The sequence below is a fragment of the Schistocerca cancellata genome, chromosome 3, assembly GCF_023864275.1.
Source record: "Schistocerca cancellata isolate TAMUIC-IGC-003103 chromosome 3, iqSchCanc2.1, whole genome shotgun sequence".
Classification (NCBI taxonomy): domain Eukaryota; kingdom Metazoa; phylum Arthropoda; class Insecta; order Orthoptera; family Acrididae; genus Schistocerca; species Schistocerca cancellata.
The window spans coordinates 158946631-159234988 of NC_064628.1; the positions used below are offsets into that span (position 1 = coordinate 158946631).

At 43.9% G+C, this 288358-nt stretch overlaps 2 protein-coding genes and 3 non-coding genes across 6 annotated transcripts; 3 read left to right on the forward strand and 2 right to left on the reverse strand.

Annotated features, from left to right (window-relative positions):
• Nucleotides 1-3904: 3904 nt before the first annotated feature.
• On the forward strand, nucleotides 3905-90357 carry LOC126174779 (uncharacterized Golgi apparatus membrane protein-like protein CG5021). 2 transcript variants are annotated; one of them, XM_049921125.1, is made up of 7 exons: nucleotides 3905-3999; nucleotides 4643-4710; nucleotides 4794-4948; nucleotides 27853-27932; nucleotides 33088-33213; nucleotides 58470-58610; nucleotides 89504-90357. In XM_049921125.1, the coding sequence occupies exons 1-7, from the start codon at nucleotides 3985-3987 to the stop codon at nucleotides 89570-89572; spliced, it is 654 nt and encodes a 217-aa protein (XP_049777082.1). In that variant the 5' UTR covers nucleotides 3905-3984; the 3' UTR covers nucleotides 89573-90357. The 2 variants fall into 2 exon arrangements, with proteins under 2 accessions (XP_049777082.1, XP_049777083.1); XM_049921126.1 differs by having other exon boundaries at nucleotides 33100-33213.
• Nucleotides 90358-97708: 7351 nt separating this feature from the next.
• On the reverse strand, nucleotides 97709-224799 carry LOC126176176 (uncharacterized). The gene is made up of 15 exons (XM_049923317.1): nucleotides 224613-224799; nucleotides 213507-213941; nucleotides 196899-197927; nucleotides 192582-192865; nucleotides 183476-183737; nucleotides 161025-161218; nucleotides 140832-141033; nucleotides 131560-131721; nucleotides 116165-116287; nucleotides 115677-115814; nucleotides 107182-107286; nucleotides 105191-105343; nucleotides 99008-99130; nucleotides 98822-98923; nucleotides 97709-98036 (listed from the first exon to the last, which is right to left on the reverse strand). The coding sequence occupies exons 1-15, from the start codon at nucleotides 224712-224714 to the stop codon at nucleotides 97908-97910; spliced, it is 3543 nt and encodes a 1180-aa protein (XP_049779274.1). The 5' UTR covers nucleotides 224715-224799; the 3' UTR covers nucleotides 97709-97907.
• Nucleotides 224800-234529: 9730 nt separating this feature from the next.
• Nucleotides 234530-234604, reverse strand: Trnat-ugu (transfer RNA threonine (anticodon UGU)). The gene has a single exon. It is a non-coding gene; the product is annotated as a tRNA-Thr (tRNA).
• Nucleotides 234605-235045: 441 nt separating this feature from the next.
• Trnat-ugu (transfer RNA threonine (anticodon UGU)) lies at nucleotides 235046-235120 on the forward strand. The gene has a single exon. It is a non-coding gene; the product is annotated as a tRNA-Thr (tRNA).
• An 11397-nt stretch (nucleotides 235121-246517) lies between these two features.
• Nucleotides 246518-246592, forward strand: Trnat-ugu (transfer RNA threonine (anticodon UGU)). Its single transcript has one exon. It is a non-coding gene; the product is annotated as a tRNA-Thr (tRNA).
• The last annotated feature ends 41766 nt before the right edge of the window (nucleotides 246593-288358 follow it).

The window sequence follows — 288358 nt, forward strand, 5'->3', positions numbered from 1 at the left end:
CCAGGAAAAGTGGATTCCATTGAGCCTCGGATGTGCCGATTCCGACGACTACATGGCATGGCTATATTCTTAGGCACAAAATTGGAAAGATTACGACGCTAAGAAGAAGGAAAGTGCCGATGCAGTGAGAGCCTTAGCCGTGCTTGCATGTGTGCTGTGCTTTTCGCTATCTCGCTGCCCGCCAACCGTCGCACCGACTTGCACAGGTCAAACCTTTATTTCATCTTTAGAATTGTATCTGTGTGGACCAGTGTCGAAACTGTTTTAACTGTTCAATAATAACGTGACTTTTACCAGAATTGCCTTAGCCATTACTTATCCTTATCATTGACCTAGACAGGGTCCTTACCACATATTGTGCAACCCGAGTATCCCGAACTGAAAGTTTAAAGATAGTATTAACGATAATTATCAGCCGACAAAGCTATGCTATAAAGAAGTTTAAATTTCTGTGTGTTATTGCAAATGTTGATAAAGAACAAAAGTATGACTATATTGGAAGAGAGTTTTTTTGAAATGAGTTAGCAATGTTATTTAATTAATGTGAGACAGAAATAATGACAATTAAATAATTCAGAAATAAGAGAAAAGAGTAGTTATCCATAGATTGATAATTTTGAGTGTTAATTTACCTTCAGGACTTAATAGTTTCAGTATAACGACCATAACAGTTTCAGGGCCCCCCCTTTCTCTTGTCCATTCTTTCACATCTTGAAGTGTACTGATCAGATTTGAACAGCAAAGTTAATTTCTATATTAAACCTAAGTGTATTAGTGTTTTTTTTAAATTTTGATAGTGACATTGTATGTGTGTTTTCAAAATTGCTAATTCTAGGGTAATCTATGCCCGATCTCAGTCTGATCAATATACAAAATGCAGTCAGTAGTAATCATTGCTGTGTGGTGTTGTATAAATTTAGCTCGTCCAAATTAGTACAAAAGGAGAAAACTTTAGTTCAGTGGATTTTTCCGGTTTCAAACTTTGCCATATAACGCAACATTACTATGTGTTGTTATGCTTGCACATGCACTCACTTGTACAAGGAAAAACTCACTCAATGCCTAATTAGGCTGGCGACCGAATTATTAATCATTGGTAGTATCTACTGTGTGTACTTCTTGTCCATGCGAACGAGTAATTATACTTTACATTTGCTTGACGCATCGCTGTAGTTACTGACTGGATATAAGTCCGAATTGCTTCCAATTAGGTACACGCGGTCAACTTATGTACTAAAATCCTTGTTTATAAGGTGAAGCCCGTGAACTTATTACAGTACAGGCTTTATAGAGCTAACGTACGTCCGAGCGGGCGGTAGCGTTACAAGTCGTTAATTATTCTAACTGATTTCCTTTGAGGAGTATCTATATTGTAAGGCACTATATTATTTATACTAATTAACTAAGACTAAATAGAGCATCTGTCACTGGGTAAACAGTTATTTTCCTGCTTTGAGCTTCATCAAAGCAAAATATTATCAATTAGATGCCTAGTATTTTATCCACCTGTGTTGGAAAGTTAATTACTGAGATCAAATTCTAGGACCAAATAAGGTTTACACATCATTTTCCTTATTTATTTATTTATTTTATTTATTTATTGTTCCGTGGGACCAAATTAAGGAGAAGTCTCCATGGTCATGGAACGAGTCACTACATGAAATTATAACATGATAGTAGAAACAGATAAAATGAAATATAAGAAACGTGTTCAGGTAACAATTCGTAAGTTTAAATAAAGAAAATTAACAGTGTAACACTGGAATTTGCTTAATTTTTCAGCCCGTCCAGGAACTCCTCGACAGAATAGAAGGAGTGAGCCATGAGGAAACTCTTCAGTTTAGACTTAAAAGTGTTTGGGCTACTGCTAAGATTTTTGAGTTCTTGTGGTAGCTTATTGAAAATGGATGCAGCAGACTAGTGCACTCCTTTCTGCACAAGAGTCAAGGAAGTGCATTCCCCATGCAGATTTGATTTCTGCCTGGTATTAACTGAGTGAAAGGAGCTAACTCTTGGGAATAAGCTAATATTGCTAACAACAAACGACATTAAAGAAAATATATACTGTGAGGGCAATGTCAGAATTCCCAGACTATTGAATAGAGGTCGACAAGAGGTTCTCGAACTTACACCACATATAGCCCGAACAGCCCGTTTTTGAGCCAAAAATACCCTTTTTGAATCGGAAGAATTACCCAAAAAAATAATACCATTGGACATAAGCATATAAAAATATGCGAAGTAGACTACTTTTTGTGTTGAACTGTCACTTATTTCTGATACTGTGTTTATGGTAAATAAAGCAGCATTTAGTTTCTGAACAAGATCCTGAACATGGGCTTTCCACAACAGCTTACTATCTATCCGAACGCCTAGGAACTTGAACTGTTCCATCTCGCTTATAATATGCCCATTCTGTCTGATCAAAATATGGGTTCTTGTTGAATTGTAAGGTAGAAACTGTAAAAACTGAGTCTTACTGTGATTTAGCATCAAATTATTTTCCACAAGCCATGAACTTATTTCATGAACTACATTATTTGATAATGTTTCAATATTACACACAAGATCCTTCACTACCAAGCTGGTGTCATCAGCAAACAGAAATATTTTTGAATCACCTGTAATACCAGAAGGCATATCATTTATATAAACAAGAAAAAGCAGTGGCCCCAGCACCTACCCTTGGGGAACGCACCAATTAACAGTGTCCCATTGGGACTGAACATCACTACCACTCTCAACATTGCGGAGAATTACCTTCTGCTTTCTGTTCTTAAAGTAAGAGGCGAACCAGTTGTAAGCTACTCCCCTTACTCCATAATGGTCTAACTTCTGCAGTAATATTTTGTGGTCAATACAGTCAAAAGCCTTCGTTAAATCAAAGAAAACACCTAGCGTTCGTAACCTTTTATTTAATCCGTTCAAAACCTCACAGAGAAAAGAGAATATAGCATTTTCAGTTGTTAAGCCATTTCTAAAACCAAACTGTACATTTGACAGCAAATTATGTGAATTTAAATGCTCCAGTAACCTTGTATATACGATCTTCTCGATAACTTTTGCAAAGACCGATGGCATAGAAATAGGTCTATAATTGTCAACATTAAACCTGTCTCCCTTTTTATAAAGTGGCTTCACTGCCGAGTACTTCAATCGGTCAGGAAACCGACCACTCCTAAAGGAAAAGTTACAGATATGGCTAAGTACTGGGCTAACATACGTAGAACAATTCTTCAGTATTCTGCTAGATACCCCGTCATATCCACGAGAGTTCTTGGTCTTTAGTGATTTAATTATTAACTCTATCTCCCTCTTGTCAGTATCAAGGAGGAGCAGGTAACAGTCTCGGAACACTTTTTTCTACAAGCGCTATATGATTCCCTGTTGGGACTAGGTTTCTATTTAGTTCACCAGCTATATTATCACAATCCTTTAGAAAATCTACAGTGAAGTAACCACAGGCTAATAATTACTTGCTGTTCTCTGACGGATACCACGGTAAGGAATCCAGATTCCTCATAAACAGTTCAAGATTTCCCAGTGGTGCTCTATATACTGATACAATTAAAAGTCAATTATTTTTCAGTATTAGTTCACAAGCACACACTTCAATGTGCAGATCACGACAAAATCTTTTTATGTTAATGTTTTTGAAGTTGCGTTCTGCCTTAATATGTGTAACAACTCCTGCTTTTCCCATGTTAGTTATGCATGATTAAGCTGCAATAGTGTAATCTTTTATACGTTTTTTCCTGGCATATTAAAGAATTTTCTTCGGGTTAGTGGTACGAATCATACTAGTCAGCCACACTCTTATTTCAGAACCTTGTTTGTCTTCCAAATGTTGGAATATATTGTCTTTCCCAGTTTAGTTTCGACATGGAGAGTCCTTAAACGATATCTTTGATTTGCCAGCTGTTGATACGCGTCAGTGGCATAGCTTTGACTGACACATGGTAGTTTCAGTCAAAACAGCGAAAAATGGCGTCTGCTTCGGTGAGTTGTGCTTATGTTTACATTACGGTATAATGGAAGTAAATATACAATTCGAACATGAAACGTAAATTGTTGACGTTTCATTGTTGAGATGACGCTGTTTCAAAACTCTGAGAGTTACGTATCCTGTTAAGCGTTGAACCACTTGAGTATATAAGACGAGACTTTTTGGAAGATTCTTTATAATGCGTCAGCTTGCACTAATGCTTAACTTAACTCTTCATAAATCTTTATTATTTGTCGTGCATTAATCTAAGAAACTAAAAGCATTTTTGGAAACTAGGGAGGAGGTACCGGTAGTGTATTTTACTCAGAACATTATTGTTGAATGAAGTGTACCCTGCTGTGGAATCTTAATTGAAACAGGCGTAGCGGCTTGGAATCGAACTTGGATCGTTCGCACTTGTCAGTGTTTTATCATCTAGCAGCTCGGTAGAGCCTCAAGTAGACTGCAAATCTTCATATGTCTACTAATTCGCTCATACCGTGACGAACCTCAGAAAAGGCCAAGTTCTAGTTTGGAATCCTTATTGCTATTTAAAAAATTGTTTCTAATTCACATTAATTCTTTTAAATTTGGCAACTTGCTCTACACATCGATTCCGATTCTCTTAGCTTAATATTTTATTCGATATTATTTCAGGCGCCACTTTTAGACGATGACACGCTGGCGTTTGGCGAAGAGGAGGAAATAAACTCTAAGAAAATAGTGTAAGACAAGTATTTGTATTAACCAGTTGATTTTTCATTTTCATAATTGCTTGTGGTGTACTAAAAAAGCTGTCATTTTACAGGCACCCATATGTCACATTTTTCCATTTATCCTTTAGAGTATCAGCGCTGCTAGTGTACATGTTATGTGGTCTGTTCAGTACTAGTTTCATAGCGAGTTTTGTGACGATAGTGTTGCTTCTGTCAATGGATTTTTGGACTGTGAAGAATATTACAGGTATGTTGATGGCTAGTATTATCAGTTTTTGGAGTCATAATTTGTTCTTAACTTGTGAAATTGTGATAAACTTTATAACCTGATTATGTGCTTTTGGCAAATCTGAATGAACTAATTATTTTGGCATGATGTTAAAATATTTTCTCATTGTATTGTCTGTAGTTTTCCAGTTTTTGTCACATGAACACCTATTAAATGAATCTGAAAATTGTTTTGAAGTTTGTCTCTTCATGATTTTATGGTGTTGGTTTTAATCATTTTCAGCATATGCATTGTCCATTTGGTTTAGTTCTATGGCAAAAGAAATATTGCCTATATTTACAGCTGCCTTCTGGTTTAAAATCAAGCTCTTTTCTTGAATCCCTGAATATCATTTGTGAAATAGATGTTGTAGCTACTGTAGACTTATTCTAGAGTTTGTGCTTATACATGAACATCCCTTTGAAATTATTGTACCACCTTGAGGCTAAACACAAAGATTCAACTTACGTTTGCATTTTGAATCTCTCTGTGTTTGTTATAAATTTATATTATATCTCGATGATTTGATGTCAGTTTTGATAATGCATTATCCATTTTTATAATAAAGAGGAGAGCAGTTCTTTCTCCTTGGTTGTTGAGGATACATGGTTATTTGTTTGTTAATCCTTGTTCTCAGGAAATGTTTGTCATCTGTCTGTAACAGCAGTTTGACCCCTTTATCAATTTTGTTTTCTGCAGAAGTGATGCAGGAAAATAGTTAATTGACCTAAACAAAATAATGGGAACATCCTTTCCTTATTATGTACTGTTTTAGGTAGTATGTTGTTTTTGTCTTAATGATTAAAGAAGACCAATTTTCAGAGGTGACGTGTTTATTTCATGGCTATTTTGCATACATAGTGTTTGTTAAACTGTTGTATAGCCACTTTGGATAGCCATTTCCTTAAGCATTGCAATAATTGTGTAGTAGATAGCAATTTGTAAGGAGGGATTTTACATGACAGTGAACTTCCAGACCCGTCTTATGGCAAACAATGTTTTTATAGAGCAGATATTATTTTAGTGATCAGAGTGAGGGATTTTGTACACAATATTAGCCTTTCTATAATCTCAGTAAATTGTTTGTACACTGTATCTCTGAAAAGGGACCATAATATACCCATTAATATTATGATAGATATTTTCAGTCAGTCATATCCTTACAGCAACTGCAAAAGTTCATAAAATATGTGAGTAAGTGTATTTTGTCTTTACATAGTCGTTTCAGTATACAATCAAATAAATGGGTCAAATAACTATTTGCACTAACTTGGTCTTTGTAAAGATCTTTTAACAACTGGTGAAGTTCCGTCAATTCCATTTGTATTTACTCCTATTTTTGGATCCTTGAAATGAAGGCTACGGTTTATGCAAAGGTGATTGATTCCTTCGTCTTACCTTTTAGACACTTACATGAACTGAAACAGATGGGCATTATGGATAATATTTTCTTTTGTCGTGTCCAAAGTACCTCCCAAGACTCCTCTTTGACAGTGTGTAAAAAACCACTTTCAATAGTGCCAAATACCCCTCATCCTGTTGCATTATTTCTTTGCCCAAATTTTCTTTTCCCAAATAGGAATTACTCAGTCATCACAGTTAAATATTTAACGGCAAGTTTTCTGTTTTTCTCTAGACACATAGAGATTCAAATTTCTCTCAAGTACTCATTCAGATCAACTACACTATAATTACTGAGTTGTATTTCTTTTTTTTTTAAGTGCTACTAAATTTAAAGACCAAAAAGCACATTAGTTGTAAAATGGTAATATTGGTATTTTGCTGCCTGTGAACCAGGACCCTTTCTTTACTGAGCAATGTTTCTTGAGCTAATTATTTCCCGTCTTAAGCAACACCACCATGTGAAACAATCAGCCAAACTATTCTTAGGTGCCAGCTTCATTTGTGATTGTCAGTCTCTTTCATGTTGAAATGACTGACCGTACACCAATCAAGGGTTTGAGTCTCATCTTTTAAACTGTATGAAACATCCAAATCAGTTTGCTGGCTCATTTTGACAGCTCAGTACCAGAGCTTGCTACATATTCAAAACCAATCACTAGTTTGAACAACCATCAGACTACTCACTTTTGGAAAGTAGCCAAGGAGAAAAGAAATGATTTCTTTATTGAGGTGTCTTGCATTGTCACAGGCTGGGTGCAGCTGAGCACATGTGCCACTTCCCTACTCTCTCATACTTACTCTTCTCCTCTTTCTACCACTCTCCGCAGCTTGCAGTCAGTGCTGCCACCACTTCTTGCTGCTAGCCTAGCCGCTGCTTATGAGAGGCAGGGAGACACAAGGAGTGGTTTGTTTGGATCTAATTCTCAGAGACTGCACATGCAGCAGCCGGAGATGCCAGTCGTGTGCATGAGTTGTGTCTGAGTGATTGTGTGAGTGCATGTGTGCTCTCATTTTCTGACAAAAGGTATGACTGAAAATTTGTTGTGAGAGTGTGACTGTCATTTTCTACACACCTGCCCCGCTCAGCAACTATCTTTACAGTGAGTTGCTACCTTTTCTCATTATTATTGATTCTCAGAGTATTTGAACAAGTTATGTGTTGCATGATTGATCATCGTGGTCCATCAACATGCTGTCTGTGGCTCATGAATAGCTGACCACACAGGTGGATTTCTGTGATGGGCCAAAACTGCGGCCTTTCCTGCAGGTATCTGTAATGGATCAGGCCTGCCAACCTGAAGCCATTTGGTTTCCACTAACGTGCAGGTCCTGCCCATCGAATCTAGTCTCACCGACCTGCCCGCAGGCTGGTTTATCTGTTTGTGGCGTAATGCAGCAGCGGTTTATCCTTGGACCCAGGACTGCAGTGCTCCTCAGCAGGCCATGGGCGATGGATTTCAGGAATTGCAACAGTCCCACTTGCAAGTACATTGTACAGTGTGGCATTTTATAGACATTTTATTTGTTACAGTACATTTTGGCACTTCAGAAGTAGTTAAATGTTAAAAAGTTGTCTGTCGCTGGCAGTTTGTATGCTATGTACTCATATATTTCTCAAAAGAAAAACCACAAAATATAAGTAAAATAATAGGTATACCACAGTGGGCAATAACTGACAGTAACAAACATAGTATAACCAACATTTTATTAGCGGTCACCTACAGGGTTGCTTTACACAATTCTTCCCACCTTATACACTTCTTTCTAGAGGCCTACTTTTTCCTGAGGTTGTTTCTGAAATCGATGAAGTTATTTTAAATCTGTCTTGCATCTCCAAGGAAATGCATATTTTTGTCGCCAAATGCGTTTTGTTTTATTGAAATAAATAACATCAATGTTCTTAATGAAACGTATACAATTTGGCTTGCTTTCTTCATCTAAGCACAGTTCGCTACAAAAGGTGTTGATGTTAGTACTGAAGATTTTTGTGCTCACATCAGGAAACAGCACCATCTGGTTGCATAATGAACAGTCCACTGCTGTTTCTCATATAAGAGGGGCATTTGAAAAGTCCGTGCAAAAATAAAAACTACTTAAGTGTTTGGGGTAAACCTTTTTTATTTTTCGACATTGTCTCCTTTTAGACTTATACACTCGTCCAACACTGTTCTAATTTGTTGATCCCTTCTGAATAATAGGAATTGTCCAAGTCTGCAAAATAGCTATTAGTTGCTGCAATCACCTCCTTGTTTGAATAAAATCTTTGTCCCACCAGCCATTTCTTCAAATTGGGGAGCAAGTAGTAGGCTGAGGGAGCCAAGTCCAGAGAAAAGGGGAATCCTATTTCCAATAATTTTGTGACCACAACTGCTGAGGTGTGTGCTGGTGCATTGTTGTTATGGAAAAGGTCTTTTTTGCGGTCCAATTGCCGGTGCTTTTCTTGTAGCTCGGTTTTCAAACGATGCAATAGCAATGAATAATATGCACCTTTAATAGTTTTACCCTTTTCCAGATAGTCGATGAGGATTATCCCTTGCAAATCCCAAAAGACAGTCGCCATAACCTTTATGGCCAAAAGAATGGTCTTCGCCTTTTTCGATGCAGATTCTCCCTTGGTAACCCATTGTTTAGATTGTTGTTTGGTCTCAGGAGTATAGTAATGTATCCAAGTTTCATCCACAGTGACGAAACGACACTTCAAGTCCTGCGATTCTTCCTGAACAGCTGCAAACCATCCTTGCAACACTTCACATGATTCAGTTTTTGGCCAAATGTGAGCAATCGCAGAACCCATCATGCGGATAGTTTTCTCGTGTCCAAATGTTTATGCAAAATATTATGTTCCTGTTCATTTTGAGATGCCCACAGCACTAGCAATCTTACACACCTTAACTCTTCTGTCATCCATCACCATATCATGGATTTTATCAATGATTTCTTGAGTCGTAACGTCCACAGGGCTTCCAGAACGTTCAGCATCACATGGCCACTCCGAAAATTTTGAAACCACTTATAAGTTGCTCTAATCAAAGGTGCAGAATCACCGTAATGTTTATCAAGCTTCTCTTTAGTCTCCCAAAGCGTTTTGCCTTTCATAAAGTAATATTTAATCACCATAGGAAATTCTTTTTTGTCCATTTTTTGACAATCACTTGACTTCCTTGATTCACACGAATGCCAAACACAAAGAAATAGACCAACATGGCTGAAACTTGGTTTGCGTACTTTCCAAAGATGCTATTAACTAAACATGACCTTGATATGTGCCAGTGGTGCCATCACTCGGACTTTGCATGGACTTTTCAAACACCCCTCATATGTAAATGATCTACCGCCTAATGTTCAGCAAGCAGATCACACCAGTATTGTAATCGCTTCCAGTATACATACAGAAATAGAAGAAATGGCGAACAAAGTTCTTAAAAGTATCATTGACTGGTTTTCTGTGAATGGTCTCCATTGAAGGTTAGGCGTGCACAACTGCTCGCCAATTACGTTGCACACGTTAATAGTTCTCATGCACATCTGAATTACCATCTCCTTTTCTCAACTATGGCAGTCATCTCCTGCATTGGCAGCCCAGGTCAGGACTTACAATTGCGGTTCGCAACTGGTCCCTTCTGTCTGATCTGGAGTCCTTCCCGTTACCACCTCTCTTCGAGGTCCATTCACGTACACCTCCATGGTTTACACCTAGGCCGCAGATTCTTCTGGACCTTTTTCATGGCCCTAAGGACTCCGTTAACCTTGCGGCTCTCCGCTATCAGTTCCTCTCAATTCTCAACATGTACTGGGGCCATGAAGTGGTTTACACCGACAGCTGAATGGCTGATGGTCACATAGGCTTTGCATATGTTCATGGAGGACATATTGAACAGCACTCCTTGCCAGATAGCTGCAGTGTTTTCACTGCAAAGCTGGCGGCCATTTCTTGTACTTTTGAGCACATCCGCTCATGCCCTGGTGAGTCATTTCTCCTGTGTACTGACTCCTTGAGCAGCCTACAAGCTGTCGACCAGTGCTACCCTTGCCATCATTTGGTAGCGCCCATTCAGGAGTCCATCTATGTCCTGGAACAGTCCCTTCATTCAGTGGTGTTTGCGTGGGCCCCTGGACACGTCAGAATCCCAGGCAACGAACTTGCCGACAGGCTGGTCAAACAGGCTACGCAGAAACTGCTCCTTGAGATGGGCATCTCCGAAATTGACCTTCATTGTGTCTTACGCCACAGAGTTTTTCGGCTTTGGGAGATGGAATGGCATAACAGTACATAGAGCTAACTACACGTCATTAAGGAGACTATGAATGTGTGGAAGTCTTCCATGCGGTCCTGTCGCTCAGAATCAGTTGTCTTCTGGCGGCTCCGCATTGGCTGTACGTGGCTAACGCATGGCTACCTCCTCCGTTGCAAAGACCGACCTCGGTGTAACTGTGGCTCGCAAATGACAGTCATGTACCTCTTGCTGGACTGCCCACTTTTAGTTGCTCTGCGGCGGACTTTTAACTTTCCCAGCACCGTATCTTTGGTGTTGGGCGACAATGCCTCAACAGGAGCTTTAGTTTCACATTTTATTTGTGAGGGTGGGTTTTATCATTTGATCTAAGTTTTAGCGCATGCCTTTTGTCCTCTGTGTCTTCCACCGTAGTGCTTTTAGGGTGGAGGTTTTAATGTGTTGCAGAGTGGCTGAATTCTCATTTTTATTCTCATGGTCAGCCAGCCATTGTAATTTGCTCTCTTGTTTTGATCTCTTCTGCATGTTTCTTGCATCTCTCTGTGGTTTTCTTGTCCAAATTTTTCCATTTTAGTGTTTGTTGCCCTTCTGTCATTCTTCTGGTTTTCTCCTTTCTTCCTGCTGTATTTTGTGTGTCTCGATTATTGTACTCCCACCCTTGTGGAATTATTTTAATTGGAATGAGGGACTGATGACCTAGCAATTTGGTTCCTCCCTCCCTCTTTTAAACAGACCAACCAACCAACCAAATAGGTACCATTCCTACAATTATAGTTGGTGGTGACTCAAATTACCCTCAATAAGCTGAAAAAATTATATGTTTAAAGCTGGTGGTAGGCATAAAAGTCATCCGAAATTGTACTGAATGAATGCTTTCCCAGAAAATTATTTTGTGTAATTAGTTCATGAGCTCACTTGAAGCGTAAATGGTTGCGAAAGCATACTGGACCTCCTGGCAGCAAATAATCCTGGGCTAGTAGGGAGTATCATGACGAATACGGGGATTATCAACCACAAGACAGTTGCTGCTAGGCTGAAAACCGTAACACCCACAACCATCAGACAGAAACGCAAAGTACATCTATTTAAAAAAAGCTGATAAAAATGCACTTAAGGCCTTTTTGAGAGACAGTCTCCACTCCTTTCGATCTGATCACTTAAGCATAGAAAAGATGTGGAATGATTTCAAAGAGATATTATCAACGACATTAGAGATATATACCACATAAATTAATAAGTGATGGTACTGACCCCCCCCCCCCCCCTCTATGGTACACAAAACAGGTCAGGTCGCTGTTGTTGAAGCAACAAGAAAAGCATGCCAAATTTAAAAGAATGCAAATCCCCAAGATTGGCAAAGTTTTGCAGAAGTTCAAAATATAGCACGTACCTCAGTGCGAGATGCTTTCAATAATTTCCACATTGATACTCTGTCTCGGAATCTGGAAGAAAACCCAAAGAAATTCTGGTCATACATAAAGCACACCAGCGGCAAGACTCAATCAATACCGTCACTGCGCTATAACAACGGCAAAGTCACTGATGACTGTAACACTAAAGCAGAGTTATTAAACATTGTTTTCTGAAACTCCTTCACCAAAGAGCTAAGCAGCTTAAATTACATAATAAAGGCAAGGCCTCCGGTCCAGATTGTATACCAGTCAGGTTCCTTTCAGAGTATGCTGATGCGATAGCTCCATATTTAGTAATTATATACAACCACTCGCTCACAGAAAGTTCCGTACCTAAAGACTGGAAAACTGCTCAAGTCACACCAATACCCAAAACGGGAAATAGGAGTAATCTGCTGAATTACAGGCCCATATCACTAATGTCGATTTGCAGTAAGGTTTTCGAACATATACTGTGTTCGAAATTTATGAATTACCTCGAAGAAAAGATTTATTGACATATAGTCAGCACGGATTCAGAGGACATTGTTCTTGTGAAACACAGCTGGCTCTTCACACTCATGAAGTAATGAGTGCTATTGACAGGGGATGTCAAATTGATTCCATATTTTTAGATTTCCAGAAGGCTTTAGACACTGTTACTCACAAGTGTCTTCTAACCAAACTGCGTGCCTATGGGATATCACCTCAGGTGTAAGACTAGATTCATGATTTCCTGTCAGAAAGGTCACAGCTCATAGTAATAGACGGAAAGTCATAGAGTTCCCCAAGGATGTGTTATAGGCCCTCTATTGCTCCTGATCTATATTAACGACATAGGAGACATTCTGATTAGCCATCTTAGATTGTTTGCAGATGATGCTGTCATTTACCGTCTTGTAAAGTCATCAGATGACCAAGTCAAATTGCAAAATGATTTAGATAAGATATCTGTATGGTGCGAAAAGTGGCAATTGACCCTGAATAAATAAAAGTGTGAAGTTATTCACATGCATACTATAAGAAATCCGCTAAATTTCGATTACGCGATAAGTCAAACAAATTTTAAAGCTGTAAATTCAACTATATACTTAGGGATAACAATTACAAATAACATAAATTGGAATGATCACATGGATAGTATTGTGGGTAGAGCAAACCAAAGACTGTGATTCATTGCCAGAACATTTAGAAGGTGCAACAGGTCTACTAAAGAGACTGCTTAACCACACTTGTCCACCCTATTCTGGAGTATTGCTGTGTGGTGAGGGATCCGCGTCAGGTGGGACTGATGGATGACTTCGAAAAAGTAGAAAGAAGGGCGGCTTGTTTTGTATTATCGCGAAATAGGGGATACAGTGCCACAGACATGATATGTGAATTGGAGTGGCAATCATTAAAACAAAGGCATTTTTTATTGTGACAGGTTCTTCTCATGAAACTTCAATCACCAGTTTTCTCCTCCGATTGTGAAAACTTTCTGTTGGCACCCACCTACAGAGGGAGAAATGATCACGATAAAATAAAAGAAATCAGGGCTTGCACAGAAAAATTTAAGTGCTCGTTTTTCCTGCGTGCCGCTCAAGAGTGGAATGGTAGAGACATAGCTTGAAGGTGGTTCATTGAACCCTCTGCCAGGCACTTTATTGTGAATAGCAGAGTAATCATGTAGATGTGGATACTCAGGTGTTGACTTGAGGTTGGAAACTGTTTTTGAATGTTGTGACTGATGTGTAAGACTCAGATGTTTTAAGTCTGACCTATTGTTGCAATGTTATATGATTCTTAATGTCATTCTTATTTCTCTGTTTGGTACTATCTGTCACCGTCTACAGTCGTACTTTGCAAGTCACCATATGGTGCATGGTGGAGAACACTTAGGGCTAATGCTGGCCAAACCCTTCCTTTTCCACTGACAGATTGAGTAAGGGAGCTTAAAAGACCTTCTATGTGCCCCCGCACAAGACATAATTTGTCTTGTCCTGTCCTGTCCTGTCCCGTCCCGTCCCATCTTCACTGTCATGCGAGTTGTACATTAGTGTCAGTAGAACTATTGTAGTCAGTCAAAAATTCCAGTTCTAAATTTCTTCAAGAAAAGAGTATCTGCTCCCCTAAGGGATTCATATACCATTTTCATAGTACTTGCATGGTGATTGAACATACTGGTAACAAATCCAGCAGCACACCTCTAAATTACTTTCATGTTTTTCTTCAACCCCACCTGGTGGGAGTCTCAGACATGGGAGAAGTATTCAAGAGTGGGTCATACTAGCAGCCTGTACATGGTCTCCTTTATAATTGAGCTACATATTCCTAGGATTGTCAAAATAAACCACTTGACCATTCCCCCCCCCCCATACTACTGCTCTTACTTGCTCCTTACATTTCATATTGCTTTGCAGCATTGCACCTAGATATTTAACATGACTGTGTCAAGCAGCACACCACTAATACTGTATTTGAAACTTGCAGGTTTGTTTTTCCTACTCATCTGCATTAACATAATTTTTTTGTACTTTTAGAGCAGGCTGCCATTCATCACACTCATTAGAAATTCTATCCAAGTCATTCTGTATCCTTCTGCAGTCATTTAGTGTGTGTAGAGAACAAAACTGTCCTACCACACTTCCTGTGGCACTCCTGACATTACCCCTTTTCTGATGAACACCTACCATTCGAGACAACGTAGTGGGTTCTATTACAAAGGGCGTTTAAAAAGTTTTGCACAGTTGTCTATATTTTTTTATTTTTTGCAGGAGGAGAATGAAATCCTTTGTGAATATACTTGGAACATTTAGCTATATATTGAGTCTACTCAATGTAGCCTCCATCAGCTGTGACACATCTGGACCAACATTCTTTCCATGATGCAAATGCTCTTTGGTAAAATTCTGGGGATTGACTTTTAAACCATCGCTTGATACAGGAAATAACGTCTTTCTCACTATCAAATGTTTTACCGTGCATGTGACCCTCCAGACGACCAAAGAGGTAAAAAGTCAGACGGAGCCAAGTCCGGACTGTAGGGAGGATGAGGAACAATTTTCCAACCTATTTTCCTGATTTTCTCGTGCATCATAAGGGCTGTATGGAGTTTGGAAATGTCATGGTGTAGTCTGATGAAGTGACCCTGAAGCTGAGGTCTGTGGGTCTTGATGGCATGTCGCAGCTTGTTCACTGACAAGTAGTAATGGTCCCACTTAATTGTGGATTCAGGTTCCAAAAAGTCAATGAAAATGACAATACACTGATCCCAGAAGAAGGAGGCCATCACCTTTTGGCCTGCTGTTTGTGAAAGTCTTGGTTTCTTCTTCCGAGGGGAACCCAGATGACACCACTCTGTGGATTGGGTTTTGCTCTCAGGTTCAGACAGAAACAACCTTGTTTCATCCCGGGTAATGACGCCATCAAAACACTGTTTTCACTCTTCAGTAAAGGTCTTCATGAGACCCTCACACACATTCTTCCTCATCGTTCTCATTCCTCTTGTCAGTAATCGAGGCACCCAACGCGCACAGATTTTTCTGTACCCTAGTGACTGTATCAGTGATACCACACTACTCAATGACAAACAAGTCATTTCAGCAAGCTGTTGTGTCGTCTGTGGGCTCCTTATTCACATCACTCACTGCTGGCGATGGTCTACTGCACTGTGGATTGTCCAGCAGAGAGATCACCTTCTTTTTTTTTTTAAAAAAAAAAAAAAAACTCTGCAACCACCGCTGGATACTGTTGTGAACCACTGTGCCCTGGGAGCAAATTCCTGTGAATCAATGTGACAGAGTTATTGCTGGTCTTGAAGAGGAACTCCATCACTGACTTTTGTCGCAACCTGATATCTACTTTACGGTCCATTATGGCTCACCTGTAAATAAGAGAAAATACTTTCGTATACCAACTTATAGCTAAATGTTCCAAGTATGTTCACAAAAAATTTCATTCTCCTCCTGCAAAAAATAAAAACATAGAAGACTGTGCAAAACTTTTTGAACAGCCTTTGTACTTAAGATGTTTGGGAATCTGTTCCATCTGCTCACACCTTTGTTAACTCTGAAGCCAGACCCTGTGTCAAAAAAGTTGCTATACATGTGTTTTGACCTTGTAAATTATGATGTATCTGAAAGTTGAAATAACAAATGATGTGTGTATATGACAGTATTGGTACAGATATTCATATCCACAGCCAGAAATATAAGATTTTCCTTCTAAGTGAAAACTTTTAATGTGACCAATTTTCTTTCTCATGAGGTGGAATAGTTAAGTTATCGATGCCTCTCCCAAGTGTCTCAATAATGCTAAGAGAATGTCATCCACTCCAGGGGCCTTGTTTCCAGTTAGGCTGTTCTTCTCACGATGTTGTATCCCCTATCTATTCTCCAGATGGGGGCACTGTTGTACCTCCAGAATATTATACCCAAGAGGATGCCATCATCATTAAGCCATTCAGTAGAGCTGCATGCTCTTAAGGGGGGAGGGGGGAGAATCGCTGCTGTTGTTTCCCCTTGATTTCAGCTATTTGCAGTACCAGCACAGTAAAGTCAATTTTTGCTAATGTTACAAGGCCACATCAGTCATTTGTGGAGACTGTTCTTCTTGCAACTACCCAAAAGCCTGCTGCGCTTCTTCTGAAGCTGCATGTTAGTGTGGCCTCTCTGGATATCCCTCCATTGTGGCTGCACCTACAGTACTGCTGTCTGCAGCATTGAAGTGTGCAAGCCACCCCATTTCAGCCAATAATGGTTCATTATCATCAATCTGTAATGCCGTGTGGCTATATGGCATTATATTTTAGGATGTCATTTGGCATTATACTTTGGGCGAATTAGACAAGTTAAGCTTTTCACAGTTTTAAATTCTTGTGGTGCGAATTCAACCATCGTGTGGTATGACAAAAGAACAGCCTCTATAAAAATAGACATGCTGAGTGTGCTGCATGATGCTACCTGCTTTTGGGACTGAGATGGCAGACACTAATTTCCCCCACACCCCACAAAAACAACGCTTTTACAAGATGATGTCCCCAGCAGTGGGATCAACTTGAAACTATCTATACTGTGATGTGGGCTGAGATTCCAGGTATCACATCCTGCAGCTATTCCGCCTGGTAGGTCCTCGTTCGTGAGTGATTGATGAAAAAAATTTCAGAATTTTGTGTGATGCTCAGTAGCATTAAAAAAGTAGAACATATTGACAGGTTGCATGGTGTAATGAATATGTTGAGGCCTTCACATGCAGAAGGTTGAGAGTTCAAGTCTTGTCAGTTACTTTAATTTTTTATTGTTTTTGAATCTTTATCAAAATTATTTTTCTTATTTTTATTCAGTTAATCAGCTTAGTGCCCTCTGCTTCCCTCGTGTAGACTGTATGACCTGCAAAGATTTTTTTGCTTTTATTTCATCAAATTTTTAAATTGTTCACAAATTGCAGCATTTTCTAGGCTTTTCACACTAATTAAGACCATATAACTATGATCGTGTCCGAATGTACTTATGACCACAAAGCGATTCTGGTAGCTAGAGTCCAAAGTTTTTGTTAATCGTGCCTTTCGTGTTCTTAAGGACATATTTCCATAGCAACTTTCATCCCCTAACAAATATTTCTTTATATCTAACTGAGAAATGAAATACCAATTTTAAAAAACTTAGGTTTAAAATTTTTGAATGTAACAAAATATTGACTTAAAAATTTTCATCCCTATTGCACTCTCTTAGGGGTTGAACTCTTAGGGGCTGAATTTCCAAAAACACTGAAACATGTATTTTTTTTTTTTACTTCTAACCGAGAAGTCAAATACCAATGTTCAGAGATGTAGCTTTAAAAATACTTCAGTGGTTTTTTAATAATGATATATTTTCCAAAAAAAGATTTCACCCACTTTTTCACCCCCGGAGATTAAATTTCCAAAAATGCCGAAACACTTATTTCTTTAAGGTTTCAGGAACTACTGCAACCAATTACTGTCTTTTCTTCAATTTTTATTTATTCATGACTGGTTTCGAATCACCTGGCGATTCATCATCAGATGATACAATTTAGTTTGGAATATTATGGGGGTCGTGCATCTGTGGCAAATACAGAGATGAAAAAGTGAGCATTGTATATGGAAAGAATATTACAATTGTAAGATTAATTTGATGGTCTTACTCACTGTTTTTATTCTTGTGGCAAGCACTGCTCTGGAGAACATAATGTGTGCTTACATAGGGGCCTATTTCTTTATTTCTTACTGAGAAACCAAATACCCAATTTTTGTAGGACTAGCTTCAAAATTGTCTTAATAGTGACATTTTTCAAAAAAAATCATCTCTTATCCCCTGCCCCCCTCCTCCATAGGGGTAGACTTTCAGAAAAACCTTGTTAAACGACACCTACAATACTAGATCCACTCCTCAAAATTTAAAGTTTCTGTCCTTACCAGTTTGGGTGGATGATGATGAGTTTAATCATCATACCAACTTCTTCATTTGTCCTCATTTTTCTTCCTATCATTCTTTTTTTGCTTGAAATCTTTGTTCTTGTGATTTTAATTAATTTTGTCTTTCATGTTTTAACTGATAAATTGGCCTTCTCAAATATTTCAGTATTATGATCGGTAAATATAATTAAATTCCCATTCACAATCATTCTGAGTCGAAAAAGAATGAATAAAGAAAAAACTGAGAACAGATAAAAAAAGTTCAAACAATGATAAAATTGACAAAGCAGTAGAGATAAAAACATACATTTAAACCAATTAATTGAATAAAAATAATGGTTAGTCATTTCAATAAAGAATTAACACTGAAAAATTTAAAGCACCTGTCGTGATTTCAGCCCATGATATTCTTCATTACACTACACAACCTGTTTACAAAATACTTCTTTTTACCACTATTTGAGTGTCATGCAAATTTTTTTGCATCAATTACTCACAAAGGAGGGCCCACCAGAGTGAATGGCCGTAGGGTGTGGTACCGCGGATCTTAACCTACATCACCATCTTGACTGTTCAAGAAAATCAATCCCACTGCTGTGGACTTCTGTGTTAGCAGTCAAATAGATTATTGGATAGTAAAAACACCCAGTCAGCTATGATGGTCCTCATGGTCTGGACATCAGAATTAAAAGCTGCTTTCTTACATTGGATGCATCAAGTATTTTAAATGCTATTATTACTATAATGTATTAAAAAGAAGTAGTTGTGAGGTGGTTTCATCATTCTGTGTCTGTAATATGTAGCAGGGTTCTTAAAACCAGTTAAGAGATGTCTTAACAGAGCATTGCTTGTAGAAACATCCATTTCACAGCAAGCTATGAACCTCCTGAATCAAAACAACAAGAAAATACCCTTTGTAGTAGAAATTCATCCCACTGTTTTTTTACAGTCAATGTGCAGTAACATGTAATGACAGTTGCACCTTGGCACCACAGAGTTTCATTGGATGTGGGCATATGAAGAGAAGATTGAAGGTCTTAAAATAATTAAAGAGGTAAATGGTGTTTGAGAAAAAAAAGGCAGCATTTAGTTAGACAACTTAAGTACAGATTATAATGCTGGGTTCATTAGATGAAAACTGGAACCAATTTCATTGCCCACCATCTACTGAAAACATTGCAAACTTTTGAGTTATTTGTGAACACGCAGTGCTGTGTATAATGAGTGCCTGATAATCTTTCAGAAAGATTTGAACAAGTAAATGGTGGCGTTAGGTGATAAGTTTTATGTATTACTTTGTTTAATGTGGCAACGAATAGTATTGTCAAACAATAGTGAGTTGGTAGGAGTGGACAAATAGCACTGTTCTTCCAAGTTTTCACCAGAGAACAGTGTTTGTTCATTGTATCATTCCTGTTACCTTTATGGCCATTGTTTATTGAAAATTGTGAACATTGGTAAATTTTAAAAATTCAGGCAGGTATCTGAGTCTGATGTCTGATGAGAGGCTTCCATAAATTGTTCACACAATAGATTTTCTGAGAGGCTTCCATAAACTGGCCACTCAAGAGATTTTAGTGATTTGCCATGGATAATTCCGGTAGGATTCTTGAACATCTACAGTCCCTACCTGGGCATTAGTGGAGGCACAACCTTCAGACTGTTACGTGCAACTCTGGGAGCTGGTGATTGAGCTTTGCAGTGGGTATACACATGGGTAGATTTCTCTAACGAGACTTACGAAGTCCTTGAGCTTTCAGCGAGCTGGTGGCTGACATGCTACTTATGCAGAACATCACACTCATGTTGGCTACCCTGCAATCTTTCTCACATGATTTTAAAGAAACTGTTCAGTAAAAAATTATTTTTACATTATTTATAGCTTTACATGTCAGCTTCATGATGAAGTGACTATAAGTTTGTTCATGGTCATAGTTTTTGTGATATTCTGCATATAAGTAATACATTGCATGAAATCGGAATGCATTGCAATGAAAAATAGGTGTTGCCAGTGCTTGATATAACACAATGGTGCTAACGAAAAAAAAAAAAATCACGAATTTTGAGATGCAGTACAATAGCACTGTGATTGAAGTGATGTGAAAGAAACATATTCACACTTTTAAATTTTCAGAAAAGTGTTAAAACAACATTTTAAGAAGTCCAAATTTTGAAGACACCCCCTGGAATGTTTTAGTAATGGAATCTCCTCCCCCCCCCCCTCTCTCTCTCTCTCTCTCTCTCTCTCTCTCTCTCTCTCTCTCTTATTATACCATATATTGCTGCTTGGCATTGCTTTGTAGCAAGATAGGTGAAGAAATTATGCATTTATTTTTACACTGAGATTGCACTTTTCCGTAAGATTGTGACTTGATTTGCCCTCAATTCCTCGTTTAATAAACCACTATTTCAGGGTTATGCCATAATTGCAAATGCATTAGGATGTTGGCGAGGTGACATTGTGAAAACTCCGCTTTGTTTTGCCAAAAGAAGCAAATTTTAACATTGCAGCAAGAGAAATGTGGGTGATACTCGAAATTTACCACCTACTAATGAGTGGTTTTCAGGTTACAGCAAGTTTGTTGCCATAAGTATAGTGAAGGGGGTGGACCAGTGACCACATCAAAAAACTTACACAATAGCACTGTGTAATAACTTGTTTGTGAAAATTGACACATGAATATTACACAAACAAGAAAGTAAAATACAAGGTGTACAAAGAGACGGAATTGCCCTTCTCAGTTATTACTGAATTAGGTACTTCAACTGCCTTCACACACATTTCGCCTTTGATGCACATTTTCCCAAAATTAATTCTGTTCCATCTCAATGTGATACGTGTCATAAATTTTTTTGATGGGTCTTTCTCCCTTTGAGGGGCAATCAGGTGAAAATGGAACACCTGCCACAATGGGACCATGGAATGATTCCGTTCAGAAGTAATCATCACATGTGTTAAGACATCTATCCCACTTGGAGATGAGACAGTCATTCCTTGTTCTGTAGAATGTGGTCAGTCACTGACAGATCCACAACAACACCCATTCTTGCACTTCGTCTGACTGAAACTGATGTCCATGCATGTCTTTCTTCAGGCCACCAAAGATGTTATAATCACACAGTTGAAAGGTCTGGGCTGGACAGAGGATGTTGCAGTATTTCCCAATCAAATCGCTGAAGCATAATGTTATCCAGTTGACTGTGTGGGGGTGAGCATTATCATGCAATAGGAGGATGATTCCATCTGACAGTGTTCAGACAGCCTGAGTTTAAATGGCAGACCTAACACTGGGAATAGCTCAGATCTCCCCCATCAAAAATGCCATAGCTGTTCAGACAAGTTCTGGTAAGGTCATAATTACCTCCTCCTTCAGCTGTAGGGTCTGTCTGCTTGTCAAGTTCCTCGAGCACAGACAATGAAAGCATAGTGCTTTGAAGGTACTTGGCAGAAACTGCCATGCACTATAAAGCCAAAGTGCCCAGGAATGCTGTCAGCCATAATCATCCTGTTACCCAATAATATCCACCCTCACACTATCAATTGGTCGAAGGCTACATTTCAGTGATTTGGTTGGGAAACACTGTGACATCCTCTATACAGTTTGAATCTTTTACTGTGTGATTTAAAAATTTTTGGCGACCTAAAGAAAGGCATATGTGGATGTCAGTTTGTTGGATGAGGATATGCAAGAGTGGGAGTAATTGTGGACCTGTCAAGGGTTCTACGAAAAAGGAATTGATCATTTTGTTTCAAAGTGGGGTATATGTTGTGTAAGGCATGCTGTGAGTACTTTTGAATAGAAACGTGTCACTGTCCTGTGTGTCAGGTGTTCAGTTTTTATTTCATTGCCCCTTCTATGTAAGTGAATAAGTAGAAGATTTTAAAAGATTTAAGGGGAGGCTAATTCATCCTGTTTTTTTTTTTTTTTTTTTTTTTTTCTCTTGGTGATCAGCCACACACATTACTTGATGAATTTCAACAAATACATTTTTACATGTGTTTTAATAAGAGTATATAAAATGCTATAGAGTTAATTTTATATATTGTTTGCTCCTTCATGAATGTGAATGTTAGAGGTATTGGGATGTAGCGGATAAAACTGTAATTGGGAATTATTCTGCTTAGTATATAGTTTCCCCCCATGAACCATGGACCTTGCCGCTGGTGGGGAGGCTTGCGTGCCTCAGCGATACAGATGGCCGTACCGTAGGTGCAACCACAACGGAGGGGTATCTGTTGAGAGGCCAGACAAACATGTGGTTCCTGAAGAGGGGCAGCAGCCTTTTCAGTAGTTGCAGGGGCAACAGTCTGGATGATTGACTGATCTGGCCTTGTAACATTAACCAAAACGGCCTTGCTGTGCTGGTACTGCGAACGGCTGAAAGCAAGGGGAAACTACAGCCGTAATTTTTCCCGAGGACATGCAGCTCTACTGTATGATTAAATGATGATGGCGTCCTCTTGGGTAAAATATTCCGGAGGTAAAATAGTCCCCCATTCGGATCTCCGGGCGGGGACTACTCAGGAGGACGTCGTTATCAGGAAAAAGAAAACTGGCGTTCTACGGATCAGAGCGTGGAATGTCAGATTACTTAATCGGGCAGGTAGGTTAGAAAATTTAAAAAGGGAAATGAATAGGTTAAAGTTAGATATAGTAGTAATTAGTGAAGTTCGGTGGCAGGAGGAACAAGACTTTTGGTCGGGTGATTACAGGGTTATAAATACAAAATCAAATAGGGGTAATGCCGGAGTAGGTTTAATAATGAATAAAAAAATAGGAGTGCGGGTTAGCTACTACAAACAGCATAGTGAACGCATTATTGTGGCCAAGATAGACACAAAGCCCATGCCTACTACAGTAGTACAAGTTTATATGCCAACTACCTCTGCAGATGATGAAGAAATAGATGAAATGTATGACGAGATAAAAGAAATTATTCAGGTAGTGAAAGGAGACGAAAATTTAATAGTCATGGGTGACTGGAATTCGTCAGTAGGAAAAGGGAGAGAAGGAAACAGTAGGTGAATATGGATTGGGGGGAAGGAATGAAAGAGGAAGCCGCCTTGTAGAATTTTGCACAGAGCATAACTTAATCATAGCCAACACTTGGTTCAAGAATCATAAAAGAAGGTTGTATACCTGGAAGAATCCTGGAGATACTAGTAGGTATCAGATAGATTATATAATGGTAAGACAGAGATTTAGGGACCAGGTTTTAAATTGTAAGACATTTCCTGGGGCAGATGTGGATTCTGACCACAATCTATTGGTTATGAACTGCAGATTGAAACTGAAGAAACTGCAAAAAGGTGGGAATTTAAGGAGATGGGACCTGGATAAACTGAAAGAACCAGAGGTTGTAGAGAGTTTCAGGGAGAGCATAAGGGAACAATTGACAGGAATGGGGGAAAGAAATACAGTAGAAGAAGAATGGGTAGCTCTGAGGGATGAAGTAGTGAAGGCAGCAGAGGATCAAGTAGGTAAAAAGACGAGGGCTAATAGAAATCCTTGGGTAACAGAAGAAATATTGAATTTAATTGATGAAAGGAGAACATACAAAAATGCAGTAAATGAAGCAGGCAAAAAGGAATACAGACGTCTCAAAAATGATATCGACAGGAAGTGCAAAATGGCTAAGCAGGGATGGCTAGAGGACAAATGTAAGGATGTAGAGGCTTGTCTCACTAGGGGTAAGATAGATACTGCCTACAGGAAAATTAAAGAGACCTTTGGAGAGAAGAGAACGACTTGTATGAATATCAAGAGCTCAGATGGCAACCCAGTTCTAAGCAAAGAAGGGAAGGCAGAAAGGTGGAAGGAGTATATAGAGGGTTTATACAAGGGCGATGTACTTGAGGACCATATTATGGAAATGGAAGAGGATGTAGATGAAGACGAAATGGGAGATAAGATACTGCGTGAAGAGTTTGACAGAGCACTGAAAGACCTGAGTCGAAACAAGGCCCCGGGAGTAGACAACATTCCATTTGAACTACTGATGGCCTCGGGAGAGCCAGTCATGACAAAACTCTACCATCTGGTGAGCACGATGTATGAGACAGGCGAAATACCCTCAGACTTCAAGAAGAATATAATAATTCCAATCCCAAAGAAAGCAGGTGTTGACAGATGTGAAAATTACCGAACTATCAGTTTAATAAGTCACAGCTGCAAAATACTAACGCGAATTCTTTACAGACGAATGGAAAAACTGGTAGAAGCCGACCTCGGGGAAGATCAGTTTGGATTCCGTAGAAATGTTGGAACACGTGAGGCAATACTGACCTTACGACTTATCTTAGAAGAAAGATTAAGAAAAGGCAAACCTACGTTTCTAGCATTTGTAGACTTAGAGAAAGCTTTTGACAATGTTAACTGGAATACTCTCTTTCAAATTCTGAAGGTGGCAGGGGTAAAATACAGGGAACGAAAGGCTATTTACAGTTTGTACAGAAACCAGATGGCAGTTATAAGAGTCGAGGGGCATGAAAGGGAAGCAATGGTTGGGAAAGGAGTAAGACAGGGTTGTAGCCTCTCCCCGATGTTATTCAATCTGTATATTGAGCAAGCAGTAAAGGAAACAAAAGAAAAATTCGGAGTAGGTATTAAAATTCATGGAGAAGAAGTAAAAACTTTGAGGTTCGCCGATGACATTGTAATTCTGTCAGAGACAGCAAAGGACTTGGAAGAGCAGTTGAACGGAATGGACAGTGTCTTGAAAGGAGGATATAAGATGAACATCAACAAAAGCAAAACGAGGATAATGGAATGTAGTCAAATTAAGTCGGGTGGTGCTGAGGGATTTAGATTAGGAAATGAGACACTTAAAGTAGTAAAGGAGTTTTGCTATTTAGGGAGTAAAATAACTGGTGATGGTCGAAGTAGAGAGGATATAAAATGTAGACTGGCAATGGCAAGGAAAGCGTTTCTCAAGAAGAGGAATTTGTTAACATCGAGTATAGATTTAAGTATCAGGAAGTCTTTTCTGAAAGTATTTGTATGGAGTGTAGCCACGTATGCAAGTGAAACATGGACGATAAATAGTTTGGACAAGAAGAGAATAGAAGCTTTCGAAATGTGGTGCTACAGAAGAATACTGAAGATTAGATGGGTAGATCACGTAACTAATGAGGAGGTATTGAATAGGATTGGGGAGAAGAGAAGTTTGTGGCACAACTTGACTAGAAGAAGGGATCGGTTGGTAGGACATGTTTTGAGGCATCAAGGGATCACAAATTTAGCATTGGAGGGCAGTGTGGAGGGTAAAAATCGTAGAGGGAGACCAAGAGATGAATACACTAAGCAGATTCAGAAGGATGTAGGTTGCAGTAGATACTGGGAGATGAAGAAGCTTGCACAGGATAGAGTAGCATGGAGAGCTGCATCAAACCAGTCTCAGGACTGAAGACCACAACAACAACAACAACAGTATATAGTTTTAAATATTTTAACGACATTTGTTGTAAACTATGTGAATAATTGGACTTGTGAAATTAGTTCTGAGTGCATATATCGGAACACTATAACAGTACTGCCTGCAGTGTTAAGGAACTGGTGGAAATAAGCAAGGTGAGGCCATGTGTTAACTGTTCACATCCAGCCAACATTTACTTTACCTCATGTTTTCCTCTCTTGTCATTTTGTAATACAGGTATCCAGTGGGCTGTAGTAATGCAGCTGTTTTCACTGCATAGATAAAAACCAATATAAATACCTTATTCAAAAGGAGACAGGTTCATCTTCAGATGTTCAATGTTGTTTGAACACCACCTTCATTGTGATTTTGGTATCTCACAATGGTTGATCCATCCAGCTCTGTTCTGAATGATTGTGCACTTATGTATCTAAACACATCAAAAAAAGTTTTGCATCACCTCAGTTTCGAGGGTTCCAGAACCTGTACAAAAAATTGGAATAGAGATCAACATAAACATCATTTCTGCCCTTTTTATTGCTCATGGAAACCACACATTGCATGTTGTACCTCCACACAGTGAGATCTTCAGAGGTGGTGGACCAGATTGCTGTGCACACCGGTACCTGTAATACCCAGCAGCACGTCCTCTTGCATTGATGCATGCCTGTATTCATCATGGCATACTATCCACAAGTTCATCAAAGCACTGGTGGTCCAGATTGTCCCACTCCTCAACGGTGATTCAGCGTACATCCCTCAGAGTGGTTGGTGGGTCACGTCGTCCATAAACAGCCCTTTTCAGTCTATCCCAGGCAGGTCCGATAGGGTTCATATCTGGAGAACATGCTGGCCACTCTAGTTTAACAATGTTGTTATCCTGAAAGAAGTCATTCACAAGATGTGCACGATGGGAAGAGTGCCTCGCCAATATGCTGCCGATAATGGTTGCACTATTGGTCGGAGGATGGCATTCATGTATCATACTGCCATCATGGTGCCTTCCATGACCACCAGTGGCATATGTTGGCCCCACATAATGCCACCCCAAAACAGCAGGGAACCTCCACCTTTCTGCACTCACTGGACAGTGTGTCTAAGGCATTCAGCCTGACCGGCTTGCCTCCAAACATGTCTCCGACAATTGTCTGGTTGAAGGCATATGCGACACTCATCGGTGAAGGGAACGTGATGCCAATCCTGAGTGGTCCATTCGGCATGTTGTTGGGCCCATCTGTACCAAACTGCATGGTGTCGTTGCAAAGATGGACCTCGCTGTGGACGTCGGGAGTGAAGTTGCTTATCGTGCAGCCTATTGCCACAGTTTGAGTCATAACATGACATCCTGTGGCTGCACGAAAAGCAGTATTCCACATGATGCCATTGTTGTCAGGGTTCCTCCGAGCCATAATCCGTAGGTAATCGTCATCCACTGCAGCAGTAGCTCTTCGGCGGCCTGAGCGAGGTGTGTCATCGACAGTTCTTGTCTCTCTGTACCTCCTCCACATCCGAACAACATCGATTTGGTTCACTCCAAGACGCCTGGACACTTCCCTTGTGTACAGCTCTTCCTGACACAAAGTAACAATGCGGATGTGATCAAACTGCGGTATTGACCATCTAAGCGTGGTTGAACAACAGACAACATGAGCCATGTACCTCTTTCCTGGTGGAATGCCTGGAACTGATTGGCAGTCGGACCCCTTCAGTCTAATAGACTCTGCTCATGATTGTTTATATCTTTGGATGGGTTTAGTGGCATCTCTGAACAGTCAGAGGGACTGTGTCTGTGATACAATGTCCACAGTCAATGTCTATCGTCAGGAGTTCTGGGTGCAGGGTGATAAAAAACTTTTTTTGATGTGTATATTTTACTTAATAGAAAGAAGTAAAAGCTGATGAAAAGAATCATTGAGTTTTGTATTAAGTTTTCTATCCATTATATCATTCATATAGAAGTACCACAAAATATGCAATACTTTAGTGTGTTACATATGTGTATAACAATGTGCTTTCCATTGACAGGAAGACTTATGGTTGGTCTTCGGTGGTGGAATTATGTTGATGATGATGGGAAGTCCCACTGGGTTTTTGAAGCGAGAAAGGTGTGTTACAAATATTAGCACTCTTAGTTATTCATCGTTACAAACTTCTTAAAATACTTAGGATACATTTTCATTGGCTTGACACTATGGAAAAAAAAGAAAGAAAGGAAAAAAAATGAATGCTATTTTTAACCTTTGTTTACCATAACACTGTGTAGAATTAAGAACTAACGTGATTTGTTAATTTTATGCGATAGAACTTGAAAGTTGCTTGATAACCTTTCCAAATGTTACAGATTACTTTTACATTTTAAGATTTTTAAAATTTTTGTTTAATGCGCTGCTATTCCTATTCTTTCTTCGTTTTTCTGCTCCCAGCAACTATTGATAATTCATTAATTATCGATCAGTCAGCGGTTCCAAAACCAGTGCAACATTATTTCATTGATTTAATTCTTCAGAAGATAAAGGCCCTTCACAGTTTGTCCTCAGTGCTAATTTGATTTTAAAACTCGTATGTGATGACTGTTATATCTAGACAATGAAGATAGAACAAAAGATCTTGATTGAGTTCCATAGCTGTGTCATCAGGTTGTTTCAACACAATTCACTTTGTACCAGCTGTGTCTTGGCACCATCTTCAATCCAAGAGCCTTTGGTATAAAATTAACAAGTAATAAATACTAATGTATGTACAAATTAACATACAAGCCTCAGAAAAGAATAAAATTATCAGGCTTCCAGCAGTGTCAATTGCTTATACATCCATAAACATTCAGCTGAGAGAACTTCGGTCCTTAAATGGAAACCGACTTCTGTGTGAATGCTCTCTCCATCATTATATAGCCGTGGTATCACCTGTGGCATCACTAATTCTCAGTCCATTGTCATGTAAGAAGTTTTCATCTTCTGTTTACTGTGCCTGCATTAACATTTGATGGCTGGTTTCCACTCAGCACTAAACTGCAAGCCACTGTCTTCATTGAAAATGTTATTAGGTATTTTGATCTCTACAGTGTATTTTATTATGCTATCACAGAAGGTGTTAATCCTTGAGATGTTAGATGTGTTGTTGAATGCAATTCTATGTCCATTTCCCAAAGCACACTCACCTGCAGCCAATTTTGCTGGATAAGGAAGTGTGATACCTCATTCTCAAACCAATGAAGTTCTGTTTTATGCATGGTCAGCAGAATTTAATACTGTGTGCAATCACATCGAAGCACTTCACTGAAAGCTCGTGGGAGTTTCATCACTTGATGCAGCTGGAAGACTGACAAGATTTTATTCAGTCATATCACCACAATGTCACATCACCATGTACTTCTAAGGGAAGGAAATATAGAAACCTTATTAAGAAGGCAAACTGGGAAATTTTTCCTGCCTTACATCTGTGGTACTGTGATGAGAAAACAGTTCCACGATTTGCCATGCTAAGCCATCATATCAACACTGCTACGATCAGAAGAATGTTGCACTGTGCCAACTGCCCCTTCTACTAGAAAGGACACATTATGAAAGGAAACAGCTGGATGGCGATGGCAATAAACTCTTCACTGTCCATCCACAACTGACATTAACTTTTGCCTTAGACTGAGACTGGAGTGACATGGTCACAATAAAACAAGAAATATCATCACAAAATAGGTCCACAGGTAAATAAAAGGGGAAGTTCAATTGACCTTCACAACCATCTACGTAAATCTTCGGAATGCAACATTATTGACATGATGATAAATCAAATCGATGCTGGTTTTATCTTGCACTTAAGACTGTACTTAACAAAATGCCATCACCATGGTGCATCCTTTCCTGCAAAATAAATGGCGTAGAACAAGCAGCCTGCAAGATGTCCATTGAGACTGCTGATGAAATTTGCTGTGAATCAAGTTGTGAATCCATTCAAAATCCAAACCACTGTCTCCTAACTTGACAAAGCCATAGATTAAAGCCTACACACACAAGCTGACTATTAAGTGAAGTTGAAGCTGGAGGAAGACACCAGCCAAAAATTTACCCTTGGCCATATCTCAAGAATAATGCAGAAGACATTGGAGCTACTCCTGTAACTGTCACTATGAGAAAATGTTAGGAATTACCTTCCTCAAGAACCTAGACTGCCTATGTTTTATGGCCAGCCAAAAACACACAAGATGATTACGGTGATGATTCTATGACCCAGTATTAACTCCACGTGATAGCCAATTTAGAGTGACAAAATATCTTAACAGTGTACTTACTCTACATGATGGCCATTGTGCACATAACATACTGCCAATGTCATCATCTAAATTAAGCATCTACATCTTGAAAGAAGTATATTGTGGTCAGCTTTGACGTGCTCACATTATTCATGTATGTTCTCTTGAAAGACATGATAGTATATTATACCTTAGAAGGTTACTTGTTAGCAAATACACTGAGGTGACAAAAGTCGTGGAGTAGCTATATCCACATATACAGATGGCAGTAGTATCATGTACAGAAGGCATAAAAGGGCAAAGCATTGGTGAAGCTGTCGTTTGTATTAAGGTAATTCATGTGAAGAGGTTTCCAACATGATTACGGCCACATGACAGGAATTGATAGACATTGAACCAGAATGGTAGTTGGAGCTAGACAGAGGTGACATTCCATTTCGCAAATTGTTCTGGAATCCAGTATTCCGATATCCACAGTGTCAAATGTGTGCAAGTTTTAGGCATTACCTCTCACCTCTGACAGTGCAGTGGCAGACAGCCTTCACTTAATGACAGAGAGAAGTGGCGTTTGTGCCGAGTTGTCAGTGCTAACACACAAGTAACACTGCGTGAAAGAACCACAGAGATCAATGTGGGATGTATGACGAACATATCCATTAGGACAGTGTGTTGAAATTTGGCATTAATGGGCTATGGCAACAGACATTTGATGCAAGTGCCTTTGCTAACAGCACAACATTGCCTGTAGCACCTCTCCGGGGCTCATGATCATATTGTTTGGACTGCAGACATTGCAAAATCGTGGACTTTTCAGATGACTCTACATTTCAGTTTGGTAAGAGCTGATAGTAGGGTTAGTGTGTGGAACAGACACCATGAGGCCATGGACCAAAGTTGTCAACAACACACTGTGCAAGCTGGTGGTGGCTTCGTAATGGTGGTGGGCTGTGTTTACATGGAATGGACTTGGGCCTCTGGGCCAACTGAACCGATCATTGACTGGAAATGGTTATGTTCAGCTACTTGGAGAGACCATCTGCAGCCATTCATGGACTTCAAGTTCCCAAAAAATGATGGAATTTTAGTGCATGACAATGTGCCATGTCACTGGTCCACAAATGTTCACGATTGGATTCAAGAATATTCTGGACAATTCCAGCGAATGATTTGGCTACCCAGATCACACGACATTTGACGTAATTGAGAGGTCAGTTCATGCACAAAATCCTCCACCAGCAACACTTTCGCAGTTATGGATGGCTGTAGAGGCAGGACAGCTCACGAATTTTGCGGGGGTATTCCAACAATTTGTGGAGTCCATACCATGTCAAAATGCTGCACTACACTTAGTGAAAGTAGCTCTTACACGATATTAGGTGGTGTCCCATGATTTTTGCCACTTCATTGTAAATGTGATGCCTTCAACAAAGTTGCAAATTCTGATAGTATAGCAAATTTGAAGCTCACTGATGTATTAAGGTCATATAATCTCGTAAATATAGTAAGATACCAGACTAACACACACATGCTGCACCAGTAAAGATTATGCTATAATCAGCAGAAATATTGTAGATAATGTAATTTATAGTAGCCTAGATTTTCATTACTCTGTCCACTTTTCTCGGACAATAGATAAATTCAGCTGTGCCAAAAATATCAAAGGTTGCTCTGCAGAAATGAACTCTAATGTTAATGCCTTCAGATATAAACTAGCAGAGGAGAAATTGGATTCTACATACCAGGTGAAGGGGCCTGACAGCAAATGGAATGAGCTCTTTTCAACCCTGTTGAGGCATTGACTATTGCTGCCCTGTTAGAGAAACCCGAAAGATAGTTAAGCATTGTCAGAATGGAAGTAATCCTAGACTGAGAATTCCAACAAGTGTGATTAGGCTGAGGCAAATTATACAGTTCTGACAGTTAATTAACTAAGACCTCTGCTTCTATAATCTTACCAGAAGTTCATATAATATTGTCTTTCAGGGCACCAGGTCGGGTTGTTAGCTGTCTCTCACCACATTTTCAACCTTAGGCTGCCCTTGTATAGTGGATTGGCCTGACACTGTAACCTTTTAATTCAGTTATGTTTATATCTTCCTCATTGTTTTAATTCAAAGATGTAGCCTCACTTCCTCATATAATTTTATTGAGTTGACTGTATTATCAGTGTTCTACCACGGCCCTTCAGCTGTTGCTTCTTTTATAGCTGCTTTTATACTTCCCTTGGTCTACTTTTTTTTCCAGGTGAATGTACAGAAAGTTAATTTTACTGACCATGTTGTTCCTTTTAGAAGAATTTTATTGGTTTGGTACAGCCAGAGAGAAAGGACTGATGATCCATTGATTTTGCCCCTCAAAGCTATCAACACAGTTATATACATTGTTGCAAAAGTTTGCTGTTGTACTTTGGGTTTTGCCTCTAGTTTAGTCCTATTCTGTCCCACCAATTCAGTGTTCCTCATACAGTTCATGAGCACTTGAAGTACAGTGAATGCAGGTTTTTCAGTTTTCTGTGTGATACCTCTTGGATGGACATAGTTACAATGATTTTGTGAGTGGTATGAACCACTATGGCCAGTTACGTCTCTCAAAACTAGACCAGTAATGTGTAACCCGTCTTCACTTGTTTCCAATACTGCAAATTAATTATTTCAAGATTGTAAATTAAGACTGTTCGAGAACCACATAGAGCCTAATATTGTGGAGAAATAAACCTGCAGCAGAATTATGCTTGGACAAAGAATCTCTGTTTCAGTGCATTTGTTTGCTTTCTTGTAATATCTTAAAACTAAGCATACGGATTAACCAGATACTTTCAGTCTCTTATCAGCCTACCTATATCAGTCTCTGTTGATACCATAAGAACCTCTCAGTAAGGTAGTTTTAAAGTGACATAGTATATAATGCCATTACAGTTAGCATTATAGAAGTGAAAAAGAGATCATGTACATGTTATAATGTGAATATAATCCAGGTATTGTGGATTGAAATTTACATGTGAACCCTTTTCCCAGGGGAATCTACAGAATAAAGTTAATGCAACAGAAGCACAGATATTTTGGCTGGCCTTAATTCTGTGTCCGCTGTTGTGGAGCATCTTGTTCCTGGTTGCGTTGTTTGGCTTTTCCTTTAAGTGGTTGGTATGTTAACTACTACTTTTAAAAGTTAATTTATTCCATTCTTATCTTCTGATATATCATGTCCTGTATCCATATTGGAAAATAAGCAGTATTTTTTTTTTCTCTAGTGCTGAGCTGTATAAGTTCTAATGACCAGTTTTGTTATTTTTGCCAAATGTTCACATAACATGCTACTAACAGGATTGAAGGACATGAACAAATTATGTTGCTGTGATGCAGATACTCACTAGGAGAGGGTCTGAAACTTGATTTGCAGTTAAGATTCTCCCTTTTCCCCTCAGCAGAAAATGCATTTCATAACAGTGGAAAAACAATATAATATTGTTTTAGTTTTCAAATTTTCTGTTGCTTAGTTGTGTCCTCTTTTAACTCCCTGAGGTCCAGGTACATAGAAAAATTTTGTTCCCAAAAAATCAGATATTTTTGCCATTATTTAAAATGTTACCGACACATTTGTGTTTGGTACATTTTAAAGAGTAATACATGCAAAAAATGTATAAGAGTCAGTGTGTTTATATTTCATATTTGTTTCACTTCTTTAATAGTTTACATGCTTTACAATAATGATGAAAGTATAATCATCCTCTAAAAAAATTCATGTTTAATTGGATTTTATATGGAAAAGTTTGTAGCATTCTGGGATACAGAGAGGTATGTTGCAATCAGGGCAATACCACCTTGTTTCTTTGCTGCTTGTTTTGCCAATAAATTGTCTAGTCTTTATGTGAACAAAGCTTGGAAACCTGTATTGGATCTGCATTATTATAAAATTCACCTGTAAAAAGGACGAGATAAGACAGCAATATTAGTGATGAAAAATTGTAGCAGATGGCATCTTACCTGAATATAGATCTTCTTGAGATTGTTCTCACTCTCATATTGTTCCCTCCGATGCAGAATCATTAATTCTTCATCTTGAGCTTCTGAAAATTCTTGCTCACTTATCAAACATAGCAGATTTACAACTGCAAAACGTAACAGGTACACTTGAAATGGGCAACAATGCAAGCACAAAATGACTCTATCAGTTGCAACAGAGGCTCTTAAGTTCGCTACTGCTTATTTTAAAGTAATTCTAGAAATTGACAATGGAAATCAGCATCTGACAATGGCAGATAGCAAGATGTCCATACATAATTCCCATCTGAAACCAGTCCTGTTTTTGAGCAATAGGTGGCTCGCACATCATGAAAATCATGGTCCAAGATACATATGGATGCATTCCCTAGGACTCAGTGTCAAGGCCCAAGTTATGGTTGGGCTTGGTTGCTAAAATGTTACATGACTTTCCTTTCCAGACACATTGTTATAGCAAGATGTGCATTATGGTCTTCAAGATACACACATCCATGTTACTTCTGCATGCTTTGTAATATTGTCTATTCATCTTACATTTTGTTGCTTTTGTGGTATTTATTTATTTCATGGAATCCAGCAAGAATGTCTTCTGTACATGTACCATCTATCTTCCTGGTTACAACTTTTGCTGAACTCAATTTTATTTTCATTGTATTATATTTTTAAGTCCAGTCTCTTCCATGTGCTGCAAGTATGTTTTCTGGTTTCGTGTGGTAATTTTCATCATGTATGCCGCTATTGCTCACTTTGTGTTTCAGCACATCAGAAGCTTTGTTCATTTTGAAGAATACAATTTACCAAAGGCAGTTTCACTGTCCACGGAGCTGTTGTTTTCAGCTACCCTAAATAGAAAAACTTATAAACTTCATTGTTAATTTGAAATATCTTCATTTCACTATATTGGTTAAGTCATTCTAGTCTTATCATAGTTGATTGTCAAGCCTAGTTTCAAACTTGATCTATTAATTTCTTTCTTTATTCATTGAAGTTCATCTACACTAGAAATGAACAGTACCATAGGATTATCAAACAGAAGATCAAACAAGATGGTTTATGTTCATTCGTTGACAAGTATTTCTTCTTTTTCCCAGTTTTGTGATTTGAAATCTTCCTCCTGTGCTGCTGAGGATAGTCTTCTTGATATGCAATGACTTTACTCCTCATTTATGTCTGTAGGAAGGCAAATGGAAGCTGTCACATTAATGTACTATAATAGGTGGGATTAATACCATATTTCTCAGTGGTTTTTGGTGCAGATTCTGCTGAAACAGTCATAAGCTTTCTCAAAATGTATTAATTCCAGATAAAATAATACACTTATTGTTCCTCTTTGTAATACTGTTCAAGATTTGCAAGAGGTCCTTTGTAGTTTATCCACTTATAAAGCCAACTTGTTATTTGTGTATGTTTGGGGGGGAACCAGTACTTATCTTCAGGAGGTGAAATTCAGAGTGCTGCTGACACAGATTTAAAAGTAGAAACAAAAATAGTTAGCTGTGTAACTGTTAGTTTCTCTTCACTCACTGAATAAGACATGCACAGAACATTCCAAATAAACTTGGTAAACAGGTAACTTAGTACCAGGAGACAGTTGCCACTGGGTATTACAATCGCAGCATCCCATCTTGTTGGAGTAGAGTGAGAAAGCTGTGACATGTAAGCATAATTCTGGAATACCTGGCATAATTTTTTTTTTAATCTGTAGGTACATCAGCCGTATAGAAATTACAAATTACTGCTCACCATGTAGAGGAGGTGTTGAGTTGTGGGCATGCATAACAAAAAAGAATGCTAGAAATAATTCATCAATTGGACAAAGTCCGCCAGAAGTAGAAAATTCATACATTCACATAAGAGCAACTCGTATACACATGGCCACTATCTCTGGGAGTGAAGGCCCCAGTGCAGTGCCTGACATGAACAGCAGTCTTAGCTGGGGTGGGTAATGGGGGTAATTAAGAGTTGGGGGGTTGATAGAGGGGGAGGGAATGCAGGTTAGGAATGGGAAAAGAAGCTTGTGCTGTTGATGGGAGCATGCAGTTATGTGGCGGCTACAGGATAAGGTTACTGGGTGCATCATTGGGTGGCTGTGCTGGACTTAGGTGCCCCTCCCAGCCTGGCCTGTCAAGTGGCGGCTCGTGTCACTTGGACGCTAAACCAGCCGTGATTCTCTCACCATGTCCAGAATTGAAAATATCATCACCATCCCTCTCAAAGTGGTATTCCATCACCATCCCAACCTGTGCAATATTGTTGTCCATCCCTACTCTACCCCTGTTCCCAACCTTGGGCCTCATATCCTTGCAATAGACCTAGATGTGAGACCTCTCATACGTCATCTCACTACCACCTACTTCATTCATGTCATTGGCATCTCCTACTCCATCAGTGACGGGGCCACCTGTGAAAATAGCCAAATGATCTGCCAACATAGTTGCAACTACTGTGCCGCATTGTATGTGGGCATGAATGGCCATTGCCAAACAGTGACCAAGAGGCAGCTGGACCACACAGTTGCTGAACATGCTGCCAAACATGGAGTGCTTCACTTAAATGTCTGCTTCAAAGCCTGTACCATCACCAGCTTTCCTGATTTGTGTAGATGGGAACTCTTCCTGCAACATATACTTCATTGGCACAACCATCTGCCTATCCCCCTCCCTGCTCTAATTTCAGTACTGCACATGCCTTATGTATTGCCAACTCGCCCCAGTGGAGTGATGCTCACATCAGACATGACTGCAGTCAGTTTTTAACTCTTAGAGACAGTGGATAAATATGTGAGAGTTTTTCTGTGTGAATTTGTGATAGTTTTCTACTTCTAAAGATGGACTTCATCCTTAAGCTGAAATATTTCTAGCATTCTTTTTCATTGTGTCTGTCTGCAACTCAGTGCTGCGTCTGTGTGGTGAGAAGCAGTCTATCAGTTCCATACTGTTGTTATTCCATCTTCGTACAATATGATTTACTATCTGCAAAAATGAGATGTTGGGGTACATGGTTAATGAAATGGAGGACAAGTACAATATTTCACAGCAGAGAAATGTTTCAAATGTTGAAACACATGAGGAACAGTCAAAGAAATAACACATTAAGTATTAATGATCAGGATGGAAATATGCTAATGGACAAGGGAAGTATTCTGGATAAATGGAAGCAATATACTGAACACTAAAGATCCTGAAAATATCTTCCCAGAAGGAAGAAATGCAGAGGGTGTAGAGGAAAAAGGAAGCAAATCAACAGGATTTAGACAGAGGAGTTAAACTGAAGTATAAGAAGGCATCAGGAGAAGAAAGGGAACTTCAGTGATGTTGAAGGCAGGAGGTGGAATACTAATGAAAGAGAGGTACAGTCTCATAAGTGAAGAATGGAGAACAGAAGAGAGATCAAAAGAATGGAAGTCTGTTAACCATTATTCCATTGCACAAAAAGAATAGTAAAAGGATTTCGTAGAAATTATTGAGGCATTATCATTAATAATTCTCAAAAAGCTGAAACCTTTAGCTGAATATACTGTTGGGGAAAACCAGGCAGGTGTTGAAACAGTGTGGATCAAATCTTCACCATAAGATAAATCTGGAAGAAGTGCTGGGAATTCTACCATCAGTTCCTGGTAACATTTGTAGGTGTCTCAAAGTCTTATGATGGTATACACAGATAAAGTATCAACAACATCTTGAAGGAGACTGGCATACCAAGGAAGTTAATTAACTTAGTGCAGGTGTGTACAATGGAGACAAAAACCAGTTGCCATATTCCTTGACTTCCGGAAAGCATTTGACTTGGTGCCCCACTGCAGACTCCTAACTAAGGTACGAGCATATGGGATTGGTTCCCAAGTATGTGAGTGGTTCGAAGACTTCTTAAGTAATAGAACCCAGTACGTTGTCCTCGATGGTGAGTGTTCATTGGAGGGTTGGGTATCATCTGGAGTGCTGTCCGCTGTTGTTTTCTGTCTACATAAATGATCTTTTGGATAGGGTGGATATCAATGTGCGGCTGTTTGCTGGTGATGCTGTGGTGTACGGGAAGGTGTTGTCGTTGAGTGACTGTAGGAGGATACAAGATGACTTGGACAGGATTTGTGATTGGTGTAAAGAATGGTAGCTAACTCTAAATATAGATAAATGTAAATTAATGCAGATGAATAGAAAAAGAATCCTGTAATGTTTGAATACTCCATTAGTAGTGTAGTGCTTGACACAGTCACGTCGATTAAATATTTGGGCGTAACATTGCAGAGCGATATGAAGTGGGACAAGCATGTAATGGCTGTTGTGGGGAAGGCGGATAGCCGTCTTTGGTTCATTGGTAGAATTTTGGAAAGATGTGGTTCATCTGTAAAGGAGACCACTTATAAAACACTAATATGACCTATTCTTGAGTACTGATAGTGTTTGGGATCCCTATCAGGTCGGATTGAGGGAGGACATAGAAGCAACTCAGAGGCAGGCTGCTGGATTTGTTACTGGTAGGTTTGATCATCACGCGAGTGTTACGGAAATGCTTCAGAAACTCGGGTGGGAGTCTCTGGAGGAAAGGAGGCGTTCTTTTCGTGAATCGCTACTGAGGAAATTTAGAGAACCAGCATTTGAGGCTGACTGCAGTACAATTTTACTGCTGCCAACTTACATTTCGTGGAAAGACCACAAAGATAAGAGAGATCAGGGCTCGTACAGAGGCATATAGGCAGTCATTTTTCCCTCGTTCTGTTTGGGAGTGGAACAGGCAGAGAAGATGCTAGTTGTGGTACGAGGTACCCTCCGCCACTCACCGTATAGTGGATTGCGGAGTATGTATGTAGATGTAGACGTAGACGTAGAAATACTAAGGGGGACTACCCGAGGAATTGAGCAGAAGAACGGGTGTGAGAGACAAGGTGATGCCATTTTGCCATTGCTTTTTAATCTGGTCGTGGAGAAAGTAGTTCAGGAATGAAAAGAGAGGGCAAAGAGTTGAAGATAAATTGAAGAACACAGTTATTGGGATGTGCAGATGACATTGCAGTCATAGTGGAGTCACAGGAACAAATGACAGAAGCTGTAGAGGACTCAGCAAAGAATGCCTGTAAGATTGGACTGAGGATTAATAAGGAGGAAACTGAAATGATAGAAGTAATCAGAGAAGCCCCTAATGATGCTCAATTGCAGATTGGAATGTGGAAAATAGCAAGAGTGGAAATTTTTAAATATCATGGCACCTGGTTCAAGAGACATAATAACCTAATGCAAGAAATTAATCAGTGTATTGTTAATGAGTATAAAACTTTCTTCAGTCTGAAGGAGTCAGTGTCATTAAAAGATCTGTCAGTTAATACCACACTTAAAGCCTATAATCCAGTGATAGTACCAGTGTTATAAAGGACAGAAATCTTAAGTGTCACAAAAAAATAGACAACCTTTCCATCTTTGAATGGAAAACCATGAGAAAGGTCTTTGGACCAATCTGTGAAGAGATCATCTGGAGATGTTGAAAAAACCAGGACCTGTATGACTTGATGAAATAACTAAACATTTGCAGAAGATGAAAGTTCAGAGAATAAGCCTGGCAGGGCACATTACCAGGAGGCCAGACACTTGCTGGGCTGTAGCTGTTGTGGCGGTACTCCACATAATGTGAAAAAATAATATTGAAGAATTTTAAAAATTTAACAAAACTGACCTCATAAGGAAATAAATATTATTACAGAAAAACTGGAAAGACTATGTAATCAACTAATATGATCTGTGATTGTTATTGTGATCTCTGTTACTTTTGATAAAAGATTGCACACACTTCCCTTTTGTTTCTTGGTAGTGTAAGAAACCATTTTGTGATGAGGCACGGAAACGTGTAAGTTTCATGTAATATTTAGTCTAAATATAATCAAATATTACTTAAAAGTGTCACTAGTGTTTTACTGTCACAGATCCTATACTCGTGAAATGAATGACATAAATCATTTATGCAAATTTTATAGGGAAACATTGGCGCAGAGGTTAACGCCATTGTTCTAAATGATAACGGCCCAGAGTCATAATAAATATGTCCTCCCCGGTAGCTGAGTGGTCAGCGTGACAGACTGTCAATCCTAAGGGCCCGGGTTCGATTCCCGGCTGGGTCGGAGATTTTCTCCGCTCAGGGACTGGGTGTTGTGTTGTCCTAATCATCATCATTTCATCCCCATCGACGCGCAGGTCGCCGAAGTGGCGTCAAATCGAAAGACCTGCACCAGGCGAACGGTCTACCCGCGGGAGGCCCTAGCCACACGACATTTCCATTTTCCATAATAAATATTTTAATATTTGCTAATTTTAACAAATAATTAAACATAAATGTAAATGTTAGAGATTTCTCTTGATTAGCAGTTCTTCTTTTGCAACAGTAATAAGAGTCAGTTTTTTCCATTATTGAACAATATTCATATAACGTGATTGCAGTAAGTTTATTTGATCTCCGTTTAATGGATATTGCGAGAATCTCCTCAGCAGTGCCTTTTCACAAAAGTAAACTGCAGCTGTATATCTGGAATATTGTGTATTGGTGGTGTCTTTTGATATAAAAACAGCTTGTTGGGCAAACTAACTGCGAGAAGTACCATAACTGAGTTCATGGCATAAAAAATTTTTCAGTTGTGAAGCAGGCAGAATAATATTAACTCCAGCTTGTCACAATATATAAAATACAATATGTAAAAAGAACCATCACACTGTGCTTATAGAAAGAACTGATGGAACTCGTGCTAGTGGCAGACAGAGGAAGCAGTGGGAGTATGAACTGCAGAAGGACCTTCAGCAGCTTCATGTGTATGAGAACTGGATCCAAAGTGCACAAGATCACCATCCATGGGGGAACATTGTAAGGTTGACAAGTGGTCTTAAGGGTCTGCGTTGTGTGTGTGTGTGTGTGTGTGTGTGTGTGTGTGTGTGTGTGTGTATGTATATATATATATATATATATATATATACTGTGGAGACAAATATCATGGGATAGTGATATGCAAATATACAATATACAGATGATGGTAGTATCACGTATGCAAGGTATAAAAGAGCAGAGCATTGATGGAGCTGTTATTTGTACTCAGGTGATTCATGTGAAGAGATGTCTGACATGATTATGGCTGCATGATGAGAATTAACAGACTTTGAATGTGGAAAGGTAGTTGAAGCTAGATTCATGAGACATCCTATTTCATAAATCATTAGGGAATTTAGTATTCTGAGACCCACAATGTCAAGAGTGTGCCGCAAATACCAATTATTTCAGACATAATCTTTCACGATGGTCAATGCAATGGCTGAAGTTCTTCACTTAATGACAGAGAGCAGCATTTGCGTAGAATTCACAGTGCTAACAGATAAGCAGCAGTGTATGGAATAACTGTAGAAATCAGTGTGGGATGTACGAAGAATGAATCCGTTAGAACAGTGCAATGAAGTTTGGCGTTAATGGGCTATGGCAGCACATAATCGACGCAAGTGCCTTTGCTAACGACGTGACATCACTTGCAGTGCTTCTGCTGGGCCATGACCATACCGGTCGAATCGTAGGTGGCTGGAAAATTGTTACCTGGTTAGATGAGTCTTGATTTCAGTAAGTAAGAGCTGATGGTATGATTTGAGTGTGGTGCAGGTCTCATAGTCATGGGCCCAGGTGTCAGCGAGAGGTAGTGCAAACTAGTGGGGGCTTCATAATGGTGTGAGCAGTGTTTACATGGATTTAACTGGGTCCTCTGGTCCAACTAAACTAGTCATTGAACTGAAATTGGTATATTTGGCTACTTGGGGGACCATTTGAAGCCATTTATGGACTTCCTGTTGTCAAATGATGATAGAATTTTTATGGATGACAATGCTCAGTGTCACCGAGCCACAATTGTTTATGGTATGTTTGAAGAACATTTTCGACAATTTGAATGAATGATGTGGCCACCCAGATCGACTGACATGAATCCGAATGAACGTTTATGGTGCACCAGCAACACTTTAGCAATTATGGATGGCTCAGTATTTCTGCAGGGGACTTCCAGTGACTTTTTGAGTCTATGCCACATAAAATTTCTGCACTACACCAGAGTAAAGGTGGTCCGACAAGACATTAGGAGGTATCTCATGACTTTTGTCACCTTGCCTGTATGCATCTGTGAATGCAAACACTGTTGGATAAGGCCACCTCCCTCCCCTCACCATTAAATACTTAGGAGGTTTTGTTGTTTTGAAGGGTGTGACATGCAAAAATAATGTAAAGATCAGTATCAGATATATAGTTTTTGGATTCACTATGTTATAATTTGTATACAATTGAAAACATACGAGTAAACTTAGTTAGTTTTACACTATAGACAAGTAATTCTTTGTCGGTCTAAGATTGGGGTAAATAAGTTACCTGGGCAACACCAGATACTCAGTGTTGTTTCAAATTTTAATGTTTACAATAGTCTACATCTAAATTTCCTCTGTAATAAAACATTTGTACCGATTTTAATTCTATTTGGATTCCACTTCTGTTTTTCTTCCTTTTTGTAGTATACTTCCATTAACAGCTCCTGATGTAATTTGAACAATGGAAAATCCAGGAAGTAAAGTAAGAAAATAATGAAAAGGATATGAAACTTCCTGGCAGATTAAAACTGTGTACCGGACCGAGACTCGAACTTGGGACCTTTGCCTTTTGCGGGCAAGTGCTCTACCAACTGAGCTACTCAAGCACGACTCACGAAACCTCCTCACAGCTTCATTTCCGCTAGTACCTCATCTCCTACCATCCCAACTTCACAGAAGCTCTTCTGTGAACCTTGCAGAACTAGCACTCCTGGAAGAAAGGATATTGCGGAGGTTTCATATTTGTGCACACTCCGCTGCAGAGTGAAAATCTCATTCTGGAAACATGCCCCCAGGCTGTGGCTAAGCCATGTCTCCGCAATATCCTTTCTTCCAGGAGTGCTAGTTCTGGAAGGTTTGAAGAAGAACATATGTGAACTTTGGAAGGTAGGAGACGAGGTACTGGCGGAATTAAAGCTGTGAGGACGGCTCGTGCTTGGGTAGCTCAGTTGGCACAGCGCTTGCCCGCGAAAGGCAAAGGTCCTGAGATCAAGTCTCAGTCCGTCACACAGTTTTAATCTGCCAAGAAGTTTCATATCAGCACACACTCTGCTGCAGAGTGAAAATCTCATTCTGGAATGAAAAGGATAGTCGCTACTCGCCATACAGCAGAGACGCTAAGTGACAGAAAGGCACGACAAAAATACTCTCGGAAAGTTAGCTTTCAGCCAACAAGGCCGATCGACAAAGAGTTTGATAGCCGAGAGCTAACTTTCCTACAGCTTTTTTGTTGTGCCTTTCTGTGACTCAGCGTCTCCTCTATATGGTGAGTAGCAATTATCCTTTTCATTGTATTTTTATGACACAATTTGATATTATTCAACTCCTGTTCCTGTTCTTCTGAACTGTCTTTTTACCCTAAAATTCTGAATTTGCCAAACTTAGGATGCCTGACTGTGCAGAGCCATTCTCAGAAGTTCTTTAATTTCATATCTCTGAATGTTCTTTCATCCGTGCCAGAATGCCCCCATGTGAGTGGGACATGGAAGTTGGATCTCTGACCACCCTACGTGGGTTATACTGCCCTGCCAGTGTCAGGAGAATTAAGTGTGAAATGTGAACAGTGCAAAACCCCAGCAGAGCTATACTCATGACAATCTCAGCCCAGACCAGTGTGCATCTGAACCTCACATTCGGGGATTAATGTGACATGTTGACATTCTGATCACATACTAGATGGGGCCATAGGTCAATATTATCATTGAGCATTTAGTTAGCTTTTGTGTCACAATACATATAGCCCAGAAGGTAGCAGATTATGTACAGTGCAAATTGATGAGCAGCCCCTCCATATTTGTTTTCCTTAAAGTGTTCCACCAAGGTTCTTTGCCAATGGGTACTAATGCTAGACAATTAGTACTAACTGTGATTGTTTGTGGCTATTTGGTTTCCACCACCACCACTACCACCACCATCCATCCATCTATTTTACTGTGAGTGCTTTATATGTCAGGTTAGAAAGGTTATGGCCAGATAAGTTTAGTGACTACTATGTGCTATGTCTATGTAGCTCATTAGTTGGCATGCTTCCTATCAGAGGTTAAGTACAGTAAAACAGTTGATCTCATCTTCTCCAAGTTATGCTTTATTCTCTTCTCATTTCTCAGTCAGTCATAGCACTTTCTTTTCTCTTATCTTCAAATTTGGATTCTCTGTCCCTTCACCCTCCCTCCCCCTTCCGACGCCCCTCCCCCTTCCGACGCCCCTCCCCCTTCCGACGCCCCTCCCCCTTCCGACGCCCCTCCCCCTTCCGACGCCCCTCCCCCTTCCGACGCCCCTCCCCCTTCCGACGCCCCTCCCCCTTCCGACGCCCCTCCCCCTTCCGACGCCCCTCCCCCTTCCGACGCCCCTCCCCCTTCCGACGCCCCTCCCCCTTCCGACGTCCCTCCCCCTTCCGACGCCCCTCCCCCTTCCGACGCCCCTCCCCCTTCCGACGCCCCTCCCCCTTCCGACGCCCCTCCCCCTTCCGACGCCCCTCCCCCTTCCGACGCCCCTCCCCCTTCCGACGCCTCTCCCCCTTCCGACGCCTCTCCCCCTTCCGACGCCTCTCCCCCTTCCGACGCCTCTCCCCCTTCCGACGCCTCTCCCCCTTCCGACGCCTCTCCCGCTTCCGACGCCTCTCCCCCTTCCGACGCCTCTCCCCCTTCCGACGCCTCTCCCCCTTCCGACGCCTCTCCCTGCAGGTCCAGGGGTTAGAATAGGCCCGAGGTATTACTGCCTGTCATAAGATGTGGCTAAAAGGAGTCTCTCACATTTCAGCCTTTATGTGATGGTCCCCTGTAGGGTTTCACATCCATTTTTCAAAATTTTCCCAAAGAGCGAGCCAGTTGGGGAAGGGCGCCTTTCATGGTGCATAGTATCCATTGTGCATCTTTAGCCCACTTTCTCATTGTCGCATTGCAGTCCCGCCCATTCTCCATCTGTTGGGTGAGGTCACCTTCCTGGGTGTGTGTTGCACCATGCACTATGCAGTGTCACTTTCTGTGCTGATGATGACCATGGACTTCTTTGCACCTGATATCCAGCACGGTAGCCAGTCCATTGTGGTAGGGCCTCCATGTACCCGGTTGGTTGTAGCCCCCTGACAACACAGGGATTGCTCTGCTGATGCCTACACCATTAACTCCCCACGTATGCCAAGGAGTCAATGTCCATCACCCTGGGGCATCAGGACTCCTGGCAATGGCTATCCTGCCAGGTGAAGTTTGCTGCAGCTGGGTGGTACCCGTGGTGAGGGCCCCTGGTCAGAGTGGGTGGAATCAGGGTGGATGACGCGTCATGAAGCGTAGAACGTCATCTCTTGCTGGTGGTCCGCTGCCAGTAGTCTCTAAGCAGGCAAAGTCCAACTTTAATGCTAAGAAATATGACCCCAAGTCGTTCCACTCCCTGGCCACACCATGGGAGATATTCCAGGCTAAGGATGACAGTGAAGCTTATTCGCTCTGGTACCTTGCCTGTTCGAGAGCTGATGGGGAATCTTTCATGTCCATGAAGCCTCAGTTTTTTGTGGCGCATTTGGAGGACAAGTTTGGGGAGGTGGAGGGCTTGTCCAAAATGCGCTCTGGGTCAGTCTTGATAAAAGCAGCATCCTCTGCCCAGTCATGGGCATTACTCGCTTGTGACAAGTTGGGGGATGTTTCTGTTACCATCACTTCTCATAAGAGCTTAAATATGGTCCAGGGTATTATATTCCACAGGGACCTTCTTTTGCAGTCTGACGATGAGGTGCGCGCCAATTTAGAGTGGCGAGGTGTTCATTTCCTCTGGCACGTCCATTGGGATCCAAGGATAACCAAGTTGCCACTGGTGCCTTCGTCTTGGCCTTCGAGGGTGACACATTGCCTGAGAAGGTCAAGGGGATGGTCTACCTCTGTAATGTCAAGCCATATATCCCTCCCCCAATGCAGTGCTTTAAGTGCTGGAAGTTCAGCAATATGTCTTCCCACTGTACTTCCAGCCCCATCTGTCAAGATTGTGGATGTCCATCGCATCCCAATACTTCATGTGCCCAGCCTCACATCTGTGTCAACTGCGGAGAGCATCATTCACCTTGCTTGCCAGACTGCAGGATTTTACAGAAAGAGAGGAAATTCATGGAATATAAGACCCTGGACTGAATGACTTACACTGAGGCTAAGATGAAATTTGAGCACCTACATCTTGTGGCTATGACCTCCTCATACGCCGCCACTACCAGAACAGTTGTCGCCCCCTCAGTTCCTCGAATTCCTGTCGCCTCTCAGAACTGGGAGACTATACCTGCCCCCTTGATGGTGGGAGACACTTCCCTCCCTGTTGTCCCATACCACCTACTTCGGGAGCAACTACACCCCCCCCCTCCCCACCCCTCCCCCTCCCGCCCCTCAACCATCAGGGATTTCAGTCCCCACTTCTGAGCCAGAGAAGCGTAAGGCTTCTTTGGTTCCTCTCGCTAGGAAGGGGTCCCCTGGATCACCCCTTCCCAGGTTTCTGCTAATGGGAAATGTTGTGACTTGGCAAGACAGCCAAGCCACTATGATTGGTAGCCGAAAAGCACGCGTTAAGCTCATGCAGGCTGGTGTGAGATCTGGAACAGGACTATGTAATTAATATAGCCAATAATGTACGTTGCTGCTGGAATACTTAACTTTAATTCATAATTGATGAACATCTCTCTTGACGGTACATGCATCACAAGATAAATAGCAATTGATAAAGGCGCCTTGCTAGGTCGTAGCAAATGACGTAGTTGAAGGCTATGCTAACTATCGTCTCGGCAAATGAGAGCATAATTTGTCAGTGAACCATCTCTAGCAAAGTCAGCTGTACAACGGGGGCAAGTGCTAGGAAGTCTCTCTAGACCTGCCGTGTGGCGGCACTCGGTCTGCAATCACTGACAGTGGCGACACGCGGGTCCGTCGTATACTAGCGGACCGCGGCCAATTTAAAGGCTACCACCTAGCAAGTGTGGTGTCTGGCGGTGACACCACATTCCTCCCCCGCAAATCAGCGTACGGTTGTATTATAAGGCTTCCGCCCGCCGTGGGGTGGACCCCATGTTGACGTATGCGACGAGGTGGGGAGCCTAACAACAGGCGAGGCTGTGCCACCCGCACCCTGCCATTCGGTCCGAGGGGAGCTAGGAAACACCTGAAAACCTAGTCCAGGGTGCACGCCAACATGTGGTGTATGTGCCCTTAGAGAGACAGGGGGGGCCGAAGGGTCGACCTCCATCGGGGCGGGGCACCCGACGGGCGAAGACGACAGATGGTCCGGAGCGGGCAAGAGGTCCATGGCGGAGGACAACTGGTCACGGGAAGCGATCGGCGGCGCGTCACCCAGGGAGGTGCCCGGCGGTTGCAGCGACGCGTCCACTGCGGGCGTCGTCGGCGGGAGAACGGGCGTCAGCTGCGGCATGTCGCCATGGGGCAAAATGGAAGGCAGCATCGGTAACACCTGGGGCTGAGGCGAGCCAGTAGTTGGGTCCCCAGGGCGCTGACCAGACGGCACCGTCGCTGAAAGCAGACGGGGAGCGGCAGAACCCATGCGACGACAGAGGCGCAGCTGATTGAGTTGCCGAAGCACCTCACCAGAGGCCCCCAAAACCAGATACATAGCGCGGCCGAGGCAGCGAAGAATGCGCCCTGCGAGCCAACGCCTTGAACCTTGATAGTTGCGATAGTATACAACATCGCCTGTGGCAAAAGCAGGTGTCTGCCACTGCACAGGAACCTGATGCGGCGGATGTAGCAAAGACATCAAGGTTTGGTGAGGGCGACCGTGAAGCAACTCAGCCGGCGAGCGACCATCTCGGGGCTGAGAGCGATACGAGGACAAAAAGAGCAATAATGCGTCTTCCCGAGAATGAGGCTCTTTCAACTTCAACATCTGTGACTTGAAAGTCCGGACCAAATGTTCAGCGGCACTGTTGGACTGTGGCGAAAACGGCGTGGACGTCAGATGTTGAATACCATTGGCCTTGCAGAATGACTGAAATTCTGCGGACATGAATTGTGGGCCATTATCGGAAACAATAGTCTGTGGAAGACCTTCAATGCAAAAGATAGCAGACAACGCTTGGATGGTGGCAGATGACGTTGTGGAAGACATCCGGACAACAAAAGGAAAATTACTGAATGAATCGACCACAACCAACCATTGAGCATTCCAGAAGGGACTAGCAAAATCGATGTGTAAGCGTTGCGAAGGGAAGTGGCTTTGGGCCATGCAAAGAATTTCCGCGGTGGTGCTGATTGTTGTTCGGCACACACCATGCAAGAAGAGCACATTTGTGTAATCGCAGCATCGATTCCGAACCAAGTACAGTGCTGACGAGCAAGTTGTTTTGTTCGCACTATACCCCAATGTCCGTGGTGGAGAAGCTTTAAGACAGAGGACTGTAACAAACGTGGGACCACGACCCTGGACTGATCATTATCTGAACGCAACAGCAAAACACCACGTTGTACAAAAAGTCTCTCCTTGTGAGTAAAAAATCAGCGAACCAACGGATCCTCAATCCGTGACTTTGACAAGGGCCATTGCATAGCAACAAAACACAAAACGGTAGCAAGGACAGGGTCGGCAGCTATAGCTGTAGCTACACGACGAAAATCAATCGGAAACGAGTCTACCACATCATCGGTTTCCGAATCAATGAACAGGCAAGCAAGTTCGGGGGAATCGAATGCTCTATCCTCAGCAACAGGCAAACGGGACAACGCATCGGCGTTTCCGTGCTTAGCAGTAGACCGATACAAGATATCGTAGCGATACTGCGAGAGGAAAATAGACCAACGAATGAATTTCTGCGCTGTACGTGGAGGTACAGGCTTGGTCGGATGAAAAAGCGATGTCAAAGGTTTGTGGTCTGTGATGACGGTAAAGTGACGACCATACAAGAAATCATTAAACTTTGTAACACCAAATACGAGAGCCAAAGCTTCTTTCTCGATCTGTGAATAATTTCTTTGTGCAGACGAGAGCAATTTGGACGCAAAGGCAATAGGGCGATCATGCAAACCATCTTTGTACGCAAGCACAGCACCAATCCCGAAGTCCATGAGACTGATTCAGTGAAGTCCTCCCAGCCACAGAAACCCAAGGAACAGTGCGAGAAATCGAAAAAGAAGACCCCTAAGAACAAGGGACTTGCGGTGGCACTTTCACCACCATTACCTACAAGCTCTGCATCTGAGGAGGGGGTGGAGATTCTGGCGTCCGCTGAGGACCTGGATCTCGCTGGACGCTCAGACACAGTGGATATAGACAGCTCAAGCAAAAAGTCGGTGGCAGCAGGTGGTCCTGAGGTGTAAATTGCCTCATTGAATGTTCCATGCCTTCCCAGTCTCGTGATGATGTCATCCTCCAGTGGAATTGCGACAGTTTTTTCCACCGCCTGGCTGAGCTACAGCAACTGTTAAGCTTTACTCCTGCTTTCTGTATTGCCTTCCAGGAAACCTGGTTCCCGGAAATGCGGACCCATGCCCTCCACAGCTATAAGGGATATTACAAGAACCATAGCGACTATAATAGAGTGTCAGGTGGAGTTTGTTTTTATGTCCTAAACTCAGTCTGTAGTGAAACTGTGCTCCATCAAACCCCTCTTGAAGCTGTGGCTGTCAGAATAAGGGCGACTGTCTGCAATGTGTATCTTCCTCTAGATGGTGCAGTACCCCTGAATGTGTTAGCTGCACTGTTTGATCAACTCTCTAAACCTTTAGTATTTTTGGGAGATTTTAATGCCCATAACTCCTTGTGGGGTGACATCGTGCGTACTGGTTGAGGCAATGAGGCAAATATGTCGAAACTTTACTGTCTCAGTTCAACCTCTGCCTCTTAAATACTGGGGCCACCACACATTTCATTGTGGCTCGAGGTAGCTACTCGGCCATTGATTTATCAATTTGCAGCCCAAGACTTCTCTTATCTGTCCACTGGAGAGCGCATGATGACCTGTGTTGTAGTGACCACTTCCCCATCTTCCTGTCACGGCCCCGGCATCAGGCCCACAGGTGCTTGCCCAGATGGACTTTAAACAAGGCAGACTGGGAAACTTTCACCTCTGCAGTCACCGTTGGCTCTCCCCCACATGGTAACATCGATGTGATGGTGACTACCACAATCGTTTCTGCGGTAGAAAACCCGATCTCTCTCATTCTTTAGGGTGCCCCCGGCGAAGGACAGTCCCTTGATGGTTGCCAGAAGTCGTTGAGGCAATTACAGAGCTTCGGCGAGCTCTACAGCAACATACGCGACACCCTTCCCTAGAGTATCTGATAGCCTTTAAGTGGCTCCGTGCCTGCGTACATCATCTTATAAAACGGCGGAAACAGGAGTGTTGGGAGAAGTACATGTCGACCATTGGGTGCCATACGTCACCTTCCCAAGTCTGGACAAAGATCAGACATCTTTTTGGGTACCAGACCCCAACAGGCGTCCCTGGCGTGTTATGTATCGACGCAAATGCGATTGCCGAGCACTTTGCTGAGCACTATGCTCGAGCCTCTGTGTCAGAGAACAACCCCCCAGCCTTTCGCACCCTCAAACAGCGAATGGAAAGGGAAGTCCTCTCATTCACTAGACATCACAGTGAACCCTGTGATGCCCCATTTACAGAGGGGGAGCTCTTCAGTGCCCTTGCACATGCCTTGACTCAGCTCCTGGTCCGGATCTGATCCACGGTCAGATGATTAAACATCTCTCATCTGACTACAAGCAACACCTTCTCTCATTTTCAACCAGATCTGGCGCGATGGTGTCTTTCCATCACAATGGTGGGAGAGTACCATTATTTTGGTGTTTAAACCCCGTAAAAATCCGCTAAATGTGAATAGCTATCGGCCCATCGGCTTCATCAATGGTCTTTGCAAGCTGCCGGAACTTATGGTGTGTTGGCAGTTGGGTTGGGTCCTGGAGTCATGTGGCCTACTGGCTCCGCGTCAGGGCGGCTTCCACCAGGGTCGCTCTATGACTGATAATCTTGTGTTCCGCGAGTCTGCCAACCGAACAGCCCTTTCCAGACACCAACACCTGGTTGCCATCTTTTTTGATTTAGGAAAAACATATGACACAACTTGGTGACACCATATCCTTGCCACATTATACAAGTAGGGTCTCCGAAGTCTGCTCCTGGTTTTTATCCACAATTTCTTGTCGGTTCGTACTTTCTGTGTCCAAGTTGGTGCCTCCCATAGTTCCCCTCATATTCAGAAGAATGGCATTCCAGGTCTCTCTATGTTTAGTGGCTATTAACGGTGTGGCAGCAGCTGTAGGGCCATTGGTCTCACATTCTCTGTATGCAGACGACTTCTGCACTTCGTACTGCTCCACCAGTATTGGTGTTGCTGAGCGGCACCTACAGGCAGCCATCCACAAGGCGCAGATATGGGCTCTAGCTCACGGTTTCCAGTTTTCAGCCGCAAGGTCGTTTGTTACGCACTTCTGTCGGCATCGTACTGTTCATCCAGAACCAGAACTTTACCTTAAGGACGATCCGCTCCGCCACACACCATCAGGTGGCTTGCGGAGTATGGATGTAGATGTAGATTCTTAAGACTGATTTTCTACATCCGATTGACTTGGCTTCCCCACCTCCATCAGCTTTAGTGGAAGTACTGGTAGCACCTCAATGCCCTCCGCTGCCTGAGCAACACCAACTGGGGTGCAGATTGCTCTAAGCTGCTGCAGCTCTACAGAGCCCTTGTTCAATCCTGCCTTGACTGTGGGAGTGTGGTTTATGGTTCGGCGGCGCCCTCAGCGTTGTGTTTACTCAACCAGTGCACCACTGTGGCATTCACCTAGCGACAGGAGCTTTTAGGACGAGTCTGGTGACCAGCGTCCTGGCAGAGGTCGGAGTCCTTCCATTGCAGGTTAGGCATGCGCAACTGCTCTCCAGTTACATCCAAATTACTGTCTCCTTTTCCCCGCCCACGGCGGTTCATGTCCCTCATCAGTGGCCCAGGTCAGGGCTTACAATTGCAGTTCGTGTGCGATCCCTTCTTTCTGAACTGGAGTCCTTGCATTTACCACATATACTTGAGGTTCATTCACGAAAACCTCCTTGGTGTACACCTAGGCCGCAGCTACGCCTGGACCTTTCACATGACACTAAGGATTCCGTTAACCCTGCGACTCTCCGCTGTCACTTCCTCTCGATTCTCGACATGTACTAGGGCCATGAAGTGGTTTACACTGATGGCTCGATGGTTGATAGTCACGTTGACTTTGCCTATGTTCTTGGAGGATATATAGAATAGCACTCCTTACCAGGTGGCTGCAGTGTTTTCACTGCAGAGCTGGCAGCCATATCTCGTGATCTTGAGCATATCTGCTCATGCCCAGGCGAGTCACTTCTCGTGTGTACTGACTCCTTGAGCAGCCTACAAGCTATCGACCAATGCTACCCTCATCATCCTTTAGTAGCAACCATCAAGGTGTCCATCTATGCCCTGGAACGGTCCAGTCATTCAGTGGTGTTTGTCTGGACCCCTGGTCACATCACAATCTCAGGCAACAAACTTGCTGACAGGCTGGCCAAACAGGCTACATAGAAACCGCTTATGGAGATCGGCATCCATGTAACCAACCGGCGATCGTTATTGTGCTGCCATGTTTTTCGGCTTTGAGAGACGGAATGACATAGTCTCGTTATGCACAACAAACTGTGTGCCATTAAAGCGACTATGAATGTGTGGCAGTTATCCATGCAGACCTCTCGCAGGGACTCTGCGACACCTGATTGACGTGGCTTCCCCACCTCCTGCGCCGTGAAGACCTGCCTCAGTGTTGATGTGGTGCCCGGTTGACAGTGGCCCACATTCTGGTGCACTGTCCCACTTTGACTGCCCCGCGACGAAATCTTCAGTTAGCGGACTCTTTTATCAGACAACTTTTATCTGACAACGCCTCATTGGCTGATTTAGTATTACGTTTTATTTGTGAGTGTGGATTTTATCACTTGATCTAAGTTCAGTGCATGTCCTTTGTCCCTCTGCGTCCTCCACCCTAGTGCCTTTAGGGTGGAGGTTTTAATGTGTTGCAGAGTGGCTGGCTTTTTATTCTCATGGTCAGCCAGCCAAGGTAATCTGTTTATTCCTTTTAATCTCTTCTACCTGTTTCTTGCGTTTCTGTGGATTTCGTCTCCCCTTTTGTCCATTTAAGTGCTTATTGCCCTTCCGTCATTCTTGTGCTTTTCTCCTTTCTCTCTGTTTTGTGTTGTCAGTCTCACTTGTTTTATTCTCACCCTTGTGACATTGTTTTGTTCGGAACAAGGGACTGATGACCTAGCAGTTTGGTCCCTTCCCCCTCTTTTAAGTCAACCAACCAACCCACCTTCCGACCCCTCCACCTTCCGACCCCTCCACCTTCCGACCCCTCCACCTTCCGACCCCTCCACCTTCCGACCCCTCAGTCTTCCTCCCCCACTCTACCCCTCGCTCTGTCTGCTTCCATCCCTCCATCACCCCTCCCTCCCCCAGCACACCACCTATGCCCCCCTGCTGCACTCCCTCTGCCATCCCACGACACCCGTTCTGCCCCCTGCACCACAGCCCAGCCGCCTCCCTCGCTCGCCTCATCCCTTGCGCCCTCTTGCCGGCCACCCTCTTGAGCCCGTCCAACCCTATGCACCCACTCCCCCCTGCCCCCTGCATCCCCTACCCCTTCCGCACCCCCTTCTGTCCTCTGCCCCCCAGGTCCCCTCTCACTTCTCCCACAACCTCTTCCCCACCGCGCACTCTTTGCCCCTGTGGCCCCCTCTGCACCCCCCCCACCAATCCCCCTTCCCCCCCGTGGCCCCCTCTTGCGCCCCGTGGCCCCCTCTTGCACCCCGTGACCCACTGTTGCACCCCGCGCTGCCCCTTCCCCCCCTGTGACCCCTCTAGCACCCCACGACCCCCCTCTTGCGTCCAATGCCCCCCACCCCCATCTTGCACCCCTGTGCCCTCCCCCCACCCCCCGAAATCCTCCACCTTCCGACCCCTCCACCTTCCGACCCCTCCACCTTCCGACCCCTCCACCTTCCGACCCCTCCACCTTCCGACCCCTCCACCTTCCGACCCCTCCACCTTCCGACCCCTCCACCTTCCGACCCCTCCACCTTCCGACCCCTCCACCTTCCGACCCCTCCACCTTCCGACCCCTCCACCTTCCGACCCCTCCACCTTCCGACCCCTCCACCTTCCGACCCATCCACCTTCCGACCCATCCACCTTGCAGCCCATGAGCCACGAGGGGGAATGCTCCTCTGTGGCCAGACTGTGAGACTTTAGTAGGTGTTTGGTTGCTGGAACAATAAGGTACAGGAGATCGGGTTTTGTACAGGGTTCAGAGTGTAATGACAATCTGTAAAGGCCTCAGTGAGATCCTCAGAATATTTTGAGAGAGACCGTTTATCACTACAGATGTGACTGCCACAGGTGTCAACCCTGTATGGAAGACATTTCTCAGTATGGAATGGGTGGCAGCTGTCAAAGTGGAGATACTCCTGGTGGTTGGTAGGTTTGATATGGACAGAGGTGCTCATATAGCAATCTTTGCAGTGGAGGTCAACATTGAGGAAGGTGACTTGATGTGTTGAGTAGGACCAGTTGAAGTGAATGGGGGAGGTGGTGTTGAGGTTCTGGAGGAATGTCGATAGGATGTCCTCAACCTCAATGCAGATCACATCATCAGCGAATCTGAACCAAGTGAGAAGTAGTAATTGATAGGATTTAGTTGGTCATGGCAACTAGGAAGGAGGTGGTTGTTTTGGAATCTGTCGGGCATTGGGAAATGTAGTGTTCTGTTGCTGTAAGGCCATGGGCATTAGGGATGTTAGTGTAAAGGGAGGTGGCATCAATAGTGACAAGTAGAGTACTGTGTGTTAAAGGAACAGGAACTGTGGAGAGTCAGTGGAGTAAATGGTTGATATCTTTTATATAGTAGGGTAGGTTAGGGGTACTAGGCTGCAGGTGTTGGTCTATGAGAGCAGAGATTCTCTCAGTGGGGGCACAGTAACTGGCCACAATGGGGCATCATGGGTAGTTGGGTTTATAGACTTCAGGAAGCTTGTAGAAGCTAGGAGTGCGGGGAGCTGCAAAACCATACCAGTCGGTCCCAAACCACCTTGCAGTATCTTTCTCCATCTGTAAATTTCTCCTGCTATGCAATCCCAAATTCATGGATCCCATAACACACACTGAAATTCTTACCCTCCAGGAACTAGAGCAACATGTACAATGCCACATCAAAAAACTGCAACCTTCTCACTTCCTACTCCCACCTTGGATTATCATTGTCCACCACTTTTACAACCAACTCCAAACCTCCCCCACGTCCTGTCATAGCAGACAAACCCTGTATGGCAGACCTACTACATTTACCTCACCTCCCAAAACTCCTTCCCACCACCACTCAGAATTCAGAACCTAAACAGACCCGAAACACAGTCATGAAAGTTTCCCCCAAAAGCCTTAGCCCTGCAGATGTATCAGTTCTTTCCAAAGGCCTCATCTTTTGCTCCACCCCTACATTCAGTCATGTAAGACTTGTTAATGATCTTCTCTCCTCCTTCCGGTCCCTACAGTGAAATACTTTTTCGCCACCAACCCTATTAATCAGACTCAACCAAGGACCTATATTGAGCCCTGCCTGACTCAGTTCACTCCTCCATCCAACTGTGCTCCACCCCACTGCCCCCAAATCACCCCCCTGTTAACTTTCTAGAATTTCTTAATCTCGGCCCTTGCCTCACTATCATTCCCCAGATTCCTCAACATGCAAACTGATCTTTCATCCACAGCAAAACCCCAATCGACCACCTAAAAGCTGATCCTGACCTTATAATCCTACCCTCTGACAAAGACTCCACCACTTTTGTTTTGAACCACAAGGATTACCTGGCGGAAGGATTCCACCGGCTGTCAGATTCATCCACCTACAAACCCTGCTACAGTGACCCCATTCCAGAAATCCAACAGGATCTCCAGTCTCTTCTCAAATCCTTTGGCTCATTCCTGGACCTCTCCCAGGAGTCCACCTTGCTCCTCACCCTTTTCACTCCCCCCTCTCCTACCTTCTACAAGCTTCCTAAAGTCCATAAACCCAACCATCCATAATGGCCTATTGTGGCTGGTTACTGTGCCCGCACTGAGAGAAACTCTGCTGTCATAGAGCAACACCTTCAGCTCATTACTCCCAACCTACACTCCTATATAAAACATATCAACCATTTCCTCCACTGATTTTCCGCAGTTCCTGTTCCTTTAACACACAATGCCCTGTTCATCACTATTGATGCCACCTCCCTTTACACTAACATCCCTAATGCCCATGGCCTTACAGCAATAGAACACTACATTTCCCAATGCCCGACGGATTCCAAAACAACCACCTCCTTCCTAGTTGCCATGACCAACTAAATCCTAACAATTACTACTTCTCACCTGATTCAGATTCATTGATGACACCTGATTCAGATTCATTGATGACATCGTGATCTGGTTCGAGGTAAGGACACCCTATCCACATTCCTCCAGAACCTCAACACCATCTCCCCCATTTGCTTCACCTGGTCCTACTCAACACATCAAGCCACTTTCCTTGATGTTGACCTCCACCTCATAGATTGCTAAATCAGTACCTACCTCTGTCCATATCAAACCTACCAACCACCAGCTATACCTCAACTTCGACAGCTGCCACCCATTCCATGCCAAGAGGTTCCCTCTGTACAAGGTAGCCACCTGTTGCTGTCACATCTGTAGTGATAAACGGTCTCTCTCAAAATATTCTGAGGATCTCACTGAGACCTTTACAGAGTGTTATTACTCTCTCAACCTTGCACAAAAACTGACCTCCTGTTCCTTATCGTTCCAGTAACCAAACACCTCCCAATCTCACGTCTGGCCACAGAGGAGCATTCCCCCGTGGCTCGGTACCACCCAGGACTGGAGCAACTGAATTACATTCTCCACCAGGGTTTCGACTACCTCTTGTCATGCCCCAAAATGAGAAATGTCCTACCCACTATCCTACCCAGCTATCCCACAGTGGTATTCACTTGGGTCACAAACATCTCCTATCCCATCAAAGACAGGGCTACCTTTGAAACCAGTCATGCGATCTACAAGCTAAGCTGCAACCAATGTGCTGCATTCTACGTGAGCATGACAACCAACAAGTTGTCTGTCCATATGAAAGGCCCCCGACAAACTGTGGCACTGTGGCCAAGAAACAGCTGGACTACGTTGTTGCTGAACATGCGGCCCAACACGATGTCCTTCATTCCAGTGACTGCTTCACAGGCTGTGCCATCTGGATCCTTCCCACCAACATAGCTTTTCTGAATTGAGCAGGTGGGAACTCTCCCTGCAATATGTCCTATGTTCCCGTAACCCTCCTGGCCTCAACCTTCATTAGTCATTGTCCTTACCCATCTAGCCACTTCCCTGCTCCTATTCCAGCTCTACACATCCCTCATTGCACTGCACCCAGTCATTTTACTTCTCACCTTTTGCACTAACCACCCCCCCCCCCCCCCCCACACCCTCTCCCTCGCCCTCCGTCTAATCCCCTGATTGCACCTAGCTGCCTTACTCTTCATGTCATCCCTTCATGCTTCCAGCAGCGCTTTATGTGCCTCCCATTCCTCACCCCAGCCTCCTCCTTACCCCCACCCGATTGCTTCTCCCATAATGCACTGCTGCTCGCAGTCTAGCTCCAGCTGCCAGAGACTGTGTGTGTGTGTGTGTGTGTGTGTGTGTGTGTGTGTGTGTGTGTGTCAAAGGCCTTGTTCACTGAAAGCTAACTTTCCAACACTCTTTTTGTTGTGACCTACTGCAACTCCGCATCTCCGATACATGGTGAGTAGCAACTATCATTTTCATTACATTGTCACATTCTGTCCTGGATTTTCCATTGTTAGAATTGTCTATCAAATAGCTTCAATCCTGTGTCTTGCAAAATAATGTGTATAGAAAACTGGAAGTATAGTAAGGTGAATGATAACTTACGTACAGCAGACACATTATACAATGAGTTCCACAACAGACAGATAGCTCTCCTTCAGCAGATAATCAAGCAAATGGATCAAGTAGAAAAGTTTGTGTGGAGAATGGATGAGTATATAAAAACAGTGTGGTGTTATCTGAGTTTAACTGTAAAGCTTTATTTAAAATAATAATAATAGTTTACTGAATACTTTATGCAGCAACTTTTTGGAAATTGGTGATATTTTACCATTACTTCAGTTTTAACAGTAACTATTCAAAACATGTCTTGCTTATAACATTATTTATAGTTAAAAAACTATTATTTAAAATTTAATGTATTTGGATGCCACATTTATTTCAGCTTGTCATCTGCATAGCTTTAGCCCTTAATGGAGCAAATTTATATGGCTACATAAAGTGTAAAATTGGAAGCAATCAGTCGGTTGGACAGTCCGTTTCATCAATGACCTCAGATTTCTTTAGGAAGCAAGTGATACAGAATGTAAGTATATAGATATTATTAAAACAAGATTTGTGTGTTCAGCTGTATTGTCATGCTCTTCCTTTTTGTCAGTAAAAACTTCACTTTCCAATTATTCACATCCATTAGTAGTTAATACCATGCTCGCATACTAACCCCCAAAAATAAACTAATTAAACAAACAATTTACAATAAAACCTAATATTTTCTAGTGCCAGTGATTTACTTGAGGACACTGCTCAAAGCAGTCATTAATACAGCATTATAAAAATGGTACTGGAAAGTTACTGGTGGAGTATAATGAATGTGAGTGGTTGCCTTTACTGCTTTTATAAACTTTTATTCATATGGCATGTTAAAGTGAATAGCATTTTCAGGCAGCTGCAGATGTTGTGAAGTGGAATACAGGGAGACTGCTTGAAGATCATAGACTATTTTGGAATGTGTATATGTAAATTGAAATTCGCTCCACTTGTCTTGTTTGTTGCGTGCACAGCTGATGACAGAGTGGCAAAAGTGGGCAATTGCCTTGCTTAGGACTCTCAAAAATTTATCTTATGAAATAAATGCTGAAGTTTTCAAGTGTTCTATTATATACTATGTGCAAGCTAATCACTTGTGACAGACATCCTGATGCACAAACAATTTGTTGATAGGAAGGAGGATATCTATGTATTGAAACTGACAACATATCTCATCCCTTGGTTAAAAAATGTTGTATTGTTGTTGTTGTGGTCTTCAGTCCTGAGACTGGTTTGATGCAGCTCTCCACGCTACTCTATCCTGTGCAAGCTTCTTCATCTCCCAGTACCTACTGCAACCTACATCCTTCTGAATCTGCTTAGTGTATTGATCTCTTGGTCTCCCTCTACGATTTTTCCCTCCACGCTGCCCTCCAATGCTAAATTTGTGATCCCTTGATGCCTCAAAACATGTCCTACCAACCGATCCCTTCTTCTACTCAAGTTGTGCCACAAACTTCTCTTCTCCCCAATCCTATTCAATACCTCCTCATTAGTTACGTGATCTACCCACCTTATCTTCAGCATTCTTCTGTAGCACCACATTTCGAAAGCTTCTATTCTCTTCTTGTCCAAACTAGTTATCGTCCATGTCTCACTTCCATACATGGCTACACTCCATACAAATACTTTCAGAAACGACTTCCTGACACCTAAATCTATATTCGATGTTAACAAATTTCTCTTCTTGAGAAACGCTTTCCTTGCCATTGCCAGTCTACATTTTATATCCTCTCTACTACGACCATCATCAGTTATTTTACTCCCTAAATAGCAAAACTCCTTTACTACTTTAAGTGTCTCATTTCCTAATCTAATTCCCTCAGCATCACCCGACTTAATTTTATTACATTCCATTATCCTCGTTTTGCTTTTGTTGATGTTCATCTTATATCCTCCTTTCAAGACACTGTCCATTCCGTTCAACTGCTCTTCCAAGTCCTTTGCCGTCTCTGACAGAATTACAATGTCATCGGCGAACCTCAAAGTTTTTACTTCTTCTCCATGAATTTTAATACCTACTCCGAATTTTTCTTTTGTTTCCTTTACTGCTTGCTCAATATACAGATTGAATAACATCGGGGAGAGGCTACAACCCTGTCTCACTCCTTTCCCAACCACTGCTTCCCTTTCATGCCCCTCGACTCTTATAACTGCCATCTGGTTTCTGTACAAATTGATGTTGTATTATGAGATAGGAATTATTATGGGATGTCAGCTTTGGTCCTTCCCACCTGGTCTTCAAAGGACTCTGAGCTCTTTTGTATGTCGAAATTGTGGTTTCCCATCATGACTGAAGCTTTATTTCCTACCCCACTCTGTGGTCCTTTAAATACTAATGCTTTGTGTGTATGTCTTCCTGATGTACAAATGACCTGATTTGTCATCCAGATCATGAGAAACTCACTGTGTGAGCTACCTACTTCCAGAATCTATTGCAGAGACGTCCACTCTCCCTGACATGTGCTACTCTCATAATGAAATGCAAAATTAGGAACATGAAGTCTCCAATTGCCTCTCATATTTTGAAGCTCAGAAAAAGTATGATCATTTGTATCCTCTTTCACTGATATCAACTTTTGCTACTGTGGCCAGGTCAGTTACAGTACCTCAACTATTTACTCCCCCTGCGGGTTCATGGGTTAGAATAGGCCTGCGGTATTCCTGCCTGTCGTAAGAGGCGACTGAAAGGAGTCTCAAACGTTTCAGCCTTTATGGTCTCCTGTTGGGTTTGACCTCCATCTTTCCAAATTCTTCCCCAGAGCGAGCCAGTTGGGGAAGAGCGCCTTACATGGTGCATTTTGTCCATCGTGCATTGAGACCTCTAGCCAGCTTTATCGTCGTCGCGTTGCTGTCCCGCTCATGCTCCATCTCTTGGGTGAGGATGTGTTCCTGGGTGCCATTTTCACTATGCACTGTGCAGTGTTGCTTTTTGCGGAGACGACGACCATGGACTTTATGGCACCTAATATCCAGCACGGTAGCCAGTCGCTCTACTGATGCCTGCGCCGTTAACTCCCCACATATGCCAAGGAGTAGATGCCCATTTCCCTGGGGCATCAGGACTTCCGGCAATGGCCATCCTGCCAGGTGGCCCTTGCTGTGGCTGGGTGGTGCCCGTGGGTAGGGCCCTTGGTCGGAGTAGGTGGCATCAGGGTGGATGACACGCAGTGAAGTGTGGCACATCTTCTCTTGCTGGTGGCCAGCCACCAGCAATCTCTAAGCGTTCAAGGGCTCACTTTAAAGCTAACGTGTATGACCCCAAATCGTTCCCCTCCCTGGCCACACCATGGGAGGAACGAAAGGCAATGAATGACAGCGATAGATATTCGCCCCGGTATCTCATCTGTACCAGAGCTGATGGGGAATCCTTTGTGTCCGTGTAGCCTCAGTTCTTTGTTGAACATTTGGAGGACAAGTTCGGGGAGGTGTAGGGCTTGTCGAAAATGCAGTCAGGGTCAGCCTTGATAAAAACATCGTCCTCTGCCCAGTCACGAGCATTGCTCGCTTGTACGAAGCTGGGGGATGTTTCTGTTACCATCACCCCCCCACAAAAGCTTAAATATGGTCCAGGGCATTATTTTCCACAGAGATCTACTTTTACAGTCCAATGTTGAGCTGCGCGCCAACTTAGAGCGACGAGGTGTCCATTTCGTCCGGCGCGTCCACCAGGGTCCGAGGGATCATCAAGTTGCCACCGGTGCCTTCATCTTGGCCTTCGAGGTTGACACATTACCTGAAAAGGTCAAGGTGATGGTCTACCATTGTGATGTCAAGCCATATATCCCTCCTCCGATGCAGTGCTTCAAGTGTTGGAAGTTCAGCCATATGTCTTCTCGCTGTGCTTTCAGCCTCATATGTTGCGATTGTGGTCGACCATCCCATCCTGATACTCCATGTGCCCCACCTCCCATCTGTGTCAACTGCGGAGAGCACCATCCCCCTTGCTCGCCGGACTGTAAGATTCTACAGCAGGAACGGAAAATAATGGAATACAAGACCCTGGATCGACTGACCTACACTGAGGCTAAGCAGAAATTTGAACGGCTTCATCCCATGCGCATGATGTCATCTTATGCCGCCACTGTCACTCCTGCTTCAGTTCCATCAGCTGCACCACATACAGTCAGCTCTCAGAGCCAGAGGACCACACCTGCCCCCTTGATGGTGGGGGGAACTTCACACCCTATTGCTCCTGCTCCATCTACTTCAGGAGCAACACCCCCCCAACCATCGGGGACATGAGTTCCCACTTTCCAGCCGGAAAAGCGTAAGACTTCATTGGCTCCTATCGCCAGGAAGGGGACCTTCCTTCTCAAGTTCAGACCAGCGGAAAAGCGGACACCCGCAAGTGGCTGAAACAGCCGCTGGTCGCTGGTCGTAGGGCCTCATGGTTGTCGTCCGTCCCTGAGACTGATCCAGGGAGGCCCTCCCAGCCAGAACCACCGAAGGCACAGCGCAAGAAACAGAAGAAGAAAACGGTTCCCAAGAATCCCGACATTGAGGTGGCAACCGTCCCACCGCTTCCTACAGGTTGAGATTCTGGCGTCTGCTGAAGACGTAGATCGCGCCGGACCCTCGGATGCAATGGATGTCCCTCGCATGGGTACTGAATCGGTGGCAGCAAGTGACCCAGCGGCGTAAACTGCCTCCCCAGTCCCTTCACGCCTTTCTCAGCCATGGACAATGTCATCCTCCAGTGGAACTGCGGTGGTTTCTTCCACCATGTAGCTGAGCTCTGACAACTTCTTAGCCTTCACTCTTTCCTCTGTATTGCTCTACAAGAAACGTGGTTTCTGGCAACGCGAACCCCCGTCCTCTGTGGCTATTGGGGCTATTATAGGAACCGGGCAGCTTATGAAAGGGTATCTGGTGGTGTCTGCATCTATGTCCAGGGTGTATACGACCCGGGACAACCGGGAATTCCGGGAAAAACCCGGGAATTTTTTCATCCGGGAGAAAACCGGGAAAAACCCGGGAATTTTTCGGAATTCCGGGAATTTTTCATTGTTTTAGCTTTCAGTTACATTTTTGTAGTTTTGACTGCAGAATTGATTCTCTAGCAAAGAATGTTATTGTATCCTGCTACTGGAGAATGATACTGCAGCAATAAAATATAAACGAGAGGGAAAAAAATAAAACTGTAGTGGCAAAGGAAATGTGCATTTTACGACAACAAAACACCGTGCACGCACAAGCGTCTACAGATAGCAAAAATATGTTAAAGGCCGTAGGGCGCAGACTGTAATTCTTCGTAACAATAAACTGCTTGCTATGAGCATGACGTCACAACTGTTCACATTAGGTTCGTTTGACCAGTTGCCAGCGGTCTGTTGCGCATGCGCATTTGACTTGCGTATAAGCAGTACCTTCTCTCGCTTCCCGCTTCTTGAAGTTTGGCTGTTAGCTGCATCGGTAGTAGCAGCAAGCAGCCAGATGCAAACGAGAAAAATTTTTCTCGCGCGCCCTAGCTGTCAGATTCGCGCTTGCACAGAGTTGTCTGAGTTGTAGTGGGGAGGGGGTTAGTCTCCACGTGACCCGTGTTTACGTTAAGTGATTTCGGTGCTTCTCTTCGTGTACAGCTCCCACGTCAAATGAAAACAAAACGGATTTCTGTGGCCGGGAGCTATCAAGTGAATTAAAATGCATTCACATAATTATAGAGGGCAAAAATATATTATTAATTTCAGTTTCCGATTTTATTTTCTTTCCAAGTTAGTAGCAGTCAAGCATTAATCGCCTTGCTGAAGAATGAAGTTATTTTTGCAAGTTTGCTAAAGAAATTCCGCTGAGGCAATCATTTTATTTGGAACGAAGTGTTTCATTTAACAATTTTGGGTACTTCCAACTGTTGGGTGAATTTCAAGTGCACGTTATCATCTTCTGCCATGTATGGCATTATGCCATAATAAAGAACCAAACATAAGATCGTAGAGTCTGGTACTCCAAGAAAATTTACATCCCAAAAACCACACTGAAAAGCTTAATATCAGATGGGACCTACTTCATTGTGAATCTGGAAAAAACCAATGTGCACTTCAAGCCGAATTATGCATTTTAGTATGATTCACGAAATTTTGATGCCTTTTCGACTATCCTCTGATGCCCTGTTTCTTTTATGGTGTAGTGTAAGCTCTCTTAGTGCTTTATACACACGAACATGCGGGCTTCCTACACCACTGCAGTTGCACACGCACTATAATTCGTTTTTGGCGCTCTCTGGCAACTGGTAAATCGAACCTATAACTAACAGTATTGCGAACGGTGGTTAGAAAAGCGTTACTTTCAAAGTAAATTTCTTTTTACGCAAGATGAATTATGTTACGTGTGTGAAAGTGGGATGGATATCTAAATCACAGAGCGTTCGAAACTGAACAGTTTGAGGACCAGCCACTTCAAGAATTTCGAGCCGAGGCATTTATGTCACAATTTTAAATTTACTGGCACATTTGTGTGATGTATCTTAAAGTATATCACACCAAAAAAAAGACCAATATTACACGTGAAAGCTTAGCTTTTCTTGTAGATATACGGTACTGTGTACATTAATGTAAACCGTTAACTTTTCCTCTTGTGTGTTCGCGCTGTGTAACCAGTAATCTTGCTAGTGGCTGACTATAACACGTGCCCTATGCTCTGAATAGCTGCTGTCATCGGCTGGCGAGATCTCGTGGCTTGAGATATGACTCGCTTACAAAAGGACATCACAACCTCGGTTGCAACGCTCCGGAAACTAACAAGCTGTGTTTGGTGCAATTCGAATTTATACTTTCGTAATACGAAAATATGCAGCGTATATGTTGCTGCAAATCAAAGGTCTTTGCAAAACTTCTCTGCTCCGGCTTTTCTTTTTTTTCCGGGAAGTTCTACGCGATTATATATAACGTTAACCATTCAAAGGATTGATAAGTTTTACAGTTCCGAGGGAACTTTTTCTGTGCTATTTGACAGTAGGTCGCCCGGGAAAAAGCATATTTTTTAAACGGGATATCCGGGAGAAATCCGGGAATAATCCGGGAATTTTTTTTCCTTGTCCCTGTATACACCCTGATGTCCTTCACTCCCTTCACAACGAGTCTGTCCCTCTACAAACACCTTTAGAGGCTGTCGCTGTTCGGGTGTGGATGCCACAGGCTCTTACTGTCTGCAGTCTTTATCTTCCACCGGATGGTGATGTCCCGCAGCATGTCCTGGCTGCGCTGATAGCCCAATTGCTGCCACCTTTCCTGTTACTGGGCGACTTCAACACCCATAACCCTCTGTGGGGTGGGTCAGTGGCAACAGGTCGAGGCGCCACCATTGAGAATGTATTGACACAGCTCGACCTTTCCATTTTAAATGATGGTGCCTTCACACATTTCAGTGTGGCGCATGGCACATACTCTGCCATCGACCTTTCGATCTGCGGCCCTAGCCTCTTACCATCTGTCCAATGGAGTGTGCATGACGACCTGTGTGGTAGTGACCACTTTCCAATCTTTCTGTCACTGCCACAGCGTCACTCTTCTAGGCGCCCTTGCAAATGGGCTCTGAATAAGGCTGACTAGGACTTGTTCTCCTCCACTGCCGCCATTGCGCCTTATTCTAATGAAGCCATTGATGCAGTGGTTCACTCGGTCACCACCGGCATCGTTACTGCCGCAGAATTTGCCATTCCCCGTTCTTCTGGGTCTCCTTGGCGGAGGACTGTGCCTTGGTGGTTGCCTGCGATCGCTGAGGCGATTAAAGATCACAGGCGGGCGCTCCAGCATTACAAGTGGCATCCCTCATTAGAAAACCTCATCGCCTTTAAATGGCTCTGTGCATGGGTCCGCTGCATCGTTCGCCAACACAAGCAGGAGTGCTGGGAACAGTATGTCTCCACCATTGACCTCCATATCTCTCCATCACAGGTTTGGGCCAAGATTAGGCGCCTCTATGGCTATCGGACCCCTGTCAGCATCCATGCCCTCTCACTGAATGAATGGAGCAGTTTGTACTGACTCCGACATAATTGCAAACCGCTTAGCAGATCATTTTGCTCTCGGTTCCGCTTCTGTGAATTACCCACTGGCTTTCCGCTCCTTTACAGAGAAGTTGGAACGTCGGAGCCTTTCATTTCACACCTGCCATCCTGAATCCTACAATGTTCCATTCAGTGAATGGGAATTCCACAGTGCCCTAGCCGGTTGCCCTGATACAGCTCCCGGGCCAGATCGCATCCACTGTCAGGTGCTGAAACACCTCTCCGTGGACTGCCAGTGACGCCTCCTCGACATTTACAACTGTATCTGGGTCGAGGGTCAGTTTCCGTCGCAATGGCGGGAAAGCATTGTTATCACCGTTTTGAAACCTGGCAAGAACCCATTGGAGGTGGACAGCTACTGCCCCATTAGCCTCACCAACGTTCTTTGCAAGTTGCTCGAACGCATGGTGAGCCGGCGGTTGAGTTGGGTACTCGAGTCTCGGGACCTTCTAGCTCCGTCTCAGGGTGGATTCCGTAAAGGCCGCTCTGCCGCCGACAATCTGATGAGTCTGGAGTCAGCCATCCGTACGGCCTTTGCCCACAGTCACCACCTCGTCGCTGTCCTTTTTGACATGCGGAAGGCGTACGATATGACATGGCGCCATCACTTCCTCTCTACGCTTCATGGTTGGGGTCTTCGGGGTCCGCTGCCGATTTTCATACAAAATTTTCTGTAACATTGTACCTACCACGTGCAAGTCGCGGCCTCCCATAGTTCCCCCCGAGTTCAGGAGAATGGGGTACCGCGGGTGTCTGTCTTAAATGTCTGCTTGTTTTTAATTGCAATTAACAGGCTCACTGCGGTGGTGGGAACGTCTGTCTCAGCTTCCTTGTATGCTGACTACTTCTGCCTCTACTATAGCTCCATTGGCATTGCAGCTGCTGAACGTCAGCTGCAGGGCGCTATCCACAAGACGCAGTCTTGGGTTGTAGCGCATGGCTTCAAGTTTTCAGCTTCCAAGACCTGCGTTATGCATTTCTGCCGGCGACGCACTGTTCACCCTGAGCCGCGGCTTTATCTTAACGGCGAACCTCTTGCTGTGGTGGAGATACATCGGTTTCTGGGTGTGATTTTTGATGCCTGGTTGACTTGGTTCCCACATATTCGGCAGCTTAAACAGATGTGTTGGCGGTATCTTAATGCTCTGCGATGCTTGAGCCACACCAGCTGGGGTGCCGACCGATCCACCCTTTACGGCTCTACCAGGCGTTAATCCAGTCCCATCTGGATTATGGGAGCCTGGCTTATGGTTCAGAATCCCCACCTGCGTTGCGGGTGGTGGACCCAATCCTTCACAGCAGGATCCAACTCGCCACTGGTGCTTTCCGGACCAGTCCTGTGGACAGCATACTTGTGGAGGCAGGTGTCCCTCCACTGCGGTTATGGCACCAACGTTTACTGTCCGCTTATGCTACGCATGTGTGTAGCTTTCCCTAATTATCGTCTACCGTTCCCTCAGTCGGTCATATATCTCTCCAAATGTCGACCCAAGTCGGGTTGTACGATCACAGTCCACATCAGGGAGCTTCTCTCCGGGCTTGGGGTTTTCCCTCTTCCACCTCCTTTCCGGGCCCCTCTGCGTACACCCCCATGGTGTGTGCCCCACCCTTTCCTTCAGCTCGAATTGGCACAGGGCCCGAAGGACTCAGTCCCTCTGGAGGCCTTCCGCCACTGCTTTCTTTCCGTCCTTGCCACGTATCAGGGCTCTGGCGTTGTTTACACTGACGGTTCGATGGTTGCTGGTCGTGTCGGTTATGCACTCACTCTAGGGGACCATTACGAACAACATTCATTGCCGGCTGGCTGCAGTGTTTTCACTGCTGAGCTGGTCGTCATCCTTTGTGCCCTAGAGTATATCCGCTCCTGCTCAGGTGAGTCCTTTGTTATCTGTAGCGACTCCCTGAGCAGTTTTTGAGCTATCGACCAGTGCTTCCCTCGCTCTCGTCTGGTGCTAGCCATCCAGGAGTCCCTCCATACACTTGCCCGTTGTGGCTGCTCTGTGGTCTTTATGTGGACCCCAGGCCATGTTGGGATACCAGGCAATGTACATGTAGACCGCCTGACCAAACAGGCCACCAGTAAACCATCTCTGGACGTTGGCCTCCCGGAGACTGATTTGCGAGCATTCTTACGCCGCAAAGTTTTCGCGCTTTGGGACGCTGAACGGGGCGATCTGACCACACCCAATAAACTCTGTGCTATCAAGGAGTCGACGACTGTGTGGCGGTCATCCATGCGAGCCACTCGCTGGGACTCAGTTGTCCTTTGTCGGCTCCGCATTGGCCACACCCGGCTGACGCACAGATATTTACTGCGCAGTGAGGACCCGCCTCTATGTCGCTGCGGGGTAGCTTTGACGGTGGTCCACATTTTGTTGGCCTGTCCCCTTTTAGCTGTGCTCAGGCAGACATTTGCACTGCCTGATACGCTCCCTGCCCTTTTAACCAATGACACTGCCATGGCAGGCTTAGTTTTGCATTTTATTCGGGCAGGGGGCTTTTATCACTTAATCTAAGTGTTTGTCTTTTTTGTGTTGAGTCTGGCCTTTGGCCTACGTTTTTCGGCTGAGTTTTTAGTGTGTTTCTCGGTGGTTGGCTTTTCCTTTTTTTGTCTCTATGGTCGGCCAACCACTGTCACACTCTTTTGTCTGGTCTCTGTCTAAGTCTTTTTTGTCCTGTGTCGTCTGTCGTCTTTTCCATTGTTTGTTTTTATTCTGTGTGGGTGTTTGAAATTTTGGAACAAGGAACCGATGACCGTAGCAGTCTGGTCCCTTTAATCCCCCAAACCAACCAACCAACCAACCAACCAACCATTTACTCCTTCCATTCCTTCAATGCTGACCTCTGCTAGTCACCCAAGCACATTAGCTCACGGAAGAGAGAAACTCCTCTCTCTTGGGGTTCCTGGAGCACCATCTGTGGGGCCGTCAACCCCCTGCCCCTGGGAGGAGAAGCAGCCTCCACCTCTTGCATATACTGGTGACAGGGCTTTGTTGTGGAAAGTCTCTGTCTGACCAGCAATTAGACATGAGCCAGTGGCTGAAGAAGTTATGGGCTGTGGGGCCCAGGGCTGCCCACACCTCTTTAGTTCCTATCCCACAGCAGATAAGACCTCACAAAAGCCCTGTCAAAACTGGTTAAAGAGGGAAAAAAAATCTCAAGAGAAGGCCAAGCTTCTGACCCTAGAGGTGCCAGGTCCATCCATGCCATTGTGCTCTGAACCCATGTTCCTTAATGTTGTTCCACCTCAGTGGTGACACACAGTGATTGTCAGGTGGGACATGTCCTTGTGGCTCTTTCATGCCTATCGAGGATACCCTTAATTTTATAATTCAGTGAAAGTACAATGAATATTACTGTAACCTGCCAGAACTACTACTACTAATTGTCTCTTTTTCTACAATATGTGTTGATCTCCGAGAAATGTATTTCACTGATAAGCATTCTCCAACATTTCGAGGTTGCTGTGGATTCTATCAGAACCATACTGCCCCTGAGATCCGGAGGAGTCTGTGCGTTGGAACACATATGTTAGTGAATGGATTCCCTCCTGCACTTGCGCTGTTGTTGCTTCGACTACAGCAGTCAGTGTTTGTAACTTATAATTTTCGCCACTCAGGGCTCTTACTTACCAAGATATGGCCATCTTAATCACATTTAGATGTTGGGTAATCTGATTTTGAATAGAATCAGGACATGGAGCATATCGTGCGACTAGTGGAAAGCCTGAAGCAGTTACCAATCAGTGAAAGGTTCATTATATCATTCAGGTTATTGGGGAAGGGGGAAGTAAAAGATAAAGGAATGTCTTAAACTTGTCTTATCTGCTTGTAAGATAGCCAGGTAAGAAGAGGGAAAGTAAGCCTGTTCATCCCAGGTGTGGGCCAAGCTTCATAGTGTACTTGGGTGCCAAAAATCAACTGTTTTGGGACTCCTCCTTCCTGATGGTACTATTTCTACTGATGTGTCAGTTCTTGGTGAACACTTTGTGACAGTACCTGGCTACCCCAAGAGCAGATAAGACAAGCTGAAGACATGCCTCTGCCTTTTAAGCCCCCTTCGGGTCTGGGGATTCGAATAGGCCCAAGGTATTCCTACCTGTCTTAAGAGACGACTAAAAGCAGTCTCACACATTTCGGCCTTTGTGTGACGGTCCCCTGTAGGGTTTGACCTCCATTTTTCCAGATTCTACAGAAGTGCGGTCCATATGGGGAAGCCCCCCTGCCCGTCATAAGAGGCGACTAAAAGGCATCTCACACGTTTCAACCTTTGTATGACGGTCCCCTGTAGGGTTTGACCTCCATATTTCAAAATTTTTGTGGAGAGCGAGCCAATTGGGGAAGGGTGCCTTACATGGTGCATCGTGTCCATCATGCATTGAGATCTTTAGCCCACTTTCTCGTGATTGCATTGCAGTCTCGCTCATTCTCCATCTCTTGGGCAAGGATACATTCCTGGGTGCATTTCCAACAATGCACTATGCAGTGACGCTTTCTGTGCTGCTGATGACCATGGACTTCTTTGCACCTGATAACCAGCACAGTAGCCAGTCCGTTGTGGTGGGGCCACCATGTACCCTGTTGATTGTAGCCCCCCCTAACAACACAGGGATCGCTGTGGTGATGCCTGCACTGTTAACTCCCCATGATGCCAAGGAGTAGATGCCCGTCACCCTGGGGCATTAGCACTCCCAGCAATGGCCATTGTGCCAGGTGGCTCTTGCTGAGGCTGGGTGGCGCCTGTGGGGAGGGCCCTTGGTTGGAGTGGGTGGCATCGGGGCGGATGACACGCAGTGAAGCGTGGTACATCTTTCTTGCTGGTGGCCAACCACCAGCAGTCTCTAAGCGTTCTAGGGCCCAATTCACTGCGCAGAAGTATGACCCCAAATCGTTCTCCTCCCTGGCCACACCATGGGAGGAACACCAGGCTAAGGGTGGCAGTGAAGCTTATTCGCCCTGGTACCTTGTCTGTTTGAGAGTTGGTGGGGAATCCATGTTATGAAGCTTCAGTTTTTTGTTGAGCATTTAGAGGACAAGTTTGGGGAGGTGGGCGGCGTGTCCAAAATGCGCTCTGGGTCAGTCTTGATCAAAATAGCATCCTCTGCCCAGTCACAGGCACTACTCACCTGCGACAAACTGGGGGATGTTTGTTTCCAGCACGCCCCATAAGAGCATGAATATGGTTGAGGGTCTCATATTCCACAGGGATATTCTTTGCAGTCTGATGATGAGTTGCACTCCAATTTAGAACGACGAGGTGTTCATTTCGTCCGGGGCGTCCATTGGGGTCTGAGGGATAATCAGGTTGCCACCGGTGCCTTCATCTTGGCCTTAGAGGCTGACATATTACCCGTGAAGGTCAAGGTGATGGTCTACCGCTGTGATGTCAAACCATATATCCCTCTCCCTATGCAGTGTTTTAAATGCTGGAAGTTTGGCCATATGTCTTCCTGGTGTACTTCTAGCGTCACATGTTGAGATTGTGGACGTCCATCGCATGTGCCATGCCTCCTATCTGTGATAACTGCGGAGAGCATCATTCCCCTTGCTTGCAGGATTGCAGGACCTTACAGAAAGAAAGAAAAATTATGGAGTACAAGACCCTGAACCGACTGACCTACACTAAGGCTAAGAGAAAATTTGAATGACTCCATCCTGTGCGAATGACTTCCTCTTATGCCGCCACTACAACAACAGTAGTAGCCCGCCCACATCAGTTCAGCGAATTCCAGTCGGCTCTCAGAGCTGTAAGACTACATCTTCCCCCTTGACTGTAGGGGGGCTCTACCTTCCCTCTTGCTCCTGCACCACCTACTTCGGGAGCAACCCCCCCCCCCCCCCACCCCTCCCACCCCCCAACCATCAGGAACGTCCATCACTACTTCTAAATTGGAGAAGCATACAACTTCTTTGGCTTCTCTCGCTAGGAAGGGGTCCCTTGGGTCACTCCCTTCCCAGGTTCTTACCAGTGGCACAGCTGACACCTGCCAGGGGCTGAAGCAACCACAGGTAGCTGGTCGTAGGGCTTCATGGTCATCCTCAGTCCCCGAGACTGAATCAGTGAAGCCCTCCGAGCAGGACAAACCTAAGGGGCAGTGAGAGAAACCAAAAAATCAAAAGACCCCACCAAGAGCCAAGGCACTGCAGTGGCACCCACACCTCCTCTACCTACAAGCTCTGCATCTGGGGATGAGGTGGAGATTCTGGCATCTGCCGAGGACCTAGATCTCATCAGACCCTCAGACACAATGGATATTGACTGCTCAGCAGTAAGTCAGTGGCAGCAGGTGACCGTGAGGCATAAACTGCCTCATTGAATGTTCCATACCTTCCCAGTCTCACAATGATGTCATCATCCAGTGGAATTGCGGTGGTTTTTTCTACTTCCTGCCCGAGCTACAGCAACTGTTAAGCTTTACACTTGCTTTCTGCGTTGCCCTATAGGCGACATAGTTCCCAGCAATGCGGACCCCTGCACACTGTGGCTATAAGGGATATTACAGGAACCATTGTGACTATAATAGAGTGTCAGGCGGAGTTTGCCTTTATGTCTTAAACTCAGTCTGTAGTGAACCTGTGTCTCTTCAAACTCCTCTTGAAGCTCTAGCTGTCAGAATAAGGATGATGCAGGAAATAACTGTCTTCAATGTACGAGGGCCGTTCAGAAAGTAACCTCCGGTTGGTTTAAAAAAATACACCAAGTTAAATAAAAATATTTTAATATATACATCTTACAATTACATCTTTGCACTATTTTTCTACATAGTCTCCATAGCGATTGAGGCACTTATCGTATCTCTTCACAAGCTTTGAAATTCCTTCTGCATAAAAATCACCCGCTTGTGCCTGGAGCCAGCCTGTGACCGCATCTTTGAGCTCTTCGTCATCATCAAACCGCTGTGACCCAAGCCATTTCTTCAAATGCATGAAGAGGTGATAATCACTTGGCGCCAGGTCTGGGCTGTAAGGTGGATGGTTGATAACGTCCCACTTGAAGGACTCAAGAAGGGCCGTTGTTCTGCGAGCAGAGTGAGGACGGGCGTTATCGTGCAAAAAAACGATACCGGAAGTCAGCATACCACGGCGTTTGTTCTGTATAGCCCGTCGTAACTTTTTTATTGTTTCACAGTACACGTCTTGATTAATGGTCGTACCACGTTCCATGAATTCAACCAACAACACCCCTTTGGCATCCCAAAACACCGTTGCCATCAGTTTTCTGGCAGAAAAATCTTGCGAGGCTTTTCTTGGTTTGGTAGGCGAATTTGAATGTGCCCACATCTTTGATTGTTCTTTTGTCTCAGGGTTCACGTACTTAATCCAGGTTTCGTCACCGGTCACGATTCTGTTTAACAATGGTTCTCCTTCGTCCTCATAACGTGACAGAAAGTCTAATGCAGAGGCCATTCTTTGAGTTTTGTGGTGGTCGGTAAGAATTTTGGGCACCCATCGTGCACAGAACTTACGGTAACCCAATCTTGCTGTCACTATCTCGTACAAGAGAGTCTTAGAAATCTGTGGAAAACCAGTAGACAACTCCGACATTGAGAAACGTCGATTTTCACGAACTTTTGCATCAACTCTCTGAACGAGTTCGTCAGTCACCAATGATGGTCTACCACTCCTCTCTTCATCATGAACGTTTTCTCGTCCACTTTTAAATAAACATACCCATTCACGGACAACTCCTTCACTCATAACTCTTGGTCCGTACACGGCACAAAGCTCACGATGAATAGCTGCTGCAGAATATCCTTTGGCTGTAAAAAACCTTATGACAGCACGCACTTCACATTTGGCGGGGTTTTCTATTGCAGCACACATTTCAAACTGCCACAAAAACTAAACTAGCGCAGGTACGACGTTCACTCGACCACGGCTTGATGCCGACTGACCTGTTGGTGCGTGAACGCACAGATGGCGTCGCTACTCCCCCCACAACCCGCACTGTGACCGATCGGAGGTTACTTTCTGAACCGCCCTCGTATATCTTCCTCCAGATCATGCAGTACCCCTGCATGTATTAGCTGCCCTGATTGATCAACTCCCTAAACTTTTCCTCCTCTTGGGAGATTTTAATGCCCATAACCCCTTGTGGGGTGGCACCGTGCTTACTGGCGGAGGCAGAGATGTCGAAACTTTACCGTCTCAGTTCAACCTCTGCCTCTTAAATACTGGGGCCGCTGCACATTTCAGTGTGGCTCTAGGTAGTTACTTGGCCATTCATATATCCATTTGCAGCCCAGGACTTCTCCCATCTATCCACTGGAGACCACTTCCCCATCCTCCTGTCACTGCCCTGGCGTCAGGCCCATGGATGCCTGCCCAGATGGGCTGTAAACAAGGCAGACTGGGAAACTTTCACCTCTGCAGTCACCATTGTCTCTTCCCCCACCCCCCCCCCACCCCCCACCCCCATCAGTGTCTTTGTTGAGTGGGTGACTACAATGATCATTACTGCGGCAGAAAATGTGATCCCTTGCTGTATCGGGTGCCCCCGGCAAAAGACAGTCCCTTGGTGGTCTCCGGAAGTCACTGTGGCAATTAAAAAGTGTCGGCAAGGTCTACAGTCTACAGCAGCACAAGAGGTACCCTTTCCTGGAGCACCTCATAGCCTTTAAATGGCTCCGTGCCCGTGTACACCAGCTTATAAAATGACAGAAGCAGGAATGTTGGGAGATATATGTGTCGACCATTGGGTGCCATTTGTCACCTTCCCAAGTCTGGGCAAAGATCAAATGAGTTTTTGGATACCAGACCCCAACTGGTGTTCCCATTGTTCACATAAATGGCATGTTATCTACCGATGCAAATGCAATAGCTGAGCACTGTGCTCGAGCCTTTGCATCGGAGAACTACCTCCCAGCCTTTCGCACCCTCAAATGGCGGATGGAAAGGAAAGACCTCTGGTTTGCTACATGCCACAGTGAACCCTATAATGCGCCATTTACAGAGTGGGAGCTCTTCAGTGCCCTTGCACATTGCCCCGACTCAGCTCCTGGGCCTGATTGGATCCACAGTCGGATGATTAAACATCTCTCATTTGATTACAAGCAACATCTCCTTGTAGTCTTCAATTGGATCTGGTGTGATGGCATCCTTCCATCGCATTGTTGGGAGAGCACCGTTATTCCGGTGCTTAAACCTGGTAAAAACCTGTTTGATGTGGATAGCTATCGGCCCATCAGCCATCAGCCTCATCAATGTTCTTTGCAAGCTGCTGGAAGTATGGTGTGTTGGCAGTTGGGTTGGGTCCTGGAGTCATGTGGCCTACTGGCTCCATGTCAGGTTGGCTTTCGCCAGGATCGCTCTACCACTGATAATCTTGTGTCCCTTGATCTGCCATCCAAACAGCCTTTTCCAGCCACCGACACCTGGTTGCTATCTTTTTTGATTTACGTAAAGCTTATGACACCACCTTGCCATGTTATACGAGTGGGGTCTCCAAGGCCTGCTTCCAATTTTCCTCCAAAATCTTCTGACGCTCTGTACTTTCCGTGTCCCAATAGGTGCCTCCGATAGTTCCGCCTATATCCAGGAGAATGGGGTCCCACAGGACTCTGTATTGAGTGTCTCTTTATTTTTAGTGGCCATTAAGGTTCTAGCAGCAGCTGTAGGGCCATCTGTTTCACCCTCTCTGTATGCAGATGACTTCTGCATTTCGTACTGCTCCACCAGTACTGGTGTTGCTTAGTGTCGCCTACAGGGAGCCAGTCACAAGGTGCTATCATGAGCTCTAGCCTATGGCTTCCAGTTTTCAGCTGTGAAGGCGTGTGTCGTGCATTTCTGCCGCGTCGTACCGTTCATCTGGAACCAAAACTTTACCTTAAATGCGATCCATTCACTGTCGTGGAGACACATTGATTCTTAGGTATGGTTTTTGATGCTCGTTTGACTTGGCTTCCTCACGTTCGTCAGCTTAAACGGAAATGTTTGCAGCATTTCAGTGCCCTCCGCTGCCAGAGCAACACCACCTTGGGTGCAGATCACTCCACGCTGCTGCAGCTCTACAAAGCCCTGTTCAATCCTGCCTTGACTATGGGAGTGTGATTTATGGTTCGACGGCGCCCTCAGTGTTGCATTTGCTCGACCTATTGCACCACTGCGGAGTTAGACTAGCGACAGGAGCTTTTAGGACGAGTCCGGTGACCTGCGTACTGGTACATTGAAGATCAGACGTGCACAACTGCTTGCCAGTTATGTTGCACACATTCATAGCTCTCCTGAACAACCTAATTACCGTCTTCTTTTCCCAACCACGGCGGTTGACCTCCCGCATAGGCGACCCAAGTCAGGTCTAACGATCGCAGTTAGCGTGTGATCGCTTCTGTCTGAACTGGAGTCCCTTCCTATACCACCTCTCCTCGAGGTCGATTCCTGTACACCTCCATGGTTTAGCCCTGTGCTGAAACTTTGCCTGGACTTCCACGTGGCCTTAAGGACTCCGTTAACCCTGTGTCTCTCCTCTCTCACTTCCACTTGATTCTCGACGTGTTCCGGAGATCTGAAGTGGTTTACACCCATGGCTCGATGACTGACCGTCACATTGGCTTTGCCTATGCTCAAGGCGGCCATGTTGAACAGCATTCCTTACCCGGTGGCTGCAGTGTATTCACTGTAGAGCTGGTGGCCATATCTCATGCACTTCAGTATATCCGTTCATGACCTGGGGAGTCCTTTCTTTCATGTAGTGACTCCTTGAGCAGTCGTCTGGACCCCTGGTCATGTCGGAATCCCAGGAAATGAACTTGATGACAGGCTGGCCAAACAGGATACACAGAAACTGCTTCTGGAGATTGGTCTCCCCACAACTGACCTGCATTCATTATTACGCTGCAGACTTTTTCAGCTTTGGGAGAGGAAATGGCAAAATCTTAGAATGCACAACAAATTGCGAGCCATTAAGGTGAGCAGGAATGTGTGGAAGTCCTCGATGAGAGCCTCTCGCAGGGATTCCGTGGTTCTCTGCTGGCTCCACATTGGTCATGCCTGGGTGACCTACGGTTACCTCTTGCACTATGAAGACCCGCCTCAGTGTTGGTGCAGCGCCCAGTTGACAGTGGCCCATATTCTTCTGCCCTGTCCTTTGGCTGCCCTGCGGCTTCATCTCTGGTTGCTGGACTCGTTATCACTGATTTTAGCAGACATCTCTTCAGCTGATTTGGTTTTATGTTTTATCCGTGAGGGTGGGTTTTATCATTCGATCTGAGTTTTAGCCCATGTCATTTGTCCCTCTGTGTCCTCCACCCTAGTGCTTTTAGGGTGGAGATTTTAATGTGTTGCAGAGTGACTGGCTTCTCCTTTTTATTTTCATGGTCTGCCAGCCACTGTAATCTGCTTTCTTGTTTTACTATCTTCTAACTGTTTCTTGCGTCTCTCTCTTGTTTTCTTGTCCTCTTTTGTCCCTTCTTGTGTTCGTTGCCTTTCCTTCTTTCTTGTGGTTTTTCCTTTCTTGCCATTCTGTGTTATATGTATCATATGTTTGATTCTCACTCTTGAGGCTTTGTTTTATTCAGAACAAGGGACTGACGACCACACAGTTTGGTCTCTTGCCCCCCCCCCCCCCTCTTTTAAACCAACCAACCCCCTTAACCTTGAACAATATAACAGACCTTTCACTGACTGGTGACTGCTTCAGGCATTTTACTAGTCACACAATATGCTCCAGGTCATGATTAAGATTGAAAATCAGATGATCCAACATATAAATGTGACTCATTTTCTCAATCACTGCCGGGACCTCTGCCAAGCCCCCTCAGATTGTGCACCCCATGTGTTCCTGTACAGTCCTCTTTGGTTAGTACCCATACCATGAATTAATGCTGTACCACTGATCTTTTCAAAGACATAAGGCTTTTGACGCACTGCCCCTCCCTCCTCCCTCGCACCCACCCCCTGCCCCCACCATGACTTTTCCTGTGTCAGTTCGTTGGGACCTACAGGATGCTCTCTCCATTTACACTAATGGTTCTAAAATGTGGATGGGGTGGTACATCTCCCGCTGACCAGGACTATCAGTTGTTGCTGGGATAGCCATTAAAAGGGCCTTGTGTTTTGTTAAACAGAACCCCCCCCCCCCCCCCCCCCCCTTGGACAGTGTTTTAATGTTTAGTGGTTCAGTGAGCAGTATCCAGGCTAACCCTGTGATATCTCCTATTCATGATCTGCTCTCTGATATTAGTTGTACTACCTGCTCAGTTGTCTTACACTGGGTCCCAAGTTGTGTGTATATCCCAGGGAATGAACTGCCTGACTGTTTGGCTAGAGAAGCGATTACTCACTGAACATTCTCTTTCACCATCCCAGATGTACATTTCTACATCTACATCTACATTTATACTCCGCAAGCCACCCAACGGTGTGTGGCGGGGGGCACTTTACGTGCCACTGTCATTACCTCCCTTTCCTGTTCCAGTCGCGTATGGTTTGCGGGAAGAACGACTGTCTGAAAGCCTCTGTGCGCGCTCTAATCTCTCTAATTTTACATTCGTGATCTCCTCGGGAGGTATAAGTAGGGGGAAGCAATATATTCGATACCTCATCCAGAAACGCACCCTCTCGAAACCTGGCGAGCAAGCTACACCGCGATGCAGAGCGCCTCTCTTGCATAGTCTGCCACTTGAGTTTGTTAAACATCTCCGTAACGCTATCACTGTTACCAAATAACCCTGTGACGAAACGCGCCGCTCTTCTTTGGATCTTCTCTATCTCCTCCGTCAACCCGATCTGGTGCGGATCCCACACTGATGAGCAATACTCAAGTATAGGTCAAACGAGTGTTTTGTAAGCCACCTCCTTTGTTGATGGACTATATTTTCTAAGGACTCTCCCAATGAATCTCAACCTGGTACCCGCCTTACCAACAATTAATTTTATATGATCATTCCACTTCAAATCGTTCCGCACGCATACTCCCAGATATTTTACAGAAGTAACTGCTACCAGTGTTTGTTCCGCTATCATATAATCATACAATAAAGGATCCTTCTTTCTATGTATTCTCAATACATTACATTTGTCTATGTTAAGGGTCAGTTGCCACTCCCTGCACCAAGTGCCTATCCGCTGCAGATCTTCCTGCATTTCGTTACAATTTTCTAATGCTGCAACTTCTCTGTATACTACAGCATCATCCGCGAAAAGCCGCATGGAACTTCCGACACTATCTACTAGGTCATTTATATATATTGTGAAAAGCAATGGTCCCATAACACTCCCCTGTGGCACGCAAGAGGTTACTTTAACGTCTGTAGACGTCTCTCCATTGATAACAACATGCTCTGTTCTGTTTGCTGAAAACTCTTCTATCCAGCCACACAGCTGGTCTGATATTCCGTAGGCTCTTACTTTGTTTATCAGGCGACAGTGCGGAACTGTATCGAACGCCTTCCGGAAGTCAAGAAAAATAGCATCTACCTGGGAGCCTGTATCTAATATTTTCTGGGTCTCATGAACAAATAGAGCGAGTTGGGTCTCACACGATCGCTGTTTCCGGAATCCATGTTGATTCCTACATAGTAGATTCTGAGTTTCCAAAAATGACATGATACTCGAGCAAAAAACATGTTCTAAAATTCTACAACAGATCGACGTCAGAGATATAGGTCTATAGTTTTGCGCATCTGCTCGACGACCCTTCTTGAAGTCTGGGACTACCTGTGCTCTTTTCCAATCATTTGGAACCTTCCGTTCCTCTAGAGATTTGCGGTACACGGCTGTTAGAAGGGGGGCAAGTTCTTTCGCATACTCTGTGTAGAATCGAATTGGTATCCCTTCAGGTCCAGTGGACTTTCCTCTGTTGAGTGATTCCAGTTGCTTTTCTATTCCTTGGACACTTATTTCGATGTCAGCCATTTTTTCGTTTGTGCGAGGATTTAGAGAAGGAACTGCAGTGCGGTCTTCCTCTGTGAAACAGCTTTGGAAAAAGGTGTTTAGTATTTCAGCTTTACGCTTGTCATCCTCTGTTTCAGTGCCATCATCATCCCGGAGTGTCTGGACATGCTGTTTCGAGCCACTTACTGATTTAACATAAGACCAGAACTTCCTAGGATTTTCTGTCAAGTCGGTACCTAGTATTTTACTTTCGAATTCACTAAACACTTCACGCATAGCCCTCCTTACGCTAACTTTGACATCGTTTAGCTTCTGTTTGTCTTAGAGGTTTTGGCTGCGTTTAAATTTGGAGTGAAGCTCTCTTTGCTTTCGCAGTAATTTCCTAACTTTGTTGTTGTACCACGGTGGGTTTTTCCCATCCCTCACAGTTTTACTCGGCACGTACCTGTCTAAAACGCATTTTACGATTGCCTTGAACTTTTTCCATAAACACTCAACATTGTCAGTGTCGGAACAGAAATTTTCATTTTGATCTGTTAGGTAGCCTGAAATCTGCCTTCTATTACTTTTGCTAAACAGATAAACCTTCCTCCCTTTTTTTATATTCCTATTAACTTCCATATTCAGGGATGCTGCAACGGCCTTATGATCACTGATTCCCTGTTCTGCGCTTACAGAGTCGAAAAGTTCGGGTCTGTTTGTTATCAGTAGGTCCAAGATGTTATCTCCACGACTCGGTTCTCTGTTTAATTGCTCGAGGTAATTTTCGGATAGTGCACTCAGTATAATGTCACTGGATGCTCTGTCCCTACCACCCGTCCTAAACATCTGAGTGTCCCAGTCTATATCTGGTAAATTGAAATCTCCACCTAAGACTATAACATGCTGAGAAAATTTATGTGAAATGTATTCCAAATTTTCTCTCAGCTGTTCTGCCACTAATGCTGCTGAGTCGGGGGGTCGGTAAAAGGAGCCAATTATTAACCTAGCTCGGCTGTTGAGTGTAACCTCCACCCATAGTAATTCACAGGAACTATCCACTTCTACTTCACTACAGGATAAACTACTACTAACAGCAACGAACACTCCACCACCGGTTGCATGCAATCTATCCTTTCTAAACACCGTCTGTACGTTTGTAAAAATTTCGGCAGAATTTATCTCTGGGTTCAGCCAGCTTTCTGTACCTATAACGATTTCAGCTTCGGTGCTTTCTATCAGCGCTTGAAGTTCCGGTACTTTACCAACGCAGCTTCGACAGTTTACAATTACAATACCGATTGCTGCTTGGTCCCCGCATGTCCTGACTTTGCCCCGCACCCGATGAGGCTGTTGCCCTTTCTGTACTTGCCCGAGGCCATCTAACCTAAAAAACCGCCCAGCCCATGCCACACAACCCCTGCTACCCGTGTAGCCGCTTGTTGCGTGTAGTGGACTCCTGACCTATCCAGCGGAATGGATGCATATAAGATCTCTTCATATGGAACACCGCCTGGTGGGCTACTGCCCCCTCTAATAACCTCCACACTGCCAAGATGATGTTGGCTGCATGCCACTCCTCCTCCTGTTGCTCCCAAAAGTAATCCACCATCCTTTGTTACCTCTGCACTGGTCGTACTATATTAACCCACAGTTTTAGTATCTGGTCACACAAGTGTTTTCCTTCATGCACGTTTGTGCCAGAATTCACATAGACATGATAGTCCACTGTTTGTTGGACGGAGCTGACCACACAAAGCGTTTTCACATGCTGTGTGCCCACAGACTGTTGGCTGCATGCAGCATGAATGAAACCACTTTGTTTCAGATAGCACTGGAAACACGTGTGAAGTATGTCGCATTTTTATGATCTGGCTGTAAACTGAGCGGGCGAGCAGCCCCAGGTGAAATGGTGTTCCCCAGGAAAAGTGGTGTACAGGAAGACTAAGACTGTATCACATGTTTAGCAGTGAAGTTACTTCAAGAATACATTACTCTTTATCAATGACATCCTGGTTTAAATGAAACTTCCATTTTGTAAATGACTGACTATGTATTATCTCTTCATGAATACCAAGGACATTGCAGTTGTATGTCAACACTGTATAACATTAGGTAAAGCAGTATTAGAAATTATATTTATCAGTCTGTAATAGCTTAACTGAACAATCTGTCCACAATAAGAATTCTGAATGCATGTTTAGTTTTCAATACTGTTATCATGAGCACCATGTGTGCAATATAAGTATAACTTAAACTGTGACAGGCTTCCCTTGCCACAGATGAGCCCTTGGGGAGCCCTTGTGTGCCCTCTGACCTGCATACCAACCCAACCCATAGACTTTCAAAATTAAAACTTTGGAGGCAACTACTTTGAGTCAGTATCTCACTTTGCATACAAAAAACACTTCTTGGTGTTACAAGGATGTAATAACTTCACTACCGTATTTACTCGAATCTAAGCCGTACTTTTTTTCCGGTTTTCGTAATCCAAAAAACCGCCTGCGGCTTAGAATCGAGTGCAAAGCAAGCGGAAGTTTTGAAAAATGTTGGTACGTGCCGCCACAACTAACTTCTGCCGTCGAATATATGTAGCGCTACGCAGGCGTGCTTTGTAGGCACAAAGATAAATACTGGCGCCAAAACCTCTGCGTCAGTAAATAAATAAAAAAAGAAATAGTGGAAGACGAGCTTTTTTTCTCCGCCGCGAGTTTCGACCACTGCATTTTCATACCTTATCCAACGAAGTAAATACAAATTCCGTATTGTTCATCTTCGAATGTACACAATTTCAGTGTACTACGAAAATCCGACTGGCAAGACTGTTTGGGATGTTTGTCAATATGGCCAACTCTACGTTCTGAATTTTTTCCTATCTGTGAGAAGAGATTGTTGCTAATAGGAACCTGATGAAATTTGAATCACATACAGTATTCTCTTCACCATAAGAGTAATACGGATATAAACATTTTGCCATGTATTCTTTCGTGTTTGCTGCTATCTCATTTAAATCCTGTCTGCCTAATAAACTACGAAACTAGAGTGAGACAACAGCAAACGCGGAAGAATATACGTATTGTGTCATGTTTATGTTCGTATTATTCTTATGCCTAATAGTGATACAGTCAGAAATGAAGCACGGCAAGTGACTAGATTTTTAAATCTAAGATGACTCTAATTTCTGTGCAGAATTTGATGTAATAAAGAAGCGGCCGCAAAGATTTTCAAACAGAGAAAAATTTTCTCCTTACTCTCGTTCAGAACATGTTCTATCATACACAGTCTATTATTTGATTCTTGTTGAGCATTATCAAAGAAAGCGGCAGTGTAAGTAACAACAAATACCAGTCTCTTGCCACTGTTTCGCTAATAAGACGATTCCTCTCTCTCTTTTTAATTGTACGCGGCGGTAGCGCGCACAAAAGCAAGCCATGCCGCGAGCCGCGACAGGCCGTAAACACGCACTATCAGAATGCGACAAACAATGCACGACACAGTGCAGTAATGCATTTTCAGCTTAAGAGTGACGCAAACACCTATAACAAAGAAAACAGCACTTATCAGATCAAAGCAAAATAAGCAATCGATTCAAACCAGACAAAGCACGTGAAAAAGGAAGGGTACCCGTATAAATACGGACGGAGTGCCTGACGCATAGCAATGGCTACGTGGTAAAGCTTAACTGCTAAGCTTACGACTCGAACCAAACTACTGTAACTGTATCGTCATTCATTCGACCTACATTGTGTCTCATATTACAATGGACCAACTTTGTTTCGATTTGGAGGTGTGGCCTAAAACTTTTCTCTCCCCTTGAATTTCGAGTCTCAAATTTCAGGTGCGGCTTAGATTCGGGAATTTTTTTTTTTTTTCCTTTATTTCGAGTCTCATTTTTTAGGTGCGGCTTAGATTCGAGTGCGACTTAGATTCGAGTGCGACTTAGATTCGAGTAAATACGGTAAATGATTGCTCAGTGGAAGGGAAAGAGGTCTTGAATTTGAACTGCTGTATGGAGTTACAAGAGAACTGAATTTTGCTGTTGTAGTAAGGGCCTTAACTTAACCCTTGTCCTCAAAGGCAACAAATTTAATCCACAGTGAATCTCATGCTTACTTGGCATGAGGAACATAATTGGAATCTTATAAATTAGTGCACTGTAGCAAATATGTGGGACATTTTGGACCAACATGCCAAATAGGATGGTATCCACCCTCTTTAGGTGACCTGTGTTAGTTGTTGTGGCAGAAGTGGTTAGACATTGATGTCTGCTATAATCAGAGTATTGCCGTATCATTTATTATATTGAATACTATTACTGTCATTGCTCATGGATGTATTACACAGAATTAAGATGAAGATAAGTGTGTGTAATTAAATGATGTAGAAGAAAGGAGGTTAGGTATATGTAATATCTTGACATAAACTGATAAAGTTTGATTTATTATGCAATTAAAATGTGAAGTTATAAGTAAGTACCAGCAGTGATTAAGAAAAGATTATAGGCTTAAGCATTGTTTCCTTGATGTTCTTGACAGTTGAATTTTATCCTTTGTACTAATAAAACTTCGTTTCTTCAGGCTTCCATGAGATGAGAGTTCTTCAGTTTACCATTAACTATGCCATAATAGTCTTTGTTTCTCACTCTTTCTTCTTTGTGTCTGAAGGAGCTAACCCTTCAATATTTAACACATATTCTATTTCCTTCAGAGACAGGATTAAGCAGTTTTAAGAAATATTGAATGGCATACTGTGAGAACCAGCATATCTGATGTAAAGTGCTGAGACACTCTGCCATTACCATCAACAGTAACACTAAAGACAGTTTCATTGTGTGTCAATAGGTCACTGGAATGAACTCCAGCTTTTAACAGCTAATATTTTGTGATTGCATATATAACTTTTTATGAATGTGGTAGGTTGTTTATTATAAGTAATTGTTGGTTTGATTATATCAATAATCTGAACATGCCAGTTTTGATAGCTCTACAAACATTTATAATGTAACTTCTTTCCACAGTGCTTCTCACAGTTCATCCAATTGTTTGCTCCTTTTCGTTTTTTTCTCAAATGACTTAAAAGACAGTTACAGTAAGGTAGTGAGTACTAACTGAAACTCTCTTTATATGCCTTCATGTACCACCAGATAGAGATAAAATGCTGCAATTTCAAGTATGAGATTGAGTTTTTTGAGAACAGGGACAGATAACAAGGGCTAAAAAATAATGAAGTACACAACACAGCCTTGTTGTTTTTGTGGTCTTCAGTCCAGAGACTGGTTTGATGCAGCTCTCCATGCTACTCTATCCTGTGCAAGCTTCTTCATCTCGCAGTACCTACTGCAACCAACATCTTTCTGAATCTGTTTAGTGTATTCATCTCTTGGTCTCCCGTTACGAGTTTTACCCTCCACGCTGCCCTCCAATAAATAGGTAATCCCTTTATGCCTCAGAATATGTCCTACCAAGCGATTCTTCTTTCTAGTCAAGTTGTGCCACAAACTCCTCTTCTCCCAAATTCTATTCAATACCTCCTCATTAGTTATGTGATCGACCCATCTAATCTTTAGCATTCTTCTGTAGCACCACATTTCGAAAGCTTCTTTTCTCTTCTTGTCCAAACTATTTATTGTCCATGTTTCACTTCCATGCATGGCTACACTCCATACAAATACTTTCAGAAACTACTTCCTGACATGTAAATCTATACTTGATGTTAACAAATTTCTCTTTTTCAGAAACGCTTTCCTTGCCATTGCCAGTCTACATTTTATACCCTCTCTACTTCGACCATCATCAGTTATTTTGCTCCCCAAATAGCAAATTTCATCTACTACTTTAAGTGTCTCATTTCCTAATCCATTTCCCTCAGCATCACCTGATTTAATTTGACTACATTCTATTATCCTCATTTTGCTTTTGTTGATGTTCATCTTATATTCTCTTTTCAAGACACTATCCATTCTATTCAGATGCTCTTCCATGTCCTTTGCTGTCTCTGACAGAATTACAATGTCATCAGTGAACCTCAAAGTTTTTATTTCTTCTCCATGGATTTTAAATTCTACACCGAATTTTTCTTTTGTTTCCTTTACTGCTTGCTCAGTATACAGATTGAATAACATCGGGTATAGGCTACAACCCTGTCTCATTCCCTTCCCAGCCACTGCTTCCCTTTCATGTCCCTCGACTCTTATAACTGCCACCTGGTTTCTGTACAAATTGTAAATAGCCTTTCGCTCCCTGTATTTTACCCCTGCCACCTTTAGAATTTGAAAGAGAGTATTCCAGTCAACATTGTCAAAAGCTTTTTCTAAGTCTACAAATGCTAGAAACGTAGGTTTGCCTTTCCTTAATCTATTTTCTAAGATAAGTCGTAGGGTCAGTATTGCCTCACGTGTTCCAATATTTCTACGGAATCCAAACTGATCTTCCCCGAGGTGGGCTTCTACCAGTTTTTCCATTTGTCTGTAAAGAATTCATGTTAGTATTTTGCAGCCGTGGCCTATTAAACTGATAGTTCAGTAATTTTCACATCTGTCAACACCTGCTTTCTTTGGGATTGGAATTATTATATTCTTCGTGAAGTGTGAGGGTATTTAGCCCTTTCTCATACACCTTGCTCACCAGATGGTAGAGTTTTGTTAGGCCTGGCTCTCCCAAGGCTATCAGTAGTTCTAATGGAATGTTGTCTACTCCTGGAGGCTTGTTTCGACTTAGGTCTTTCAGTGCTCTGTCAAACTCTTCGCGCAGTATCATATCTCCCATTTCATCTTCATCTACATCCTCTTCCTTTTCCATAATATTATCCTCAAGAACATCGCCCTTGTATAGACCATCTATATACTCCTTCCACCTTTCTGCCTTCCCTTCTTTGCTTAGAACTGGGTTTCCATCTGAGCTCTCAATATTCATGCAAGTGGTTCTCTTTTCTCCAAAGGTCTGTTTAATTGTCCTGTAGGCAGCATCTATCTTGTACCTAGTGATATACGCCTGTACATCCTTACATTTGTCCTCTAGCCATCCCTGCTTAGCCATTTTGCACTTCCTGTCAATCTCATTTTTGAGACGTTTTTATTCCTTTTTGCCTGCTTCATTTTCTGCATTTTTATATTTTCTCCTTTCATCAATTAAATCCAATATATCTCTTGTTACTCAAGGATTTCTACTAGCCCTCGTCTTTTTACCTACTTGATCCACTGCTGCTTTCACTATTTCATCCCTCAATGCTACCCATTCTTCTTCTATTGTATTTGTTTCCCCCATTCTTGTCAGTCGTTCCCTAATGCTCTCCCTGAAACTTTCTACAACCTCTGGTTCTTTCAATTTACCCAGGTCCCATCTCCTTAAATTGCCACCTCTTTGCAGTTTCTTCAGTTTTAATCTACAGTTAATAACCAATAGATTGTGGTCAGAGTCCACTTCTACCCCTGGAAATGTCTTACAGTTTAAAAACTGGTTCCTAAATCTCTGTCTTACCATTATATAATCTATCTGAGACCTTCCAGTATCTCCAGGCTTCTTCCATGTATACAATCTTCTTTCATGATTCTCGAACCAAGTGTTAGCTATGATTAAGTTATGCTCTGTGCAAAATTCTACCAGGCGGCTTCCTCTTTCATTCCTTACCCTCATTCCATATTCACCTACTACGTTTCCATATCTTCCTTTCTCTACTATCGAATTCCAGTCACCCATGACTATTAAATTTTTGTCTCCCTTCACTATCTGAATAATTTCTTTTATCTCATCATACATTTCATGAATTTCTTCGTAATCTGCAGAGCTAGTTGGCATATAAACTTGTACTACAGTGGTAGGCGTGGATTTTGTATCTCTTGGCCACAATAATGTGTTCACTATGCTGTTTGTAGTAGCTTATCCGCATTCCTAGTTTTTTATTCATTATTAAACCAACTCCTGCATTACCCCTATTTGATTTTGCATTTATAACCCTGTATTCACCTGACCAAAAGTCTTGTTCCTCCTGCCACCAAACTTCACTAATTCCCACTATATCTAACTTTAACCTATCCATTTCCTTTTTTAAATTTTCTAACCTTCCTTCCCAATTAAGGGATCTGACATTCCACACTCTGATCCGTAGAACGCCAGTTTTCTTTCTCCTGATAACAATGTCCTCTTGAGTAGTCCCCTCCCGGAGATCCGAATGTGGGACTATTTTACCTCCAGAATATTTTACCCGAGAAGATGCCATCATCATTTAACCATGCAGTAAAGCTGCATGCCCTCGGGAAAAATTACGGCTGTAGTTTCCCCTTGCTTTCAGTCGTTCGCTGTACCAGCACAGCAAAGCCGTTTTGGTTAGTGTTACAAGGCCAGATCAGTCAATCATGCAACTACTGAAAAGGCTGCTGCCCCTCTTCAGGAACCACACGTTTGTCTGGCCTCTCAACAGATACCCCTCCGTTGTGGTTGCCCCTACGGTACAGCTATCTGTATCGCCGAGGCACGCAAGCCTCCCCACCAGCGGCAAGGTCCATGGTTCATGGGGGGGAGGGAGGAACACAGCCTTAGATAAAGATATTAATGCAATGATATTTTCTTGAGAATGAACCCATAGGTACATTAATGTGGATCAAAACTACTGGTTTATTTTTGTGTATTAACTTACTGCAATATCAGAAACTTCTTAAAACTTTGCAGTGATGCAGTGCTTTGACCACCGCATGTGATTGAAGGAAGTGCTTCTGTCACATCTTCAAATATTTGAAAACTCACTTGGAACTAAGCTGATGCAGCCGCACTCTTTTATTTTCTTGGGGAATAAGAAATTGGAATCTGAGGCAGATTTAATGACCCAGTCTCTGATTTTGTCCTGAAGATCAATGCACATCAAACAAGAGATTTTATGTTCATTTAAGAGAGGGTACTGAAGCAGATAACAGTGTGTGTGCTGGGGAGGGGGGAAGGGGGGGCAGTAGGTACTGTAATTTAATGCAAATTTCCATCAAGAATTCCAACAGCATTTTATTTAAGTTTCTTTGCTGTAGTGGACAGTATCAACAAAGTGCTGGAACATACTGTTTCATTTGAACAATCACTTAAGTAAACAATCAAGTTTCTGTCCATGTTTAGGGCCACCAGTGTCTGTATGAACCCCCCTATATCTGCATTGTAGTGATTATATCACATGGACCCAGTGGAAATGATGGTGCCATTAATGGTTAGATCATAATCTTACAAGGATCATCACAAACTCTCCCCTCTTCACTTGACTGCTGGAGTTTTCTTTCATACCTCTTTCTCCAAAGGACCATTGTGTCAGCATTCATGGGTGTATGTATTTATACAAAAAAATTCTTGTGTAGATCTTAGGTCATACATTCCTTACTCACATTGCCACCTGGAATGTGTCCTCATATATGCCATTCTTTCCTGCATTCATTGACAATCAGTTGGTCTTTTCATACCCTGTGATAACCCATGCCTCTTGGCACTCACAAATGAAATTTTTATACTGTTTCTTGCTTGTGGGTATTATTTGTTAAAAACACAGATGTTTCTGCTACACTGACATTTTTATTTTTTAAATAAATCTTGTACTGCTTTATTTCAGATGACATCTCTATTAACGAGGAGCAATCAGCGTCCAAGTAATGCACCAGGACAGACAAATGTGATTTAAATTGTTCCTCGTATATGGAAACTGAAGACTTAAATATCAAATATATTCCAAATTTTTTCTGTATTATAGTGTAGTATTTTTTAACTTATTTATACCTGCCAAGTCTTCCTGTTCTTTTCAGCACGATGGTATTCTTCTCTGTACATGTCAGTTTCTTACATTCCATAACTGCTTTTGTCATTGAGAAGTTTCTTCAGAAATAACGTTGCTGCAATCCAACAAAATGGAGTATTTGCATTACTCCTATGTTCGGAAACAGTTGACATCAATTTTTATCCTTTATTTCTGTCATTATCAAAACAATATGATCAGTAGTGAATACCATTTATCGTTGCATGATGCATTGGAATTGTATATAATGTGACACAGTATGAGATGTAACACAGTATACTGAACAGAGACTTGAAAGGCCTCACATTGCGATGAGCTCACAATTTAATGAAAATATGTAAGTGTGTAAATTGCTTCACCACAAGATGTTATTTTGTAAACAAAAGACCTGTTTTGTCATTACCATGACTATTTGTAAATATTGTATAAAAGATAGTTGTGAGTCATGGTTAACATGTAATTACTTATGACTGTTCATTGTAATGTGTGATTGTATTTATGCAAATGCAGAGAGAGAGAGAGAGAGAGAGAGAGAGAGAGAGAGAGAGAGAGAGAGAGATTGATTGATTGATTGATTCATGGACTGTTTGATCTTCAGCATAATGCTGATATATATTTGTAAGGTTTTTTTTCCTTGTCATACACTATTTAATAAAAAGTTTGTCTGTAAAATATGATCTGTTTTTCATGTGTACATTGTGAGGCAAAAATTGGAGATAATCACTGTTGCTGAAGAATGGAGGCAGCTGTCAGGTTCTATTTTGCAAAAGGTCAGATGACTTACAGAGAAAAAGAGGAAACTGAGAGATGTTTTGTCATCAATAAAGATATTTAAGATATTATCACTGTATGAAACAAAATGAGGAAATGACAGTCCATGGACTATAGCAAAGTCATCTTTAAGGAAATTTAGGAACTGACAGCTGAATCGTACTAATGGAAGGATGTTCATCGCCAAACTTCTGATGATACTCCCAGAAGTATGTGTATACTGTTAGTAATAACCAGAATATGCTACAGCTCCAATGTTGGAAGTTAAATCCCTGAGAGGCTGTGCTGTCCAGATACTATGCCCTCCACAGGATGAGGGCGTGTGATACTATTGATAATTCTACATTAAGCATCATTACTCCTCATTTGAATTTCAACAGTTCCGCTATTTGCTAGAAGTGAGTTCCATCATATTTCTCTGCATTCAGTAATACAGCAGTATTACAGCACAGTCTACTTGCGCAGTAAATGCTGATCAGGATAAATACAAGTTCAAATGGCTCTGAGCACTATGGGACTTAACATCTTAGGTCATCAGTCCCCTAGAACTTAGAACTACTTAAATCTAACTAACCTAAGCACATCACACACATCCATGCCCGAGGCAGGATTCGAACCTGCGACCGTGGCAGTCACGCGATTCCGGACTGAAGCGCCTAGAACCGCACGGCCACCACGGCCGGCTATAAATACAAGTGTATAAGACCTAATGCTCACATTGAAGTAGATCACACTATACACCTTACGGCGTGAAGTTCAGTATCTGAAAGTTTTTAAGAGTTTATGGAAATATGGATTTCAGTTTACATTTTTAAAGAAGTAATAGCAATGTGGTTAACTTAGGTATAACATTACAATTATGAATTATTGCTGTATAGATAATTTAGTGCTAGTATTTCGACACCTCTAGTACACAATGTTATTAATTAGTAGCCTCAATGCGAGAGGACTAGTTAGACTGGAGCGTTTGTTTTTGTAAATGACATTTCAAATGTTGAAATATTTTGTAGCTGTGGAGATGACAAAACATTGTGCTAACACTCAGTATGATTAAAAATGATGAAGCCTAGTACTATAGGCATGATCCAGAAACATTGGAGTTAGTGGAAAACTGCTTGAGTACCATGACAAAAAAGAAGCAAAACTGATGCGAACCAATGTGAAAACTATGTTGACCACCTTCCCATTCCCCTGCCTCTCAACATGATAGGGATAGTAATCATGAATTCGTTTGACAGTGTACCACAATTAAACTGCAATAAAACCTTGAAGTGATAAATTCTTTGAGGAGCTGTAGACAATGAAAGTAATGTGCACTGTGATCATCAAAGGATTATCTCTTCTATTATGTCGATGCTCTTTTTATGATATGTTAAGGGTCGTGCACTTTTTGGTGAGCAAACAGAAAGATAACTTTTTCAATCACCATACTCAACAAAACTGGCTCACTGTGAATTTTCCAATACCTTAGACTGGCAAGAGACCTGAAAGGGAAATTTTTCCTGTCGTAGAAAAGATAAACAAAAATCTGACAGTGAAAATCTTGCACTGGTGCCTAGTATTTATGCAAGAATTCAGTCAAGTAAATACAGGGTGTTTCAAAATGAATATACGGGTTTTAATGCCTTGCAGCATTTATTACATTCAGCTTAAAATTATAAACAATACATCGAATGCAAGAGGATCTCAGACAGTTTTCCATGCAAGTGTTCAATGTGAGCACCATTGAGTCGATAGGCGAATTTTCATCCCAAACATTGATCAGTGCGTCTGGAGAAATTGTTACAACAGTGCTGTTTCTAAGGTCGCATGGATCAGCTGATAGCAGAGACACATATACTCGATACTTCATTAACTCCCAAAGAGAAAAATCGCATGATGATGTAAGATTGTGTGTAAACATTGAGGTCATGCAAAACGAGCTCTGTCATCCGGCCAATTGAGCGGTCGGGTACAGAGTCATTTAACCAATTGTGTACTGAGTTATACCAGTGAGAAGGCGCACAATTATGCTGCCGGGTCAAGTTCTGTTGAAGCTTCTTGTAACTGAGGAAAGAGCCATAGTTCTAGCTTATGAACATAAGAAACACCAGTTAGTTGCTTCATTGACAAAGAAAGGCCTATAAACTTTCTGCCTGGATATGGCACAAAAAAAAAAAAAAAAAAAAAAAAAAAAAAAAAAAAAAAAAAAAAAAATCAATTTAGGGTAGTCTCATTGCAAGTATACCATCTCGTCAGGATTTGCTGACCCGCAGATGCGCACATAATGTGTGTTCTCATTTCCACTTAGGTGAAATATCGATTCATCACTGAAGACAAAAATTTTCATTGTCATGCAGCAACATTTCGTTTGCAATGTTGGCACATAAATCATAGTCTGTAGGCTGTAGAGCTCTTAACAGCTGCAAATGATAAGGACGTAATTACAAGCATTTCCTTAAGTCTCCACAGAGACACCACTGGAACTACTAATTCACGATTAACCTTCCGAACAGATTCCTTGGAGTAAGCATGACACTCACTCGGTCAGCAAGTTTTTCAGTCACTCTTTGTCCTTCCATATTCTTCCCTTTGCACACTGGTATACTGACAAAACTGAGTTGCTCTTTCATTTGATGTATTATTTATAATTTTAAGTTGAATGTAATAAATGCTACAAAGCCTTAAAACCTGTATATTCATTTTGAAACACCCTGTATTTAAGGCTTTGAAGTATATTACATTTAACGTTTCTCTGGCTTGCACCCAGTCACTAGAACACTGACATACTGTTGGTGTCAGTGGAAGTACATATGTATCTGCATTTGTACAATTAACAGTGAGTCTCTCAAGAGCAAGAAGCCATATGAAGTTAGAAATACTTGTGTAGAAGATATAGAAAACTTTTTTCCTTTCTTGGATCTTTCTACACCATGTTTTTTGTTAAGAAGAAAGTAAGTAAAACCGTGAGCTAGAAGTCTGTTGTCTTGCCATTTTTGTTCTTGGGCCACCTTCCTGACTGACAGTACAGAGAATAACGTAACCATTAAATGCATGGTGTATAATTAATTTCAGATCATTGGAACTGGTAAGTGTTAGTGCAGGCAAGGCTGTTGAGATACTCTCCAGGAGATAGGACCTTTCCAATTAGACATACACATTCTTAGCACTGAATTCTCAGTGGAAAAGTGCTTTATGTGGCAGAATAGTTGGCCTGTGTTTGTCAAATGTGTAACTTGTTTGCCTCATTTAAGGCTGGTTTATTTACAACTGTATTCCACATGTTTATATGCTACTCAAGGATAGTATAATCCTCTTGAGCAATGAAGCTACAAGTTCTCAAATATTAGTATATGTACCAGTACTTTTTGATGAATTTGAAGAATTTTACTGAAAAACACACATCAGCGATTCTCAGTTGTGTAGCATCAGCTATATTTCTTATGTTGCATAAACTTTAACCTACTGCCATAGCTAAAATTGTTAACACACACCTGCGAGGTGGTGCTCGACTCTGAGCTAAACCTGTTTGAATCTTGGTGGCATATGAAATTTTCATTGCTGGTATTTGACCAGCAAGGAGAGGAGATATGGTGGCATGAAGTTTCAGATCACCAGTCTGTGTGCCAATGTCCTGGGTTAAAACTCCAATCCTCTCCACAGTGAGGGCATTTGACACTGTCAGTGATGATCCGTGTGTCAGATCAGGACATTAAAGTCAGCGGCCCTGTTGGTGCTATTCGTGAAGTGTAGAGTATGTGCCTGGCACTGCGTTTCACTCTCTCCCTTTCTTTCATCCATAACAACACAAACTCAACAACACACTGTACAATCACTCGTCACAGTCATCCATGTGACACATACACTCTTGACACTTCATAACAGGTCGGAGGAAGGCAATGGCAAAACAATTCCACTGGGACCTCACTATGAGCGGTGGTGTGGAATTCCTGGATCTACATTCCCCGAGTATGAGATTATTTCATTATTATAGACTATTTGCAACTTTTTTCACAAATTTCCTTCAACATTTTTAGTGTGGCATTGTCATTCATTCCTGGAGTAATACATTGTTTTCCAATTTTACTGCAGATATCTATATTTATTTCTGACCATCATGTTCAACATCTTTTTATTTTCCAATTTTTTATTCTTCTCATTATTGCTCATTCACACATTTTCCAATGTTCTGTAATTTCCTCCTTGCCTGCATATTATTACTATTCAATATTTATCGAAGACACAGTATTTTCTTGCATTTTTATCCATTTTTTCAACCGTGTCCTTACTTTTGCGTACATTGTTACTGTGTTCACGATCTACGCAAATTTATTTTACAGCCAGTCATCTCAATCTTCTTTTCTTACTTCTTTTCCCAGTGTTTTATGATTTATTCTTTCTTCCAGCACACTAAGGACTTGTCTCTCCTGCAAATGATTTGTATGGCATGCAAAATGTGTTTCGTATTTCATTAATGCTAGTTTTGTTAGCTCATCTACTTTTATTCCCAGTTAATTGTATTTTTAATATGCTCTTAATCATCTGTTTTGACCTTAATTTAAAATGAGATCCTTTTTATCTCCGGTTTCCATATTGTTTGTTCTTGACACATATGGCTATCCATTAAAAGTTTAAGACATCAATAAATATTGCTTTCTGGTCAAGTTTAGCTTTTTTATCAGTCCTCTTGGTGGACAAACAGAAAAAGAGTGAAGATGCCTATAAACTATTTAACTTTCATTATGCTTCAAAGCTATGGAGAACTATCCCCCTCCCCCACTTCTCTCCCTTCCATCTCTATCATCCTCTCTTCATCCCCCCCTCCGCCGTCTATCTTTCTTCCTCCCCCTCCCATCTGTGTCAGCCCCCCCCCTTCCATACACCCCCCCCAAAAAAGTCATATGGTTATGTGTACTTATGCTATAGCCATACCAACAACATTTGTGTTCTGATAATAATTCATAGTATCGAAGAATAGTGGAATGCAGCAGTTAAAGGAGCTTCTCCGTTAGATTTGCACACCCATCTACTGCCCAGTACTTGACTGTCAGTTTGAATGGTGCTCTGTCCTCTTAGCATAGTTCAATATTTTTCTTCATGATTTACTATTGATACTGCCATTTTATTAATACATTGTTAATCTTTTTCACCTACTTGAATTTATTGCTTTAATTCAAGTTTTTTGATTAATTTATAGATCATCCTCTAATGCTTTATGTCTTTTGGTTTTAGTTATGGACGACTTTGTGAAATCTTATAAAAAGTTTGATTTCTGTTGTGGCCTTTCATCTCTTCTTTCCAGATTTTGTACATGTTTTTTATGTAGAATTCTGCTTCTACCAATTTGTGAGCAGATTTTTCTCTTTTTAAAATTTTGGTTATGTAAAATGCAGTGGAGTCACTGTGGGATTACATACAGGGTTATTACAAATGATTGAAGCGATTTCACAGGTCTACAATAATTTTATTATTTGAGATTTTTCACAATGCTTTGCACACACATACAAAAACTCAAAAAGTTTTTTTAGGCATTCACAAATGTTCGATATGTGCCCCTTTAGTGATTCGGCAGACATCAAGCCGATAATCAAGTTCCTCCCACACTCGGCGCAGCATGTCCCCATCAATGAGTTCGAAAGCATCATTGGTGCGAGCTCGCAGTTCTGGCACGTTTCTTGGTAGAGGAAACACTGAATCTTTCACATAACCCCACAGAAAGAAATCGCATGGGGTTAAGTCGGGAGAGCGTGGAGGTCATGACATGAATTGCTGATCATGATCTCCACCACGACCGATCCATCGGTTTTCTAATCTCCTGTTTAAGAAATGCCGAACATCATGATGGAAGTGCGGTGGAGCACCATCCTGTTGAAAGATGAAGTCGGCGCTGTCGGTCTCCAGTTGTGGCATGAGCCAATTTTCCAGCATGTCCAGATACACGTGTCCTGTAACGTTTTTTTCGCAGAAGAAAAAGGGGCCGTAAACTTTAAACCGTGAGATTGCACAAAACACGTCAACTTCTGGTGAATTGCGAATTTGCTGCACGAATGCGTGAGGATTCTCTACCGTCCAGATTCGCACATTGCGTCTGTTCACTTCACCATTAAGAAAAAATGTTGCTTCATCACTGAAAACAAGTTTCGCACTGAACGCATCCTCTTCCATGAGCTGTTGCAACCGCGCCGAAAATTCAAAGCGTTTGACTTTGTCATCGGGTGTCAGGGCTTGTAGCAATTGTAAACGGTAAGGCTTCTGCTTTAGCCTTTTCCGTAAGATTTTCCAAACCGTCGGCTGTGGTACGTTTAGCTCCCTGCTTGCTTTATTCGTCTACTTCCGCGGGCTACGCGTGAAACTTGCCCGCACGCGTTCAACCATTTCTTCGCTCACTGCAGGCCGACCCGTTGATTTCCCCTTACAGAGGCATCCAGAAGCTTTAAACTGCGTATACCATCGCCGAATGGAGTTAGCAGTTGGTGGATCTTTGTTGAACTTCGTCCTGAAGTGTCGTTGCACTGTTATGACTGACTGATGTGAGTGCATTTCAAGCACGACATACGCTTTCTCGGCTCCTGTCGCCATTTTCTCTCACTGCGCTCTCGAGGGCTCTGGCGGCAGAAACCTGAAGTGCGGCTTCAGCCGAACAAAACTTTGAGTTTTTCTATCTATCTGTAGTGTGTCGTGACCATATGTCAATGAATGGAGCTACAGTGAATTTATGAAATCGCTTCAATCATTTGTAAGAGCCCTGTACTTTAGTTGAGTCAGTCAATAACTCCTTTATGTTTTCTTTACTACTGAGCATTACTATTACCACATACTATCCTATTTTGTGCTTTGATTACCCCTGATTTATTACCTTTTACACCCAGATTTAATTTTAGCAGTTATATTTTTTACTTGTTTGGATTATTTGCTGTTTATCAATATGTGAAATGCTAAGTATCTCATTAGACATACTTACAGTTTGAAATCATGTCAATTTGCAGACCTTTATTGTTAGCTGGGATCATATTACTGTCTATTTTCACAAATATTTTTGTTGACTACTGGAATGCTTTAAATGGCACATATCAATTTGGGGGCAGCTTTTCTTTTAAAATAGTTTCTTTGGGCAAAGAATGGGGGGAATTTTTTATTTGCAGATATTTAACATTTAGTCTAGAGAAGTGGACAGTTCTCTCCGCAGATTAAAAAAAGGCTTCAAACTAAACTATGTAGATAAAGTGTAAAAGTGAAAGATATTTTTAATATTATAAATTTATTTTCATTGTACTCATCTATACATATGTAACTTACATGCTTTGTACATCATTTTTCAGAAAAGTGGAAAGTAGCTTACAACAAGTTATTTGTCTATTTATAAGATAGGAAGGAATACATATGCATTAACAGCACAGAAAAAAAATCCCATAACGGCATTTCATTTCTGAAAACCGGTGCCAAATATCACAGCAGACAGTGTTGACTGTTGCACCTAGTCCCGTGCAACCATTCCATTTATGATGTTAGCCAGGGCGTTTCTCCTTCGTCTCCAGGAGCCAAGCCCTTGGGCATGGCATTGTAGTGTCCTGTACCATGTCTTTGTTCTTTCCCCATCCTCACCCTGAGGAGTAAGAAAAATAAATTATTTATCAATAAATTTTTATCAGCTGGTCTACAGATATTACAAATTTCTAAAGTATGTCATTTTCCTGAGGAGGCTGTTGTTTTACTTAATTATTTAGCTATTAGCTAATCTATCAAACTACATCACAATAAATGCTGGTGTACTGATACATTCCACACATCACTAAGAGAAAAAAACATGACATCTCTAGTAAGAACTTCACACAGCCATCGTAGCTATGGGCACAACTATCACAGATGTGAAGTCCATATGTCATTGTTCCATAGAGCACAACGTATTTTAAATTGTTATTCATGCCATGCTAATGGATTCTAATGTGTTGTGTGTATTGGTACACAGTTGCTGGAAGGATCCACTCTTTCAATTTCACATATGGATTTCACATCTGTGATAGTTACAGGCATGCTTGTACCTGCTACAGTTGTGTGTAACTTGTATTAGAAATGCCTTCACATGTTACTTTTTTTCCTGAACTGATGTGTGGAATGTAACATGATATAAAGATAACAATTTTTATTGTGAAGTAAAAGGGCCAGAAGTTACACTTTATTTCATTATTTAGTAATAAGCTTATTTTAAAAATAAAAGAACGGGCTACAGAGGAAAAAAACTTCCTTTAAGTTATTTAGCTGTAAGTGATCCTTACTACTTACAGTGAAATGCCCGATGAAACATTTTTCTGTGGAACCATTTTTTATACAGTCACATTCAATATGAAATTTTGTCAAATGAAATACATGGTAGTGGACGAAGTTACTTGCCTTGAAAATAAAGGTTTCCTTAGATGCCAATTCTTGCACTTCAAAGTAGTCTTCCCAATCAGTCTCACAACATACTATGCATTTGTCAAGGAACAGGGGATCCTGCCAAAAGAGAAAGACTGTTTTAGAGCTTGGACTAGAAGATATAGAATTTTTATTAATTTTTCTGTGAAACAGTTGACTCACCCTTAATAATGAATATCTGCCACTCTTTTCTCTGACAAGTAACAAGGTGGCTTCACGAACCCCAGTCTTGCGGGGAAACATCAATAAATCATCAGGAGGCTCAATTTGATATTCCTCAGACAGCTGCAACACAAATGCATATAAAATGGTTAAGATTCAGATGTTACCTCTGACAAGGAAAGCAATTTTACAATAATTCATGTAAAGATTCAGGAAAGGCAGTATGGAACAGTATCTTTGGTTTACAAAATACTGTTCTTATTAGGATGATACAAATAATATAAATGAAGGATGTCCAAGAAGTGAGCCTCCATTAACATGATCAGCAAAAGAAATTTTAAAAAATGGTTCTTTCATAGTAAGTTATGCTAAATTGAATATTTACAATATGAACTGGACAATGCTATTCTCTCACTGGTCCATCCCATTCTTCCCCCCCAGTGGTTATTGTAGTATCAAGGTAGTATATTATGTGCAGCCCAGAAATACTTGTCTTTGAATGTGGTACAGGTAAGCTAAAAGGCTGGACACCTCTGACAAAAATAGCTTGTCATGACATTATGCAGTTACATCAAACAAATTATATACTATATACAGTCATTGTTCAGTAAAGTGAGGTTTAATATTTCAGTATAACTGTGGAATTTTTTTTAATTGCGGGAAATGGTGTATATTGAAGTCATCAGGCCAGTGGCAATGCAGCAGAGGCACCAGATGTGACTACAGGCAGCCACACATCATTCAATGTGTTTAATACACGCATAAAAAAAGTTTTGCATCACCCCGGTTCCCAGAACTCCTGAAGATAGATGTTGACTGTGGATATTGTGTCACAGACATAGTCCCTTTGACTGTTCAGAGATGTCACTAAACCGCCCAAAGATGTAAACAACCACGCATGAGCAGCGCCTATTAGACGGAGAGGGTCTGGGAGCCGATCAGTTCCAGTCATTCCCAAGGGAAGTGTCCAGGCATCTCGGAGTGAACCAAAGTGACGTTGTTTAGACATGAAGGGGATACAGAGAGACAGGAACTGTCGATGACGTGCCTCACTCAGCTGAGTGTTGCATTTGCCTTCAACCAGACAATCGTTGGAGACGTGTTGGGAGGAAACCCGATTCCCTGATATTTTGGGGTGGCATTACGTGGGGCCAACGTACGCCGCTGGTGGTCCCAGAAGACAGCGTAATGGCTGTACAATATGTGAATGCCATCCTCTGACCGATAGTGCAACCATATTGGCGGAATGTTGGCGAGGCATTTGTTTTCATGGATGACAATTTGTGCCCCCATCGTGCACATATTGTGAATGACTTCCTTCAGGATAATGACGTTGCTCGACTAGAGTGGTCAGCATGTTCTCCAGACCAGACATGAACCCTATCAAAAATGTGTGGGATAGATTGAAAAGGGCTGTTTATGGGCAACATGAGCTACCAACCACACTGAGGGATCCACGCCGAATCGCCATTGATGAGTGGCACAATCTGGACCAACAGTTCCTTGATGAACTTGTGGATAGCATGCTATGACGAATACAGGCATGCCTCAATGCAAGAGGATGTGCTGCTGGGTATTAGAGGTAACGGTGTGTACAGTAATCTGGACCACCACATCTAAAGGTCTCATTGTGTGGGTGGTACAACATGCAATGTGTGGTTTTCATGAGCAATAAAAAGGGCGGAAATGATATTTATGTTAATCTCTTTTCCAATTTTCTGTACAGGTTCCGGAACTCTTGGAACCAAGGTGATGCAAAATTTTTTTTGATGTGTGCATTAAATCTCACACACTATATCTTAAAAGACTAACATTGCAAACTCAACATAAATCAAAATTTTATTATTGTACCTGATTGAAAAGAAAAGTCTACTTTCATAATCATACAGGGTGAGTCAGAAAGAATGTCCCTTTTCAGTTGGCCGTTGTGACTGTGGGTGCATGCAACGGTAGCCAGTGACATGCTAGCAGGATTTATTTATTTATTTGTCCAGATAAATCTCTTTTTAAGTACATATATTGTACGCAGGATATTGGACAGAAAAATCGTTTTAGCTATTGGATTTTCAAATGTCAAACATACATTTTATAAATTTTTATGACAAATTGGATCTATACAGTTAATAATTACAAATTTTTGAAATACTGTATATTTATAACTTATTTCTACAATTAAAGATACAAATTACATTTTTTTCCTGCATAAGATACTGTGAGATTGAATAGCAGCAGTTTTTCAGAAGGTAGGATGTCATAGACTTTTTAAAGCTTTGTAGTTCAGTAAGAGATTTTATATGTCTTGGTAATCTGTTGTAAAGTTTTGTTCCTGCATGATATACACCTTTTTGGCATAATGTGGTGTTACAATGATTAACATGTATGTCATTGTCTGACCTGGTACTGTAATCATGGACAGTTTTGTTTTGAGGAAAAAGGTTTTCTTTTCTCAGTATGCTTTTTTTTGACATGTGTGACTATTTCCAGTATATAAATGCAGGGAAGGGGTAGGATCTTTAGATCTTTAAAGAAAGGTTTGCATGATTTTCTGCTGCTCACTTGTTTCACTATTATTATAATTGCCTTTTGTTTCCTGAAAACTGTTATGGCCTTCCTTAGGTTAGTTAGGTTTAAGTAGTTCTAAGTTCTAGGGGACTTATGACCAAAGCAGTTGCGTCCCATAGTGCTCAGAGCCATTTGAACCATTTTTTGTTATGGCCTGATGTACATTTCCCCAGAAAATGATAACGTACTTCAGTATTGAACGTACACGAGCAAAGTATACAGCCCTAACTGTTTCTGCACTAGTACTGTTGCAGAGAATTCTTACCACATAGCTCATTTTTGCTAGTTTTGAATTTAGGGCTGTGATATGAGTGTTCCATTTAAGATTTTCCTGGATATATATCGCAAGAAATTTAGTTTCATTTACAGCACTAATATTTTGGCTATCTATACATATTACAGGTTGTGCCGGATTTTTATTTTGATCAGTGTGGAAATTCATGAGTACCATTTTTTGGGGATTAAGTATTAGCCTGTTTCTGGAAAACCATTCAGACACTCCTTTTGTAATATCTTTTGCAGATGCAGTAAGATATTCTTCATTATTCCCTTCAATCAATAGACTGGTGTCATCTGCAAACAGTACTGGTTCAGAATCCCCAACGTGTGATGGGAAATCATTAATGTAGACCAAAAAAAGAAAGAGACCTAAAATGGAGCCCTGTGGAACACCATGACTTAGTCCACATGGTTCTGAAAGGTGTACCTGGAGTTCATTTCCTTCCATGTACTTAATTTCAGTTACCTGAGAGCGATATTCCAAATATGATTTAATCCACTGATTTGGCACAACTCTTACACCATACCATTCGAGCTTCCTCAGGAGTATAGAATGATCAATCACATCAAAAGCTTTTGTTAGGTCCAAGAATAAACCTGAGATATTTCTGTGGTTGTCCACTGCATTTAAGACATGGTTTATCAGATTGAAAGTGGCAGTTTCAATTGATCTCTGTGATCTGAAGCCATGTTGACATCCAGAAATAATAATATTCTTGTTGAAGAATGTAATTAGTTTTGAAAGGAACACTTTTCCAATAATTTTAAAAAATAGGGACACAAGCCTATAGTTACCCATACATTGATGATCACCTTTTTTATATAGGGGTATTACTTTTGCCATTTTCAGTTGCTGAGGGAAGACACCACATGATAAGGATGAATTGCATATGTCCAATAAAGGTGAAAGTATTTGTCTTGCTGTTATTTTTATAATATAATCTGGAATATCATTAATACCAGTTGAATACTTACTCTTCAGTGAATTAATGGTATTTAGGAGCTCTGTTGGGCTTACTGGACTGAGGAACATGGATATATTATTTATTTCAATAGGGAGTGGGAAATTCAGTTATAAGCAAGGGAGTGGGAAATTCAGTTACAATGGACACTTTGAGTGTGCAAGACTCTGTCCATGTGTTTGAGTTTTACATTGAAACGAAGTCAATAGTAATGATGTTTCTGCAGATTAAACCATCGCAAGTCATTCCGCATGGCCATACCAAACGTCATTGGTGAGCTATGTGATGCATGTATGGGTCAGTGCATTGTAGCAACTCTCCTGGACAGTCCTGAAATGTGAGGACATGGGAGTACCTTGACCATGAATAGGCACCAGTTCAAACAAGTCCTCAATGAACACTCCACCACAGATTACAGATGTGGCAGCTATGGCAGTGTATGGTACACTTTACACCTAAATTTGCAAGCATGGCCTTACAAGACACAGGTAGTGCAACACTTAAAACCCACATACAAGATTTGGTTTTGTGACACATTTTTGGAAATATGGGCTGATAATCTAGGAATTGTTGAGAGCTTGATGATGACTGATGAGTCCCACTTTGTATTGTCAGGAGCAGTTGAGAAGCAGACTGCCATTTTTGGGACACTGAGAATGTACAGCAAGTCCACAAAAAGGTGTTACACAGCCCAAAAATACTGTGACTTCTGAGTGACATGTGTCTATCATTCAGAATTTTGTCACCCTTGCACAACAGCAGCATTCCTGCAGAATCACGTGGCATCAACAGTATGGTGCAACAGCACACACTGCACATCTGTCAATGGACAAATTGCTTGAACAGTTAACTAGATCTCTCATCTCCTGTTTTGTTGATGTGGCTTCCACGGTCTGATGGCTCCTGTTTTGTTGATGTGGCTCCCACAGTCTGATGGCTCCTGATTTATTCCTCTTTGTTTATCTTAAGTCCAGAGTGTGTGAAAGTCACCCTGAAAACCTCCAAGCACTGGAGGCCAACACCTGTAGAAAAGTTGATGGTATTCCTGTTGCTGTACTGGAGAACATTTTGTGTAGCAGCTTCATAGCTCATCTACATTTGAGTGCTCTGATAAAGGTGGTGCTTATCTGAGTGATGTGATCATTTAGAAGTCAGTGCTACATAATGCATGAAACTCCAAAGGCTCACTAACACATCTGCATTTGTGAATCATGAAGCCCTATGTTAACAAAGTTTTTGTATAACATGAGAACATTTTGTTTCCCCACAAACTATTACATTCAGATATTTATATTAATATGACATGGCTGGCAGTTGTGACTCATACATATTGTACTCACAAGATACTTGTGCTCTGTGTTTTGTGAAACCCACAATTTCTAAATTTCTGAACATATAAAGCAGTTGCTGATCTTTGCACCACTCAGAATCTTAAAAAAATCAGCTGGATACTAGTACAGATTTTCTTCAGTAGTACTTCATTATAGATAACACCATCATCAGCAAAAAGGCTAATGTTACTGGTAATATTATCTGCCAGGTCATTTATATACAACATGAGCAGTAATTATTTCAACACAGTTCTGTGGGGAACATCTGAAGTTACTTCTACATCTCTAGATGGCTAGGAATTGAAGATAAACAGGTGAATTCTGCTGCTGAAGTAAAATGGAAAAACAGTGCCGATAAAACAGGGCAATTTCCATCTCTCATGGACATCCCGTGCCGAAAAGTAAGACCATAACACAGATAAATTCAAGTTAACACAAATACATAAGCTTGTGATCTCAACAGCAATAGTGCATTTACATTTAATCCTGCCTTCAACTCTCCAGTCCTATATACAAGTAGTGTAGTACCAATGTAGTGGGTAAGCGAAGAGAAAATGACCTTTGTGTCCCTAGCAGTAATATATCTGCCACCAAAATCAAGGGAAATGTGTCCATAGTTACAGGGTCATGGAATAGTGTGATGACCGTTCTATTAAAAAAGATAAAAATTTTGAAGTGGTGTTTGTCATCTACTTTCTAGCACATATTTTAACTGTGCACCTGCCAGCCATCTTCATGGGACTCAGTTTGAGATGATTGGCAAGTGCCCAGTTGAAATATTGTGCATGGAAATAGACGGCAACTGGTCACAATCTTGAAATGTTGAGTGTTCAGTATGCTGTGAAGATGTCAAGATATTTAACACTGTTATCATAATGTGTATCCTAAGATGGTAGGTGAGATGCTAAGTACACATGGGCAGCAAATTGGCACAAGTAATGATGCATTATATGCAACTGTACATTCATATAAATTATATTAGTGTAGTGTGGTTTTGTAAACTACTACTACAAGTATTTTTTTAGATAAAAACATTATCCTCCAATTACCTTTCCTTTGGTAACTAGAAGAGCATTGATAGGATTCAGTTTGATTGTTCGGCCTTTTCTCCAATTATTGTCTGTAGGATTTGTGTATAAAAGCTTTCCTTCCATGGAAAATGTTGCTTCTTCATGGTTCCACTCCAACACTTCAAGAGCCATCTAGAAAACACAGAAATATTTGTTATGAGAACTCTGAGTTGAGGCACAAAAGATGAACTGGAAAAAATCAAAGTATAATTAAAAAGTGCCACTGATCATTTCAACTACCTAGGATCATGCAATTTTACTGTGTTTTACATGCTTTTGGAAACTGATGAGAATTTAACGGCAAATTTCTCTCACTGACATGCTGCTGCTATAGAGAAGATAGGAACAACTCTGTCTATAAAAATTACTGTAACATTTTCATACTAGCGTAAGTGATAACACTGTTTGAAAACTTTTAATACAGTCTGAATGAGAAACTAAACAATTAAAATTTTCTAAGCTGTAAGCAAAAACTATAACTATAGCAGTTATTACTGGAAGATATTATGAACATCATACTAATAGGTGTCAAGAAGTAAACAACAAGCAAATTTACTATGTGTTACAAAGGTGGAGGAGGAATAGAAAACACATGGGTAAAACAGCAGAGAAATGACAAGTTTTTCAGAACTGATGATCCTGACAGGAGCAAGGGAGTATTTCAGATCTTTGTCAAGGGCATACATTTATCTGTATTCCATCTTTAGACATGTTTCGTGAAATTTTACAACAAAATGAATACTCTGAACAAAAGTATTTTTTAATATTTTTACAAATGCAGTCACATAAGAAATAAGAGGAGCTATAAAGCAATGACAATTTTTAAAATCGAGAGTCTACAAGAGATGCCTACAGTTTAGGGGCTGATAACGAGTGTAACAGAGGAAGTAATTTAACTATATTTCTCAAGTAAGAAAAAAATAAAAGATTACATAAATACTCAGAGTAGATACAGTACTGCATGGCAACTTACTTTCTTAGTGAAACATGTTATTGCACACAAAACCTGGTAATCAATAATCTGCTATGTGATTACACTATCAGTCAGCAGTTGAACTGCATACCTATATGGCATGAAAGCACAAATTAAACAAATGTAGCCAAATATTTTCTTGCCACTCTTCTTCGATGTATGGGAATGTTACTTCAGTAAGCAACAGAAATCTAGTCTGCATATCCAGACATTATTTTGGGGCAAACAGAGAGCATATGGCATGTATATCTGTTATTTAATATGAAAATATATCAGTTGCTAATGTCTTTACAATTATTTTTTATACAGATATTGAAAAACTACTCATCAAATAACACATTTTTATTTTTTGTCATTCTTAGTTGTCTTATTCTCCATACCAGCAGAAGTAAAATAACAACATTGCTGATCATCATCCATTTGATTGATTAGATACACTGAAAACTAGCCTTTTGTCTGCTAACAGAGACTCGAACATTCATAAAATTTAGATTTTGGTGGGCCACAGATGTTTCTCCAATTACATCTGATAACAAAAGAGTACCCACATAAGGTCTGCATTCATCACATATAATTTACATGGCATGAAGAAAAGGTGAGTAAAAAATTACAGTCTCTGTCTTTTATTAAGAATGACAAAAGTGCAGCCAAAGAATAAACACTGACAGTGCATTTTAAAGTTTACATAGGAAACTCTGGAAATCAACTTGGACGTCATTCCATAAAGCTAATAGATCCAACTGAACATGAAATTGTATTGTAAAAATATCCCACTTTACTAAGTATACTATATATGCACTTGTATTACATGATTGTCAGGAGGTTCATGTAGTTATAACAGGATCTGTATTGTTCACTGCATGAGTACTTCTTTCATATGGGCTAGTATGTTCAAACCATTTAATTTATTCTATTTGAAATAGTAGCAGTCTTCATGTATCTTTAATAGATTACCATTTTTGTTTTATAACTGTGATATGGTTTTCACTATGCTTACCTTTCTGAGTTTAATATTAATCATGTCACTTTCACTGCTCAATCTTCGCCCATTGATTATTGATATACGTCTCCAAAGTTTCATGGTGCTGATGTCCTTTGCTTCCTGAAATGAAAATTAATATGATGAGACATCATCATGTTGTTATTGATGGCAACTTACCTCTTAAGATTATTAGTTCATAATAGTTTTTAAAAAGCCAAGGGATCATTTGTTTAAAGACTTAACTGTACTTTCACAAGAGAAAATTAAGTACAGAGCTACAGAGAATCTTACAAACTGTGTCATGCACATACATATCTTTGTATTTGTGTGTTTAGTAATACAGCATGTGTTAATTGCTTTTACTGGTTTTCTGTTTCTTGCTGCGGGCATTTCTTCCTAGCTGGAATTCTGACAGCAATGAACCCGCAATGAACAGCAGCAGCTACTTCAACATATTAAGTGAATTCATCAGACTGTGTTCACTTCAACTATGGATCTGTCCCACGAATACCACTTTTATGAACAACTTAAGACAATTGGTGACTCCCACAGTGACTTGCATAATGTTTTTACCATCGGGATCAGCCTACATTGCGTGTTAAACACCAAAGTGCTCTTCTACCATCAATTACAACAATGATGAACATGTGCAAATGCCATGTGTAAGGACTTTTGACCTCCTTGGCAATACCGGTAATTAGTTTAATTTTCTTCAAAAACACAAGACAATATTCCACCAACTATTTCAGGTCTACACAGCATAGCCTCATGTGATTTTACTGGTCCATACGTGTCAGGCACAAGCCAGACGAACCTGTTCATAACCTCTTGCAGGGTTCAGATAGTTGGGTCACACAAGAAGATTCTTGGGTTGCCATCCATGCTGGATGTGGTCCCAAGGATCCCATCTGCTGTTGCTCTCAGACCACATGTCCCAGCAGGTCAATGTCAAAATTTCAGTGGAGCATATATACAATCAAGTTTTCACCCTAAATACCACTCTCTCAACTGGAGCATCCAGAAACATGATTCATGACCATCACCTTCACACTACACACCCATGGCATATTCAAGGATACTCCTAGGCTTGTAGTCCTATCACACAACATGTGGGGTCAAGCCCACATCATCATCGATGTCATACAAGCATCTCTGGTGGACAGCAACTCTGACACTGCGAAGGCAGCATTGCTCCATTGACCTGCCAAGAGGCCAGAGCACCAACTGCAACAAGTAATTTGCCAGCCACTGTGGTCGAGCTGTTCTAGGAGCTTCAGTCTGGAACTGTTTGGTCACAGGTCTGAATCCTGCCTCAGGCATGGATGTGTGTGATGTCCTTAGGTTAGTTAGGTTTAAGTAGTTTTAAGTCTAGGGTACTGATGACCTCAGATGTTAAGTCCCATAGTGCTTAGAGTCATTTTTGAACAAGTAATTTATGAGGAAAAATTGGGCAACAGGACACCTCCAGTTTGGAGACATCTCTGTACATCAGTCGATTCGACTCTTGTGCCAGACTGCATGCTGTGGCTTTTCAAACTACCACCTCAGATACAGTTGTCAATGATCTTGCACAATAGCAAAATGATAGAATGCAAATTTGTCGTGGCTGATAGGCCTTTTGCTCTCCTACAGCAATGACAATACACAGATGAGACAGACCACAATGTTTCTGCCAGTACATTCCAAGCATGACACACTGCCCGCAGCCACAAGCAGTTGATGCAGCCCATGCAGTTACATACAGTCATGAGTGTAACATCACTAACCTCCACCAGGGGGGCCATGACCTTCAGCCACCTGTGATGGCCATGTCCATGGCCGACAATGCCATTCCTCAGACACGAGTCAATGTGACAATGACTGTGTTGGTTTCACACTTGCTTTACCAGCACAGCATGCAACTGCTCCACACTGTGCAACCACCCAGATGCAAAGATGTGGTCTGTCATAGATTATCTGGAATGCTGTACTCATTTAAGTCACCTGTGGTTATAACACATGAGCCAAACTAGTTGTATTCCATTTCTGAGTGACAGTACGAGACTGTACATGTTGGATGACTCAACAAATCAATACTTCCTGATTGACACTAGCTCAGAAGTGAGCACCATTCCCAGAGAGAAACCACCAATGGAGTTAATGATCCTGATATACATCTACATAATGCTAATGTCACTCATATCAGACTTTTTGGGACTGTCATGCACACTATGCACCTCGATCTGCACAAGAAATTCCCCAGCAATTTCTGGTTGTACATGTTTGGGGTTGCAAATATTTGAGAACCAACCTTCGGCATGGATTTTTGCCTCAAATTCATGTTTCCCAAGACCTAACATGAAGTATACTCAGGCAAACCAATATTGAAGGGTCAGTACCCCACAGTACCAGCTTCCCATCACTGCATCCATAGGCATTTCCAGAGGAGACTTTTCTGAAAGAGCTTTCCTCAGTCTACACATGACTCCCATCTCCAACTGTTTAATGACCATTGGACTTTAGACTCAGAAATACAAAAGCTGATTATGAGATATGAAGAAGTGGAAAAGGAGAGGCTCCAGCAATGCAACGAGAATCTTGAATTGCACACCACAATACTTTTGGTAGGACGTGAACTGGATTCTGCACATTCTTACCTGTGGCACTTACAGCAGGAATGGAATCACCATCTCCAAATACCCAGGGTGACACCAGCAGATAACACAGATAACACACACACATACAGTTGGGACATGCCACACGACTTATCACAAATACTGGTCAGTATAGTGAACTTTTCAAACAGTGTGCATGCATCTGTCGTGTATGCCCCCATGTTCCCCAGATATCACAGGTGACCCTTAAACACAGAAGCCTTAGATATGACACCATGCACAAAATCAATACTATACCAGGTCTGCTGGTCTGCCACAAAGCAAGCAGACTGGCATCAGGCTGACTATGAGCAGCTAAGTTACTGCAAGTTGGTATAATCAGGCATTCTGATAATATGTGGGATTCACCCATACACTTAGTTTCCAAGAAAGATGGAATGTACAGATTATGTGATTATTGGGTCCTCAATGCTCACATGGTACCTGATAGTTACCTGATACCGAAGTTCCAAGACTTTTCTCATACCTTAGCAGGTACTTTCACGTTTGGTGTTCTAGACAGTAAAATGTTTGCCTGCAAATTCCCATAGCTACTGAAGACATATCCAAATCAGTTATAATAACACTGTTGGAGCTCTGTGAATTTTTGTTCATGCCTTTTGTTTTGAAAAGTGCAGGCCAAGCATGTCAACACTTCACTGATGACATTCTCTTCAAATTTCCATGCTGTTATGCATAATTGGATGATATTTTAGTTTTCTTTTAGTATTTCTGGAAGAACGTGAGGATCATATTACACTCATTTTTGAAACTCTTGAACATTTCAATGTAGAGATGAACGACAACGAGTGCCAACTTTGATAGCCCTGTGCAACATCCCTGGGTCACTCTGTTAGTCGAAATGAGGTTCAACCTCCAACTCAACACATGAACCTTTCCACCAGCTTCTATGGGACAGGATTTATCATGAGTTATGGAGACAACTGCCCACGATTAATTTCTACAGGCATCACTTGCCCCAAGTGGCAAAAACACATGCTTCAAGTAGGCTCTCACTTGGACTCCTCAAATTCTTCAAACATTTGACCAAATTAAGCTCAGCTTATTACGCACTACAATATCAGCCCATCCAGCCACAGTAGCTCTCTTGGCAGTTACCTCTGACTTGACTGGCACTGCGATTGGAGCTGTGCTTCAACAACAGTTGCAGGCGAGCAACTATTGTTACCCTTCTTCTCACAGTAGTTAACCTTGTCTCATCATAAGAGGTCAGCTTATGGTAGAGAGCTGCTTACAGTATACTAAGCAGTGCAACACTTTAAGGAAGTCATCAAGGGTAGACTACTCGCTATTTACATGGACTATTGACCACTGACAAATTGCATACGTAATCTAGCAAAGGACTGTTCTCCACATTCTCCACACCATTTCCACCATCTTGATTACATTGCACAGTTTGCTACCAATATTCAGTATCTCAGGTACACAAACAATGCACTATCAGCAGACATCAACTACAGTGTGGCACAGAATAATGGGAATGTTTGAAATGAGTAGTGGCAGCCATGGGCAGGTGGCAGCACTGTGGGTTCGTAGCAGTTAGTGAGTTAACAGTCCGCCATTTCACTAATCATGGATCAGTGGAACAGACAACAGTGTGTGTTAGCCATAAAAATCTTTTATAAAAACAATGGTGGTTTGGTATGGCTCAGAGGGAGTTTCAATGTTTTTATAGTTTAGGATAACATAATGCCATTCCTTCAAAACATGTGATAAAATGTTGGATTAATAACTTTGAAGAGACTGGATTTGTCCTCAAGTGTACAAACTACAGATGGTGCAACAACTGAAGGACAATGATTACCAGTTATGATTAGGATTCTGTAGACAAATGATAACAAAAATAAACAATGACAGTGAATTTCTAAACAAATTGTGGATATCAGATGAGGCACATTTCCATCTCATAGGTTATAGGAATAAATAGAACAACTGTTACTGGCCAAACACAAATCCTAATGACGTTCATGAGCGCCCTTTACACGCTAGTAAAGTGACAGTATGGTGTGGTGTTTCATCACATGGGATTATTGGACTGTATTTTTTCACAGATGAACAGGGAACCACAATAACTGTCAATGCCGATCATTACTTGGAGATGTTACAAACTTTCATTAGTCCTGCATTGAACAATGTTCCAAACATTCAAGAAGCCTGGTTTCAACAGGATGGAGCGACATCACACACTGCACGGAAATCAATGGCATATGTGCTAGAACTGTTTGGCAAGCGTGTGATCTCACAATCTGGTAATATTCCCTGGCCCCCAAGATCGCCATACTTATCCGTTTTGATTATTTCTTGTGGGGTTACCTCAAGAGCAAAGTCAATACGACTCGATGAAAAACCTGGGACGAGTTAAAACAGAGACTTACAGATGCAATTCACAGTATCCCAGCTCAGATGTTGCTGTGGTCAATGAGGATTCTCAACTGCAGATTTCACGGATGTATTTCTACAGAAGAACGCCATATTAGGGATATATTAAAAAAAAAAAAAATGATAAATGCCATCAATGTTTCATAAATGACAAAGTTGAAAGGTTTCAATTACTATGAATGCAATTTATTTCCTTCATCACTTCTAGTGTTATTGGATTGTGGAAATGTTCCTGTTTTTCTGTGTCAACTTGTGTAACAAATGCACCAAGGCCCAACAGAAGGATTCACACATCTGCAGTCCCCTACAAGACACTATAACTATTTGATTTGAATGGTTCACTATTCCTGATTCCTCCATACAGTTCTTGTGTGACTTGTCACAGAACTGCTTCTGCCCATTAGCCTCAATCACTCACTATGACAAAGCCTATTTTTGATATACTGCATGAACTGTCGTACTCAGGTGTACACCTCACTACTAAACTTGTTACGGACCAATTGTCTGACCAGATGTGAAGTAAGACTGCAAACTCTGGACAGCTTGCCAGTGCAGCAAGACTGGTCAACATGTACAGCCAAAACACATGCAATATAAAATACCCAATGACCAATTACAATGTGTACAGCTCGACCTAGTCGGCCCCTTACTAAATTTGGAAGCTTTACAGTGTGTTCTTTCTGCAATCAATCACATCACCTGCTGGACTGCAGCAACACCCTTGCCAGACACAATGGTGTAAACAACAGCGAGGGCATTTGCACAATTGTGTATATAACATTCTGGCTGCCCGTCATCCATCACTACCAACCAAGGCCACCAATTTTGAGTCTGCTCTATTCTCCAAACTATCTTTGTGGCATCCATTGCTTCTGCACCACAGTATACGATCCACAGAGCTATGGTTTGGTGGAACGCTGACCTCAAACAGTCACACCAGCACTTATGTGTTGAGGGGCCACTGGACAGTTTACTTACCCTGGCTTCTTTTAGGTGTGCATTCTGTGTTCAAAGAAGACCTCCATGCCTCTTCAGCAGAGATTTTACAGGATGTTCAATTTACTGGCAGATTTTGTCTTTCTGGTACAGCCAGCAATGACTACAGAGCTACCAGCTTTAGTCTGGAGAGTGAAACAACACAGCATGCAACTAAGAATACTAAAGTCAGCCCCATGGCTCAGCATAGCTGAGCACTCTGCCACTACAATTTCATAAGCTCAGTGCTGACCAGCAATCCAACTAAAGTCATCCCTGATGACCCCCCCCCCCTCCCCTCTCCTTTACTCATGCCACCTGTCCTAAAAAGGGGAGCTGTGTACTGCACTGCAGCCAGCCATTGGATGTTTGGTCATGCAGAACTGTGGAAAAAAAGTCAGCATCTGCAACCTCCGGTGACCTCCTGCTTCTGCTTAGGGCTCCTGGGGGAAGGCTGGGTGGGGTGGGTGCTCCGTAGGGACCTCACCATCGATGATATAAAATATTAGAGAACAAGACTCTTTGGCACTAAGTTTAGCTTCCCACGAGGAGCATGTCTTTGAATGAGCTAGTTTGTTGTCAACAGCTGTACCATGCACACGTGTTTATTTGTTTGTCTGTGTTTAGTAATGAAGTGTGTTCTAATCACTTTTACTAGTGTTCTGCTTCTTCCTATGAGCATTCCTAGCTGGAATTCCCACGAATATGTAGTTCATTAGTGTTATTTTTCCCAGTTTTACCCCATTTAACGTGCATTTTTTGCAAAGTCATTGAATATTTCTTGCTAGGAGTCATTGTGCTCATATGTCTCCAAGGCTTCAGTTTCATAGCCAAAGCTCTGATTCTGTGATGAAATTACTTTCATGGTATCCTCCTAACTTTACTTAGAACCATTACTGACTTTCTCATTTCTCACATGTCACATACTTCTACATCTACATCTATATCTACATCCATACTTCGCAAGCCACCTGACGGTGTGTGGCAGAGCGTACCTTGAGTACCTCTATCGGTTCTCCCTTCTATTCCAGTCTCGTATTGTTCGTGGAAAGAAGGATAGTTGGTATGCCTCTGTGTGGGCTCTAATCTCTCTGATTTTATCCTCATGGTCTCTTCGCGAGATATACGTAGGAGGGAGCAATATACTGCTCGACTCTTCGGTGAAGGTATGTTCTCGAAACTTTGACAAAAGCCCGTACCGAGCTACTGAGCGTCTCTCCTGCAGAGTCTTCCACTGGAGTTTATCTATCATCTCCGTAACGCTTTCGCAATTACTAAATGATCCTGTAACAAAGCGCGCTGCTCTCCGTTGGATCTTCTCTATATCTTCTACCAAACCTATCTGGTATGGATCCCACACTGCTGAGCAGTATTCAAGCAGTGGGCGAACAAGCGTACTGTAACCTACTTCCTTTGTTTTCGGATTGCATTTCCTTAGGATTCTTCCAATGAATCTCAGTCTGGCATCTGCTTTACCGACGATCAACATTATATGATCATTCCATTTTAAATCACTCCTAATGCGTACTCCCAGATAATTTATGGTATTAACTTCTTCCAGTTGTTGACCTGCTATTTTGTAGCTAAATGATAAAGGATCTATCTTTCTGTGTATTCGCAGCACATTACACTTGTCTACATTGAGATTCAATTGCCATTCCCTGCACCATGCGTCAATTCGCTGCAGATCCTCCTGCATTTCAGTACAATTTTCCATTGTTACAACCTCTCGATACACCACAGCATCATCTGCAAAAAGCCTCAGTGAACTTCCGATGTCATCCACCAGGTTATTTATGTATATTGTGAATAGCAACGGTCCTATGACACTCCCCTGCGGCACACCTGAAATCACTCTTACTTCGGAAGACTTCTCTCCATTGAGAATGACATGCTGCGTCCTGTTATCTAAGAACTCCTCAATCCAATCACACAATTGGTCTGATAGTCCATATGCTCTTACTTTGTTCATTTATGTAATTCATGGCATACTAATCTTGAGTTTCTGGCATAAATCATTCATTTTTTCCAGAAATGAATGTTTGCTGCTGGCTGTTCAAACAACCAGAATTCAGCTTACTTTATCACCTGTTAACATTTCTTCAACAACTAAAAGCTCAAGTTTTACATTGCAGTAGTTGCCTTCTAAATATGATGGAGAAACAAGACTAGTGTAATTGTCAGTCAGTGGAGTACTGAGGTACAGCAAATAAAAATCTATCAAGGGAAGCCAAGGATTGTAGTACATTATGTACTCACAATTAGCCCCATCCAGTTAAGGTAAGGTTTCAAGTAATTACAACGTCTGTCTGGTCATGCCTGAGCAGCTCTGATTTCTCAAAAGCTCTATTCTTACTTCTGAAATCATTACTAACTAGCACACTCGATAATTTCTGTGGACTGATGATACAGCTCATGCTATATCAGTACAAAAACATGTTTTTACACATTCTTTATTTTCATTGATATTGTCATATCAAGTACAACAGTATGTATACTCACTGAATTGATATGCTCAAGGTGCAACTCAATCTTATGCTGAGCTTGCTTGAGCAGTTCTCTTCCCTCATGATGTGCAGGAGTCAATTTGTATAGCCGTGCCAAAAGCAGGGGATATTTGGTAACTCGCTGCACTGGTACCTAAAAGTAAGAGATAGTATAAGTACCTTAACATGTAGAAAACAATGACATACAAACAAAAATTGTGTCTAAGTAACATAGTCAAATCAGGTACATTTACCATTAGCTGAAAAATTTTCTCTGGCTGATTTTACACCTTGGCAGTCTACTAATATGCCACAGACATATAATTAGAACATATAAAATGATGTTTGTAAAGGCTTTTGATGTATTTTCTCAGTACTGATCACTTGTGACAAATTTCAATTTTTCAGTTTGGAAGAATCTATAAGTTTTTAAGTTCATATTGTGTTTTGCATCAGAGACTTCTACCCATAAATAAAGATAAAAATGAATGATGTGTTACTCACCATTAAGAAAGAGTTGAGATTCATGCGTCTCAATACAGCATTTTCCATTTGGGAAACCCTAAGGAAAATGCGAAGAATTTCCTTTTCCTTCTCAAGATTCGATAACAGCATTGAAGCTGCTCCCTGAAAAATATGGTACATTTTCAGTTAAGCAAGAAATCAGTCTTATGGGTAGTCTGGGAGACAATTAAGCTGGTTTTTCTACATTTATATTGTTAAATTATTGTGATAAACAATATAATAAAATATGCTTTAACGTGTTGAGTTTTACACACACACACACACACACACACACACACACACACACACACACACACTCTCTCTGAGGCAAGTAAATGTTCCAGAAAATTTTTTGTAAAGCACCTACACTTCAAATACTGATGACATCTGCAAAACTAATTATATTACAATAGAGGGAAACATTCCATGTGGGAAAAATATATCTAATATATCTAAAAACAAAGATGATGTGACTTACCAAACGAAAGTGCTGGCAGGTTGATAGACACACAAACAAACACAAACATACACACAAAATTCAAGCTTTCGCAACAAACGGTTGCTTCATCAGGAAAGAGGGAAGGAGAGGGAAAGACGAAAGGATGTGGGTTTTAAGGGAGAGGGTAAGGAGTCATTCCAATCCCGGGAGCGGAAAGACTTACCTAAGGGGGAAAAAGGACAGGTATACATTCGCACACATACACATATCCATCCGCACATACACAGACACAAGCAGCTGCTTGTGACTGAAGAGGTTGGCATAGGACGGAGCCATCCTGATTCCCATGGCCGTTCCCCTGATTTGTTTGTAGGTCTGGCCTTCAAAAGTGAAGTAATTATGGGTGAGGATGAAGTTTGTAAGTGTGATAAGGAACGAGGTTTTTGGAAGATCTTCGGGTGGGCGTTGGGAGAGGTAGTGCTCAAGGGCAGAGAGACCATGGGTATGTGGGATGTTTGTGTAAAGGGATGTAGCATCTATGGTGACAAGAAAGGTTTCAGGTGGGAGAGGAGTGGGAATGGATTTGAGGCGTTCTAGGAAGTGGTTTGTGTCTTTGATGTAGGATGGGAGTCTGCGGGTGATAGGTTGGAGGTGCTGGTCTACCAGAGCTGAGATACGTTCGGTTGGGGCTTTGAAGCCTGCTACAATGGGACGGCCAGGATGGTTCTCTTTGTGGATTTTGGGTAACAGGTAGAAGAAGGTAGGGGTACGTGGCTCAGGTGGAGTGAGTAAGTCTATGGAAGCTGTTGTGAGGCCTTGTGAGGGACCTTGGATTTTTAGGATTTTCTGCAGCTCAGTCTATTACAATAGAGGGAATGGGATCCTGGGTAACAGCTTTGTAGGTTGAGGTGTCGGAGAGTTGACGCAGTCCTTCTGCCACATACTCCACACGGTCAAGTACGACAGTTGTGGAGCCTTTATCCGCCGGGAGGATGACAATAGAGTGGTCTATTTTCAGCTCCTTAATGGCACGGGAATCAGCTGGGGTGATGTTGGGGGTTGTCGGGATGTTCTTCAAGAAGGACTGGGAGGCAACACTGGATGTGAGGAATTACTGAAATATCTGCAAGGGATGGTTTTGGGGGAGGGGAGGAGGATCCCTTTGAGAAGGTGGTCGGAACTTTTCTAGACAGGGCTCAACACTGGGTCTAGTATTTGGGGGCTGTGTTTGGGTAGTGAAGTGATATTTCCAGTTGAGGTTCTGGGTGAATGAGAGGAGATCTTTAACCAGGGCAGTGTGGTTGAATTTAGGCGTGGGACTAAAGGTTAAGCCTGTGTATATGCGGATGGATATGTGTGTGTGTGTGTGTGTGTGTGTGCGAGTGTATACCCGTCCTTTTTTCCCCCTAAGGTAAGTCTTTCCGCTCCCGGGATTGGAATGACTCCTTACCCTCTCCCTTAAAACCCAAATCCTTTCGTCTTTCCCTCTCCTTCCCTCTTTCCTGACGAGGCAACCGTTGGTAGCGAAAGCTAGAATTTTGTGTGTATGTTTGTGTGTCTATCGACCTGCCAGCGCTTTTGTTTGGTAAGTCTCATCATCTTTCTTTTTAGATATATTTTTCCCACGTGGAATGTTTCCTTCTATTATATATATATAAAGGAGTAAAGCCTGTCTCAATCCGACTGATGGTTTGAACAACACAGTAGTTTACTGTATTAGGTAGGCAGAGTCAATCAATTGTGTTAAAATGAATCATGCCAGCACTTGAGCTATTTAAGGAAACCGTGAAACATCTGAATCAGTGACTCTTGTGACTAAAACAACCAAGCAAATTAGCTGTTGCCGAGCATTGTCTCAGATATAACGATGAAATTAAATATTACGAGACTACACTACTGTTTGTGAAAATTGCAACATCCAGAAGTAATGGTCTGAATCATTTCAAAATCGGAGGATGTGTAGAACAGTGGAATGGTAAAAAGTGACTAAAATTGAGGAGGTATGGTGGGCTTTTAGGCCCAACAGTGTCCTCTTTTGTGTCTCTGTTCATGTCAGTGTTACACTAGACCCAGCTGGTGCAATGCTGTCAAACAAAGTGGAAAATGTAATTAAATGCTGCTGGTATGCCTAATTGATGTCAAAGGGCATTTTATCAGCATGTGAGCGAGTTCGGATGGAGCAGAATGAGTAGTTTCTCGGTAACAGGCTTATTGTTCTAAGATACTGTGGTTCTCACAAGGCACACTGCTGTGACAGTCATGTGTATAGGGAGCAGTGGATAGAAGAGGGTCACACAGTGAAGAGTGAGTACTATGTGACCACTGCGCAGGAGACCACCATATTGTCCGCATCATCTTGGCAGACATAACAGCTTTGTCTACAGAGTTGGCTTGTTGTCGGAGTACTACAATGTATATAGATACATCTGTGTTGACGATTCGATGCATCTGCTGGGGGCTGGACTCGTGGTGTGCAAGCCATTGCGTCGGCTTCCACTGACCAGAAACCACCATCGTCTCAGACTGCAATGATCTTGTGAATGTTGCCATTGACATGTTGAATGACAGAATGTAGTGTCTTTGGAAGAGTCCCACTTAGTTTCCTGCAGTGATGGCCACTTACACGTTACACTCCACTATGGTGAACACAACAGGGTAGACTGCATCGTTCGATGACATGACTTGCCTGACGAGTCTAATGATTATGGGGTGTCGTTAGTTACAACACGCAATCTTGCCTCCTTTTTACTGAGGGCAATCTCAACAGGAACCTCTGCATTGGGGAACTGTAGAACCTCAGATATTTTCGCTCCTGCAGGGAGCTTCAAATTCCATAATTCAACAGGGCTACGACTGTCCACATGTGGTGATGAATGGTTAACCTATTTTGAAGACTGGCGTGTACAACCGCTTCTCGGGCCTGAATGTATGCCTGACAAGTCCTCCATCGAACATGTCTGTGATATAGGCATTCAGCAACTTGTTCATACTGGTCCTCCTGCACTTACTGTTGATGTTTTATGGAAATGCCTACAAACTGCTTGGCAGGGTGTTCCCAGCAACATATCCAGGCCCTCTTTGATTCTATGTCACGACATCTAGAGGCTCTGACTACACCACATAGCAGCTTTACACCGTACTGACTTCTAAAATCAAAGAGCATGTACAGTTCTGTAATTCTAATCATTTGTGTGTTGTTACGTCCTTAATATGTGGAATAGATTTCATTTATAATCACGTATTTCCTTTTTACTCTTGGGATTTTCTTGAGTAGTAGTGTAATATTGTGGACTGTGATTCGTGGTGTAAATGAGTAATTAAGGTGTTTCTTTGAAAAAAGATGTCGGAAAAGCAAAGAAATCATGGCAGAGGTTTCGATTTAATCAAGGGTTAGTACCTGGCACTCAGTTATTTAAAGTATGGCTTGCCATCTCATCCAATTGAGCTGGAAATCGCGGAGAATATGTGCATCTCATTGAATAATACTCTGTGTTCTGAAAAACCAAATAAGCTTCAAAGGACATAGCGGGTGTGTAACTTGAAATCGGCTAAATATATCGACATGTACAGTTACTCTGTCATTCAACATGCCAATGGCAACATTCACAAGATCATTGCAACGATGATAATATGTAAGCTGTGTCCTGTCGCGGAGGCAAACATAAAGTTACTGTCCTTGTCACGGTGACAGATGTTTAGCTCCTCGTCTCTCTCGAAAACGTTGTTTTTACTTTATTTTTGCTGTTTTCGGACTCATGTATGGGAGCTTTACAAAGAGATCACACTTTCGGCTTTAGTATTAGAATGTGGAAGTTAAAGAACCAGCTTAGCAAGTTAACTGATATTTTGAAAACATAGCTGAACCCGGTAGTCTTCAACTTTGAGATTTCACTCCGCATACAATGCAAGTACATTTCTGAATGTTCCTTCTTCCAATCCTCATGCACAAGTGGAACACTTCTCCCTTCAACTACTTAGGTACTGAGATCAAATTCTCCAAACATTGATGCAACGCACGATACATGATTTACCTGGGACCTTCCGTTAAATTTTAATGCAATATTTGGCTCTATGAATTTTAAGTTTCCAAAAATTCATCGTGTATAGGCAGACTTTTTTCATTTCTTTAGTTGATGCGATACAGAAATCAGGGCATTTAAGTCTTAATTGTGGATTCACTTTTCACATTCTCTAGGGAGGGTTTGTAATAGCTGTTCACATTCGGGGGGGGGGGGGGGGGACAAGATACACTGATTATAATGGGAGATAATGGCATGGTTGAAGTGTGTTTATCTTGTGCATTTCAGTGAGGACACCAGGCTTTAGAGAGTTCTGACCAATGTTTTGAAATAGACGCAAAGAATCTTCTGAAAGCTTGTGAATTAATATTTTGCTCTACTGGAAAATGGCGTTAAAACTGTTGAAGTAAACCAAAACATACTTTAGAAACAACATTTAAGCTTTAGTATATGAATTTTCTAATTCGCGAAGAATCATTTCTGCAGACTTTAACTTATCTTCAACAGTTGCTAACTGGAAGTAGTGCAAAAGTGCATCCCAGTTTTCCAGTAGACGAACAAAACATGCATGTAAAACAAAGCACCGTGTACCCTATAATTTAAGCATATTCTTTACGTTAAACTCAAAAAAATTCTTGTAAAATAGCGCAGCACTTTGCACTGTCAGATACGCAGCTTGCCACGGACTTTATTGACACTTCACAGGATCTAAGAAGCTTTTCACGTGCCTTGCTTGCGACTATAGCAGATGAATGGCATATACAGTTGAGAACAATCAGATCTGGTACAACATTTCTAACTCTTGTTATGACAGAATTACGTCTTCCAGCCAAAAGCCATGCCAATTACGGTACATTTGTAGTTAGAACATCCTCCCGTTTCAATATACTCTCCACACCTATGACTTGGTTTTCTGCCGATCAGTCTCGGGCATCCAAAGAAATCAATTCCAGAAGTTGTTTTTCCACATACCCGTCAATTGGCGACACAAATTTCACTAAAACCCACATATGTTTGCTATGTGATATGTCCGACTCTAGTGCAGCAGAATAGAAAATATAATGTTCTTTAGTAACTGAACCTTTTTATCAATTTCCACCTTTGCAATAACTTTTTTCACTATGCTAGTACGCTTCGTACAACCTAAATTCATCTCTGAAGCAATTTTGGAGTCACGGAAAACATCTTTTAACACAGGAGCAAGGTGGTCCACTGTTGAAAACGCAACATTATGCTCCAGGAAAAAAGTTGCTGACCTTATTTCAGCTATCATCACTTTTTCCGCATGTTTACTTTCAGCACACATTTTCGGAAAACAATCAATCGCGATTCTGTTACTTCGCGCTTTGCACATTTTTAACATTTGTAATGTGTTCAACTCACGCTTTATACAACATCTTTCCGTTGTCACCTTCAACGGCCTCCATGCGCCCTTTAAATCTGGTATTTGAAGCGAAGAGTCTTGGAAAGTTTTAGTATGTTTCTCCGGATCTAATTCACCGCGCCCGGAATTCGATTTCTTAGCACTCAAATTACTGCAGTCTGTCATTCTTAAATGTGTACAAAACAAACCACTCAGAAACAACAGTTATTTATTAGGATCAAGTTTCGTAGATAAGACCCGACGCCCAAGCGACAACCAACGAGTAATAACTTAGAGTGACTCTGAACCGAACAAATCAAACCTCATCAAACAATACCGTATAATAATGTGCTACGTTACAGCTAAATATGCCGCTCGACTTAGCTTCCCGTCTAACTTGCATTCTGAGATGCAGCGTTTAATCGGAAATTCGACAATGTTTCACACGTGTAACTCACTCATAAATAACTGTGCATTTAAGTCGGAAATTTGAATTGAAAATAACTACTACAATGTGAGTGCTGACTGTTGGTTGGACAAACAACAGTGAGATGTTTTACCTTGTTCTCGGTGGAAACAGTGGACGTGTGTTACCATTGGGTAAGCCAACCTATTGTGCTCATAGCGAGAATGCTGACTGCTGGTTGTACGATTGACAGTTGTTGGGTATCGTGTACTTAAATATGGGACAAATCCCACGGGTTGGCAACACTGACTCAACACCGACTCTCTCCCCACGTCAAGATGGCGCGTGACCACTAGCGCCAGGGCATTGTTGTCATTATAATAGAGATGGGCAAACTGAAACACGTAACTGTTTCGAAAGAAATGGAACAGTACAGTGTAATGTTTCGATACGCTGTTTCGAAACAGTGAAACAGTTTGTGATTTGTAATTTAATAAACCTACACATTTTATCATCTTGAATGTCTACTGTATAAGTATGTCCATATAAACACAAATGATCTGCGAGAGCGCTAATCATATCGCAGAAAGTATGAAACTATCACTTAGGCGTCTTGGCAGTTTCGTATTTCATGCAGCAAATGCGCTGCTTTCGTGTCGTGTGACTTGCATACTTTTCAATTTGCTGAGGACAGCCATAGCCGAAGACAGAAGACCAACGAACAGAATTGGAGGTGGGAGCAAACTGCAGAAACTGCGGATATGCTACTGGGATTCCCACATTCCGTTAGTATGGTTAATATACCCATCCCGCTAATTTCCATGCACACAAAGGGAATCATTGTGGATAATAGGCGCAGTGACTGTAGACTTACAAATAATGTCAAATAATTCGAATAAATAACAAAATATAACAGAAAAAGTTTTGTCTTTCAAGGTGTTTCGAACCGTTACTATAAATTCACCATGCTTCCCAGCCCTTCCCGTTCATCATTACACTATCAGTGATATGTCAGACAGATTGCTTGCAATTATACCTACATCAAATTTGTATTTATGTCTAATAACTGTCACTCTACCCCTTTTTTTTTATTCAAAATGTTGTAGGCTTACTTGCGTTTCTTAATATGATTACTGTACATGAACAGAGACGCGTATGTTATAAAAAAGTGTAATTTAACTGAATGATATTCACATATTTATTATTTTCAATGTGAATAGTATGCGTTACGCCATTTTCGGAATAAGACAGTCAGCTAGAAACGAAGCTTTATTTTCGGATATCTTAAGCTTCATGCTATTGCTTGTCAAAAAGATTTCGACACTCTTGAAAGTGTTTCACGAAGTGGTGTGTTGTGTTTCAGTACCTGTGCCACCGAGCGAGGTGGCGCAGTGGTTAGCACACTGGACTCGCATTCGGGAGGACGACGGTTCAATCCCGTCTCCGGCCATCCTGATTTAGGTTTTCCGTGATTTCCCTCAATCGTTTCAGGCAAATGCCGGGATGGTTCCTTTGAAATGGCACGGCCGATTTCCTTCCCAATCCTTCCCTAACCCGAGCTTGCGCTCCGTCTCTAATGACCTCGTTGTCGACGGGACGTTAAACACTAACCACCACCACCACCAGTACCTGTGCCGAGCCCGAATCTCGTCCGACACAGAGCGGAATGAAACATCACTGTTTCGATACAATTAGTCCGTACCAAGCACAGGTGGATTGAAACAGCCTTATTTTGAAACAACGATACAGTTTCTGTGTCTGGCTCGAGATCGAATCTGGTCCGGTTTTCCGAGACAGGAGCGGAATGAAACACCACTGTTTCGAAACAGTGAACCACAGCCGTTCCGAAACACTGAAACAGTTCCACGTATCGATACACTGTATCGAAACATAGAAACAGTGGCCAAGTCTACATTATAAAGCAAGTCAGTGCACTCTCATAGAAAAGGCGCGCTCGGCACCGAAAGTTAAAGAAGCCAGTGGTAAGTGAGGAGCACAAAATCGACATGTTACGACATCGAAGATAAGAGTATTCCTTACAGGTGCTACCCACAATAGTATGTTCACAGTCTTGGTTGGAGACTACCCATCGAATATTTGTAACACAGCTTACGGCTCTGTAACAATCTTTTCCAGTCCGCGGCCGTGTGATCGTTTGGTGGGAAGGTGGTGTACTCCAGTCTGGAGATGGGCCGGTCTCCCCATAACCTGCATTATTGTCTTATGGATTAGTGATTTCCCTTGATGGTCAGTTTTTCCGACACCATTTGCAGAACAAGTTGCAAGTGCCTGCCGGGAAGCGTTAAGTTAAAGGCGTTTCATTAGCGGGAGCAGGAAATGGCAAATGAAAGTGCCTACATTCTGTTTCTGATAGGCTGAAAGGTCCAAATGTTAAATAATTTTCTGGAGCAATACAGAGCTCACGAAATCAAAGAGTCGACTGGTAACCCTCGTGGGGGCTGAGGTGGCACGTCGGGAGGCGGAGGTGGTGTTTTCGTAGTGTACTTGAGAAGTCGGCAACTGTAATCTTCGTGATCAGCTGAGTTATTTCTTGCAGTACAGAGATTTGAGGACCTGAAAGCGGGTTCCCGTAAGTGGGCGTGGATTTCGGAATGAGTCATTCACGTTTTCTAGGCGAGTGTTGAGTTTTTTGCGTGTGTGCACACACTCAATAGGCAGAGTCCTGAAACCAAATTGTGGAACCGAGTAGCGAGCTGGGAGTGGTATTTTCGTGGACAAGGCGGAGTTGGTGAGGCTTAATAGAAGGCAACAAAATTACATCTACTTCTACTGAAAAGTTATTGTGATGTTTTTGTGTGACTTTTCACCAATTGATTTTAAATTGTATTGCTGTTCTGTTGTCGTGGAGATTATCTCTTGAAGTTGCAAGGGACCAGTTGGAGGCGGTATAAGAACTGTATGAGCGTATTTCCGTGCAGTGGTCGGACCTCGTAGTCTTTCAAGAAATAGTTGGTCAACTACAGGGCTTTTATTGACGTTCGAGTTGTGAGAAGTTTAACCCTGCCTTGCGGGTCAAGATAAGGCTGGCGACCCTTACTTAAAACTAGCTGAGGATCCAGGCGTTGGCCGGGTATTTAGTTATAGCCGCGCCTGAGATTTTGTACAAGTGGACATTATTTTTTATTTGTGAAGCTCCTTTGTATACAGCTTCTACATTAGTACGATAGAGGATATGAATGAAGAGCTCGTTTGCTTCATTAACAAGGGAGATAGCCACGTAGTGCTGTTCGTGCGCAGAGCAACTGAAACTAGGGTGCACGCAGCTTGGTCATGGCATATAACGTAAGTTCACTGGGAACTGTACATGTTTAAATCGAAATCGTAAATTGCTAGGAAAAGCGGGATTCAGGGTACAACAACTCAGTCGCCCGCACCACTTCCCATCAAAAATTCTGCTTCTATGATGCAACTTCGGACACAAGGAACACTAGCCTCCGTGGGTGAAGGCTTCTGCGGAGTGAGATAAAGCATGGCGGCCCCGGTCGTGTTACGTAGCAGCTCCCTTTGGTAGGAGTGTCTACAGAGCGAGTTAAAGCTTGACTGTCGCGCTGCAGTAAAGTCTCCCCGTATTCCTGAGACCACATAGTCCTCAATCTTCTAGTCGTTATGATGTCTTCAAAAACAATCGACCATTTTCTAGGAATTTTTATTTGTAAGCAAAAAGAAATCAAAATATAATGAGGAGGTACGCAAACCACAAGGCAAATTTAATTAATTCATTTTTCCTAACAAAAAGTATCACTGAAACCTATCGAAAGAAGTAAAGCAATGTCGTTAAGTTTTTAATATACAGAGTAAATTCAGTGAATCGATATGTCCTAGCCAAGTAAATTCAGAGTTAATTTGTATTTGTAAAGATAAGACTGCGGCACTTAATTCTCGCACTGGCATAAACTTGCAAAAATACATCTATCACAGAATTAAGAAACACTAACAGCGCCATCTATTGGTTGTTCGGTGTACTATATCGTGACGATTAAACATTCGAATTACTAACCGTAAGCTGAAATGACGATTTTAGATAGAAGTTTGAATTACGATATCCTTTTTTCCGTATTCCATCCTTGATGAAATAAAGTCTGTATGTTGTCCTAAGCTACGCTCAAACTGCCTTTGAAACCCCATGAAAATTCGTTAAGTTGGTTTGGAGATAGTGTTCAAGCAGACAGACACGACGGTTTTAAATAAAACTTTAAATTACTATATTTTCCCATGATACGGTTTTGATGAAAAAAAAAACATGTATTACACCAAGCTACGCTCAGGTTACCGGTGAAAACTCCATGAAGACAGTAGAGTTAGTTAGTTGGTTAGTTAGTTTGTTACGTGTTCCATTGATCAATAGCACAGAAAAACCGTTATGATGTGGAACGACGGTTTTACATTTTTATTATTGAAGTAGATGGCCGATACTGTACGAGAACAGAGAATTAACCCAGATCCGCCAATACACGTTTCTGATTGAATCTACAGAATAGTACGTTTCAAAATATGTCTTGAGCCTCACTTTGCCAAGAGTCACGGATTCTGACAGCAGGTGCTAATGTTTGGAGGTACTGATGAAAGGAACGTTTCAGCACCTGAAGAAGACAGCTGAATCGGTCGCCCGAAAGCACAACATAAAAGACGGGTTTCTGAACCACCGCTCTCATGAAGACGAGTGTCGTCTAGTGTTCTAATAACTGCTACGGTGTGGTTGAGCAGCCCTCGCGCAAACAAGATACACATTTCAATACAACCGTGAGAATTATCTCTGGGTGCATACGAAATATTCCACTGCACTGTCTTCCGACACTCACCAACATAGCCCCTCCTCTGTTAACTACCGGTATGAGAAGCAATCGACTTCATTACAAAAACCCACCCCTGCGACTTTCCCAACAGCTTGCTGACAGCAACTTCGCCATTGACAGAAAATGGCGTGGAACCTGTTCTACGAATGCTCCACCTGAAGTGCGGTATCTTATTGACCCGCTATAGAGATCCAACGGCTTTGAGCACCCACGACATGAGTAGAAGAATGTAAATTGCTTCCGAACGGTCCGCAGCTCGTGGTCGTGCGGTAGCGTTCTCGCTTCCCACGCCCGGGTTCCCGGGTTCGATTCCCGGCGGGGTCAGGGATTTTCTCTGCCTCGTGATGACTGGGTGTTGTGTGATGTCCTTAGGTTAGTTAGGTTTAAGTAGTTCTAAGTTCTAGGGGACTGATGACCATAGAAGTTAAGTCCCATAGTGCTCAGAGCCATTTGAACCATTTTTTTTTTTGCTTCCGAACAGGACACGGAGTGCGAGCATACAATCAGCGAAAATGGGTTAAGCAATCCAGCCCAAACTGTGAATGTGGAGCGGCACATTGTCGAGGAGTGTAAACTGAGAGCTTACCTGTGCGAACCAGTCGACTCATGGCTATACCATAACGCCTAGACTGGATAAGGAGACTGGACCTATAAAAATGCTTTTTAATGTTCTAGCAGATGGCGGTAGTATCGCGTACACAAGATGTAAAAGCGCAGTGCATTGGTGGAGGTGTCAGTTGTACTCAGGTGATTCATGCGAAAAGATTTTCCAATGCAGTTATGGCTGCGCGACGGGAACTGGCAGATTTTGAACGCGGAATGTAGCTGGAGCTAGACGCAAGGGAGATTCCATATCGGAAATCGTTAGGCAATTCAACATTCCGTGCGCCACAATGTCAAAAGTCTGCCGAGAATACCAATACCACATTTCAGGCGTTACTTCTCACCACGGACAACGCAGTGGCTGTCGGTCTTCACTTAACGGTTGAGAGCGGCGGCGTTTGCTTAGAGTCGTCTGTGCTAACAAGCAACACTGCTTGAAATAATGTCCGAAATCAACGTGGAACGCTTGACGAAAATACCCGTTAGGACAGTGCGGCGAAATTTCCCGCTAATGGGTTTTGGCAGCAGACGAGCCACGCGAATGCCTGCGCTAACAACACGATATCGCCTGCAGCGCCTCTCACGGGCTCGCGAACATATCGGTTGGACGCTAGATGACTGGAAAACCGTGGCCTGGGTCAGGTGAGGTGAGTCCCGATTTCAGTTGGTAAGAGCTGATGGTAGGGTTAGAGAGTGGCACAGACCCCCCTCCCCCCCTCCCCCCGGAACCACGGACCCAACTTGTCAACAAGGCACCGTGCAAGCTGATGAATGCTCCATACTGGCGTGGGCTCTGTTTACATGGAATGCGCTGGGTCCTCTGGATGTTCGGTTACTCGGAGGGTCCTCTGGATGTTCGGTTACTCGGAGGCCATTAGCAGCAGTTCATGGACGTCATGTTCCCAAACAACGATAGACTTTTTATGGATGGCAATGTGCCGTGCCACTGGACCACAATTGTTCGCGACTGATTTGAAGAAAATTCTACACAATTCGAGCGAATGATTTGGCCGGCCGTTGTGGCCGAACGGTTCTAGGTGCTTCAGTCCGGAACCGCGCTGCTGCTACGGTCGCAGGTTCGAATCCTGCCTCGGACATGGATGTATGTGATGTCCTTAGGTTAGTTAGGTTTAAGTAGTTCTAAGTTCCAGGGGACTGATGACCTCAGATGTTAAGTTCAAAATGGTTCAAATGGCTCTGAGCACTATGGGACTTAACATCTGAGATCATCAGTCCCCTAGAACTTAGAACTACTAAAACTTAACTAACCTAATGACATCACACACATCCACACCCGAGGCAGGATTCGAACCTGCGACCGTAGCGGTCGCGCGGTTCCAGACTGTAGTGCCTAGAACTGCTCGGCCACGCGGCCGGCGGACAAAAGGAGGTCCGACATGATGTTAGGAATTATCGCGTGACTTCTGTCACCTCAGTGTGTACTTATGTATTCTTGACTTATTTCATGCGTAGTGCTGCATGCTAAATAAATAAACATCGCGTGTGTCAACTACTGCGGCACCTCGCACAGTCTCCAGACTCGAGGAACGGCAGTTGCAGGTGGCAGAAAGCACGTCGTGGTGGGGAGCCAGGGCGTGGTTCCAGCCATTTCTTTGCCGTTCCAGGCGAGCAGGTGGCACCGTGCTGTTTAGCACACGACCGCCCAGGTCAATGCCTGATTCGCAAAGCAGCGACCGCGCGAAAGAGAGAGTGGTGACGGGCGAAAGCTGGCTGCCGCGGCATCCGGTCCAGCGACACGGCAAGAGGCTCTCCTACGAAGACACTCCGTGTCTGGAACCCGAATCTAAGCGCTCTCACGCCTCCGCCGCCCTCGACGCCTTTATTAAACTGCCGGTGGCGAAATGAATGAAGTTTCCGGTTTCAGCCTGATGACGACAGACTCTCGTCTAAAAACGAAAGTCTAGCAGTAAGTAACATACAGGGATATTCGCCTGAAACTTGCATATCTTATATCTCACGATCCACTGAAGATATCGAAACTAGGTTTCTGGCTTGGGGTGGGGCCGGAGTGCAGAGGGGCGCTTACTTTTGTTTCATGTTTAATCCACATGGCGTTTTTAATCAACCGAGATACTGAAGGAACGATGTGCTTTCTTAACAGCTTTCGGAAGGTTATGCAAAGCAAAGCACAGAGATCTTGTCTAGACTTTTCGCAAAAATATCCCAGAAACGTGTTAAAACTGAAAGCCGAGGTGTCCGGAATCGGCTGTTGCTGTGTAACACCGCCAAATAGAGCTCTGATGATGATGTTTTGGTTTATGGGGCGCTCAACTGCGCGCGTACAAAGTCCCAATTGTTACACGGTGTTAATCCTGCCTTTTGAATTCTTGTAGTGATATTTACACAGAAACTTTCAATCTCCAACACATATTTCTTTAGAAGTCAAACACAAATTTTCATATAGTTAGTTTTAAAAATGTTTAAATATACCGGTAGTGAAATATTTTAATAAACATTTTCATCCTCTTATTTACTCCCTTAGGGGCAGAACTGCCAAAAACAGTGATACACGTATGTTTTATATGCAATCGAGAAGTCAAATACGAATTTTCAGAGATGTAGCTTTAAAAATGCTTTACTAGTACTTTAATAATGATTTATTTTGAAAAAAAGCTTTTAGCCACTATTTTACCTTCTCAGTCGTTGTTTTTTCAAAAAGCTGAATCATGTACTTTAATTTATGACAGAATTCAGATACCAATTTGTAGTTCTAGCTTCAAAATTGCCCTAATAGTGACATATCTCCTTAGGGGTGAAATTTCGAGCAATCCCTTACTAAACGACGCCATAATTATAAGGTCAACACCCTCTCCAAATTTTAAGTTTCTAATCTTAGCGGTCTGGGCTGGACGACGATAAGTCAATGTATCAGTCATGCCCTATTTCCAAAAACAGTGAAACACGTAATTTTTTACTTGTAACTGAAAAGTCAAATACTAGTTTTCATATATGTAGTTTTAAAAATACATCAGTAATTCTTTATTAATGATTTGTTTTCAAAAAACTTTCACTCACTATTTAAACCCCACAGGGATTAATCTTTGGAAAATGTTGAAACACATATTTCTTTATATGAAACACTTATTTCTTTACATCTGACCGAAAAACCAAATACCAATTTTCGTAGTTCTAGCTTCGAGATTGCATTAATAGCGACCTATTTTCAAAAAACCTTTCATCCCCTATTTCATCCATTTAGGGGCGGAATTTCGAAAAATCCCTTCGTAAATGATGTCTGGAGTATAATATTATCACTCTCTCCAAATTTCAAGTTTCTATCCTTAGCAGTGTGGACTGGCCGATGAAGAGTCCATCAGTCAGGACATTGCCTTTTATGTAAAGAGATAAATAATCGCTAATATTACCAAAACACATGTAACGTTTCTGACAGAAGACAACATACTGAATATCACATGTGCCTAAAACTGTAAAGATATCTATCAGACATGTTTATCAACTCATCAATTAAAAATTAGCACGAATCGGACTAATATAACAGGTGAAATTACAAAATTTCCGTAACTTTTTGAACAAAAGACATACTTGTGACTGGATGCCGTTTTCTTGTTATAATCTTTATTTCCGACCACTAGTTCGTATCTCAGAGTACTCAGATTTTTGACCCTAAAAAGCTTGGGACACTTTGCAGACATCGCATCCCTCGATCGAGAGGTTTCGATGGCGCGACAGAAGTATCGTCGGCACGGAGTGCAGCTGTGAGGGACGCTACCTGTCTGGTGCAGTAGGACTCGAAGGCGTGCAGCATAGGCGCCGCCTCCAGGAAGAGGCGGCCGATGTTGACGGTCAGCAGGTCCTCGTCGCCCTGCTCCAGCGCCACGTCCAGCGAGTCGCGCAGCTTGTGTGCCAGCGCGCGCGAGTGCTCCAGCAGCTCCTGGAAAAGCGGGAACCGCTTTACCCATCCGTACTACTAAACGACTGAAAGCGGCAACCAGTCCCAGTTGCAGGTTGCTTATCTAACACCTTCTAGGGGCAACAAAAATTTCATTTTCAGTTTATCGTATAATTACTGATCAAATTAAAAAAAGCTATCGTACTCTACTCTTAGACGAATATGCTCTTACATTAAAGGGAGTAATCTTACAGTAAAGATTTAACACAATAAGACAACTACAAAAGAATGAATAACCACCTTTTGCAGCGCGAACCGCTACGACATGTGCGAGAAGAGAGTCAATGTCGTTCTGGAAGGTACCGACAGCGGTGTGCATCCATGCCGATACCAGTGATGTGGTCAGCTGCGCTAGGTTTCTCGGCTGAGGACCCAGGGCACGAACACTCCAATCCAAATGGTCCCACAACTTCTCGATTGGGTTTCAATCTAGCGAGTTTGGTGGCCAGAGAGTGCGGTAAGCCCATCGTGGTGTTCTTCGAACCACGTATGCACACTGCGAACTGTGTGGCACTTTGCATTGTCTTGCCGGTAGATGCCATCGTGCCGAGGAAAAAGAAACAGAATGTAGGGATGGACACGATCCTCAAGGAGAGATGCATACTTGGGTTGATCCATTGTGCCTTCCACCATAACGAGATCACACAGGGTGAAACGTCCCCTTAGAACAATTTATACACGACTGTGCTTAACCTGACACACAATATTATTTAGCGCAACGCAATCTGACTTTCAAAAATCCCTACAAAAGAATGGCCCTGACTAACATTAAACTATACCTTTCACAAATCACTTACCTCACAAAAATCTTCGTTACTCGAACTACTGCAATACAGCGAGCGCCACTACTGCCAGCTAAATAAAAGATTCAAACTACTGAAGGCACTAACTACTGATAGGCATAGTTAGCAAATGAAAGATATTAATAGAGAACAAACAATGTATTTACCTTAATAGTCATAATATATATATATATAGCAGTTCATGACAAATTACAAAACTCCGCCATCTCTCTCCCCACATCCACCACTGCTGGCGGCTCACCTCCAACTGCGCAACGCTACGCGCTGTTCACATCCAGCTGCTGCTGCCCAACACTACAATGGCAGACAACAATGCAAACTAGCCACAGGCTGCACACAGCACAGCCAGTGATTTTCATACAGAGCGCTACGTAACGTTGCCAATAAGAAAACATAAACAGCCTACTTACATAAAGAAAACATAAACAGCCTACTTACATAGCCCCCACGCTCCCCACAAAAAATTTTACAAATTTTTTTGGGCAGTGGCCAATAATGATTTGAAAAAATTTTTCATAATTACAATAACAAAGATATCAAATGCACACACTTATTAATACAATGGTGGTCAAAAGCTAAAATTTTCTCACAGTCCATAAAGACAGTCCAGATTGTTCATCACAGTAATTACAGTTTTTGTTTTTCACAAAGTCTCATTAGTAAAAGAGAATGCACACGGAAGTAGTGGATTTCCATGCAGTCTTGAAGAAGTAGTGTTGTCCTTCCAACGGAAAGACAGTGCTGACTCTTGACATGCAGACAGGTAATGGGCCACAACAGAGCAAACCCACAACAGAGTCATTCGAACTTTTGAAGAATATTGTTAGGTAGGTCGTCACAGAGCAGACCCACTGTAGTCCTGGTAGAGATTGTGGTATTGGTGGGTCATCAGAGATGCAGACCGATATGATCGTAACGACAGACCTGAACTGCATCAGAACTGGCGGGATTCTCGTCACGGTGAATTTGTAGAAGTTAGGTCTCCAAATCCCAATAACGACGCGCGCCGACAAAGAGACAATAGGCAATGACTCACACCGCTGGCAGCCACAAGACGTACTTATGAAACTGACGACACAGCTGCCGTAGCTAGTAATTACATAAAAATGGAAGACATTAGGGACATCTTACTCCAGGAACACGACGTAAAACATAACAACATTGCATATCCTGTGATTCACATTACTGTAAATGACGTAAAATTTACGGCAGTACTTGACTCTGGCAGTCCCATTTCTGTAATTAGTGAAACAGCTTTTAGCAAATGCAACAAATCGAACGATTGCCCCACACTTCCGTTACGTAAGATTAAATTACAAGGTGCAATCTTTGGAAAAAGTGTAGATGTACGCCAACAAACCAATTTAGAATTCTTTTGCCAAAGCCACAGCTTCTCTATGAACTTTCTTATTGTTCCATTATTGTCGACGGAAATTATACTGGGAGTAGACTTTTTGAATGAATACAAAGCAATCTTAAGCTTTCACGATGCTGAAATAAGTTTAGAGAAAGAAGGTAAGTCAATAGCTTTGAAATTTGAAGACTGGCTCTCAAACCATGATGAGGAAATTAATCGGCTTTACGTTCTGTTAGACAACAGTTCGTAATTTTCTACGGAACTAGACACTAACAATCACTCTGCAAGTACTGACAGGGATGATATCGACAGCATATTTGAAATTAATGAGTTAATTCAGAATAAAATTCAAACAATTGAGAATTGTAATGGCACTGATAGTCAGGGCCATTCTTTAGTAGAGATTTTTGAAAGTCAGATTGCGTTGCGCTAAAAATATTGTGTGTCAGGTTAAGCACAGTCGTGTATAAATTGTTCTAAGGGGACGTTTCAAGGGAATGCCACGAAAAGATTCCCCGCGCCATGACATTCCTTCCACGGGCCTGGACCCTTCCGACGATTGTTGTAGGGTGTTTGATTTCAGACGTTTCACGCCCGATGGAGTGTAAAGCTTCATGCGTCTGTAAAGACCACCTGTCGCCACACAGCTGCGGTAGTCCTGTGCAAATTCCAGCCTTCTTCGCAGATGAACAGCAGTCAGAATGGGTGCACGAACTTGGCGTCTCCTGCGGAGGCCATACGCAGAAACGTTCGTTGCGTTGAGGAGACACTGTTAATAGCCCCTTGGTTCAATTGGACTGTCAGGTGGTCAATAGTTGCACGTCTATTCGCCTGTACATATCTCCACAGCCGTCGTGTACCCCTGTCATCTATGACCCGTGGTACACCACAGGTGCCTCGGAGCCAATTTTGGGTAGCACCATATATAGAAAAAAAAATACAAAAGTTCAAAAAATGTCCGACAGATGGCGCTTCATCTGATCAGAATAGCAATAATTAGCATAACAAAGTAAGACAAAGCAAGGATGATGTTCGTTACAGGAAATGCTCAATATGTCCACCACCATTCCTCAACAATAGCTGTAGTCGAGGAATAATGTTGTGAACAGCACTGTAAAGCATGTCCGGAGTTATGGTGAGGCATTGGCGTCGGATGTTGTCTTTCAGCATCCCTAGAGATGTCGGTCGATCACGATACACTTGCGACTTCAGGTAACCCCAAAGGCAATAATCGCAAGGACTGAGGTCTGGGGACCTGGGAGGCCACGCATGACGAAAGTGGCGGCTGAGCACACGATCATCACCAAACGACGCACGCAAGAGATCTTTCACGCGTCTAGCAATATGGGGTGGAGCGCCATCCTGCATAAACATCGTACGTCCCAGCAGGTGTTTATCAGCCAGGCTGGGGATGATACGATTCTGTAACATATCGGCGTACCTCTCACCCGTCACGGTAGCAGTTGCAAAACCAGAATCACGCATTTCCTCGAAGAAAAAAGGCACGATAACGGTAGATGTGGTAAATCCAACCCATACCGTGACTTTCTCGTCGTGCAATGGAGTTTCCACGACAGTTCTAGGATTTTCGGTAGCCCAAATTCTGCAATTGTCGGCGTTGACAGACCCTCGGAGCGTGATATGAGCTTCGTCGGTCCACAACACGTTACTCAACCAATTGTCATCTTCCGCCATCTTTTGAAACGCCCACATCGCAAATGCCCTCCGCTTCACTAAATTGCCAGGTAACAGTTCATGATGCCGATGGATTTTGTACGGATAGCATCGGAGGGTACGCCTCAGTGCCAACCAAACAGTAGTGTATGGACGCCGGTGCGACGTGCGACTGCACGAGCGCTGACTTCCCCGTGCATAGACGAACCCGCTACAGTCTCCATTTCTTCCTGAACTGTCTCAGCAGCATTACGCATTGTGCTCGGTCGGCCACTATGGGGTCTATCGTCTAAACAACCCGTGGCTTCGAACTTCGAAATCATTCTTGCCACAGCTGCATTTGTCAACGGACCTTTACCCGTTCGAATCCCCTTCCTATGGCGATAGGATCGTAACGCTGAACTAGCACATTCCTCATTCTGATAATACAGCTTCACTAAAAGCGCCTTTTCAGGTAACGTCAACATGCTGCGACTGCTGGCGCATCTGATTCTCTCTCTCATTACAGCTCCTTGTATACACGATTGTCATGCGCAGTCACTGACGTTTTGCTGTCCAGCGCCATCTGTCGGACATTTTGTGAACTTTTTTTTGTTCTAATAAAACCTCATGTCATTCCAAGCATGTGTGTCAATTATTACCTCTCTATCTACATTATTCCGTGGTTTATTAAGTTTTCAAATTTATACTGACTTTTTGATCACCCGGTACATTATATACTCTGATGACCAACAATTTACAAAATTAGCCGTTTTGGAAATGGTTCTATCCTGGCCAGAGAGTCAATGATCATGCCCTTTTTGACGTCAGATAAAGCGCTCCGTTTCCGCATTACCATAACGACTGCACTGTTTTTTGCTTCCCCCCGTCACGCTTTATGTACCCTCCACGGCTACTACTGCCACCTACCGTCTCTGAGTGGTCATTGCACGTTTCCGTCAAACATAGGCGTGTGGCATAAATTTGAGAGGACCCTGTTTATGTCTTGAGCCAGCGTAACTCGCAGCGTGCCAATTACCCAGACCACAGGGAGGTTATAATTCCTGAAGCTCATGTAGGCGTATACAGAAATTCCTCTCCTGGAGCAGTAAAGTAACATTTGGAATTAATAACTGACGCAATACTTTAGACGGAGATGAAAGGTAAAATATTTTTTAACCTGCATAAACTAATTAACGGCATACAAAATATCAGCTTTTATCAGCAGGAACTGTGACGCCACATAACAACGGGAGTGCCTGCAGTAGCTCCTGACAAGTGGGACGAGTTTGACTGTCGTCTACATATTTGTCGTGCCTCCAGTGGAGTAGGCATTGAACATTTGTGGAAGGTGAATGCCAGCTTTGGTCCTAAACGTAACTGTAATAAGTACGAAAGGCTCTATGTGCATGTATGTGAAACATATACCCTCTAAAATAAAAAAGGCTATATATAGTAATGTGCTTCCCGATGTTCTGCCGAGTTGCTGTTTCCATTTTGTGAACAATATTTCGACATCCGACCTACCAGGCTTCTGCTGGTTGGAGTCCACGCTGCGAGTGCAGTTAACAGCAAAGGGCACAACACCTGAAGCAGACGGTATTGTGTATAAAATGGAAACAACAACTCGGAAGAAACTCCAGAAGCACACTATTAATCAGTACTATTCTATGGCACATATATATGAAAGTATGTTGCAGCGGCGGCGAGACTCAAAGAGATGTCCAGAGGTGCCTCACACAGAGAGCATCCCAGGGTGCCCCTGATAGCTACAACACCAAGAAGAATCGTTCTCGGCTTTCGGCAAGATCAGTGTGTAGACTGTTTTTTTTTTAAAAAAATCTCACGAGAGATAAGGAAAGGATAGCTACACTACTGGCCATTAAAATTGCTACAACACGAAGGTGACGTGCTACAGACGCGAAATTTAACCGACAGGAAGAAGATGCTGCGATATGCAAATGATTAGCTTTTCAGAGCATTCAAACAAGGTTGGCGCCGATGGCGACACCTACAACGTGCTAACATGCAGAAAGTTTCCAACCGATTTCTCATACACAAACAGAAGTTGACCGGCGTTGCCTGGTGAAACGTTGTTGTGATGCCTCGTGTAAGGAGGAGAAATGCGTACCATCACGTTTCCGACTTTGATAAAGGTCGGATTGTAGCCTATCGCGAATGCCGTTTATCGTATCACGACATTGCTGCTCGCGTTGGTCGAGATCCGATGACTGTTAGCAGAATATGGAATCGGTGGGTTCAGGAGACTAATATGGAACGCCGTGCTGGATCCCAACGGCCTCGTATCACTAGCAGTCGAGACGACAGGCATCTTATCCGCATGGCTGTAACGGATCGTGCAGCCACGTCTCGATCCCTGAGTCAACAGATGGGGACGTTTGCAAGACAACAACCATCTGCACGAACAGTTCGACGACGTTTGCAGCAGCATGGACTATCAGCTCGGAGACCATGGCTGCGGTTACCCTTGACGTTGCATCACAGAAAGGAGTGCCTGCGATTGTGTACTCAACGACGAACCTGGGGGCACGAATGGCAAAACGTCATTTTTTCGGATGAATCCAGGTTCTGTTTACAGCATCATGATGGTCGCATCCGTGTTTGGCGACATCGCGGTGAAAGCACATTGGAAGCGTGTGTTCGTCATCGCCATACTGGCGTATCACCCGGCGTGATGGTATGGGGTGCCACTGGTTACACGTCTCGGTCACCTCTTGTTCGCATTGACGGCACTTTGAACGGTGGACGTTACATTTCAGATGTGTTACGATCCATGGCTCAACCCTTCATTCGATCCCTGCGAAACCCTACATTTCAGCAGGATAATGCACGACCGCATGTTGCAGGTCCTGTACGGGCCTTTCTGGATACAGAAAATGTTCGACTGCTGCCCTGGCCCAGCACATTCTCCAGATCTCTGATCAATTGACGCCTGATCATTGACGCCTGGTCAATGGTGGCCGAGCCACTGGCTCGTCACAATGAGCCAGTCACTACTCTTGATGAACTATGGTCTCGTGTTGAAGCTGCATGGGCAGCTGTACCTGTACACGCCATCCAAGCTCTGTTTGACTCAATGCCCAGGCGTATCGAGGCCGTTATTACGGCCAGAGGTGGTTGTTCTGGGTACTGATTTCTCAGGATCTATGCACCCAAACAGTGTGAAAACGTAATCACACGTCAGTTCTAGTATAATATATTTGTCCAATGAATACCCGTTTATCTTCTGCATTTGTTCTTGGTGTAGCAATTTTAATGGCCCGTAGTGTAGTTTATTTCACTTTCTATAATAATGTGTCACATCACCAACAACTTTTATCTTGCTACAATTAAGAGCTCCTTTAAGCCATACGGACGCAGACTCTGATTCATTTATTGTACGATGATTTCTCGTTCTGAGAACCAACGGCATTTTAGTCATCCTCTATCTCTATTATAGACTTCACATACCTGAAATGTCCGACAAGCAATAATTTCTCGACTGTTCAAAGTCTCCAGCTCTGCTGCAGCGTCTACTTTAGGACCACGTACTGCATCCACAGTAACCCAACCATTACCATGTCGATTAGCGTCTGTATTCGTAAACGTGAAATTCATTACGCATCCGCAAAAGACTGAAGAGCCATGCAAAATCACTTGGGCACCTACTCCATTCTTCGTACTAATAGCAATATTATCAATAGCTTTATATACTGAAAGGCGCTAACGGCTTCTGCTCCTATAATGACAGGGCTTCACTAGTCTGTGTCAATGTCGCTGCAAGAGCGGCTGCTCGGCGACTGAGAAGGCGTTCACGCCTTACAGTATATAAAGCTATTGATAATAAAACAAGAAAAAATGTTTGTTTCGTAAACAACTCACCTTTCTTCTCGACATAGTCTCCTTTCAGGAATATATGGGTGGTTCAGCGATCCTTCAGCTTTTTCATCCCAGCGGAAAAATTAGTAGTATCAAACTCTGCAAAATACTCGTTCACTGCATCTATCACTTCTTAATTTGATGAAAATTTCTTCCCAGCAAGCGAAAGTTTCAAGTTATGGAACAGGAAGAAGTCACTTGGCGCTAAAAGTGGGGAATAGGGTGCAAGAGGAACCAGTTCAAAATCCAGTTCGTACACTTTCGCCATTATTATCGCTGATGTATGGGATGGTGCATTATCCTGGTAAAAGATCACTTCTTTGCATACCAGCCTTGTTTTTTTTTGTTTTCCAACCAATGCAAGTTTCAAACTATTTAGAAATGAAGCATAATAGTATACAGTTGTGATTCTGTCTTTTTTCAAGTAATCTGTAAGTATTATGCCTTGGGAATCCCGAAAAACTGTGGCCGTCACCTTACCAGCTGTCAAAATGGTCTTTGCCTTCTTCCATGCAGTTTCAACAGCCTTTTCCCATGGTTTTTCACTGCCGATTTGACTCTGGTTTGTAATAGTAGATCAACAGTCACAAATCGGCGCAAAAAGTCTTGCGTATTGCCATTAAACATCGCCAAACATTGTGTTACAATGTGCCTGATGCGCTTTCGGTCGACTGTGAGTAATCACGGCACACACCTCGCACACAACTTCTTCATTACTAATTCTCTGTGCAGAATATTATGCACTCGCTCAGTGTGAATGCCTGTAGCCTCCGTAAACTTAAAAAAATTTTATTCGGCGGTCTTGCATATCATGGATTTTTGTCAATGGTTTCCTTTTTGCTGACCTCAACTAGACGGCTTCGGTCCTTCGCCGACCACCACGCAATAGAAGATAGATCTTCAATGATGGTGCACAGTCCGCATGAACATCATCCAGTTGTGTTTTGATTTGTGTGGTGGTCTAACCCTTCAAACGAAAAGTTTAACAATTGCACAAATCTCTCTCTTTTTTTTTTTTTTTTTAAATTTTCACTCGTAATCGACACAGTGACAACTTCAGGCGGAATTCAACAATGAATTGCACGCTGTACATTGTTGAAATTCTTTATACGATCTGTGAAAGATCCAAGCTTACCTACTATGAAGGCGCAACAAAAATGTTCCATTCTTTCATGGAAATTCACCAGACTTATCAAACCATCCAGTGAAATCGTGCGACCCTTTTTGAGACGGCCTGTATGCAGTCACTTCTAGTCTTAATGAAGAAATGCAGTTACATGGCTTGATGATATAAAAATTTTCATAGTTGGGTTACATTTGCGTTCTGCGAGATAGGTTAGATTCGCAGGACATTTAGCGCTTCCACAAACGTTAAGGAGTAAGTTATCGAGTAGGCATACCTGCATGTTGAGGAAGATGGCGGCGAGCTGGTCCGGAGTGAGTAGCCCGGCGACGAGCATTGGTCGGTAGAACTCGTCGAGAGCGATCTTGAGGTCGCGTGCGTACTTCTCCTCCGTGTCCACGATCTCGGCCAGCAGTTCTTTGCGCTCGGCCCGACGCTTGGCGCATTTGCGGCACACCATCGGCGCGAACATAACGCCACTGTAACAGAACGGAAAACAACACCATCAGTTCACCGACTGCTTCTGCTTTGCCTGTAAGGGTTAAGAACTCCAGCCATTCGTGACGGAATAAAAAGTGTGGATTTGATGTCAGATACCTTGGGCACAAGAATTCGATGAGTCGTTCAAGCTCTAGGCGGCATCATTCACTAATCAATTTCGTACTGTTCTCAATTTTAGTAATTTGTCATTCTTTAGTATTTTCCCGATGTGACGTAACTGCAGTCATTGCACCGCTAAACAGCGTGGTATGTCAGTTGCTTAGTAACTTATACTGTCTTTGGTGGTGTTACCTTATGTAAAGCTATTGGGGGATCCAGTACCCAACTTCACTACTGCCATTTACCTTGATATCAGGACCAAGAGAAACTACTACCCCTTAATAGGAGACAGATCCTTCATTTGGAGGGTACTCAGTGTGTTTGAAATAGATCGTGCTCCACCTGCCTTGGTTAAATTTGCGACCACAAGATAAATATACTTATATGGATATGGTGTCTGTTCTTTCGGACATGTCTGTTCTGTCCGAAAGAACAGACACCATATCCATATAAGTATACAGGGTGTTACAAAAAGGTACGGCCAAACTTTCAGGAAACATTCCTCACACACAAAGAAAGAAAATATGTTACGTGGACATGTGTCCGGAAACGCTTACTTTCCATGTTAGAGCTTATTTTATTACTTCTCTCCAAATCACATTAATCATGGAATGGAAACACACAGCAACAGAAAGTACCAGCGTGACTTCAAACACTTTGTTACAGGAAATGTTCAAAATGTCCTCCGTTAGCGAGGATACATGCATCCACCCTCCGTCGCATGGAATCCCTGATGCGCTGATACAGCCCTGGAGAATGGCGTATTGTGTCACAGCCGTCGACAATACGAGCACGAAGAGTCTCTACATTTGGTACCGGGGTTGCGTAGACAAGAGCTTTCAAATGCCTCTACAAATGAAAGTCAAGAGGGTTGAGGTCAGGAGAGCGTGGAGGCCATGGAATTGGTCCGCTCTACCATTCCATCGGTCACCGAATCTGTTGTTGAGAAGCGTACGAACACTTCGACTGAAATGTGCAGGAGCTCCATCGTGCATGAACCACATGTTGTGTCGTACTTGTAAAGGCACATGTTCTAGCAGCACAGGTAGAGTATCCCGTATGAAATCATGATAACGTGCTCCATTGAGCGTATGTGGAAGAAACTAAAATGAGCTCTAACATGGAAATTAAGCGTTTCCGGACACATGTCCACATAACATATTTTCTTTCTTTGTGTGTGAGGAATGTTTCCTGAAAGTTTGGCCGTACCTTTTTGTAACACCCTGTACAGGTCTGGCAACACCGGCCATGACCTCCTTCTTCTGTGCGGATGCACAGATATTCCCAAAACTCTTACGGGACTTGGTAAGAATGTCTTCCACGAGTAATGAGTGTGTTGGGGTGAGATACTACGAATGTAGTGCGTGGACATACAAGATGAAAATGTGGGTCTCACGGGAGGTTTGTGCGAGATAGTCCCTGCAGTCGCGGTATCCTCTGTGCCCTCGGTGGCTCAGATGGATAGAGCGTCTGCCATGTAAGGAGGAGAGCCCGGGTTCGAGTCCCGGTCAGGGCACACATTTTCACCCGTCCCCGTTGATATACACTCCTGGAAATGGAAAAAAGAACACATTGACACCGGTGTGTCAGACCCACCATACTTGCTCCGGACACTGCGAGAGGGCTGTACAAGCAATGATCACACGCACGGCACAGCGGACACACCAGGAACCGCGGTGTTGGCCGTCGAATGGCGCTAGCTGCGCAGCATTTGTGCACCGCCGCCGTCAGTGTCAGCCAGTTTGCCGTGGCATACGGAGCTCCATCGCAGTCTTTAACACTGGTAGCATGCCGCGACAGCGTGGACGTGAACCGTATGTGCAGTTGACGGACTTTGAGCGAGGGCGTATAGTGGGCATGCGGGAGGCCGGGTGGACGTACCGCCGAATTGCTCAACACGTGGGGCGTGAGGTCTCCACAGTACATAGATGTTGTCGCCAGTAGTCGGCGGAAGGTGCACGTGCCCGTCGACCTGGGACCGGACCGCAGCGACGCATGGATGCACGCCAAGACCGTAGGATCCTACGCAGTGCCGTAGGGGACCGCACCGCCACTTCCCAGCAAATTAGGGACACTGTTGCTCCTGGGGTATCGGCGAGGACCATTCGCAACCGTCTCCATGAAGCTGGGCTACGGTCCCGCACACCGTTAGGCCGTCTTCCGCTCACGCCCCAACATCGTGCAGCCCGCCTCCAGTGGTGTCGCGACAGGCGTGAATGGAGGGACGAATGGAGACGTGTCGTCTTCAGCGATGAGAGTCGCTTCTGCCTTGGTGCCAATGATGGTCGTATGCGTGTTTGGCGCCGTGCAGGTGAGCGCCACAATCAGGACTGCATACGACCGAGGCACACAGGGCCAACACCCGGCATCATGGTGTGGGGAGCGATCTCCTACACTGGCCGTACACCACTGGTGATCGTCGAGGGGACACTGAATAGTGCACGGTACATCCAAACCGTCATCGAACCCATCGTTCTACCATTCCTAGACCGGCAAGGGAACTTGCTATTCCAACAGCACAATGCACGTCCGCATGTATCCCGTGCCACCCAACGTGCTCTAGAAGGTGTAAGTCAACTACCCTGGCCAGCAAGATCTCCGGATCTGTCCCCCATTGAGCATGTTTGGGACTGGATGAAGCGTCGTCTCACGCGGTCTGCACGTCCAGCACGAACGCTGGTCCAACTGAGGCGCCAGGTGGAAATGGCATGGCAAGCCGTTCCACAGGACTACATCCAGCATCTCTACGATCGTCTCCATGGGAGAATAGCAGCCTGCATTGCTGCGAAAGGTGGATATACACTGTACTAGTGCCGACATTGTGCATGCTATGTTGCTTGTGTCTATGTGCCTGTGGTTCTGTCATTGGATCTCGACGATTCAAATGGCTCTGAGCACTATGGGACTTAACTTCTGAGGTCATCAGTCCCCTAGAACTCAGAACTACTTAAACCTAACTAACCTAAGGACATCACACACATCCTTGCCCGAGGCAGGATTCGAACCTGCGACCGTAGCGGACACGCGGTTCCAGACTGAAGCGCCTAGAAATGCTCGGCCACAACTGCCGGCGAACCTATGGGGCCCACTGTGAAAAGAAATGGCACCCCAGACCACTGCTCCTGGTTGTCGGTGGTATGGCGGGCGCCAATCAGGTAGGTATCTCACCGCTGTCCAGGGCTTCTCCAGGCACATCTTCGGTCTGAAATCACTTCGACTGGAATAGAATTGCCTTCAGTGGTGAGTGCCGCTTTGAACCGAGACCCGATGACAGCGAAGATGTCTCATTATGTTACATTTCAGCAAGATAATGCCCGTCCGCACACAATGAGAATTTCTACTGCTCGTCTTAGTGCTTGCCGAACCCCGTCTTGGCTAGTGAGTCGCCGGATCTCTCTCCAATGACGAACGTTTGGAGCATTGTGGGCAGGGCCCTTCAACCAATTCGGGATTTTGACGATCTAACGCGACCAATTGGATAGAATTTGGCACAATATCCCTCTGGAGGATATCCAATAACTGTATCAATCAATGCAAAGCCGAGTAACTGCTTACATTAGGACCAACGCATTACTGACTTGCTCAGTTTGTGAAGCTCTTGAATAAATCATCTAATTTTTCTGAAATTATAATCATTTGTTTGTCTATACATGTAAATTGCATCTATCGGTTTCCGTCCTCCTCGAATAACTCCTTAGTGATGCGTCTTTTTTTTTGTCTTGAGTGTATTCACTAGAACGCCACGCAGAGAAGGTAGGTAGGATTCCACAAACGTTCCAGTTGGCTGACGGTGAAAACTGACGGAATGCACGTTCGCTGCGACTGTTACTTTTTTTCTGTCTGCTGGCAATCCACCGCGAAGAGACGAGAGATGCAACGCGCGGGCAGCGAAGCGCGGACCCGGCGAGGCGAGGTCGGTCCGCGGGAAATGAGGTGGGCGCACTAGCTAGCTACTACCTAGGGCCGGCGCAGCCTCTCCCGCGGAATCGCCTTTGCTAGTGGACTGTGCTGCCACTGCCAGACGGACGGGCTCACACTCACGCAACAGGTTGTAAGCCGACGCTGACTGCCTGCGCTATCGGAAACCAATCAATCGAGGCCGTTTACGGCTGCGTTTCCAGTTACTGGCGCACCAGCGCGCCACCTTGAATACACCGGCAGCTGCTCACAACAATACCAGAACTACAATGTAAAGCGTAGAATGGAGTGCCGAAATCACTTATCTTCAACGTATGGGATCATTGACGCTATTTACGTTGCTCGCATACTCACTAAGAAACGCTCTCAGAAGTCACAAGCTTTATTCCTTGTCGTCCTGCAAATCATAACACTCAGTAATACTTTTATTACTAATACGTCGCCTTCAGTCCGAATACTTTACTTCTCCGTTTCTACCTAACGTTTGGATGTCAAGCTTTTAGCTTTCATGGGCGACACTGGAAGAAGACGAGTAAAGAAGGGAAGCAGAGAGAGAGAGAGAGAGAGAGAGAGAGAGAGAGAGAGCGCTTAAATTTCGTTTCATATATTTCACGAACAACTAACACCGTTAACAAATTACGTCATTAAAATAGCGCCGGTTGGTATTTTCTGCGACCTATCTAACACATCTGTCTGTGTGAACACAGTATTCTCCTAGATAAATTGAAGTTTTATGGCATTGATGGCATAGGCAACCACTGGATAATGTCATATCTAACCAAAAGAATGGAGAAAGTTGTACTCAGTAATTCAACCAACGTAGTCCCTGGACATTACTCCGACTGGAGAGAAATCACCTATGGTGTTCCCCAAGGCTTGATCTTAGGTCCACACTTGTTCTTCATATATGTAAATTATCTGCCGTCTAATATACAACAAGCAGAATTACTTCTGCAACCAATCGAAGCATACCTAGAGAAACATGGAATGGTAATCAATGTTCCTAGAAGTATCACTGACTGGTTTTCTGTGAATGGTCTCATATTCAATTGTAAAAAGACACCACATACTCATTTTGGCACATCTAGAGGTACTACACCCATGAGTAGTGTAATACTTGGTGAGGAAATAATGGATAGGGTGGAAACTTCAAAATTCTTGGGCGTCCACATTGATAAGAATTTAAAATGGAAAAAGCACATTTATGAACTACACTCCTGGAAATGGAAAAAAGAACACATTGACACCGGTGTGTCAGACCCACCATACTTGCTCCGGACACTGCGAGAGGGCTGTACAAGCAATGATCACACGCACGGCACAGCGGACACACCAGGAACCGCGGTGTTGGCCGTCGAATGGCGCTAGCTGCGCAGCATTTGTGCACCGCCGCCGTCAGTGTCAGCCAGTTTGCCGTGGCATACGGAGCTCCATCGCAGTCTTTAACACTGGTAGCATGCCGCGACAGCGTGGACGTGAACCGTATGTGCAGTTGACGGACTTTGAGCGAGGGCGTATAGTGGGCATGCGGGAGGCCGGGTGGACGTACCGCCGAATTGCTCAACACGTGGGGCGTGAGTTCTCCACAGTACATCGATGTTGTCGCCAGTGGTCGGCGGAAGGTGCACGTGCCCGTCGACCTGGGACCGGACCGCAGCGACGCACGGATGCACGCCAAGACCGTAGGATCCTACGCAGTGCCGTAGGGGACCGCACCGCCACTTCCCAGCAAATTAGGGATACTGTTGCTCCTGGGGTATCGGCGAGGACCATTCGCAGCCGTCTCCATGAAGCTGGGCTACGGTCCCGCACACCGTTAGGCCGTCTTCCGCTCACGCCCCAACATCGTGGAGCCCGCCTCCAGTGGTGTCGCGACAGGCGTGAATGGAGGGACGAATGGAGACGTGTCGTCTTCAGCGATGAGAGTCGCTTCTGCCTTGGTGCCAATGATGGTCGTATGCGTGTTTGGCGCCGTGCAGGTGAGCGCCACAATCAGGATTGCATACGACCGAGGCACACAGGGCCAACACCCGGCATCATGGTGTGGGGAGCGATCTCCTACACTGGCCGTAAACCACTGGTGATCGTCGAGGGGACACTGAATAGTGCACGGTACATCCAAACCGTCATCGAACCCATCGTTCTACCATTCCTATACCGGCAAGGGAACGTGCTGTTCCAACAGGACAATGCACGTCCGCATGTATCCCGTGCCACCCAACGTGCTCTAGAAGGTGTAAGTCAACTACCCTGGCCAGCAAGATCTCCGGATCTGTCCCCCATTGAGCATGTTTGGGACTGGATGAAGCGTCGTCTCACGCGGTCTGCACGTCCAGCACGAACGCTGGTCCAACTGAGGCGCCAGGTGGAAATGGCATGGCAAGCCGTTCCACAGGACTACATCCAGCATCTCTACGATCGTCTCCATGGGAGAATAGCAGCCTGCATTGCTGCGAAAGGTGGATATACACTGTACTAGTGCCGACATTGTGCATGCTCTGTTGCCTGTGTCTATGTGCCTGTGGTTCTGTCAGTGTGATCATGTGATGTATCTGAACCCAGGAATGTGTCAATAAAGTTTCCCCTTCCTGCGACAATGAATTCACGGTGTTCTTATTTCAATTTCCAGGAGTGTATTAAAACAAATTAGTTCAGTCACATTTACACTCAGAATCTTTCAAAATCTTGTGGAGAGACAAAGCACTACGTTGACATATTTTTCGTACTTTCAGTCAATAAATTCATATGGATCTGTGGTAAATCATCTTTAAGAAAGAAATTATTCACTGCTCAAAAACGTACATCTTGAATAATATGTAGTGCTCAAAAATGGTTGAAATGGCTCTGAGCACTATGGGACTTAACATCTGAGGTCATCAGTCCCCTAGAACTTAGAACTACTTAAACCTAACTAACCTAAGGACATCACACACATTCATGCCCAAGGCAGGATTCGAACCTGCGACCGTAGCATCTGCGCGGTTCCTGACTGAAGCGCCTAGAACCGCTCGACCACACCGGCCGGCTATAGTGCTCACCCGTGATTATCTTGTAGACATCTGTTTAAGGAGTTAGGCATTTAGACTATTCGTTCACAGTGCATTTATTCCCTCACGAAGTTCGTTGTAAATTAGTCACTGCAGTTCAAAAAGAACAATGGTGTGCTTAATTAGAATACCAAGGAAAATGACATTCGTTACTCCACATTAAGGTTGTCTTTAGCACAAAAACGTGTGCGCAGTGCTACAACTAAAGTTTTTGATAACTTACCCAGAGATACAAAATGTCTGACAAGCAGCACAGTAAAATCTGAAAACAAACTGAAAAAGTTTCTTCTTTACAACTCCTTCTGTTCCGTAGAAGAATTTCTATTATTGTGATGTGTAAAAGGTGGTGGGTGGGAATTACTGGCTCATATCTGCATATTTAAAAAAGTATATATAAATGTTCAGCGTGTAGCCATATTTACAAATTAATATTCGATGTAAATGTAAAATAACTTGTTCTACATCGTTACGATGTTTTGTGCAAGTAATTCATGAAACCAACTATCTGTCTTTGATAATGGATCATGAAAATACAGCAAGAACTTTCCCCTGAACTCGAGATATACTTGATAGAAAAAATGCAGCGGAAACCGCAGTAGCAAGACAAGGGGAACCGATGACCACCGGCATCATGGGAATCCGACACTCTATTTTCTAGCCAGCTGAACGAACGGTTTCTGCAAGTCACTGGACAGTCCACCGCTTTACTGGAAAAAATTCCTCGCCGTGATACTTTCTCTGTTTAGGAGGAATGTGAATTTCACTTTCCATAAAACCGTTTGGTTCACCCTCACTTCTACAGAAGGTTTGTTAGCGAATGCCTGAGAGGCTTACATGTTACAGTGATCTGACCTAATGCAAAAATTTGTATTTCTGCGAGGCTCAGCTTTTCCCCGACATGAATGGACAACGAAAAAAATCGGCCATGGTGCTGCTGAACACGTTGTTTCGTCATCTATCAGTCTGAAGCTGTTTGGAGAAATCGTGGGAAACCTAAACTAGTACGGCCAGATTGCGACGATGTCAGGTAGAACACTCCAGCAGTCGTCACTGGCAAGGTAGGTGTGCTGTGAGTGAATAAAGTCAGTTTAACGATTTGCCAGCCTAATCAGGAACAGGCAGTTTATTCTGTTTCAATTAAGAAAGAAATGAACATTACGGTCCAGAGTACCGTCGGTAACAATATCCGTGGGGATGCGGTACAAACTTTGATGTAAAGGGTATCCAAAGGTAATGTATACCCTCTTTGAAACTGACTACCTCTTTAATGAAAACAGAAATAAGTGAGAAGATTTTAGTGTCGTGTACACGCAGGTGTAATTTACGGTGGCGTATATTCAAAATACACAATTTCCACCGCAACGCATCGTCGACAACGACTAAGAACAGTTGCATTGTGTCTAGTGGAACAGCATCACAGACTTGATCATTTTGCTGTCTTAGATCGTCCATTGCTTGTAAGACTCGATGTCGTTCGGAGAGGGAGACACAGCGATCTCTAATATTCATTATAAATTTTAATAGTCTTGAGAGCAGTAAAAGGTCATTCTGTGAGGGGTTACAAATGATCAAGGATGACGAAGACGGGTAAAATGTATCAATTTGAGGTAAGGGACCCACGTCCGGAAACGACCGAGTCGAAAGTTGTAAGTGGAAATCGTTCTGATACCTCTCACAGTGAACTTCTTCTACTGAAAGATCTTTTCTTTCCGTGTTTAGAGGAGGAAACAGTATGGACCACACAAAAAAAAAGTCCAGTGAATGAAGAGGGCTGTAGTTGTGAATATCTCAAGAATTACGAGCATTTGTTATCTTTGCTACTGCGAAATATATCTCTTATACTGAAGAGGTGAACATATGTTTAACTGCACAGAAGACTTAAAATATTTGATAGTTGAAAGAAGAAGAAATATTAAAGCTTAACAGCTCCTTGTCGACGAGTTCATTGAAGAAAGCGCACGAGCTCGGACTGAACAATGAACGGAAAATAATTTGCCCAGATACTTTTCAAAGCAATAATTTTTTCAGTTCAATAAATAACTATAAGAAAGAGAAGCTCTCTGACTTGTGCGATTCGCTATCTTTTAGAAGACCGCGTGAGAACATTGTAATGTATGACGAATCATTCTACTCAATTTGAGGATTAGCAGACTTTCAATCTAACAAACCGACGTGCCACATCTGCATACAATGGACGACGATCCGACAGCCCGTAATATGAATACTCAAGGCTTAAAGTAAATTCCACAAGACTCCTGAGGGGGCACTAGTTTAGACCTCCTGCCTTATAATCAGTTACCTCGTAAACAACACTCATACTAGCCACGAGTATTTTTACACATATAGAGTGGTCCCCTTAGGTCATCGTAATAAACAAGGAGACAATGACTAAATTCTGACAGAAACCAACGGACCTTACATCATTATCTGAACATTCAAGAGTGACGATCATGTGTATTTAATGGGCTCTACAATCCCAAACTATTGACATTTGTCAGAAATGACACACACGCGCTGCTGCTGCAATTGACACACAAGGCGCAAGGCTGCGTCCGATGTTATTACAATACAATAACAAACGCCCATGTGTGCTGAAACAAAAGTAACGAGAAAAAGCAACTACTCAATGTGATCAAAAGCATCCGGACACCCCCAGACGCATAAGTTTTTCATAATAGGCGCATTGTGCTGCCACCTACTGCCAGGTACTCCATATAAGCGACCTCAGTAGTCATTAGACATCTTGAGAGAGCAGAATGCGGCGCTTCGCGGAACTCACGGACTTCGACGTTGTCTCAAGTGACTGGGTGTCACTTCTGTCATACTTCTGTACACTCGAGATCTCCACATTGTTAAACATCCGTAAGTCCACTGTTTCCGATGTGATAGTGAAGTGGAAACGTGAAGGGACACGTACAGCACAAAAGCGTACAGGCCGACCTCGTGTAATGACTAACAGAGACCGCCGACAGTTGAAGAGGGTCGCAATGTCTAATAGACACACATCTACCCACATCTACCCACACAGGAATTCCAAATTGTAAAAAAATGGCTCTGAGCACTATGGGACTTAACATCTGTGATCATCAGTCCCCTAGAACTTAGAACTACTTAAACCTAACTAATCTAAGGACATCACACACATCCATACCCGAGGCAGGATTCGAACCTGCGACCGTAGCGGTCACGCGGTTCCAGACTGAAGCACCTATAACCGCACGGCCACATCGGCCAGCTCCAAACTGCAACGGGATCCATGGCAAGTACTGTGACAGTCACGCGGGAGGTGAGAAAACTTGGATTTCATGGTCGAGCGGCTGCTCATAAGCCACACATCATGCCGGTAAATGACAAACGACGCCTCGCTTGGTGTAAGGAGCGTAAACAATGGACGATTGAACAATGGAAAAACGTTGTATGGAGTGACGAACCACGGTACGCAATGTAGCGATCCGATGGCAGGGTGTGGGTATGTCGAATCCCCGATGAACGTCATCTGACAACGTGTGTAGTGCCAATAGTAAAATTCGGAGGCGGTGGTGTTGCGGTGTGGTCGTGTGTTTCATGGATGGGGCTTGCACTTCTTGTTGTTTTGCGTGACACTATCACAGCACAGGCAAACATTGATGTTTTAAGCACCTTCTTGATTCCCACTGTTAAAGAGCATTTCGGGGATGGCGATTGCATCTTTCAGCACGATCGAGCACCTCTTCATATTGCACGGCGTGTGGCGGAGTGGTTGGTTACACGACAGTTACATCCATGTCGTGGACTGGCCTGCACAGAGTCTGACATGAATCCTATAGAACATCTTTGGGATGTCTTGGAACAACGGCTTCGTGCCAGGCCTCACCGACCGGGATCGATACTTCTCCTCCACGCAGCACTCCGTGAAGAATGGGCAGCCATTCCCCAAGAAACCTTCCAGCACCAGATTGAACGTATTCCTGCGACAGTGGAAGCTGTCATCAAGGCTAAGGGTGGGCCAACACCATGCTACCGAGCGAGGTGGCGCAGTGGTTAGACACTGGACTCGCATTCGGGAGGACGGCGGTTCAATCCCGCGTCCGGCCATCCTGATTTAGGTTTTCCGTGATTTCCCTAAATCGCTCCAGGCAAATGCCGGGATGGTTCCTTTCAAAAGGGCACGGCCGACTTCCTCCTCCGTTCTTCCCTCATCCGATGAGACCGATGACCTCGCTGTCTGGTCTCCTACCCCAAACCAACCAACCAACCAACACCATGCTGAACCCAGCATTACCGATGGAGGGCGCCACGAACTGTTAAGTCATTTTCAGCCAGATGTCCCGATACTTTTGATCACATAGTGTATCTAGCTATCTAAGAGCTTGATTTGGCAGCTATGATACATCTGAATCGCGAGCTCTCAGACTTCTATCTACTGACATCAAAGAAAGGTACCAGAACACCTGAAGATAGACGCTGACTGTGGATATTGTATCACAGACTCAGTCCCTTTGACTGGTTAGAGATGTCACTAAACCAGCCCAAAGATGTAAACAACCATGCATGAGCAGCGCCTATTAGACGGAGGGGTTCCGACAGCCGATCAGTTCCGGTCATTCCGCCAGGAAAGAGGTACACGGCTCGTGTTGTCTTTAGTTCAGGCGGCCAATACCGCGGTTCGATTGCGTTCGCATTGTTACTTTATGGCAGGAAGGGCTCTCAACAAGGGAAGTGTCCAGGCGTCTCGGAGTGAACCAAAGCGATGTTGTTCGGACATAGAGGAGATAGAGAGAGACAGCAACTGCCTCACTCAGGCCGCCCAAGGGCTACTACTGCAGTGGATAACCTCTACCTACGGATTATGGCTCGGAGGAACGGTGACAGCAACGACACCATGTTGAATAACGGTTTTCGTGCAGCCACAGGATGTCGTGTTACGACGCAAACTGTGCGCAATAGGCTGCATGATGCGCAGCTTCACTCCCGACGTCCATTGAGAGATACATCTTTGCAACCACGACACCATGCAGCGCAGGACAGATGGGCTCAACAACATGCCTAATGGACCGCTCAGTGTTGGCATCACGTTCTCTTCACCGATGAGTGTTGTATATGCCTTCAACCAGACAATCGTCGGAGACATGTTTGGAGGCAACCCGATCAGGCTGAACGCCTTAGACACATTGTCCAGTTAGTGCAGCAAGGTGGCGGTTCCCTGCTGTTTTGGGGTGCCGTTATGTGGAGCCGACGTACGCCGCTGGTGGTCATGGAAGGCGCCGTAACGGCTGTACGACACGTGAATGCCACACTCCGACCTATACTGCATCTATATCTTCTTCATGGAGGACAATTCGCGCCCCCATCGTGCACATCTTGTGAATGAGTTCTTTCAGGATAACGACATCGCTCGCCTAGAGTGGCAAGCATGTTCTCCAGACATGACCCCTATCGAACATGCCTGGAATTGATTGAAAAGGGCTGTTTGTGAACGACGTGGCACACGAACCACTCTGAGGGCTCTACGCCGAATCGCCGTTGAGGAGTGAGACAATCTGGACCATCAGTGCCTTGATGAACTTGTGGATAGTATACCAGGACGAATTCAGGCACGCATCAATCCAAGAGGACGTGATACTGGGTATTAGAGGTACTGGTGTGTTCAGTAATCTGGACCACCACTTTTGAAGGTCTCCCTGTATGGTACAACATGCAGTTTGTGGTTTTCATGAGCAATAAGAGGGGCGGAAATGATGTTTATGTTGATCTGTATTCTAATTTTGTGTACAGGTTCCGGAACTCTCGGAACTGAGGTGATGGAAAACTTTTTTGATGTGTGTATTTGGTTCTCTGCATCTACATCTACATACATACTCGGCAAGCCACCATATGTGCCTGGCAGAGGATATTTTGTATCACTGCTGGTCATTTCCTTTCCTATTCCACTTGCAAATGGATCGAGGGAAAAACTACTGTTCACAAACCTCCGTACGAGCCCTGGCTTCCGTTCATCTTATCTTTGTTTTTGTGCTCCCTACTGAAAATGCGCCTTGGCGGCCTCAAGTGCCGGTTCTCTAAATTTCCTCAATAGCGCCCCGCACAGAGAATGTCATATGGTTCAAAATGGTTCAAATGGCTCTGAGCACTATGGGACTCAAGTGCTGAGGTCATTAGTCCCCTAGAACTTAGAACTAGTTAAACCTAACTAACCTAAGGACATCACAAACATCCATGCCCGAGGCAGGATTCGAACCTGCGACCGTAGCGGTCTTGCGGTTCCAGACTGCAGCGCCTTTAACCGCACGGCCACTTCGGCCGGCTCATATGTCCTCCAGTGATTCCCATTTGACCCCGAAGCATCTCCGAAATACTAGTGTGTTGATCTAACTTAACGGTAACAAATCTAGCAGCACGCCTCTGCACTGCTTCGAGGTCTTCCTTTAATCGGACCTTATGTGGATCTCAAACACTCAAGCAGTAATCAAGAATTGGTCACACCAATGTTCTACTCCCCACCAAAATGCCTTTGTTTGCCCAAGGAACCTCCATCATAAATGTAAATAACAATTGCTGATTCTGCGTGGTGTCTGTTCAAAAGACTAGACACCACACATTCATATAAACCTCGCTCAAGCACCACTGAAGTCATGTAAACTACTGAACATAAAAATTGCTTAAATTCTTAATTTTAACCTTTAGTAAATATATGATACATCAGATCAAACGGAAATTTTCCTAGAAATATTATGCTGTTATTAGTTTTCTTTTATCTGTCGTAGCTTATTTATAAACAATAATTTGTGTGGTTTTCCTCCGTTTTCGGACTTAAAAGTGTAAATATTAACAAACAATTTAAATCATACATTAAATAATTTCCTGTCTATCTAAAGTTTACAGTACTGCCGCCACTTCTAAAGTTTCTCTATTTATTTAGTAAGAAAATCTGTTTTTAATTTGAGATCCACTTGTCGACCTCTCATTTAATTATGTGAATAATTTAATTAAATCTATTATCACAGTCCGGCACAGTTCTACGAGACGTATCCATAGACCCCTCATTTGTTGTAATGGCATAATGCGTTGCCGAGATATTCAGTTTTACAATTCAGGAATTATTTATAACATTTAACTTACATTAACTTATAAATTAATGCGGATACCGAAGGCACGTCTTTACACACGTATTCGTCCATCCTTTCCGTTTCAAATAAGCCTACTGACTCTTCAGTGATGCATGAGGTTCAATATTTATTAATTTTGGGGTAAGCTTTAAATTTGCACTGGACACCAAAAGCGCCCATGAGAAAGGAGCAGCCATTGTGCTGCCCAATGGACGGGTTTTCCCGGTCACAAGGTCACCTTAGCGGCCGGTGGAACTACGGAGAAAGACCGAGCGAGGTGGCGCAGTGGTTAGACACTGGACTCGCATTCGGGAGGACGACGGTTCAGTCCCGCGTCCGGCCATCCTGATTTAGGTTTTCCGTGATTTCCCTATATCGCTCCAGGCAAATGCCGGGATGGTTCCTTTGAAAGGGCACGGCTGACTTCCTTCCCCGTCCTTCCCTAATACGATGAGACCGATGACCTCGCTGTCTGGTTTCCTTCCCCAAACCAACCAACCAACCAACCAACCAACTACGGAGAAAACCCTATCTGTGCAGCATAGCCTAAAACTGGCCCTCCATCTGCTCCTGTCAAGCTGATGTTAGCTGTCAACACGAATATGATTCGATCAAACACGCGACCGCCGCCTGTGCGTTCGCGGTCGCGTGTTCGTGATTGAATAAAGTGTTTCTTCCAATCATAATAGGCTGTAGTGTTACAGCTAGGGCTGTTCTAAGAAAATATTGTCGGTATATATCGACTATTTATTTTTCACCGATATGTCGTTATAATGATACTGACATAGCAATATCAAGTGCTGTTACTTTTATTTTATATTACATTTTTTTTCGAAATTTTCCGTAAATATTTGCGGTTGTTCTTTTGAAACTGTATGGACAACGGCCTTGCCGCAGTGGATACACCGGTTCCCGTGAGATCACCGAAGTTTAGAGCTGTCGGACGTGGTCGGCACTTGGATGGGTGACCATCCAGGCTGACATGCGCTGTTGCCATTTTTCGGGGTGCACTCGGCCTCGTGATGCCAATTGAGGAGCTACTCGACCGAGTAGCAGCGGCTTCGGTCAAGAATACCATCATAACGACCGGGAGAGCGGTGTGCTGACTCCACGCCCCTCCTATCTGCATCCTCCACTGAGGATGACACGGCGGCCGGATGGTCCCAGTAAGCCACTCGTGGCCTGGAGACGGAGTGCTTTTTTGAAATTGTAGTAGAACATAATTTTACTTTCACTATGTGAAGGAGTCTTACTACTTTTTTAGCTTTCCTCACGTCTAGTCTTTCTCTTTGACTGTGTGAAGCAAGTATAAAAGGCACAAGGAAGTAGTCCGATTGCACAGGAAAGGGGGTGGGGGGGGGGGGGGTTGCCGGTGTGAATGGAATAACAACATATCCGATGTGAAGAAATAGCACATTAGTTGGGTTAAAAAACAATTTCAACGCAACTGCTGTGCTATTTCTTCACATCGACATTCTTCAAAAACGGTTGCTGAAACTGATGAACAAAAATCTAAATGACAATATTGGTCTTTGCGGTGGGCAGAGCCGTCCGAGAGAAATGTCGACGCAATCGGCGCTCGGCGTTACCAATAGGAACTGCAACTTTCAACTTCACGACGCAATTTTGGCACTACGGTTACTAATTCCCTGAGAAGTGAAAAAATAGGGAAGTCGACTTGAAGTGTTCCAGAAAAATCCGATATATTACGAAACCGAACGACGGACCCATCGGACACCTTTTATTCTGCCACTTACATGCAGCTACCACTGTTAGCAAAGCGGGTACCGCCAAGCATGAATGTGCATCGTTTTGCTTTCAGTTCTAGCTCTGAATGGGATGAGAAGGCTGCTAGCTTGTTGATGTACAGAATATCTAATAATGAATATACAGCTTAATGAAGTATTGTGCATATTAAACATCTGGAACCACTGAAAAGAAAAGTTTTCTAACAAGTTCTTTCCTCGGTGGAGAGTCAAATTGTGGGCCTGACAACAATGCTTGTGATAGGACGTCAAATTTTAGTCAAAGGAACCACTTTCCAAACCATGCTAAGAGCCTAGTCTGAGACTGAAAACGGCGTAGAGGTTTTTATTGTTAATATCGATGCATCATCATTGCTACGGAATGAATTGGGAATATCCCAAATGTGTACCACACTAAACGCGTTTTACCATTATTTTTTATTGTGGTACCAGTAGGATTTTTATAGCGTATTACCTCTTTGTATCTTGTGTTACGTATTCGTCTTGTTTGCTCGTTTACGTGTGGACGTAAAATTTGTTTTATGTTGGAATCTGTCCTTTGCTAAGTAACTTCGTATTTACGAACTTAACGACTTCAATTAATGTATACGCTGCATTGTCAAAACAAACTGTAGAATCCTATAGCCAGAGTTGAGTTAGCTGTATGGGTACGTACCGGAAGCCAATAAAAACTGCGTAGATGTCACGTGGTTTAATACTTGAAATTTGTGATAATTTTTATTGCAGTTTGCAAGCCGGAATATTTTTGTATTTCAGCATTATCGGAGCGCCTGACGTAGAAGGTTGTCCCAGTCTGATACGAAAATGCCGACATCTAGGTTAGAAGCTCGTGTTAGCTCGCCACACTTTCGGCACGAGCGGACAACATATAATCCGATGAGTAACTGGCATTCTGCCGGCTCAGTTGTTTATTTTTCTGATGGGTGCTTTACTCACACGAGCCTGTTACTTTCTCGATGTATTTACTATTGTTGTTTGTTCATCAGCTTGAGCCGGGACGCATTTACTCCAGAGAGCTACCACAACAGATTCGCCAGCTCCGCCATTGTCCAGGAATTAATCCCGCCACATAAAATAGATTGCAATCTGCGTAATTGCTACACTGCGTCGTACCTAACCACTCTCGCAGTCGTTGCTAAGTCTGCCCCCTTCCTTACCGTCTAAGTGAGCTTGCTACCTGTTGCTGATGCAATCACAAATAGCTGGCCAAGATACGCCGTTGTGTTTGACCACAAACGGCACCTGCGCAATCTCCACACTACTTCACACGTGTCAGTCGCGGTCAGAACAGCGTTCTGTGTAATTGTGAGTGCCTTATGTCGGAGATAAGGGGATTCGAACGGGGGCAAACTGTTGGTGCTCGTATGGTGCTGCTTCCGTAACCAAGGTAGTCGAAGTGTTTGGTATTTCAAGAGACATCGTAGCGAAGATTTGTACTGCATACAGGGAAAGTGAGAAAACATCATCCGCTAAGTAAGATCGCGGACGAAAGTGTGTGTTAACTGATCGTGACGCACGGTCACTGAAGAGGAGCCATGTGGCCCGTCAACAAAAATCGACCATGATGCACGGAATTAATGACGCCCCGAAAATTTCAAAGTCGATTTTCTTGAGAATCTTTAGAGTTGCATTGAAGTGCTTTGGTTGATCGACATTTGAGTCCTGAACTTCACATACCATAAATTTAAAAAAAAATTAAAAAATTCCGGTTGCCATGCGGTCTCTCTGTCAGACTGTTGTTAGACAGCGGGTGAAAAGTAGGAATCAGCACTCCTGTAATGGGCCTACCTAAAGAAACTTGTGGACACACTTACTCTTCGAATTGACGCTAGAGGTGGCTTTACATGGTATTAACGTTATGTCTCTACAGCTATATCTGTACTCTGAAAGCCACATTACCGTGTTTAGCTGAGGGTACGTCTGGCAGGACTGTTTTTACGAAAGTCGTGTGGGAAGAATGATTATCGAAAAAACTCCTTATGACATGTAATTCCTCTTATTTTATATTTATTGACTATTACGCGAGATGTAAGTGGGAGTATGTTATGTGTTCCCAGAATCTTCTTGGCACGCACGCTCTCCAAATTTCAGTCGAAAACCTTTGTGATGTACGAGACCCTTGTAATGTAAGCCACTGGATTGGCGTTAAAATTCTTGCACTGAGTAAACGATCCCGTGACTAAATGTGCTGCTATTCACTATATCTTCTCTGTCTCTTCTACTAACCCTACTTAGTAAGGGTCCCAGAGGACTGATCACCAACACTCAAGAACTGGTTGAGCGGGTGTTTTGTTAAGTCACTTCTTCCCTGGACGAATTACATTTCCTTAAGATTCTCCGAATCAATGGCAGCTGCGCTTTCTTCCATTTGTTTTATTTGGACATTACGCTTTAGGTCACTACAGGTGGTTACAACTAGGAATTTCACAGTCGTTACTTTAACTATCGATTTCTCGCCAATGGTGTAATCGAATGGTGGTGCATCTCTTCGCCTATTTGTGCGCAATACGTTATATTTATTTATGTTCAGGGTCAGCTGCCAGTCTATGCATAAATCTTTGATCCTCTACAGGTCTTAGTGCGTTTTGCTACATTTTGCTATTGCAGTTTCCCTATAGATAATGGTGTCGTGGTAGGTTACTAATTTTTTGGCCCTTGTAATTAGTTCATGTGTTACGTAAACAAAGTAGAGTGCATGTGTGTGTATGTGCACGTCTAGGATTTCCTCCCAAACCCCTGGATCAATTTCAACCAAATGAGGCACAGACACCGCAGGGCCCACAAGAATCATCACTGTGGAATTTATAATGTCCTAGCTCCAAGAGAAGTGTAGATATGGACAAAAACGTGTTTTTCCAAAGACTGACCTAAAGACTACCATGCATGACAGGTATAATGTGGGGGACCAATATCAGTCTGCCAAATCAACCTACTTTGCAGGGTAGTCAGCATGTCAAAGGCAAAGAATATTTTTCTGGGCCTCACAAGTTGGTTGCCCTGCGTGATAAGTGTATTGTATTGGAGTAGTTTGTATCTGTTTTCTCTACCTCCTTTGTGAGGTAGCCTGTACATCAGGGGCAAATAGATCGCTTTTAAGCCCATGATGTGCACCCTGTCCTGCATAAGAGGTGTGTTGTTGGAGTAGTATCAACCTGCGTTGTTAAACTGTATTGAAGGGGCTACACATGCCAATGAGCTTGAAAGGGGACAGGTTGAGATGGATAGAGGAGGGGGAAGGACAGAGTAAAGGAGCAGGAAATGGGCAGATATGGGGAAGGAGGGGCAGATGCATGAGGCAGGTGAAAGGCGTAGTGGGCAGGTCTAAAAGGAAGAGGGGGAAGGGGAAAGACAGAGGGGGAGGAGGATATGGTTGCCGGCCGAAGTGGCCGTGCGGTTAAAGGCGCTGCAGTCTGGAACCGCAAGACCGCTACGGTCGCAGGTTCGAATCCTGCCTCGGGCATGGATGTTTGTGATGTCCTTAGGTTAGTTAGGTTTAACTAGTTCTAAGTTCTAGGGGACTAATGACCTCAGCAGTTGAGTCCCATAGTGCTCAGAGCCATTTGAACCATTTTGAGGATATGGTTAGAGGGAGGGGGAGGAAGATATGGTTAGAGAGAGGGGGTGGAGAAAATCGACAAAGAGTGGGGAGAGGAGGAGATGAAGAAACAGAGTGGTAATGAGGAAATAGATAGAGGTGGGAGGGTGAAGTGGATAGACAGAGGGAGAGAGATGTGCACACAAAGGGGGAGGAGGTGCATTCAATATGCATGTCGAATGCATACTTGGTTCGGTAGAAATGGGAGAAAGGCGTGGACACAGAGAAGGGAGAGAAGAGATGTGTTCAATAAATGTGTTGAATGCATATGTGGTCGAAGCTTCGGTGAAAGAGCTAGTTAATATATAAAATACCTTTGCAATTAAAAATGTCTGTCATTTCGAATCCTCTAGTGAGTCAGGGATGCGCGCATATCGTCATGTGTTTGGAGGCGGGTCAACGCGGCCAACAAGGACGATGATCCCGCCTCTGAAGTTGCGCCGCCGCTGCAGGTCGTACCTGTCGGTGACGTGCGTGTCGACGCGCTGGTCGCAGTCTTCGCACTGCAGCTGGTCCTGGTCGCCCGCAGCCGCGCCGCCCCCGCCGCCTCCGCAGCCCGCGCCGCCCGACTGCCACCTGCTGCGGCTGCTCTTGCTCGTCTCGCTGCCGACGCCGGAGTCGTTGCGCTCGATCTCCGCGCAGCTCTTGCGCACCTGTGAACAACGAGCTTAATGGAGAAACTGTAACATGACGCATTAAGAAACACAGGTAGTTGGTTTCCGACAGGTATCGATACTGGATCCGCTTCTACTCTTGTTATACGCAGGGTTCTTTTGATTCTGCATCAAACGTCTAGGAGTGGTAGATCACGTCACGGGGAACAATTTTTGTTAGGTACAAAACTTTCACTGACGCTTCATAGTGGCGCTAGGCGTCTTTTATTATTGGTTTTGTCCCTGAGGGGCGCAGCCCCGAATCCTCCCGAAACCAGGTAGGTAAACAGGTAACAAGACCGAATCCTCCCAAACCGACACATTGTATGTTGTATTATAGACAATAATATAATTATCTCTTCCATGTTCTTTATCTTCTTCCCCTACCCCTCTCATGTTTTAAACTAAAAACATTGATTCACTTATGCACGCTTTGCGCTTGTCCATTAGCGGGACTTAGCCGATGGCGCTGTGTCGGCTGGACTTTATCTCAATAAGATAAAAGATAAAACTTTTAAACATACGGTACACGCGAAAAATTTCTACATCTTCTACTGTCACTTCACATGCTTTCCTTTGCCTGCTTGGAGTATTCATAACGTTTAGAACTGCTACCTGCTTCAAACAGGAGGATTCGGTCCCATCGTTTTTCAGACCCTTGCGGGCTTCGGAGGATTCGGAACCATTTTTATGACCGCGGGAGGATTCAGGGCTGCCCCCCCCCCCCCCCCCCCCCCAGAGGCGGCAGTGTGTACGCGCTCTGTGGCGTGCGAATGCAATGTGTGCCGCCTGTAATCAAGTCAACTGCTGCACGTGAAAGGGGCCAGAGAAAAATTAAAGTTCCCGATTCTCTTCTAAAACATCTTCCTCCACTTAGAGGCGCTCATTCTTAAAGTTTTCTTCTTGAGCGAAAATCACTCCGTCGGTTTACTGGGGTAGGTAGTATACACCCAGCCGCCTCTCAAGTGGATAACGAGTAATAATAGATGGAAATCTAAATTGGATTGAGCACGTAACTGTAATGAGCAAGAAGGAATCAGCATTGGACTATGCCTACAAAAATACTGAAAGCTCTTCTCACTTGACCTGAATAAACAAACTTGTACTCGTACAAACACTTATAGTCTAAGGTGATAGTGATACGCACATATACAGATGGTGGTAATATCGCGTACACAATGTATGAAAGAGCAGTACATTGACGGAGCTGTCATTTGAACTATGGTGACTGAAGTGAAAACGGTTGCGACGTGATTATGGCAGCACGACGGGAAGTATCAGAAATTGAACGTGGAATGGTTGTTGGACTAGACGTTTGGGACATTCCATTTCCGAAATCGTTAGGAAATGAAATTTTCGAGATCAACACTGTCAAGAGTGTGCCGAGAATACTACATGTCAGGCATTACCTCTCACTGTGGACAACGAGGTGGACCACGACCTTCACTTAACGACTGAAAGCAGCGGCATTTCGTAGAGTTGTCAGTGCTAACAGACAAGCAACACTGCGTGAAATAACCGGAGAAATCAATGTGGGACGTACGAAGAACTTGTCCATTAGGACGGTGCGGTGAAATCCGGCGTCATTGGGCTATGGTAGCAGACGACCGACGTTAGTGCCCTTGCCAACAGCACGACGTCACCTGCTGCACCTCTCTTGGGCTTGTGACCATACCGATTGGACCCTAAACGACCGGAAACCGTGGCCTGCTCAGAAGAATTCCGATTCCAGTTGGTAAGAGCTGATGGTAGAGTTCGAGCGTAGCGCAGACCCCATGAAGCCATGGACCCAGGTTGTCAAAGCACTGTGCAAGCTGATGGTGGCACCATAATGGTTTGGGCTGTGTTTACAAGTAATGGTTTGTGTCCTCTGGTCCAACTGAATCGATCATTGGCTGGAAATACACTCCTGGAAATTGAAATACGAACACCGTGAATTCATTGTCCCAGGAAGGGGAAACTTTATTGACACATTCCTGGGGTCAGATACATCACATGATCACACTGACAGAACCACAGGCACATAGACACAGGCAACAGAGCATGCACAATGTCGGCACTAGTACAGTGTATATCCACCTTTCGCAGCAATGCAGGCTGCTATTCTCCCATGGAGACGATCGTAGAGATGCTGGATGTAGTCCTGTGGAACGGCTTGCCATGCCATTTCCACCTGGCGCCTCAGTTGGACCAGCGTTCGTGCTGGACGTGCAGACCGCGTGAGACGACGCTTCATCCAGTCCCAAACATGCTCAATGGGGGACAGATTCGGAGATCTTGCTGGCCAGGGTAGTTGACTTACAACTTCTAGAGCACGTTGGGTGGCACGGGATACATGCGGACGTGCATTGTCCTGTTGGAACAGCAAGTTCCCTTGCCGGTCTAGGAATGGTAGAACGATGGGTTCGATGACGGTTTGGATGTACCGTGCACTATTCAGTGTCCCCTCGACGATCACCAGTGGTGTACGGCCAGTGTAGGAGATCGCTCCCCACACCATGATGCCGGGTGTTGGCCCTGTGTGCCTCGGTCGTATGCAGTCCTGATTGTGGCGCTCACCTGCACGGCGCCAAACACGCATACGAACATCATTGGCACCAAGGCAGAAGCGACTCTCATCGCTGAAGACGACACGTCTCCATTCGTCCCTCCATTCACGCCTGTCGCGACACCACTGGAGGCGGGCTGCACGATGTTGGGGCGTGAGCGGAAGACGGCCTAACGGTGAGCGGGACCGTAGCCCAGCTTCATGGAGACGGTTGCGAATGGTCCTCGCCGATACCCCAGGAGCAACAGTGTCCCTAATTTGCTGGGAAGTGGCGGTGCGGTCCCCTACGGCACTGCGTAGGATCCTACGGTCTTGGCGTGCATCCGTGCGTCGCTGCGGTCCGGTCCCAGGTCGACGGGCACGTGCACCTTCCGCCGACCACTGGCGACAACATCGATGTACTGTGGAGACCTCACGCCCCACGTGTTGAGCAATTCGGCGGTACGTCCACCCGGCCTCCCGCATGCCCACTATACGCCCTCGCTCAAAGTCTGTCAGCTGCACATACGGTTCACGTCCACGCTGTCGCGGCATGCTACCGGTGTTAAAGACTGCGATGGAGCTCCGTATGCCACGGCAAACTGGCTGACACTGACGGCGGCGGTGCACAAATGCTGCGCAGGTAGCGCCATTCGACGGCCAACACCGCGGTTCCTGGTGTGTCCGATGTGCCGTGCGTGTGATCATCGCTTGTACAGCCCTCTCGCAGTGTCCGGAGCAAGTATGGTGGGTCTGACACACCGGTGTCAATGTGTTCTTTTTTTCCATTTCCAGGAGTGTAGTTACGTCCGGCCACTAGGAGACCATTTGCTGCCACTCATGGACTTCGTTTTTATGGATGACAATGCACCATGTCACCGGACCACAACTGTTCGCAATTCGTTTGGAAAACATTCTGGATAATTCGAGCGATTGATTTGGCCACCCAGATCGCCCCTCGTGAATCCCATTTGTGGGACATAATCAGAAGGTCAGTTCGTGCACAAAATCCTGCAACGGCAACGCTTCTGTAATTATCGACTGCTATAGAGGCAGCATGGTTGACTATTACTGCATGGGTCTTCCAACGGGTTTTGAGTCCATACGATGTCCAGTTGCTGCGCTGCGCCAGACAGAAGGAGGTCCGACATGTTATTAGGAGGCTTCCCATGACTTCTGTCACCTCCGTGTCCTTCCAGTTATTGATTACAGCGATGTTATCCTGCAACGCCGTTCTCAGGAAAGCGCAGAGCACCTGGAACTGATTATGGATGCCTGTGTTCGATACATCTGTGAGGTTCGACTCTTTGATCATATTTCACCATCATCTGCACAGCTATGCTGACTGCGTGCAGACAAGCGTAGAGACTTCCATACCCCCTGTCTGCTCTAATGTCTTATCAACGTACACTGTCCATAATATATTTCCTCTACCGTAACGATCTTGTCTGAACAACGTAGCAGAAACATCCACTCCCATCGGAGAAAAAACCTCTGCCCCACTCCATCCTACGTACACTTTCTCGAAGTGGTTCTCGTTATTAGGAACCCGACTCTGGAATGACGTCCCACATTGCAATAGAGAACCGAATAACATCTTCAGCTTCAGAAGATAGTTAATGACGTATCTTGTGAAGCAACAGCAACGACTGCCATTGTCCCTGTACGCACTCGTAACCAATGTACATCCTTCTTTCAGCCAGATCATGTTCATTTCCCAGTATTTTTAGCTGGTGCAGTCTCCTTAAATTTCTTTCCTCCAGTTCGCTCTATCAGAAAACATCTATCTCGCACACCTATAAATCATTTTATATCTACCACTATCATTATTGTGATTATTGTCATTATTACTATTATTATTATTACTACCATTATTAGTGACAGCAGCAGAAGTAGTAGAAGTACTGCCTGTATTAACCTTATTACTTCATAGTATTATTTAGTCGCAATGTCTCTATAGACACTCAAATCATTTTAATACTATTTGTAATTTAAAAATGGCTATTTCTTATGTAATTATGGTGTATTAAAGTTATTAACCGCGTGAAAATCTGGTTCGAAGTATTAGAGGGCCTGATGACCCTAATCAGATCAAATTAAATAAATAAAAATAAACAGACGTCTGGAGTCGCCGAGAAACAGAAGCGAACGTTTTGTCTCTAACCGATATTGTTCCCCATGACGTGGTCTACCACTCTTGATGTGTGATGAGAATATTTTAAAACTCCTTGTATAAATTATCTGTCATCACGCATCCAAGAACTCGAAATAGTTCTTTATACGGATGAAATAAGCATTATAATGAAGCTTAATGAAGAAAATATAAAACCTGAGAATGTAAATAAAATATTTTCAGCACTAATGCCTGATTCTCTGCAGAAGCCTGTCACTGAACTTAAATGAAACACAATACGTGAAATTCTGTAATGAACGAGGGTTGCAAATTAAAATATGGTTCACGGACAAACAGTGTGAGAACAGTTTGGGTGTGTGTGATTTTCTGCGTAATGGAGGAGGCACAGTGCCTGTTAGCAAACAGACAAAAATATTATTTCTAACAATAGCATGTAAAAAAGCAACCGAAGATAAAAAGACCACCACAATACACGGGAGGCAGAAAAACACACATGCAAACATTTCACAAAGTACTCATATAAATACTTGCACCTGACAACGAGAATAAATTCACGAAAAGCGTCGTGGTAACTACGAAAAAATACGTAACTGGTGAAGGGTTTCATCATTTAAATCATGACATTTGATTTTATTTCTGCGCTTCGATTATCTACTCCTTTATATATGATGCAGTCGTCAGAAGTAATGACTAGGTGACTGATTTACTTTCAGTGTTGAAATTCTTACGTCAAGGTCCTAGGTACAGTATGTATGTAACATATATTCATCAAATTATTGGGTAGTGAGTCAGTGGAGACTGCATATTACTTAACACAGTTCATTCAGCAGATATTCGCGAATGTCTGAAATCATGTAGGTGGAGTTCACGTATATCAAAGTTTTACTGCAGTGTTATATTCCCCTTTCAGAGTTAAGCAATAATGATTCCAGGTTAGTGAAGATCACTTTTCATTCTAATACATGTCGGGTTTCAGACTTAAAGGGGTTGCTATTACGATTTACCAAAAATTTACTGTGACAGTATTATTAAATATTATCGATTGTTTATATGGTGTTTTAAAGGTGCGTGTGTCAGAACCACATAACACTCCCGTAGCACACATAATTATGAAATTTTCAGCAATTAAGACTGTGTGCCTCACCACAAAGTTACCTCAGAATACAAGGATTATTAATTTACTAATTTTTACTTTTTGAGAGTTGATCGTTATTCTTATAGTGGAAGCAGTTGCTTATAGTAGTTTGGAAAATGTACAACTGATTGTTCCTGATTAAGGTTCCAATAATATACACACCCATAAACTTCGGACATTTTATCCTATTTCCGGAGTTCTGACACTGTACTCCATTTACGGGTACCATGTTTCTTGGAGCACAAAAATTGAACAGACTGTACTTCATCAAACCTTAAAGTAAGTTCTTCTACTGGGAACAACCATTTAACGATTTTAACAAAAATTCGACCAAGAAGAATCAAGTTTTCTTTTCAAAGAAGTACTCTTGTGATTAAAATCTTGTCTGAGTTTAAAGGTACCGTCCGTAATCCGCAGAATAAAACATGAAAAATGCCTGTTCACAGCGTCACTGACACTTTAAGAACAACCTTTCTTCTCCAAGAGAAAAAAAGACAAGCTAAGGAGCTCCAGAAGTGTACTTAGTAGCGTCTGAAGCAAGATAGTAGTCTTCAGGAGCAAAGCGCTCTTTCTGATTGAAGAGCAAAATGCACCATCCCCTCTCACTTTCTATTAAATACAGCTGCTTTTGTAAAGTTATATAACTATTGAAGGCTTTTTATCTATCAACCACTTATCCGCTAAAATTCAAATTTCCATTACCACCGCTGGCTTTCCTACATTGTCACGGTAATAATCCCAACAGAATTTAGAAGCACGTACGAACGCAACACAGCATACTTCACAGTTTTTCCTGCAATAAATCAGATTTACCATAAATAAGTCACTACAATTTCCTATTTCGTGAAAACTCTGACATCACAGACAAGTAGAACATGTCAATAAAGACGCGAGAAAGGTAAGGTAGGTAGTGTACCTGCGGAAAATAGAGAAAAATAAAAAGTAAATAAACAAGGAGAAAGAGTTGTGTAATATAGGTGGACTGGCAAGAAAACTGTGAGACTAAGTATGCGACCTTGCCGCTCAAAGAGGGATCTGCTCGTGTCTTAAATCTGTATCGGAAGGGAATCTCTCAGTTTTGTCTTTAGACTGTACTGGAGACATGGCACACGTCGCTCTTGCCAACAAACAGCAGTTTTATTGCGGAGGCTATGTTTTCATCGTTTTCATTTTACCGTTGTTTCAGAAGGCTTTACATATTTTAAAACCGTGCACAGTAATCATGTATTCAGCAATAAATGTTGCCTCTCTACACACTCTAAAATGCAAATCGTCCACCGCTTCAGAAATTCAGAAAGCAGATGTTCCACAGAAAAAGAAGCGGCAATTTTATACGCTTCCTTTTAATTAATAAAGAGCTATACGTTCACCAGCTGTCTGGAGCAAGTTCTTCCTTATCTTTTTTTTAACCTAGGCAAACGCTGTCTCTGCTCATTCTTAATGGAGAACTCGCAATGTTCTGTCGGCGTGCTGAATTTTTCATCAGAGACATGCGTAACGTTTCTTTCGTAGCCGTATAAATAGGAATCATAAAAGTATAAGAATCGTAGTAGGCTTAAGAGCAGTTTAAGTATTCCACATTAACGTTTTTACGTTAGATAAAAACAGGAAGCAACAGGCTACTAATTACAGTCAATTTACGCTGACATGTCTGGTAGCATATCGATTTTGTACAAATAAAGAATTAAAGAATGCTGGATGACGCCTCCCTATAAGAAGAATCAAGCTCCGAGACGAAGCTGCGAATTGAGTTTCATTCTTTCTCAAAAGCTTGGAAACTGTTTGTGGACACGTTGGCCATGCTTTCTACAGCCCATGTGCCTTGTAAATGAAGGGATAGTGCAGCAAGGAAGCCTGTCATGTTACATTTAAAAATCATACGTTACCGTACACACAACTTTCATTCTGTTTTATGAAGTTGGGAGGATGTGGGACCTAAAGAATGGTGCATACCTTCCTGTTCAGTGGCATGAGGAAAAATCTTGGCCAACTTATTTTTCTATTTAATGATCATGGAGCAAATTTTTCATTTCTTTTTCAGTAAAGGCCGTAAGAAATGACATTTAATAGCTTTCTTACAGCAAATTTCATATCTGACGAATTTTGATATCGACCCACACCAGTTTGAAACATTCGTATGCATTAGAAAGAAAAGAGATTTTCACTAACCTGCACACATTCTTGCTGTAACTTTTAATCGCACTAGTGATCATATGTACAGGGACGATAGTGTTAGAATACTTACTTGGCTGAACAGTGGCTTACGCAAATCAGCAATCCTAATAGCTGCTTTATAGGACTAAGATCGCCTCTAGGAATGCAAATGCTCTCTGTCAACCAATTTATATTGTTAAGTGATCAATAATTTTGGTGACAGCATTGTGCACCCTTTGCTGTTCTTTAAGGGAACCTTAAAGTGGAATAATGAATGTTATTTTCTTCTTCTCGTGTTGTAATTATATACACCTTCGTTCCTTCTGAACTGTAGTTGGTTCTTTACTGCACATTTAGCGAGGGAGTACACATATCGTGAATCAATAGCCGAAATCCCTAACTCTGTACATAAGTGTCTGTAAGAAGGTCGTGGGAGAGCGTTACGTACGCGTAATATTCTTACGGAACGTTCTGAAAACTTTCTTCCCGAAAGATGAGTTATCGCAGAACATTATTCCGTACGACATTATTGAATGAAAATATGAAAAGATGTTACTGATTTATCTCACCCCCAGATTAGCAATGATTCAAAGTGCATATGTGGCTAACCTGAGTTGTTTTAGGAGCTCTATAAATTATTTTCCCATTTTAAATTCTCATCAATACGGATATCTAAAAATGGCACGTTATATATACAGACAATATTACGGGCTTGTACACAATTACCTCCAAACTGTCTAGGCAAACGAAGAGGTTTGCTCCGGATTTTACTTACTTATTTGCTATTAGACAACATCGAATGTGTTATTCGTAATTCTTTATTCCGATTAAGTCACCAACGTATTTTTCTTTGATTGGCACTAGTTGTTAGCTCCATTCAACACAATTTATGGTTATGTAGTATCCTTCTTTCCTGGGCATGGATGATGTATGTGTTCGTATTGGATGGTTCGTCCTGCATCCTCTTCTGGCTCAGAAAATTTCTACGAGATGGCGAGTTTTTGATGCTATCTTACATTTTGTCCAGAAAGAACATGCATTTAATGACTTCTTTTAAAAGATGCTGTTTTGGTTTTTTAATCTTCCCATTAAATGACTAGTTGTTTTATTGGCATGAGGTATCTTCATAAAACAGACATCTCTTCTCCATTTTTTCCGTAAATTTTTTCGCCTAAGTATACATCTCCTGATTAGGTCATATCTCTCATTCTCCCAGTTCTCTGGTCGTCTCCCGGACTTCTAATTATCTCGTCAGGGCTTCTGAAGGGCGAGTGTGCATCTGAACGGCCTAGTGTGCAGTAGTGCTTGACTGTGGTGTTCAGTGCGAGTACTTCCTTGTCAGTTGGTACGCTACCTACAGTTCAGTATTCGAGTTGTTGGACCCATCTGTAGTGAAAGTTTCGGTTAGACTCACTGGCCGGTATAGATGATCCTCTTGAGCGCTGTCCAGTAGTCTTATAAGTGACGCCTGCTGATAGAGTGTGTACATCCCGTGTTTGTACACTACAGGACAAGTTTGCGAATCTCCATTGATTTTACGCTTACATCTACATATACAAGGTGAATCAAAATTCGAGCATTCGGATGACACAGTGTGATTACAACGGTACAAAAGTGTCTCTGACTGAATTTTGTCCCGTTCATATTTTCAGTATAAAATACAGACCAAAGAAATGCAATCTGGCCACAACTGTAGTCACATGTACGAGAAGTGTCTTCATTCTATACTGTATTGAGGAGCTGACCATTTAGAGCACTGAGTAGAGTTTCGCATTGGAATACTTGAGTTCAAATGTTCAATTACGTATCTGAGTGTGATTTTATTTGTTTCCTAATTTTAGACTGTGTGTGATTATTGGTTTCTTGATCGTTGTACAGCAGTTAACAAGCCTTGTACAAAAATACGCAATTCTTTTGTATTAATAGAGAAATGGCAGCAATTTAAAAAAAAGATACACCTAAGCACGGAATCGAAGTATTGTACTTGAGTATTCTAGCGCAAAGCTCTACCCATTGTACTAACTAAGTAGCGCAGTACCGATGAAGATACTTGAGATACATGTGATTAATTTTTGGCAGATAGCCTTCCTTTGACGTGGATTTTCTACTGACAATAAGCACTAAACGAAATTTTTTTAGAAACAGCTTGTACTCTTGGGATGCAAGGAATTGCGCCATGGCTTCCGACAGCGTGAATTTTGGTTCATACTCTATACTTCAAAAGCCACTGTAGAGTGCATAGTGGAGGGTTCTTTGCACCAAGGTTATCAGTTTTACGTTACTTTGCGTCCACGTATTGAGCGAGAGAAAAAGATCTGTACCCATGTGCCTGCACTCTCTTTTATTTTACTGTAATGATCCCTAAGCGAGATAAACGTTGGTGCTAGGATAAAAGTTGCACACACTCCTTCGGAAAAAAGTTCACTAAATTAACGCAACGGGTTTTCGCGAGAAGTTTCTTCCAAGTATTTCTTTCTATGTTCTCCGAGCTTTTCTGTTACACTTTCGTTACAAGAGCAGTTACGGACCTAACAGACTGCCTCTAAATTCATTCGATGCCTATTTTCATGCATACAAAAGACTCCAAACGGAAGAAAAATACTCTGGAATTGGTCCTCAGTAATTGTCCTGTAGACGTTCTCAATTTTGCACTACTCTGATAAGTGACTTGAAAGTTAGTTACGACACTGGTCTACAAAACTTAAGGACGCATACACTATGTGATCAAAGTATCCGGACACCCCCAAAAACATACGTTTTTCATATTAGGTGCATTGTGCTGCCACCTCCTGCCAGGTGCTCCATATCAGCGACCTCAGTAGTCATTAGACATCGTGAGACAGCAGAATGGGATGCTTCGCGGAACTCGCGAACTTCGAACGTGGTCAGGTGATTCGGTGTCACTTGTGTCATACGTCTGTACGCAGGATTTCCATACTCCAAAACATCCCTAGGTCTACTGTTTCCGATGTGATGGTGAAGTGGAAACGTGAAAGGACACGTACAGCACAAAAGCGTACAGACCGAACTCGTCTGTTGACTGACAGAGACCGCCGACACTTCAAGAGGGTCGTAATGTGTAATAGGCAGACATCATTCCAGACCATCACACAGGAATTCCAAACTGCATCAGGATCCACTGCAAGTACTATGACAGTTAGGCGGGAGTTGATAAAACTTGGATTTGATGGTCGAGCGGCTGCTCATAAGGAACACATAACGCCGCTAAATGACAAACGACGCCTCGCTTGGTGTTAAAGAGCGTAAGCATTGGACGATTGAACAATGGAAAAACGTTGTATGGAGTGACGAACCACGGTACACAATGTCGCTATCCAATGGCAGGGTGATGGTATGGCGAACGCCCAGTGAACGTCATCTGCCAGCGTGTGTAGCGCCAACAGTAAAATTCGGAGGCGGTGATGTAATAGTGTGGTCGTGTTTTTTATGGAGGGGGCTTGCACCCCTTGTTGTTTTGAGTGGCACTATCAAAGCACAGGCCTACATTGATGTTTTAAGCACCTTCTTGCTCCCCACTGTTGAAGGGAAATTCGGGGATGGCCAATGCATCTTTCAACACGATTGAACACCTGTGCATAATGCAAGGCATGTGGCAGAGTGGTTACCCGACAATAACATTCTTGCAATGGACTGGCTTGCACAGAGTCCTGACCTGTATCCTACAGAACATCTTTGGGATGTTTTGGAACGCCGACTTCGTGCCAGGCTTCACCGACCGACATCGATACTCCTTCTCTGTACAGCACTCCGTGAAGAATGGACTGCCATTCCCCAAGAAACCTTCCAGAACCTGATTGAACGTAAGCCTGAGAGAGTGGAAGCTGTCATCAAGGCTAGGGGTGGGCAAACACCATATTGAATTCCAGCATTACCGATGGAGGGCGCCACGATCTTATAAGTCCTTTTCAGCCAGGTGTCCGGATACGTTTGGTCACATAGTGTAGAAAGAGCTGCTACAGCATTGGACAGAAGGTAACTGAAAGATGTACAGAATGAACGAACAGAAATGACAGTTTTATTGAAAGACAATAAGCACGCTGAAGTAACTACGATTTACAATGGTCCCCTGGACAGTACAAAAGGTGTTTGATTACGGCGGACGACAGTTCATTCTCTGCAACGTGCTCCCACTTTGGTTGCAACGTGAGTAAGGCGTTCTTGTGGTAGGATGTTCCATTCATCCACCATTGCGGTTGAGAAATCCTGGATGGTCGTTGGTGCATGTAGACATGTTGTAATGCGTCTCCCCAGCGCGCTACACGTATTCTGCGGGATTTAAGTTGGGGAAACGAGCAGGCCAGTTCTCCCGCCTCTTGCCATATGAGAGTGCGTCGAGAATCACTACTCAGACTGAATCTGTGCCGCGCGGGATTAGCCGAGCGGTCTCATGCGCTGCAGTCATGGACTGTGTGGCTGGTCCCGGCGGAGGTTCGAGTCCTCCCTCGGGCATGGGTGTGTATGTGTTTGTCCTTAGGATAATTTAGGTTAAGTAGTGTGTAAGCTTAGGGACTGATGACAGCAGTTAAGTCCCATAAGATTTCACACACATTTGAACAATTTGAACTGAATCTTTTCTCATCCGAGAAGCGCACGCATCTCCACTCCTCGTTAGTTCAGTCTCTATGCTCTTGGCACCATCGGAGACTGTGCCAACAATGCGAGGATGTCAACTGAACACAGCGCACTAGTCGTCGAACAAAAACACCACCCCCGTTCAATCGGCGAGCCACTGTGGCGCGGAGGATTGTGTTGCCTTGCAGATCCGTTAAATGTTGTTGCAATTGACCCGCTGTTTGAGGTGGGTCACTTTGGGTCTGTTGCACAATGTAGCGGCTCGCCGGATGACAGACACTACCTTTTCTTGTCCCTTCAACTGCGTCCTATTGCAGGGCCCGCCACATTTGGCGCTGCACTCACGTTCACCTCACGCCAAGTGTCGTCCATCTTTCTGTGCACGACTGGGAGACCCCTTGCAACATGGTCCCTTGCTTTCATTCATTCACATCGTGTAGTTAAGACATTATCTTACTTTAACTTGGTCGGCCTTAAGTTTTACAGAGCAGTGTCCTAAAAGACGTATTTTTTCTTGTCTGGTGACACCTGTAGTCCTCCTTTGGCGTCCTGGAGACGAAGAACGTGCAAGAGCAGACCTCGCTAGGGGAATCGAATCAGCGGAAAATGCCAGGTGGAGTCCCAAGTGGATCCTTGTTGGAATCTCAGCTCCTTCCGACACTCTGAAGTAATTTACTCTGGACACTATAATGGTGCGCAATGTGTTTTGCGCAGAGAGTGACAGAGCACACTTTGTGCTCCGGCTCCAGCTCCAGCACTCTACATCTGGTGCCGATCCTGGGAAAGCGCAACGCTGCGATAAGTTCCACATGGGGAGACTTTCTGCTTCTCGCGTTCCCTAGATGAATTTATGAGAGTCAATGAAATGAAAACCAAACACCTATCACAACGAGACCATGGAATGGTTCCATTCAAAAGTAATCACTATACGCGTTAAGGGAGTTACCTCACTGAGAGCCAAGACGATCAGTTGCTGTTTCGTAAAACGCTGCCGGTCGCTAACGTATCCACAACGGCACCCACTCTTCCGCTCTCTCTTCCGACTGAAACCGTCGGACACGTATGCCTTTCTTCAAGTCGCCAAAGATGTGAAAATCGTACGGTGAAAGATCCGGCTGTGTGGATGATGTTGCAGTGTTTCCCAACCAAATCGCTGAAGCGTAGCCTTTCGTCCGACTGGCAGTTGGAGGCGGGCGCTATCGTGCAATTGTATGATTCCGTCCGACAGCACTCCGACAATCTGAGGACAAACAGCGAAGCTGACAGTGGAAGCATCCCACATCTTCCCGCCAAAGAAATTCAAAGCTGTTCACACGAGTTCCCGTAAGGTCACGAAGACCTCCTCCTTCAACAGCAGTGAACCGCTGCTCGTCGAGATCTTCGAGCTTGGAACCAAAATCTATACGCATTGCTATGAAGACACTTTGCAGAGACTGCGACGCTCCATGAAGTAAAAACCCCCAGGTATGCTGTCGGACGGAATCATCCTGTTGCAAGGTAATGTTCACCCCCACATTGCTAATCAGACGAAGGCTACGCTTCAGTGATATGGTTGGGAAAGAGTGCAACACCAACCACACAGCCGGATCTTTCACCGTACGATTTTCACATCTTTGGCGACCTGTAGAAAGACATGCATGGAGGTCGCTTTCAGTCGGAAGAAGAAGTGAAAGAGTGGGTTCCGTTGTGCATCCATTTGCGGCCGACCGCGTTCTACGAAACAGCAATTGTTCTTAATGCATGTGGTGATTACTTTTAAATGGAACCATTCCATGGTCCTGTTGTGGCAGATGTTCGGTTTCCATTTGAGTGACGTCCGCGTCCATAGCTGAGTGGTCAGCGCGGCAGAATGCCATGCGAGGCATACGGGTTCGATTCCCGGCTGGGTCGGAGATTTTCTCCGCTCGGGGACTGAGTGTTACGTTGTCTTCATCCTCGTGTCATATTATGAAGTGGCGTCAACTAGAAAGGCTTGCACCAGGCGACCGGTCTATCCGACGGGAGGCTTTAGTCGCATGAGATTTCATTTGACTGCCCCTTATACATTGACGGAAAACAATCGCAGCACCAAAAAGAAGTTGTGCGTCATAAACGAAAGTTTGTAGACTTGTTTCTACGTCTGAAAGATGACGTCTATTCAAATTTCGCTCCAATCACGTTAGAGTGGCGCAAGTAGCGTGACTATGAGGATGCAAATTACGTTTGCTTTAAATGCACGCTGTAACGATCGTGAAATTTAGATACCTTTGAGATCGGACACGGTGAGTTGATGTTAGTCAAGAATGCCTTTACGGCGACACGGACACCATTTTCAACAACTCACTGAGTTTGAACGGGCTCGTGTAACAGGGCTACGAGTAGATGGAGATGTCTTCTGTGATACTGCATAAAGAGCTGGCAGGGATGTGGTCACCAGAATGTACGGTCGCAAGAAGGCCGGGCTCCGGACGGCCACGTGGCACTACTAACGTGGAAGATCATCGTGTTCAGCGTACGGCTCGGTCGCATCGTACTGCATCTGCAGCTGAGATTTTAGCAGCAGTTGGCACCACAGTGACGAACGAATTATTACAAATCGGTTATTTCAACAACAGCTCCGAACCAGACGCCCTGTAGCTCGCATCTCACTGACCCCAAACCACTGCCGTTTGCGACTTGAGTGGTGTCAAGCGAGATGTCATTGGAGGGCAGGCTGGAGGTCCGTCGTTTTGCGATGAAAGCCGGTTCTGCCTTAATGTTAGTGATGGTGTCACTGTCGCCTTAAAGGCATTCTTGACTAACATCAACTCACCATGCCCTATCTCAAATTCAATCATACAATGTAGGCTTTCACGGCCGGTGTTGTCTTCCGTTAAAACTTCCGGGCTGAGAGGCCGTGGTCGATGTATAAAATTTCCACCTGACGTTTCGTCTCCATCTGCGGGAGACATCTTCTGAGGTCGTCCGGCTACTGCCACTGAGGCTGCTGGTACTCTCGCATTTATAGAGCGCATAGAGGGCACCACCATTCGTCACGTGACGCCGACGGTATGCCTATCTTTGGAAGGCGTCATCATTCTCGATTAAGAGTAATCGATTGTCATTCTGCTGGCGCAACGTCGACATCCATATTTTGTCCAACTTTAAAACTTGCTCTTTCCTATTGAAATTGTTGTGGTGCTTGTGAATTTCTATTGCTTCTCTATACATGCGCGTATGATAATGGGATGCCGGCCGAAGTGGCCGTGCGGTTCTAGGCGCTGCAGTCTGGAACCGCGTGACCGCCACGGTCGCAGGTTCGAATCCTGCCTCGGGCATGGATGTGTGTGATGTCCTTAGGTTAGTTAGGTGTAAATAGTTCTAAGTTCTAGAAATTGAGTCTCATAGTGCTCAGAGCCATGTGATAATGGGATGTTCGTGCTAGAAATTTAATTTCATGATTCCCATCTCGAAAAACATGCTCAGCTACGGCCGATTTTTCGATGTGTCCTAAGCGACAGTTTCTTTTATGTTCGGCTAAGCGGGTGTTTACACTTCTTTTCGTTGTTCCAATATATACTTGTCCACAACTGCATGGAATTTTGTATACTCCAGGTGTTGCTAGGGGATGTCGGGCGTCTTTTGCAGTTCTTAAATGCTCCTTAATCTTCTTGGTGGGTCTGAAGATTGTTTTGATCTCATACTTGGCCAGAACTTTATAAACGGTAGGAAAACTTTTCCAGTAGGTGTCCGTTGTTGCTCTGGACTTCTGGCTTCTTTTCTTCTTTGATGGAGGGCTCGATCAATTTCCTTATTTGTATATCCGTTTTTGATGAAGGCTGAACGTAGGTAATTCAATTCATCTTGTAAGTAAGCCGGCTCGCAGATTTTGTTGGCTCTGTCCACCAAGGTTTTAATGACACCTCTTTTTTGCCTCGGATGATGGTTAGATTCCTTGTGGAGGTATCGATCCGTGTGACTGTTCTTTCTATATACCTTGTGGCCCAGCGTCCCATCCACCCGTTTAATTACCGACACATCCAGGCATACCGTCGGCATCACGTGACGAATGGTGGCGCCCTCTATGCGCTCTATAAATGCGAGAGTACCAGCAGCCTCAGTGGCAGTAGCCGGACGACCTCAGAAGTTGTCTCCCGCAGATGGAGACGAAACGTCAGGTGGAAATTTTATACATCGAACACGGCCTCTCAGCCCGGAAGTTTTAACTGAAGGTAACTAACATTCGTTAGAAGGAGGCCAGTTGAGGGCCTGAAACCAATCTGTCTGTGTGCTAGACATAGTGGACCTGCACATGGAGTTATGATTTGGGGTGCGATTCCGTAAGACAGCAGGATCACTCTCGTGGGTATCCCACGCAACCTGACTGCTAACTCACGAACAGGATAGGAGTGCGTGTTTCCCATCTAGATAACGCTCGCCCACATACCACTGTTGTAACTCAAAATACTCCAGTGAGTGTCGGCGTGTTGCCTTGGCGTGCACGATCACCAGGTCTGTCTCCGATCGAGCACATGTGGGATATCATCAGACTACATCTCCGGCGTTCCTGCCGCACGGCTCTCTCCGTCAGAGGTTCGAGTCCTCCCTCGGGCATGGGTGTGTGTGTTATCCTTAGCGTAAGTTAGCTTAAGTTAGATCAAGTAGTGCGCAATCCTAGGGACCGATGACCTCATCAGTTTGGTGCCTTAGTGCTTACCACAAATTTTTTTTCCATCGTTACCCACAACCAAAATTAACCGTCCCTTTATTGACTGACCATGTGGAAGAGGCATGCAACCCCATCCCACAAACTGACATTCGTCACCAACGCAACACAAAGCATGAGCGTTTGCATGTTTTCATTCAACATTCGGCACCTGTACAACACAATGCATGTACGTTTGCATGCTTTCATTCAACATTCTGGCGGTCACACCGGTTACTAATGTACCAGCAATTCACATTTACAATGGCTTACCTCGCGCGTACATTAACCTGTGATCTTGCAACGTTAATCACTTAAACATTTTATCAAACAAATTTATTCCTGAAATTTCATTACTCTACATTAATTCCTTTTCAAGTGTTGCAATTTTTTTCCGTCAGTGTATATGCTCGGAAAACTGCCGCTGTCTTGTCATACCGTAATATTTGTCATGTTTGCTTTATGTCACCCACAATTAACAGTACGTGAGTAGTACCTTCACCATATCTAAACTAACACGAAAATCAACGCTGAATGTTCTATGCGAACCCCGAAGCGCACGCTGCAGGCGGATGCGGCTGAATGACGCCGTCGGATGAAGCGACATGTGGTCGCAATGAAGTGGCAGTAGTGCGTGAGAGACAGCTCTCAGATGCGCGACTGGCCGCAGAATGATTGCCTGCCCATTGACCATACCGGCGACCGGGTCTCCGCCCCGCGGCCCGCAGGCACCTGCGCGCCTCTGGATGCGCTGCGCGGCGCGGCGAGTGAAAGCAGTTTCTCCGCTGCCAGCCCGGCGGCGCCCAATTAATGGATCCAGAGTGAAACCGGCAGCGCCCGCGGACACCCTTGACCTCGGCACACTTAGTGCTACGCCGCGCCCAACCCCGGCCGCGTCCCGAGAAACTCTTCGCCGCAAAAGGCCAGGTCCTAGCACTTCAGGCACGAGCGCCGTCTCTGCACGCGGCTGTTTCATCTGGTAAGGTGGATCTGATAACAAAGGCAATGCCGTGTGAACTACCTGGATGTTTGTTTTGTAAATAAAACTGCCTTTTCCTGTTGCTAGTTACTGTATTTATCCCATACGCGTTTCGCCTTCTCCTGTTCTACGGCATCATCAGTGGGATCTATAACGATACAGGTTTGTTAGTTTTACATTATTAAACAGTTCACTTCGCGATTTTTTGTAAAAAAAGTAATTACTTACGATTTGCTGAACTACGTTTCCTCATATCTGTTCTGGAGGTCGCACTACCACTTTTATCACTGCCATATAATCACATCTTTGTGCTCTCGTCTTCCACACACTGTTCACCATGTTTCTCACTCTGTTTTGTGGTGGACTATTGTTCTTTTGTCACTCGATACAACTATTTCGTCGTACACTGTTTTTCAGAACGTAAATATTGCGACTCCATTACGTGTTTCATCTTCCTTGGTATGTTTACCTATTTGTAGCCAACCTAACTAAGTATATATTCGAGACTAACTTCTATTTATGACGTTTATACCGTGTGTGTGTATGAGTGAGAGAGAGTGAGGGGTATAGAGCCGACGAGTGTGTTTTTTTCTTCTTTGGGGGGGGGGGGGAGTTACTAGCTGTTAGCGAGTGGTTGAAAGTTTTGGTGACAGCTGATTTGACTTTTCGTTTCAATATTCTGTGGAGGGGTTCATGGATGAGTGAGTGTAAAGATGTTGGGTTCTATTATTATTACACTACTGGCCATTAAAATTTCTACACCAAGAACAAATGCAGATGATAAACGGGTATTCATTGGACAAATAAATTATACTAGAACTGACACGTGATTACATTTTCACGCAATTTGGGTGCATAGATCCTGAGAAATCAGTACCCAGAACGACCACCTCTGGCCGTAATAACGGCCTTGATACGCTTGGGCATTGAGTCAAACAGAGCTTGGATGTCGTGTACAGGTACAGCTGCCCAAGCAGCTTCTACACGATACCACAGTTCATCAAGAGTAGTGACTGGCGTATTGTGACAAGCCAGTTGCTCGGCCACCATTGACCAGACGTTTTCAGTTGGTGAGAGATTTGGAGAATGTGGTGGCCAGGGGAGCAGTCGAACATTTTCTGTATCCAGAAAGGCCCGTACAGGACCTGCAACATGCGGTCGTGCATTGTCCTGCTGAAATGTAGTGTTTCGCAGGGATCGAATGAAGGATAGAGCCACGGCTTGTAACACATCTACAGTGGTACGTCCACTGTTCAAAGTACCGTCAATGCGAACAAGAGGTGACCGAGACGTGTAACCAATGGCAGCCCATACCATCACACCGGATGATACGCCAGCATGGCGATGACGCATACACGTTCCAATGCGCGTTCACCGCGATGTCGCCAAACACGGATGACGTTTTGCCATTCGTGCACCCAGGTTCGTCGTTGAGTACACCATCGCACGCGCTCCTGTCTGTGATGCAGCGTCAAGGGTAACCGCAGCCATGGTCTCCGAGCTGATAGTCCATGCTGCTGCAAACGTCGCCGAACTGTTCGTGCAGAAGGTTGTTGTCTTGCAAACGTCCCCATCTGTTGACTCAGGGATCGAGACGTGGCTCCACGCTCCGTTACAGCCATGCGGGTAAGATGCCTGTCATCTCGACTGCTAGTGATACGAAGCTGTCGGGATCCAGCACGGCGTTCCGTATTAGTCTCCTGAATCCACCGATTCCATATTCTGCTTACAGTCATTGGATCTCGACCAACGCGAGCAGCAATGTCGCAATCGCGATAGTCTAGAATCCGACCTTTATCAAAGTTGGAAACGTGATGGTACGGATTTCTCCTCCTTACACGAGGCATCACAACAACGTTTCACCAGGCAAAGTCGGTCAACTGCTATTTTTGTATGAGAAATCTTCCTCAAGTGAGTACGTTGTAGGAGTCGCCACCGGCACCAACCTTGTGTGACTGCTCTGAAAAGCTAATCATTTGCATATCACAGCATCTTCTTCCTGTCGGTTAAATTTCGCGTCTGTAGCACGTCATCTTCGTGGTATAGCAAGTTTAATGGCCAGTAGTGTATATTGGACCTATTATTATATTAATACTTATTGCGAACGTTTTCTATTATGTTATCTATTAGTGTAAATAATGAATTTATATACAAAAAGAAACATGTACTGCAGGCAAATGAAGATGTTTCTTAAATAAAAGACAAAAAGACAAAAAAAGAAACCGCCTTTCATTTAGTTGCAATGACGAAACTTACCTTCCTGAATGTAAAATACAGTATCTACAGTGTGAGGCACCTAACTTCCTCAGCTCAAAATTCATTTTACCCGATGAAGACTATTGTAATCTTTTTTGATCTAGGCCAACAGTGACCAGGCGATCATGAAATACGGCAATTGCCAGCAGCCCACCTCCTGCTTTGGGTATGAAATGACAATAAAGAAGATAAGCCACTTTATAAAAAGGGAGACATTGATAATGTTGACAATTTTAGACCTATTTCTATGCCATCGGTGTTTGCTAAAGTTATCGAGAAGGTTGTATATACAAGGTAACTGGAGCATTTAAATTCACATAATTTGCTGTCAAATGTTCAGTTTGGTTTTAGAAGTGGTTTAACAACTGAAAATGCTATATTCTCTTTTCTCTGTGAGGTTTTGGACGGATTAAATAAAAGGTTGCGAACGCTAGGTGTTTTCTTTGATTTAACGAAGGCTTTTGACTGTGTTGACCACAAAATATTACTGCAGAAGTTGGACCATTATGGAGTAAGGGGAGTAGCTTACAATTCGTTCGCCTCTTACTTTAAGAACAGAAAGCAGAGGGTAATTCTCCGCAATATTGAGAGTGGTAGTGATGTTCAGTCCCAATGGGGCACTGTTAGGTGGGGCGTTCCCCAAGGGACGGTGCTGGGGCCACTGCTGTTTCTTATTTATATAAATGATATGCTTTCTAGTATTACAGGTGATTCAAAAATATTTCTGTTTGCTGATGACACCAGCTTGATAGTGAAGGATCTTGTGTGTAATATTGAAACAGTAACAAATAATGTAGTTCATGAAATAAGTTCGTGGCTTGTGGAAAATAATTTGATGCTAAATCACAGTAAGACTCAGTTTTTACAGTTTCTAACTCACAATTCAACAAGAACCGATATTTTGATCAGACAGAATGGGCATATTATAAGCGAGACGGAACAGTTCAAATTCCTAGGCGTTCGGATAGATAGTAAGCTGTTGTGGAAAGCCCATGTCCAGGATCTTGTTCAGAAGCTAAATGCTGCTTTATTTACCATTAGAACAGTATCTGAAATAAGTGACAGTTCAACACGAAAAGTAGTCTACTTCGCATATTTTCATACGCATATGTCGTATGGTATTATTTTTTGGGGTAATTCTTCTGATTCAAAAAGGGTATTTTTGGCTCAAAAACGGGCTGTTCGAGCTATATGTGGTGTAAGTTCGAGAACCTCTTGTCGACCCCTATTCAAAAATCTGGGAATTCTGACATTGCCCTCACAGTATATATTTTCTTTAATGTCGTTTGTTGTTAGCAATATTAGCCTGTTCCCAAGAGTTAGCAGCTTTCACTCAGTTAATACTAGGCAGAAATCAAATCTGAATGTAGAATGCACTTCCTTGACTCTTGTGCAGAAAGGAGTGCAGTATTCTGCTGCATCCATTTTCAATAAGCTACCACAAGAACTCAAAAATCTTAGCAGTAGCCCAAATTCTTTTAAGTCTAAACTGAAGAGTTTCCTCATGGCTCACTCGTTCTATTCTGTCGAGGAGCTCCTGGAAGACCTAAAAAATTAAGCAAATTCCAGTGTTACACTGTTGATTGTCTTCATTTAAACTTACGACTTGCCACCTGAATATGTTTTTTTTATATTTCATTTTATCTGTTTCTAATATCGTGTTATAATTTCATGTATTGACTCGTTCCATGACCATGGAGACTTCTCCTTAATTTGGTCCCACGGAACAATAAATAAATAAATAAATAAAATAAATAAATAAAAATAAGACATCGACGACGACGAGCGCAGGTAGCCGCCGCGGAGCCGGACTGACCTTGGCCGGGGTGTCGGCGGAGACGCTGTCCTCGCTGGAGTCGCTGGCGTTGCTGAGCTGCGAGGCGCGGCTGCTGAGCTCGAGGCCGGCCGCCTGGTGGGCGCGGCGCGCCGCGGCGCCGCCCGCCGCCAGCTCCTCCACGTCGTCGTCGGCGTCGCCGTCGCCGTCGGCGTCCTCGTCCGTGTGCACGCGGTCGCGCGCGTCCGCCAGGTAGCTCAGGATGTCGTACTTGCTCGCGCCCTCGAACATGGACCGCCCCTGCCTGCGGCACGCACCGACAGCTTCGTTCACTCCACCTCTCACGAATAAATTTAAATTCTCGCTTAAATGACAAAGTATTGCCAACTAGAATTTTCTGTGACTTATCAAAAGCATTTGAGTTGCAGTTCACACTTTTCTCTTAGAGAAGTTCGAATATAATGAAATCAAAGATCTCGCGTCAACGTTCGTGCAGCAGCGGACGCACCGGTTCCCGTCAGATCGTCGTAGTTAATTCTTTCGTGGTTGAAGGGATGAAAGGATGCATACGTCCCACTGAAGAAATATGAGCCGGCCGGTGTGGCCGAGTAGTTCTAGGCGCTACAGTATGGAACCGCCGGACCGCTACGGTCGCAGGTTCCAATCCTGCCTCGGGCGTGAATGTGTGTGATCTCCTTAGGTTAGTTAGGGTTAAGTAGTTCTAAGTTCTAGGGGACTGATGACCTCAGAAGTTAAGTCCCACAGTGCTCAGAGCCATTTGAACCATTTTTGAAGAAATATGGAGTTCTGAGCATTGCGACGTCTATATCACGCATCTGTCTGGTGTTAGGATGTAGCGAGATTCTTTCGGAACTTCGAGAAAAATACTAAGGCCTCTGGAGTGGATATATAGAACGCTGTGAGTGATCAAATGCGTCTGCTTGTGTTTATATGTGGCAAAGTGTGCCTGTTTCACGAAAGTCAGATCAAATCACCATCTTCTCCATTCCGAGACTGTGCGAAATAACTAATTACTTCTCTTACACACCACAGACATTGTTTTGAATCGTTACTACACACCCTAGTAAATCTGATAGTTTGTACATAATCTGTATGTAGTGGGACATATATGTTCCAGAAAACTTCATAGAATCTAGAAAATATTGGTTTGTGGTATGTTAAAGGCATATTCAAAGGTTATGTTGAAAACTTGTGTGTGATACTCCACGTTTCCGGTTCTCAGGAGAATAAATGTGTTTTGGTACTAGTTTGTTAAACTTTCTCCCATAATTTTTTTCCAGATGATGATTCTGAAATTAACACTTTAACTCTGTAAATCCTAGGTTCACATGAAAACATGGATCTAGTTAGATTCGTAGAACACGCGTGTCCCACTTCACCATTTTCAAAATCGGTCAGCTGAGAAATTTTTTTTGTAATGAAAGTGTATCATTTATCATAAAGAAAGAATTTTTGACCTTTTATTTTTTAAATTACGCAAAATAAATTTTAACCATGAAAGGGTTAAGCAACGTCGGATGTGGCCAATACTTGCAAGGGTGACCATCCGTGTACCCCTTGCGCTCTTGACAAGTTCCCCTTTACCTTTGCGGCCGAGGGAAAAGGAGGGGTGGTGCCGTAAAGTGTCTGATCACTCATCTTTGCGCCAATGTCCTGGATTAAATTCCAAACCTCTCCGCAGCGTCTCGTGAAGTGATCTGTAATGACCGAATCGTGAAAGATTGCCAGCCACAAAACGAAAAATCGTCTAAGCAAGATTATTAGCTATAAGCCTTGTAACCTAAGTAGAAGCGTAAAGGCTGCTTTCGTCAGTCCATTAAGAGGTTACAAATAATGGGAAGCCTGTGGTTTCACTTTCACTGATTACGAATCGGAGGTAAAAAACTACGCAGTCACGTATCATCGGTATACAGACTGCCTCAAATGATACTTATAGAGGCCTTCAAACGTCAGTCGAGGCAGTGGTCAGCGAATAGAAGACTTTGAGAGTGCCACAGCGAGAAGAGTGCCAGATCGAGTAGCCTCGGATGACCAACAGCCAACAGCAAATTCTACGTACGCGAACGGTATCTTCAGTTCAGTTTGTACACTAAGAAGGACTTGCAAAAGCTTCCCTGTACATACCACTGGACTAGGGTTACTGGTTTCCATCGTACATTTGCCCACATGTACGTATGTCACTTTCACGGCGAAGAGTGATTGACAATCTCACACTTCCATTGGTCGTGGTCTGTAGTACCATACGTTAGTCTGTATACCCGAATCTTAACAAAGTTATACGCCGGGTACTCATTTGTTTTGCTAATTAACAGGAGAATCTAGTAAGCCTCATCTACGTCTTACACTTGCTGAAGTTATAGACTAGTGTCTGTGCTTTTGTGCACGTTCAAATGGCTCTGAGCACTATGGGACTTAACATCGGAGGTCATCAGTCTCCTAGAACTTAGAAGTACTTAAACCTAACTAACCTAAGGACATCACACACATCCATACTCGAGGCAGGATTCGAACCTGCGGCCGTAGCGGTCGCGTGGTTCTGGACTAAAGCGCCTAGAACCGCATGACCACAGCGGCCGGTCTATCTGAGCCTGACGCCGTCGCTGTTCCACTCCTGTACTTAGCTGCTCGTGTACCAAGAAACGGATGACCTCAAATCCTGTGTCGTCTCTGATCTGAGCGTGAGATATAAGTATGTTGCGACCCACGGCGAGTTACGACAGGGGGCATGGTGCACTACTGATGGTGATCCGTTTGCCAGATGGAGACGTTGTGTTCGGCGGCCCCCTTGTGATTCAACAGGAATAGGCTATGTGCCGGCACTGGATTTCGCCCAGTCCTTTCTCTCAACACACACACACACACACACACACACACACACACACACACACACACACAGCAGTCATGGGTACTTCACAGTACGCGAAGGAAAGATGCCTGCGGGTGTGAAGGATGGAAATCAGCTTTCCAAATTAGGCACTGAACCCGTCCTTCGGTGTTCCCAGCCAATCAGGCCTAAGACGTTGCTTTTAGACATCTACCGCGTAACTAGTTTTCATCCTGTCTAACTAAAAGTACTCTAACTGGACTCCAGTAGTAACGCATTAACACGGAACGTCATCTTCCAAATGGTGTACTGCAGGGATCAACATCGGGTCCGCTTGTATTCTTGTGATATGTAAATATATCCAAAAAACTTGAGTAGCTCTCTTTGCCGACGATCCAAGAAGTATAATCAAACCTAATGGAGAAACTTCATCGCTTGAAGATATGAATAAAATTTTCTTGAAAATGGTATCTTGTTATCTGCAAATGGGATGTTACTGCATTTACAACAAACAAAATATATGAATATCTGTACCGTGCGAAACCTGTGGATACATACTTTTTATTGTAAGGAGCCAATATCTAGTTTACTGTTTGGCTTAGGGGTACTGTACTGTAAAATCGGCTCGATACTGTCCACCCCGATATCACGTTCGACAGTTCACTCCGTCTTCAGGGGGGCCATATCCTCTTCTGCATGAGCGACTTTCTGGTCAAAGTCGACTGTTCGCCGTGTATGCGCGTCACGTGGCTGCCTGTAAATCAGCCGCCACCGCGACCCGAGTGGCACAGGGACGTCAGTGACCAGTTGACCGTGCACAGAGTGGAGTGCTGAAGCCTTGAGTATGCTGCAGACTGTGCGTGTGGAGGGACATGTGACTGTGCCGCCGTTCGAGTTAATTTATCGTCGTCAGTCACTCGCTTATACTAATGGATTTTGTGCTTTTGTGTCTTTTTATTTATTTTGTTGTTTGCTTTGCTCTCGTGAATCATTGCAAATATTGGGCGAGTGATCTGTATTTTTCCTAGTAGTGTTCTCCGGCAAGAGAGACTAAGTATCTGGAAGCACAGAAGATATTTATTTTCACAATACCTAGACAAGGAAATAGCCCGCATTGTATATAATAAGGCTACAGATAAATAACCGTTTACTAATGAAAATTGTTTCAATGGTGAACAAGTCAGGTCTGTTTAACGAGAAAAATAATTTTCGGTGTTATTTGTCACTTATAAAGAAAATAAGATGCAAAGTATGAAATTAAAGGGCGCTGTTTATTGTCGTGTATATACTGTTTGACGTATTTGTAAGTATACAATTTCTTGGGAAAATAAATGTAGATGTTTTGAAATGTTTGGATGACACACTATCTATTCTTTGAGTTCTCAGGAGCACGGAGAATTCGCCATGCGGTCGCTGTCAAGAACATTGTAAGTAGGCTGTTTAGGTTTTTATGTTGCTAACGCCATGTAGCGCTCTATATGAAAATCACTGACTGTGCTGAGTGCAGTCTGAGGCTGGTCGGCATTGTTGCAATATTTGCTATTGTAGTGTTGGGCAGTTGGATGTGAACAGCGCGTAGCGTTGCGCAGTTGGAGGTGAGCCGCCAGCAGTGGTGGATGTGGGGAGAGAGATGGCGGAGTTTTGAGAGCGGATGATCTGGACGTGTGTCCATCAGAGACAGTAAATTTGTAATACTGTATATCATGAACGGATATATATATTATGACTTTTGAACACTATTAAGGTAAATACATTGTTTGTTCTCTATCAAAATCTTTCATTTGCTAACTATGTTTATCAGTAGTTAGTGCCTTCAGTAGTTAGAATCTTTTATTCAGCTGGCAGTATTGGCGCACGCTGTATTGCAGTAGTTTGAGTAACGAAGATTTTTGTGAGGTAAGTGATTCATGAAACGTATAGGTTATTGTTAGTCAGGGCCATTCTTTTGTAGGGATTGTTTAAAGTCAGATTGCGTTGCGCTAAAAATATTGTGTGTCAGTTTAAGCACAGTCATGTATAATTTTTCTAAGGGGACGTTTCAACGTTCACTCTGTTATTACTGCTTGTTCCTTCATTCTCTTACTATATTGCGATTTTTTCTTTAAAATGATGACTCCTCACACCCTCATTTTCACCGTTCAGGAGCCGAATTTCACAGTGGAATTTTAGCGCTGGCATGTAAACGAAAACGATCACTCATGTCAGGCGAGACTCAGAAGAGGATTAAAACGGCAGGGGCGCCGCAGTAGTTCCACTCGCAACAGGTAGTCGATTGAGAAAAGGAATTCGCTCGTGAAAAAGGGTTAAGTGTGAGTTCACTGACCATAAAGCGCTTGCGTGCTTCCTCGACGCGATATGAGGTGTCGTAAGTGGCAGGCCAATATCCTCGTTGTGCCATCTGTTCAGAATCGCCGAGCGAATGGTGCTGAACTGTTTGGTCCGTGCTGTAGAGCCAGTTCTCTTATTTATTTCAGTTTCTGCTACCAGTCACTTTTTATTTTATGCTTAATCTAACAAAATGCAACCGGTTTCGAACATGTTCTGTTCATCTTCAGGCGTTTATACATACATACATAGAAAAATGTTACTTAAAAATAAACAGTCTTAAACTAGATTAATCTAGAACACTTTGTTCATTGTTTTTTACTGTAGCTGCTGTGTTGTGTGTATAACATCGAAACAATTTGTGCAATGAATTACGTTGGCAATCAGTGACAAAATATAATGTGCAATAGTCTAATGTCAATCAACAGCTCTGCCATTACACCAGTGATGCAAGTGAAGCAATCACCAGTGATGCAAGTGAAGCAGCAAGATGATCAAATTACTGTGATATACATAGTCAACCACAAAGAAGAAAACCAGCAGAAGTCATCACTGATTTCGATTTCTAGCTATACACTGCCCCTCTCTTTCCCCCCAAATGCCACACCAGCACCTACAGTTAAAAAAAAAAAAAAAAATGGACACAGTGTTCTAGATTAATCTAGTTTAAGACTGTTTATTTTTAAGTAACATTTCTCTATGTATGTATGTATGTATAAACGTCTGAAGACGAACAGAACATGTCAGAAGCGCGTTGCATTATGTTAGATTAAGCATAAAATAAAAAGTGACTGGTAGCAGAAACATGAAATAAATAATTATCCCACACAGTCACGGTTCACAAACATAGCCATTATGGCTGAAAATAATTCAGTTCTAACTTAACAACAAGTACGGTTCAGGCTAGAAATAAGCTGTACATCTCACGTCCTCAATCTCACGCAATTCACTGAGAGTGACTTTAAAACCCAGAAAATTGAAGTAGTAGCTTTTAATGATCTGACGGCTTTTTATGATACTGTTAGTCACAGTGCATTGCCAGAGAAAATGTATGGGATAACGAAAGATTATCGTTTCACAAAACTTGATCAAAGTTTGTTCCAAAACAGGGAGTTTTGTGTGGTCTTCCAGGTTCAGCGTAGTTCATGGTGAAGTCAAAGAAATGACTTACCACAAGGAAGTAGTCTTTCGCCTATGTTATTTAACATCGCATCGATACCAGTGACCACCACAAGCAATTTGCTTCATGCCGACGACCTGGCATTACCCATTCAAGGGAAATTCTTTGAAGACGTTGAAGCCCACCTGTGAGTTGCACAGAGACTGTTTAAGCCTAGCTAAAACCCATATTAAGCACAATTAGGCACGTCGCATACTTACCACCACATGGCAAGGAATACAACCAGTAAATACGCCCCATTCAAAACATCTGATAGTTACCGTGGATCGTACTCTGTACAAACAGCAGAATACGATGATGATGATGGAAGTGATATCCTGCGCAGAATCACTACAAGAACTTACGGCACTCGACCACAAAATGTGAGAACGACGGCACTATCGGCATATTACAGTGCTGCAGAGTGTACATGCCCCGTCTGGTGCAAATCTATCCACGGAAACATAGTTGACAAGGCGTTAAACGAAACGCATAGACTCATTACAGTTCGGCTGAAACCCATGCCACTTGTTAATTAGTCGTGAGCCGTCTGTCAACGCGAAGAGAACAAATCAGGCTCATCAGGAAACCCATCCATTTACATGAGCACGTTCCAGCAGCCCCAAGGTTCAGGTCCAGAAGACGTTATCTCAATACTTCTTCCGTCCTGCAAACAGCATCATTTACAGCAGCGAAACAACTGTGGATTTCTAGACCTGAGAATAACTCTACCTGGTCTCTCCCTTCGGAAACGCGTTCACCAGAGCATGAACAAAACTGGATCATATGGAGTCTTTGTCCTGGAGTTGTAAGCTGGAGGAATAGCCCTCAAAAATGACAGTTCTCTGTGGGTACCACCAGCTGTGGCTGTGGAGAGCCGCACACTATCGATCACCTATTGGAGCGTCATCTCTGTCCTGCATCTTGAACAGAGGGAGATGATCTGGTTGGCACTCCGAGCGCGACTGATGTTGCAAGATTTTGGTCACCAGTAGTGTAATTGATTTTTCTTTCTTTCATTGACTTTTAATGGTACTAACCACGTATTGTATTCGTTTCTGACCCTAATAAATGTAATTTTACGTAATTGATCTTCGTACGTATTGAAAATTGTCATCTTGGTTAACGTGCTTTTTGTCATCCTTAATTTTCTATGTGCTATTTTATAGGATTTATCAAAATTTGATGCTGATGAAGACATCCTTAGTAGGTGTCGAAACCTAGGTCAGTGCACCTAACAGTTATTTGCACACGGTTGGCTGTGTCATCCTGTGTTGAAACTACACTCCTGGAAATGGAAAAAGGAACACATTGACACCGGTGTGTCAGACCCACCATACTTGCTCCGGACACTGCGAGAGGGCTGTACAAGCAATGATCACACGCACGGCACAGCGGACACACCAGGAACCGCGGTGTTGGCCGTCGAATGGCGCTAGCTGCGCAGCATTTGTGCACCGCCGCCGTCAGTGTCAGCCAGTTTGCCGTGGCATACGGAGCTCCATCGCAGTCTTTAACACTGGTAGCATGCCGTGACAGCGTGGACGTGAACCGTATTTGCAGTTGACGGACTTTGAGCGAGGGCGTATAGTGGGCATGCGGGAGGCCGGGTGGACGTACCGCCGAATTGCTCAACACGTGGGGCGTGAGGTCTCCACAGTACATCGATGTTGTCGCCAGTGGTCGGCGGAAGGTGCACGTACCCGTCGACCTGGGACCTGACCGCAGCGACGCACGGATGCACGCCAAGACCGTAGGATCCTACGCAGTGCCGTAGGGGACCGCACCGCCACTTCCCAGCAAATTAGGGATACTGTTTCTCCTGGGGTATCGGCGAGGACCATTCGCAACCGTCTCCATGAAGCTGGGCTACGGTCCCGCACACCGTTAGGCCGTCTTCCGCTCACGCCACAACATCGTGCAGCCCGCCTCCAGTGGTGTCGCGACAGGCGTGGATGGAAGGACGAATGTAGACGTGTCGTCTTCAGCGATGAGAGTCGCTTCTGCCTTGGTGCCAATGATGTTCGTATGCGTGTTTGGCGCCGTGCAGGTGAGCGCCACAATCAGGACTGCATACGACCGAGGCACACAGGGCCAACACCCGGCATCATGGTGTGGGGAGCGATCTCCTACACTGGCCGTACACCACTGGTGATCGTCGAGTGGACACTGAATAGTGCACGGTACATCCAAACCGTCATCGAACCCATCGTTCTACCATTCCTAGACCGGCAAGGGAACTTGCTGTTCCAACAGGACAGTGCACGTCCGCATGAATCCCGTGCCACCCAACGTGCTCTAGAAGGTGTAAGTCAACTACCCTGGCCAGCAAGATCTCCGGATCTGTCCCCCATTGAGCATGTTTGGGACTGGATGAAGCGTCGTCTCACGCGGTCTGCACGTCCAGCACGAACGCTGGTCCAACTGAGGCGCCAGGTGGAAATGGCATTGCAAGCCGTTCCACAGGACTATATCGAGCATATCTACGATCGTCTCCATGGGAGAATAGCAGCCTGCATTGCTGCGAAAGGTGGATATACACTGTACTAGTGCCGACATTGTGCATGCTCTGTTGCCTGTGTCTATGTGCCTGTGGTTCTGTCAGTGTGATCATGTGATGTATCTGACCCCAGGAATGTGTCAATAAAGTTTCCCCTTCCTGGGACAATGAATTCACGGTGTTCTTATTTCAATTTCCAGGAGTGTAGTATACGGTTGCTGAGTAACAGCCATGTCTGAAACCGCTAATAGATAATAGAATAAAATAGTCGCAGTCAGGCTGAGAGCGTGTTCGCCGTCAGAAGGCGCGACCTACTGACCCGTGCGCATCTGGGGGCTGCGGCACGCCGTGCTCGTCCTGCACGATGACCGCGGGAGCCGCCGTGGAGGGCGTGGTCGCCGCCGAGGAGGTGGCCGTGGTGGTGGGCGTGGGCGACGCCGTGGCCGTGGGCGCGCCGATCTCCTCGTAGATGTGGTCCTTGATGCTCTCGTACAGGTCCTCCTCCTGGTCATGCTCCTGCTCCCGATGCTCATCCTGCTCCTGCTCCTCCGCATCCGCCGCGCCCTTCTCCGCTCCATCTTCCTTGCGGCTACCGCTTGTCTTCTGTAATGCCAACCACAACACCTACATTTTGGGCTGTCTATTGAGCATCGCTACCAAAAGAAAAGTGCGAACAGGAAAATGCCCTCCTGTAGGAAAATGAATTGGTGTAGGAAAGATTAATGTTGTATACAGGAAGATCCAACGCAAATTTAAACTCTATGCTGGACTGGGACTTGCCTTTGCCTTTCGTGGGCAAGTGCTCTAGTGACTGAGCTACCTCCGCACGTATTTCGGACGGTCCTCCCAGCTTTACTTCCCCAGTACCTTATTTTTCAGACTTCACGTACGTTCTCCTTACGGGACTAACGCTCACGGGCGAAACGACACAGAGGAGCATTGGCTTACGAGGAGGCCTCACACCAACTGGATTTTTCTATTTTTTTATATTTATGGTACATGAAGGACAAAACTCAAATATCGGTTTCTCAAAGGAGTTCGATGTAACTTTGAAGTTTTCTGAGCATCTGAGACCACAAATCAAGGTCGTTTTTCGACTGGCCGCATGGATGTATGGTGAAAGCTGGCTTACTCTGTGGGCAGCCTGGGTTCGAGTCTTGACTGTAGTAAATTTTTAAACAACGGTGCATGTTCCGTGAGCATTTCTTTTAATACCTAAGGACGAAAAAATAATAATTTGTAGTTCCCTTAATTCAAGAAATCTTTATTAACAATCTATTATAAAAGATCAGTACTTAAGAATTTACATTTGCCATAAAACTGGATTTTTCTGTACGATATTTGATTAGAAATAAGAAGACGTGCATGTTTCATACAAATGATGACTAGATACGTGTTAATCAGCGTACATATGATGAATTTTATATTTAAACAAAATAGGCAATCGAACCGAATGGAAAAAAAAACTAAAAAACAGTGACCGAAATGAGAGTCGAACAGGTGATCACCAGTCTCGCGCGCCACTGATTTTTTTTCATCTTTATGTATTACGTGGAACTTGTATATATGTACATTATCATACTTCACGGAAATTCTCGCAGAACATGCACCTTTATCTAAAAATTTGAATATGCCAAGAATCGAAGCAAATATTCTGCCATAGAGCCACGCTGCCTGTCGCAAGAAATTCGATCTTTCTTTACGTTACGTTGAAGACACTTGGAAATCTTCAGAGTTGACTTCCTCGAGAATTTTTGAAAGTTGCATCGAACTGCTTTGGGAAATTGATATCTGAGTTCTGAACTTGGTGTACCATGAGTATATAAAATTGCAAAAATGTGATCGTCGTTTGGTCTCCTTATCAGCCATAGTCTTAGGGATTGTTGCCAGATTGTATTTTCACTATGAGGTGGAATGCGCGCAGATTTTAAGTTATTTGGTGCATTAGAACTACGTGCAGAAGAAGTTGGAGAGCGATACTGCCGGAGGTGAGGCTGTGAGGTCGTGCGGAGATAGCTCAGTTGATGGAGCACTTGCCCCAAAGGTCCCCGTTTCGAGCACGGTCCGTAACACAGTTTTAATCTGCCAAGAAGTTTCACATTACCGCCCGGTACGCTACAGAGTGCAGATTTATTCTGGAAACATTCTCCTAGGCTTTGGCTTAGCCTTTTCTGCGCATTTTTCTTTCTTCCAGAAATGCTAGTCTCACAAGGTACGCATGAGAACTTTTGCGAAGTTTGGAAGGTAGGGGAAGAGATAGCGGCTGAAGTGAAGCCGTGAGGACGTCTAGTAAGTCGTGCTTGGATGGCCAGTCGGTAGAGCAGTTGTCCGCCACGAGTCCAAGTCTGGCACACAGTTTTTAATCTGTGCGGTAGGTTCAAATCAACGCACACTTTGCTGCTGAGAGAAAATTCATTCTGAGGGTCAAATACAATTTAAATAAAATTAGAGACCTTTCTCCGAATGTCAGAGGAAAAAAGGAGATCTTAACCATTTCCTATTTTCCTGCAGTTTCTTCGAAGCACAGTAAAACCGTTTCGTACGAAAACTTACTTTCTAGAAAGTGCTCCTGTTTTATTGCGTCACTGAGACTGTCAAACACACAATGCCCTTATTTTTATTTTATACAATAGTAAAGTGTCTACATGAAATTTGGTGTACCATCTGTTGTTACATAAACACTCTGATCACCAGATGTATACTTCCCAGTCTCTGTTCGTTTTTTTGTCTATTTTGACTCTATTTATAGGCCCAGATTCCTCAGATGTAAGTGCTGTACATATGTAGATGTTTTAAAATAATCTTGACTAATCGTTAAAGCTGTTCATGCTATAATTTGTATGTATGTAGGGTGCCCCAGGATGAATGGTTGATAGTCAGGGATATGACAGAAATGATCATTCAAAGCAAAAAAGTCTAGTAAACTGAGCTCTTAAATGGATATCTTAAGACCTATGATCATTTCTTCATCTTAGACACTGTGAAACAAATCTCATCTATTGCGAGCTCTTCGCTTTCTATACTTTGAGAGGTGGCAGTATGAACCAAAACAAGAAAAAATGTCCAGTAAACATGGACTCCAAAGTGCATATCTTAAGAATTCAGGCTCTTGGTCACCTTCGCTGTCTTGAAACACATCTCTTCTACTGATACAGCACTCACAGCGCTTAAAGGACGCATTTTAAAGCTCATGTTTACTAGAAAATTTTTTAATGTTTTGGACCATACCATCTTCGACTCAAAATACGGGAAGCAGAGGGCTTAAAGTAGAAGACATTGTTTCACAGTATCGAGGATGAAGTACTCATAGAAGTTAAGGTATCCATTTTAGAAGCCCATGTTTAGTAAGCTTTTTTGCTTCTAATGATTGTTCCTGTCCTGTTCCTGAATACTGACCCTTCCTTCTTGGACACAATATGTATGATTTTATATCTGTACCAAGCTGATATGGTCCAAAAAACCCAAACTAAATAAAGAAAATTGGTCCTCTGTACGTATACACAGATTTAAACTAAAATTCACATAATCTCAGGAGATATTATGCCATAATATAAGGATTTGGAAAGTAAGGTCTGATCGGGTGCGAAAGTGAAACCACAGTGAAAATTGTGTGAAGCTTTGTAGAGATGTGTTGGGGTGTCTCTAGTATTCCCGCCGATCGCGTCAGGTCGCACTTTTTCAGTTCTGAGCCCATGGTGAGCACACAAAGATGCGTAAATAAACAGTATCTCCCGGAAAGTATGAGGGCCCGGAGGGATTCCACCTGACGTCATGCAACCTACATAACATAACTGTCATGCGTTTCCTTCTTCGTGATAATCGTTGGGCGCACACAGCAGGGTCAATGAAGATGCTCCTGCACCGTTTTCGATGGGAAGTGTTTGATCACCCGCAATACAGCCTGAATTGTCTCCCCCTGAGGCCGGCCGGTGTGGCCGAGCGGTTCTAGGCGCTACAGACTGGAACCGCGCGACCGCTACGGTCGCAGGTTCGAATCCTGCCTCGGGCATAGATGTGTGTGATGTCCTTAGGTTAGTTAGGTTTAAGTAGATCTAAGTTCTAGGGGACTGATGACCTCAGATGTTGAGTCCCATAGTGCTCAGAGCCATTTGAACTACTTCTCTCCCCCTGAGTTTCACCTTTGCTCATACTAACCGCTAGCTTTGAAAACAACAGTTTGGCAACGGCAACGAGTTGCAGACCAACGTATAAAATAGACGCCAAGAATAGGCAGCTGCCTTCTATGCCGACAGTACTGGAACGTTGGTGCAACGTTGTGACAGATGTCTATGACGTAACGGCGACTATGTAGAGAGGTAGCTGGAAGGTGTAGCGAACTGTTGCAAACAAACAATTTTTTATTTTCACAGTGGTTTCCATTTAGTGACCGATCGGACCGTAGTATACGAATAGCCCTCGTAATTTTCAGACAGAATAGTAAATAAAACTCACTGAATGTAGCACAGACAGTAATGAAAATTTTTTGGATAAACAATAATTTTAAAAAATGGTATCTGGATAAGGCGGAATTTTTCTGCAACTTTTCTTAGCAAGCATGGCATGTATGAAGAGCTACAACACCAAGAGATAATTGTTTGCTTTGAAAGACGAGGTGCAAAAATATAGGGTTGCTTACCTTCCTGGAATCAGTCCCGTCCAGAAGCAGAGCCCTGGCGGCGTCGTTGCCCGCCGCTGCGTCCACAGGGTAGGGCTCCTCCACTTCCTCAGAAGGCGAGCGCCTCACTTGGCTGCCACTGTCGATCAGCGAGCTGAGCCTGTCCACCGGGTCGTCCCTCTTGCCACATACGTGCGGCACTAGGTTCCTACGCACTGCCTCCACCGGGTCGCGGAGGGCCGCTGCAGTCTCTTCGTCCACTTCTTGTCCGTCCTCTACTACAGAGATGGACGGTGTCGCCGTATCGATGACGATGCTCGACACGCTACCGGTCTCGGCCCCCGAGTCGTAAGCACCAGTTTCCAAGACTGTGACCCTGCTGGGCACACTATCGGCCGGGGTGTCGTAGTGCGGCGAATCGTCGTTGACCGTGACGGTGCTCAGGTGGTGCTGCGGTTGCTGATGGCTGTGGCGGCGGCGATCGGCCGCAAACTTGCGCCTGGCGTCGTCCTCGTCGTGCGAAACTGAGATCACTACCGGGTTGGCGAGCGAGCTGGTGGACGCGCTGGTTTGCGAGAGAATCGTCAGGGAACTCGTGTTGTTCTTGTTGTTGTAGATGATGTTGGCGTTGATGGAGGCGGTGTCGATGACCGTGCACGAGGAACTGCTGGTCAGGAAGCCGAAGCCGTCGAAGTGGCGCGGCGACGGCGGCTCGCCTCCGCCGACGTTGATGGTGACCCTGTTGGCGTCGCCGTGGGCCTCGACGGGGTGCAGCTGGTGCCTGGATCCGCCGCCGCCGTCGCGTATGAGGACCGACGTCCGGTTGGCGGCGTTGCGCACCAAGTCGTACTCCGAGGCGGCGCGCCGCATCTCCGAGTCCAGGCTGGCCCTGGACCCCGAGAAGCCCGGGATTCCCCCCGGGCTCAGGTACCCGCTACCGCCGGCGGCGGCGCCACCACCGCCGCCAATCACGATGGAAGTACGGCGACCGGCACGCGGGCTCAGCTCCCCTTGTCTGGAGCCCAGGTCACACACCGACTCACTGCGGACCTGTTGACAACACAAAGAAAACTCCACTGTGGTGCTGAGACGTATTATTAGGAATAACAATGCTTTAATGTATATTGTAAGTGTGTAAACAAAGGTTTTGTATTACTTGTACTACTTCAACATGCACAACTTTTCTAGCTTTGTGTCTAGATGATGATGATGTTTGGTTTGTGGGGCGCTCAACTGCGTGGTTATCAGCGCCCGTACAATTATCCAATCTTTGCTCAGTCCAATTTCGCCACTTTCCTGGATGATGATGAAATGATGAGGACAACACAAATACCCAGTCATCTCGAGGCAGGTGAAAATCCCTGACCCCGCCGGGAATCGAACCCGGGACCCCGTGCTCGGGAAGCGAGAACGCTACCGCGAGACCACGAGCGGCGGACAGCTTTGTGTCTAGAAAGGAAGCAGAGGCTGATAGGTGTGAAAGTTACCGAACTACCAGTTTTATAAGTCATGATTGCAAAATATTGGCGCGAATTAGTTGCAGAAGAGTGGAAAAACCGTTAGACTGAGCTAGGAGTAGATCAGGCTGGGTCTGGAGAAATTTGGGAATACTCGAGGCAGTACTGATTCTACGACTTATCTTGGAAGATAGGTTTAAGAAAAACAAACCTCCGTTTACAATTTTTCTAGACGTACAGAAAGCTCTTGGCAACGTTGACTGGGATAACTCTTTGAAATTCAAGAGGTAGCAGGGTAAAACGCAGGGAGCGAAAAGTAATATAAGACTTTTATGGAAACCAGACGGCAGTTATAAGAGTCGAAAGGTTTGAAAGGGGAGCAATAGTTGATGTAATTCAGTCTGCACACTGAGCAAGCAGCCAAGGACGGTAAAGAAAAATTTTAGAAGGAATTAACGTTCAGAGAGAAGAAATAAAAACTCTGAGTTTGCTGAGGATATTGTAATTTTGTCATAAAAGAAGAAGGACTTGGAAGTGCAGTTGAACGGGATGGGCAGTGTTCTGAGGGGAAGATATGACATGAACATTAGCAAAAGCAAAAGAAAGGTGATGAAATGTAGTCGAATTAAATCAGATGACACTAGGCGTAAATGAGACTCTGAATGTAGTAGATGTGTTTTGCTATTTGGGAAGTAAATAGCTGGTGATGGCTGACGTAGAGAAAATATAAAGTGTAGACTATGAATGACAAGAAAAAGCGGTTCTGAAGAAGAGAAATTTGTTAACAGCGATTATAAATTTAAAAGTTAGGAAGTCTTTTCTGAACACATTTGCCTGGCGTGTAGCCAGTATGGAAGTGAAGCCTGAACGATAAGCTGTTCAGGCAAGAAGAGAACTGAAGCTTTTGAAATTTGATACTGCAGAAGAATGCTAAAGATTAGATGGGTAGATTGCGTAACAAATGATGAAATAGTGAATAAAATTGGGGAGAAAACGAACTTGTGGTATATCTTGACTAAAAGAAGGAATCGATTGATAGGACACATCCCGAGACATCAAGAAATCGTCAATTTAGTTCAAAAAATGGCTCTGAGCACTATGGGACTTAACATCTGTGGTTATCAGTCCCCTAGAACTTAGAACTGCTTAAACCTAACTAACCTAAGGACAGCACACACATCCATGCCCGAGGCAGGATTCGAACCTGCGACCGTAGAGGTCACGCGGTTCCAGACTGAAGCGCCTAGAACCGCACGGCCACACCGACCGGCCATCAATTTAGTACTTGAGAGAAGTATATGTGTGTGTGTGTGTGTGTGTGTATGTGTGTGTGTGTGTGTGTAGACCAACGTACGAGAACAGTGAGCAGGTTCAGATGAAGCAATTTGGAGATGCAGACGATTGCACAGGATAGAGTAGGGTGGAGAACTTCATTAAACCAGTCTTTAAATTGAAGACCGTAAGAACAACAATTATATTTTAATACCTTCAGTAACTATACCTACAAGACATGCGTGACGTCTTATTTGCTGTTAAAACTGATTTTGACTCCGCATTCTTCTGATTGTAAAGCACGTCATTATGTTTTGTGCATTCTGCTGGGTGTTTCACAGTTCCTATTACAGGTTTATAGGCGTTGTACTGGGATCTTTGTGGATAAAGTTTTGATAATAAACTAATGTTCAGAAACGTACCGTTTGGATATATGACAAGTTTGAAGATCGGGTCACCTTCAACTCTCCCACATCATGGTACATTACTTTATGGTAGGGCTGCATAACGCATGTTTCGTATGAGATTATCTAGTGCTGCAGGGTTCATAGAGCTACTATTGCACAGAAAAGCAAATGGTACCGCGTCGTTACTAACTACTGCGTCAGTGTAAACTCACATACACGTAAGGACCAACTAATAACTACTAATCATACCACGCTAATATAATAATCTCTTAATTGTCGTACTCGTGCGACTCATTTACGAACTCACAATATGTTTATGTAAGTGTCAAACGAAAATTATTTACTAAAATAATTTTACTAGGCATGTGTCTAGTAAACTTATTTTATTAACTAACTTCCGTGTGAACGTCTAGTAAATGCCAAGTAAACTTATGTCAGTAAATAACTTCGTCTGAATATCTAGTAAACTTATTTCAGTAAATAATTTTTGTTTGACGTCTACATTGAGTTCATTCGTCACGATTTTATTTGCAGCAAATGTTACAAACTGAGCTACTTTTTAAAACCATAGTTTCTGGAAGAAGCTTTACAGTCTGTACTGCGAATAAAGTGAATCCTTTTAAGAGTGTTCGTTTTTCTTACAATAAGGCATAATGAGCTGAGTTTAGGGTTGTCAGGACATCCGTAAGGCAAATAGCAGTGGAGGACAATTACCACGTGAACTCAGTTGTTCATGTTTTACCCTGTGCGACAAGGAATCAGTTTTCGAGCAGTAGAAAAAAAGTAAAAAAATAAAATAAAATAAAAAATAAAAAAAGGAAAATAGAAAACGGGGAGTTGCTGCTAAAGAAAGACGTAACGGTCAAAGTCGCTTCCATGCTAGTAACAGGTGACAAGAGTTATTAAAAATCGGATCCAGAAGAGTAAAGGTTTTCAGTATTGGAACTTTTTTCGATTCGAAAGCTATAGAAAACGACAATAATTGCACGAGGTAGTAATCTTCTCTCTCAACGACAGCTCATTACCCTCTCCATCATGTGAAGTTAATTTAAAGGATAACGAGCGGCCAGTCCCTGGCAGGCGAACGACCGTCAGATTTTGTATCCCACACAGCTGCTACCCGCAGAGCGCGCTAATGTATATGGAATACCACTCAAAAACAATACGTGGGCTACCTACACGCATGAAAATGAGCTCTCCGCAAGATGCAGTAAAAGCTATTTGCATTTCAGTTACACCTAGCACAGTAAATCTGCTAACTCTCAGTATAGCACAGGTTTCGCCACCTGAACGATGGTACTTTTTTTCGGCAGGTAACACATAAACTCATCAGCAAATGAATTAAGACAGCTCCTGTATTGGAGATCGAACGCGCCAGTTGTCAGGGGAACCAGAGCGTAACCTAGTAGTGAGGCAGCCACCCAGCGCTTCACTCATGTTGCTCTGTTCACCCCTAGTTAACGCGGAACAGAGACCATCATGAAGGCACGAATACTGCTGTTGGACGCTCGAAATATGGAGAAAGGTCGCCTGGACTGACGAGAAGCGATACTCTCGTACACAATCGAAGTCAGGGTGCCATTTCGTCAAAAGCCACTGGAGGCGATGCAGTCTGCTTGCCAACGGGGCAGTTGTTAGGCAGATGACGGAAGAGCGAAGGAAGATTAGTGTTTAACGTAACGTCGGTAACGAGCTCATTAGAGGCGGACTGATGGTGACGCTATTCTCGTATGATAGTTCCCTTTTTCTTCTTGTTCGTCGTTAGTCTTTTGACTGGTTCGATGCGAACCTCCACGCTTTCATCTCCTGAGACAATCTGTTCATCTCAGGCAACCTGTAAGTAGGCTGTTTATGTTTTCTTATTGGCAACGTTACGTAGCGCTCTATATGAAAATCACTGGCTGTGCTGTGTGCAGTCTGTGGCTAGTTTGCATTGTTGTCTGCCATTGTAGTGTTGGGCAGCGGCAGCTGGATGTGAACAGCGCGTAGCGTTGCGCAGTTGGAGGTGAGCCGCCAGCAGTGATGGATGTAGGGAGAGAGATGGCGGATTTTTGAGTACAGAATGGATATTATGAACTGCTATGTATATTATGCTTTTTCAACACTATTAAGGTAAATACATTGTTTGTTCTCTATTAAAATCTTTCATTTGCTAACTATTCCTATCAGTAGTTAGTGCCTTCAGTAGTTTGAATCTTTTATTTAGCTGGCAGTAGTGGCGCTCGCCGTATTGCAGTAGTGCGAGTAATGAAGATTTTTGTGAGGTAAGTGATTTCTGAAAGGTATAGTTTAATGTTACTCAGGGCCATTCTTTTGCAGGGATCTTTGATAGTCAGATTGCGTTGCGCTAAAAATATTGTGTGTCACTTTAGTGAATGTTTGAGTACGTTCAGTTTTGCTCAGCTGTTTGAAAAGCAAATAGTGTAAGAGGTTTATCAGCACAGTAATTCAGAAATTGTTCTAAGGGGATGTTTCAAACCATTTACAATCAAGCTTATCAATTATTTGTTGTATTTATTCCAATTTCTGTCTTCCCTTACAATTTTTTCCCCCTAAGGTTATCTCTAGTACCGTGGAAATTATTGCCCGAAGACACTTTGGATCTTTGAGCAGTTTGCGATTGCCTATTACGACTTGCTTTTGGATCCCTTGACATTCTAGTCAAACTATGCGGGGCAATCAAAAAGTTTCCATTTGAGGGTGGTGCGACGCGATGTGGGTATATAAGCATCGACATTTAGGCAAGGGATTAATACAGCATTAGTGATTTTCTGACCTGGATGCCGTTAATGCAGAAACGTAAACTATGGCGACGTTATTTCCAAATGCGTCCAAACGGAACCAACGTGCTGCTATTCTTTCTTTGGCTGCCGAATGACGAACAGTGATAGACACACATCGGAGACTGAATAATTTGTGTGAGAAAGCATATCTGTTGGAACCCACCGTTGTGGAATGGTGTGCCAAGTTCCGTGCTAGTCGCTATTCGATGCAAGACGCCGGTCGACCTGGGTGGCCAGACTCAAACTGGTGGATTCAGGTGCGAGATACTAGAGTAGCCGTCCTAGAGTCGTCGTCCCCCCAAGGGTATATCACGCCTTCTGTCCCTTAAAAAAGGCCTTGAAGTATCGAAGATTCCTGTCCGACGAAGATGTACAGGAGGCAGTTACGGACTTTTTCACGTAGCAGGACACGATGATCTATCAAACGGATATCTTCATCCTCGTACGCCGATGGGATTATTGCCTCAATACTCACGGCGATTTTGCGTGACTAAAATACGGATTCTGGTTTGTAAGGCCTTCGTACGGAAAGTTTCTAATCGCCCCTTCACGAATATTGTTCTGTTTTGGACTCTAGCGTTGTCTGTTTCGGCACAGACAGGTTACGAATTTACTTGCTGTATGACTTATTTCAGTGTGAATAAAGCAGAGTATTCGTCAAGTTCAGTGTAGAATACGTCATCAGGGTTTCTGGGATCTGAAGAGAAGTGAAGTACCAATATGGTACCAAAGTCTTAAAACACACCTTGTTAGTCATTTCCACATATTCCTCTCGCCTTCCATTTTAAGGAGAGCCCCTTCATTTCTTATTCTATCAGGCTGTTTACTTTTATTCACTCTTCTGTGACACATCTTTGATTCTCTAATTTTCCGGTTTCGCCAATAGACCTCTATTTACTTTCATACAGTTATGAGCTAAAGATAACAATTTACTTCACAAATTCAGACCTATGTTTGCTAGTAGGGGAATGCTTACATGGGAAAAAAATGGGCCTCTGATATTTGCAATATAGCCTCTTAATGGCGAACGATGAGACCCGGTTAGACGTAAGATTTATTCGCACTTGCACTGAATGTTCATTTAATAGTTCCAAGTTCTGGCCTGATGATGACAGTAGCCGAAACATTATTATAAATAAAGAAACATATTAAGCGATCTAGATAGACTTCTTCACAAAAAAGGCCAATGAAAATGCTTGCATTCTGTTCTTTAGGTTAACTGGCTGAAAGGAGTGAGGGGCAAAATTGTTTTGTGGAACGGTTTTGGAACTCGCGAGATTGGTAGCCGGCCGATAGCCCTCGTAGGTGTAGGAGCGCGCCTTAAATCCTCTGGGGCGAAGGTAGTATGTTAAGTGTTGCTGCTATGAGGTCGGAAGCGAGAGATCCTCAGTGAATCAATAAAATTATTCTGTCTGCACGGAAAACTTCGAAGGATCCGCAAGTGCTATCCCCTTCGCGGGCGTAGGACTATAGTCAATTCTAACAATTTTCTATTAATTAGGAGAGTATTGCGGTTTAGAGAGCTTGCGGTGGTTGTAGACATCGTATCAGATCGCGCAGCCAGTAGCTAGCTGCCAAGTCCCGTGCCTGCATTTCATTTCCTACGTCTGTAACAAGGTGACCCTCAACTTCAGAAAGGCAATGCAACACATCGTCACTATATAATTGTGTCAGTACGGATTGAGAAACAATTCCCAGACATGAGAATGTGTTAATGTCCCTGTCCCTCGTCTTCCCTCTGGTCACCAGAGTCCCATCCAGTGTAATGTCATCGAGACTTTTTTTTTGTTTAATGAACGAAGCGCACTTGGCAAGGCCTAAGTGAAGCCAGTAAGTTCGATTTGTTTCCATGTAAACTTGATGTGTATTAGTTTTCATGTGACTTTTCTCCTATCTGTTTCAAACTGTTATCATATTTGGTAATTTTTGAGATTAGGAAGCAGTTGGAGGCAGTGTAATGACTGCAGTGTATCTTGTCAAAGCTGGGGGCCTTTCTCAAAGTACGCAGGGTGCTGTTTACGTTATTGTGGTCTTCAACCCGAAGACTTGTCTGATGCAGCTCGACGCAGTACTCGATCCTGTGCAAGCCTCTTTATCTCCGAATAACCACTGCAACCTACTTGCATTCGAAGCTGCAGTATTCATTCCTTGGTATCACTCTACAATATTCCTTCCTCCCTACCCACACACTTGCCTCAGTTACCAAACTGACGATTCCCTGATGGATCAGGATGTGTCATTTCATCTGACCCTTTCATTTGGTCAATAAATTTCTTTTCTTACAATTCGATCATACATCAGCATAGTTACTCGATCTACTCATTTAACTTCAGCATTCTTCTGCAAAAACAACCACCACCACCACACACATTTCAAAAACCACTATTCTCTTTTTAAATGAACTTTTATCGCCAATATTCCACTTCAGTACAGTGCTACACTCCAGACAAATACTTACAGAAAAGAAAAGAGTTCGTAACGGATAAAAATACTCTTTTTTGAGCCATCTGCCTTCTGACTAGTTTGATGGGGCCCGCCATGAATTCCTTTCCTGTGCCAAACTCTTCATCTCAGAAGTTGCAACCTGTGTCCTCAGCTTGTTGTATCTATTCCAATCTGTGTCTTTCTCTGCGGTTTTTACCCTACATACACCCTCTCGTATCATGGAAGTTTTTCCCTGATATCGTGACACATGTCCTATCGTCCCATTCCTTCTTCGTATTATTGTTTTCCACATGTTGCTTTCTTCACCAATTCTGCGGAGAATCTCGTCACTCCTTATCAATATTTCGTCTTTCGTTGGTTTTACTCTCAATCCATATTGTGTACGCGTTACACTGTTTATTTCATTTAACAGATTCTGTAATTTTTCTACAGACTCGCTGAGGATAGCGATATTATTAGCGAGTCTAATCATCGATAATTTTTCAATCTGTAGTTTAATCCCATTCCTAACCTTTCTTTTATTTCCGTCGTTGCTTCTCCGATACATAGACTGAACAGTGGGGGGCCCAAGACTGCATTCCTGTCTTACACTCTTTTTAATACGAGCATTTTGTTCTTAGTCTTTCAATCTTATTGTTGCCCCTTGGTTATTGTACATACTGTACACTACCCGTATTTCCCTATAGTTTATTCCTATTTCGAACATCTTGGACCACTTTATACTGTCGAACGCATTTTGCCAGGTCGACAAATTCTATGAGTGTGCCTTGATGTTTCTTCAGTCTTTCTTCCATTACCAACGCAACGTCAGGACTGCCTCTATGGTGCGTTTGGCTTTCCTGGAGCCAAGCTTATCGTTATCTAACAGATCCCCAACTTTCTTTACCATTCTTTTGTATATTATTCCTCTCAGTAACTTGGATGCACGAGCTGTTAAGTAGATTGTACGATAATTCTCACACTTGTCAGCACTTGCTGTCTTCGGAACTGTGTGGATGATATCTTTTCGTGCGTCCGATGGGACGTCAACAGTCTCGTAGATTCTTCAGAGCAACTTTAACTTAAATTTTTATTAAATGTTAATAAATTTCTCTCTTTCAGAATGATTTCTTCCTATTGGCAGTCTGCATTTTATATACTCTCTTCTTCTGGTATCATCAGTTATTTTGCTATGCAGGTACTACTTAGTCTTGTTTCCTAATCCAATTCCATTGGGGTTGCCTGATTTAATTCGATAGCATTAGATAGCTACAGTTAATGGTGTAGGAGAATGACAGTTTTAACGTAATCTTGCTGATCAAAGCGAGACTGAGAACCATTATTTAGACTGATTTTAACAGTGCTACAGTGTAGACGATTAATACCAATCAACGTTTCCGAGTAAATTGATTCGCGCGCTGCAGATCGCTAAAGCCGGATTTTCCTACGAGCAGGAAATTTGTGCTGCATGCACGTGATGCGTTCGGTGTTCTGTGCCGCGCATTCAACACTGACAAAATAGTGAATGTGTTTTCTGACGGAGCGCAGTGCGTAATGCGCCAACAGCTTCAGTGTGGTTCTAGTTCACCAGCTGTGGATGACTATAAAAATTATTCGTCCTCGTATCATTCGTCAGCACCCTTCCCCAGGTCCACCACTGACACGCCTACAACACCTCATAGTGAAGTTACTCAAACAAGTGACATTGTCACTCAAGCACTCGGTCTTTCACTGAATGACCTTACTGACTAGAAGTACTAACACGACAAGCAGTACACAACAAGACAATGTCTTGTGTAAGATTCCATACTTTATTTGCTGTATAAAACTCAATGGAATCTATGAAAATTGTTTTGTGGTAGCATGTATGCGTATGTGAGGTTTATGTTCTGTGCTACAGACTTGTAAAAAATTTTTAATTGAATTTGTTCCAACTACAAGAAAAGTGCTTCCATACAGTGTACTTCCCAGACAGCAGGTGTGGTGGATTGAATAGTTAATGCGCTTGCAATTTCATTGCCGGCCGGAGTGGCCGAGCGGTTCTAGGCGCTATAGTCTGGAACCGCACTACCGCTACGGTCTCAGGTTCGAATCCCGCCTCGGGCATGGATGTGTATGATGTCCCTAGGTTAGTTAGGTTTAAGTAGTTCTATGTTCTAGGGGACTGATGACCTCAGACGTTAAGTCTCGTAGTGCTCAGAGCCATTTGAACCGTAGTTTGCAGTTTCATTTTCCGGGAAAACACAAATGCACTACGTATTTAAGTTAGCGCCGAGCAAAATTCCTCATTCTAGGAAATCACGGCTTAAGCGTGTTTATATTCTGAGTATGATCGGTAGTGGGAATTCCTGCGACGCCACGGAAGCTTCGTGAAACACAGAAGAAACGCGTCACATGTTGGAAAGTGATCATTTCAGACAATGCGACACAAGAATTTCAGTAATTTTTGAGAACATATACAGTGGAGAATATCAGCGGTCTTGAAATTTTTTTAAACTGAATTGAAAACAATCTTGACCGCAATATAATATTTATTGGCAACGGTAACCGGTTTCGGTCAAAATGTCACCATCTTCAGCCCATTTTACTCCATGGTGGAAGACGCTGTCGGTGAACGGAGCAAATATAATGACTCCACGAAGGTCAGCATGCTTATTATACGGCAGCTACTAATATACGTTATGCGGATTGACGTTTGTGGATCTACCATATTTGCTCCTTTCACCGTTAGTGTGTTTATTGGCAGAACTAACCGGTTTCGATCAAAATGTGACCATCTTCAGACCGTATTACACCATAGTGGCAGGCGGTGATAGTGAACGGAGCAAATATGGTGGATCCACGAACGTCAACTACTCTTTACACAATTCTACAATGCGTAATGAGTGTTGACGTTCGTGAATCCGCAATATTTGCTCCGTTCGCCATCACCGCCTGCCACCATGGTGTAATACGGTCTAAAGATGGTCACATTTTGATTGAGACCGGTTAGTAATGCTAATAAATACGCTGACGGAGAAAAATCGCAACATCAAGAAGGAGTAGCTATATAAACGAAAGTTGGTAGGCGTGTTTCTGCATCTGAAAGATGATGTCTATTCAAATTTCGCGCCAGTTGCATGGCAGTGACACCAGAAGCGCTGGTATGTGGATGCAAATCAGGTTTGCTTTAAATACACTGTGTAACGGTCGTGAGCGTTAGTCACCTTTGAGGTTGGACGTGGTGATTTGACGACAGTCAAGAACGCCTTTAAGACGAAACAGACGCCATTATCTATACCTCACTGAATTTTAACGATGTCGTGTAAAGGGCTACGAGAAGCTGGTTGTTTCTTCTTCGATACTGCAGGAAAGTCTTTGAAGGAATTTAGCCACTGTACATGATTGCTGGCAGCGGTGATCACGAGAATGTACGGTCGCAAGAAGAGCAGGCTCGGGACGGCGATAGCCAGAGGGAAGACTGTCGTGTTCGGCTGATGGCTCTGGCTCATCGTACTGCTTCTGCAGAAACAATTTGAGCAGGAGCTGGCACCACAGAGACAAACGAACTGTTAAAAACTGGTTATTTCAAGGACAACTCCCAGCCAGAAGCACTGTAGCGTACATTCCACTGACCCCAGACCATCGCCATCTGCGGCTTCAGTGGGGTCAGGCGAGAGCTCATTGGAGGGCAGTGGAGGTCTGTTGTGTTTTCTGATGAAAGCTGGTTCTGCCTCAGTGCCACTGATAGCTGTGTGTTGGTGAAAAGGAGCCCAGTTGAGGGACTGCAACCAAACTGTCTGCCTGCTAGACACAAAGGAACGACACGTGCAATTATGGCCTGGGATGCGATTTTGTACGACAGCGGAAGCACTCTCATGGTTATCCCATGCAACCTGGCCTGCTCGTAGGAAAATCCGGCTTTAGCAATACGCGGCGCGCGAGTAAATTACGTCAGTCTGGCGATTCGACCTTTTATCATTCACGAACAGCATTCCAGGGGTGTTTTCCAACAGGATAACGCTCGCTCACATACCGCTATTGTAACACAACATGCTCTGAACGCCACAAATAATTAAATACCTTCTCTTGCTGACAGTACGGGTAATGTAACTGATGATGAGAAACAGAAGGCCGAAATTCTAAACCTAGCTTTCAAAAACTCGTTTACGATAGAGGATTGCAGCACCATTCCCCCTTTAAATTATCGAAGAAACGAAAGGATGGCTGACATAGTGTTTACTGTATCTGGGATTGTAAAACAGTTAAGATCCTTAGACGCCAGAAAGGCCCAGACGGTATCCCAGTAAGATTTTATGTTGACTATGCTACAAATATAGCACCATTCTTATCCGTCATCTATCAGAGATCATTGGAACGGCGGAGAGTTCTACGGGACTGGAAGAAGGCCCAGGTCATAGCAATCTATAAAAAGGGCAGAAAATCGGATGCACATAATTACCGACCAATTTCACTGACATCGATTTGTTGTAGAATCATGGAACATGTTTTATGTTCAGACATAATGAGCTTCCTAGACTCTGAGAAGCTCATCTGCAGAAACCAGCACGGTTTTAGGAAACAGCGGTCATGCGAGAAACAGCTGGCCCTCTTTGTGCATGATATACAACAGGCTCTAGATACCGACTCCCAGGTTGATGCCATATTTCTCGACTTTCGAAAGACGTTCGACTCAGTTCCACACTGTCGCTTGCTACAAAAAATGAGCGCTTACGGTCTATCCAATGACATATGCGGTTGAATAGAAAGGTTTCTAACAGACAGGGAGCAATATGTCGTCCTGAACGGGGTAACTTTAACAAAAAAATAGTTCAAATGGCTCTGAGCACTATGGGACTTAACTTCTGAGGTCATCAGTCCCCTAGAACTTAGAACAACTTAAACCTAACTAACCTAAAGACATCACACACATCCATGCCCGAGGCAGGATTCGAACCTGCGACCGTAGCGGTCACGCGGCTCCAGACTGACGCGCCTAGAACCACACGGCCACACCGGCCGGCTTAACTTTAACAGAAACAAGAGTAACTTCAGGTGTGCCCCAGGGCAGCGTAATAGGTCCTCTGATTTTTACGATTTACATAAACGATCTGGTTGATGGTATTGACAGCGGCCTTAGACTGTTTGCCGATAAAGCTGTAGTCTACAGGAAAGTAGTATCACACGAAAGTTGTGAACAAATCAATGAGGATTTGCAGAAAATAAATGCGTGGTATAATGACTGGCAGTTATCTCTCAATATTAGTAAGTGTAACCTACTGCGTATAACAAGGTGAAAATTCCCATTAATGTACGAGTACAAAATAAATGCCCAGTCTTTGGAAGCGGTAACATCCGTCAAATATCTGGGCGTGACTATTCGAAATGATCTCAAATGAAATGATCAGATTACACAAGTAATGGGCAAGGTAAACTCTAGATTGAGATTTATTGGTAGAATCCTGAAGCGATGCGGTCCTTCAACAAAGGAAATAGCTTACAATACGTTACTTCGTCCAGTCTTAGAGTATTGTTCGTCTGTATGGAACCCTTACCAGTTGGGTCTGATTCAAGAGATTGAGAAGGTCCAAAGAAGGGCGGCAAGATTCGTGACTGGTACATTTAGCCATCGCGAGAGCGCCACAAATCTCATAGAAAGTTTGAAGTGGGACACACTTGCAGATAGGCAGCGCGCTAAACGGAAGGGGCTGCTCACTAAATTCGGAAATCCAATCTTCGCCGAGGATGTGGACCAACTTTCTAATCGCGTAATGATCACCATTCAAAGATAAGGGAAATAAGAGCTCTACTGAGGCGTTCAGACAGTCATTTTACCCTCGTGCGGTCCGCGAGTGGAACAGAGGGGGGCGGGGGGGGGGATATGACTTTGGCGCGAATTGTGCCCTCCGCCACACACCGCTTGGTGGCTAGCGGATTATATATGTAGATATGTAGATTCTCTACAGAGTGTCGACATATCGGTTTGGCCCGCTCGATCACCAGACCCGTCTCCAATCGAGCACACGTGGGACATCATCGGACAACTCCAGCGTGATCCACAAACAGCTTTAACCGTCTCTTTATTGACCGACGAAGTGCAACAGGCATGGAACTCCATCCTAAAAACTGACCTCCGGCACCGGCCATACACAATGAATGCACATTTGCATGCCTGAATGCAACATTCTGTCGGTTACACCGGTTATTAACGTATCAGCATTTCACATTTGCAATGGCTTACCTCGCGCTTTGCATTAACCTGTGGTGTTGCAATGTTGTTCGTTTACATATGATATATAAACAAATGTATTCCCGAAATTTCATATCATCATCATCATCATCCTTTAAGACTGATTATGCCTTTCAGCGTTCAGTCTGGAGCATAGCCCCCTTATAAAATTCCTCCATGATCCCCTATTCAGTGCTAACATTGGTGCCTCCTCTGATGTTAAACCTATTACTTCAAAATCATTCTTAACCGAATCTAGGTACCTTCTCCTTGGTCTGCCCCGACTCCTCCTACCCTCTACTGCTGAACCCATGAGTCTCTTGGGAAAACCTTGCTTTTCCCATGCGTGTAACATGACCCCACCATCTAAGCCTGTTCCCCCTGACTGCTACATCTATACCGAGCGGTTAAAGGCGCTACAGTCTGGAACCGCACGACCGCTACGGTCGCAGGTTCAAATCCTGCCTCGGGCATGGATGTTTGTGATGTCCTTAGGTTAGTTAGGTGTAAGTAGTTCTAAGTTCTAGGGGACTTATGACCACAGCAGTTGAGTCCCATAGTGCTCAGAGCCATTTGAATCATTTGCTACATCTATAGAGTTCATTCCCAGTTTTTCTTTGATTTCCTCATTGTGGACACCCTCCTGCCATTGTTCCCAAGCCGGCCGGTGTGGCCGTGCGGTTAAAGGCGCTTCAGTCTGGAACCGCGTGACCGCTACGGTCGCAGGTTCGAATCCTGCCTCGGGCATGGATGTGTGCGATGTCCTTAGGTTAGTTAGGTTTAATTAGTTCTAAGTTCTAGGCGACTGATGACCTTAGAAGTTAGGTCGCATAGTGCTCAGAGCCACTTGAACCATTGTTTCCAATTACTAGTACCTGCAATCATCCTAGCTACTTTCATATCCGTAATCTCAACCTTGTTGATAAGGTAACCTGAATCCACCTAGCTTTCGCTCCCATACGACAAAGTTGGTCGAAAGATTGAACGGTGCACAGATAACTTAGTCTTGGTACTGACTTCCTTCTTGCAGAAGAGAGTAGATCGTAGCTGAGCGCTCACTGCATTAGCTTTGCTACACCTCGCTTCCAGTTCTTTCACTATGTTGCCATCCTGTGAGAATATGCATCCTAAGTACTTGAAACCGTCCACCTGTTCTAACTTTGTTCCTACTATTTGGCACTCAGTCCGTTTATATTTCTTTCCCACCGACATTACTTTCGTTTTGGAGACGCTAATCTTCATACCATAATCCTTACATTTCTGATCTAGCTCTGAAATATTACTTTGCAAACTTTCAATCGAACCTGCCATCACAACTAAGTCATCCGCATATGCAAGACTGCTTATTTTGTGTTCACATATCTTAATCTCACCCAGTCAGTCTATTGTTTTCAACATATGATCCATAAATAATATGAACAACAGTGGAGACAGGTTACAGCCTTGTCTTACCCCTGAAACTACTCTGAACCATGAACTCAATTTACCGTCAACTCTAACTGCTGCCTGACTATCCATGTAAAGAACTTTAATTGCTTGCAAAAGTTTGCCTCCTATTCCATAATCGTAGAACAGACAATAATTTCATAAATCTACATTAATTATTTTTTTGGGATTGCGACTTTTTTCCTTCAGTGTATTGTCAAAAATGGCTCTCAACACTATGGGACTTAACTTCTGAGGTCATCAGTCCCCTAGAACTTAGAACTACTTAAACCTAACTAACCTAAGGACATCCCACACATCCATGCCCGAGGCAGGATTCGAACCTGAGACCGCAGCGGTCGCGCGGTTCCAGACTGTAGCGCCTAGAACCGCTCGGCCACCCCGGCCGGCTCAGTGTATTGTCAAGACTGTTTTTAATTCGCTTTGGAAGAGTTCCGTAACAGGGCGGGACTGCTACGGTCGCAGGTTCGAATCCTGCCTCGGGCATGGGTGTGTGTGATGTCCTTAGGTTAGTTAGGTTTAAGTAGTTCTAAGTTCTAGGGGACTTATGACCTAAGATGTTGAGTCCCATAGTGCTCAGAGCCATTTGAACCATTTTCAGTTCCGTAACAGGAAAAAAAGGTAGTCCTCACCTGTAGCCGGTGTACGCCGGGAGAGGGCGGCGCCCTGACGGTGACTACGGTGCGGCCCGCCTTGCCGCCGGCGCTGTCTTCGTCGACGGAGGGCACGAGGCAGTCGTCGGCCGTCGAGTCGTCGGGATCCGGCCGGCGCATGAAGAGCGGCATCTCGCCGTCGTCTTCGAACATCTGCTCGGTGGCGAGCGGCGCGGGCGGCGTGGTGGGCGTGGCCGGCAGCCGGCCCCCGCGGCCGCTCTCCTCCTCGGAGGATGTGGACGAGGAGGCGGAGGGGGCGGCGGAGGCGGCGGCGGAGGCGGCTGCGCTGGCGGCCAGGGCGGCCCGCGGGCCGGGCCCCGGGTCGCTGTTGCGGTGCTCCTTCAGCAGGCGGTACGCCGCGCGCCCGCCCTCCGCCGACGTCGTCCACGAGTTGGGCCGCCCGTAGCCGGGCACCTGCGCGTCAAAACCGGTCACTCACTGCGCTCGTCTGGCCTCCCAGGCTTCAGCACGCCCAGCCCGTGTCCTCGGCGCTTACACCGAACGGACTGCGTAGACTGAGAGCTGAGTACAGCCTGCCGGGCCACGGTCAGCGGGCTCGGCGGCCAGCCCGCAAGGCTGTCGCCTACATCTACATCTACATCTATACTCCGCGAGCCACCTTACGGTGTGTGGCGGAGGGTACTTATTGTACCACTATCTGATCCCCCCTTCCCTGTTCCATTCACGAATTGTGCGTGGGAAGAACGACTGCTTGTAAGTCTCCGTATTTGCTCTAATTTCTCGGATCTTTTCGTTGTGATCATTACGCGAGATATATGTGGGCGGTAGTAATATGTTGCCCATCTCTTCCCGGAATGTGCTCTCTCGTAATTTCGATAATAAACCTCTCCGTATTGCGTAACGCCTTTCTTGAAGTGTCCGCCACTGGAGCTTGTTCAGCATCTCCGTAACGCTCTCGCGCTGACTAAATGTCCCCATGACGAATCGCGCTGCTTTTCGCTGGATCATGTCTATCTCTTCTATTAATCCAACCTGGTAAGGGTCCCATACTGATGAGCAATACTCAAGAATCGGACGAACAAGCGTTTTGTAAGCTACTTCTTTCGTCGATGAGTCACATTTTCTTAGAATTCTTCCTATGAATCTCAACCTGGCGCCTGCTTTTCCCACTATTTGTTTTATGTGATCATTCCACTTCAGATCGCTCCGGATAGTAACTCCTAAGTATTTTACGGTCGTTACCGCTTCCAATGATTTACCACCTATGGCATAATCGTACTGGAATGGATTTCTGCCCCTATGTATGCGCATTATATTACATTTATCTACGTTTAGGGAAAGCTGCCAGCTGTCGCACCATGCATTAATCCTCTGCAGGTCTTCCTGGAGTACGTACGAGTCTTCTGATGTTGCTACTTTCTTGTAGACAACCGTGTCATCTGCAAATAGCCTCACGGAGCTACCGATGTTGTCAACTAAGTCATTTATGTATATTGTAAACAATAAAGGTCCTATCACGCTTCCTTGCGGTACTCCCGAAATTACCTCTACATCTGCAGATTTTGAACCGTTAAGAATGACATGTTGTGTTCTTGCTTCTAGGAAATCCTGAATCCAATCACAAACCTGGTCCGATATTCCGTAAGCTCGTATTTTTTTCATTAAACGTAAGTGCGGAACCGTATCAAATGCCTTCCTGAAGTCCAAGAATACGGCATCAATCTGCTCGCCAGTGTCTACGGCACTGTGAATTTCTTGGGCAAATAGGGCGAGCTGAGTTTCACATGATCTCTCCGGCATACTGCGCTGAGCGCTCTGTTTAAGCCGTCTTTACACGGGACGAGTTACCTAACGTTGACTTGGCACTCTACGAGGTTAGTGGTGTCAGCTCCTGCTATTTCACATTGAGGGACCCTTCCTCTTGCCGGCCGTTGTGACGGAGCGGTTCTAGGCGCTTCAGTCCGGAACCACGCGGCTGCTACGGTCGCAGGTTCGAATCCTGCCTCGGGCATGGATGTGTGTGATACACTTAGGTTAGTTAGGTTTAAGTAGTTCTAAGTCTAGGGGACTGATGACCTCAGATCTTAAGTCCCATAGTGCTTAGAGCCATTTGAACCATTTTTGGGCCCTTCCTCAAGTGAAACACAAAATACGTTCCGCAATATTTCGTCAACTTGCCACGTAGAGCAGAAACAGTAGGAAGCAAAAATGCTACCTCCGTCGTAGATGGCAAAAAGCATCGCTATGTGGAGATATCTAAAGGGTGGTCCATTTATCGTGACCGGGCCAAATATCTCAGGATTTAAGCGTCAAACGAAAAAACTACAAAGAACGAAACTTGTCTAGCTTGAAGGGGGAAATCAGATGGCGCTGTGGTTGGCCCTCTAGATGGCACTGACATAGGTCAAACGAATATCAACTGAGTTTTTTTTAAAAATAGGAACCCCGATTTTTTATTACATATTCGTGTAGTACGTAAAGAAATATAAATGTTTTAGTTGGACCTCTTTTTTCGCTTTTTGATAGATGGCGCTGTAATAGTCCAAACATATGGCTCACAATTTTAGACGAAAAGTTGGTAACAGGTAGGTTTTTTAAATTAAAATACAGAAAGTAGGTACGTTTGAACATTTTATTTCGGTTGTCCCAATGTGATACATGTACCTTTGTGAACTTATCATTTCTGAGAATGCATGGCCGGCCGGTGTGGCCGTGCGGTTAACGGCGCTTCAGTCTGGAACCGCGTGACCGCTACGGTCGCAGGTTCGAATCCTGCCTCGGGCATGGATGTGTGTGATGTCCTTACGTTAGTTAGGTTTAATTCGTTATAAGTTCTAGGCGACTGATGACCTCAGAAGTTAAGTCGCATAGTGCTCAGAGCCATTTTGAGAACGCATGCTGTTACAGTGTGATTACCTGTAAATACCACATTAATGCAATAAATGCTCAAAATGATGTCCGTCAACCTCAGTGCATTTGGCAATACGTGTAACGACATTCATCTCAACTGCGAATAGTTCGCCTTCCGTAATGTTCGCAAATCCATTGACAAAGCGCTGACGCATGTTGTCAGGCGTTGTCGGTGGATCACGATAGCGAATATCCTTCAACTTTCCCCACAGAAAGAAATCCGGGGACGTCAGATCCGGTGAACGTGCAGGCCATGGTATGGTGCTTCGACGACCAATCCATCTGTCATCAAATATGCTATTCAATACCGCTTCAACCGCACGCGAGCTATGTGCCGGACATCCATCATGTTGGAAGTACATCGCCATTCTGTCATGCAGTGAAACATCTTGTAGTAACATCGGTAGAACATTACGTAGGAAATCAGCATACATTCCACCATTTAGATTGCCATCGATAAAATGGGGGCCAGTTATCCTTCCTCCCATAATGCCGCACCATACATTAACCCGCCAAGGTCGCTGATGTTCCACTTGTCGCAGCCATCGTGGATTTTCCGTTGCCCATAGTGCATATTATGTCGGTTTACGTTACCGTTGTTGGTGAATGACGCTTCGTCGCTAAATAGAATGCGTGCAAAAAATCTGTCATCGTTCCGTAATTTCTCTTGTGCCCAGTGGCAGAACTGTATACGACGTTCAAAGTCGTCGCCATGCAATTACTGGTGCATAGAAACATGGTGCAATCGATGTTGATGTATCATTCTCAACACCGACGTTTTTGAGATTCCCGATTCTCGCGCAGTTTGTCTGCTACTGATGTGCGGATTAGCCGCAACAGCAGCTAAAACACCTACTTGGGCATCATAATTTGTTGCAGGTCGTGGTTGACGATTCACATGTGGCTGAACACTTCCTGTTTCCTTAAATAACGTAACTATCCGGCGAACGGTCCGGACACTTGGATGATGTCGTCCAGAATACCGAGCAGCATACATACCACACGCCCGTTGGGCATTTTGATCACAATAGCCATACATCAACACGATATCGACCTTTTCCGCAAATGGTAAACGGTCCATTTTAACACGGGTAATGTATCACGAAGCAAATACCGTCCGCTATGGCGGAATGTTACGTGATACCACGTACTTATACGTTTGTGACTATTACAGTGCCATCTATCCCAAAGCGAAAGAAGTGGTCCAACTAAAACATCCATATTTCTTTACGTACTACACGAATATGTAATAAAAAATGGGGGTTCCTATTAAAAAAAAACGCAGTTGATATCCGTTTGACCTATGGCAGAACCCTCTAGCGGGCCAACCATAGCGCCATCTGCTTTCCCCCTTTAAGCTAGACGAGTTTCGTTCTTTGTAGTTTTTTCGTTTGATGCTTATTTCGTGAGATATTTGGCCCGGTCACTATCAATGGACCACCCCGTATATTTTTTCATTATGATGTCGACATATGCCACCGAACAGAAGTTAAGGATCCGTCGATTATTCGATATTAAATACTGAGGACAGAAATTTATGTTTTTTGTTGTCTGTCTTTTCTTGACTCATATCCACTATAGTTCTCATCGGCATATTTCTTGCCCATTCCAGCTACTATCATTATGTGCAGTCTAACAGTAGCAGTCTTACGATGTGCCTAATTTAATTTCGTATTCAGTACTACAAATGAGCATTAGATTTGACCATAACTGTACCCGTACTGCATATTAACGAGAGTCAGTTACTTCCGTGTGTCATTTCTACCATTGTAAATGATAAGTACGAGGTTCAAGAGGAACACGTTTGGTGACGGAACTGTATGAGAACGGCAGAAATTACCACTCCCTTCTCCCAACTATGGGGCAGAATTGCGCTTTCCTTACCCCCTGAGTGCCTAGATGACGAAAAGGTAGACCCACTGTAAAAGTAACTTAGTTTCGGCACTAAAGTCACACACGTTACTGCACTGGTATTCTATGGAAAATGGTCTCCTGTTGTCTGAAATGTTTATGGTAAGTACAGTATTTCACACGTAGGGACGACACAAAAATATCGATATTTCGTAATATCGATTTTTCGGGACAGCGGCTTCTCAAAATATCGATACTTTTTCTCTGTAACATCTATAGCTTTCATAAATATCGATTCAATATATATCAAACCTTTTAAAAAGTTTTCCATCCCTACGGCGTCACAATCAGAGAGCAAGATGCCATATTGTATCTGTCCTGGTCAGAAGCAGCCCACATTTGGTGGGTGTGATGTTATCCCTTACACCCTATGAAAATGTGCTGTTTCTAAGAACCACCTGTACCCGAAGCTGTTTGTGAGTTTGCCATTAATTTTACAATCCCCTGGCTGTGTTACCAGCGCTGCGCAAGTTAAGTCGAGTGATGGACGATTTTCCAAAGAAGAAAGCGAGTTAATAAATCAAGTACTCAAAGAGAGGAAAGCAGACACTGCCTCACTAAACATTATACTCAATGAACAATGGATAAATCGTTATTCAGATCTGTGGTGTACACAGAAGGCGAAGATGAGACTGGAGAGAGTATGTACAATGAAACAGCAGATGCATGGACGAATTGCAACAGGCTTTGAAAGGCATGTAGAACAGAAAAGCTACGGGAATATATGGAATAAATGCAGAAGTAATTAAATATGGAGGATTACCACTAATACAAGTCTTTTACAGTTAATAAATGAATGTTGGTCGAAGTGCAAAATCCAATACCCTTGGAAACGTAACAACTGTAAAATTATCGTGGCAAAAGTCTTCTAAGCACTGGCTACAAACTATACTCAAAGATCATCAGTAACCGCATGAAGACTATCACAAAAGCTATTATTTCTGAAGAACTAACTGGATTTAGATTAGGTCGTTCACGCACAGATAATGTGTTTGTAATTAAAACATCATAGAAAAACACAGAGAATTTAATATGGAAACCCATATGGCCTTTATCGACCTTGAGAAGACCTCTGACCGTGTGAACCGTGATAGCCTACGGAAGATGGTGTCTGAATGTGGATATCCTTATCACTTAGTAGAGGTAGTGTAAAGTCTTTACAAAACTACACGCATGTAATAAACACAGGCAGGAATCGACTAGAAGAAATAATTATTAACCAAGGCGTTGGACAAGGATGTGGATTTTCACCTATCTTTTTTAATATCTACATTGACGTCATTCTTCGCAAATGGAAATGTAAAAAATGGCTCTGAGCACTATGGGACTCAACATCTTAGGTCATAAGTCCCCTAGAACTTAGAACTACTTAAACCTAAGGACATCACACACACCCACGCCCGAGGCAGGATTCGAACCTGCGACCGTAGCAGCCCCGCGGTTCCGGACTGCAGCGCCAGAACCGCTAGACCACCGCGGCCGGCTGGAAATGTAAACAAGGGAATTAATATAACGAATGAGGAATACCTGAAAGTACTTTTGTTTGCTGATGACATCGTCATTACTCAAAAGAATGAAGATGACCTCCAAAGATCAGTATACAGCTGAACAAAATTTGCAAGAAGTACAACTTTAAAATTTCTAGTAACAAAACAAAGATAATGGCGTCGCGAGGAAAATATCCAGTCAGATCAAAAATTGTTTAGTATAATTCAGGTTTAGAACAAGTGTCTCAAATGTAATTAAATGTGAGTTAATGACTTTTTGGCGATTAAAGCCGTTAGAAGACGGCAACATAAAATGCAAGATCGCTAATTGCATAGCTTCAGCGTGGCATTCTTAGCAGAGGCCCCACGTTGCGAAACAGAGCATAGGCAGGTACAAAGATGCGCGTCCTGCTGCATCCAATTTTTGTTTTTCGCCTTCGATTTTCTAAAAGGTTGTGTGACTTTCTTATCAAAGCAGTAGCAACAGCTTCTATAACACTTGCCCTTAGGTAAATATAAGTGCGCTCTCTGACAGAACTGCTTTTCTTCGATTTGGTGAAATTTTTTAAGCCGATTTCCTTAATGACTGGACATGTTCACGGATATCGAAGTTTTCATTTATGTGTACCACAGCCAGAAGAACATGAAGAGCGAACAAACTGTGTTATTTGCGAGCCAAATAAAGCCAACAACTGCCGCGGCACAGAGCTGAGAACGCAAAATCACGTCCCATGACGTTGGACACCCTCTCTGCGTGCAGGTCAACATTAGCTGGCTCGTCCCGTGTGACGACTGCTTTATGCTGTTCACTACTGTTCGGCGTCCCTCACGTCTGTCTGCAACCACCTAAACCTTACAAAGAGTTGTGAACTACCCGGTCTCTACTATGCTCCAATGGGCTATTACAACGGGATCATCAGCGATTGCACCCTCCAAGAGTTCAGTGCCATAAATTCCGTCAATGTACACTATCTGATCAAAAGTATCCGGACACCTATTTGTGGACACTAATATGGGGATGTGTCCAGCCATGCCTTTTAAGGAGCCTTGAGCTCTGTTGAGAACACTAAAAGTGAGGTGTCTGAACGTCTGTGGAGGACTGGCAGACTTAGTAAAACTAGACCGCTCAGAGGCGCTAGTATAGCGCTCCCATACTGAAGCCGCCAGTTGCTGATTAACTCTTTGTTTTCACTTAGTACACTATGTCACATATAGAATGACGTAACAGGTGCAAAAAGCGTTCATGGGGACTCTGTATCCTTACTGTCAGAAGAAACGTGAAAATGAAGTGGCTAGTTTAAGTAATATTCGTGATTAGAGTTATTCAAGTCCTGGTGAGATGAATGAAAAATACGGTAAAATTGGGGAAAGTAAGGTAGATAAAATTGTGCCATGCAAAAACAAATTAAAGACTGACAAAAAAAAACCTACAAACTGCAAGAGACAGATGCAGAGTATGAGTCAAGAAAATTCAAACAAGAACAGAAAGTGAAATTTCCTGGCAGATTAAAACTGTGTGCCGGACCGAGACTCGAACTCGAGACCTTAGTGAGTGATAAACTAATATCACTATCTGCTGCTTCACAAGTTTCATGGAACGATCTTGAATCTAAAACTTGACGCATTGTCACTCATACTTGTAAGGAACGAACCCTACGTTCTTCAGTAGATATTTACAACTTTTCGTCTTTTTGTGGAGACGTAATGCAAAAAATTAGGAAAGTAGAATAATTTTAAGACAGAGCTAATTACTCAGTAGGAATTGTGAAATAAACATCCTTTTATTTTGTTCTTCCATTTCCTTTCGTTGTCTCTCATCCGCTATAAATCAAAGGTCAGTATTCGTATTCGTCCCTCCAATTAGGGAGCAGTTTTTTCATTTCTCTGCGGTGTTGTTCGGGCTTGGAGTGAACTTCACGTCCTCCTGTTCGTAATAGCAAAGAGATTGCAGTATAACGGAAGTGTTTCAGAGTAGCAAGGAAGAGCAAGTAGTCACAGCTGTTACGGTATGCATTTTAGAGGCAATGTTGACTGGAAATTCTTTTCTTGTTTTGGTCCATATGACCATCTCTCAAAAGATGGAATACTTTTTCCTGGCACCCTGCGTAACTTTACTTATCAACAGCATATTAACGAGATTAGCGGTATCAAACAACAGAACACGAGTCAACGCTCGAACGAAAATAAGTACTCGTAATTATTCTCGCTTACAGGAAATTCCATTTATAGATACATTTTTAGCATATGAAAGCCAGGAGGAGGAAAGGACGAACTTTTTAAGATGGTGCAAAAACAAGAAAGATGTACTCTTTTCAAAGATGGTTGCGCGACTCGGCTGTTCGATACAGGATGTCAAACGAAATACTTTCAGCCGTCTAGTTTCAGATGATAGCTCTGAGCACTACGGGACTTAACTGCTGAGGTCATCAGTCCCCTAGAACTTAGAACTACTTAAACCTAACTAACCTAAGGACATCACACACATCCATGCCCGAGGCAGGATTCGAACCTGCGACTGTAGCGGTCGCGCGGTACCAGACTGTAGCGCCTAGAACCGCTCGGCCACTTCGGCCGGCCGTCTAGTTTCCAAACATATTTTATTTGGCTACCAGTTTCGGCGGTTTACTACGCCATCTTCAGGCCCCTGACCAACGTTTAGGAAGATTCGATCTCGGTTCTGGTGCCGGCCGCAGTGGCCGAGCGGTTCTAGGCGCTTCAGTCCGGGAACCGCGCGACTGCTACTGCTACGGTCGGAGGTTCGAATCCTGCCTCGGGCATGGATGTGTGTGATGTCCTTGGGTTAGTTAGGTTTAAGTAGTTCTAAGTTCTAGGGGACTGATGACCTTAGATGTTAAGTCCCATAGTGCTCAGAACCATTTCCGGTTCTGTTTAAAACAGGGGCAGTAATATTGGTATTAGTAGATTTCTGCTTGCTATAGCGATCACTTCAACAATCATCTGCCGACCAACAACCATCATCTTCCGACCTTCAAGTGATCGCTATAGCAAGCAGAAATCTACTAAAATCAATATTGCTAGCCCGTATTTTGACCAGAACCGAGGTGGAATCTTCCTACACGTCGATCAGGGGCCTGAAGATATCGTAAATCGCCGAGACTGGTAGCCATATAAAATAAGTTTGGAAATGGACGGCTGAAAGGTGTTTCATTTGATATCCAAATGTACACTCCTGGAAATGGAAAAAAGAACACATTGACACCGGTGTGTCAGACCCACCATACTTGCTCCGGACACTGCGAGAGGGCTGTACAAGCAATGATCACACGCACGGCACAGCGGACACACCAGGAACCGCGGTGTTGGCCGTCGAATGGCGCTAGCTGCGCAGCATTTGTGCACCGCCGCCGTCAGTGTCAGCCAGTTTGCCGTGGCATACGGAGCTCCATCGCAGTCTTTAACACTGGTAGCATGCCGCGACAGCGTGGACGTGAACCGTATGTGCAGTTGACGGACTTTGAGCGAGGGCGTATAGTGGGCATGCAGGAGGCCGGGTGGACGTACCGCCGAATTGCTCAACACGTGGGGCGTGAGGTCTCCACAGTACATTGATGTTGTCGCCAGTGGTCGGCGGAAGGTGCACGTGCCCGTCGACCTGGGACCGGACCGCAGCGACGCACGGATGCACGCCAAGACCGTAGGATTCTACGCAGTGCCGTAGGGGACCGCACCGCCACTTCCCAGCAAATTAGGGACACTGTTGCTCCTGGGGTATCGGCGAGGACCATTCGCAACCGTCTCCATGAAGCTGGGCTACGGTCCCGCACACCGTTAGGCCGTCTTCCGCTCACGCCCCAACATCGTGCAGCCCGCCTCCAGTGGTGTCGCGACAGGCGTGAATGGAGGGACGAATGGAGACGTGTCGTCTTCAGCGATGAGAGTCGCTTCTCCCTTAGTGCCAATGATGGTCGTATGCGTGTTTGGCGCCGTGCAGGTGAGCGCCACAATCAGGACTGCATACGACCGAGGCACACAGGGCCAACACCCGGCACATGGTGTGGGGAGCGATCTCCTACACTGGCCGTACACAACTGGTGATCGTTGAGGGGACACTGAATAGTGCACGGTACATCCAAACCGTCATCGAACCCATCGTTCTACCATTCCTAGACCGGCAAGGGAACTTGCTGTTCCAACAGGACAATGCACGTCCGCATGTATCCCGTGCCACCCAACGTGCTGTAGAAGGTGTAAGTCAACTACCCTGGCCAGCAAGATCTCCGGATCTGTCCCCCATTGAGCATGTTTGGGACTGGATGAAGCGTCGTCTCACGCGGTCTGCACGTCCAGCACGAACGCTGGTCCAACTGAGGCGCCAGGTGGAAATGGCATGGCAAGCCGTTCCACAGGACTACATCCAGCATCTCTACGATCGTCTCCATGGGAGAATAGCAGCCTGCATTGCTGCGAAAGGTGGATATAAACTGTACTAGTGCCGACATTGTGCATGCTCTGTTGCCTGTGTCTATTTGCCTGTGGTTCTGTCAGTGTGATCATGTGATGTATCTGACCCCAGGAATGTATCAGTAAAGTTTCCCCTTCCTGGGACAATGAATTCACGGTGTTCTTATTTCAATTTCCAGGAGTGTATTAAGAGATTTGGGTTGGAACCACGCGTCCGTTTGGGGGTTAGGATGAGAAAGTCGTAATAGCCTCGAGAATCGAGTTCATGGACATCCTGTTTTAGATTGGCCAAGGCATAGGGACAATTCATCGTTAATTCGACTTGGGTTGAACATTGTCGGCGGTGTTGTGGACGCGGACGTTTGTATAAGGCATAAAGCGAGAGGATACTGACCTGCAGGGAGCGGGGATCCTGGGGAATGTCCAGACACAGCTCGGAGAGGGGCGACGGCGATCGCGGGCCGGCGGCCGCATAGCTGAGGTCGTCGGTAGACATGGACAGCGAGATGGAGGGCGGCCGCGCCGGCAGCTGCCTCCGCAGCTGCCCGAGAGGCGGCGCGCGCACGCGGCCCCGCTGGCGGCCGGGCGCCACGGGCGGCGGCGGCTGCAGCTGCTGCAGCGGGGGCGGCGGGGGCGGCGGCTCGCGGGGCCGCTGGCGCGCCGGGCTCAGCAGCCGCTGGCGGCTCTGCGACGGCGACAGCGACGGCTGCCGCCCCCAGAGGCCGCGCGGGTCGGGCCGCGAGGCGGCGGCGGCGGCGGCGGCTGCTGCGTGGCGCTGCCGCTGGCGGAGGCGCATCGTGTCCGTGAAGGGCGCCGCGCCGGGACCCGGCGGGCCGCCTGCCACCTGCCGGTCGCTCTGGCTCCGTCGCAGGCACACCGACGGCGCCGCGCCCGCTGCACACACAACGAGGCGCGCCGTCAGGGGCTGTACGCTGCGCGCTCGGGGCGAACCGCCGCATCGCGAGCAGTACAAAATACACACACCAATAAAAGTTTTGCATCACCCCGGTTCCCAGGACTCCTGAAGATAGACGCTGGCTGTGGGTATTGTATCACAGACTCAGTCCCTTTGACTGTTCAGAGACGTCACTAAACCCACCCAAAGATGTAAACAACCAAGCATGAGGCCAATTTAGACGGAGGGGGTCCGACAGCCGATCAGTTCCAGCCATTCCACCACGAAGGAGGTACACGGCTCGTGTTGTCTGTAGTTCAGCTGTGCCTAGACGGTCAATACCGCGGTTCGATCGCGTCCGCATTGATACTTTGTTCCAGGAAGGGCTTTCAGCAAGGGAAATGTCCAGGCGTCTTGGAGTGAACCAAAGCGATATTGTTCGGACATAGAGGAGATACAGAATCACAGGAAATGTCGATGACATGACTCGCTCAGGCCGCCCAAGGGCTACTACTGCAGTGGATGACCGCTACCTACGGATTACGGCTCAGAGGAATCCTGACAGGGACGCCACTATTTTGATTAATGCTCTTCGCGCAGCCATAGGATGTCGTGTTACGACTCAAACTGTGCGCAATAGGCTGCATGATGCGCAACTTTACTTCCGACGTCCATGGCGAAGTTCATCTTTGTAACCACCACAATATGCAGCGCGGTACAGATGGGCTCAACAACATGCCGAATGGACCGCTCAGGATTGGCATCAAGTTCTCTTCACCGATGAGTGTCGCATATGCCTTCAACCAGACATTCGTCGTACAAGTGTTTGGAGTCAACCCGGTCAGGCTGAACGCCTTAACCACACTGTCCAGCGAGTGCAGCAAGATGGAGGATCCCTTCTGTTTTGGGGTGGCATTATGTGGGGCCGACGTAAGCCGCTGGTGGTCATGGAAGGTGCCGTGACGGCTGTACGATACGTGACTGCCATTCTGCGACCGATAGTAGAATCATATCGGCAGCATATTGGCGAGGCATTCCTCCTCATGGACGACAATTCGCGCCCCCATCGTGCACACTTCGTGGATGACTTCCTTCAGGGTAACGACATCGCTCGACTAGAATGGCCAGCATGTTCTCCAGACATGAACCTATCAAACATGTCTGGGATAGACTGCAAAGGGCTGTTTACGGACGACGTGAGCCACCAACCAGTCTGAGGGATCTACGTCGAATCTCCGTTGAGGTGTGGGATAATCTGGACCAACAGTGCTTTGATGAACATGTTACTTCGAATACAGTCATGGATAAATGCAAGAAGCGTGCTACTGGGTATTAGAGGTATCGGTGTGTACAGCAATTTGGACTACCACATCTAAAGGTCTCACTGTATGGTGGAACAACATGCAATGTGTGGTTTTCATGAGCAATAAAAAGGGCGGAAATGACGTTAATGTTGATCTCCATTCCAATTTTCTGTACAGGTTACGGAACTCTCAGAACCGAGGCGATGCAAAACTTTTTTTGATGTGTGGAGTAACGAGCAAGAAATCTTCTCAGCATACAGCACCTCATGTAAACCCAAACTCTTCTCCAAAAGTGAAAACCGCACATCATCTTATGCTCCTCATGTTAGCTGGTGTTATGTAAAAAGTTTTTCTAACCGAAATCGGCGACTGCCCATGTGGGGAATACGGATCTCCGGAACACTTAATTCTCTACTGTGAGCGGAAGAGCCACTTACTTAGAAACGTACAAGGAATTACCAAAGAGCCACTACGAGCAAAATGGCTCTGAGCATTATGGGACTTAACATCTGAGGTCATCAGTCCCCTAGAACTCTGAACTACTTAAACCTTACTAACCTAAGGACATCACACACATCCATGCCCGAGGCAGGATTCGAACCTGCGACCGTAGCGGTCGCGCGGTGCCAGACTAAAGCGCTTAGAACCGCTCGGCCACTCCGGCCGGCTACAAGCAAAACTTAGGGATGCAGGCAAATGATAACTATTAAACAAATACACAGAGAGTAAACCGGAGATACAGGAAAGTAATGAGAAGTAGCATAAATGAGAACAGCGAGAAACTTAACTTCACTTGACGATCACGAATCAGATGAAGTTAAGGAATTCTGCAACCTAGGCAGCAATATAAGCCACAATGGACGGAGCAAGGAAGTCATAAACAACCTAGCACTGGCAATAAGGGCATTCTTGCCCAAGAGAACTCTACTACTATTAAACATATGACTCAATTTGAGGAAGTAGTTTCTGAGAATGACGTCTGGAACACAGCATTGTATGGTAGGGAGATGTGGACTGTGGAAAAACAGCAACAGAAGAGAATAGAAGCATCTGAAAGTTAGTGCCTCAGAAGAATGTTGAAAATTAGGTGGACAGAAAAGGTAAGGAATGAGGACGCTCTCTGCAGTGTTGGCGAGGAGAGGAATGATTGGAAAACACTGAGAGGAAGAAGGGGCAGAATGTTCAAATGTGTGTGAATTCATAAGGGAGCAAACTGTTGACGTCATCGGTCCCTAGACCTACACACTACTTAAACTAACTTAAAGTAACTTACGCTATGGACAACACACACACCCATGCCCGAGGGAGGACTCGAACCTCCGATGGGAGAGGCCGCGCAATTCGTGACATGGAGTCATAGGCCGCGCGGCTGGGACATGAAGGTAAGGCATTTTTTTAAGACGCCAGGGAATAATTTAGACTGTAGTGGAGGGAGCTGTAGAGGTAAAAACTATAGAGGAAGACAAAGACTGGAATACACCAAACAAGTAATTCAGGTCGTAGGCTTCAAGTGCTCCTCTGAGATGAAAAGGTTGGCATGGGAGAGAAATTCTTGGTGGGCCGCATCAAATCATTTAGAAGATTACCGACTCTTTTGTTTTCAACAGATCAAATCTCCAAAATTGAACTCACTATCTATAAAGAAATGAGACCGTATTGACATAAAGTTAGACTACAGCAAGACGAATGGGCCTGCTCAGACGAAGACTGAACGATCTAGTTATTCCACGTTTAGACAGTTATTACCAATGCATATGGCTGCATTGACAGGAAGAAGTGGTACCACATTCCCACTGGTTTAGAATTAAGTTTGCAATTGCGCCACTATTTCATTCTTCAAAGAAATGTGATTTCTCTGACGCTTATCATTAAACGAGAATCTTTTACGCCAGCTTCATTTGTCGAACTTCACACAAGTCATGTTGACAAATACGAGCTAAGGACAAAGTTCAAAAAGACAGATGACGTACTTGGTGTTTCAACAAATGTATTCGCAGTAACTTCATATTGATATTTCTAAAGCTATCAGCCTGTCCGATAAGTTAGTTCAGTTATATTAAAGCTCGCTTCGGTTGGTCATTGAAGAGATATGATTCGTTCGAACAACAGATGTGTCCGTAACGTTGTGGATGCCAACAGACACTCAATGACCGCCTGCCATTCAAGGCAGGTTCAGCCAGTGCGGAGAAAAACCACAGGACCCTTACTTGCTTTCACGATTCACGGAATGGCTACAGGACGAGGAGCGGTAGGGAGGGTGGGGGGGGGGGGGCAGTGCCTACAGAGGCGAGTGCGTCGTCACATTTGGCTTTGCCGGGATTCACCGCTGCTCCGCTGTGTACGGGAAGCCGCTAACGGCCGCTTTTATGGCTTTTCTTAAAAGGAGTTCTGACAGCCCTCGCTCGTTAAACCGGCACTCTCTCCCTCCTGCCCTTCGCTGTCAGCCCAGTTTCTGTTGGTTACTTAGTTCTACAACAGTGCTAAACGCCTTACTTCTGAGAAATGAGGGGTTTTAGACAGGGGCAGCGCATCAAGGAAAAGTACGTACCGAAAATGCAATGTCTAACAATGTTAGGCTGGGTCACCATCCCGTGTGGCAGGTATTAGTCAGATCAAGTTCAGAGGCTCGCACATAAGAAATAAGCAATATACACACACAGGCTTTACCGGTCCTTTAGTTCTCTGTAATCTGTAGGCCAGAGCAGCTGAGAGCTCAGTCTTACCGTGCTATATCGAGTGTTCAAGTCTGATCTCAGTGTCTTACTGTCTTTAGAAAGATGCTTTGACGTGTGTTCGGTGGCGCACAACAATGCTAGAGCAACGGCCTACTTGTAGTACTCCTCCGGTCGGTGTGCGTAAAGGGCGAAAAGTCATTCGTAAACAATCGAAAATTGTTATACCGAATGTACTCAAGTTTTTTACTGATCTGGCCGACAATGAAGAAGCGAGGAATAACTTAAATTTTGCGCCAATTCATAAACTTATTGCTAAAGCGTGTGGTATCTCCAAGTCAACTGTATTAGCAAATCTGTGTCATTGGCAGGATCTCCAGACATGATGAGTGTTTCGATTCTCCAAGAAAGGGATACTAACGTGAACGGAAATCAGCTGACTTGGACGATTTTAACAAAGAGCTCGTGCATAGAATTGTACTTGGATATTACGACAGAGGAGAGTATCCAATGGCTAAAAAAATAAGCCTGACATCCGTGAAAAAATTAATTACTCGGGCTCAGACACCTCCGTTCTTCGTCTTCTCCGCTCCCTCGGTTTCCGATTCAAGAATTGTAATGACGAACGGAGATTCTTAATGGGACGCAGAGACATTGCATCAATAAGAGCGAACTTTTTGCGTACAATACACTTCTTGCGTGCTGAAGGCCTGTAGTGTACTTGGATGAAACTTGGGTTTCATTGAACCACACCAATAAGTATTTATGGCACGACTCCAAAGGAAACGGCGGTTTGAAAGTGCCTACTAGTAGAGGCATCATTACCCACGTTGGTTCATTAACCACAGGCTTCACACCAGAACCCTACCTTGTTTTCAGTGGTGGGAAAAGGTCTTGCCAATCCGATTACCATTCAGAAATGAATGGAGAAATTTTTAAGAATTGGTTTAATCGACTGCTGTCTGCCCTGGAAGAAGGGTCAGTTATCGTGATGGATAAATCCAGCTACCACTCCATTCAGATAGAAAAGCTGCCACGTTCAAACTGACGCAAGGCAGATATTATGGAGTGGTTAAACAGAAAGAATGTTTCATTTTCAGTCGATGAAACGAAGGATGAACTCCTGTCTAAGGAAGAAATCGTAGGTGCCAAAAAGACTTACGAATTAGATCAAGTGGCAAACGAAATGGGACACCAAAAGTGGTACGTCTACCGCCGTATCACTGCCAGTATAATACCACTGAGTTTATATGAGCCCGAGTAAAGCGAGAATTAGCGAAAGGAAATACTACTTTCAAATTTGCTATGTCGAGAATCTAACACACGAAGTTCTTGACAATGTTACTCAGAAGGACTGGGAGACATGCGTAAAACACGCAGAAGCGTTGCAATAAACTGATTTCTTTAGCAGGGTTTAAGAGACACCATAGTGGAAACTGTGATGATACACCTGGCTGAAACAAGCGACAGTGAATCTGAAGACACGGAGCCACTGAACAACTTTCTCTCGGGAAGTTTCTTCGCAGTCCTACAGAACGAAAATTCATCTGCAACTACATTTTTCGCTACGCAGTCGGCAGTTTCACACCTCATACAATATTTTATTTTTTATCTCAGAATACTTTTATGTTCCCAAAATAAAAGATGCAGCATATGCATCTGTAAACTCTGAGGATGTTTATATATTTTTCTTTCAGTCCAGTTACATTAGTGATTCTGTTACTACCGCAGGTTGAAGTAAAACATTATTTTCCTCCAAAATTTCTTGTAACGTTAGTTTTCATTTTTTTTTTCCTAGCAGCTAGTGAGAATTTTTTTTTGGAAAGTACTCCATCACATTCTAGACTGAAAATAGAGTTGCCCAACAATTTTTTTGAATTTCTACAAAGATTTGAAATTATCACTAAAAAATTGGAAATTCTGTAAAACGACGAGATGACCTTGGTTGGGTTGGTTGGGGGAGACCAGACAGTGAGGTCATTGGTCTCATTGGATTAAAGAAGGACGGGGAAGGAATTCGGCCGAGCCCTTTCAAAGGAACCATCCCAGCATTTGCCTGAAGCGAATCACGGAAAACCCAAATCAGGATGGCTGAACGGGGAATGAGATGACCTGTCGCTGATGACATTGCCAACCACAGTGAAAGTGAGGAAGAATTACAGGATATGTTTAATGGAATAAGTACAGAACATGGACGGTGAGTAAACCACAGAGAGGTGAATTTATTGAGGAGTGGAAGAAATAAAACAGTAGATAAACTTAACATCGAAGTTGGGTACTAAATAGTAGACGAAGTAAAAGAATTCTGTTATCTTGAAAGCAAAATAACATGTAAGGAAGGAAGCAACGAGAATGTAAGAAGCAGACTAGCACAAGAAAAAGGATCTTCCTCGCAATAAAATTCTACTTGTATCAAACATAAGCCTTAATTTCTAGCGAAATGTCTGAGAATCTGCGTCTGGAGCACAACACTGTGCGTAAGCGAATCATGGAATGTGGGGAAAAACCAAAGAGATGATCAGACCGTTTAAGATGTGGCGTTGCAGAAGGCTGTTGAATACTGAGTGGACTAACTAGGTGAGAAATTAGGCTATAGTACGCAGAACCTGCAAGGAAGGCAATATTTGAAAAAAACTGACTCGAAGAGCCAGGACAACATGGTGTGCTTTAAGACCTCGGGAAATAAGTTTGACAGTGCTAAAGGAAGCTGTAGATGGTAAACCTGTAGGGAAAGACAGTGACTGGAATATATCCAACGAATAATTGAGGACGTTATTTGGGAGGGAAAGACAGTGACTGGAATATATACAACGAATAATTGAGGACGTTATTTGGGAGTTCTTCTCTGATAAGAAGAGATTGGCAGGAGAGGTATCGTGGAGGTTCGCATAAACCCTGTCACAAGACATGCCAATAAAACCCAAACGGGCTATCCTCAAAATTAAGTGCTAGACCTGTTTCACTTCCTTCAATGCTCTTTTAGAACTAATAATGTCTGTGTTGGACAAGTGGTTTTTTCCATTTCCATGGCTTTGTTAGCACATCTGGCAGGTAATGTACAATTATTGCAATTTGGATTAACAATAAAAATAATTTAGGGCATCTGATTTGAAACCAGTATGCCATGATTTGAGATCTCCGTCTTTATCCTGCAAACCAGTAACGCTTAGGAGAGGTCTTAGTGACAACAAATCCTCTCTACATCATTCTCCTACACCGACCTACCTTACAGTTGAGGTAAGGGGGAAGTGACAATGGTACACAAACTACCCTCCGCCACATCCCGTAAGGTGGTTTACGGAGTGCAGATGCAGACGTAGTTTGACAGAAGTTATTTCAGGGGAAGAGGACAAAGGGCTTGAAGTGCATATACTCGGTACGCTATGTAAAAATCGGTTCACGTTTTGTGAAGAAAGTATAGTGAGTTACACTATTAGCTATGGTTCCACAACCTGAGGGTGCTGTGCGCTGTACGATCCAATCACGAGTGTATACGGTATCAAGACAAATAAGCCTGTACAGTGGACAGTTCACGTCGATAAAAGTACATGCTTATGCGTTAGTCGCTACGCAACTCATAGGCACTCTTCGGTACTCTAGCTAGAGGTTTGTCAGAATCATGAGCAGACTGTATCGTCTCAGATTTCCTTCACCGATGGCTCGGCTGCTACGCCAAAAGGGCTGCCAAGCCTCTATCATTTACTTCCTTTCACCCTCACATTTAATCCCAGTCTTAAATCTCTCTCTAGTTCTCGTCATTGATCATATTTTGGCCTTTCATTCTTACTGTTCCCTCTTGGTTCTTGTGCATATTGTATACTATCCTTTTCCCCACTGCTTCGCCATTTTATGGATTCAAACAATATATATTGCCACACGTCCTCCTGCTCTCTGTCTCCACCTCTTCCTCCCTCTGTCTACCCATCTCATCCTCCCACCTCTATCTATCTATCTTCTTCACCCCACTCACTCTCTCTGTCTCTTCATCTCCTCCTAACCCTCTCTTTGTCCATTTCCTCCACCACCTCTCTCTAACCATGTCTTCCTCTCTGTCACTCTAACCATATCTTCCTCCCCTCTCCCTTTCCATATCCATCTCCCCCTCCTCCTTTTCCGACTGACCAATACCCTCCTACCTTCCACATTTCTTATGTGTCTCCCCCTCCACCACTCTTTCTGTCCACATCCACCTCCCTCTCACTCTGTTCATCCCCTCCTCTAACCAACTCACCTGTCCCCAGCCATGCTCACTGGCACATGATACAGTTCAATAAAGCGGACCATTAGTACTCCCCACAATATACCTGTCATGCAAGGCAAGCTACACATCAGGGGCTTCAAAATAATTTATTTGCCCCTGATGTATAGGCCATCAGGCAAAGCAGATCGATAAAGCAAGCTGATACTACTCCAACACAACATATCTGACATACAAAGCAGCCTACATATTGGGGCCTGAAAGACCATTTCTTGCCTCTGATATGAAAGCTACCCTGCAAAGCAGATTAATGTGGCAGGCTGATACAGTTCCCACACAACATGCCTGTTTTGCAGTGCAGCCTTCACTGCAGGGCGTACAAAAAACACATTTTTGTCAATCTATACCCTCACTGGAGCTAGGTTATAAACACCATGGAGCAGACACTCGTAAAGCCTGCTGTTTCTGTGCCACACACACACACACACACACACACACACACACACACACACACACATATATATATATATATATATATATATATATATATATATATATATCCACCTTACCTTACAGCTCATTCCTATTTTTATGAGAGTTCAAACACCTTACATCATTTTTATTGACAGACACTTTCTTCTGGGTCATTCTATGCACTACTGTGTCTATGTAATCACTCCAAATAAGTGTCGCCAGCCGCAGTTGGACCCACGACACAAGGTTAAAGTTTTCACTACTCCAAGGTCAATAACTACAAGCCTTGTGGCTACTCATCTACTCTCAGTAAGATTCCGAGGTTCAGCCACTCGATTGGAATGTGTTTACCGCTAACAGTTCATACACCGCCTCCAACTGGCTGCTAGCAATTTCCGCCGATAATATCCACGTCAGCAAAACAGTTATAAGATACAGTTCAAAATCGTCAGGCGAAAAAATCGCACATAAATTACCACACTCAAATTTGCATGGAAACAAGTGAGACTCATTGGATTCAGCGATAAATTTGCCAAGTCCGTTCCGATCACTAAACACCTGCGTCCAACTAGATATTTCACTCTACAATCTTTGTCTATTGAGTGTCTGTTCGCTAGCTGAAAGACAACATATATATGACGGTAGTATCTGTTCCCGAAAGAACAGTTACCGTGGATGACCATGCAGCTTTGCTAGAAATAAAATCATAATTAGACGCCCTAGCTGCAAACAGGCGTTTTACTTCATTGGGGACATGTTGAAAATGTGTGCCCCGACCGGGACTCGAACCCGAGATCTCCTGCTTACATGGCAGACGCTCTATCCATCTGAGCCACCGCGGGCACAGAGGATAGTGCGTCTGCAGGGACTTATCCCTTGCACGCTCCCCGTGAGATCCACATTCCCAACATGTCCACACCACTACATTAACGCCTGCTTATTATTGTCTAATTACACATTGATCTTGCCAAAAGCCGAGAAGCGATTCTTCTTGGTGTTGTAGCCCTCTGGGGCACTCTGGGATGCTCTCTGAGGCACTGTGGGATGCTCTCTGGGGCACTGTGGGATGCTCTCTGGGGCACTGTGGGATGCTGTATTGGGCACTCTGGGATTATCTCTATTTAATTTATATAATTGTTGATTTTATTTTGATTTTTTCACTTATTACACTAATCATCTTTATCTTTAGGCGCACTACGAATGTAGTGGTGTGGACATGTTGGGAATGTGGATCTCACGGGGAGAGTGCAAGGGATAAGTCCCTGCAGACGCACTATCCTCTGTGCCCGCGGTGGCTCAGATGGATAGAGCGTCTGCCATGTAAGCAAGAGATCCCGGGTTCGAGTCCCGGTCGGGGCACACATTTTCAACATGTCCCCGATGAAGTACATCAACGCCTGTTTGCAGCTAGGGTGTCTATTTAATTATCATAAAAGACAACACTCGCGCAGGAAACCTGAATGACTCACCCCAAAGTCCAGGCTCCCCGCCGGGAGTGCACTTACGAATGCTATCAGTTTTTCGTACTGCACGAAATAACTCGGTTAATCCTGAAGTATCATACGCTACGAAAACACCTCCTCCACTCCAGAGGGCAGACGGCTTCTGTACCCTGCGAGGGCTCCCGACTGACTCGTCAATTTCTCCGGCTCCAAACCGCCGTGTTAAATTATGTAACAATCAGAATCAAGGGCAGAACGCAAACATTTTCATCGGCCATTTGCTGCTCCCTCTTAAAGCGCTTCTGTACGATGCTACTTTCTGTCACGAACACAACGGGTGTTGGATGTTGGAAAACAACGGCCATCGTGGGAAATCACTCGACTCTGAACCGGCCTCATAAGCCCAGATCAGTGCCCATTTATGAAGATTATGGAAAAATCGGCCCAATACATTTAGTCTAGAGAAAAACATCTTTCTATGGCATACACAATAATCATAGGAACGAGCAAAGAGGTGCAGTCCGGAAACGATATGTTACATACGTCAGAACTACCTCTCTGGTGCCTCTGTCTTTCCCAAAGCCCAAATGATAGTCCTCTAAGAGACTCGCTGTTTTCTTTTCCATTCTTCCGTATATTATTCTTGTTAGCAACTTTGATAGATGAGCTTTTAAGCTTTCAGTGCGACGGTCCTCGCATTTATCTGCCTTTGTTATCTTCAGTAGTGTGTGCATGGTATTTCTCCGGAAGCGCTGAAACCTTCAGTCTCATAAAATAACTTGAATAGTGGTTTGATTGCCGTTAGCTGCCTACAACCTAATTGTATGGACTGCAATTTTTGCTGTGTTAAATGGTAGTCCATTTATAACCGATCATTTTACTGAAAATTCCATTTACATGTTTCTTCCGCTGGCGCATCTCTGGCGTATATTATTAAGACTTTTGTACCACAGAACAACAAAACATAAGAAGTAGAAGGTCCATATTATCATACGGAAGCAGAACAGGACAACAGCATTCCTAGTGTACTGGCAGTGAACTTTGAATACGAGCAAAATATGGCACGAAAATCCATATTTTTAATTCAAAATACGCCATTTAGATGATAATTTTTCCATTTGCCCTTTACGAACGGACCCCGTAGTCTACCAGTAAAGTACCTGCTTGGAAACCGAAAGGTTTTTGTGACGTTGCAAAGTAATACTTTCGAGATGTGTAAATCAAAATCTAAGATTAACTTATCGTAACTGTGATTCACATCACGTAAAATTTTGTAAATGGTGTCGTAGTCGCCTTTTGACTGTAAAATTATTTATTTGCCAAACACAATATTGCAATTTCGACCGTGGAACTACCAACAGGTGTAAATAATTGCACCTTAGCACAGGTCAAAATCATCTGACATGGCATCACACGGAAGTTCGTTTCACCGCACTATGTTCATTATCAAGCGATCTCGTGAGTACTGCACTCTTGGAACTGCGTTTTGAATATGTTGCTCGTATTCTGTTCTGTTTCGTAATATTTTGTGGAGTAAATGATTCCATATTTGTTTTTGTTTCACCTAAGATGGGGGCTGGTATCGTCGCATAGTTTTCTGCGGATTCATGCCTATTCGTTCCTGCTTACGAATCCGGGTGTCGCCTCCTTTCTAGCAGCTTTTGACAGATTTATCATTAAACTCTATCACATCTTGTTACGGAATAAATATGTATTTTTGCTTTGAGTGGTGTTGCTTCTTGCCACTGAGTTACGTTTTGTAGTCTTAGTTAGTGAGGCATTCTTCCCTGCAAATGTTAAAAATACAACAGCAGTTACGCCAATAAGTTCGCACGCTATTAACAGGTGCGAAGGACAATAAATTTTAGCAGAAATTAATGTACTACTGTCATTCTCCTTTCCAATGATGATTTAAAAGCAAATAACACACACTCCCATGTTTACATCCCTGGCTTTACTAGTAACTTCGCTACAAATACAGTTTACTAAATGCAGTAGCATCCAGTACGGTGGAAGTACTTTCACACTATACCACACAATCCCATGTACAAACATGCATTTCGATGTAGAATATTTTTGCTGCACACTCTGTAACTAACACTACAAAGCAAACTCAGGGGCAATAAGCATCATCATTTAACGCAGAAATACATACTCATACCGTAACAAGATGTAATAAAGTTAAATACTATTTTTTTCAAAACAGATAACATGAAGTTCTCCATCAAACGCGAGAAAGTACGAAAAGTGAATGCGAAAAAAAAAAAAATGCAGAATATGAGCAATATATTTATAATGCATTTAATTCTAGAGTTCAGAGCACTATGCGACAAAACCAGCTTCTGTCTTATATGAAACAAAAAAGTACGGAATAGTTTACTTCACCAAGTATTAAGGATACGACAAAAATCAAGTACCAGCCGGGGTGGCCGAGCGGTTCTAGGCGCTACAGTCTGGAACCGCGCGACCGCTACGGTCGCAGGTTCGAATTGTGCCTCGGGAATGGATGTGTGTGATGTCCTTAGGTTAGTTAGGTTTAAGTAGTTCTACGTTCTAGGGGACTGATGAACTCAGATGTTAAGTCTCATAGTGCTCAGAGCCATTTGAACCATTTTTTGAAAAATCAAGTAGAATACGAACAACATACTCAAAATGTAATTTAAAGAGGCCAGTACACACAGGAAGCCGTAATCAAGAACACAATGCGATGAAAGCAGCTTCCATGTACTATAGAACGAAAATAAATATGAGAGACTTTAAATCACCCAAAACGAAACCGAGATGATGAACTGATAAACTTCCAGCGCTCTATGTAGCCTGGCAGCGAACCTAGGTCATATTACCGAAAGTCCCTATATGAGTTTCACTTACTTGATTTGCACCGCCAGCCGAGAGATTTGTTATGTTCTTTCGCTGTACGGTTGGACAGCATTTACAAATAAAAGTAATAGTAGTGACGCCAATGTTGAAGCCTGTTGCTTAACGTTAATGATTATTTCCTAGTCAGATTTTACGCAAACAGACTGAGCTGTGAAATATGGTCTCTAGGTGACGTAAATATGATGTAAACTCGTCACTACTTGTGCCATCAATGTCATAAATATGAAGTTCCTTCAAAAGAAGATTTTGATGTGTATCTAACGTCACTGGTAAGTCATGGATAATTGCAGCTGGTGGCTTCTATATTTTAAACATTATTTTATGTGGTCTACATAATTTTAAATGTGCGCCTGTAGTATCAAGCGTCAAGTGCTCGATGGCACTGCGTCGTTTTTGTCCTAATTTCTTGGGAATGTTAATTTGAAAATCATTCAAGAATAAAAAGTTGAGATTCCATATTTTTTCAAGAAAAGTGTAGAATCTCACTTTATCTATCCAGATATTCGCTATTTAGCATCTTCAAAGTCAAATATGACCGCCAAATTATGTACTCCAAGTCAAAATAGCAAAGTGATTGAATGAGAGGCGGTGGAGAATCCGATTACATTCTGAGTCCGAAAGTGGAGATACACTATGTGATAAAGAGTATCCAGACACTCCCAAAAACATACGTTTCTCATATTACGAGCATTGTGCTGCCACCCACTGCCAGCTACTCCATATCAGCGACCTCAGTAGTCATTAGACATCGTGAGAGAGCAGAATGGTGCGCTCCGCGGAATTCACGGACTTCGAACGTGGTCAGGTGATTGGGTGTCACTTGTGCCATACGTCTGTACGCGAGATCTCCACACTCCTAAACATCCCTAGGTCCACTGTTTCCGATGTGATAGTGAAGTGGAAACGTGAAGGGACACGTACAGCACAAAAGCGTACAGGCCGACATCGTCTGTTGACTGACAGAGACCACCGACAGTTGAAGAGGGTCGTAATGTGTAATAGGCAGACCTCTATCCAGACCATCACACAGGAATTCCAAACTGCATCAGGATCCACTGCAAGTACTGTGATCGTTAGGCGGAAGGTGGGAAAACTTGGATTTCATGGTCGAGCAGCTGCTCGTAAGCCACACATTACGCTGGTAAATGCCAAACGTCGCCTCGCTTGGCGTAAGGAGCCTAAATATTGGACGACTGAACAGTAGAAAAACGTTGTGTGGAGTGACGAATCACGGTACATAATGTGGCGGCCCGATGGCAGGGTGTGGGTATGGCGAATGCCTAGTGAATGTCATCTGCCAGCGAGTGTAGTGCCAACAGTAAAATTCGGAGGCGGTTGTGTTATGGTGTGATCGTGTTTTTCACGGAGGGGTCTTTCGCCCCTTGTTATTTTGCGTGGCACTATCACACCACAGGCCTACATTAATGTTTTAAGCACCTTCTTGCTTCCCACTGTTGAAGAGAAATTCGGGGATGGCGATTGCATCTTTCAACACGATTGAGCACCTGTGCATAATGCACGGCCTATGGCGGAGTGGTTACACAACAGTAACATCCCTGTAATGGACTGACCTGTACAGAGTCCTGACGTGAATCCTAAAGAACACCTTTGGAATTTTTGGATCGCCAACTTCGTGCCAGGCCTCATCGACCGACATCGATACCTCTCCTCCCTGCAGAAATCCGTGAAGAATAGGCTGCCATTCCCTAAGAAACCTTCCAGCACCTGATTGAAAATATGCCGGTGACATTGGGAGCTACCATCAAGGCTAAGGGTGGGCCAACACCATATTGAATTCCAGAATTACCGATGGAGGGCGCCACGAACTTGTAAGTCATTTTCAGCCAGGTGTCCAGGTACTTTTGATCACATAGTGTATACATTCTAGCAGTTTCTCTAAACCATTTAAGGCAGACATCGAAACAGTCAACCCATCAAAGATTTTTTTTGTATCGTATAGTATTACAAGTAGGGATAAGTTAAACGTAACAAAAAACATTGCTGCAATACCTAAACTGAATTGTTTATTTCTTCGTGCGCATTATTTCGAGAAGAGTTTTAATACAAAAGTGCTAGCTTAAATGAAAAGCATGATTAATAGCGAAATTTACCTGAAAGTTTTGCCAGAAGCTTTTGAAATACAGAGAGAACGTGGTCACTTCATTTCCACGGTTCGTTTGCCATTCGAGAAACGAAATATAATGGCCAGCCCTGGTTTTGAATTTGCCGTTTCAGTCTCCCAGTCAGAATTTCCGATGGAAACAAGTCCTACAGAATTTAACTTCTCCGAGCACCATTGCCGTTGCTGTCAAAACCAGACGGGTTGTTTGCAAATAACGCATTTAATCGTCAGCGATCTGTAAAGGTCAGCTTGCTGCAATACCTACAGTCAAGAGCCTGAGCCCCGGGAGCCTGCGTTTCAACATTGCGTTCTTCAATGCAGTGGAAGATTCAATACTGTTTGCGGCAATGAGCGAATATGTTAATGCACACTGAAATATGTACTGATGCATTTAAACGTAGATAACGAATCAATTGAGGTTAATTTTCAGTAATTAACTGATTTTCTGTTAGTACTGATCACGGATACCCCTACCCAGACCCAACAATTTAAATCATGTTATTGGTTGGTGAGAATTTTGGCCCGCCATCTTTTCTTGATGAAAATGAAGCTGACAATTATCATTCTGGCGTGAACACTACTTGGATTACTATGCACTGCCCTACTGAAGATAATACTCCATTATCTACTAACAAGAAATTAAATTACTGATCGAGCCAATTAAAGGAAAACATACAGCTTTGTTAGACATGACATTTGGGGTTTTACGTGCGATAGTCCTCATGGGCTTTTATAGCATTGTTTCGCCGTACTTGGAGAGCAACAAAGAAAAATGTGCGAGTAACATTGCAATGATAAAATTGGAAAATGTTTTCTGTGTTCTTTTGTTTCCTGTCTAGGTGAAGGAGGTTATTTTCCTTAGCATATCTTTGGCGCGCAATATGCACTTCGAGCACGCCATATGTTGAGCGATGATGAACTTTTGTGGTTGGATGGTTGATCTGGGAGAGGGGACCAAACAGCGAGGTCATCTGTCCAATCGGATTAGTAAAGGATGTGGAAGGAAGGCGGCTGTGCACTTTGAAAGGAACCATCCCGGCATTTTCCTCGAGTGATTTAGTGAGAATACGGAAAACCTGAAGCAGGATGTCCGGGCGCGGGTTCGAACCGTCGTCATCCTGAATGCGAGTCCAGCGTGCTAACCACTGTGCCACCTCGCTAACAGTTGAAATGAATGACATTTATTTAGTGAGTATTTGCTATTTTTCACTACGAATAGGATGTAGAAATAGCAGTTAGACAGGAAAAGGGCAGTTTTTAGATAAAGCCAGAGTCGTAAGGTAGCCAGCAGCGCGGGGCACCCGGATGCGACATCGTGTGATTTCAAATCACCTAACAGCATCTCGAGGCAGAATTCATTGGCAGAATATCTTGGTGCGTGGATAAACCAGCTGGAAGCAAATGGAAGTTACGTATTCAATATAAAGTAACATAGTGTCAACAATATATACGGAACTCTGCTATGTATGTCCGAAGTAAATTAATTCTGTAACCTGATCGCATGCATACTTATATTTACTGCCACTCCGAAACTGAAGCTGTGGTGTATATCGTTACTAAAATGAAATTCACTTTGTTGCGTTTTTCAGCGCATTTTTGGTATTTGATTTATGTATTCGTGGTACACGGGGAACACATTCTATGTATATGTCTTCCTATGCGAGTACGTAAGGGGTTTTCTGTAGCAAATAATCTGTGCGCCACGTATGTTTCATCTAAGAAACCGACAATAATGCGCTATCAAAAATAAAATTAAATGTTTAAAGCGAACTAAAGTAACGACGTTATATGTGTGAAATTTCCAAGAATTATTTCACTAACATTTCCTATTAATTTAGATGCCTTCGAAATTTGTATTTGCCTATCTGTTTATTACCCGCATGCTGCATGTGTTTACTTTTGTGTATGCGCAGCTATACAATCATTAATTTCAATATTTTTCGTTGTTTATTAGCACTGTTTAATCATCTTGAAGTTGAAGCTCTTTTGTCTGTGTTTGCTTCAACAATAATATATGTCTTTGGGTGGGGTCTTTTAACAAACAATTTTGTTTTTTGTCCTAGACATGTTTCACAGCAATTGCAGCATCATCAGTAGGTTTTTCTATTATTATGGCTGTTAAACATAAGGAATGTTCTTTACTGTTTAAATACATGTAAATGTTAATTTGTAAATCGTAGTTACAGATCTGTAATTACGATTTAGAAACTAAAATTTATGGTAGCCATTTACAGGTTTTAAATTGATTTTTTTTTTTGGTCGAGTAGTCTTCTATGGTGCAGAAGTTTTTAAGCGGAAACAACCTCTGCATTTGAAAGATGGTCAACGGGTTTTGTATTTGTTTCGTTCATTCCCTGTGCCACAGTTAGATTCACTAGTGGATAACACTGTTCATTTTTCAATTAATAATGTATTTGTGTATACCTCTTTTACTGTCAACCGCAGATGGAGTTGTGATAACAAATCTGAATAAATGAACTGCCAGTCTATAGTTAATATTGCTCACTGTTATGGTGTTATCTTTGGATCGGAGTCTGTAGCGTATTCGGAAATTCGTTTAGAACACTGGAACTGACAATTATCAACAGAGTGAAGCTATTCGTCTTAACAATAGAAGACAAGCTTTCAGGACTTGTAATGTCGTGGTCGAAGCATAATTGTCTGTCTAAAGTTTCGTCTTCCAATGCTGGAGGCATCATTAGAGGCTTTAACGTATCAGAAACCCAAACTGTTCATAATGATTCTACTAGAGTTACACTCTACCAAAACTACGGTTTTATAGTTCTGGTATAGTACATAATTGCCTTAGTAAATGTTAGGATTACCGGAAGTATTGATAGCACTGGTTGGGACAGAAACCTAAATGAATGTGTAAGAGAGACACAGGGAGCCAACGACTTCTCTTCGTTTTTATGTTTGTTTGGTTGTTTGTTTTGCACATAATTAGAACTGCACTTCATTCAGTGTTAGTTCAATGTGTATTTTACATTCTCACAGAACATGAATGGCATTTTATGAGTAATAAAAATTAGTTAATTGCGTACTTTCTGCCCTTTTAAGTAACCAAAGCAATTATAATAATTTTGATAATTTTGATGCAAGTACAGTTTACAAGCACAAACTTAAAACGTTTATATAGTTATTGTTTTTATTTTGTTCTCAATAGATAGTTTTTCATCATGATCAAAGGCAAGTGTTTCCTGTTATTATTGACAAACCCTAAAGTTGTTTATGAATGACAGAAACATGTTTTAAATAAGTTTGACTACGTATTGACGCCATGTCTGATACATTTTTGGTTAGGATTTTTTAAAATTTTAAATTGTTACTGGGGAAATAACGTTTTTTAGAGCTATGTGATAAATCTGTATTTTTAAAAACTTTTGCGGCAACATCCATTTGTTTCATGCCACAAATCAACAATTTCAGCATAAAACATGAATTAAACATTGAAAATTTCAATTTTGTAATAAATTCCGTTTATACTTAAGTAACAGACACGAGGATAACTACGTGGAACAAAAATGTTCCGTAGGTTACGTGGCGTGTTATATATCCTCACTCAGTTTCCGGACGGTTCACAAATTCCGGTTTCTACGGGAATCTACAGTAAGACACTGCCCGCATACGCAAAGCGATGGAAATCAAGTAACGCCCGATAGGCATGTAACACACTTAAGGAAGCTCAGGTAATGCGGTTACGATCTTAACTGACCTAGGCTACTAGGAAAACTACCGTAGTCCACGTTTACTTATGATAGTCTACAACTATAGTATCCAGGCAGTGCTCGGTTCATCACGTCATCAGAGAGCTGCCTAAGATTGCTTAAACAGAGAGTGCACCTATTCGTCATCAGCGATTTCGTCCAAATTCATGGTATATGCAGGCAGAAGAGGGAGATCCAGATGGGCAAGCTTTTAGAAGAAAATAGCATTTCTGGTGCTGGTTGGGCGAGGGATGAACCACTGATGTTAGTGTAGCTCTCAGGTAACAGTCTGCGCTGTGGTAGGAGTACAAGGGGTAATACGAGCGGCGTTGGATCGAGTCCCCATGCAGAAAATTTATTGTTTTCAATTTTTAAGTTACTTAAACTGTAAATAATCCAAGCTAATGCTCAATATATTGTGTTTATTAATATTTTCGTAAAAGTCATGAAAAGGAAAGGTAAAGGAAAATTTGGGATTACAAACAAATTTCGAGGACGGAATTTTAAGGAGTACACGAGAGCTTCTTGTATGAAATTAAATACTTTTATTACTTGGGGTAGGATAATATTTTCCTAAAAACAGCGGAAGCAGTAATTTTCTCGGCGTCTTGCACACATTATAGGTGTTGCATTGTTACAGTTATGTGGTTGTTTTAAATTTTCTAATCAATAACATACTTGGTTTACATTCATAAAAGGTTCTCTCTCATCGCTCAGTTTGACAGTAAACGCTTCATTTTGCCAAATAGTGGTGGGGATAGCTTGTGATGTACAATGGAGAGTATTCTGATGCAGTCTTCTCGGGATGTGACTTATTCTTCGTGTCTCTCCACAAGATAAGAGCTGTTTTAGAGCTTTCTGATCAGATTCATTCACTGATGAGATCGCACGGTTGCACTAGATGTGTGTATTTGGTAAGAATCACTTTAATACTGCACGGTGGCAATCCTTCTTCGCCTTGAAAAATCTCGTTATATAACTGTTTGTCCTCCCCACGAGTCAATACACAGAAGAAATTTGTTCTCCGGCGCAAAGAGTTTCATCACAATAAATACAATACTTGAAGTATTACCTTGATTTATTTGCAGTTTAAGTAAATTAAAAATAAAAAAAACAATGTTTCCGGCTAGGGGCTCGATCACACGACCCACAAATTTGGTATTACCGTTCTGTACTCATTCCGATCCAACAACTGCTGCCTGAAAACCACGCTAATATAAATGGCTAATGCCTCACCCCGGCCGGTTAAAAAATACTGTTTTCTCTAAATGTCTGGCATCTGAAGCTTCCTCCTCCTATCACTTTTATTTCTGGCCAAGACCTGTACATACCAAAAATTTGGACGAAATTGGTAGGAGCGATTCCTTAGTGAGTCGCGCCGACTTTTGTTATGGATCTCATAGTGGGAAGGACTTGGCGCTATTTGTTTTATGTAGAGGCTCACAACTTGTCTAATTTCAGTTCCTCTTCTTTCCTGTTCTAGATGTTTTGGTGCTTATGATGTCTCCAGTACTGGAATACGAAACGTTATGTAGTGAATTTTTCCTAGGCCACTGCCTTATACTCATACAACAAATATTAATATTCGTCTTAATTCCTGCTGCTGGTCACATAATTACTGTGGCTGGACTTTCTTGGTGGTGACTATGCTTGTTCTCGTATATTACATGATTATTACATCACAATTGCCGGCCGCGGTGGTCTCGCGGTTCTAGGCGCGCAGCCCGGAACCGCGCGACTGCTACGGTCGCAGGTTCGAATCCTGCCTCGGGCGTTGATGTGTGTGATGTCCTTAGGTTAGTTAGGTTTAAGTAGTTCTAAGTTCTAGGGGTCTGATGACCACAGCTGTTAAGTCCCATAGTGCTCAGAGCCATTTGAACCATTTTTGAACATCACAATTAACAGCTTTTCGCTTTTAATTGACTAGGCTCTCGTAGTGGTAGTGTATGTATGTATCAGACTGGTGTTTAAACCGTGATTTTACTTGTGCGCTTGGAACAGGTAATAGCACAGTCCTCGGAATGAAGACGACGACGAAAACGATGGTATTTAAACCGTTTCGCGCTACATACGTGGTTGTTCACAACATGTTACCGTGATGGTACTAGACAATATCTCCCCCCCCCCCCTCCCTCTAATACATTAAAAACAAAAGCATTCAAAACTCTGACGTGCGATGTATGGATTTGACTGTAACTAGCTTACTTTTTTCTTCGCTTCATTCTGTGTAGTTTTTTGTTTATGAATGATCATTTTGGCCAAAACGATGAAAACTCTCGTCTGGTTAAGTTAACTCCAGTTAACAACAGTAAACTCTTAACTTTGAAAATAATCAATTTATATTAGTTTTTACGTGCAATAGCAGTTTCGCCATGTTTCTTCCAGACTGGAAATGAATTTTTAGCGCTATTTGAAGTACTTTTTAATTTTTTAAAATTTTTTTTATATATTTTTTTGCTCTTCCGGCTGTGTTTATTGAACACCCTGAGGAGGTGACAGAGATAAATTAGGCGCAGTACGAATGTAGTGGTGTGGACATGTTGGGAAAGTGGATCTCACGGGGAGTGTGCAAGGGATAAGTCCCTGCAGACGCACTATCCTCTGTGCCCACGGTGGCTCAGATGGATAGAGCGTCTGCCATGTAAGCAGGAGATCCCGGGTTCGAGTCCCGATCGGGGCACACATTTTCAACGTGTCCCCAATGAAGTACATCAACGCCTGTTTGCAGCTAGGGTGTCCATTTAATTATCATTTCATTTCTAGCAAAGCTGCATGGTCATCCACGGTAACTGTTCTTTCGGGAACAGATAGTACCGTCATGTATACATCAAATAATGCTAAGAATGGAGCCCCCGAGCTGTGGACAGAAGCAGAAACGAGTCATGAGTCTGAGTAGAGAAGACGGCTTGAAAACAGCAGGGTCATGGGTACTCTTTGTCACTATCATTACGATACTTCGGACATGGCTCGTAAAAAGCACAGAAACAGTAATACGAGATTTCATTTGTGGCGCGTAGTTGCGAATTGTCAGAAAACTTTCTTGTATGTGACACTAACAAGAGCGTTCCTTGATGTATCACTGTCGACATTTGCGTTTGTAAGCACAGGCTAAGTCGACCACAATATTATTGCAACAGGAGCAAGGGCGCTTCGGTCGTCTCGTGCATTTACCTGCGCGCCTCAAGCATATCAGAATGTCCTCTGCTTTTGTAATGACCAGGCAACTTGCTCGTAAAGCTATTCGGACTTGCGCAGTGTATACAGCAGTCGAAAAAAGGGATGTGGTTTTTATTCACCGTAATGTCGCCACGTGTTTCCGATATCGGCCACGGGAGGCAACTGCGGTATATCGTGTAGAGTAGTACTAGTTACCTTTGGGTACTGGTTCTTGTAAACCGTAATTAGAGATACGAAATCGCTACATTTAAAAAGTGAAACAACTTCTGGGTACGTTTGAAAAGATTTAATTAACCTGAAAGTCGGCCTCTTTTTTTCTGACTTGGGGGAGGCCACGACGTTGGGATCACGAATTTACTTCAAACTTTGTGCAGTCCGGTAGGCCGTTAAAACAACAAAATGTGCAAGTAGCAAGGTGCACTACTCTGGCGATTCCGAGAAAAAAGAAAGAGAAGTTTTACGCTTCTGTTACGTAACATGACTGGGTGTTGTGTGCTGTCCTTAGATTAGTTAGGTTTAAGTAGTTCTAAGTTCTAGGGGACTGATGACCATAGATGTTAAGTCCCATAGTGCTCAGAGCCATTTGAACCATTTTTGTTACGTAACAGATGTATCTGTGCGAAGTTTACGGCACTAAGAAGTCAGCGTGGACACTTGGTTAGCGTTCGCGCTATGCAAGAGGATCGTGGACGAGGTGTTGGTTCGATTCCCGCTAACAGTTAATTTTTAATCAATATTTTTTCATGAAGCTGTAGTGAATTTCTTATGTTATTTGACTGTTTGACTATTTTTAATTAAAATTTCAAAGACGAGGGACAGGTTTTGAAAGCTCTAGTCAGACCTCGATAAATAATTATGCGAATGACGTTATTCAGTAATGTAGTATAAGTGACAACGTGCCAGGCCACAAGAGTAATGTACAACTGCTCGTCGGATGTGCTCTCGACATCACACGATGCAGGATTGTGTCTGTCTTACTAATCTATCTAACACGGGTTCCCAGGTACATTCCGTGTTTCTTGACTTCCGCAAGGCGTTTGATACAATTCCCCACAGTCGTTTAATGAACAAAGTAAGAGCATATGGACTATCGGACCAATTGTGTGATTGGATTGAAGAGTTACTAGATAACAGAACGCAGCATATCATTTTCAACGGAGAGAAGTCTTCCGAAGTAAGAATGATTTCAGGTGTGCCGCAGGGGAGTGTCGTAGGACCGTTGCTATTCACAATATATATAAATAATCTTGTGGATAACATCGGAAGTTCACTGAGGATTTTTGCGGATGCTGCTGCAGTATATCGAGAGGTTGTAACAATGGAAAATTGTACTGAAATGGAGGAGGATCTGCAAGGAATTGACGCATGGTGCAGGGAATGGTAACTGAATCTCAATGTAGACAAGTGTAATGTGCTGCGAATACATAGAAAGAAAAATCCTTTATCATTTAGTTACAATACAGCAGGTCAGCAACTGGAAGCAGTTAATTCCATAAATTATCTGCCAATAGGCATTAGGAATGATTTAAAATGGAATGACCATATAAAATTAAACGTCGGTAAAGCAAATGCCAGACTGAGATTCACTGGAAGAATCCTAAGGAAATGCAGTCCGAAAACAAAGGAAGTAGGTTACAGTACACTTGTTCGCCCACTGCTTGAATACTGCTCACCATTGTGGGATCCGCACCAGATAGGGTTGATAGAAGAGATAGAGAAGATCCAACAGAGAGCAGCGCGCTTCGTTACAGGATCATTTAGTAATCGCAAAAGCATTACGGAGATGATAGATAAACTCCAGTGGAAGACTCTCCAAGAGAGACGCTCAGTAGCTCGGTACGGGATTTTATTGAAGTTTCGAGAACATACCTTCTCCAAGGAGTCAAGCAGTATATTGCTCCCTCCTATGTATAACTCGCGAAGAGACCATGAGGATAAAATCAGAGAGATTAGAGCCCACACAGAGGCATACCGACAATCTTTCTTTCCACGAACAATACGAGACTGGAATAGAGGGGAGAACCGATGGAGGTACTCAAGGTACCCTCCGCCATACACCGTCAGGTGGCTTGCGGAGTATGTATGTAGATGTAGAATTAATACAGTTTTCCGCATCTACATGGAATGTTGAGTTTCTAAGGGGAAACACACCTTGTTGATATTTTGCAAAATTTCTCTTTCTTCCAATAGTTTGGACACAAACCATATATGACCACAAATGAAAAAAAAAAGAGATTAAAAATTAAGTTTGAGCTGGAGGCGAACCGTTGCCTCACATACGTTCGTCTTGCGAAGCTCGAACGCAAACCACGTGACCACCATGAACTCAAACGTCCGGCGCTATGCACATTTACGTAAGGCACATACAAGAAGCGTAAAACTTCTCTTGCGATTTTCTCGGAATTGCAAGACTAGTGCACCTTACTACTTACACGTTATGTTTTAATGGTCTACTAAATGTGTACAAAGTTTGAAGTAAATCTATGATCCCAACGTCATGGCCTCCCCTTGTGAGTACGACGATATGTCATGAACTGAGGGCAGCTGAAGGAGGAGATACGAGCGTGCTCGGCGGGCAGATTTGCTAAAATGTCTTATTTTATTCAGTAATATTCACTCGCTTGAGGGCTCTTCTTCTTCTTCTTCTTCTAAATTCAAAATGGTTCAAATGGCTCTGTGCACTACGCGACTTAACTTCTGAGGTCATGTCACCTAGAACTTAGAACTAATTAAACCTAACTAACCTAAGGACATGACACACATCCATGCCCGAGGCAGGATTCGAACCTGCGACCGTAGCGGTCGCTCGGTTCCAGACTGCAGCGCCTAGAACCGCACGGCCACTCCGGCCGGCCTTCTTCTTCTCCGCCTCCTCCTTCTTCTTCTTTGTTTGTCCCGCTTTTTACTCGTGCCCTAAGTTTCTCTCTCTTTCTCTCTCCGTATGTGTCTCTCAAACAGACACACACACACACACACATTTTACAACGTTAAGTAAAGAGATTACAAAACGCTCGTGCTTTCTGTTGTCGGCAGTGCAATGTGCAGACAAACAAAGAACTTGGCGGTCACAAAGCAAAGCCTTGGATTGCGAGTCGCTTAGGGCAATACTAGGGAAACTCTTATTCACATCTGAACGGTGTGCCAGGTGCATGTTGCGCTCCTCTTCGCCGTTTCCAGCATAATAAGTCTGCTTCATTCGCCTGCAGCGTTTGCGGCGAGATCGAAAATTACTATAAACTTCCGTAAGGTCTTGACAGGTGACCCATCTTTTCAGTTAAATACGACTCGGAGCACTGAGGAATAGTCTCCAAATTCTCATCCAGCTGTTATCACAGAGGATTTTCGTGGGTTCCTTGAACTAGTTTTTCGTTAAAATCCAGGCCCAATTGCTGTTTTACATTACTGTGAAAACTGGAGACAGTCTGACAAATTTCCGACCAAATTTAAGAAAATTTATCTCTGTATTATCTAATGAACTTGGTCAACAAAGCGGTAATTCACCTGTACTATTACCTTACTCCAAATCGTTGAAAATATCGTCAGTAACTGCCGTAGATGACTATAATTAGTGCTGCCTTTATTACGAGTGCTGTGAGTGGAAGAAAGGCAATCTATAAACTTGCACTTTGGTAAAGAATTGTTCATCCGAATGGTTTACTTTGTGTGGATTTTTAAAATTATTTTATCTTATATTTTTCGTTCAAGACTATAAACTGAAATATCGTACGGTCATAAAATTCTGTTTTCGGCGGTTTGTCACCCACGAAAAATCGTACCAAGTTGACTGAAGGCTTATAAGAAGAGTATCCTTTCCTTTTTTTAAAAAAAAATAAGATAAAAACAAGTGAATTCAGTTCGTTAACATTTCTCTCGAAGTTGATTCAGGTGATGGACGTCTCATAACGGCAACAACGAAGGAAGGAAGGAAGATGGGTTCAAATTCTCGTCCACGGCGACGTCATCAGATACGGAGCACAAGCTCGCATTGGGTGAAATATGAGGAACAGAATCAGCCTTAAGCTACTTAGCGAAATCTCGGAAAACCGGATAGGGATTTGAACCGTCATCCTTCTGATGCGACTCCAGTGTGCTTAACCAGTGCGCCAACTCGCTCTGGAACCACGGACGATAACATCGAGAAACTGTCAAATATAGTACTAGAGACAGATGATTTTCGGTGTATGTGTGATAGTGCGTCATACCAGGAGAAATACAACAGTACATTCTCCATGAATACGTAACTATGTGAAACATTTGTTCCAAACGGTTGACACATTTGTTGAACGTTGACCAAAAGCAAGTGCAAAAGCTAATTTTTTACGATTACTAAAATCACTATAAAAGAATCACAGTGACATTGTGCGCCAACTTGCTATTTGCGTTGACCACTTCACGCCAGAAACGAAACAATTATGACAGTTGTTGGTGAATCCCAGAGGCCAAGCACCATTGAAGGTGGAGTAGATTTCACCTTTCCGAAATTTTATGGCTAGTGTTTACCGGGATGCAGAAATAATGCTTCATACTGAGTATCTCGCAAAGGACAATACAGTAACTGAAGAATACTGTACAATGCTTGTGCAGCAGAGTGATGGGAGAAAGGACGCGAAAAACGGTCTGGGCTGTGCAAAAAGAAAAAACTTCGTGACACTGCACGTACCTACAAACGAGCTACATCAATGGGAAAACTGAGGGACTTGAAGTAAGAATTGTTAGAAGGTATATCTGACTTTTATCTATTCAGGCATAGACGGTATTTTTAACCTATTCATGCTTACAAAGTCCAGTTACGTTAATGTGACCACCGGTCCGCCCCCGGTAGCTGAATGGTCGCGTGACGGATTGTCAATCCTCTGGGCCCGGGTTCGATTCCAGGCTGGGTTGGGGAATTTTCTCCGCCCAGGGACTGCATGTTGTGTTGTCCTCATCCTCATCCTTTCATCCTCATCGACTGCAGGTGGCGTCAAATTGAAAGACCGGCACCCGGCGAACGGCCTGCCTGACGGGGGGCCCTCGACATACGATGAAATAAAAAATAAAATACGTAAATGTGACCACCTGTCAAAATCCTGAACGACCACCTTTTGCAGCACGAACGTGCAGGAAGAGAGTCAGTGGGTTCTGGATGGTACCGCCTGGGATGCGGAGCCGAGTCGACTCCAGTGCCGTGGCCAGGTGCGCTACGTTTCACAGTTGTGGTTTCTTGGCCCGAGAAGTCCCACCGAGGTGGTCCTACAGATTCCAGATTTTGCTTAACATCCTGTGGGTCTGTTGGCCAGAGAAATATGGGAAACTTGTCCAGGTGCTCTTAGAACCGCGCACGTACACTGCGACTTGTGGAACACGTGCATTGTCCTGCTGGTAAATATGCCATCGTGCCGAAGAAAAACAAAATGCATACGGGCGTGGACATAGTCTCCGATGCATACTTGTGTTGATCCGTTGCGCTTTCCAGAATGAGATTATCCAGGGAATGCCTGCGGTCTGGACCAGTCCGACGACTGTTGCAGGGGGTGTTTTCTAACTTGTCGCCAGGCTTTGGACGTCCACTTGCAGTACTGGCGTGCAAATTCCATCCTTCGTCGTCAATGAACAGTAGCCATCACGCCAGCATAAATGCATGAACTAGGCGCCTGGTGCAGGCACCCATATGCAGAAACGTTCGTTGAACAGTAATTGAGGAGACACTGTTGGTAGCCCCTTGGTTCATCTGGGTGGTCCAGCCGTTCATTAGTTGCTCCTCTATTCGCCCGAACGCACCTGCGCAGAAGTCGTTCACCGGTATCATCTAGGCCCGTCGTGCAACACGGCTCCTTCGGCGCCGGGTTTCGATAACGCCATTTTGCCGTGCACGGTATAGTTAAACCATGGCAGCGAGGGAACAGTTTACGAACCTAGCTGTTTAAGACATGCTTCCAGCCTTGGCCAAGCCAATGATCATGCCCTTTTGGAAGTCAGACAGATCGCACCGGTTCCGCATTACGACAACGACTGCACTATTTTCCGCATCCCCCGATACGCTTTGTTTACCCCACTATTAGTGCTTCCACGTGCTGTCTGTGAGTGGTCATTACGCGTTGGGGGTGGTCACATTAATGTGTCTGGACCGTGTATAAACGGATTTGTAAGTGAAAAACGGTTTGAGTACAGAGATGAAGTACCCGTGCGTTTTGTACTTGGGGGACGTAATATACTTACTAGGAAATAATTGGAGGAAGTAAATTCACATCTATAGCCCACGAGCACATTTACACAGTGTGATGGAGAGTGCTACTGGACCACTCACCCCATTCCCCCCCCCCCCCCCCCCGCCGCCTTCCCCTTCCCATTACCGTATCATCTCGAATGACGTATGGGATGAACGGGTGTCTTAAGCCTCTGAATGAGCCGACGTTTAGCCGGCCGCTGTGGCCGAGCGGTTCTAGGCACTTGAGTCCGGAACCGCGCTGCTGCTGCGGTCGCAGGTTCGAATCCTGCCTCGGGCATGGATGTGTGTGATATCCTTAGGTTAGTTAGGTTTAAGTAGTTCTAAGTTCTAGGGGACTGATGATCTCAAATGTTAAGTTAAAAAAATGGTTCAAATGGCTCTGAGCACTATGGGACTTAACATCGATGGTCATCAGTCCCCTAGAACTTAGAACTACTTAAACCTAAGTAACCTAAGGACATCACACAACACCCAGTCATCACGAGGCAGAGAAAATCCCTGATCCCGCTGGGAATCGAACCCGGGAACCCGGGCGTGGGAAGCTACAACGCTACCGCACGACCACGAGCTGCGGACGGATGTTAAGTCCCATAGTGCTTAGAGCCATTTGAACCATTTTGAGCCTACGTTTCTCTGACTTCACTGTCGCGGTCATTTCGCGAGCCGTGTGTGTAGAAAGAAGTAATATCTTATATAACATTTCCACTTATATCTCCATGTAATTTTCGTTTCATTAATTCCCAGTAAATAATTTCTTTAACTCTGTTGACTCCCTCTCGACTTCCGGACCTAGAACGTTGTGTCATAAACAGCCAATGATAAACAGCTAATTTTGTCCACGACTGTGGTCTGGAAATAGAACGCTCATATTTTTATTAATATAATTCGAAAGGCACTGAAAACAGTTTGATATTTACCTTTTTTAAAAAGACTTTCTGACAATGTAAAACTGTGTGTTTGGGACTCTAACCTGCCACGAAGTTTCAGATCAGTGCACACTCCGCTGCAGAGTGAAAATTTATCCTGACTACTTTTGATTCATTTGATAAATTTTCCCTCGCAGCAATTCACTGGTACGCGACACTGAATAGTAGATTATGTCTCCCTCATAACTGTATTAAACCTGCATATGCCGCCGTATATATAGACTTGTACGTAACGGCGGATTAAAGCATGTATACATCCGACTACGGATAATCGTGGAATAGAAAGCGAATGTATCTGATCTGCTTCGACACTTCGGCGGTGCACTAAAAGGGAACTCTTGTGTTCATCGTCTCTTTCTTCGAGAGAGGGCGACAAAGGAAGGAAGGGCTCAATGAACTATAATAATGGTCTGTGGTCCGAGTCATCTTTGACTAAATTTAGTCACTCTCATTCTCTTTAATGTTTATTTGAAAATTACCGATCTAATTCCTAGTTACGATAGAAGCTGAAAATAAAGAAATATTACAATGACCTGTCTCTTCTTGAAACGTTCGCTCTCGGAATTTTACTTAATTGAAGAAGACAAATCTCTTACAAACACTATGGAGGTGCTCAGACGACTTGATCGACGTCATGTGGCGCTGCATTATGGGGAGGATTGTGTTTTACAAGCTGGAACTGCACGCCGCTACCTCTTCTTAAGTTGTTACTGGCGCTCTTCTCGCTACAGGATATCTTGTAACAATTTAATTGATAACTAAAAATATTTCATAGCAGTTTATTGGTCTCCAAGCTTGTACGTCAAGTGAGAGTAACCAGTTTGGGTCCATTCGACCATCGTCCCATCTGCTGTGATCACAAAGTAATCTGTCACAGATTTGACAGTTAAGTAGCCGGAAAGCGGTTATCTTATAATTGATGCGCAACCATGACGGAAAATGAACTAAATTAACATGGAAGATTGCTAATCTCATTGGTCAACAGGTGTCCCCGTATTCAGCTGACTGCTTACTAAACCGACATTTGATATACACTTACACACAGAAACCAACGCAGCACTCTTATTCCTCCTCCTGAAACGACAAAAATTCGGGGGTAGCGTGAGCATTTGTATCATGTAACTTCGCTCCTTACTTTCGACTTAAACCGGGAGCTTGCGGAGGGCCATCGTCTGTTTGTGCTCCGAAAAATAGCGGTCGTTGCCACATCTGCGTATCCGCTTCCACTGCTGCTGCTTGGATGAAACAGGAAACAATGGCAACGGCATCTAGTTGCGAAACGAACGGATTTCCTGTGAAAAGTGAGGCGCAACTTATCGGAATACCGAGAAACGAGCTCGTTTTCATTTTACATGTGATGAATAATGTCTGATCGAAGTCTAACCGTGCATCAGCGACCAGAAGTCTGCCTCCGTAGCGTAGCGGTAGCGTTACCGCCTACCACGCAGGAGCCCCGGGTTCGATTCCCGGCAGGGGACTGGGTGTTGTGTGTCCTTCATCATCATTGACTCGCAAGTCGCCGATGCGGCGTCACCTAAAAAGGACTTGCAATACGGCGGCCGAACTCTCCCCGAATGGGGCCTCCCGGCCGACAATGCCACACGCTCATTTCATTTCAGTGACCCGAAAAGCAGGAAGATTAATGGATTATCACCCGCCGACTGTTAACTCTTTCGGGTAGTCGTCGTCCTTCCTCTGACATATTGATTTTATGATCGTTTTTGTATCTACGTTTCTGCCATAAACAGGATACCGCTGTTGTGAAAAACTGAACAGTACAAGCAGTAGGAGTTTTATTTTTGTGTGTGAGAACATGAAGTCTAAAGTACCGAGTCGTTATAATTGGAGTGCAGCTATTCATGGAGTTCAAGCGTGGGATGTAATTATCGTACGGCAGCGAAACTTGGCAGATATGCTGGTGCGTTAATGCGGAACCGATTTACACTGGAAAACAAATTAGTTCCAGTTTTGGCCACCAGGTGGAAGTCTGGCGCCGTACGCTGTTTGTCTGACGGTATGACATCCACGCTGCCATTTGAGACGCCATAACGTGATTGAACAGTGCGGCTATCGAGAAGAGGGAGCGAGCACTGTTAGTGAAAGTGTTTTATGTGAATGGCAGCAATTACAGTGCTCCACTGGAGAGCATCGCCGACTGGAAAGTATGAGGTGCGGCCCGATGTCATTAAATCGTTTAAAGAAGATGATAATGAAATTCGGATACACGAATGAGCTTCGTGTGGCACCCGGAAGAGGAAGGCGTCCTACCCCGGTGAAAATTATTGAGTTTGCTGTTGCTGTAACTGACCATGCATCACGTGCTTGGGGTAGTGCTAGCGCTCGTGCAGGGTCACAAGAATTGTCCGTCCCATGATCAGCAGTATGAAAAGTTTTGCGGTCTGTTTTACTCTGGCACCCAGACAAGATCCATATGGTGCAGCACCTGAAACCTCATGATCCGCAGCAACGTTCTGAATTTGCTCTCCGGTTTCTCGTACGGATCGAAGATGACGAAATATGGCCGGACAATATTCTATGGAATGAGAAGGCACATTTTACACCACAAAGCGTAGTGATTATACAGAACTACCGAATTTGGAGTACTGTTAATCCAAGTGATGTGCACGATGAGCCACTGCACTCGCTGTATATGACTGTGTGATGTGGATTCACAAACACTTTTAGTCTCGGTCCGTTGTTCATTAAAGAGAATACACCAGAGGGCTTGACAGGTGCACCGTGAGGTCTGCACGTTATCGATACCTCCTTGTACAGCGTGTGATTTCTGCTTTGGAAAAGGGCAACTGTGTGGAAGCCAATGATTTCGTGCAAGATGGGGCAACACATCATGTCGCTCGCCCAGTGAATGATCTGCTTAATGCAACCTTCCACGAACGTGTTATCCGCAGAGCTTTTCCAGATGAATGGCCTGCAGGATCACCTAACCTGCATCTTGGCTGTAGGGATATCTGAAAGACTACGTTTCCCAGGAACACGTTCGGTCTCTACCTGTTCTGAAAGCCAGTATACAGGAACACATCGTTCAAATTCCATCGGAACTGCTGTAAGCAACTTTGATCACGTCGTTTTTCGGATGCAACAACTCGTCGACGTCAACGGTGCTAATACTGAACAAATTGTGCAAGCGCCAGTAATAATAATATCAACATAATGCCTTTATGACTTGCTTGATTTTTCTGCCCACGCTCCGTTAATAAAACATTGCCGGGCGGGGTGGCCGAGCGGTTCTAGGCGCTACAGTCTGGAACTGCGCGACCGCTACGGACGCAGGTTCGAATCCTGCCTCGGGCATGGATGTGTGTGATATCCTTAGGTTAGTTAGGTTTAAGTAGTTCTAAGTTCTAGGGGACTGATGACCTCAGAAGTTAAGTCCCGTAGTGCTCAGAGTCATTTGAACCATTTTTTTAAGAAACCATTGCATATGGAAACATTTCTGTGTGTCTTACTTGCCTTCGCAGCGTCAGATTTGCACCACGTGGCCAAAATTGTAATTAATTTTTTTCCACGGTAAATTGGTTTTGCGTTTATGCATTAGAATGTCTATCGAATTTTGCTGCCGTACTGTAATTACAACCCATACTGGACTCCTCTGAGTAGCTGCAATTCATTTATATCCACTCGGTACGTGACTGCCATAAAAAGAATACGGGTGTAGTTAGAACCCGAATAGTATAAGCAGTAGAAGTGTTATTTTTATTTGTGAGGACAGGAAGTTAGAAGTAGATGCAGCCGCTAGAGCCGCGATCCTGTGACAGCTGGGGGAATGTATTTAGATGACCATAATCTATGTGTTACTTGCGATTTATTGATTACGAGAATGAATCCAAAATGCAGAAAACACCAACATTTTGTTAACGTATACATTAACTATGTTATGTACTTAAAGTCGGTTACAAAAGGTGTGACTCTCTCTATGACTTATCTTCAGCTCTTCCAAGGAGCTCTTTGAGTGTGAGGTCGCAAGTTCAATCTTTAGTAAGGGTCGTTTGAAAGTGTTGTGTTAACAATTTCGACGGGTAAAATATTAGCTGCTAATGGCGCACCATGTCCACCAGGAAGGCGACAGAAAATGAGTCTCCGGAAGTTGCTGAGATCAACTTTCTATGGAATGTATGTTATACACTTCACAAAATGGACATCGTCGACATTTAACAAAAAATATTCAAAACAAACTATTAACTTGCACAATAACCATTGAATGAAAAATGGCACGCTACAGTTATCACAAAGCCTCGCATCACGAAGATCAAAGGCGAACTCCTTGGGTATCGCAAACCATGTAGGACTTTCAGCTAGATATCCACTCTTAAAGAATTCATTTAGCATCGTATTGGTAACGGAGCGGGATGTTACCGAATGCGAAACAGTCTGTCGTGGAGTTTATCGTGAAACTGACTGTCCTTTAAGGTGTAGCTGCGGGTTAGTGCGATAATATGTTTCACAGGCACAAAAAAAGACAGTCACAGGCTAAATTTGTCCAGTGGTTTCAGGCGATATGAACTGCAATGATACGCTGACCAGGTACCAAGTAAAAGCAAGTTAGTTTGACCAGATATTGGTCAAAAGCAGTGCTCAGATCGTAGTTTTATTTCTCTTACGCCCATTTTCTCACTCTTGCTTGCTGTGATGTAAATACTCCCTATTGTCCTTGCAAGATCACTCACACGAGAAGGGATCGCAGGGGGAAGAGCACCTCTAACGTCTCGCAACACAATAAACAACTTTCCCACTAATTTACTACCCAGATTATCAGTTGGCATAAGTGTATACGAACGCGTTAAGGCATTCATGTTAGCTGATCTTGATGCAACTCTTTTGGTACCTTTGATTTCCAGGGTTCCTTTCATATGCATTTCCTCTTCAAATCCCGACTGGTCGGAGTTCAAAACAGATTCCTTAATGAACGATAGGATAAGTTTGTTTGTCTTATCTACAAGTTTTCCGGCTGATTCCGTAGTTTGCTGTACATCGTCAAGTCGATGCTTTGTTTAAACTTTAGGTACATTGTGTCTTCCAATTCTGTAGCACTGTATGAAGCTATGTAACCATCCACTGCTTCCCTTGAAATCATTGTAATCTATGTTGCGAAGAATTTGATGTGCATAACGTAGTAGGCCACTGTCACGCACATCCTGTAAACTATATTAAGCATCCTTGAAACGCGCAAACATCAGTCAGCATTGTCTGAGTTAACAGGAGTTGACAAGGATCTTGTCGAACAAGTTTACCGATTTTTTCAATGTTTGCATCAGTTTTTGCTGACAATGGTCTGCCAGTGCGAGTGTCATCACTGGTGTCTTCGCGGCCATCTTTAAATCGTTTAAACCACTCAAACACTTGTGTTCGCGATAAACAATCATCGCCGTACACTTGTTGTAACATTACAAATGTTTCACTTGCAGATTTTCCTAGTTTGAAACAAAATTTGATGTTAACACGCTGTTCTTTCTGTACACTCAACATTTTCTGACGCACAGACAAAACGTCAACTACTTAAAACAGACGCCACGGGCAGACTGAGTGCAGAAGGCAGATGAAACTCGAGCAGTAGGCGGAGCGAGAGTCACGTGACAGGCCACGCGACTTTCAGCCTTATTGCATTTGTTTTATTGTTTCACCAATACTAGTCCGGTTTTTTTCTAGCCACACCTCGTATACGATACCACACATTCCATGACTCATCTTGCAGAAACGCTACTATTTCACCTGCCACTTCTTTCTCACTGTGCAAATTTTTCTGGGTTCCTTTCAGACGAAATGTCACTTCGGCAACTGTTGTTGTAGATATAATGCAATGAAATTATTTTGAGCTGTAGACTGCGTCATATTGTGAAATGATGAGCAACTAGTGCAGGAAACTTTCATCTAGGTGTAGGGTGGTTATAATTAAACTTTCGCTACCTGAGCTGGTGTAGACGGAAAACTATTTAGCGTATGGGTACCCAACTTTACAGGAATGACGATCAGGCTGTGCGCTGCAGGATTTACGTTGTTGGTAGTGTTAGTGTCATGACTTGCCTTAGGCGCCGATACTGGCACGGCGACGTTGGGTTGAAACACAAGCATCAGTGTGCATTACAGTTGCAAACAGTCTACAAGGATCTGGAGAAGGGGAGCAGGGCTTCACTCTTACTGATGTTTTATCAAAACAACCGCAACAGCACTGCTACTCTTCGCGACTATCGACGCATTAAGGGAATACGGAGAGGTTCTCTTTCCGCAACGGAGTTAAAGAACATGTTTGGGAAGCTCGAATTAAGTGGCGATTTGGGAATTGCTTCTGGGAGAGGCCGACGGCCAACTGCACCACAAACTATTGAAGAAATTATTGTCGCCATAGTTGAGAATGCTGATGAACGCAATGTGCGATCTTCAAGTAGTGCTCGAAAGCTGAACATTCCGTGGTCCACCGTTCAAAAAGTGCTGCGAATAGTAGTGAAGTGGTACCTCTAGTGCGGTTGAGGGCTGCCGTGGATGCAGATGGTTGTCACACTGAGCAACGTTTGCAACCTAGAACATGTATAGGGTATGGTACGCCGTTTACAAATATTACCCTCTCGTGTGGAAATTAAAATGTGTTTCTTTCAATGGCTTATTCGTTATTTCTCTTCCGCATATCTTTACTAATGTTTTCACGAAGTTTCATTGTCTTACCATCACTCGTTTTTCATGGGCGCCCTCTCAAGTGGCGAAAGTTAAATTATAACTATCCTGTATGTAATACCCCTAATACTATGCAACTTTAACGTATTTCTTAACGCCTGTCCCCACAATTTGTTAAAATAAATATGAATTAGATTTTTCGGGAACAGAGGGAAACAGAGCTAACATTCTTCATAGATTGTTATTCAAGACGGAATTTTATTCCTCTACTTTGGCGTATCGGGAAGGAGCTGCCTTTGTGAAGTGGTACTGATTCCTGCTGTGTCTTTTGGTGTTTACGACGGTGCCTGATAGCATATTAAAAACTACCTAAATTCCTAGGACTATTGCTAAAAGACTATAAGTAACCTGCAAAGGGCTCAAATCGTACACACAACAAAAAAAGTTTTGCATCACCTCGGTTCCTAGAGTTCCGGAACCTGTACAGAAAATTGGAATAGAGACCAACACAAACATCATTTCTGCCCGTTTTACTGCTCATGAAAACCACACATAGCATGTTGTTCCACCATACAGCGAGACCTTCAGACGTGGTGGTCCAGATTTCTGTACATACCAGTATCTTTAATACCCAGTAGCACGTCCTCTTGCATTCGTCGTGGTATACTATCTACAAGTTCATCAAGGCACTGTTGGTCCAGATTGTCCCACTCAACGGCGATTCGGAGTAGATCCGTCAGAGTGGTTGGTGGGTCACGTCGTTCACAAACAGCCCTTTTCAATCTATCCTAGGGATGTTCGCTAGGGTTCACGTCTGGAGAACATGCTGCCCACTCTAGTAGAGCGATATCGTTACCCTGAAGGAAGTCATTCACAAGATGAGCACGATGGGGGTGCGAATTGTCGAACATGAAGACGAATGCTCCGCCAATATGCTGCCGATATGGTTGCACTATCGTTCGGAGGGTGGCAGTCACATATCGTACAACCGTTACGGCGCCTTCCATGACCATCAGCGGCCCCGCATAATGCCACCCCAAAACAGCAGGGAACCTCCACCTTGCTGCACTCGCTGGACAGTGTGTATAAGGCGTTCAGCCTGACCGGGTTGCCTCCGAACGTCTCCGACGATTGTCTGCTTGAAGGCATCTGCGACACTCATCGGTGAAGAGAACTTGATGCCAATCCTGAGCGGTCCTTTCGGCATATTGTTGGGCCTATCTGTACCGCGCTGCATGGTGTATTGGTTGCAAAGATGGACCTCGCCATGTACGTCGGGAGTGAAGTTGCGCATAATGCAACCTATTTGCGCACAGTTTGAGTCTTAACACGACGTCCAGTGGCTGCACGAAAAGCTATATTCAACGTGATGGCGTTGCTGTCAGGGTTCCTCCGAGGCATAATCCTTAGGTAGCGGCCATCCACTGCAGTACTAGCTCTTGAGCGGCCTGAGCGAGGCATGTCATCGACAGTTCCTGTCTCTCTGTATCTCCTCCATGTCCGAACAACATCGCTTTGGTTCACTCAGAGATGACTGGACACTTCCCTTGTTACAGAGCCCTTCCTGGCGCAAAGTAACAATGCGGACGCGATCGAACCGCGGTATTGACCGTCTAGGCATGGCTGAACTACTGACGACACGAGTCCTGTACCTCCTTCTTGGTGGAATGACTGGACTGATCGGCTGTCGGACCCCTTCCGTCTAATGGGCGCTGCTCATGCATGGTTGTTTACGTCTTTGTTCGGGTTTAGTGACATCTCTGAACAGTCAAAGGGACTGTGTCTGTGATACAATATCCACAGTCAACGTCTGTCTTCGGGAGTTCTGGGAACCGGGGTGATGCAAAACATTTTGATGTGTGTAAAAATGAAGTATATATTTTTATAGTAATAATAATGATATTAATAATCATAATGGCAGTAATAATGTAGCCTGGGTTTTAAAAGACTTTGAAATCACAACAGAACAAAATACAAAATAACGTGCTGAAGGAAGTAACGTACCAAACAGACTTGCAAATATGCAAACATGAAATAATATGAAACATAGAGGACAATAAAACCAGAATACGGATCAACAAATATGTGAATAGGTTTAGATACGTGGATGACTGGATTGAAGATAAAGAATGAGATAAAAAGTTCTTGAGAATGAGAGCCAGGAAAATGATAATAGCGGACCTTTAAACTCAAAACATTTCCAACCACGAACCCTCACTTAAACCTTGTTCTTTCAACTTTCTAAGTTTTCACGGGATAGTTTTAGTCTATCATCAAACGGCTGCCAGTTCAGTTTCTTCAGCTTCTGCGTAACAATCTTACATGGCTCAGACTAACCTGAGAACATTTTCCAAATATTTCATCTGAAACTATTGTAGAGGAAATGAGTGTGAAGCCAGAAGACGCACAAAAGCGGAACATCTTCAGGACAGCTGTGGATATGTTTTAGACTTTCTGAGATGAGGAACGCCGTACTAGAAACAGTAAAGGGTTGAACAATTGGCTCCAACGAAAGAAAGAAGAAATGACAACATTTAGTGTAATTGCCGTAAGGTTATCGTAGTCCTTGCACGGCAGAATAAGGAAATAAAAAAGAACCTATCCCTTGTCTACTCTTTAATGATTTGTTTTGCGTTGGTGTCACATAACAGGAGACAGGAAATGTGAGTGGAGGCTATTCTTTTGACGTCAGTGAATTAACAGCAACTCTTCAGCTCTGTATAAATCCAACCTGACGTAGCATTGTTGTTGATGTTGTGGTCTTCAGTCTGAAGACTGGTTTGATGCAGCTCTCCCTACTACTCTATCTTATGCGAGCCTGTTCATCTACACGTAACTACTGCACCTTAGATCCTTTTGAATCTGCTTACTGTATTCATCTTCTACGATTTTTAGCCCCCACACTTCCCTCTAGGACTAAACTGGCGATCGCTTCATGTCTCAGAATGTGTCCTATCCTTTTTTTTAGTTAAGTTGTGTCACACATCTCTAATCTCCTAAATTCTATTCATACGTCATCATTCAAAAATATATTCAAATGTGTGTGGAATCTTATGGGACTAAGGTCATCAGTCCCTAAGCTTACACACTACTTAACCTAAATTATCCTAAGGACAAATACACACACCCATGACCGAGGGAGGACTCGAACCTCCGCCGGGATCAGCCGCAGAGTCCATGACTGCAGCGCCTCAGACCGCTCGGCTAATCCCGCGCGGCTATCATAATTAGTTACGCGATTTACCCATCTAATCTTCGGCATTATTCTGTAGCATAACAACTGAAAAGCTTCTATTCTCTTCTTGTCTAAATTGTTTATAGGCCATGCATGGCTACACTCCAGGCAAATACCTCCAGGAAAGATTTCCTAACACTTAAGTCTATATTCGGTGTTAACAAAATTCTCTTCTTCGGAAACGCTTTTCTTGCAATAGCCAGTCTAAATTTATATCCTCTCTAGTTCGGCTATCGTCCGTTATTTTGTTGTTCAAATAGCAAAACTCGTCTACTACTTTACGTGCCTCTTATTGTAATCTAACTCCCTCAACATCATCTGATTTAGTTAGACTGCATTCCCTTTCCCGTTGTTTTGCTTCTGCTGATATTCATCTTATATCCAACACTGCAGACACTCTTCTTTCCGTTCGACTGTTCTTCTGAGCCGCTTGCTGTCTTTGACAGAATTATAATGTTACCAACGAACCTCAAATTTTATCTCCTCTCCCTGAACTTTAAATCGCGCTCCAAATTTTTCTTTGTCTTCGTTTGTTGCTTGCTCAATGTGCAGATTAATATACTATACCGCGCATTTTACACTCGAAAAAGAGAAAGAAAAGCTGTACCCCTGTCAACTGACACGAACCTTTGAACTTCACTAGACGGCTAGAGCGATCGGGCAAGCATTGAGGGGTGCGGCCAGATGGGCCAGATGGACCATGCAACGTGAATCCGCCAGTACAAGACCACTGCGAGCAGCTGGTAAACTACGTATTCCGACGTTTCTAATTAGCAACGCGCCGCACCTGCAGCGGCGAATCTGCATTTCGGAGCAAGCGAGGCGTGTCGTGGCCAAACAACGCGTACAGTCGCCAGTCAAAGAGCCGCCCGGGGCCGGCGGCCGGCGCGTGCTCCGCGCGATGCAATCGAAGCAGCGCCGCGGCAGGGAAGGGCGGGGTGCGGTCCCCGAGCACCCGATCTGCGACCACTGCCACACTCTCCTCCCACCGATTCCCCTGCAGCTATTCCGCTTGCCTGCAGTTGCATCTCCGCTACGCTATCCCCCGTACATGTGATGCGCTGCGCACCGGTATCGTTGTATTACCTTCCTTCTCCATTCGCTCGTGCTGGGAGTATCGCTCTACCTACATCTACATCTACATTTATACTACGCAAGCCATCCAACGGTGTGTGGCGGGGGGCACTTTACGTGCCACTGTCATTACCTCCCTTTCCTGTTCCAGTCGCGTATGGTTCGCGGGAAGAACGACTGCCGGAAAGCCTCTGTGCGCGCTCGAATCTCTCTAATTTTACATTCGTGATCTCCTCGGGAGTATAAGTAGGGGGAAGCAATATATTCGATACCTTATCCAGAAACGAACCCTCTCGAAAACTGGATAGCAAGCTACACCGCGATGCAGAGCGTCTGTCTTGCAGACTCTGCCACTTGAGTTTGCTAAACATCTCCGTAACGCTATCACGCCTACCAAATAATGCTGTGACGAAGCGCGCCGCTCTTCTTTGGATCTTCTCTATCTCCTCTGTCAACCCGACCTGGTACGGATCCAACACTGATGTGCAATACTCAAGTATAGGTCCAACGAGTGTTTTGTAAGCCACCTCCTTTGTTGATGGACTACATTTTCTAAGGACTCTCCTAATGAATCTCAACCTGGCACCCGCATTACGAACAATTAATTTTGTATGATCATTCCACTTCAAATCGTTCCGTACGCATACTCCCAGATATTTTACAGAAGTAACTGCTACCAGTGTTTGTTCCGCTATCATATAATGATACAATAAAGGATCCTTCTTTCTATGTATTCGCAATACATTACATTTGTCTATGTTAAGGGTCAGTTACCACTCCCTGCACCAAGTGCCTATCCGCTGCAGATCTTCCTGCATTTCGCTGCAAATTTTCTAGTGCTGCAACTTCCCTGTATACTACAGCATCATCCGCGAAAAGCCGCATGGAACTACCGACACAATCTACTAGGTCATTTATATATATTGTGAAAAGCAATGGTTCCACAACACTCCCCTGTGGCACGCCAGAGGTTACTTTAACGTCTGTAGACGTCTCTCCATTGAGAACAACATGCTGTGTTCTGTTTGCTAAAAACTCATCAATCCAGCCACAGAGCTGGTCTGATATTCCGTAGGCTCTTACTTTGTTTATCAGGCGACAGTGCGGAACTCTATCGAACGCCATCCGGAAGTCAAGGAAAATGGCATCTACCTGGGAGCCTGCACCTAATATTCTCTGGGTCTCATGAACAAATAAAGCGAGTTGGGTCTCACACGATCGGTGTTTCCGGAATCCAGGTTGATTCCTACAGAGTAGATTCTAGGTTTCCAGAAACGACATGATATGCGAGCAAAAAACATGTTCTAAAATTCTACAACAGATCGATGTCAGAGATATAGGCCTATAGTTTTGCGTACTGCTCGACGACCCTTCTTCAAAACTGGAACTTTCTGTGCTCTTTTACAATGATTTGGAACTTTCCATTCCTCTAGAGACTTGCGGTACACGGCTGTTAGAAGGGGGGCAAGTTCTTTCGCGTACTCTGTGTAGATTCGAATTTGTATCCCATCAGGTCCAGTGGACTTTCCTCTGTTGAGTGATTTCAGTTACTTTTCTATTCCTTGCACCTCCGTGCACTTAAGAGAGTATCTCTAGCTTGTCTTAGTTACTACGCAAGACGACGTCATATAAAGTGAAATGATAATAAGAGCGTAGGAAGTCTTCGCCCTGATTTAAGAGTACGTTTATACACTGCTGGACACACAAAATGCAACACCCTGAGGGAAGCATCCAAATCAGGTGAAATTTGCTGCATACGTTCGCGGCGACGAGATATGCACGTGATTAGCATTTCAGCACAGGCGCACATCACGAGCACCAGTAGCGCCATATGCAAACGCTATGTAAAGACGGAACAAACAACCTTGTGGGCGTATTGTAATTATTCTTTCGTGCGGTTGTTTTAAGCAAGCAGCTTCAGTATTCCTCATAGAAGAAAATGGTTCAAATGGCTCTGAGCACTATGGGACTTAACATCTGAGGTCATCAGTCCCCTAGAACTTAGAACTACTTAAACCTAACTAACCTAAGGACATCACTCACATCCATGCCCGAGGCAGGATTCGAACCTCCGACCGTAGCAGTCTCGCGGTTCCGGACTGAAGCGCCTAGAACCGCTCGGCCACCGCGGCTGGCTGCTAGGTGGAGAATGCTATGAAAGTATATTTCTTCCCATTGAAACACAAACATGTTCCACGCGTGACAAATTAAAGGATCGACAGAGCAGTCAAGGATACATACATTCCTCAAGGCATTCATGGAGTCTTGCTTTACCCTGCTGGAATATGCAGTTTGGTACTCTAGTCGTGAAGGGTGTGACTAAAGGGATTACCACTCTTGCCACTTGCTGCCCAGCATTCAGCCTACTTTCAAAAAATACTAAGTGACACTTTTTATCCCAACCAATTGCCCAACACAATGATACCACGAGTTCTCGAGGTATGGGTCTCGAAAACCTCTTCTTCCTGTGATCTTTTACGCGGTTATCTGACCTCCACAGATCGACGCGAGTCCAATCATGGAACACGACAGAACGCCTCTCAATGTCCGAGTTGATTCTGGCGTCACACCATGCAAGTCTCTGTTGTCTGCCGCTCGGTCTCGGGCGTCTTGTCACGGTTCGCGCGGCTCCCCTCGTCGGAAGTTCGAGTCCTCCCTCGGGAATGAGTGTGTGTGATGTCCTTACCGTAAGTTAGTTTAAGTTAGATTAAGTAGTGCGTGGGCCTAGGGGCCGATGACTCAGCAGTTTGGTCCTGTTGTGACTTGGCAAGACAGCCAAGTTACTATGCGAGGATGCCGAAAAGCACGCGTTAAGCTCACGCAGACTGGCGTGGGGTCTGGAACAGTAAAGTAGTTGAGTCTAGTAAGAAAAGAACGTAGTTGCTGGAATACTTAACTTTAATCCATAATTGGTGTACATCGCTCTTGATGATACATAAGTGAAATCTCAATATTAACTGTTAGTGGCGCCTTGCTAGGTCGTAGCAAATGACGTAGCTGAAGGCTATGCTAACTATCGTCTCGGCAAATGAGAGCGTATTTGTCAGTGTAGCTTCGCTAGCAAAGTCGGCTGTACAACTGGGACGAGTGCTAGGACGTCTCACTAGACCTGCCGTGTGGCGGCGCTCGGGCTGCAATCACTGACAGTGGCGACACGCGGGTCCGACGTATACTAGCGGACCGCGGCCGATTTAAAGGCTACCACCTAGCAAGTGTGGTGTCTGGCGGTGACACCACAGGTCCCATAGGAACTTACCAAAAGTTTCAAAATTGTCTGTTGTCTGTGGTATGTTGTGAGCTGTAATCGGCGCATAGCAAACTGAGATCTCAACTCAGCTACCAGTAATCGGTTCCCGACAGTTCATTGTGAAACTCTGCCTACATTTCACCTTTTGTCATCGACCTATTTGTCAGAGTCAGCTGGAGAATGCTACCGATCTGCTAACCACACTGTTGTCCTGACTCCACGTCGTCACCAATCGCTATGCAGTCAGTTGCAGTAATGACTCCATGCTGTTCTACGAAGCCTCTTCCTTCCGAGTGTATGAACACTCATCATACCACAACAGTCACAGAGAAAACCAGAAGATTAATCAAGTCCATATACACATAAATACTATCGAACTCTTTCAAAACTTTACGTGATGGAAAAGCACTGAAAATTGTTGTATTTATTCATTGCTTTAGGAATAGTCTATCAGTTCAGGAACTTCATAACAATTGTATGATGTGAAGGCACCTGAATTAACATGATGCAAATGTTTGCAATAAACGAATAAATGAAAGTTTTTATGTGGTGTCACCGCCAGACACCACACTTGCTAGGTGGTAGCTTTAAATTGGCCGCGGTCCATTAGTACATGTCGGACCCGCGTGTCGCCACTGTCAGTAATTGCAGACCGAGCGCCACCACACGGCAGGTCTTGAGAGACGTACTAGCACTCGCCCCAGTTGTACGACGACTTTGCTAGCGACTACACTGACGAAGCCTTTCTCTCATTTGTCGAGAGATAGTTAGAATAGCCTTCAGCTAAGTCCATGGCTACGACCTAGCAAGGCGCCATTAACCATTTCTAGAGAGAGTCTCACTTGTTTCCTCAAGAATGCTGTATACAAATGATGGATTAAAGTTAAGTATTCCAGCAGCTACGTACTTTTCTTTATAGCATTCATTACGTATCCTGTTTCAGACTTAACGCAAGCCGGCGTGAGTTGACGCGTGCCATTTCGGCTTCCTGATGATGATGATGATGATGTTTGGTTTGTGGGGCGCTCAACTGCGTGGTTATCAGCGCCCGTACAATTTCCCAATCTTTGCTCAGTCCAATTTCGGCACTTTCCTGGATGATGATGAAATGATGAGGACAACACAAACATCCAGTCATCTCGAGGCAGGTGAAAATCCCTGACCCCGCCGGGAATCGAACCCGGGACCCCGTGCTCGGGAAGCGAGAACGCTACCGCGAGACCACGAGCGGCGGACTCGGCTTCCTCGCCTTGTGTCTAGACTGTCTTGTCTAGACACAACATTTTATATGAAGAGCATTATGCCATTCATCGTCACGTACCGATTTAAATTTTTATTGCATTTCTGCGATCAGTTCTTTCGTTAACTCTCTTACATCGTGCGAACTAGTGGCGGAAGACGCTGATGAAGGTGATCGGCACGGGAGATGTTGTGGTCCATCAAGATATGTATCTAGAGTGGCGTCCAGGAGTCTATTCTCGTCGTTGTAATCTACAACGTAAATGTTGTGCCTCGCCGAGACATGCACTAACCAGTCGCCCATGCTGCGATATAGCAGTTATTTCGCATTGAAAACTACTAGGTCACGGAGTGAAAAATTGATGTTGGTAAGAAGGAAGACGATTAGCGTTCAAGGTCCCATCACTGACGAGGTAACCAGAGACAAAGGACAGTTTGGAAGTGAGGGAGGATGGGGAAGGAAATATCTCATCTCCTTTGCAAAGGAACTATCTAAGTATTTACCATAAGAGATTTAGAAAAATCATGAAAAAAATCTAAATCTGGTTGTCTGGACAGCGATCTGCGCAGCCATCGTCCCAAAAGAGAGTCGAGTGTGTTAGCCACTGCGCTACCTTTCTCGGCGCCAGAGGACACCAGTAACACGAAAGCTCCCACTTTGTAAGCAGAACTACTTCTGCGGGTGTCTCAGGGAAAATTACTTGTGGCTCTAAATTTACTTCGCCCACGCCATTCAGTTGCTCTAAACCGCTAACTGGGCATCACACTTTCGTGGCTCTCCCACTTTAGTTAAATGAAAGCGCTATAAAAACTGTCAAACGACCTTTGCAGAGCAGAATCTGAACGTCGGTTAAAAGCCCAATACTGAAGCGTCCTTCAGACAGACGACGGGCTTGTAGCATCTCTCCACGATAGTCTATTTATACAGTAATTAAAGCAGTCCGAATCTGAAGTTAAAGAAAATTGCAGACATTTTATGAAGATTATACCGTAGTAATAGCTGTCAGTACACAACCTGTTATAACGGAGCAATATCGTCATTTAAGTAATACACTCATACAGTAGCCGGATGACCTCAGAAGATGTCTCCCGCAGATGGAGACGAAACGTCAGGTGGAAATTTTATACATCGACTACGGCCTCTCAGCCCGGAAGTTTCAACTAGAATAAATGTTGCCTGCCTAATTCTACAGTGGTCTTTGACTTTAAAAAATTTTTCGTACAGTACTTCCGTTTTGCAGCGACCGTAAAACTTAAAAATTAAAATAATTAAAAAATGTTTGTTGGACTGCTTTTAAATCCTATAAATATGACACGTACATTGCAGAATACAATTTTATTAGCGGTGCATTACTTAAATGACGATATTATTCCTTTATGAAAGCTTGCATATCAGCAGCTATTGCTACTGTATAATCTTTATAAAATGTCTGTAATTTTCTTTAACTTCAGATCTGGACTAGTTTAACTACTGTAAAAATTTATGATAAGCGAATTGTATAATTTTTGTAATGTAAATGCAAACAGTAACATCACGCTGGCAACTAGCGGCCGTAAGAGTTGGCTTGCCTGTCACATTGCCGGACTCAGCACAGCTCCAGTTGAGCAAGTGTGTGGTCGCTCGTAATCTGCGATAGCTGCATGGCAACGCGATTGTAAATACTGATTATATTGATTACGTACTGACTGGTTACCACCTACCTTCTGGGAGAACTTGCATTTCCAAACTATTTGAATTTTCAACGTTGTCAAAATATATGACATAATTTTGAAAAAGGTGAGGTATGTTACCTATATGTAAAATACTGTACTTAAGTACTTAATTGCTACTGGCACGCAGAGAATGTTTACAGATGCAATATGTGCTATGTCATATTTCAGATCGGAAGATGACGGCAAAATACTGTGTGATCAAAAAGTCAGTATAAATTTGAAAACTTAATAAACCACGGAATAATGTAGATAGAGAGGTAAAAATTTACACACATGCTTAGAATGACATGGGGTTTTATTAGAACAAAAAAAAGTTCACAAAATGTCCGACAGATGGCACTGGACAGCAAAACGTCAGTGACTGCGCATGACAATCGTGTTACAGAATCGCATCATCCCCAGCCTGGCTGATAAACACCTGCTGGAACGTACGATGTTTATGCAGGACGGCGCTCCACCCCATATTGCTAGACGCGTGAAAGATCTCTTGCGCGCGTCGTTTGGTGATGATCGTGTGCTCAGCCGCCACTTTCGTCATGCTTGGTCTCTTACTTGCGATTATTGGCTTTCGGGTTACCTGAAGTCGCAAGTGTATCGTGATCGACCGACATCTCTAGGGATGCTGAAAGACAAGATCCGACGCCAATGCCTCACCATAACTCCGAACATGCTTTACAGTCCTATTCACAACATTATTCCTCGACTACAGCTATTGTTGAGGAATGATGGTGGACATATTGAGCATCTCCTGTAAAGAACATCATCTTTGCTTTGTCTTACTTTGTCTCGCTAATTTTTGCTATTCTGATCAGATGAAGCGCCATCTTCCGTACATTTTTGAATGTTTGTATTTTTTTGGTTCTAATAAAACCCCATGTCATTCCAAGCATGTGTGTCAATTTGTACCTCTCTATCTACATTACTCCGTGATTTATTCAGTTTTCAAATATATACTGACTTTTTGATCACCCAGTACTGTTGAAACCGGCCGTCAATTCAAAATAAATATTTAATTGCGCTCTTGCCTCTGAAGTATTTCTTCAAATATTATCTCTCTTCCTGTCATAGGTCCCATCTAGCTGAGGCTTCGTTTATAAGCCTGCCAGCTGCGACAGAACTCGTACCATGTTTTACACGTAGCGGGGACAAGGTTAGAGTCGCGCCGGCAGACGATGGTGGTCGATACAGCGAGGGCGAGAGGTGCAGCCTCCGGCGACGCAAGTGGTGGATGACGAGCTCCCGATACGAGTGCCCTCACACCCGCGGGCGAGATGCTTCGTCCCGATATCGTTAATCGAGGTTGGCTGCGCGGCAGATATTGGTGGGGAGAGGGGGGGCGTTGTGCCGCGCCGTGTGGCGCTGGTCGGGGTGCGGAGGCACGTGATTCTCATTAGCACCCTAATATCTCATCCCCTGAAGCGTCCCTATGTTTTTAACGCAGGGGGCCGCCGTGTTGCTGGGGAAGAATCTCCCTTTTTTTTGTTTGAGCCAAAGCATCCATCACGAAGGGCTGGGCTCGCTTTGTCGTCTACCCTAGGAGGGGTACGCTGCTGCCGGACGTATGGCCGCAGTTGTTGCCGATATTAACATCCTAGTATGGAATAAATCACAGCCGCTGGCGTATTTCTCTCGGCTTTATGTTTTGTTTTCCTCAGCAGATTGCATCAAAATGGCTCTGAGCACTATGGGACTCAACTGCTCAGGTCATTAGTCCCCTAGAACTTAGAACTAGTTAAACCTAACTAACCTAAGGACATCACACACATCCATGCCCGAGGCAGGATTCGAACCTGCGACCTGCGACCGTAGCAGTCTCGCGGTTCCGGACTGAGCGCCTAGAACCGCGAGACCACCGCGATTGCATCATTTTCCGAGTAATTTTACGCGTTTTCATGTTGGAAAACGCTGCGGGCTCAATGACTGTACATATCTAACATGAAAAATTGTTCAGGCTGAGATGACGCGAGTCGACATTTATCAGATCAAATATGTGCAATTTTTCATCCTGTGCTACCGAGGGCAAAAAAGTCCGATCGGTCGTGGAATTAAAACTACAGTGAAAATCTGATGAATGTTTGTGCATATGACTACAACAATAAAATCTCCCGCCAAGTATGACCTGCGTGATGTCATTAAATTTATTCATGCTGAGGGGTTCCGCCTGATTACATGCAGCCAAGGTAACATACACTACTGGCCATTAAAATTGCTACACCACGAAGATGACGTGCTACAGACGCGAAATTTAACCGACAGGAAGAAGATGCTGTGATATGCGAATGATTAGCTTTTCAGAGCATTCACACAAGGCTGCCGCCGGTGGCGACACCTACAACGTGCTGACGTGAGGAAAGTTTCCAACCGATTTCTCATACACAAACAGCAGCTGACCGGCGTTACCTGGTGAAACGTTGTTGTGTTGCCTCGTGTAAGGAGGAGGAATGCGTACCATCACGTTTCCGACTTTGATAAATGTCGGATTGTAGCCTATCGCGATTGCGGTTTATAGTATCGAGACATTGCTGCTCGCGTTGGTCGAGTCGAATGACTGTTAGCAGAATATGGAATCGGTGGGTTCAGGAGGGTAATATGGAACGCCTTGCTGGATACCAACTGCCTCGTATCACTAGCAGTCGAGATGACAGGCATCTTATCCGCTGTAAGGCCGTAACGGATCGTGCAGCCACGCCTCGATCCCTGAGTCAACAGATGGGGACATTTGCAAGACAACAACCATCTGCACGAACATTTCGACGACGTTTGCAGCAGCATGGACTATCAGGTCGGAGACCGTGGTTGCAGTTACACTTGACGCAGCATCACAGACAGGAACGCCTGCGATGGTGAACTCAGCGACGAACCTGGGTGCACGAATGGCAAAACGTCATTTTTTCGGATGAATCCAGGTTCTGTTTACAGCATCATGCTGGTCGTATCCGTGTTTGGCGACATCGCGGTGAACGCACATTCGAAGCGTGTATTCGTCATCGCCATCCTGGCGTATCACCCGGCGTGATGGTATGGGGTGCCATTGGTTACACGTCTCGGTCACCTCTTGTTCGCATTGACGGCACTTTGAACAGTGGACGTTAGATTTCAGATGTGTTACGACCCGTGGCTCTACCCTTCATTCGATCCCTGCGAAACCCTACATTTCAGCAGGATAATGCACGATCGCATTTTGCAGGTCCTGTACTGGCCTTTCTGGTTACAGAAAATGTTCGACTGCTCCCTTGGCCAGCACATTCTCCAGATCTCTCACCAACTGAAAACGTTTGACTCAATGCCCAGGCGTATCAAGGCCGTTATTACGGCCAGAGGTGGTTGTTCTGGGTACTGATTTCTCAGGATCTATGCACCGAAATTTCGTGAAAATGTAATCACATGTCAGTTCTAGTATAATATATTTGTCCAATAAATACCCGTTTATCATCTGCATCTCTTCTTGGTGTAGCATTTTTAATGCTCAGTAGCGTAACTTTCATGAGTGACACCGAAGTGCGGCACTGGTGCAAGAACTTTGAAGCAGGACGTACAGACGTTCATGGTGCAAACGGACAGGGAAGTGAGCACCTGTCAAGTGATGAGCTTGACCTAAAAGTTTTCTGAGTATCATACCGCGTTATAATGTAAGAAACTGTACTGGAGAACCTAACGTTACGGCCACGGTTACAGTCGCCTTCTTCTGGGTCTACTGCTGACCCTTTAGACCCAGTAGGCCCAGATGAAGGGCGAAACGTTGGTTTCTCCAGTACAGTTTTTTTACATTATATAGCGGAATGATACTCAGAAAACCTTTATGTCAATTGACTCTGGCCACGTAAGTCTACGCAGATATAGACCGATGATCTTTTTCAGCAAGTGGATCGGGTGATTCGTGAATACCGCCTACGAAGGGCAGTTCAGTACAAGCGAAGAAGAATGTTCTCACCAGACATTGTCAGACGATGCACGGTCGCACACTGCAGCAGCAACAAAGACGCTCCGGCAGATTTTTCGATAGGAAGTGGCTGATCGCCCACCGTACAGCTCTGACATGACTGCTTCTGACTTTCATCTTTTTGCTCACACGAAACGCTAGCTATGAGGACAGAATTTTGGCACACAGACAACGAGCTGCAGAACAGCGTAGAGTACTGGCGGAAAGCACATACAATTGTCTTTTGTGATGATGATATTGGGAAGTTGGTGCAACACTACGACAAATGTCTAAATCGGAGCAGCGACTGTTCATGGAAGTAACTGGGAAGTATAGCTAAATGTTGCAAATAATTTTTTTTTTCATTTTCGCCGTGGTTTTCATTTTGCGGACCTCGGAAAAAATGGTTCAAATGGCTCTGAGCACTGTGGGACTTAACTGCTGAGGTCATCAGTCCCCTAGAACTTAGAACTGCTTAAACCTAACTAACTTAAGGACAGCACACACATCCATGCCCGAGGCAGGATTCGAACCTGCGACCGTAGCGGTTACGCGGTTCCAGACTGTAGCGCCTAGAACCGCTCGGCCACACCGGCCGGCTAACCTCGGAAAAAAATAGCCCTCGAACATTTGATTACCAACAAGTGTGCGTGTACTGTCTAACTTGTTTCGAAACCTACGGGATAATGTTCCTGCAAAAAAGTACTTATATAACCGCTGAAAAACATAAATTATGAAATCAAAAGAAAACATTTTCATTCAAAGTGAACAGTGTACTAGAAAACCTCGTGTTGTTACGCTATCTGTGACAAAATGGTGAATCATAGCGAGCTCAGTATTATACTGAATTTCCCTTTCATTTTAATCTTGGACCAGTGGTAGACTTCTCAAAAATTCCATCTGCACATTCGGTGGCAGTCGACCCTGAAAACTCCTAACGAGTGTTTCTCTGTTAAAGTCATCTTCCTTATTTATTAGGTCCACACTTTTACATTCCTTAAATTCTGTTTCTTTTCCAGGGTAGAGTGACTACGTATTCTCTGTTACACTGTTACTAGTTACCAGTTTTGCTCGCAGAAGGTAAAAAACGAGAAATGTATTATCTTGTACAGACGTGATAGGCAGATGTTGGTAACTTTTTTGAACTGTCCTGTCCTTTTTAAATTTGAGCACTACCATATGTCAGTATACGATCAAACGGAGTAATGTTGCAGATGTCTGATTGGTTTGAGAAATGACTGATCGACAGAACCCACTATATTATTATGGACAGAGAATGTTCCACAGAGACGAAAGTAACGGGCGGAGTACACTGTCGACTTTGATGAGGACGTCCTCCGTGAAACAGAAGAAAACCCAACGACTAACACTCGAAACACTGCCTATGCCCATGCTATAAAGTGATTCTGGAGAAACAATACTACACGTTCAGTTTCATCGCGAGTTAATGGCAGTACAGTCCCGTGTGATAAGGCCTTTCGTGCCGTCGGGGATCATCGGTGTTTCCTAACAGACCTCTTATTTTAATTTTCGCCACAGATGAAATTATGAACGACCATTCCAGCGGTGCTCTCCAGATGTTCTCTTAATAGGGTCTGTTATTACACTACAGCATTTGAGGGACACCCATCATGTTGATACCACAATGTTTGACTTATGTCCAGTGGGACGTCTTCCAATAACAGCGACAGTATCATAGCTTAATAACTCGAGATAATTAAATGTATTTGGATTCCTATCAATAGAACAGGGGCCAATGATACGGGACTGAAAAACACGCAGGACACGTTGGTAGACCAGTTATTTGAGTCAACGTAGATTGCCAGTTGACGACGAGTGCATATTGCGAAAATTGTCGTGCCAATGGTTTATAAACGATGGTTCTTCCTTCAAATGGTTCTAATGGCTCTGAGCACTGTGGGACTTAACATCTGAGGTCATCAATCCCCTGGTATTTAGAAATACGTAAACCTAACTAACCTAAAGACATCACACACATCCATGCCCGAGGCAGGATTCGAACCTGCGACAGTAGCGGTCGCGCGGTTCCAGACTGAAGCGCCTGGAACCGCTCAGCCACACCGGTCGGCGGTTCTTTGTTAAACAAAGTTTTGCATAGAAATGCCGCATCACTTAGCACTTTTGCTAGATAACATTCGGAGAACTGTAACCAATTTTGGAAGTCACTGCTACCAGGCTGTAGATGCACCGAAAATTGAGAGGGATGAAATGCGATGAAACGTAATGTTCGCAAGAGGCTGGTTTGTTTGATCTCTCTCGTACTTCATAGTTGCCTCTTAGCGACATTTGTTTTGTGAGTTACTGCTGCTAAAATGTTAGTTTCATTTCTTTCATCAGCTGCTCTTCTTTTTTCGTGGCGGATTTTGCCCCGCACACTTCCAGTTTCTAGAATCATCTTTTTAAAATGTTTAGAAAGACAGATCGTGAGTGCCTGGCACGATCTGGATGCTCTACAGCATACAACCGCACCGCTTCTCTAATAGTCTGGCAACATTCGCCATAAACGAAATTTACTTTTTGAATGTCGTATATATCGTGAATGTCTCAACAGCCTTACGAGCAAGTTATTTGATTGCTACAACAGCAGAACGCAGACTGCTAGGCTTCAAGCGCTCACATAAACACAAGAACAGTACCAGAGTTCCGTGTCTGCTTGCATTTGCTATAATAGGGCTGAAGTATGTTGAACCTCTTCTCCTGACGACGGGAGACTGGTTTGAGACACTGTTATCTTGATAGTACTTGATCACGTCCCATACACTTTACGTCGTTGAAATTCTTTTAGAAGCTTCTTTCAAGTGCCACAGAAAAAAATATGTAGTTCCATTAGGAAAAAAATAAAGTCTGTTTCGTAATTCGTAGATTATAAACGATAAAAAAATACTTGCGAACTTTAGGAAATTTGTCAGGTTGTGCACCATAACTTGGCAAAAACAGCACGTCGATATATTTATTAATTCCGAATATATCTGGTGTGGCGTGTCTTAGCTGCCTTACTGTATACCAGATGTCTTTCCCAGTGGTCAGTCGCTATTTCTCTGGTGGTTAGAGAAGGGTATCTGTAATTTCGCTTTTCAAATGTGTTGCTGGAGCCAGCCCAAACAAATATTGCTCATCATGTCTTTCATGCGACGCTCAGTGTCGACGGAAAGCGATGGTTTGTTTCACATTATAAACAAAACGATTTTTTAAGTGGAATTTCACTTGGAGAAGACCGTACCATACTAGTCTCGTGCAATATTTGTTTACTCCGTGTGTGTTAACAGGGGCAGTAAAGCACGACGAATAACCGGTACTCAAGCACTCCCTGCTGATAGCTATCGCCTCGCAACAGCTTTGCTCAGACGCTGCTGGTATACTTAACACATCGATAAAACAAATATGGTACTAGACTAGTTTGGGACAGCTTTTTCGAATGGAAGCGTAAAATTCTGGTGTAACAATAATTTTGTTTGTAACGGGAAAAAAACCGACGGTTTCTGTTGACTCTGAATGTCGCACGAAAGACGTAATGAGAGATTTTTGCTTGGACTGAGTTCAGGTACACAGTGCTAACACAAAATCGCAGATATCTGCTGAAACACCAGAGAAAATGCGCTTGACGACTCTTAGATACACAGACACGTGTGAATGTGTAGAACATTGGACCTCACAACACTATTTCTTGACGACAGGGGCACTCTAATTTTCAGGTTGTCCATCAGGCGTACTTGCGTTTGGAAATGCGTGCCAGTCCGAGATTGATTCCCGCGAAAGTTCACGGCCGGCTGAGGCGAGAGCCACGTGAAAGGCGCTCGGCCGAGGGAAACCGAACAGCCGCGGGCGGAGCTCGCCTGATGGCTGCTGCTGTAGCCGCGAGTTTCCAGTCGCCAGCCGGGCCTGACACGGCGCTGTCGTCCCCATTCTCACCTCCAGACTTCAGTGCACAGCCAGACGCCGTCTCTCCGGGCTCTAGAGAGGAACTCGACACGGCGCCCACCAACAACCATATCCACGACTACGCGGGATGGTTGGTTTAAAGATTAAAGGTACCAAACTGTAAAGGTCATCGGTCCCCTGTTTCATAAAAACACAAAGCACATTGAAACTACCCACCAGTCAGGCGAAGCACTAAAATAAAAATTCCGGGGGAAGAAAAGCCCCAAGGTCAATGGTGAGACAACACGGAAAACGGAGCACAGCAACAAAAACAAAACATAGAAGAAAGGCAGAAGGAATTAAAACTGCACAGCAGAGGACTGTGGCTGGCTGATCACGAAAATAATAGGATGAGCCAGCCACTCTGCAACACGTTAAAACCTCCAGCCTAAAAGATTAAGGTGGAGTCGAATTACAACACAAAACTAATTAAAAGATACAGCTCAAAAGAGGGTGATGTAATAAAATTAAATGGACCTATAAAAGCCGCTTGCGCGAATAAAACTTAAAACCTGATCTGCCATAGAGACATTGTCACCTAAAAGAGATGATAAGTCACCCTGGAGATTAAAAGCTCGCCTGAGAGCGGTTAAAAGAGGACATTCCAACAACATATGGGCCACCGTCATGGTTGCACCACAGTGACAATGAGGGGGGTCCTCTCGACGCAGCAGATGACCATGCGTCAGCCAAGAGTGACCAATGCGGAGCCTACAGAGAATAACAGAATCTCTGCGAGAGGCCCGCATGGAGGAACTCCACACAGTCGTGGTCTCCTTTACCCGCCGCAGCTTGCTGGGTGCAGACAGAGTGCGCCATTCGTCTGCCCACATCCCAAAGACCCGACGGCGCAACACCGATCGGAGATCAGTTTCCGAGAGGCCGATCTCCAACGTCAGTTTGCGGGTAGCTTCTTTGGCTAACTTGTCGGTGAGTTCGTTTTCCGCTATCCCAACGTGTCCCGGGGTCCATATGAACACCACTGAACGTCCACGCTGCTCAAGAGCATGAACGGACTCCTGGATGGCAACAACAATGGGATGGCGTGGGTAGCACTGGTCAAGAGCCTGTAGACTACTGAGAGAGTCACTGCAAATGACAAAAGACTCTCCAGTGCTGGTACGAATACGCTCAAGGGCACGAAAAATGGCTGTTAGCTCTGCGGTGTAAACACTGCAGCCTTCCGGCAAGGAGCGCTGGTCTACATAGTCCGCATGAGCATAAGCGTATCCCACACGGCCATCAACCATCGAGCCATCGAGCCATCTGTATAGATAGCCTACGAGTCGCGGGATGCGTCGAGGAGAGCAAGAAATTGGCGACGCAAGACTGCAGGAGGAACTGAATCCTTTTGCCATCGTGAGAGGTCCAGCCGAAGCTGCGGCCGACGAATACACCAAGGTGGTGTATGTGAGTGGACCTGAAAAGCAGATGGAAGAGGCAAAGACTCGAGTTCACTAAGGAGTGACCAAACACGGATCCCAATGGTATGGCCTGATCGCGGCCGCCGGTGTGGGATATGGACTGCCGCATTAGTGAAAAGGAGACGGTAGTTAGGGTGACGGGGCGAACAACGGACGTGGGCAGGATAGTTGGCTAACAGTTGTAGACGCCGAATGCGAAGTGGAGGAACCCCAGCCTCAGCAAGTAGGCTATTAACAGGGCTGGTGCGGAATGCTCCTGTCGCCTGTCGAACCCCACAGTGGTGAACGGGGTCCAGCAGTTGCAACGCTGAGGGCGACGCTGAGCCATACGCCACACTCCCATAATCCAGTCGGGACAGCACGAGGGCTTTGTAGAGCTGCAGCAGCGTTTTACGATCTGCACCCCAAGTTGTGTTGCTGAGGCAGTGGAGGGCATTCAGATGCTGCCAGCACTGACGCTTGAGCTGACGAATATGTGGAATCCAAGTAAGCCGGGCATCGAACAGCAATCCCAGAAAACGGTAAGTGTCAACAACCCCGAGCATGGCATCCTGAAGATAGAGCTCAGGGTGGGGATGGACAGTTCGACGCCGACAAAAGCGCTTAACACAAGTCTTCGCAGGAGAAAATTGAAACCCATGGGCTAGGGCCCACGCCTGCGCCTTGCGTATGGCTCCCTGCAACCTACGTTCTCAACACTAATGGTGGAGGAGCTGAAAAAGATGCAGAAATCGTCAGCATATAACGTGGGTGAGACAGACGACCCTACTGCTGCTGCAAGTCCATTAATGGTCACAAGGAAAAGGGGCACGCCCAATACAAAGCCCTGTGGAACGCCGTTCTCCTGGATATGAAGTGAACTATGGGATGTGCCAAGTAAAACGCGGAATGTCCGAACAGATAAAAAATTCTGAATAAAAATGGGGAGAGGGCCCCGGAGACCCCACCCGTGCAACGTGGCGAGAATATGGTGCCGCCACGTCGTGTCATATGCTCTGGAGAGGTCGAAAAAGACGGAGACGTGGTGTTGGCGCCTGGAAAAAGCAGTGCGGATTGCAGACTCAAGGAAGACCAAAGTATCGGCGGTGGAACGGCCCTGACGGAAGCCGCTCTGGCACGGAGCCAGAAGACCCCGAGACTCGAGCAGCCAACACAGCCGTCGACTCACCAAATGTTCCAGTAGCTTGCACAGAGTATTTGTCAAGCTGATGGGCCGATAGCTATCCACATTAAGCAGGTCCTTACCAGGCTTCAGCACCGGAATGATGGTACTTTCTCGCCACTGCGACGGAAAGACACCATCGCCCCATATGCGGTTGAAGATGGCAAGAACACATCGCTGACAGTCCGGGGACAGGTGTTTAAGCATCTGATTGTGGACGCCATCTGGCCCAGAGGCTGTATCGGGGCACTGTGCCAGGGCACTTTGGTGTTCCCACAAAATAAATGGGGCGTTATACGCCTCAGGGTGGCGAGAAGCAAAAGAAAGCCGTTTGCCTTCCTCCCGGCGTTTTAGCGCACGAAACGCGGGCGGGTAATTCCCCGACGCAGAGGCCCGAACATAGTGCTGTGCGAAATGCTCGGCCATTGCATCGGCATCGGTGGATAGCGCCCCGTTGATGGTAAGCCCTGGGACACCTGTAGAGTGCTGCAATCCAAAGATGCGCCGAATCTTCATCCACACCTGGGAGGGTGAAGTACGGGAACCAATGGTGGAAACGTACCTCTCCCAGCACTCCTATTTCCGCCTTTTGATGAGCCGCCGGGCCTGAGCACGGAGACGTTTGAATAAAATGAGGTTCTCCAAAGACGGGTGCCGCTTATGTCGCTGAAGAGCCCGCCGACGTTCTTTAATGCCTTCAGCTACCTCGGGAGACCACCAAGGCACTGACTTTTGCCGGGGGCACCCTAACGAACGAGGAATGGTGCGTTCTGCAGCGGAAACAATCGCTGCAGTCAGTGTCTCAACCGCCACATCGATGGTACCGTGGGGCAGAGATTCAACAGTGGCAGCAGAGGAGAACGTGTCCCAGTTTGCCTTGCTAAATGCCCATCTAGGCAAGCGTTCTTGGGAGCGACGCTGGGGTAGTGAAAGGAAGATGGGAAAATGGTCACTACCACACAAGTCCTCATGGACTCTCCAGTGGACCGATGGTACAAGCCCTGGGTTGCACAACGACAGATCTATGGCCGAGAACGTGCCATGCGCCACACTGAAATGTGTGGCGGCGCCAGTGTTTAAGAGGCAGAGGTCGAGTTGGGAGATGAGATTCTCGACATCTCTGCCTCGGCCAGTAATCTTCATTCCACCCCACAGGGGATTGTGGGCGTTAAAATCCCCCAAGAGAAGAAAAGGCGTGGGAAGTTGAGTGACAAGTGCAGCCAATTCTGTCAGGGAGACTGTACCACCTGGAGGGAGATAGACACTGCAGACGGTTATGTCCTGGGTAGTCCTTACGCGGACAGCCACAGCTTCCAATGATGTTTGAAGGGCCACAGGAGCACTATATACAAAGGTAAGGACATACACGCAGGCTCCATCTGACACACTATTGTAAGTGCTACGGTTGCAGTAACAACCCCTGTATCCATGAAGGGCAGGGGTCCACATTGCCGGAAACCAGGTTTCCTGGAGGGCAAGGCATAAAGCAGGTGTCATGCTTAGAAGCTGACGTAGCTCAGGTAGATGGCTAAAATAACCGCCACAATTCCACTGGATTATTGTACAAAGCGTGTCCTGTAGGGGCATGCAGGCACTGAAAAGGCAAATTACTTCACAGGGTCACATGCTGCCACCGACTGAGTGACGGACGTCGCTACGTCCATAGTTTCTGAGGAGATGGCGAGATCCAGGTCATCAGGGGACGCAAAGAGCTCGACCTCATCCTCAGACGCTGAGCTGACAGGAAGCGGTGGCGCGGGAACCACTGGGTCCTTATGCTTCTTGGAGAGCTTCCTCTTCTCTCTCTTGTCTTTGGGAGGAGGGTTTGCATGCTGGGAGGGCTTTCCTGACGCATTATCTGGAACAGAGGAAGAGCGTGAAGCCCTTCGACCAGCAGCTAGTGGCTTCTTCAGCCACTGGCTAGTGTCTTGTGAGACATTTGTAGAGTCCTTGGAAGGTTTGTCCCCAAGGGACCCCTTCCGAACGAAGGAGGCCGGAGGAGACTGTTGCATCTCCGGCGGAGTAGCCGGAGAGGGCTGTCGCTTCTCCGGCTGAGGAGCTGGAGAAGGCTGTCGCTTCTCCAGCTGAGAGGTGGGGACTGACGTCCCCGGTTGTTCGGGCCGCACTGCTCCCAAACTGGGCGTTTCGGGAGTAGTGGAAGAGAGAGTGGCCCGTACCAGCGGTGGGGCAGGCGTAACTTGATTTCTCTGTGGGCCAATGGAGAAGGGAGTCTTTGCAGGAACTGGTGGCGTCAATGTGACAGTAGCATAGCTCCTCAACATAGGTGTGGAGTTGAGTCGTTCCATCTTCTTCTTTGCCTCTTGGTAAGTTAAACGGTCCAAGGTCTTAATTTCTTGTATCTTCCGCTCTCGTTGGTAGACTGCACAGTCTGGTGAGCAGGGAGAACGATGCTCCCCACAGTTAACGCAGGTGGGAGGCGGAGCACATGGAGCATTAGGATGCGAAGGTCGTCCACAATCACGACACGTGGGGCTGGCAGTGCACCTGGAGGACATGTGTCCGAATTTCCAGCACTGGAAGCATCGCATAGGGGGCGGGACATAGGGCTTGACATCGCACCGGTAGATCATGACCTTGACCTTCTCAGGCAAGCAGTCGCCCTCAGGATGAAGGCACCGGTAGCGACCCTATTATCCTTGGGCCCCCTAAAGACACGACGGACAAAGTGTACACCTCGTCGTGCCAGGTTCTCCCGTAGCTCGTCATCAGACCGTAGCAGAAGATCTTTATGAAAAATAATCCCCTGGACCAAATTTAAAGACTTATGGGGAGTGAGGTTACGGGGATGTCACCGAGCTTCTCACAGGCGAGTAATGCCCGTGACTGTGCAAATGAAGCTGCTTGTATCAGAATGGCCCCGCTCCTCATTTTGGAAAGAGACGCCACTTCCCCAAACTTATCTTCGAGATTGTGCACAAAGAAAAGAGGCTTAGTCCCCAAAAATGAATCCCCATCAGTTCTGCTGCATACAAGGTATCGCGGTGAATACGGCTCCTGTCTGTCTGCAGCCCTACGTTCCTCCCATGGTGTGGCGAGGGAAGGGAACGAGTTGGGGTTATATGTCACAGCGTTAAATTCCACCTTACTACGCTTAGAGACATTGGCGGTCGGGCGACCACCAGACTGAGATTTCACCCGCTTCATTGCGGGGCATCCGCCCCGATGCCACCCACTCCGACCAGGGGCTCTCCCCACGGGCGCCACCCAGCCACAGCAAAGGCCACCTGTCAGCATGGCCGTTGCCGGGAGTCCCGATGCCCCAGAGAGACGGGCATCTACTCCTTGGCTTACGTGGGGAGGTGTCAGCTCCGGCATCTGCGGTACGATCCCTGTGTTGTCATAGGGCTACAACCTAGAGGGTACATGACGACCCCACCACAACGGGCTGGCTACTGTGCTGGATTTTGGGTGCCATGGGTAGTCCATAGTGATCGTAGGTGCAGATGGTGACGCACTAAGGGCGTAACTTACACAATCCATCAGGTGTGCATGCCCAAAATGAGGGATGGAGGGTGCAGTTACGACGCCAAGACGATAAAGAGTGCCAAGGTCTTAGGGCACAGAGGACTGATGGTGCACCACGTAAGGTGTCCTTCCCCAAAAGGCTCGTACTTCTATTGAATTTGTAAAAATGGAGGTCAAACCCCAATGGGGACCATCATATTAAAGGCCGAAACAGTTGAGACTCCTTTTAGTCGCCTCTTACGACAGGCAGGAATACCGCGGGCCCATTCTTACCCCCGAACCCGCAGGGGGAACGACTACGCGGGACATCCTACTACAATGCACAACAGAATTAAAGAACCACTTTTTGAAAACCACTTGATTGCCTTACATAAGTTTGAAATTTGGCTCAAAAGTGCCTACAACCCGCTTCCGTAATGGTGCAAAAGCGTCACCCACGGCTAGACGACGCTTGAAACAGCAAGGTGTCGACACATGCGGAAAAAAGCTCAGAGCTTAGATCATGTGATGTGCAAAGTGATTTGGTGATGTCACATTGGCACCAAATTTCACCGCAGTTCTGTCCAAAGCGATTGTGGATGTGTCTTCACATCCCCTCTTAACCACATTTGACCCCGCCTTTAGAAGCCTCTGCGTTGAAGGTCAGAAATCACGCAGTTTTCTTACGGGTGGCTAAGGAAGCCATTTCAGACCCACCGTCGCTCAGAATCGACAACGACAAAGCCTCAGCGGGTGGCATAAATGCCGTCAATGAAACCACCCCTTTCTCCGGTGTGTTTAGCCTTATCCATTTCGCGGTTGAAACGAGGATTCGCAGTGTGGTGAGCATAAGGAAGACATTCTTCACAACCACTGGTACTGCTAACACCCGCGGACGTTTCAAGCCTTCTCTAAGGGCTGCATCCCCAAGGAACGTGATCGCACTCTTTTGGAGTGTAGCGCGACCTCAACTTTCTTCTCCTGTACAGGTTGGAACCGCAGGAGACCGCTCAAAGCCATTCGACGAAATTTGAACGTGGTCCGGAGCAGCAAAGGGTACTTACCCTTCGACACCCCTTAGGAGTAGTTCGCTTACCATCAAGTGCAAGAGCAGCCGCCAGGCAGAGCTGCTGTCGAAGTTTCTGACTCATCCATCTGTAACGTGCTCAACAAACTTGTTTGGATTGCACCCAGGGTGTGGCCTGACTGGGGAGTCTTAAAGGGACTCCACGCCGTTTTATTCACGCACATGTTAATGTTGCACTCCAGCGTGACGACGCCACAGGAGGGCGGCAATCAGGAAGGTTGAAAAAGCAAAAGTACCCTCTACTGCTTCGGATCATGTTCAAATTTCGTGGAATGATTTTGAGCGGTGTACACAAGACCAGAGTTGCGGTGGCGCTGCGCTTCAAAGTGGTGCAACGACGTTCAGTGGGGATGCAGCACCACAATATACTTAGAGAACGGCTGTAGCGTCCGAGGGCGACAGCAGTGTCAAAGTTTGTCACGAACATCTTCCTATTGCTTATCACACTGAGAATGGTGCAAGCTGTGTGAAAGATGCAAATGCAACGTCTCTAAAGAAAAGGGTTGTCTGCAGTGCGCCTAGCCAAGCTCCAGGCACTCACAACAGCACTCTGACTCGCACCCACCGAGTCTGAGAGATCAGCGACACTAAAACCTATAACACTTGCAGAAACGGTTGAAGAATTTATAAATATGAAGGGTAGTCAAATGAAAACCGAACACTTGCCACAACGGGACAATAGAGCCTTTTTCCATTCAAAAGTAGTCACCACGTATGTTATCAGCCGGACGAAGACTACGCTTCAGCAATTTGATTGGGAAATAATGCAACGTCGTCCATACAGCCGGATCTTTCACCGTGTGATTTTCACATCTTTAGCAACCAGAAGAAAGACATGCGTGGATGTTGGTTTCAGTCGGACGAGGAAGCGCAATAGTGGATGCGGTTGAGGATTCGTCAGCGGTTGACCGCGTTCTGCGAAACAGGTCTCCCAGTAGCGTAAATTTACATGTAATTCAATAATTCACAACACTATTGATATGAATGCAGTAAGATTGCCGTTTCAGAAACCGATGGCGAAGAATGTTCATCATTAAGGAGGCAAGAAGAAAACAAGAACCGGCTTACAGTTCCTTGTTAGCGGATAGTTTGCCACTGGTCTCGGATAAACGCCAAATGATTCGTAAAGTGAGGGTAAGGCGTTATTATTGGTGTTCCGTCGGGTGTATCGAGTCGCTGACCCTGTGGACCGGCGAGTGCTTTTCCATAGGTATATGATGTTTACTGACAAATTGTTTTAGCCCCACGAATAACACACTATAAACTATACGTGCATCAGTCGTCTGCTCCGCGTATGTACACAGCGCTGAAAGGGTCCAATGAGTCCAAATCAATACCTGTTGCAACATAAGTTCTTTTACTGAAACCAACAATTGTAAACGAATTCATGTTATTTAATATCAAGAAAGTAAGGATAACTAGGGTATATCTGCACGTCGACGTCGGCGTTATTACAGACGGAGCGTAAGTTCAGATTCGGAAAGAGTAGGGAACAAAATCACACGTGCCACCTCGCATACGCCTTATTGACCTTAAGCTATGTGAGAAATTACGGAAAACATAAGTCTGAATGGTTCAACGAGAATGTGAAACGCCCTCGTTCCTAGCAGGAGTCCGGTATCTCACCGCTAAGCCACCTTGCTCTGTCATTTAATGCAATCAGCAGTTAAAGAGAAGGCACATAGGAGGTGCAGCTTCAAAAAAGGTCGTTAAAGCTTATCGTATGAGTAATGTACCTGATATAACGACTACCATGAAATGATTTTTACGAAATAATTATGACAAAATCATGGAACTAATTCCCACAAGGAATATATGCATGTTGGTGATGCCTAATGACCCGTGGTGCTCTTGGAGGCTAGTGAGTCGCTGTCATGAGTGAAACCACGAAGAATTCTTCTTTGCCAGTTGGAACACGAATCAATATTATCCACGAGGAAAAAGCATGTTTAGGTAGTCACACGTTATTGGGAACGTTTTAGAAATACGCCTATATTTCTATCCATA

Bases quoted from the DNA above. Each gene is read 5' to 3' on its own strand.
- LOC126174779 (XM_049921125.1), top strand. The intron at 27,933-33,087 runs GTGTGTTACAAA...CCCTTTTCCCAG, and splicing joins GGGTTTTTGAAGCGAGAAAG to GGGAATCTACAGAATAAAGT. The intron at 58,611-89,503 runs GTAAGTATATAG...GCTTTATTTCAG, and splicing joins GGAAGCAAGTGATACAGAAT to ATGACATCTCTATTAACGAG.
- LOC126176176 (XM_049923317.1), bottom strand. From the start codon at position 224,714: ATGTCTACCGACGACCTCAGCTATGCGGCCGCCGGCCCGCGATCGCCG. The intron at 192,866-196,898 runs GTAAGCAACCCT...TTGGCATTACAG, and splicing joins ACGGGACTGATTCCAGGAAG to AAGACAAGCGGTAGCCGCAA. The intron at 141,034-161,024 runs GTACGACCTGCA...GTTCTGTTACAG, and splicing joins GACACGCACGTCACCGACAG to TGGCGTTATGTTCGCGCCGA.